Source organism: Phalacrocorax carbo, chromosome 2 (assembly GCF_963921805.1).
Source record: "Phalacrocorax carbo chromosome 2, bPhaCar2.1, whole genome shotgun sequence".
Classification (NCBI taxonomy): domain Eukaryota; kingdom Metazoa; phylum Chordata; class Aves; order Suliformes; family Phalacrocoracidae; genus Phalacrocorax; species Phalacrocorax carbo.
Genome location: NC_087514.1, coordinates 98226148 through 98467350, shown reverse-complemented (window position 1 = coordinate 98467350; position 241203 = coordinate 98226148). Strand labels below are relative to the sequence as shown.

The window sequence follows — 241203 nt, the reverse complement described above, 5'->3', positions numbered from 1 at the left end:
ACCAGTTATTTCAGAATTCCTCAGTCTGAAATACAAGCACAGAACTAATACATTCCTATTGCTCCAAACGTATTTTTTTATTATTATTATTTTTACTTTTTTTAGTGTTAGTTGAATAGATCCAGTCAGTTTAATAGCCCCTGCTTCCTTATGAACCACAAATATGTATGCGTATGATTTTACGTGAGATTTTGTTGTTTTGTTTTTTTTTTTTCCGAGTAAGCATGAAGTAAGGAAATAGTGGTACGACTGTGAACTAAAATCTGTAATTCTTTCTCTTCCTTTGCCATCAAAGCTTAAAAACAAAACAGGAAACAAAACGAAACAATAAATTGCAAGTGCCCTGAGCAGAGTATATGGAAGATTAAGCAACTTCTCTGAGCAGAAATATTAGCAAATAAGCACTAACTAAGCAGTGTGACTGTGAGAAGAAACCCACTCAGCTATTTGGTAGCCCACTGAGAGGTTACTAAAATTCAAGGAAATTCAAGAAAAGTTTCAAGCTATTTTAAACGTATTTCAACTTTTTGGTGCACCCCAGAATATGGTATAAAAACAATTCGTTCTGGTGTGAGCTAAATTTCAAGTAACAAATAACAAGAGTCAAAGCTGGGGTTTGGGGTTAACATTTCTTCTCTTAAATAAAAGCACTGTATTTTCGGGGAGAGGGAAAACAAGATTTTAAATAAATTTGTTTACTTTAGGTTACTGCGTTTCTAGTGACGGACTTTCATTTCCTTTTCTCCCTATCAGTACAGCTTCTTCAAAACTACCTGAAGGACGCGAACTCGCCAACCGAAAACGACGACATGAACGCTTGCTCACGTAGGGCCCAAGCACAATCCCACTGAGATCAACGGGATCTTTCTAGTGGCAGCAACAGGCTTTAGCGCTCAGCCCCGGAGTACTTCATACTTGCACCTCCCCGAGGCTTGTGCAGGAGGCTGGGTGCACAGCACCTCAAAGGATCCGGCCCTACCTGGGGAAAGAAAAGACTGAACGGCATGAATCCTCCCCCCGTCCTACTTGGTTTGTACCAAACTCTTGAAATCTCGCCTTTCCAATGGAAAACGATGCAATTAAAATAACAAATAATAATAATAATAATAAAATAACAATAGGTTTGTTTTCAAAACAAACAAACACCTTGCTTACGTATAGAAATGTTTCTTGTGGAAAACTCTCTCAGCAAGTCTGAAGAAAAATTCTCAGAGCTGTCCCGGTAGGACCTGGTTCTGTGTGGCAGATATGGTAGAAAGACCAAAAATGAACTTTGAAAGGAACGTAACCCTATGAAATGGCCTAGAGCGTAGGCAGGTTAGTGAGTAATTGCTACATTTGTTTATGCTCTTTCAGATCCCCCCCAACCCACAACATTATTAGGTAAAAACTGCAGGAATACCACACAAATGATAAACTCAAGATGTGCAAATTGCAAGATTCTTTAAAGTCCATCTTTTTCAAAAACACTGGACAATGATTTTTTTTTTCTCTTTCCTTTTTCCTTTCTCGTATTTTTTTTTTTATTATCTGTCAGCTCGCATATGCCTTTAACTCTTTCTCAAGCATTAAAGTTTAAAAAGTGCCTCCTATTAAGTAGTCCTTTGTGGACAATGACTGTCACATACTAGTTCAATAATTCACATTCATCCCTTTGAAACCACATTAAAACTTTCAGCATCTTGCCTGTGAGAAAACTTTACATAGTTGCATGTAGTTACAGTGTTGAAGAGATTCGTTTGTTTGTTGTTGTTGCTTTCTGAGCAGATTAAAGTGAGATACAGTACGTACTGAGTGTTAGACCAGGATGCTCAGCAATAAAGTGTGAACAGCGTTTTAAGTGCTTAAAGACATTCTAGGTTCATCTTCAACAGCGGATTCCTGTGTCACACCGAAATTTGAAAAAAGTGGCACCAGTTGTCCATAATCATGAACTAAAAACAGTACTAGAGTTAAAGACAAAGATTTGCAACCAAACTGCAAATGATGGATGCCTGTGATCTCAAAGGGGCAGTATGCATCTACCTTGTGGAAGCAAATGTCAATGGCGTAACCCGGTCGATTTGTCTAACACTGCACAGAAACAGGAGTGAGCCTGAGCCAGGCGCATCCACAGAGCCGGAGGCCTCCTCGTGCACACCCACGCACACCCACGCCACACGCACGCACCCACCCACCCACCCCACCGCCGTGAAGGAAAACCTTGCAGGGCGACCGGTGCAAGAGTCCGTACAGCCTCCCCGTCTGCTGACTCCGGGCTATGGAACTGCACTAGCAAGCAGAAAGGAAATGTTGGTGTGGCAGTTGCTTTAGGAATAAAAATCAGTGCAGTCAGACCCCATGGGGGGAAAAATATATATATACATATACACACACACAAATATATATATATATATATATACTGTAGAGCCTTGAGTAAGTGTTGGCTTGTTGTTGAAAACGTCAGAGACTGTCCGATCCTTTTCAGTAACACCCATGAGTTGTGTCCTCAGCATCCACCTGGGGTGAGGAAACCTCTTCACCAACCCACCCCAGAGCTGCAGTCCCTCCTCGGGACTGGCGTGTACAGACACACACACGCACGCACGCACGCACCCCACGAGTGACATACACCTCTGCTACAGTTCCCTTCTCCTCACCTCCCCCCCAAAAACTAGAACAGGAACCAAAACAAAAAAAAAAACAAAACAAAACAAAAAAAACCAAAGCAAAAAGAAAAAACAACGACGAGAAGAAAACAAAATCACAGCTGGACCCTGTCCTACACGAGGTGTTAGAAAACAGGAGCCATGACAACACATTCATTTCCACTAAGGGTGTGTGAAGCAGATACTGCCCCTTCCGTAGCTCTCGATAAACCTAGTCACTGACAAACACTTGTGGAAAAACATATGCACCAGTCTCCTGCATAATACCAGCTGCAACTATAACAACAAGGTTATAACATAAACCTAAAATAAGATGATAACATGTAAATACTGGGTTATTTAGTCTACAGTACAGTAATCTGGATAAAAATGACAAGGGATAGCCTAATTTCCTTTCCCCAAACAACTTTTACTTTCCTACGTTGGATCGACCTTCAATGCAAATCTTAACCTCCTGAGGAATAAAAGAAGGCTTGGGAAGAGTCAAAGGTGGCTCCTCTTCTGATTTCTCTAGTTTTCGTGTTTCAGGGGCTGACCACCTCCTCTTCCTCGTTGCCGGGGGCTTGCTGGGTTCTGTTTTGGTGAGCAAAGGTGCTGCAGGCAATCCTATTTTGTCCGGAAACTTCAGTTCACCGTTCTCAGCTAACATCTGTGCGCTTCCCTGATTAATCCCGTTTTCCTGCTCCGCATACCTGTGTCTACTTCCAGCTAGACTGTCATTCTTTGAATGCTTCAGCAAGATACTAGCTGAGTCCATGGGCTGGCCCTTTTTAATAGAGCCATTCTTCAGGTTCTTGAGTGTGAGTGATATGCAGACGTCCCCCACCGAGAGTTTGGAGCATGGCAAATCAAAGAGTTGGCTGGTTCTCTCGGGGCAGCAGGATGACCAGCCTTGTCCAAATACAAAAAAAGGGTATTCTACCAAGACTTCCACGCTGACCTGCAGAAAGATAGGGGACAATGGGGAGAGAGACAGAGGGAGAGAGAGGGGAGAGCGTGAGATCACCCGTGTGCCCTTGCGCCCGTGCGTGGCAGGCGGCGCTCGCCCTGGGGGAGAGGGATAGAGCTGAAATTGCAAAAGCGCTGTTCAGTTTCCGCAAAATCAGGCTGTAGACCACCAGACTTCACGCCTGTCCTTTTCACACAGGTGTTAATGGTTTCTCTGAGCTCAGCATTTCTTAGCACAAGACCTCAGTGGCAATCAAGCTTTACTTTTATCCAGATGCTCAGAGAGGTGTAAGAGGCAAAACAGCTTCGGCATCTGCCAAACTCCATACCCTGCCACCCCCCTGTGGTACCTAGAGCCTGTCATCCACATCTAAAGACACTTTCCAACCAGAGGATGGCTCAATGGAAGCTCTCAGTTCTGACACATGACTTCCTAAGTGACCACGGGTGCCCGAACAAGCGTATACTTACCAGCGTGAAATGGTTGAAGGCAAGCTGACTTCCAGAGGAAGGCCATGAGTATGTACAGAGTTGGAGCTGTAAAAGCAGCGAGACTCAACCTGCCTCCCCCCAGGAGACCTGTAACCAGTCCAGTTTCCTCCCTTCTCACACCTGCTCTCCCACTCTGCAGCTGAGTTCACCTCCTGCACTCCCTCAGGGAGAGGATCATCACTCCTCCTCCTTCTCTTGCAGTTCCTGCAAAGGGTCTCCTTTTCTGCACTGACCCTCACTTCACCCCACTTTAAAAGCACATCTGGTTATGAATCCTATCTAACCATCTCACAGGGAGCTGCCATAGCCAGGAGAGCAGACCAGCAATAGGTGCCCACTGCTCCTTGACCTTGCAAATGCCGGGACCTGAGGTCCCAACATGTTAAAGCACCTAAATACCTGCTTATCTTTGCACATGTCAGCAGTCCTGTGCTCATGGCGTGGTGCTGCATCTGCAGGCTCAAACACTTGATGTGGGCTCATGCAATTCACAGCCCACAGGGCCGAGCCACCCCCAGGATGCCACAACGAGGGCAGGAAATTCTGACTAATGCTCTAAAGGTTTGGCACGTGTTTTTAACTTGCTGTGTGTAACACCAATGAGTTGTGCAACTCTAAGAGGGTGGCTTATGCTAAAGTCAGATATCCGCTGCTCTGCTTCTAAGGTTCCTGTGTCCTCTGGAGCTCTTCTCAGGCATGGGGGGCAGGATCCTGCTCTGACAGTGTAGCCCCTGTTTGGTAGGGGCTAACGGGCAGGCGAACACCTGAGTACATGTGCTCATCTCGTTTCTGAGCCATTCAGCAGGCACGGAGCATACCAGCTGCCTGGAGAGCTTTCCCTCTCCGAGAACATGGACTCACTTGAAAGGAACATCACAGCAGGCTTGTGAAACCACCTCTCACCCTTGGGAGTGAGGAACACTGTCGAAGCAAGCATGGCTTTGTATCGTTAAAAATACACGTCAACATTAAGGAATAGAAGCAGTTTGAGATGCACATTGCGCCCCAGTGTTCAAACACCTTTGCTCATAATACTATGTGTGAACTTTGGGATGAAGGTGCACAGAAGAGGTTGGGCTCAATGACAGTACAGCACCCAGCAGCCCTGCTGCTTCCCCGCTAGCGCTGCTCGCCCTCAGAGGCACCCTCCCTGCAAGCAGGGCCTGAGGGAGCTCCCCTCGCACCCCACCAGCTCCACATCCCTTTTGGGCATGAAGGCTTCATCAGGGATGTCCCACAGCTCAGAGGCAGAGGCTCCAGAACCAGGAAGCCAAAGATTCCCATTGGGTGTTGACTGCCCCTCCAGCTGGTTAAGCCCATGCCGTGCACTAGCAGTCAACTGCAGTTTGTGAGACAGTTGATTCTGTTGGAAAAAAACTTTAGAAGTCTATAAATATATGCTACATACTTCTGCAACTAGGCCAACTGCATGTATTATCCTGCCACTCCACCTGCCCAACATAGTAAGCCGCTGTACAAGGAATTTCAAAAGGAGCAGTTTAGAGGCACAAGATGCCCCCCACTACATCAATTTCTGTCATATTAGACCTTTTCCAACCAGAATTGTCTGCCAAGAGTCAACTACACACCTGGCAATAGTGGAAAGAGACACGACTCTAGGCCTGGTTTATGCTCTGAATGATGGAGACAGTGGGGTGAGGTAACCATGGAAGTCCCATCCCTCTATGGTGTTGGATAGAAACACTCCAGCGCCAGGATTTGCAGCAATATTTGCCCAGAGTTTGGGATCCTATTCCATAGACACGCGTCTCAGTAAGGGGTCTGACTGGGAGAAGTGGTGGATATCCAGTATCTCCCATGGACTTAAATGGAAACTGCTGCCTACACAGAGCTGCAGGGTCCTCTCCAGGCATGGATCATCTGGTGGACATAGCTTTCTCCTTTATATTGCTATGTCTCTCCTCTTTCTTCTTTCCTGCCAGCTGTAGGTTTTTTTTTTTCTTTCTTTTTCTACTTTCCCATCCTTGTCAAAAGCTATTTGTAACTGTGGGAATCATACATGCTTGTGTGCATCATCCTCACTGACACACAAGTTCCTCTTGATGTGAACATGCTTCCACCACACGTTATACTTTTTTTTTTTTTAACGTGGCATCCAAAACACTTGCCTGAACTGTCAATCACTGAAACAAATCCCAGAATTGGTGGTGGTGATCATGAATAACACCAAATAATAAAGATGGCAAAATGCCAGGATTTCCATGATCTGGCCATGGTGTGCATGTACCAGTATCGATCTGAAGCAGGTTCCCTCAGGGATTCTCAAGCCCTGTTTTAGCGAGTCACTTCTGGATTCAGCTAACTTGGGATTTAAGGTAACCATTCTCTACAAGCAATAGTAGTCAAAGATCTTTTAAGTGTAAAAGCTCAGTAAAAACACCCCTGCGTATTTTTTTTTCTGACCACTGCATTAAAACACAAAAAATTAATTTTAAAAGCTTCCTCCCCCAATATCTTGCCATGATTATTGTAGGAGAGAAAGAGATTTGGAACTTGTTTTCCAGCTACTAAGATGATAAAGCAAGAAACCAAAATGTTAGTCTCTCTTCAAGCACACTGAGGCTCTACTCTAAGCTACAGTCATATTTCTGTTTTTTAAGACTGACTAATGAAAACACCCAAAACTCTTCAGTGCAGCTGCTGACTATCTGCAGTATTCTATAACCCTTTATAATTTTATTTCTCAGCCAAACTCGGCAGGTGAGACAGGCAATTCAGACTGCTCGGAAAACCCTGGCTGGAGCTAGAACACAGATGATAGGTGCTGGAAGATCTGATGCCCTGAAAATACCCTTCCCATCATTCAGAAACACAGCAACTTTAGTCCTGGTGCTCACTGCTGCAACCAACATAACAAGCACTAGAGCAAAAGATGCCTAGTAAAAGTGGTTTGTGTATTTTAATAAATTAGTATTTTTACTACATTACAAATACATTACTAATACATTAGTAGTGTATTTTAATAAATGTCAACATACACGTTTTCCGATTATGTGTTTTTCTCCCCGGTATTATTAAAATGTGCTGAAACTAGGAGTGGCAGGCTGGAAACAAAGAGAAGGAAGTGGTTCTGGAAGCAACATGCAATTAAGCGGTGGAACTCTCCACCGAAGGCCTTGCTGCAGGTGCCGAGAGACTCCTCGGGTCAAAAAACAACTGGGTGGATTTGTGGAACAGCAGCTCTCCCCTCTCACAGAGAGAAGTCTCTGCAGTGCCGCGCTCCCACATGACCTCCCCTACTCAGAGATTTTGGGACTCCTAATGTTCCCACCACCCCGAGCAACGCCTGCCTTCACAAGAGTGGATTTCCTTTGAGAGATTTACAGGCTGTAGGCAGCACCTCATGCCACGGGGACTACCTGGCACAACACATGGTCTGGGTGGGCATCCCAACAGGGCTGCATCTAGCCCATCTTCACTACACTGTGTTTGCAACAAACGCACCCAGAGCTAGAAGGCTAGGGGCTACTGTTCTCCACGGCCATGGGATCCCACCAATTCTCAAAAGAAGCCATCTCCATCCACCAGACCACTGGCTGCCACTGGAGTTTATCACATGAGCTCTTATCTGCTGCACTCTCAGAATTCAGTAACATGCATCTGAAGACAGACCACAGCTGCCCCATCACTCGGAGGAACAAGGACTTACTGCCCCTGTGACCAGGGGACACAGACATGGAGATCACGTGAGGGGAAGGCTGGGAGAGATCTCCATCTGCAGCAGCCAACTGAGTCAACATCTCTCCTTCTGAGTCTGTCACGGTGCGAAAGATAAGGAAAAGGTGAGCGTGGAGTAAAAGAAAAAGTAACTGGTATTTCTGCGTGCAGAGTTGTAAGAGGAAAACTGGACTAGACGATGGTCTAAAAAAATATGTACTGAACTAAACTAGATGCTCTAACAGGACTTTTCTGTCTCTAGTGTCTATGATTCTGTTTTTTTTTAAAAAAAAAGGAAAATTAAGAACTGTTATTTTAATCTTTTCTTTTTAAGCTATACTTTAGGAATAATTAGGAACGAAAGCACAGGGATGAAAGCAAGCGTTTCAGAGAACTTATTTTGCACCTCCTGTGTGCTTTGACCTTAACATCAGTGGAGTTGAATTACTGCCTTCCCTTGCTCCTGGCAGCGAAAGAAAGGACAGGTAATAATGATGAAAGTGTTATTACAAGAATAATACGTGGAATTGCAAAGAGATGCAGATCCATAGGTCTTTTCTTTTAGGCAGCTTGAATGCGGAGCAATAACAGCTGGACTTTGGGTTCTGGTCCAGTTGATACTCACTTGACTTCTTCCTAACCCAGAGCAGGAAGCTGTGAAACGGCAACCTAGCATCCCTCCAAGGCTAGGACCAGTTATTTCACTGAAAAGGCATGTAGCTTTAGGTGCATTAATTTCTCGCTAGGTTTCTATACCTGGAAGAGGGTTGGATTTGCCAGGTGACTAGAAGACAGGGAAAGGAGGGAGGGTGACCTCTTTCTGCCTACGTGCCGTGCTGGGGAGGGGCAGCCGTGAGCTTGCAGTGATACGATACAACAGCAGCTGCGCGGTGCCTTCCTGCTTACATTGCAGTTGTATACGCTCAGCTAAAAGTTATCTCCTACCTCTGTCCCTCAACTGGTGAGAAAATTAGCTAATGTTTGCACAGAGTCTGAAAATACAAATTCATCAATATTATAATGACTTCCCAGAGATCCCTGGGAGGAGTACGTAAGTAAAGCAAAGCTAATGATAACAACGCTATTTTTGTAGAACACTTACTCTTTACAACTCACGCTCCCTTGATAATACCATTTGAAAAGCTCCCTCCTTCCAAAAGTATGTATGCAACAGAATCTTAATTGTAATAAAATACTTTGTGAAGCTGTGCTACACACGCAGATATATCCCCACTGTACTCCAGAGTCAAGATATATTTAAGTGCAGCAGCACCACAGTGCCTCTGCTCAAAGTCACGCAACTAAATACTGTTCTTCCAATGAGAAGGCTAAGCCCTCTTCACACAGGCAGTTTTCTAACGAGTAATGACTGCCGCATGCCTGCTAATAAGGCTAAATGCTTTCCTATAGCCATGTCGGGCTGAGGGTGAGGTCACCGGAGACTTCAAGCACGTAGAAATGATCTGTCTCTCTCTCTCTCTCAACCCAGGCAAGGGAAAACCAGCAGAGCTGTCCCCACTATGCAGGGACACAGCTGATCTGGGAAGAGACCCAAGTCCTGGAATCTGCAGGAAACCTAAATTAAACCCCCGTTTCTAATCATATCTCTACGTGACTCGCCCTCCATTCTGGAAGCATCCCCGGTGGGAAACACAGCTGGGGAGTATTTCGGCTTCGATGATGTCAGCCTGCTCCTGATAGGCTTCTCCGTAAGGTGACACTTTGCTTGGTGAGACCCGTGTGCCTGGCTCCGGATTTTTACAGCCTCAGACCCGCCTTGCTTTCTGCCAGAGGATGGCACTCCACCTCCTACAAAGGCGTTCTTCTGTGCCCAGGACTACAACACTTTGCCTGCCTTGACAGATCTGCGAATGAGACATGACACAAATGCTACCTGCTAATTTGTACCTCTTCTGCTGGTGCAGAGACCGGTGGCCTGGCTGCAGGGAGAGAAATGAGAGCAAGATGAAAATTGCAGATGGGAGATTGCTACTTCTGAAATCTCATTATTCAAGGCACCGGGGCAAATTATAGTAGCTGGTCCTGATCCAAGGACGGTTCTTCTAATCACGAAGCCTGAGATGCACCAAAATGCAGTTGAGGGGTGGGGACTAATATCACGTCTTTATACTGAAAGCACCAGAGGCCCAACTTCTATTAGCTGTGCAGGTGCACGCACATACATGAACAAAAACGACACAGGGAATCTGCACGTTTGACATGAGAAAGGGGACATGTCAAATGTAGCGATTTACCATGTGTGAGCAATTGGGGAAGGATGGGCCACAGACTGCTGTGACTGTAAGAAATGTTTTGTGTAATCTGCTCCTTGGTACCGTCAGTGATTGTTTTTCTTCTCCAAACTGTCAGCCTGAAGTGTTTTACTACATGTGTCCATGTCCAGCTCCTCTTTCCCTCTCCTTTTGGTTCTCCAACGCTGAGAGTGCAGCATCAGGGTTGCAGATGCTGCAATTTGCAGCACTTAAACCACACCAAAGAGATTTGCAACAAGATTATTTAAAATTACTAGTTCGAGGAAGCAAAATGCTTTCCAGTATATCCGAACTGCTCCAGCCTCAACACAGCAGAATCTAAATTACTCAGAAAATGGGCAGCATCAGGGTAACGCTTTATGATCAATATGTACTCATTCTCAACCTAAAAATACCTTTGGAAAGTTACAGGGTTTATTCCTATATTGTGAACCAACGAGAAACAAATGACAGAAGCACAGCCTGCCCAGCCACCTAGATGTTTTTTCTTTCCAAATTTCCCTTGAGTTTATGTGAGCCGTGCAGTGTTTAAACCACCTGCAACCGAAGCCTCAGTAAAACTCTGTAGTGCATTTCAGTAACTTACGTATGTGATGGAGCCATTCCCAGGCGTCTCCAAGTTTTCAAGCCATGGAAATTCACTGCCTTGTGCCCTACCTATCTCTCAAGAGCAGGATTTGAGCTGAATCTAACCTAAGCTTTCTGGCGTGGAAGATAAAAAATACCTATCAAAATGCAAAATGTATCCTCTCGTACTGCTTACACCATTTTATATATTATATTTTGATCAAAAAACATGAAGATCATGTAATTCTTCCCGTGGGTTCTCCAGCTATAAAAAAGACCCATTTTATATCCAAGAGACTACACTTATCATTGGTGTGACCCCGATGGCTCCCCTGGGACAGCGGGTGGGATGATTTTTGGACCAGAGTTGGTCTCACGGATGGATGTGAACGATGAAGAACCAACCCCGCGCAGACCCACAGCAACTGAGACGTGCTGAGGAAAGCTGCATTCATGGAACACAGCATGTGCCCCAGCCCACCCCTTGCGCCCCACCATGCGTTGCCATTACCTGTGCTCGATGCTCGCCAACCGCAAACTGTATCACAGCAATGCCTGGGCTATGGCTGTCTTCAATCCTCTCCACAGTGCTGGAGTCTATTTTCAGGTCATTGCTAATTTCTGCACTCTGTATGAAGTCTTCTGTTTTCAAGTCCTCTACTTTCTTCAGCTCCCCGTTGGCCAGCTGAATGATCGACCCCTTCATGAAGTAGGGGGGCAGTGTGGGAGGCGCGGCGGCAGGGGAAGCGATGGACTGCACCACAGGCAGGTGGATCTGTGCCTGCACCATGGTGGCCTGGTAGGCGGGCTGGGTGGTGAGGGGCTCCGCGCTGAAGTTCTCACTTTTGGGGACGGCGGTGGTGACGAACGTGTGAGGCACTGCTGCAAACTGGGGAGACGACGTGACGATCGCAGGCGCGACACCTGACGGCTCGACATCTGTGCCGCCGACCGGTATCAGCAGGGACTGGGTGCCAGGGATCACCAGGTGCTGCGGCAGGCTGCCAGGATATCCGATGGCTTGCTGCTGACCGCTCAGGTAGCCTATCACCGGTGGCTGGGTCCCGGCGTAGAAGGCCGTCGCCGGCAGCCCGACGGGGAGTTGCTCGGAGGCGCTGTGGGTGGTCTGAATGACAGTATGAGGGGACAGCGTGGCCACTGCCTTCACCCCTTCGTGGCCCAGCGCCTGCTGTGGAGACAAGGCGTAGGACCGGTGGGTTGGCTTTCCTAAGTGCAAGCTTCCCTTGTCGTTGAGGGCTGAGGGAGAGGTCTCACGGTTGGTGGCTTGCTGCACCTCCATGTCTGCCGTGGGCGTGCTGCTGTTGGGGACCACCATGACGGACGCTCGGACACCTGAGGAATCCCGCGGGCCGTACTCGGCGGGGCTCGAGTGGACCACCACGTGCCTTGTCTCGTAATGATGGGGAGCTGGTTTATTGCCTGCTTTGACTAGACCCATGTCGGCAGAGGGCGAAATGCCATACCTCCGGCTCTTCTCTATCTCACCGTTCAGTACCTCCTTGGCCTGCATCGCCTGCAACCGGCTGCTCTCGGGCTTCTTGGGGGGATCCCTGGTGATGAAGTGGCCCCCCGAGTCGGTGTACTGCACCACCACTTGGGAGGAAGGGCCGAGGGTGAGGGTGTGCGGGATCACTGTCTGATGGGGGTGCAGGGGGACCGGTATGGTTGGAGGAGAGACATTTCTGACAGTGCTCTGGGAAGAGCTGGAAATGTGGACGTACTGGTTCTGCTGGGTGGGTGGAGGAGACCCAGCGGCAATCAGTCCAGGCGTCCTGACCAGGTGCGGCTCAACTTTGTGCCCCTGCTGGCTTAAGCCGCTCATGCTGGCCAGCAAAGTGGAATAAGCCTCCAGCTGGGAGCGCTGGGATGGAGTGGTTGCAACGGCGGTGGCTGCTGCCACGGCGCCAGTCGCAGAATTGGCCGTTGGGGATATCAGCTGCGAGGGGATGAATCCGGTGTACGATCCGCTGTACTGGGGCCCGACGAACTGGAAGGTGTGCTGCAGGTGCGTGTACTGCACAGGGGAAACAGGGGTCCCTGACTGGGAGAGGGCGGGCGAGTACACCGTGGGAAGAGTGGTGGAGGCTGGAACGGACCTGGGTGCGCTTGGCGGGGAATAGTCCAGCCCTGCAGACAGCGACTTGTGCAAACCCTGCTGCAAGCCTGTCTCCACTGATGATGTCCCCCCGGGCCGGTGCCGGCCCCCCAGGCCACCCTGGCCGCCGGGTGTGCTGGGGAGCCATGCTAGGTTATCCGCACGGTGGTTTTCGTTTGGCAGGACTGGCTTCACCTCTGAAGGCAGGCTGGTGGCAGGGATTTCTCGCTTCTTAGGTGGCAGGCATTCATTGCTCCGCTCTTGGTTGGATTTCATCTTTCGCCGTCCCCCCTCCACTGTGCTTGCTTCACTGTCTGGCTGGCTCTGATTTCAGTCTGATAAACGGAAAGTCACATTTGATTTCTGCAAGGGATCCAGTGACTTCATGAGGAATCATCTCCCCGTGAGCACGGTTCTCTGATGGCTCCTCTGGATTCTGCAACGAGAGGGTAGGCAAGGGAGGGGGAAGTCACACCATCAGTACTGGGAAATGAGAACAAATGAGCAGACACCCCAAAACAGCAAGCAAGTAAAACAAAAACCTCTGGAAAAACCAAAACTGGTCAGGCATTGCTGCTTTCATGTCAAGGAGCAGTTGACAGCTGTGCTGTGAACAGTAGCGAAAATCCTGGGCACATCTGCTAATGCATCACAAACACTATTAAAACTTTATGCAGATGGAAACTCTCTGGCCATAACTTGCCACATTTAGCAGTGGTCAATTATTTCCCAAGGCTCACTTTCTCCTTCCTCTCCGAAAACACTCCATGTCTCTAAGGCGCCCAATTTACTCTCCTTCCCCTGCAACAACGATGTTGCCTTCACGCTGCTGTGCCCTAAAAAGCATGGGAGCGTGGCAGGGAGCCCCAAGGAACATGCACGCACAAAATATTTATGTTAGCAACAAGCTTTTAGCGGTGCAGAGGGAAGGTGGCCAGTCACTCATGAACCCTTGAACCCCAGCATCACCCACAGGGTGACTTCACACCACACTGGGCTGGACTGTGGAGGCAGCAGCTGCCCCTGTCCCCATCCCCCACCGTCCAACACCATGGCTCCTTACAGGCACATGTGCCCTTCATCTACGAGTCTGGCAACAAACCTCAGCCACGCGATCTGTTTACAACAGCAGCACAGAGCCAGAGATGGCTCTAAGCCAGGTTCTTAATGTGTGGTGGTTTTTTTTCCCCAGTGCTTTGAACTCCCTCTGCTACTGACACCTCACGCCCAGGTGCCCGGGCAGGGCTCTGTGCTGGGAGATGCCTCCCACCACACGCAGGTCAGACAGAGCCAGGCGCTGGCACCATGGCACCACCTCCCTCTCCGTCAGGATCTGATTCCCCTGTTTCTTAGTGACTGCCAGACCAGCGAGGCTCAGGTACGGCACTTGTGGCCACGGCCTTGCATCCAAACCCTGAGCAAACTCAGCCCTGGGGACACCTCGCTAGGACACCTTGGAAAAGCACATTTGGGTTTCCTGATCCAAACCAGGAGCCCCCACCACTGTAAAAGCTCAAGATTTTATATTGGGCTAATTTTGCTATTTAAGCAAAACAGTTGCTTTCTGTGCTCTGCATCACTTAAGTTGGTGACTTCAGCCACCCAAAGGCAACAAAGTCAATTGTCTTCCTAACTTTCATTATTTGCTAAGGAAAATACTGTAACTAAATCACATCATGCTTTGAAAAAAAGGCAAAAGGAGCTGACAGTCTCTCCCTACCTTCCTGAAACCCGCCTTGCCTTATCCCATAATAAACTTTATGGAAGGTGAAACTCTTCCCCAGCCCCGGCTTGTCATCTGCATTTCTGGCCATTAAAAAAAGCTATGCAAGAATGGGTGCTGAGAAACTGTGTACCTTGCACAACTGGCGTCCCAACAAGAAAAGCATGCATTATATGAAAGAAAAATGGAAAGAGAAAGAATTAAGAGTGGATGTGAAGGAAGATGGAAACAGGATATATCCCACTTTAAACTGAATGCTGAGCAGCAGTCATGATACTCATGGCAAGTAATATTCCTTTGGGGGATTTCTTTCCCTGCTGCCTCACTTCTAATGAACAATAAGCCTGATGTTTAGATGCATATGCAGTACTTTGAAGACACACTAGACTAAGATTAAACCTATCTTTAGAAGCACTGTTTATGTTTAGGGTCCTCCAAGCTGCTGTAAGACTGCAGGAAAAGTCCAAACCTTCTAATGGTTTGATATAATCAGTCTTAAGTTAATTATTCCATTGTTTAAATATTGATAAACAGTAATGAAACACCAACAGCCACAGAGCCAGGGGTGGGGGGTGGTGGTAAAGCACTGTTTCAAGGTGGATTCCCTGGCTTTGAGGAGAAAGAGAGGACAAAAGGACTCAGGGCCGCTTCAAAAGAGCAAGGGCCAGAGATGTCTTGAGCATGGCGCCTCAGGGGCAGCGGGACCTGCCAAGCGGTGGCTCAGCACCACTACTCTGACCTGCCCCGACCTGCCGGCACCACCGCCTCGGCGCTGCAACCATGGCAGGACGAGGGCAGCCAGGAGACAGGGTCCCCGCTATATCAGCACAGGTCTTCCTCCTCCTCCTAACAGTTGCTCAGTGTGTCTTGGCAACAGCTAAAATTATTATATTACACATGACTTACAGATTTTTATTTTTAAGTTCAACTAAAAATAAAATCGCCGAGCTCACATTTGCGCAGTCATCCTTCGTTAACTTTAGCTCACTGTAGCCTCAGCGCTGGGCAGTTGGTTTTGGCAGGTAAGTCAGCAGCTCCTGGCCGAGGTGGCTGCCTGGGGACGCCATGGGGGGACGCCCTTGACACGGAGCGCTCGTCCCGCTCCCCTTGCCATGGGGAGCTAATGCTGGGCTGGGACCGTCCTTCAATCTCTTGTGGAGATGGATGTGAGCTGCAAACCCAGAATTTAAATACACTCCCATGGGGAAAAGCTGGGAGCAAAGGGCTGGCCCCTCTGCCTGCAACAGAGCCAGCAGCTTGTACATGGGACCAAATAGGGCCAGTCTCTTTCGCTGTGATGGTCAAACCAGACTCCCCCAAACCAGTTGTTCCAAAACATCTGGGTTCAGCTTCTCTGCATCAAAAGTATGACTATGAAGCTGTACGAAACCTGGTGAAGGTTCACTCTACAGGAACTGAAGCAAAGGTTTTGTTCTGCTAAATAGCATTGAATCACTGAGTTTTGAGTAGCCTCCAAAGTCAAAGCTAACATTCTTCAAAAATACCAAATACTAAATCTTTTGGGTTTTGTGTGTGTGTGTGTAAATCTTTCACATGTCTGACTGCATCATCACCGGTGACAAAAGGGCTGCCCAAAATCCCCTGGAGAGCATAGGAGGAATGAACAGCTTAGTGGAGACAAGGGATGAGACAGCCGTAGAGCGGTGAAGGCTGCCCCACTTTTCCAAGCCCAAGTACTTCATGGTGAGTCTTTGAACTCTAACAGACACAGGACTGGATTTGCAGAAATGCAAATGTGCAGCATAAAACAGCCTACTTCTACTTCAAGACTTAAAAGCAAAATGGTAACTTTTCAGCATAATTCAAGTTCCAGCAACAGCAAAGATAAGACAGGACTGATTTTGCTTGGGAAGCAATAAAAGGGAGACAACCCAAACAGTGTGTCTCAAAGGCAAGAAGTACAAGACCTGGTTAAACTGTTTTTTGCTGGCTGTCCTAGAAAGGTGAACGCCTGCCTTCTGACGTGTAGCGCATGGTTTGCTATGTGTATGCTTTTTTTTTGATACAAGTAATTTTCTGACTCTCGAGATTTCTTTTCTCTTTAACTTCAGAGCTGTCGATCACAATTTGCGAGGTATGCAAAAAAGCAGCAAACACCAGGTGATATTTTGCTCCCTCTTTGTATGCGTGTGTGTCACACAAGTGTGTGCGTGTGTGCACGCCTTTGTAATTATGGCTGGGAAGGTAAAGGGGACAAAGAGATCAGGGACAGCAGCTGGACTTTGGTATCTCTGGCAGCGAGTACACATGGAACATAGCTAAAATGTCTGGACAGCCAGTGTCCGCTGGCAGCCTGCCCACACTCAAATTCCTGGAAAGGCTTAAGGCAGAAAAATAATCACTTGGAGGAGTCACCATCTGGGATCGCTCTGGTCCCAAAGGGATTGCTCACTGGAGCTCAGGATGTGCATTTTTTTCATGCAAAACTCCATCGTCTCTCTGCAAGGCACTTTAAACCTCCCTATGTCTCCCAAAACAGTATTTTTCTATTTACTTCATCTAATAAATTTAAAACTCATGAGAGGATACTGGCTTATAGCTTGAGGGGCTGACCTCCTTTATTTATCCGGATTTCACTGCAGCAAAGTTAAAAGCAGCAACACAAGCTTCTGTCCACACCATAATCGTACGCTGTGTCCCACCACCCAGGACTGAGTCTTGGGGTGCAGAGAAGTTGGCTGGATTCACAAATCACTGCAGCACCTGGCTATACAAATAGTAGGACTTTCACTGCTTTCAGAAATCAGGGACTTTTTGCACTCCCATGATGTAGCTAACGTCATTTTTAGCCTCTAAAACACCTTCAAAAACCTGGTCCCTCATCCTCCCTAGTGCCTCTCTGAAGCTGCTAACAAACTCACACCGACATTTGCCACCAGGAGCAAGAGCTGGGACCACCCACTCGTTCGCCTTACTGCATGGAGCAGCCACCCAAGGGGGGCAGTCCTCAGCCTCCAACCTAAGGGATATTAAATTCAAATCCGTTGCTTATTGTCAAAAGGCTCCTTTCATCCCAAACCCTAATAAGACACAGATTATTATGACTTTTTAACTTTCACCTTCTGGCTCCATGTATGACCAGTAATTTCTCACATTTATCCGTGCAATAAAAAAAACGTGTCTCTCCTCTGTCAGACACCGGTGCCCTGCCTGGCAAGTAGACATCAATGCAATATTCAAAGAGTACACCAAAAAAAAAAAATCCTTTGAATCGAGCCTGACACACAGCTCTTTATGTCTGGGATGTTACTGGGCAGAAGCAGCAGCACAGTCGGATGCTCATGCCTCCAACTGCCTGCCCATCCCATCATGATAGGATGAGCAGGTAATTCCAGCAGCGCTGGAAATCAGTGGGAAGGGAGGGCACTTCATCCCACCTCTCCCCTCCCCTCCGAGGAGGCCGGCATCTTCCAGGATCAGATTCAGAGAGATTAAAAGACAGACACATTGCAGAGGGCTCCACAGCTGCATTCTGGCTCTCAGATCTATACGCCAGCTTCCCCCCCACCCTGCTCTACACCCTGCCCGCTGCTAGCTACATATTCATGGTTGTAACTGCTACAGATTTCACTAGCCTTGCCATGTGCAGCCCAGCGCATGCCAACAATAGCTATAGGAGTTTATTGTCCAATCCAACCAATTTCACAGTACTCTGGCAGATTTCCCAGAAGGGCCAACTGCAGAGCAGAGATCCATTAATAAGAAACATGAAAACCTCTAATAAAATTTGAAATTCTCCTCCCAAAACTAAAGGATTCCTGATCAACACTGCATCTGCAAGACAGATAGTCCGCTGCAGTGTTAGCTCTTATTATAATTCTAGGAATCTGCCACAGCAAATTGCGACAGGTTTCTGCAGGGCGAGCAGCTATTCTGCACGTCCCTCCTCTCCCCAGTCAGATCAGACTGCCTCCATGCAATATAAAAACGCAAGTGATATGAGCAAACCTCTGCGAGCGCATCGCTGGATGCCAGATGCCCAGTGGCTTGACATTCCCATCAAACGTTATGATGCAAGTATATAGGTACCATGTGTTGGGAGAGAAAGATTTAGGAGGAAAAAAACTGTAAGACACACTCCTGAAAGTACAGCTAGATGATGCAGTTCCAGGACAGCTATTTACTCGATGACATTCATGAATGCAGGGGATACAAAGAGATTATCAGAAAGCAACTCCTCTGGTTAACTATCTATTTCTGCTACTTGGCTGCCGAATTTTGAGGATAAGGGGAGACCTGCATGCTCTAAGCAGGGCACGTGCCTCCTGTAGTCCTGTTTTACTACAGTTACACTATGGTTAGGTACACATAGTTATTCTGTGTGGTGGGTGCTGTTGAGCTCCACAGGAATACTACGCTAGTACTAGCTTACACTTCAGCTAGGCTAACTGCTGAAGTAATGACATTTGAATTAACTTCCAGAAGTTTGCAGGTTTCTGCCATAATTTCATCTGGGTGCCATCACCTGGTTCTGCAACAGGAAAGATGCCCATATTTCCAGCATCTGTAAAAGTTGTGCCATGCTCTGGATGTGCAGCCTACCTTTCTGTGCACATGTATAGCGATGCAGTTACATGTAAGCCTTGTAGGACTGCGAGCATCATGGGTGACCGGAGTAGATTTACAGCTGCCTACTATTTGTTCCATGTTTTTTTACAAAAAAAGTTATTAGCAAAGGTGACCTCTTCTCTTCCAGCATGCTTTTCAGAGAAGTGGTACCACAGAGCGCAGCACAAGATGCCAGGCAGGCTGGAAGCATTTGCTCCGAGAGCCTCAAGCAGGGCTGCTGTCGGAGGGCTGGGTGCGTTGGCCATCCTGCTGCCCTCCCAGCCCACCCCACGGGCTGCTCTGCAGCACAGAAATTCCCCTGCCTCACAGTGCCAAACCTGGACACCCAAATATCATGAGTCAGGCCCTGCTTCTTGCCCCTGAAAACACATGATACTGGTTTACAGATATATTTCTTAAAGTGGTAATGGTGGAGGTTATTTGCCTTTTTATTATTTTTTCTTTTAACTTGCCCTTCTGCCGCGTGAGACCTTTCAGGCTCGAGGTCTCTAGCTTTCCCCTGCAACCCACAAGACCAGAAGCATACTATTTTTGCTAAAAGCAGAATTTCCCATCTCATCATTTGACACCAAGAACCGGAGTTTTGTGAAACAGTGTCAGATTATCTAGAGACCAGTGATAAAAATGCAAGAGCTGACAATGCTGATTACAGTGAAATTTCTTTGAGGGTGAAGCACTGTACTCTAGAGCCCTCTGCCTCTACGGAGGAAGGGGAAGAAGGATTTCACTGCTAAGTAAGGGCCTGAGCCCTGGGGCAAAGCCATGTGAGTGTGCACAACTTGATGCACCCACCGCTTTTTCTCTCAGCTGCACAGCAGAAAGTGCACTTCAGCTGACCCTACAAGCAGCACCTCTATCTGCAGCCATGAAGGAAAGACCTGGGGCTGCTTGGGCCTGGGGTTTCAGCTCAGGCCAACTGCAAAGTGTATGGTCCTGCAGGCAGACCTGATCCAGGAGTGATGCTGGAGCACGTTCCAGCAGCACAGTTTTACCACCACACCGTGCTGAAGCCTTTAAGACCTGACAGAAATCTGCCAAACCCCTCTGAAGCTCTGCTCCTGAAGCCTCAGAGGCAGCTTTGCCAGGACCACCAGCTCAAGATGCTCGGGAAGGCAGTGCCCCCCTTCACACACCCAGTGCCTTCGGTGGCAGCGGGGAAGCCGTGGAGCAAACACACACATTTTAAAGTGCTCTTTCAACGCCACTGACGGCAGGACGGAAATGTGGATCCCACCTATGCTGCTCCTCAAGGGGCCAGACGCAGTGCCGAACCTTTTATCTCCTGCACCACACCGACTGCTGCCAGCGCAAAACGGTGGGTTTACAGGACCAGCTTTTCTGATATTGCACAGTGACATCCTTTACTCTTGCACCCATTCCCTAGAGGCAATTCTGCAGCTTAAATGAGTGAATAGAATTCATCTATAAAAAAGTATAACACCGAAATGACTTTGTTGATGTTTTTCATTTATCTAGAATGTGCCCAGCTACAATGGGAGCTGCCTACACAATTTTCCATTGAAAATTTCACGAGTGACTATAAACGTAGCTACACCCACTCGCCGCTCTTTTTAACTTGTGACAGAAACTGTCATGCCTGTATGAACACATTTGCACCGCAGATATGTCACACAGGTCTCCTTCCATGTGTCTGCAAATGCTCGCTAACGTTCTCTCCTTCTTCGGCAACACAAATTAGAGAGACACCTGGCTTCACTGCCAGGAAAGATGAATAAGACCCCCATGAAAAATTACAGAAACCAGGGGTGTTTCACCCCTTTGAAGATCCAGCCAGTAACACCAGCAAGCAGCAGCCAACTTGGAGCAGCCATTTTACAGATAAGCCCAGGCGCTCATGGGGAGGAATGTACCTTTAAGCCTGCCTGATAAGGGGACAGTATGAGAGCATGGCTTTAGGGGCAGATCTGGAAAGGTCAGCTGCACGCTTGATGCCTTTCCTTGGAAGTCATCCCTGCAGACTGCTTCTCTAGTAGATTCCACGTGCTAGCAAATAAGACTAGAATTAGTCCATCTCTAACGTGCAAAACGTGAATTGATGTTAAATTCCCCTTGAAATGGATTCCAACACCTCCCTTTCTCTCAGGCTTCATTCAGCAAAGCTTTAACTTGAAGCAATTTTGCAAGAGTCCTTGCTCATAGCTCCAGCACACGCTCAGTGCCTTGCTGAATGACCATCACCACTGACAAAACCAAAATGCCAGCAGCTCACCCCGGCCTTGAGGCATGCAGCACGCTCCCCCAGCACTGCAGAAGGCTGAGAGCGAGTTCAACACCCCACCCCAGCCACCTCTCCAGTCTCTCTTTCTCTAATTCATTTTTTTTTCCCTCTTCATTCAGGGTCAGCTACGTTTGGGTGTGCCCTGCAGCACTGCCCACCCATCCTGCACAGGCCCTCAAACTGGCAATCTCAACACAGGCAACCTCGTAGGAGTCAGCACACGTATGAATGCACGTATGAAAAGACCAACTCTTCTGCACCTCCTCTCCCCATAAAATGCCTGTCCTGGCCCCGCAGCCCACAAAAACAAGTAACTAGTTACTCCTCCTGACTCAGCTTTTTAGGGAGCCTCTCTGCTGCTCCATGGGGAGCGCAGCAGGCAGATAAACGGGCATGGAGAGCCAAACCCATCACCGGTGTCACTTGAATGAGGCCAGTGCAGTGAGGGTGAGATTGCCCCGACTGTCCTATCTGACAAGGCAACACAGAAAACATTTAAAAGAAATAGAAATAATGCAGGTTTATAACAACATAGCAGGCTTCGCAGTCACAGGCTCCAGTTGCAATTAAAAAACCCACCCGTTCCAACTAAGAATGCAAATCATCAGAGTTGCTCTCAAGCAGGGAACGTTGACAAATGAAGGCGGTGTGCTAACAGGCAGTGCCAGTACTCTTAATTTAAGTATGTGAGAAACAAAGGTATGTACCATCCAGGACTGCCAGAAAGAACTCGCTTTAAACAGCAATCAGAAAGGACTGGAAGGGTTTAAAAATTACTTTTCTTAAAAAAACAGAAGAAAACCTTTTGATCCCCTTCTCCCAGCCAACTGAAGAAGGAATGAGAAAATAAAAATCACACAGCTCCTATAAAGATTATTTATATAGGAGTTTTGAACTCAAGAACTAAAAAAATTTCTCCTTTGGACATGTGGGTCCAGTGAATCACAGCTTGGAAATCCGAATGGATCTTTTGTAAAAGCCACTGAGCCATGAACATGCTTTCTCACCGCTGCAACCACTTTTGTGAAAGCATCTTACCCATCTGCCACTGGAAATCCACGGCGCAGAGACAAGTGACTCCCCGACACCAGTGAAATGGACAAAAGGATGACTAGCTACCTGCAGCTGGTTTCAATCGGAAAGCCGAGTAATTATTGCAGCCCTCTCCTGTGGCTCATATGGAGCACAGCATGGAGCTGTAAAGCGTTATGCAAGTCTAATATGCTGCCAGATCTCTTAGAGCAGGCAGCAGCCAAGTTGCTCCCTCCCACCATTGGCTCAGCTTCATTAACTTAATCAGGTATTCATTCATTCATTCATTCATTCACTCACTCATTCAAAAAAAAAAAATTACACTAAACCTGGCAAATAGCCAGTGCCATGCATGCAAAGAACATGTCCACATCAGCCACCGGGGGCTGGAAGAAAAAGGGTAATCTAACATCCTTCCTGCTCTGAGAAGGGCATTAGTTTTTCACACAGCCGGGTGTACACGCACCTTTGCAACAACCTCCCCAAAAGCACGGAGGGCTCGGGAGCTGCAGTGGGGGCGGATGCCAGCTATGGAGACTGTGGAATTGAGAGCAACCCTTGTAAGTCAGTGCAACCAGCAAGCAGCAGAGCAGAGTACTTCCCCAGAGCAACAGACTAATTAATTAGTTTTATTATTTAGGGGGAAAAAAGGAATTGTGGCAGGACCAACTCAACTTGTGTTGTTGCAAGGCCCCTACCCTTTCTTTGCACATACCACATATGTTGCACAGCTTAATCCAGACAAAAAGGAGAAAGGGAAGGGAAGGGAAGGGAAGGGAAGGGAAGGGAAGGGAAGGGAAGGGAAGGGAAGGGAAGGGAAGGGAAGGGAAGGGAAGGGAAGGAAAGGGAAGGGAAGGGAAGGGAAGGGAAGGGAAGGGAAGGGAAGGGAAGGGAAGGGAAGGGAAGGGAAGGGAAGGGAAGGGAAGGGAAGGGAAGGGAAGGGAAGGGAAGGGAAGGGAAGGGAAGGGAAGGGAAGGGAAGGGAAGGGAAGGGAAGGGAAGGGAAGGGAAGAGAAGGGAAGGGAAGGGAAGAATAGGGGAAGCATCACACAACCAGTGTTAGGAGCAATTGGTAATGGAAATCTCTGTTTGACCCCTGTATCTGTCAACAGAAGACTTCCTACAGGCATGTACCATTCAAGCATCAAATAACAAATCCCTTCCCTTGCACAGCTCTTGCATTTGTTTTTCTTAGTCTTTACATGTAAGTTTGCAAAGAACGTTATTTATTCCCTCTAGCTGTCATCAGAATGACTTTCACTGCATTTTTTTTTCCCCAGCAAGCTACAAGAGAGCTGCTTTATGACTATTCCAAAAAGCAGGCCTTGAAAGTCAGCTCTGTTTACTGTGAAGAGTTTAATGCAGTGAGCCAGGCTGGGCATTAAGGACAGGGGAGAGGTGTTACATTTCCCAAAGCGGAAGCTGAGCACCAGTGTGAAAGCAGTCGGCATCTCTCCCTCTTATCTCATTCTGCCCTGTGCGAAAAAATACTGGATGGCAGGTCACTCTGAGCAAGTCCATAAAAGCAACATAGAAATACAAAGCACTGCAATTATTTCAAATTAGTGTTTTTGGTTATAGAATGAAAACCATACACCCCAGAGTAAACCCTCAGCCACAGACCTGGCCAACAGGCCCCAAGAGCATCCACACTGCCCATCTTCATCCGGTGATGCAGATCAGACCTCACAACCCTCCATCTTCTGTTATCATGGAGAGCACAAGTCTTCCCTGAAGGAACATCAACTGCCTCTTCTCTAGGTAGCTTCCAAGTCACTATTTCTCTTCACATAAAAAAACCAAATCCAGATATTCTATGGTCACTGCCACAAACCACGATACAAATGACAGATCAGACAAAGAGTTTCAAAAAGGGGTATTAATGTAAAGCCAACATTTAGCTAAAGGTCTGCAGTTCAGATGCACTTAGCAAAAGCATGTAAAAGACCCCAAACCAACACCTGTTGCTGTGCCCCTAACTCCTCCTCTGACTGTACTGCAGAAGCCCAGGGTTAACTCCTCGATCCCTTCTTGAATTTCTCTGTAAGCGGATGTACTGAAGAGCACCTAAGTACCTAGCAGACAAGAAAACACACAGTTTCTGGGGAACCAGCTGTTTGTAAGTGTGAGGGCTACAAGTGAACATTACGTACTGCAGCTCATCCGTGAGTGAACAGTGAAGTATGGCTGATTATTGCTTCTTTTACTGCTACATGACAGCACATAGGATTTGCTGACTAGAAAACAAAAATCACTCAAGATACTTTTCCTGCATTAACAGAACTAAAAAAGAGAAAGATGAAAAGGTGTCTGAACGCGACACATTTCTTAGTCCTTGGCTTCTGCACTCCAAAGTGTGTAGGATATCAGCCAGGCAGCCTCAAAGTACTCTACACTAAAGTCAGCCTCCTCCACCAGAAGTTCAATCTTGAGCTAAGAGCCTTTGAATTATCCAAGCACTTAAGCACTGAAGCTCTTTCATTAACTTCATCCTCATCTCTAACCCTTCTCTAAATGGGGCCTGAAGCTTGGAGGTTCCTCATCTTCTTTTCACTTCACCTCCCCTCTCTTGTGTCCCTGACACCACTACTTCATACAAGACAATGCGAATTCTTCCTCCTCTGCCCATGCCACCAGTCTTAGTTTCCGCTCTCCTGCTTATATAGCTGCTCAAGACTTCTTTGCAGCAGCAACCTCCTTTCCTTGCATCAACAAACCACCATGGATTTCATCTTCTGAGCCTCTCCTCCACACCTGGGAGCACCCAGCGAGGTGTGATTTCTGACAAAAGAAGTAGCTACATGAGTTTTAAAGCAGGCCATCAGAAGAAGGACGGGAACAAAACAGAGCAAGAGAAGAAAATCAGCCCGGGAACACTCTGAGTATTTTATCCTGAACAATTTGAACTTGGGCAGAGGTTCTAGTTTGGTCTAGATAAATAAAACAGATGTGGTTTGAGCAATTCTGGTTCTTTAGATGAATCATTTCGCTTCTCCCTCTGAAAGAACCATTAGAAGAATGTGGGGTTTCATGATTCAAGGTAGGAGAATGAGAAGGCAATATTTCAGCACTGTGAAATGAAGCTTGCTGTCTAACTGCACTGCCAGCTCAGAGTTCACTTCTCACAAGTGTCAAGTATATTTTCCCTTCTGTATCTCTGCAAGCCCCAGTTATGTCTGTTGTCATCACTCATGGGATTTACCTAATCCCTGAAACAGCAGAAGAAAATAATCTTTTTTTTGCTGGAGAAACAGAATCATTTCTCGAGCACACACTGAAAAATTCAAATTGTACATATAATTTATTGTACCTTCATTCATCCACCTGGTGTTGACAGTATAAATACAAATGATGCCTATAACAAAAGGCTGAACTGCAGTCCAGTGTATCCAGTGGTATATCTTAGAGATTTCCACTTGCTTTTGCCGTTTTCTGTTCCCATTCCTCACACTTCAGCATACTCAGGCAGCTGCCTGCTTATACAAACACAGCCTGAAACCGAAGTGTCAATTCCTTTAGCTTTGGCTTTAGCTGCATCCACTGGTCTGAACTATAATGTGGGGCGGAGGCTATCAGAAGCTACGGGTTCATTTAAAATCTATTATCTCATGATTCAGCTACACAGGGAGACTTTACAACTTTCTAAGCAGAGAAATTCACCTTTCTGGAGTTTTATTTTTAACACTAGTGGACTGCAATGTTGACCTTTTAAATTCATTATATCACATTATACATGGCAGGTACAACTTGCTGTACAGCTCCTTTCATACAGAAATACCTAACAGTGTAGTTCTAGATTTTATTGGCACTCATTGGACCCACACCAGTAAATCCAGCTCGTGACTGTGCCTCCTCTACTGACAAAGCTCTCCTACCAGCTAGGGCAGCCTTTTGCACAGCACCCAGAGAAACTCCGTTAGCCCTTTCGTAGCGACAGACATGTCTCACTGCAGTTTGCCAATGCGTTTCAGTGGGTACTACTGAGAGGGCTTTGAAGTGCTCCCTCCAGACTGGGGCTAAGGCAAGAGCTAGTGTGAAAGCTTGCTCTGTAACCAACGATACCTTGCTAATGACAGGATTTCAGTTTCCGTGTCAGCTAAGGACCTTTCAGAAGCACTCTAACTAAATTAGGGGAAGGTAAAGAGATTCAGCTGGGGGTCTGAGTGCTGAAAAGCTTTGTGCGCTCCTCTTCAAACTAGCATTTAAGTGCTGTTAAGTGAGAGAAGAAAATAGTTAAAATAAGCCCAGATCCTCCCATTGCAAAGCTGAACACAACGGGGAGACCGTCTTGGGAGAAGAAAGCTCTCAGAGGAGTCCCGTGCAAAACCTGCCTCATCTCACCAAGACATCTACTACAACCAGGACAAATCACTGACAGTTGGTCAAGTCTGCTTGCAGAGGCACCCTGTGACTAACATGTGAACTTCAGAAGTGATAGCTATGTGAGAGGCGTGATGTATCCCACTGCCCCGCAGCCTCCCTTGTGGCCACAGAGATTAGAATCATAGAACCATAGAATCATTTAGGTTGGAAAAGATCTCTCAGATCATCAAGTCCAGCCATAAACCTAACACTGCCAAATCCACCACTAAACCATATCCCTAAGCATCACATCAACACATCTTTTAAAGACCTCCAGAGATGGTGACTCAAACACTTCCCTGGGCATTCTGTTCCAATGCTTGACAACCCTTTTGGTGAAGAAATCTTTCCTAATATCCAATATAAAGCTCCCCTGACACAGCTTGAGGCCATTTCCTCTCATCATATCTCTAGTTACTTGGGAGAAGAGACCAACACCCACTTCACTACAACCTCCTTTCAGATAGTTGTAGAGAGCGATAAGGTCTCCCCTCAGCCTCCTCCTCTCCAGACTAAACAACTCAAGTTCCCTCAGCCGCTCCTCATAAGACCTGCTCTCCAGACCCTTCACCAGCTTTGCTGCCCTTCTCTGGACACACTCCATGTCTTTCCTGTACTGAGGGGCCCAAAACTGAACACAGTACTTGAGGTGTGGCCTCACCAGTGCCGAGTACAGGGGCACGATCACTTTTCTGCTCCTGCTGGCCTCACTATTCCTGACACAAGCCAGGATGCTGTTGGCCTTGGCCACCTGGGCACACTGCTGGCTCCTGTTCAGCCAGTTGTCAAACAGCACCCCAAGGTCCTTTTCTGCTGGGCAGCTTTCCAGCTACTCCTCCCCAGGGCTGTAGTGTTGCATGGGGTTGTTGTGACCCAAATGCAGGACTCGGCACTTGGCCTTGTTGAACCTCAGACAATTCACCTTGGCCCATTGATCCAGCCTGTGCAGATCCCTCTGCAGAGCCTTCCTACCCTCAAGCAGATCGACACTACCGCCCCATTTGGTGTTTTCTGCAAACTTACTGAGGGTGCATCAGTCCCCTCATCCAGATCATTGATAAAGATATTCAACAAGACTGTCTCAGACACTGAACCCTGGGGAACACAGCTTGTGACCGGCTGCCAACTAGACTTAACTCTGTTCACCACAACTCTTTGGGCCCAGCCATCCAGCCTGTTTTTTACCCAGCAAAGAGTATACCCATCCAAGCCATGAGCAGCCAGTTTCTCCAGGAGAATGCTGTGGGAAATGGTGTTAAAGGCTTTACTGAAGTCCAGGTAAAAAAAACAGCCACAGCCTTTCCCTCATCCACTAAGCAGGTCACCTTGTCATGGAAGGAGATCAGGTTAGTCAAGCAGGACCTGCCTTTCCTAAACCCATGCTGGCTGGGTCTGATCACCTGATTGTCCTGTACGTGCCACATGATGACACTCAAGATGATCTCCTCCATAACTTTCCCCGGCACCAAGGTCAGACTGGCAGGCCTATAGTTCCCTGGATCCTCCTTCTGGCCCTTCTTGTACACAGGCATCACATTTGCTAACTTCCAGTCAACTGGGACCTCCCTGGTTAGCCTGAACTGCTGATAAAAGATTGAAAGTGGCTTGGTGAGCACTTCCACCAGCTCCCTCAGTACCCTTGGGTGGACCCTATCCAGCCCCATAGGCTTGTGTGTGTGTCTAGGTGGTGTAGCAGGTCACTAACCATTTCCTCTTGGATTGTGGGCGTTCCATTTGGCTCCCTGCCCCTGTCTTCCAGCTCAGGGGGCTGGGTACCCCGAGAACAACTGGTCTTACTATTAAATACTGAGGCAAAGAAGACATCAAGTACGCCAGCCTTTTCCCCATCCTTTGTCACTATGTTTCCCCCTGCATCCAATAAGGGATGGAGGTTCACCTTAGTCCTCCTTTTGTTGCTAATTACCCACCACTGCCATTCCTATGGCAAAAAGGAAAAGGTATTCCCACCCCCCCACCCTCCCCCCCAGTCTTATTCACAATCATTTAGTCCTGGACTAAGTGATTCTCCAGCATCTGATCTGTTTATCACTCACTCTCTCTGCCTACTCTGATTTTTTCTTCTGAATGCATAATGATTTTACATCTGTTAATCTGGTTTGGTTTCTTATTCATATATAGTTTTTGACTTTCAACTCCTCATGATAGATATGGAACATAATGCTGTTTCTTCTGCCTTTTGTTCTTGTGTTTATGAAGGAATGTTACATTTTCTTAGAAATATGAAATAACTACTGCAATGCACATCATCTCTTTGGTACAACAGACATATTAGGAAAAATACAGAATAAGCATATGATCATACAACCAGGATGACCAAAAGCAACATCATTGGTCACAACTTATTCAACTCCTGAGGAGGAAAACTTTTGTTAATACTATACTGTGAGGCTAGTGAAACTAAAACCAAAAATAAGCTACACAGTTACTGTTGCCCTTGGGTCAAAATTAAGTAAGAACTAATGGTTTTTAATAGAAGTGACAGGATTTTTTTCAAGGAAAATTTGCATTAGGAAATGCTTGTTTTCGAATGAAATCTGACGGAGGGAAAGATGTTTGAATACGTTTACGTCTCAGTAAAACTGTTGGATTTTCTTGCAGATATTTTCCCAGTAATATTTAAAAAAAAAAAATCCATTTGCTGGGCCCAAAACAAAGGTTTGTTTTAAATATTTGATGAAAGTGTAATTAAAAAATGCTGCAACTGCATGAGAAATTGGTTTGAAATGACACTACCATCTAGCTAGAATACAGAGCTATAGTCTTTGTTGTACAGTTTTAGAAAACATTTTTATTTATTATCTGATTTTCACTGTATCTCAGGTTTTTTTCAAGTTTTCCTCCCATTACAGCATGAGACTTTTTTTTGAGATCTTGGAAATTGTCATGGGCAGAAATATAATTTCCTTCTAGCTCTGATTTCTAATTAGATTTAAATCTTTTCTAGCTGGGGCAAGACCTACCCAAGCATTTTGAAACATTGCCAGGTTGATTATCCATGTATATGAAAATCCACATCCTTGCTTTTGGCTGGCAAAAACCCTGAGCTGCACTGGAAAAAGTCTTTCTTCTTCTGTGACGGCATTATTCAACTCCCCCCCAAGGGTCTAATTCTCCCTGCAAAATCTTTCCTTTTGGTTCAGATTGCTGCCAAAACAGCACAGTATCTTCTCTGATGTACAGCTGGGTTGAGATGACACTTACCGTGCTGGTTTAATGAGAGGGAAAAGGAGGAAGAGAGGGAGGGAGCTGTGGGCCTGCCTGGTGAATTGGGGTTGAAGGAGCTGCAGCATTTCGGCAGAAGCCATAGTGCCAGTCCAACCCATTCAGTGGGGAAGGAGGGAAAGAAAACACATATCCTATATACATGTTCCCTGGGCTCTTGCTGAAAGTCGCTGGCCTGGCTAACAGAAGCGGCACCACGAAATTTCTTGGCTGTCAGGGTGAGGCTACATTGGCTTTTTGGTGTTTAGAAAACCGCGTTAATAAGATCTTTCAGTGGTCCAGACTGCATTTCTCACATGGACTGCATTGCTACAGCTTTATCAGCAAAACCTTGTACAATTTCAATTCACTACTGGGCTGCTGGCAAGGATGGGAATATGCTCGTTACACCTATCCACTCGAAGTGTTGGAAGACTTTAAAAAATGATAGCATATGATTCTGACAGCTCTGCCCCGTCACACCACTCAGCACAATTCTACTGAAGCCACTCTAGTGAGGAGCTATGATGGTGGGGGTAACTAGTGACTTATCTGTATCACCTAGGTCACGATCTTGCCCACGACCCCCACTGAGGCCCACCGTAGCTGCTACTCAAAGTGTACGATGTGTGAGATTGATTCCAAGGGGAGCAGAGTGCCCTGAAAACACTAAGCTGCAGCACAGCTGCACTGCACACCAGCACATAACGGTTCTTCCACGCAGTTGCACTAGCTACATCCATCAAAACCCCATATATGTCACAGATAAACTACAAGCTGACAGAAAACGAACAAAAAAACACCTGCGTACCACCTACTGCACAGACCCAACGCTCCAATTAGACTAGGTGCCTCCTTGCACAGCTTACTTCGTTTACAGAAACATTTCCAGTGGAAGATGCAGACAAATCAGCCCTGGGATCACCAGCAGCAGCTGCTGCTTTCTGCACACAGAGTGTTGAGCAAATCAACAGCGATGAGCTCCTGCTCACATCAAAATCTGAAAGATGTGGATGACAACTCTGGTTAATTAAAAGACACAGGATCAGACTAGAGGAAAATTGTCACTCAGCAACTTAGACTCAAAATCTAGCTGATCTGACAAGAAATAGCAGCTTTCCCAATTTTCAGTCTGTGGTCAAGTACTGTTTCTACAATTCTGGTCTAAAAGAATTCCCCCCCCTTCTTTTCTGAACTACTGGTTTAGCATTTTTTTCTTTATTCTCCTCATCTTAGCATTTCTGTCATTCTTGCTTGCTCTTAAATGTTAGTTTCTGTCTTTGCTTCAATATCAGTTAAAATGCCACTAACAGCATGAGACTGAGTCAGAACTGAGACTGCGCACTCACTCATTTCTGACTACAGGAAAAAATTACTAAAAGCCAGAAAAAGTACTGTGGATTACAGTGGATTACCCTCTCACTGATGCCCAGAACAGCAGAATTTCACTAGTACAGTCTTTCATTAAAATGTGTACAATTGCTATGAAGTGTTTATTGTGTCACTCCCTATAAAAGAGTTTTGATCTGTCCTGTCAGTTCCCACTCCCCAACTTTAAGCCTACGGAAAACACACTGAGAAGTTGGCAGGCTCATATGGGCATTAATTCGTATCTTCAACATGTTCTTAAGGTTGACTGTTTTTGCATCACTCCCATTTTAACTACATAAACCAGTGGAGGAAGAGCCTTCCTGAGAGGGCTTTCTTGTACCCTTGCAAGCGAGGGTTATTTGGTTCCCGTTCATTGCAGAGAATCCACACTTCATAGACAAGTGAGTACAAAATTTCTGAAAAATCTCAAGTTGCTGATCTCAAACAAGGATTAAACAACATTAAATACGCATGTGATTTGCCATTTGTTTTGGATTTAATGGCATTTAAGTATAATCTTTAAAAAGAAGAGCTGATGCAAGACAACCTCTCCTTTTTCTTTAGTTCCTACCTGCAAAGAGTGGCCTGGAAGACACTGAATGCAGAGGAGCTAACACAACAAGGATGATTATGGTCAGATAATAAAACTAATAAAACACTTGTTGAGAGTTACAACCTAAAGTCTTGCTTCTTTACAGCTAGAAGTTGTTTATTGCAATGGGAACAAGACCAGGCCTTCCGTATACCAGGAATTTATTAGTAAGCCAAATCACAGCAGTAGCACACAAGCAACGTGCCTATGAAAACAGCTATAAGAGCAAACCAGACTTTTAGAGATTTCCCTTGTAAAACAATACGTCAAAGACTTCAGTAAGCACACACCTAATTTTGCCTCCATAACACCTCTAAAACCTCAAGTCTAAAATTATTTGGGTATATTATTCTATCAGTTCCTTCCATGCTTATTCAAAAGGACAACTTGAGCCAGTCTCTAAATCAACCTGTGCCCTCCCTGTAGAGCAGTCTCTCTCTTCATAGAAGCTCCACCCATGCCAAGCAACGCTGTGCGACACCAAGCCTCTACGGGCCACATATGCCCTTCCAAATACCCTTCACATGAGGGTAACTGAGAGCCTTGCGGTAAGATCAGAACTGGCATGGGCTGAAAGCAATTCAGTGAGCAGAAACAAATTCCCTCCACAAGCATAGGCTATATTCATGCAGTGGCAGCACTTGCGAAACAGAGAAGACAAAGTCTGTTCTTCGGCATCAGAAGGGAAAAAGCCAGTGATGAACAACAGTCTTTAAAAATCACAGTTTGGCAGTTGCAGGAGATTATCTAATTACGATCATATTTATATGGCTTTAATAATTCTCCGTTATCATCAAGCTGCCAGCACTAAAAGAAAACGGGAAATTGGCGCTGATACCTAATGGGAAGGAGAGGCTCTGCCCTCTGGGTCCTTGATTTAGAGCCAGCTCAGGTTGGAAATGAAAGTCATTCCTGCTGGGCAGCCTCTCTGAAGTGAGCTGGTGCTGTCAGGCTCGGCCCAGCTCCATGTTCAGATGACAAAAATCACCACCACAGCAATGGGTTGTGCTGGAGGAAGGAATTGTTGAAAACGCTTTGTCTCTAGCTTTTTGTTAGCATACAAATAGATCTTAGCCTGGAACCAGGGTATCTATACAGGGTTATTTACTCCAAAGCAAATCTCACCAATGGTGACTGCATGAAACTTACATGCACTTTATACTGGTGTAAAACTAGAATGACTTGCCTTAGAATAATAGGGGTGGTTTTACCACTGTGCAACCCCACTGCTTTGGCGTGGAGCAGCAAACCTAGACACCACCAGGACTGCCAAGCCTTTACTAACACTGATGGCTGAATGTGCATCTCAGCATTATTATTGCTTTCATTCTTAAAACACCTGAGCAATGCTCAGCTTCAAGGTGCATCCTGGGTCAGGCTGAATCTGGAAAACTTGCAATGGCAGAAAAGTTTGTAGTGGGTCCATGTTGCCCAGTAGGTCACCTTAAATCCTGCTAAATGAACAGTTAAACCCGGCTGAGTTAATGCAGGTGTAGGTTGATGAAGAGCTGAACAACTTTTTTTGAGGTTGGATGCTACAAAGTCTAAGCTAACACCACATCCCTCAGGACTGCCCCTTTCTCAGCAGGGCTGCAGCACATTAACAGGGCAAAGCAGCTTGCATTGTAGCTGCTGTGCCTGCTCCATGGATTAATAGAGACTTCGTCCTCTGGGGCTGTCAGTCCCAAACCTTTCAGGAGAAATGATATCTCCAAGAGAAAAAAAAAAAAAAAAAGGAAACCAGTACTGGAATTACAAATAAGTGTCTTTCTGACTTTCAAATGAGACCTGAAGAATCTTCATTTACAATTTAATATTTTAGTAAGCACTTTATTGGAAGAGACTACGTAACGGGTTAATTTCCAAATGTCATTTATCTTTCCTCACTGGGGATGACTTTCTGTAATTCACTTGAGGCTGCAACACTCATAGATTAATACATCATCCTCCAACTTGAGAAGATAAAAGCCTAACAAGCTCTAACCTGCTATACAGGCTATATTTAAGCAGTACAGGGTAATGATAAATATCTCCCATAAAATGTGTTCTCTTCACACTTCCTGCGAAAACTGCTGAGTGAGCCAGCTGGCGAGATGGAGCCGACGGTCCTTGCTCACAGCCCCACCATCTACACACCCTGAAACAGGAGCACTCTCCTCCACAGCATCCCCTCGATCCCAGACTGCCCACCAGCCTCTGGAGGCGAGGACAGTTTTGCTGCTGGTTGCCCATGGGTCTGCCCATACCCCGCCAGTACCTCTCCCTCCTGCCTGGCAGGCAGGCAGGGAAAGACTGCTGGGGAGAGGTGGGGTGCAGTTTGGTTTTCCTTACACATGCTCCATTTCCTGTGTTGGACTAAACGTTTTGCAGAACAAAATGAAGACCAGTGCATCCCCTCAGAAGTGTTTATACAACTTGGTGGGTGATGGTGGCCGGCAGAGTGGGGGCAATGCAGGAACCAGGAGGAGGGGAGACCACGCAGTTGCATGCACCACTTGCAGGGCCCGGAAGCAAAATCAATCACTTCTTGCTTCCTTCTTTTGTGTACGATTGGTGGATGCTGATAAGCACACAGGGACCTCACAGTGCGGACACTCAGACCGCACTCCTGCATCAGGAAGCTAGAGGAGGTCCAGGCCAGTCCAACCGCAGTATTTTCTATTTTCATTGTCTCCTGTTGACCAGATGTTACCCCAGTGCTTTCCAGGACTGCTTTTAACATCACAAAGATTTAACTGCAGCCAAGTATGACAGCCTCCGGCTAGAGCTGACCTTCCTGCCCAGGGCCTGAAGCCTGAGTGACCTAAACACAGCATCAGGATGTTAACCTAGCTTCTTACCCTACAGTGGGAACAATCTTCTAGCTCCAAGAGATGCTAATACTCAGCACCCTTCTGGCACCACCTTCGTCAAGTCCTCTCCTTACTTTCAACACTGCTTTACACAGACCAATCATTCATGTAACATCTTAGAGGGATAGATCAGCACTAGACCCCTCCATCTAGTGTGGAGAAAGAGAGAGCAAAGCAAACAGCATGCCTTTCTGACATGCTGAAGAGGAGTCCTCGGCTACAGCTGCGCTTCCCAGCCATCAGACCCTGGACGTGTGCCACTGGGAACTGGAAGGGTAAACCATTACAATTAAAAATTATAGTTACCTTCTACAGATGTAACACAAATCCCACCACAAACCTCCTCATATCATTAATGCCGGAAAAGAAGCCATCTTCCCACCCACCTGGCCATTTTAATGGGCTGAACACATCCACCAGAAGACTGTTCCAAAACAGCCTCTTATGATAAAAGGTCATTCATTTTGTTGTGTTGAAAGCTCCCTAGGCCTTCTGTGTGGGCCTGACTGTGTGGGAGCTGCAGAAGTCTCACTGTCCTCTCCCAGGGATGTGCCTTCTTCCAGGGCAGCCAAGATCAAAGTCTGATCTAGAAAAAATGAACTCCCACTGGCCTTGCCCTGGGCCTCCAGGCTTTATGAAGTCCTCTCACCACAGCTGGCTGTGCATAATGCACTCACGTTTATGCTTCCGTCTATCTATCAAGAGTTAGGAGAGCATCAGCTCAGAAATAATATAATCAGATTAAGCCAGTTCCATCTTTTCCTGCTAATTCTACTGACTTTTTATTTAGATGGTGCATTTGAATTCCTGAGAGTATTTCTTCTCAGATCATCATGATCTCACGGTAGGTTACTGTTTAAACACATCCTTGACAGCATACCATTGACCATTGCTTTTTTTCCAAAACCGCTTTGCAGGGATGATGAATTTAGTTTTTCAGCAATGGCAGATACATGAGAAAATCCTTGGTACAATTGCAAGCTAGTAGCATGAACTACCCTTAGCATTGTTTTATCTTTGTCTAAATTTTAAAACATGAAGAGATGCAATAAGAAATGAATGAACGAAGGTATATGAATGAATGCAATGAAGAAGAAATCCTCAATACCTGCCATGTAGCTATTTCCATTTTTTGATTTTACATGAAGAACTACTGAGACAAACAGCTTTTTTTACCAATTCTGTGACGAGCTTTCTTTGAAGACCCAAGGAGACATTGGGCCATAAGTTTACAAACCTAGCACATTTTCCCTGCAACTTTATGTTGTATCAGTTTTGGCTTCCTTTTCTTATTCTACCCATTTAGACCGTAAGCATTTGGTGAAGAGATGATCTGGCACTCGTTCTGGGCAACGCCTCCAGCAAAGCAAAGGCATTCTCGGTTAATTCATAAGTGCTCCCACAACGATAGCACATCTGGCCTCCCAGGCTGCCGGCGGTGCACAACACCCGCTACCTCACAGAAAGGCGAGAACTATGAAAGCAACAACAACAATAAAACCAACAATAATAATGATAATGATGATGATGATAATAATAATCATCATCATAATAATAATGCGACATGGCATTGTAAAGCAACAAAAAAGTAGACTTCATCGCACTTCTGCAGTTTCTGCTCTTGACCGCTGAATTGCATTGCAGACGTGAGTGGTATCTGCTCCAGCACGCGCAGTATTGAAATCTGGGCACAAATGCAATGGCGGTGTGGTGCATAACGTACACACAACTCTTGGTAAGAGAAGGGAACTCATTCCTGCTTACAACCTTCTTTTTGTATCTGTCATTTTTGGGGAATCACTTGCCTTGCCCCACTGAATGCGTAACACTTGTGAGTTGGAGACCCCGGTTCAGGCTCTTTTTCCAGTTATCCCTGTTTGCAGTCAAGAGTGGACACACGCTGGGAGACCAGAGGTGCAGAGTCACCTCCTATCCTCCCCAGGGCTGCACAGCTTTGTGGAATTTAGAAACACAGATGAAATCTTGGCCCCAGAGGAACGACAGGTAAAACCTCTGTGAAATTTGTCAGGTTCAGGATTTTGCCATGTGCCATCTGGCCTACCGCCACCAATATTGCTATGCAAATGGGAGCTGTCTGATGATACCCTGTTAGGTTTTCCCCCAAAAAAAGCTTTTTTAGGCACAGCGTTAAGACACTGTCAGCTGCCTGGCCACTAACATGGTTCTCCAGAACAGCATACCAGTATTACATACATAAACTACATCTCTGTGTCTTATGGTCAGGATGCCATTTATGTTGGTCCTAGGAATAAAGTAACAGATGGAAACCCAGTCCCACAGAAGACTGCATGGAATATGGTATCTTATAGAAAGTATCTTAGATTTCTGTGTGGGAAACAACTATAAAAGGAGGAAAGTCTGGGTGTTAATGGCACATGCAGGGGACAGTAATTTCTGTGCAGTTTTGAAACTGTTTGAAACATGGTTATATCCCTGTTTCTCAGCACTGGTTACGCTTGTTCCATGTATATGTATAATTTACAACTACTTAAGCTTTGGTGGAAAAGCAAACACAATTTTGCACAGCCATACCACCTTTCTTAAACTGCTCCACCCTGTCCTTTTCTATTATTTCTTTTTTAACCACCCTACGGAAACTCTTAGGAATTCTTCTAGGGGACTTTGCTGGGAATCGGGTAGATTCATACGATAAAAATGCAGTTGTCCTCAAAACTTGCATAAACAAATCTACAAAAGTAAATAGCTGCCCTTAGAGTATAAACAGAATGATTCTCAATTTTAATTCTGAGATCTTTTCCTTTTCTAATAATGATTTTTTTCCCTAGTAGAAGCCTTTGCCCATGCCCAAACACAATTTTTCTAATATAGATCCAGTCACTGGATATCTCTGTGCATGAAACAGCTGCCCGAGTGACTTTAACTCATTTGAGCAGACATCAAAACCGGTGTTTCTCTACATCTGGACCCAGCAAACCATGAGTGCCTATTAACATGAAACTATGGGGCGCCAGCCTGCTTAGAGACCCACCATTGAGAGCATTTAGTGACTCAGCTAGAAGGGCAGGCTTACATTCTGTGCTGAACTGGGCTACTGAGGCTCCAGACCTGGTTGCCACTGTGCCAGGCAGGGCTATCTGGGGGAGGTTGGAGGCAAAAATCCCACTTAAACAGATGGAGACTGTGAATCCACTGCTTTGAACAGTGAGTAGGTTCAATGCAATTAACTATGTAACTGATCTTCATGCAATCAAGCAACTTGATTCTAGCTTGAGCCCAAGTTATGCGTGCTTGCATTACTACAACAGCAAAGTGACAGATCCCCTTTCCTGGGAAGCATGTGAAGTTGAGACTGATGGATGTTGTAAACTTGCTGGAAAGAGTATACTTCAGTTGTTTTATTTAAGTGAACAAACATACGCAACAAATAATCTTTTCCTTAGCCCTACTTGTTACAATGCAGTACTGCAGATTCAGTTTCCAGAGAAAAACAATCTTTCCAGAGAAAGGGCAGAAATGAACAAAAATGTTTACAGAACCTTGACAGCTCTAGGGGATAGTTTTGCTTTATTTGCTATTTATATTTATCTGGTCCTGCATGTGCTTTTTTTTTTTTTTTTTTTTTTTTTTAATTTAATCCCTGCATTTAAAATACTTTATTTTTGGAAGGAATGGCTGACTGGTTAGACTCTGGACTCTCAGATTCTATTTCCAACTCTCCATTTGCTCATGCGAGTCCCTTCGACTCGAGTTCACACTGGAGTCCCAGCCTGTCCAGTACAGCAGCACAGAAGCAGCAGCGATGCCCTGGCCATCTGCCAGCCCAGGCACACGGCCGTTGCTGTTATCAGAATGTTCCCAGGCACAGCAGTGTGAGGTGATCAGCAGTACAGCAGCACAGCAAGCACTGAGAGCAAAAAGCTGCCACTAATGAGCACTAGACTCTAATATATAGCGAGGCAAGCAAGCCCCATGGCAAGCACAGGAGCCTGCCCATTAATAGCTAAACAGCAATAACAGCTATAAATTCGATCTAGCACATTCCAATCAAACCTGTCATTCTCTTGAACCCTTCAAGCCCCACACTGGGTGCCAAAAAGGACTATTGTGGTTTAACCCCATCCAGCAACCAAGCACCACGCAGCCACTCGCTTGCTCCCCCTTGGTGGGATGGGGGAGAGAATCAGAAGAGTAAAAGTGAGAAAAGTCATGGGCTGAGGTAAAGACAGTTTAACAGGTAAAGCAAAAGCTGCGCACACAAGCAAAGCAAAACAAGGAATTCATTCACTGCTTCCCATGGGCAGGCAGGTGTTCAGCCACCTCCACGAAAGCAGGGCTCCATCACGCGTAACAGTTACTTGGGAAGACAAACACCATCACTCCAAACATCCCCCCTTCCTCCTTCTTCACCCAGCTTTAAATAGTGAGCATGACGTCATATGGCATGGAACATCCCTTTGGTCAGTTGGGGTCAGCTGTCCCAGCTGTGCCCCCTCCCAGCTTCTCGTGGGCCCCCAGGCTGCTGGTGGGGTGGGGTGAGAAACAGAAAAGGCCTTGACTCTGTGTAAGCCCTGCTCAGCAGTAATGAACACATCCCTGTGTTATCAACACTGTTTCCAGCACAAATCCAAAACACAGCCCCATGATAGCTACTATGGAGAAAGTTAACTCTGTCCCAGCCAAAACCAGCACAGATATGTACACATATCTTTAAAACACAAGGAACCTATTTCAAATTTTAATGGCTTAACTCATTGCATCCCAGCAGAGCGAGAACTCTTCTTGTTACTTCCACTTCACAGATGGGGCAAACGTCTTGAGTTCTTCAGGGGATGCTGCAAACTGGCACTGGCAGCAAGTTGCATTAAAAGGTCACACTGAAGACTGCGGTGTTGAGGAAAAGGCACACATTCTTTCCAAAACATCAGCAAAATGGACTGAGGGGAGAGGAGGGAGGTGGGGTGTAGACAGCTGGAAGCTGCTGCCAGTTCAGTTACCTGCACTGAATTGCAGGCAATGCCCTCATCACTACTCTATTTAATGTTCTTGCAACCTTTTCAGTGCACTAGCATGAGCCATTCAGAAAAAAAAAACCAACCACCAAACCACAAAAAATCCAAAACACACCTACAGAAAGAGTTAAGTTTCATCCATCATTAAAAATAATTTATTTAAAAAAAAAAAAAGGTGTTCCTTTGCACATCATTTAATGTCATAACTCAATTGATTTAACAGGGAAATGAGATCTTTTAAACCCCTTAAATGGAAAAATAATGCTGATATTCTGTTTTCTCGTAATAATATTGATGATGATCTCACTGAAAACTCACTCAGTAGAAAACTCTAGTAGTTTCTGATCGACTCAGTACTTTCAGGGCAATGCTATTTTTCAGATTCGTTAACGACAGATTTTACTCCTGAACCTTGTCCCCCGATGTTTGTGAAATGACCGTGATCACATGGGTTATCTCCCCAGTCCTGGCAAATCATCCCGGCTTCAGTTTGTTTTAACACTGCGTTTCTCTCATCTTCCACTTCAGGTACGCTGTCCTTATGTCACCCCAAAGAGCAACCAAGGAATTAAGAGGGATTCTTGGGGAGAGCAGAGATAAAAGAGGACGATAAAGGCAAGAAATTATTTGTCTGCAATCCTGTTAGTGGAGAAAACGCTTTACAAGGCTACCTTGTGGGGAACATGTCCTCTCCAAGAGTAAAAAAATCCTCCATGCAGCTGCTCTGTAAAATCCCAAAGTATAAAACACTTCTTTGAAGCCAAATTAATGATCCACAGCACGTTGGAAAGCATTTCTTCTGACATTTCCGTAGACATTCTTTCACCCTTTGCCTTTCAGTAAAGCCTCAGGAACAGACTTGCTCAGATTGATAAAACTCGGGAATAGAAAACACCGGCAGGGATTGCCACAATGGAAACTACAATGAGGAATACAGGGTGTATATTGTGCCCACAGCTATTCTTTCTAAGTAACTCTCAGCTGAACATTTGGGGACATAAAGGAGGTATTTTTTGCCCATTCTAATATGAGTTAAGAATAGAAATGACAAAGAATGTAATTCTCTCAGTCTGGTTTCTTAATGCTTCCTCTTGGTTTTATCTGGTTAGCATCCCTTTTGTTTAGCAGTAAAGTTTTAATTTGTATAATTTGGTCTGTGGAGAACTAAAAGATGGCCAGCATTTATAAACTGCTCAGCACTATGATAAAAATCTTCTGCAGGACCTGAAACAATGGAATTTCTTTAGGACAAATCTTGCCCCTCACAGCAAAATAAAATTAAGGAAAAGCAAACCAGACATGCTAAAGAATAAGACATAACTTATAAGAGAGCCTATTCAGGGACCTGGAGGAGTACAAAAAGCTCTCAGCCCTTCAGCAGAAGCCCTTAATCGCCAGTGAAAGCGCGAGCCTCTCAGGCAATTTGTAGATCCTGGAGACAGTTTCCCCACCAGCCTGTCGCATGCCCTCCAATGGCCATGCCTTCCCCTCTGGATCTGTGCATACCTGCAACGAGCAGTGTGCTGCCAATGGCAATGCCAACAGGATCACCATTAATTTCCATGTAAAATTCTCCAAAACTCTATGCATTAGCAGGCGGAGTGCACTGAACAACTTTCTCCCGGTTTCTTCACATCTTACCTGACCCAGTATCCTAAATAGACAGAGCTCCAAATATTGCTGTCCTTTGTGAAGGAGTTGGTTGCATATCCAGCTCTCTCTTTCCTATCTACCCACTTCCAACTGCTCTGGCCCCTTTAGGGGGTGGATCGCATGCACGAGGCATGTATGAGGTTCTTTCCCAGTTACTGTGTTTCAGATAGAAATGGCTTTCCAATTTACTGCTACTGTTTCACTAAAGTGCCCAGATTAAACAGCTAGGACATTGCTTCTCTTCCACAAGGTCAACACATAGCGGTTTCGCTAGGGCATAAAGCACAGTGGCTCTAGGCTCTGCTCTGCAAAAGGAAATCCATGAAAGATCATACATGTGAAATTTCTGTTTAAGTGCATCTGAGGCCCAAGGGATTCTATAATGCAGGAGGGTAAGGCACTGCCTAGTTGTACTAGGGGTTGCTTTCAATGCCTTTTAATGTTGGGCAAAGTTTGGCTCATGTTGCTTCACATGATGCACACAAGGGCAGCCTTCATGCCCTTGAGCTAATTGCCCGGTGACTGAGGATCTGATAATTTTTAAACAATCTCAGAGGAGCTTTAATTAAAACCCATTTCTGGCCTATAAAATGGGTGAGAGTGATTGCAACAGTGGCTTCAGACTTGCAGATACACAGAACTGTGGAACAAAACATTATTTATCAGTGAATCTCGCAGGGGAGAGCCGTACGCTCTATAGGACAAATACTGACCTCAGTTGCTAGGAGACTTCCATTTACCTTATCACAAATGCCAGCTTTAGACCAGAACAGGTAACAACCTCAGCTCCTCGACTTGCCCTCCTTCTTGGGCTGAGCATATGAATCCAGTGAGTGGACTTGAAATGTCTGGATGGATGGCTTCCCACCTGCAGCCCCTCTCGGCCTAATAAAAACCCTTCCCTCCCTCCTCAACACATGCTGGAGCCTGCAGAAAGCAGTAAAGCATCACTGCAGCAGCGCTTGGTGACCCTGAACAACCCCAACAGGTGCATTGCTCTTGCGGAAAACACATGTTGCTCTGTCACTATTAATACACCAGGAGTGTGAATGGCATATGCATGTTTGTTTGCGTGGGGAGCATAAATTACGATGTTCCTAGGTCTACAGTCATCACCTCTTGCAGCTATAACAGCGCCATTTCTGGGGATAGCTTAGGCACAGGACCACAGGGACTTGGGCTGAGGAGTGAAGCCCGTGGGGTTGGGCAGTCACAGGGAGGTGTGCAAGGGCACACACAGGACGCTGCACAGCTGAAGGTGTCAATGCTCCAGTGACCGAGAGGGTTCATAGATCAGGGAAAAAATAAATTAATCACGCTGCCTCCAGACTGCCTGGCTGAAGAAGTCCTTCCATTGACAGCCTCCCGCACTGCCACGTGGACAAACTGCTTGATCCCCACACACTATTAAGTACAAGGCAGGAGCTGTTTACTGTTACAGATTTAAGAATTCAAAATGGCAAGGCAAATTCATTTCCTGGGAAGTGAAAAGAGGAGAAATACAGTCCAACAGTCCCTCTACTCAGTATCAGCTCTATATTCACTGTAGCAAAGGCACACTCCACAGGCTGACGTGTCCCACCAGATATATTTTTCCTCTGGACAGCTCTGGAGCCACACACGGCAGAAAAATAAGGTCTACTTCTTAGCAAGCAAAAAGGAGCACAGATCATGAACTCGTGGACAGAAATCATGTTATCTGCAGAAGGCACAAAACTCTATTCCCTTCCAGCCCTTAGCCTGACCACAGCTGCCATTTCCAAGCCACACCAGATGAGAAAAGGGGAGAGGTGATGAAGTGCTCTATGCTCATTTATCTCAGGACCTCCCAGTTTTGTGTACAGATAGAGGAAACGGTGCCCCTGAAACCTCTCCCTCATGGCTGGAAGATCTCTAGAAGGTGAGAAAGGCATTGATTCAAACTCCCCTGTGATCTTATCAACCCATGTTTTCAGTAATCAGACTTCACCACTCCTGCTACATGAAAGCCTTGGCTGAGCAGTGCAGAATGAGAACGGAAAACACAAGGCAGGTAGCACTATTTTCCCCCCGAATTCACACAGCTGTGCTACAAACCTATACCTTCTCTAGATTACTGACGCCAGAGAGAGAGCCACAAGAAATATACACATACCCCACACACCGAGTTTATAGGGACCAGAGTGGAGAAAGCCTGCATCCTCTACATTCATGGAGAAAACAATGATAAAGCAAACCAAAAAGACAAAAAAATCTACCGCTGACAGCTTAAGGGAAGGAAGACTAGCTTTTTATTGCCCCAAAGGGGTCATGCCTGTGCATGGTGAAACCACGGCCATTAGCAACAGAGAATACATGTAGGAAGTGTTACCACCCATGACATCCTTTGCAGCCACCAGGGAGTCCAGACCTCACACAGGGGTAACAGTTTTTTCTGCAAAGTGTGCTGGCGAAGAGAGCATTCCCACACCCTTGCCCATTCCTCCCTCTCCCTTTGTAAAGGGGTTGTTCATAGCGCTTTGGGCAAACAAGGCAAGAATCAGCCCTTACTGTAAGCTCCCACTAGTGACACAATACAAATGCTATTGGTCCTGATGAAAAAGAGTCAATGAAATTAGGTCTCTGTGCAGCCAACTGCCCCTTGGCTGATGAGACCACCTTTGTCCTCTCAGAGCACTCCCATATATCCCATCTCACCTTTTGTGTCTCCTAGCTAAGTCTCTTTTCTCTTGGGCTTACACTGCTGCTGGCCAGTCAGTACTGTAAGGCAGACTGCATCTGGTGTGCAGATCAGGGAAAACCTCTGCTGTCTTCTGCTGCACCAGACCTCTTCCAGATTTCCCTCCCTCTCACCTGTTTCCCATCCAAAACTTATCTCTCAAAGCCCAGGAAAAGGCAGATCTAAGGATCCTGCTGCACGGAACTGCAATTGCCTAATTTTGGTGTGGCTGTATGGGCCATGACGAGCCTCGGAGGGTGCAGCCCAAGCTGCTCCTCACCCGAGGTGGCACTAAGCTGTTTTTTTTTCTAAAGCACAGATAACAGTCAAGAAAAAATAAAAGAGAACTTGACTTTTATAGGTCTTTGGAAAAATAACTACTAGAGCAAACAAGGCAGGAACTTGATGCTACTGGGGCAGGGCTCCTGGCCTCTCTACCTGCAGGCAGCCTGCCCTGCCTTTTCTCCTGCCTTCTCAGTAGGGTCTCCCATGGAGGCAGTGTGGTCTACAGGCCCCAGAGTTACTATCCAACACTGTGTGGCTTCCAGCAGCATGTTGGTTCACTACCAGGGGCTGTACCTGCTCCCCACAAGAAGATCCAGAGTGTAACACGCAGTGAAGGCACAGACCCAACAGGCCCACGCAATACACTAGAGCATCGTATCGATGCCTATCAATCGACTCATTCCCTACACAGAGGAAAGAAGAGATGCTCAAAGCAAACCGTCTTTTGCAGGCGCAACAGCTGTTACACCACTTTTTGGCAGGAGCTGCGGTTCGTACTGCAGCCTTGTCACTCTCCACCCCTTTCCTGCAGCTCCTTTCCCTCACGGACCACCTCCACTGAGCAAGCAACTCGGGAAGACTGATGGCAGCCCCATGACATCTTGGGATGACAGCACATCTCTATCCTGCTCCATTTTCATGATACCTTCTGCCCATTGGTCTCTTTTCTGGGCCACCTTTAAGCAAGGGCAATGAAGAAAAGGCAAGGATCTAGAAACACTGGATGTGGATATAGTCTTTAACTGCTCATTAATGGCATTGCAATGCTAACAGGTAGCAGCTGTGGCTCTCAAGCCCTCGACAACCAGCTTGCTAAGGCTTACTCCCTGCTTTCACACAACTGATAAGTTTGAAAAAACTGTTTATCACAAAAGCACTCATTTAATTTAACTATCCGCAGAGGCCTCAGATAACATGCTTCACAGGTCCCATTCTCAGACTCATAATGATCAGCTCAATCCCCTGCAGCCTCAAATCCCTTATTTAACAAGCACCTTTGGATCCCAGTACAATATTACACAGCTGACAAAGCAGCAATTAAAGAGAAATATTTTTTTAAAAGGTAGGGATGGTGAGAGAATAATCGGAGATACAATTGTCAGATCTTTGTGTTAACTAAGGACACCAGAGAAGTATGGCTGATCTAGCCTCCTCATCACTTAATGCGAATAAACAGCTTACGAGTGGGAGAGGCTGAAAGGGGAGCAGCCTCCTTCCCTGTCATGGGAGAGGGAATGTGATGATCACCAAGTACCAGAAAAGCTCCCATTTGTGAAACCCGTGAAGGGAAGGAGCCTGCTGCTCTTCCCCACAGCTTCCTAGCGGTGATCGCGAGCTCCTGGTGCAGTGTCTCTCATCATGCCATCTCATGGTAAGTTTCACATCATCGCCACAACGCAGAAACAAAACCGGGTTAAAATACAAAAGCCTTCTGACAGCCTGTTCTTTCAGACGCTTCTATTTCTGGATGTATGATCAAAACCCTTATGCTTGTGTTTTCTGAAAAGCAGCCTTGAACCTAAACCACTGCCATCAGCCTTTCCCAGAGCCACATGAACAAGCCTTCAGGTCCTCAGAAAACACAAACAGTCCCCACACCTTGGGGAGGAGAAGGACCTTCAGGGAACACTGCAAGGTACCACTGCAGCATGGGCCCTCTCCCACGATGAGAAGTTTCTGCAGTGGGCATGGGTGTGCAGCTAGGTCTCAGGTCTCCTGGCACGGCAGATCCCCTCTGGCCGCTGGCCAACCACGTGCCATCTGTGAACAAGCGGTTGATAGCCTTGGATGTACAGCAAACCGCTGGAAGGAAGGGCTGACCGACCGTACCCTTTACTCCCTTCGCCCAACGGCTGGCATCGCTTAAATTAAAACACTGACCATTACGTTTGGTCCCTGGCAGGCTGCAGCAAGACAAGGCTCTATTTTTCAGTTAGCTGAGAAGCAAAATAAACAGCACTGTCTTGACCTCACACTCCTCTTGCCAATAAAGCCTAACCGGGGAGCAAAAGGGACAAAAACCCAAGCACAGAAGAAATATGACGGAGTGCAATCTTCTCCCTCCGGCATGCGAGGGTCCTGCTCTTCCCCTGCAGAAGTGCTACTGTGCACCTCCACCACCAAGCTCTCCACAGTACAAGCAGATGCATGGCCATGCATCTGCAATATAAAGGTCTGTACCTCACAACTATAGGAAAGAGCTGCACTGCTGTGCCTAGATAATCTAGAGGTTTCCCTATGAAACACGGTTTTACAAAGGCTGGGCACTAGAGGATGGCTTTTGCCAGTTCAGCAAAGCAATTTCTACTGCCTAGGTTTCACAGTAAGTCGTCTTCTCAAAAAAAGCGGCTTGGTTAAAGCACCTAAATGATACCTGAAGGTTAGTTTTGAGGTAAGTCACTATTCTTCTAGTAACAACAAATTTAAAAGATACATATGACGATGGTACAAATACCTTACGCTAAATGACTCCTAAACAGCAAAATCCAAGTTTTTCGAGGAAGGGTTCAATATTGGACTGAGCTCTAGATCTGAAGTTTGTAATGGCTTCCCTCTCTGTTACTGTGAGCATGAGAGCATCACGGTCACTCAGCTCAGCCCTCCCCCTGTGTTACTGGCCTGTGAATACAGCACCTCTTTAGGTTGGCATCAACTGCCCTAGCTTCTGTAAACAAACTTATCAGATGTTTAGAAGTACAACAGAAGGGAAATGGGCCAGGAAATTATCCAATATGGTTCTGAATGAGTGTTTCCAACGGCAGAGACCTCAGGAGTCCCATAGCTACCACTGCTGGGAAACATTCCCCAGCTAACAAAGACATAAAAAGACCCACCCAAGTAGGAGAAGGGCTGCAAAGCTAAGGAACTAGGAGAAGCCATGAAAGAAAATACATTATTAAGGCAAAAGAAAAAATCAAAGCAAGAACACCAAAGGGGAAAGAAGTGAGTCTCCGGGATTAGCAGGGAGAAGTACAGATTTAAGAGATCCATTGTGGGAGTATAGCCTTATAAAAGCTTACAATACAACGACCATTAAAAATAGCTTTATTTCTATTGCCAAAGCACCACCAAAACCTGCATCAAATAAAGTTACGATCTGTCAAGGAGCTGAATACACTGGCTTTAATGGGATTTCATGGTGCTCAGTAGCTTGCAGGATTAGATCCCTGCCACAAAGTGCTAAATTGTCTAGGAAAACGTGCAGGAGGAAACAACAGTAAAACAACCCTGAAGAGTTACACTATGCACAATCTTTTATGTACAACTGAATGCTATCAGCTGTTACAATAATGAACATGTCCAATACCCCAAACTGGAACTGCTATGCTGATGCAGGGTACTGAATGCTTTTGAAAAATGCACTGTTCTCCTTAGCTGTTTCATGTGAGCTTACAGCAACCAACAAGGCTCTTTCTTGTGTGTTCTGGGGTGTGGGTTGCCCTTTTTTTCAGTGACATTGCTTCTAAAAGCAAGGAATGTTTATTGATGGCAACAGTTAGATTACCTGCTATCCCAAACCATCCCTTGCGATCACCACCTTGAAAAGCCTGCAAGTCCAAAGCACCGGTTACTCCAAACTGCCGGGGAACGGGGTTGGTGAGGTTGCAGTTACATCCCTTGTGCCTTAGGCCAAACTCACATTTAAACATGTTTTTAAACCTGGGACTGTCAGCTTCTTAAGGTTAAAGTCTTGGTACTGAGTGAGACAGGCTGCAGGGCAACCACAGCATGGCTCCCAAGGTACTGCCTCATTCACCAGTGAGACTCAATCAGGGGGAATGGCACGGCCCCCGGCAGCGACTCCACACAAGGACTCTGCAGCCAGCAAGGGGTGGTTGGCACCGTGCTGTGCCAGGCAGTGCCACTGAGCAAACCCAGGACGGACATTCATGAGGCACCGCATCCCTGCGTGAACAAAGAACGGACCGAAGTTAAGCATCCATGGGCAGCTGACATTTGACATACCTAGAGGTTTCAGGAGTTTCTTTTGGTGACTAGGACAATTTCTAAACCAATTTTGGTAAGATGAGCGCACTGGCACTCCAGGAGCAGGGAGAAGCCATGAACGGCATTTTCATGCTCTCCCTCTTTTGGGAGTCAGCTTAGAGAGGTAATTCACACAAAAGCACATCACACTTTTCATTATTATAGTTTTTTTACGGTGTCTTCAAAGCACATGGTAACAACTGCAAAGGAGAGGACTTACACTCTAAATATTCACCTGGAGAAACAACTGAGTGCATAACTTGCACAAAAGCAGGTGAAGAGATGTGAGGAGGAAGGAAACTGCCTAGGAGAGCGAGCACACTGTGGTCATCTGCAAAGGGGGGTGATACTCTGGGTGTCATTATCACTGCTGGCAGGGTACCAGGGTGACAGGAACAGCCAAAAAAACCCAAAAGAGGAGTTGCTTGCTATTGAAAAAATGGAGTCACTTGCAGTAGTCCGGGAAGAAAAGACCCTGCAGGTCACTTCCTGCTGCTCAGTCGGCTGCCTGTCTTCAAGCTAAGCCTGGAGTTCCACGAGTGAGGACTGTGGAGCTGAGCCGAGTCTGAACTCAGCAGCAGTAAGGTTGTACGAGCAAACCAGCCTGGCAGCCTTGCCCCTGTGAGTGTTTGTCACAAGGCTGACAATCCCTGCTCAAGGATCTTGAGACCAGAACCGAAAGGGATGCTTGTAGGTCAGGTTTAATCCTCAAGAGCCTCTGGGTGGGTGAACAAAGAAGGGGTGGGCGTGTATGTAAAAATAAAAGACCGCAAGACACCTGGTTCTGAGTACTGCTACTAGCCTATTCCTTCCAACACCATTAATAGCATGCCAGACTTCACAGAAACAAAAGCAAGCAACTAGGCTCTTCATCCCTCGAACAATAAAACAGAATAGTAAAACAGAAGCAAAGATGGATTCAATTAGCCCAAGACCTTTTTTGGTAGAGGTTACTCAAATAAGCCACGCAAGGAAGCTCTCCGCATCTACAACATTTCTGCACCATTATTTGTAATAATATGACACCTCGGCTTGCAGAAGGTGCCACACTGGATACTAATAGCACACTTATTATTAGATTTTCTGCATGGTTACATAAGCCTGCAAAAGGGGAAAAATGTAAATGATTCAAGAAGATATTCTTCTTGTGGTTCTCATGAAGTCTTTAGTATCTGAAGATTGAAGATGATCCCTCCTGGCAAGAAACAATCAATTTTTATGCTTCATTAAAAGAGTTCTTTTAGTACTTTTAAGAAAATGCTCAGAGGCAAGTCAAGCGAAGAATATATGTATTTTTTTTAATCTAAACATTCTGTGCTAAATTTTACTCTTAGATCTTCCAAACTCTTCTCCTAAGATAAAACGAAGCTGTGCATGCAACTTTGTGTTTATTTCTTCCTCGTAATCTAACTATGATCTGAGGACATTTCACCCTATCTACACCCAGCTGTGTGAGCAGGCATGAATTTCAAAAAAGGACATAATAAGGGCAAAAGCAAGGGAGGTATGCACGCTTTGTGGTAACACTGAGGCAAGAAGACTCCAGCCATAATACAAGCTCGTAAGTCAACGTCAGCCGAGCCAGAATAACTTACCCGTGTCAATGCACTGGCAGTAGGTGCTCAAGAACCTGCTGCGTGACCAAGCACACATCTCTTCCATTATTCAGAACTGCACAGGCCATAGCAGTGATCTCTCAAGCATGTGATGACTGTATAATCCCCAGAGGACCTTTTCCCTGAGTGGCACATGCTCATCCCCAAAGTCCACTTCTGCGCCCGCTGGATCTAACTAAGCCTGCTGACCTCCCCCTGGAAATACTGTCTAAAATGACACACGCCCAATGGAATGGTAGGCTAAGCCACCGCTATTAACCAAATGTATCCAGGTTGAGTTTACAGGTTGCTTAGCCATATCACAACACTGCACACAGGATCCTACAAAGCAGCAGAGGCAGGAAGGGTTTACTACACACTACAGCATCTGTACTTACCTTTTAATGAGCAGAATGCTAATTTAAGTGTCATGTTGTCTCAAACTTCACTGCTGTGCAAATGGCACATAAATGCTGCTGTTATTAGTTCATAGGGTCTGCTCACAGCTTAGTGAGATAAATCTAACACAAGTTCAAAGGAATGGCTGACAAGCAGCTGTGAGCAGGAATCACTGCTCTTCTCCCTTTAAACGTAAATGGTGTCCAGCAAACTTACATTTTGGAGGACTCAGCGCTCTTGCCTTCATGCATATGGAACAGTCTCCCAGCCCAGGGCAAGCCTCTGGCAGCAGCAGGGAACTAGATGGACATCACCAACACAGCAGAAGGTTTTGCTGTCACACTACCAGCTCATCTAACCCACCTCTAGATCACTAAGACAGCATGACAGCTGGCTTACCTTATCTCTGGTAAGCATATTATTTCTACAACTCATATGCAAATACACATTGTGCCTTCTGAGACACCTATTGAATTGCCCGCATGAGGAAAGTCTAGGTGAGTGTATCCCTGTACACTCATCTACTGCAGAAAAATAAAATAATTTAAAAAAATTTAAAAAGATCAACTATTGAAAAATTGCTAAGCCTTATCAGACAAAGTAAACTGTGGCAAGGATTTTTTAGATCCTGCAACCAGGTCATGGTACAGGAGGCCAAATTCAACCTGGTTTATTCACCTGAACTATGGCTGGAAGGAGCAACATTCTGCCTCTAGGTCACACCCCTGATAAGATGAGCCATACTACCAGAGCACAGCCAGGATGCAAAAGGGTGTTGGTAAGGGACAACCATTATGTTCTGGAGATGCAAAGGTGCTTTTTATTTAGCCCTTGAAGACCAGAACTTGGGGCTTCTACCTCATGACCTCTATGTGCAAGAAGCAAAATGATTTTGGGTTCTGCAGGTCCTCGAATGCCCTCCTGAACTACTGTAACTCTGTGAATACACTATTTTGAAAAAAGCTTTTTCTGTCCAGCACTGCTCCAGGAAGGGCTTGCCGTAATGACGGATAGCTCTGCACAAACATCAGAGTACATCTGCGTCCCTGCTCAGTTCATTGCTGAAAACAGACTTTGTACAGACCTGTATTTTGAACCTTGTATTCTTAAGTCAAGCTTCTAAACTAATTTTTAGGAACCTAAAAAAAATGCTTGATTTTTAGATGGGCTGAGCAGCTGCATCTCCTTATTACTTAAACCGAAGACGTGGTCGTTCAGCACCTCTGAGTATCAGATCAGCTTTATTTAGGTGCCTAACTTCAGTCACCCGTAGAAGAGCAAAGTCAAGTGAGATTCACATCCTTTTTAGTGTGTCATGCTTTTTATACATGCAAGCGATAAAGCTGCTTGTATTAGTGAACACAAACCCTAAACAGCGCACTTGGAGCCACTTGTGCCACCTACATCCCACATCTAAGTAATTCAATTCAAATGTAAATGAGACGCGTTGCAATTTCAGGATTATTTACTACATTTGTTTAGTACAATCACCTTGCAAGAAGTCTTTAAGCACTTTATTTGCAAAGAGCTGCAAAAGTTACCCCTAGGAATGTGGATACAATGTGTCGCATTTTATTTTTTTGGAAACACAGAAAACTCTGAATAGAAAAACAAAAAACAGTCACAGAGAAACATGCTTGGAAACCTGGAAGAGAGGTGTAAGATCCTTTTGAAAATACAGCGCTCAAACCAGGAGGAGAAATGCTTGCTTGCTCTTCACACAGGTGGAAGCTACCTGCATTTATGAGGGTATAGGAAGCAAAACAAGACAAAAAAGGAGGACTAATCTGAAATGTCTTGACTAACTTAATATACCTAGATTGAATTTGTAAGCAGGTTATTATATTAATTATTTACAGTCTTGCCTTAAGAGGATGTAGATTTTTGTGTGTGTATGCACATTTGGACTTTTTAATACATTTATAACTGCTGATATAAAGAGTTTTGTTCTTAGCCTGAGAAGAAATAATCTGATTCTGCCTTCATTTACACTGATCTAACTCTTAAATCCAACAGCTACATTGCTGTAAAATTACTATTATCAAGGGGAAGAACATTCTAAAATTATCCCTTTGGCAGGGAGCGTGAAGCCCGAAACTCTCAGTGCTTTCAACACCGTTTTATCGGGATTGTGATCTCGGCACGGCTGGTAATGCAGCCAGCCGAAGCCATGAAAGGGAGCTTTGTGCCCAGCTACACACCAGGCCATGTAAGACTTCCAGCTTTTTGACTGGCCGACGGGGATGTTGCTCTTAGTAACACAGCAAGATTGATCGGGTACAATAAAAAAAAATGCGTTTAGAAAGACAGCAGTGGAATAAAGTTCCTCCTCTATGAAAGCTGCTACAGTGCATGCAAGTGAAAAATGCCAAGTTGTCAAAAAAAAAAGCAAGTGCTGAAATATTTCAGGTAGTAAACTAGCAGGGAGATTCAGAGATTTGTTTATAACGGGAGAAACCTCAGCCCTGTCTGATCCAGAATGAATGCAGTGCGATACCTCTGGTGAACCACACACAAGCCTGCAACCATATCTCCAGCATATGACCCTGCAATGGCAAACTCAACTACTCTCACTATTGCTATAACGTTTACCCTCGAGATCTTATTCTGACTTCTGCTGGTACTTTGTGCCCATCAGTAGAGGCTGGATAGGAAAACGAGAGAGATCTTCCCTGGAGAGCTGCCCTCCTTCAGGAGGCTCCGGCAGACACATCCTGGCCAGGATGCCAGGGAGCAGAAGAGAGCTGCAGTGAACCAACCCCTCTCTGGTGATCCCATGTTCCGTCTCTTCCCCTCCGTGGCTGTTTCAGGGGATGTAGGCTTAGAATCTGGCTTTTTCCCAGGAAGACAGGGGTGGAGAGGCACGGTTCTACTGGCCAGCTGAACACCACAGAGGTAGCTCCTTCACAAGGTGCTGCCACAGTGGAAGAAACAGGTTAGGACCAACATTTCTGTTGTATGCTGTGTATAGGAATGATGTATACTCAGCAGACTTTCCCATCATAGACCTCTGCACCAGGTGAGAACTGCACTTAACATCTAACCTGGATCTGCACACATCTGTAAAATTTACCCCGACACATTACACCGTAGCAAAAATTTCACCAACAAACATGCTGGTTGCAAAAGGCCCCAAACCTATCAGCTAATCTCTTCCCAAGATGATTAAGAACGAATATCACAGCACTGACGTTTTACTCATCTGTAAAAAAGTATGACTCACCATGGGCAGGTGGCAAGCACCCTACCCCACCATTGGTGCACAGCAGGGCTTCCTGACTCCTTTGGGCTGAGCTGACAAACAAGTAGCTCCCACCCTGCTACCTCCACTCTGCCTCCCCATGCAAAGCCTGAGCGTGGCGTAGCTGGTCCTGACTTTCTCCTGGCTTCTGCCTGCTCTTCAAACTGGCCAGGTAGCTGCCGGCCACAGGAAGTGAGGAGAAAGATGCTTGTCCTGGAGAAGTGAGGCAGTGATGATTCAGTGCTCCCATTGCTCCCTTAGCCCATGGGGATGGCTTTTAAATGACCTCCTTGAACACTTTATCACCCTGTGACACCTTCATGGGGTTCAAATTCGATTTTGGGCTAGGTAACCCCTTTTTGTTCCTTGGACTTTTCACCTTCATCTGTATTCCTAATCCATGTGCCTGCTTCTTAGCATTTATATAGCTATCCACGAATACAAACTCAAACTGTATACACAAAGAAACACAGATCGGACCAGCTTTACTGCAAGTCCCCGCAGAGACAAGCCCAGCTAGTCTCTCCCAGTGCTATAAAGTTTGCAGAGTTGCTTTAAATATCTCTCTTCTTCAGAACACAGATTGGCTCGGCGAGGTGGTATATACACATTACTCTGTATACTGTGTATGTGTGAACATATGTTTGATAGCTAGATCACTCTATTCCGATACATAAAACTGCGTATACACTTGTTCTTTTAAAACCTCATGGCTGCTGACTTTAGCAGTGGCTCCCTCCAGGAATCTCACTCCCCTCTGCCCCTCTCGCCCCAGGGAAGGTTTTCCTCCAGCCATCAGCAGGACTTTGCAGCTGGCTCCTGAGCAGAAGAACGATGCTGCGAGCATCAGCCAGAGGGGGCTGCGAGAGTGTGCTTGAGATGCAACCGCCTCGAAGGGCTGAGCCTGCCGACTGTGCTAGAGGCTTTTCTCGCTTGCGTAAATCATTTCTTGAAATAATAATGCTTAAAATAGTTCAGCAAGTCTCCAGGTTTCTCACTTTTTTATGCATGCAGAATTAGGCAACTGGGATTGAAGACGTACATCTGCACACCGGATACCTGTGCCTGTGACCATACGCAAAATGCAGTCGGATTCTGATGCCACCAAACTCATAGTGATGGTGCCATGTGTTTGTTCGCCAAGCCACCATCACCTATGGTTTGTTAGTGCGGTCTCTGCCGCTCAGCGCTTTCTTATCCAGCTAGATGTTAACAGTAAAGAAAGGGGCCAGACTTCTTGGGATAACGCATTCATTTGACGGTGACAAAAATGTTTCCATGGAGCTTTACAGCAAAACAAAAATTGCTGCCCTTTATCTGATGTGCACACATTTCATACTTGCAATATGTCTAAAGTGATTTTATGACTAAATCCTGGGAAAAATGCAAAGAATGCTTGGCTAGAAGCTTACTTTTCCAGTAAAAACACAACATGGCTTATTAACTGCGGCACTTGGAGGACGCTATTCAACATGAAGTGCATTTTTTTTTAGCTCAAGACCGAAAACATGTGTTCGGATATACGTTTTCTTTGGCTTCAGGCACCAATTTGACTGACTACATTAGAGGGGTCTCCAAGCCCTTTTAGAATACACTAGCTTCAGTACAAACGGAGTGGTATTCTATTAAACATGCCAGGGTATTGCAGCTGAAGGCAAGGTTAAAACCTCCTGACTTTTTCAGAATATATTAAGCAGACATAATGGAAACAAAAAGCTCCATTAGGTACCTCGTTAAGATTTTTGTAGTTGCTGATCAGCAACCTTGTTATGGCAACACTTTTCAAAGTCACTGCAAGAAATGTTAATCGTGGCGATGGCGGGGTGGGGACGACGCACAATGAACTGCGGGAGCAGTACTATTAGTGTTACCGTGAGAACAGATTATGCCATTTCCATTCTATCTTTGAATTCTGGTGGGTGTAGGGTGATGTGACTCTGAATGATGTCAGATTACCCAGCCTACATTTTTCTTGGAAAGAAGCTCCTTCCTCCAATCCTTTAGCAGGAGGGCTTGTAAAGACTGCACTTGGGAAATCTCAGCTTCATCTGACTCTGAAACGATCCCCGCGCTATCTGGAATTTCTTTAATCGGACAGCTGGAAGGTGTATGCTTCTTGAATACCTGGAAACACCAGAATATGCTCACTTGGGCATGAAACGGTGAGAACCGATAACAAGGGGTGGTTTTCTGGACTAATCCCCAGGAAACGGGACTTCACACTCCCCAGTGTGGGCTGAAATCCAGACGATCTCAGGCACATTTGTAAGCGGGTCACAATGTCACTCCTCTTCTCTCCCATTAAAATACTAATTGTAAAAGCTTTTGTCTCTAATCTGCAGCTAACAAACCAGCAACACTGCACAAAGGGGAAGAGTGCAACTCAGTCCAACACGCCTGAAGGGTACACTGTCTCCACAGCACACAACTACGATATATGAAACTGCCCAAGACAGAGCTTGTCAGGAAACGCAATCAAATACTAGGTTTTGCTTTGAAACAGCAGTGGATTTGCACACCTCTGCTCCCTCCTCCCTTCCCCAGTCTACCACAAAAAGCCGTGCAGTAGCGGGGTGTGTAGGGCAGCGGGCCAGCCCAGCAGACCAGCCAGGTCTGTGCACACAGCACCAGGCACTAACCCTGGTACTGCCCCACGAGGTTGGCAGCAAGCAGCCATCTCCCAAGACGCACTGTTAAATGCAAAAAGAGCGAGAAAATTTCCACCCTCTCTGTCCCAACACACACACAGAGGCTGCAGGACGGGTGGCCAAACCATGAGGATTACTCAGTTTACGTTTGAGCCACAGATAAAAGATTTGAAACCCCAGGCAGTGGCAAAACACACTCCCCCCTCTCACTCCTGAGGCGCTTTTCCCAACGATGTGGATAGGTAATGCTGGCACTAGCTCCACTCAACCAAGTGATTTTTTTTTTCCTTTCTGATCAGGAGGCTGCAGACTGTGCTCCTATGCAAGAATAGATCAGGACAGATATTTTTATTACCCCTTTTTGTTGCACTGTCATGGATGGCGAGGCAGAGAGATGCTGGTCCAGTTCAATCTATCACAATATACAAAGAGACCAAAGTTTCTCCCCACTTCGGCATTGCATGTGAGGGTGGGCATGCTCCTCCCCCTCCCCCTTCCGTATCGGGGAGTAACTCCAATAACAACTCAAACCAGTACAGACTGTCTGGCAACAGACCCAGCATCAAGCCCAGAAAGAAAATGCCATCAAACTGTTTATTTCCACTGCTGACGAACTCACGCAGGACAGAGCAGGGATGAATTACAAAGATCATCTCCTTTCATGCAGGAGTCACTTGCACAATACTACTCTCCTCCTCATATCGCATCAAGCAAGCTCCCAGCGATACTAAAGGGGGAGTGAAGATCTGATGATGCCAAAGTGATGAGATGGTGCCTACATTAATCATTTCACCTCCAGCTTTTTAAATGCTTAAAAAAGCCCCCTCTCACAATTAAGAAAGGAACTGCACATGCCTTGTTCAGAAGCATTTGCTTCTTTTCTGGACGTAAATACAGGAACTGTATTATTCCTTTACCTACAGAAAAATAAGGTGCAGTGTTTTTTTCCCCTGGGTTAAGGCAAAAAGAAAAAAAACCACATCTGAAATCCAGAATTTTAAAACTTTTTTTAAACGTCTTTCCAATGTGCACTGAAGCTTTAAAAATTAATTCTGAAACTCGTTGAAAAAGGGTGGGAAAAGTAATTTTCAGGTTTGAAAATTCTTCCCGCACACATACACCCTTACATAAGCACACATGTCCAAACTTTTCCATTAGAAAAGTCATGCATACAGGGAAAGAAGTCTGTCTCCAGGTATGCACAGAAATCCCCGTCACACTACTGGAAATAGAAGGATGGGGAGACCAGCTAAAGCAGCCTTCAGTATACAGCTGTGCCAGGAAACACAGAACAACTCCTCAGCTCTTCTCGAAAATCTGAATATTTAAATCTGATGGGAAAGTAAGAGTAACACATCTTTGAGGTAAGTCTGCTGGCAATTACAGATGTGTTAATGCATGTGTGTGCAAAAGGCAAAGACTGTTTATGATCCACTGAAACATGTATTTTTGTTCATCACAAGACCGGTGTGCAGGGTTTTCCCTCTGCTGAATAATTCCACCCCTTGTGATCATCCCTCGGCTTCTTATGTTTCTGCCTGTTTCTCCTATAACCTTTTGGTGCCTGCTCTTTACTCTTGACATACAGTTACTGCTGAACCATTTATATCTCGTCCAAGATGCTCGTCTCACACTTGGCACAGCTGATGAGTCCTAAAGGGAGCTGCTGCCATGTGAGGCTGATTCGCTCTACACTTAGTGCCACCTCATCCGTATCAGTGTCCCATTTACCTTTACAGTTACAACCCAGACTCACTGATACACCGTCCGCAAATGTCAGGCCAAGCTCTGAGTTGTCTGTTGCTCACTTCCTCTGCCTCTTAAATCTGTGAGGGAATCTCTAAAAGATCATACTGCTGACCCACTGCAATTTTTCTGGTGCTTCTTAATTTTTGTGTGCTTACTCCGATCTACAAAGCAGCACTTTGCACATTACGGTTTGTTAGTGAAACATAGGCATTTTTTCTCCAAGCATCTTCCTTGCTCCTTTATTCCTCTCTATTTTAAGCAACTTTCAGCTGAGAACAATGTCAGACTGACAGCTCTGGAGACCAAGGTATTTCAGGGAGAGGAGCCAAGCACAACTCCCTTCCTCTGTCAAAAGCTAAAGGCGAGCTCTCTATCCTCTTTGCTGTACTGTAAGAAACTGCATCCTCTTTCAGTCTGCTTTAGTCACTGAAAAGTCTCTGTACACCAATCTGATGTGCTGGGTAAGTACAAGACCAAACCTGCCCACACAAATCCCTTTGAAGGACCAGGAGTCAAACGCCTGACCGAGAGGGATGAGTTATACTGGTGAAGGTGCTGCTCTCCACTTCTATACAGTCCCATCCTCCACAGACTATGAATAAAGGCAGCTCCCAGCAATGTGCCTGTGCAGGAAGGCTTCAGCAGAGAGCCTCAGGGAGCCTGGAAATACAAACTCCTCTGCTGCTGGCCAGGGCCAGGTGGAGCCTTCCCAGACATCAGTTCAAGCAGTCACACAAGCAGAAGGTCCCTGGCTCAGTCGCTCTCACACAGCAAGACAGCCAGTGACAGTGAGCACCTCACTTCTCAGTCGCCCTCTGGGGGGTGGGGGGGAAGACTCTCTGTTTAGCCCTCAAAGGGGAAAAAAATCAGGATCTTGACCTTCCAGTTCTGCTGTCAGTGGTGCCGAATGCCAAAATCCTCGTCTAATTCCTTAGGGAGAGAAGGTGGCACTAAAGGAGCAAGAAGGACAGCAGTAACAGGAAGCCACCTCCCAGAACTCCCCCAAAACCACTCTTAGCAGTTAAATGATTCATCCACCTGAGAAACTAGTTTTGCTGAGCAAACAAAGGTATTGCCATATCCTAAAACATTCACTTGTTCAGAGATGAACAGGGTGGCTTCTGAAGAGAAAGTTACCCATGTGCCACAGAAATCTTGTACTATGCCCTCTGTGATGGCTGCCGAGGAAGGCGGCACTGCAGTTGATTCATTAGGTTAAAATTAGTTCACCAAGGATGGGGGAGACAGGCATTTCATAGATTATCCTTTTGAGATCTAACTGTAACGACAGGACCATTTAAAAACTATCTCAGAATCTGAGCCTACCAGGACTACTTACAGAAAAGCTCAAGATAATATAAGGAGGATCTTTTTTTTCTGTCAAATTCTATGGGACTTAGCAGAAATACAGCTCCTGTTTCTTTACCCTTTACCCTTCTTTACCACTGCTGCAATTCAGCTGCTTCTTGACTGTATTATGAATTTAGAAAGTAAATAAAAAGCAAAGAACACCTCACAAACATGACCGAAAAAATCACTACTTTACTCCCATATGTGGAACACGGGCTTTAATTCAAAAGGTTCCCAACCATTTTTGAACCATTTTTGTTTTCTACAAGCACACACTTAGGCAGATACAATGCTGTCTGAGAGATGACCCCAACTGCTCCTTTGAAACAGACTTACAAACATTGAAAACAACAAAAGCACATTAGCAAGCAGAAGCACAGTTCATTATTTGCAGGCATTAGTCAGTGTCAATAAACGCTGATAAAAAAATTAGTAAGTCAGGCAACCAAACCCCAGTGTATTACTAGGTGACAAAAAAAACTCCTTTAAAACCTTGATTTCCAGGCTAAACCCTATTTTTGGGTAGTTGAAAGCAGCCAACCACCCAGCAGCAAAGATGTGCACGGTGACCAACGGCTACGTTGCTCCATCAACATCCATCACACAAATTGATTAAATATAGTCTGCCTCAGTCATTTAATATAGGAGAAATAAAGCCATTGTAATAGAATATAGTTTGCAGGATCAATACTTCCTGCTAAGGAAATAAATGTTTCGACAACACCTTGACAAATATTTCCCTCCAGTACCCCATCCGTGTTCAGGTACTTAGGTGGCAGCGAGAAATTGTTAACCTTGCTTTTCAGAGAAAATTGTACAAAACCCAGCTGTGACATCTAAGCCTCTATGAAGCCATACAAATCCTCTTCCCCACTCAGGGGGCTCTCAGAGAGAGAAAATACACTACCTAACCACCAGGCAGCTACAGATGCGGGATGCTTCCACCCTGGTCTGTACAACACAGCAGAGCTCTGCATCAGGAACACCATGCAGGAGCGTGCGCCTGCTCCCCTGCTTCTTCAACACAAAGCATCTGAGGATGCAATCCCTGCAAGCTTCAGGTTAACAGCACCTCAGCATCAGACTTTTCTCTCTCTAAAATTTCATAGCATGGACTTGACCTGAAGGAAGCGAAAGGAAGGTGGCGATAGTTTTATTTCAGTTTATCCATGGAGCAGCAAAGAGATTATAGCAATCCAAAGCCCTGTAGCCGCAGCAGTGTGGGGAGGGGAAGGTAAACATTTCCTTTCCATGCCCTTCTTTTAAATAGAACCTAGCGGTAAAGGAAAACAATGTTGGATATGGTGTCACAAACATAAGTAACATAAAAAAAACCCTACAGGTTTATTAAAAATAAATAAATCCCTAGTTTTCCGCATACATGTTGTGGCTTTCTAGCCATGCACTGGAAAATTAGCTTTATGATAAAAAAAAAAAAAAAAAAAAAAGAGAGAGACATAACTGTGGAGACCAAGCCCCTACATGAAAAGTGGAATTTAAGAGCTTATGACTTGCTTGGATACAGCAGAAAAGTGAATGAGTAAAACAGGCCTGTTCTGCTCAGTCATTCTCACTTGTAATGGCTGTACGCAGCTTGCCAACAGCTCTTTCTCAACCTTCGAGAACAGCCCAATGAGCCTGTTCCAAGTGAATTATAAAAAAGTTTATCACTAGGTAGTTTTACAGTACGGCAACTTCTGCTCTCTTTCGTTAGTTGGGTGGGTTTTTTTGTTTTTTTAAACAAGTACAAGCAGAGACAGTTAACAGGGCAGAAACCTGAACAGAGAGGGATTTTTGTGTTTCTGCAAGGAAAACCCTATTCAAATACACGCTAAAACACAGTGCTCTCAGAAACCCCCGTGCGATTTCCAGCTGTTGTCAGTGTTGGTACCACCCACAGATAACACAGGGAGGAGGGGAGGATGCCTCGGTGATGCTTGGACCCCTCCCCTACGCAGGACCTTTCCTGTGCGTATTCGGGAGCTCTGCCTTTGTTCGGTCTAGTTCAAATGGCTCAAGCGACGCGGCTTCCACCCCTTCCCGCTGGGGATTATTCCACAGTCTAACACATCTTACTAGCTGGAAGTGTTTTTGGATTTCAGCCTACATTTTCAGTGCTGAATTTTATCCCATTACTCCTAGTCATACTGCTTGGACCACCCAAAACAATTCTTCTCCAAACTCGGATATTTATACCCCTTGAGAGCAGGACTGGTAGTTTTAACATCACCCCATTCCTTCACCCTCCTTCTCTCTCATTCAGGCAAACTGTATGTATTTAATTCTTAATCTTTCTTCTGTTCTCTAGTCCATTAATCACTTTTGATGCAGCTGTCTGAATTCCCTGCAATTTGCCAAAGTCTTTCTGGTAACTAGAGACCCATGCGCATATGAACTTTGTATCTCCTAAAGCTCCGTCTGATAAAAGACATGGACTAATACACACACACAGAAAAACACACCAGACGTTTTCCAAATTCATTCTTTTTATAGAAAGAGCTTAGCTTCTTTCAGGCAGGAAGCAAAAGGCATTTGTCTTTTTAAGCCCCCTAACAGAGGTGGAAAAGTAACATAGTGTACTTTTTTCAGATAAGAAACTGCCTGACTCCCAACTGTTTTCCACAATTACTCATTCTACCTTGCAAAAGCAGTGTATTTATCTATGCATTCCTCTTCCAGTTCTTTAAGGAAGCTCACGTGGAAACTCCATGCTCTAGTTTTCAGTAATTGTTCGACTTGCCTTCAGAAACAGTTCAGTGAGTGCTTAACAGTATCCTATACCTGCCCCTCACCCTCTCCTTTTTGCTATAAAAACTAGGCAGGGAGACAGGTCACAGATATGATCAGGGAAACCCAGTTCGACACTCCCCTTCCTTAGCATTTTAGAACTTCAGGTTCCTGCTGGCTGATAAAGTAATGCAGAGAAGGGAAAGTCTCCTTTGGACCCCATGGCAAAACTCCAGCCACCCTGATGTGGAAGTACATCTTTGCTCCACCAGAGACTCGGCCTACCTTGAGCAAGTTTATCACTGATCTCTGTGCAGCTGCTACCTTCTCCCAAAATGGGCTTTTATATATAACACATACTTTAACATGTTTAACCCTGAATACTCAGTAACTACAAACCATTGTGGAAGATTAACTTCCTAGCTATAGTTTGGGGTCAGATATATAATAAAGAACTTGGTTTTGTAGACAGATAAATGCATGTGACTTCAAGTTCTATTTAACTGCAGCAAGAATAGGAAAAAACAGGGGAAAAGGGCACATACAACATCTAAATGCACTTTAAACTGAACATTCATTCACTGCAAGGCATGGCAGAGGGAGAAAAGTCCTTGCAGGTTGATGCCACTTACAACACGGAGTGACCAAAAAAAAAAAAAAAAAGGATAAAAAAAGAAGAAAAGTATGCTCATATAGTCACCAAAACCCTTAATATTTATTTCCCCTTTCTAGTCTATTTGTATGCTTACAATATCCAACACACATTTTTATTCAGAAGTTAAAGAAGTCATCCAAAACTTTTCTTCGCTCGCTTGTTTCATACCAACAAAACATGTACATGCAAATATCTTGAGCATAAAGAGAAACTCTTAAAGTCATTATGACATTATTTGTACCCCGAAGCAAGTCATAATTTGTATGCACCCTACCAAGTACTTTCTGTCAAAGCTAAAGTAATAATTAGGAAGTATGAAAGCAGGTGTCACTTCTGGCAAGTTGTAAGATGGCTTTATATTCTCAGTTGCAATGGGATAAAAATGATCCCTAAAAAGAGCATAGCAGGCTATTACTTTACATCCAGTATATATGTGAAACAGAACAGTTGCCGCCTGTACTTTTTTTTTTCTCTTTGGTATTTTAATTAAAGATTCAAGCTCCTGAAAGACAAAACCTAAAAATATGTGCAAAATCAATCCCATTTTGCATAATTTCTATTTAGTTTCATAACCAACTGTCAAGCCATCTGACCCTCATTTGCATGTGCTATAAGGCAGGCAGCTGAGCTCGCTTCCACCGCGGTGAGACACATACTCTGTCCCTGCTCACTCCCACGTACCAACCTCCGGCTTCTCGGATCAATCTCTGCTACAGCACTTCAGGACAGAGGGGACAGTGGTTCTTATGATTACGGGGCCAAAACTTTTCCAGCTTGGGTGCCTAAATTTAAACGCCTAACTCCATCTTTAGGTATCTGAATAAGCCGCTAGTGTTTCAAAGGTGCTGGGCACCCAGCATCTCCTACTTGTTTCTGTCAAACTTGCCAAAAAGAACATCTGCTTTTAAGTAATTAACGGAGAGCTGCAGGTACGCAGGACCTTTGAAAGCCATCCCACTTACTTCAGTCCCTAAATATAAATCCAGGTGCCTACCTCTAGGCAGTCAACTTTTAAAATGCTGAAAAAGAAAATATAGCATTATTAAATAAATATGTAAAAATCACATGCAGATATACCCAAGGCTTTTGGATTCGTGTTCCATACTTGACATATGACGTGATGTAAAAGAAAGCAGATCTGATTTTGTCAGAAAGTAGCATTTCATGCTGTAACTAGAGTATGTACACTGCTAGTAATTAACATAATTATAATAAGGAAAGGTATTCAGGGAAGTTTTCTTCAAAAATTGCTCCTCTTCGTTGGATAAGCAACCAAGCAAACCAACCCCCAAAAGTGGTTGTATTTATGCGAAGAGTTTAAGGAAATTGCAAATTTACTAGTGTATTTATTATGCAAGTTTATTTTATTTTTCTTTCATTCAGCCAGACACCCACATTCTTGACAACGTAGAACTTGAAAAGATTTTTTTTTTTATTTAAAAACTGCAAACGGAAGAAAAATACAGGCTACCACCTGCCTCTGCAAATCTTTCACTTGTGCATTTGTGCTTCTGAGCATGATGCAACTGACTACCCCATACAGATTAATATTCAAACGCCGCAGCAATATTCCACCCTACAATAGGGCACCACCTCAAAAGGCAACCTGACAACACACATCTGCATGTACATAAAATGCTATCCTGCATCAGGGACCAAGGATGCCATGCTGCAAGACCGAGGGATGCTCTCCCCAGGGCTGACCAGAGAAGCTCCTGGCTCTGGAAAGGAGCGCTACCTGCCAGAGTCAATGAAAGACTCACTTGTCTAGGGCTGCCCAATTTCTAACTGGGACTTGCCAGGTAAGTGCATGCTTTGGATTAAAAAAAATTTGCTCTAACAAGGCCTAGAGTACACATACAACACACAGTTAGTTTGTACCTGTCTGGAGAAAGGCTGGTATTGACACACCTAAATCCACACAGTTTCTAACACTGTACTATGGCTCCAACCGAGTCACCATAGCCACAAAATCCTCAGAACAAAGGGGGAAAAATTATTATTGCTGTTGTTATTTTATTTTCTAAAGAAAAGCCTCAGACTCCAAGCAGGCTAAATCTCTAAGCAGGAAAAGAAAAGAAAAAAATATGCCTGGTAAAAGTCCAGAAATATACTTATGGCAGTTCTACATAAGGCTCACGTAACAACAAGGGACAGGACAGTCCTCCACAAAGGTCTGATTTCCACCAGAATCAGGACCAGGACCAGGGCCAGATTTTTGCCTGGCCCTGCCCTGCCTGCAGCATCCCAAATAAGCTGCAGTGTTTCATCAAGTGAGCTATTACCCTTGCTGTCATTTCAAAACTTCTCCTACCGCAAGCCCTGCTGGCACAGTGGCCACATGGGCCACCACTTCCTTGCCGCACCAGGTCCCCAGAGCCGGTGCTGCCCCAGGCCTCGGTGTGTACGCTCTCTGCAGCTGGGACGACACCACAGGGACTTGTCCCATCACTCTTCAGTGTGCAAATGCCGTGTTGCGGCTCTCATGCATGCCCACTCATGGGCTTGCAGGGGACAGCCACCACCTCCCCACTCATAAGAGCCCCAGCAGGCTGCAACCATGCCAGGGTAGGCTAATTCCCTCACCTGCTCCAGAGGCACGTTGAAAACAAGTTTTTAACCTTTGCAGACAGGCAGTTGTTCCCCCCACCCATGAGCAGCAGCCACATCTTGCTGCCACTCACATCAAGGCAGGGAAGAAGATCCAGAGATGCTGTGCAGCCATCATCACCAGGCACAGCCAGAGGGAAACGTGACTTGGTAAAGCAGCTAAAGCCATCGCGCTCCAGCAGCATACCAAGCAGATGCTCCTTCTGCTCCTCCTCATGCCACGTGTTGGATACAAAGCATATTTACCATACTCCCACCGCTCACTGCAACAGGATCTGTGTCGTGCACCTTCACAAAGCATGACTGACCTGCCAGAAGCATAGAGGGGCTATTGGGATGGTTTAGGGGAAGAGAGGCTGGTCTTTCCTTGATACACCGAGCAACTGCATGACATGATGCATGTGTGAGGGTTGGGCATGGGAGGATGTCTGCCCAAGCGTGGACAGGGGGATCCATCTCACCACCAGGGATGCCTCCTTCCCTTACTTCAGTTTGGACCTACGGCTACAGCTCTTACACTTCATGGGGACTGCAGTACAGCACAATCAGATACTCTTCAGCCTTATCAAATAACCACTTTATGAGCAAGCGCACGTGTCGCAAAGCAACAAGAGCTGCAGACTGTCCACCTCGTTTGGGAGGAGGCAGCTGAGATGCCGGCCAGCTGCAATGCCCTGGCTCAACTCTGCCACTGAGAGCCAAGGTTGTTCCTCCTTACGCAGAGCTCTGCAGCCTCCAGTGCAGCTCTGTCCAGAGAGACCAGCTGAGGGGCCAGCTGACCCCACTCCAGTGACTTCTGGGTGAGACAGCTGCACTCTGGATTCACACAGGAAGGCTGGAGAGAAGCCACCTACCTGCATCCTGCTCCCACCACAGCTCCCCTGGGCTCCGGGAGCTGGCCAGAAACAATAGCACTTTGTTTTTCTTTGACATTCCCAAATTGAGCAGGAAAAAACCCAACAGCAGAGCAGTAGGAAGAAGCAGGGAAGGACGTTGCATATTTATTTGTCATAAATTATGCTTGGGAGAGCATTAGGCACAACAAGCCATCATTCATCAGAGCAGGTTTCTGCTGTGTGTCAGAGTGCTGCACTACACTTCATTAGGAACAATAACTGGACACCAGCAGGAGATGTGTCTCTGCTGTTCCTCCTCTCCTCTCCACCCCCGTTCCGATTTCATCAAAACATTCTCCTCACATTGCTTTGGTTATCTCTTGGAAGGGGAAATATTTTTTTTAGCGCACAGGACAGTATGATACTTTAGAACCTAACAGGAAAGCCTCTACCCAAAACAACTGTGCTTCTGGTGAGAAACTCCTTGCTGCTGAATGCTCGGACAAAGCACGCAAGACTGAACACGTGCATACCTCCTCAGCCCCACGTCAGAGAGAAAACACATCAGCGGTGGGATGTGTTAATGCAAACTCACGTGCTCTGGGTCCTGGCAGTGCACCAGGGAGCTGGGGACTGCAGGCTCAGAGAGGCGGTTCCTGGCACTGGCCTCCAAAGACTGGTAATTTTGTCTGGGAGGCAGCAGGACTCCCAAAGTCTTGCACATTATTCCCGAATGGTTTCCTCGATGAAAAATCTGCACACCATGTGATGAAACCAGCAAACGTTTCTGCAAGTGTCTCACTAACAGGCTGTTACGGGGAGAATGTGTTGCTCCCATGAGACCAGGCTGATGGTGAGAGCCCGGATACACGGGGTCGGGCTGTGCCATTAGAAGTGAGGAGACAGCACTTGGGTTTGATTTACTTTAGCAAAAGTGCTCTCCAACGAGGTGTGGGATGGAAACAGGGCTGCATTTCGTAGGCGGAGTGGCAGCAACCCTTTAGGAAGACGCATTGACACCTACAACTGAAATAAACCCAGCTACAAGCTGATGAGGCTGATTTGAAAGCCTTGACACCTAAAGCACAGACACCTAAGTGTGCTCTTCTGGGTGCTTCTGTAAGTGCTGCTGCCCCGGCTTCTCACGCCACAGGCTTGTGTCACACAGCCCCGCAACCAAAACGCGTGTTTTGTGCTACAGTATCCTGTCACACAGGGACAGCCTCAAGAAACACTCTGCAGGGAGACTGAGGAGCATCACTCCTCTTCCCTCAGGTGCCAACAGGAAACAGCAGAAAGCTACCAACAGAACAAGGATGTCACCCTCACCAAGGGTATTCCCAAAGGTGCATGTGAAAAATTGCAGGCACAACCCTATCTTCCCTGCACCTTACTACCCCAAAACCACGCAGAGCCCTCACTTTGAAGGGGCTAATCCACCCGCTGCAGCATTTCTGGTAATGACTCACAAAATCCCACACGATTTTGATACCATTTTCTTGATAAAACTAGCTGCCAAAATGAAACTATACATTTGGTGCTTGAAAAAAAAAAAGGAGGGAAAAAAAAAAGACAAAACCCTACTAGTTGTTATTAGTAGCGAAGGGGTGGAACATGAAACCGACAGTCAGAGAGCAGTGCGAGAACAAAGCTGACGGCTGCGCACAGACCCTCCGCAGACAGGGGTTTGAAAGACGGACTCTGCAGCCTGCCACCAAGAATTTGCCTTCTTGTATGTTGTGACTTACACAGATGTTCGCATAATTTCTTGCATATGGACAGCAAAAGGAGCATTCATTTCAAGAATGACGTGATTGTCTGTGTGGTAAGCATAAGAAGGGAAAACTTTCAACATGTGTCCAATGATACAGCTAAATGAGAAGCCAAACTGTTCCCAAATGCACTCAAAGGACTTCTCATGAAGTCAATGACAAAATTCAGATGAGACTTCATAGCACTTTCTTCCTTTTATTTAAAAACCCAAATTAAATTACACTCAAGCATTATACAATGAGGTTCAGGAGCACAAAACCTATCGGAGCATCACAGTATTCACTCACCACCACAAAACATTAAACTTGCTCTGAAAAATGCTTTGACTATTTATAGAGAAGCCAAGGGAAAAGAAAAAAAAACCAAAACCAAACGAAGATGCTTGCTGGGCTGTTGGTTTGGGGTGTTTTTTGTTTTTTTTTTTGGTTTGTTTTTTGGCAGACTTCATTTGAAAGCAGCCAAACTCCCTTCTGCTTCTGTAAGGCAAACTAACAGAGCACTGGGTGTGCTGAGGTCACGGGAAGAGAGTACTTAAGCTTGTGCTCCAATTCAGGCCGGCCTTGTACCAGATGCTTTGTCCAAAACCTACCGAACTCCTGCTTAAGCCCTGCCATAGGGAGAGATGTGGCTTACCTCCTGCCTTAAGGAGAGATGCTCCCCTCAGGCTACTCTTGAATAGCCCTTGTAGGACTCCAGCCCAAAGCCTACTGCAGGGTAGCTGCTGACATTTCATTCACTTCAAGGGATGCAGGATCACAGCATGGAAAATGAAAACACCCAGAGCTTCTTTCAGGTGCCCAGCGCCCTGCAGGATGGAGCTGTCACACAGAACTGATGAACTGGGAAGGGATGCTGGAGCAAAATCACCCTTGTGGCAACTAGAGCATATACATAAATTTTGATCTGGTCCATTTTCACAGCAGGAAAGATAACAAATTTGTGTTCAAATAGCTGGCCAGAGAGAACGTGCAGCATACAAAGGCCAATGCCAAAATATTCCAATTAATTTGATTCAATTTTATTTTACTCTTTTTTTTTTCAATTTAACACACTGAGTGAATTCTTGAAATGAAACAAAACTTCTAAGAGGAAAAAAGCAGGTAAGGTCATTTCAGAGGTACTTTCCAGTAACACTTAAAAAGCCTACATGTCTCTCCAACATAAAACAGACTGCAAAGGCCTCTCAGAGATCGTGTGCACATTGATCTCCCTAAAATAGCATTATTATCACCAGAAACCTCAAGTATGCTCCCACCTTCCTTCTCAGCTGGGCAAAACAACAGGTCTTAATAGCTGCCATTGGTTCAATGAACTCAAAGGCTGTGAAACTGCACTGTCAGCTGCTTTTAACATGTTGCCCTTCCCTTGTATATTGCTCTAATGATCTGAGCAACCATCATGTAGGAACTCTACTGCACCTCCTCGTCCTGACGTTTTCTAAACCAAAGAGTAACAAAGAAAAAAGTAAGACAGCAGAAGGGAGTCATTTTGGAAAGCTGAGCAGCACTAAATAAAACCACTAACCTTCTTTTGGCAAGGCAAAAGATTTGTGTAACAGTTTTTCCTCCTACTGAATGTATTTACTCTTAAAAATCGATTTCCTCTGTCACTGTTTATTGCTGCACGTTGCTCAGTGGTTCTGAGAAACTGCATGGAAAATCACAACGTTACGCCTGTTAAATTGACCCTACAGGGCCATACCACCAGTGCATGCATCATCCCAAGAGGCAAGCCTGCCAAAGTCATGCTGTGCATATCATCACTAAACCCAAGACAAAATGCAAATTTGGCTGTATCATAGCTGATTTGCATAGCTTTCCATTGGTTTTGTACAACCTTTTTACAAAACGCCAATTTACTTCACTTTACTTCAGTGTGAGGTTACTTACAGCTTTTATGCAAGGGAGGTGTAGCAGTTAAAACATTAAAAGACATAATGAAATGCCTTTTGGAAATAGAACATAGCCTTCAATGTGATGACATAAGTCACAGGACTTCGGCTGGGACACAGAAACGTTAATGCCCCTTTGCAAAGGTGCAGACCCCTCTCTCTCACACGCTTGAGAGCTGCACAGCTTTTTCTGTTTTTTATCTGATCTGCAAAAGCAGAAATATTTGCTTGCAAACTACGAAGGGCCTGAATCCAGTTACTGAGTACACATTTCACTCACATTGATATCAGAATGGATGGCTGCCAGTTTAGTGTCTTGGCTGGCGTTCAAACATGCTGATTGCTGAGCCTCCTTGGATTTGGAGTTCATGATTTTAAAAAAAAAAAAAAAAAGGGAGAAAAAAAATCCCCGAACACAAAACAAAAAACCCTCCACAAACATTTCTGAGATGCTACTGAGCCAATTTTTCCCCTCTCCTCTTTTGTAAGCTCAGTCTCTGGAAGCGAACATGTACAAGTAGCACCCTCCGTCAAGACAAGCGGCTAGGGAGTTTGGACTTTATCTCCAAAGCTACGATACAAGGAACATTAGAACTTTCCTAGCCAAGCAGTTTTCACACGTTTACCAGGGGCCAGCCCTCATTCAAGTCAGCAACAGAGGAAAAGATCAGTTTACACTTCCATATCTTAACTTGAAAAAAAAAAAAAAAAAAACCACAAGAGAAAGAAAAGCCTGAAATGTTCTGAGACATATGTCACAGCCGGGTAACAGGGAATGGAAAGGCTGTTTGCCTTACACAAACCTATTTTTTCTTTCCTTTTTCCTCACGACTTAATACCAAATTCCACCGGGTTGAAAGGCAAGCCAAGAGCTCCTTGAAGCCCCCCTCCTCACCTCTGAGCGCGTTACTTGACGTGGCTGGCGCGCTGTGCGAGCCCTGCCCTCTCTGGCATGGCAGCAGATGCGGTAGATCAGGCCACTTAGATATTTCAGTTGAACTTGACAGGTGTTTGTTAATAGGCTCTACAATACGTTTGGGAAGGGCTGCCTGGAATTGTAAAATGGTTTATTACAAGAGTTTAATAAGCCCGGTGCAGACAGCTCAGTGCATTATTTCCTAAGGCTGTAAATGGAAGTGACCAAAATCTGAACTGTATGACAATACACATATAATCTATAACTAACCCAATTAATGGCAAATGCATTCGTATAGTATCTGTACAACTGGACCTGATCCTACTGGGTCTGTCCAGGAACCTCTCTGCTCCTTGCAGGATCAGTTCCCCATGTACTACCACAATTTACAGAAATCAGGTATATCTATTCAGGAATAACTGCTTGGGCTAATTATTAGAAAATTCAATTTATGCTAATTTGCCTGAGGGGAGGGGAGCATAAAATTAACCTGACACATTTATTTAACTTTTTACAGTATTATTATTATTTAAGATTTATGACAGCATTGTGCCCAGAGGCCCCAGTCAGGATCAGGATCCCACTGTGCTCAGCATCCCACTGCACATGCATGAATGCCCTCCCAGTGTAATTTCAAGGCAAAGGCCCTGTCCCTGCAAACTGTTACGTGAGTGCTTGCCCCAAAGTCTGGGAGCGAGGCTGTGGAAATGAAAAGCGCATTAGTCTTGCTGAAGTGAAGCAGGTGCATTAAGCCACCACATCCTACCATGCACTGGCAGCCCACACCAAAAAGGCTCGTATTTTGGAAGAAAGTGACAGTTGAGTCACTTTTGTTTTTACCATTAAACATGTAGATGCAAACATCCCCTCCTCTCTACTGCTGCCTTTTCTTGCTTCTATCTTATACACGGGACCATCATCCAGCGAATGAAAAAAAATCACCTGTGCAGTGAAAGGCCCCAGAAAAAAGAGAAGGTATGTGTCAGTAACTGATTTGGGGAATTGTCAAAATCTCACCTTATATTTTAGCTGCACAATGTGCAATGACACAATTTTTCCTTGCAGTGAACTTTGAAGGATACTTGCCTGAGAAAGCAGCTAGCTGTTCCACCTGCATTCATTTCTGGACATACAAAAGTCCACCCTGAAAGGTCACCATTTGGACAACCATAACCACTCACCGTCCTTGAATAAGTTGGCCTTTTTATTTATATCCAAGTACACTTAACCTCATTAAACAACTGTACTGGTCAGACAATAGTATGAGTATTATCATATTTATCAATATGCTATCATTATTTTAACTGAAATGGATTAAAATTTTTTACAATATTTAATCAGAAGTAGGGAAAATGGGAGCTTTTCTGAGTTTGGGCCTTAAAATGAAACTCTTCAGAGTACTGGCTGTACCGACATGAAGTGCGCAAAAGAGTGAAGAAGGAATTGCTGAGAAAGGGAACGGTGTCTCCAGGAGTCAGAAGACCATGAGAATTAGGACAACATTAGGATTGGAAGATCATCTCTTCCTCTGGCTCTTTGATGGTGTTTTAGAAACCAGCCACCCACACCATATGCTCTTTGTATTTGCTGGGGCTAAAGGACACCACACAAAAGTCAGCGTGGTCTAACTTTCAAGAAGCTTCAGGGGCTCCTCAGCTCAGGGGCAGGGGAGATGTTAGCAACACGCTCCACTCCCTGACTTTCCCCATACCCCAAAAAGAGACGAGATTAGCCCACACAAGCAGAGAAAAAATGGAAACAACAGAAAAATATTCACTTGAGTGGGCTGCCCTAACAACCTTATTTCAGCACAACTTTTCAGGAGGGATGAAAGCAGGCAAACTCACCTTTAAGGCTGCTCCTCCACAGCTAACTTGCCTCCCTGTGTCCAAACACCACAAAGACCTTGGAGCAGATTTAAACCCCAAACTCACACACGGGTATAGCAGGTGGAATAAGGACTTTTCCAGAACTGCAGGGTTTTATTTCAAAATGTAACTTTGGTGAATGTGTCTTCTGCTATCCTACCTTCCTCTACTTCTCTTTCTGCTGCAGTTCACTGCAACCGTTTCAAGGTCCCATTAAATACGTCAAGCCTTTTACATGCAACTGCAACCTTGCAGCACCAAGCAAAACGGAGGCAGATGAAAGAAAAAGAAACTATCATTTAGCCACACACAAATTCTGTGTGTTTTGCATATCACTCCTAACACGGACTGGCAGCCCACACCAAAAAGACTTCTGTTTGGGAAGAAAGTGACATTTGAGTCACTTTTGTTTTTATCATTAGATATAAAGACATCAAACATCACCTCCTGCCTAATGCCTCTATCTTGCTTCTATCTTATGAAAAGGGCACATATTTCTGTGGTCCTTCAGAGCACTGCCTGCTTGACTCAGCACCGTGACATCTTTTGGTGTGTGCGAATCGTCCCATAACTGATGGAGTGTGTAAGATGCCACCCGTGGCTCTGCTGAGCTGCCATCCTGGCAGGACGCAGTACCACCTCAGTATTGAGTACCAGAAAGGTACATAAGGAATACGCCTCCGAAATGCTGTTTCTGCTGCCAGCAGAAAACACTGGCTTTGCTTGCTGCTACCCATCCCCCTTTCACACCACTATTTTCTGCTGAAGAAGAGGCACCGGAACTCTGCCAGCTTTTGCCCTGCAGGCCATGCTTTGCCCATGCTAGTCCCATGAGTGAGATACCTTTGGTTAGATTATGCAGTAAGATGAACTTCTTGGAAAGAGGAATTCAGTCCTTTTAACCATTTACTCCTTCTAATAGTTGGTTCCATTCTTTTTAAATCCCAAAGTAACAACAACATCCATTCTCTGACACATGGCCTTTATCAGGCTTTTAAAAAAATAAAAATCAAACTAACCTGCTTCCTTCAAAGTTATGCTCTCGTAATTTTAGCTGGCACATCATGAACAAAATGGTCTAGAACTAACCTCAAACAGTCATCTGGAGAAAAACAACATATTTTCCCATGTCATCACCACTATAGCACATACTAACCACAACTATTCAGCCTGTCAATTTTCAGTTTATATTATGATAACTTTACCTAAAAGCATTTCGTGGTTCAAAAACAGCAAGTGAAATGCCAAGGAAACATTTGCTGAACTGACGAGCATGGCAGCGCTGGTGTGAGGAATATGCTTTCTGCAGAATGTGAAGCAAGAGTAAAAAGAGATTTCACTGGGGACAACGGACTTCTCAGAAATTCCCCAAAACACTGCTTCAGGCTGGCTTAATCCCACAGTCAAATCACAGTAGGTTGTCAAGAAGGAGGCTTAGTTTGGTCCTCAGGTCGCAAATTTTCCACAAAAATCTCCAAGAACTGTGATGAATTGGAAAAGGAACACAGGAATCTTTTTTACTCGCATTAGCCTCTCCACTTCCACACATAGGAAGGTTTTTCACATCTACTGAGCATTTAATCATAGAATCATAGAATCATTAAGGCTGGAAAAGACCTCTAAGATCAAGGTACCTAAGAGAGGTAAAAAAGTAGAGATTTGTGGGAGCCTGGACAGGGAACTATGTGAAAGGCACAAAAGCAATGCATTTTAAAAGGACTTTAGCAAATACACTTTTAGCCGTGCAATCCCCATGATTCACTAGGAATCAAGCATTATACAGTCTTCAGTTACTTTCCTCATTTTAAGGAGCACAAAGGCAAGCCTCTCATTAATGAAGCACTGTGTCTCGAATTCTATACTAAAAACCCCTCGACTTTGACGATCATACGTCCACACTCAGGCTTCAAAATATTCTCATGCTCCCTGTGTCGTCACCCCAGAGGCAAACAAGAAGTCACTGCATCACTGCCCAGTGATCTGGGGCAAGGAGAGGATGCTTAGGTAAGGACAGCAAACCAAGCAAAGAAAACTAAACCAAATGAAAAGAAACAAACAAAAAACAACCTTGAGAAACCCATTAAAACACTCTGCAGCCTATGGTATTACTCTCTTCTTTGTACTGATTTGCCCGAAGTTGGGCCACAGTGGCAGCATGAAGATTTCCGTAATAAATTAATTGGTAGCTTTGCTTTTGTGGGCTGCAAGAGCAGTCTGAGCCACTCTGCTTTGACTGCACCTTCCCTGCCCCTTCTCCTCAGCAGCACTGTAACTTCCTAAGGTGCAGCCAGGGCAGCTTTACTCCTAGGGGTGAATAGGAATGCATTTCCCCTTCTTGGTTTTGGTGGGAGACACACTGAAGGTGATGCACTCTCCCCAAGGAGAGCTGATTTCAATAGTGGCTCTGCTCTAAATGAGCCTCCTTTAAATGGCTGCTGTGAAGCTAGGCATTGTTCCCCTCTCCTCATTTTTTTACGAATTAGGAAGGATGTGTGTTCCTATGTGTCCTCTCTGGACATATCTGCCTGGAAGGAAGAAGGAAATGGTAAGAAAGGGGCAAGGATGGGGAAAATGGGTAGGGGCCCTGCAACTGAACTTGCATTTACTTCAGAAGTGAGTGAGAGGTTACCTGACTGCAGTGCCCCACACCCAAGACTTACAGTCTGAGACACAAGTTTGAGCAGATCTTCCATGATCTCACGGTGAGTCTGAGATAGACCACATCCAGCGCTCACAAAATACACAGCTGCGGTCCTCCATTTCTCTGACAGCGATTTATGTCACTGAATGTACTGCTGCTAATATGCACTGAGCTCCCACTCCAGATGCCGAAGCTGTGCTCTGCCCAAAGCCGGGACTGTGTGGTACCCAGGCACAGCTTGCTATTAGCTGTATTTTCCCCATATCTCATGGAAGCTTTAAGGGAGCCACTAGAAGAAAAGCAGTAGCATTGCAAGTTGTGTCCAACCACTCAATAAACTAACCTCATTTTTTTTATACAAGTATTGCAACTCAGCAGTTCTACTATGGGATCCCAGAAAGCACAAGACTTTCTTAATTTAGCAAGAACAACTGCATACTATGTCAACTCCTGAAAATCTCAGTGTACAGCAGAAAATGTTTTGAGTCAACAGACTGAAAAGCAAGGCTGCTGGGTTTTTGTTTGATTTTATAGCATGTTTAACATTTTCAAGGTGAGACTTAAGGAGATATAGTATTAGATTTGAAATCTTACTTCTCTGCTTCAATCTTTCATTATTTTCAGACTGTGCAATATGCTATAGTTTGATTTTATTTTATTTATTAATATAAAAAACATGTTTCACAGTTGAGGCTTTATCGTGTTCACAGTACTTAAACATGTACCTAATTTTAAATCAGTGAAGCTGATTGAAATCAAAGGAATAAGGGAGTGTTAAAAAGGTAAGTGTGCCCCGAAGTGTTGTCCTGAATAGGAGTTAGACTTCAATATGTGATTAGGTGTCTCTAAAACAGGTCTTCCTTGTCTAATAGTATGTACAGATCACAGTATACCTTGTGTATCAAATGGTAGCAAAAGCTACGTGTCAAGGAAAAAGACTGAGCAGAGAAGAACTGGAAGCCTCTGGGCATAAGATGTGATTGTTTTATATTAGGAGGAAGGCTAACACACAGATGCCAAGGATAAAGCTGAAACTCAAAAGGAATATGAGTCAGGGAAGTTGTTCCAGATGGCAGAGCCATGTGGGATGTGACTCCACCATCTACTGTGGAAATAAAAAGGAAGAAATGAAAACTTAGTGTTGAGAGAGCATATAGGACTGACAGGAAAATCAGAAAGAACTGAGAGTAGTAGAAGGAACTGAAAGGCAGAGTGATGAAATGAGGCCCCCAGAAATTTTGCAGTGCAGCAACACCACTTCAATCAGCCAGTACAAAAAACGCTCAGTTGCTTTGCTTCAGATAAACCTAAACATCTCAAAGTTTCGGTGCCTGTCCAGAGCACACTCCTTCTCCTTCAGTCAAGACATGGGGTTTGACATATCATGTGGGCAGCTTCTCAGGAGCATCTCATCTCCCAGCATGTACTGAAAAGACAGATGATTTGCAGTATCCCATTACTGCTGCTTCCACCCCTGCTGATACATCCAACATCATAAATGAGTAAGACAGAATTATGTCAGATGGTGTCTTGGGCAGCTTAAGACCAGTGGGAAATTTTAAAGAGTGAAAATCAAGCTGAATATGGTATAACACTTATTAACAACTCCTTAAGGGTAGTGGAGGAAGCCACAAGGTCTGGACACCGGGAATTTATTAGGGCAAAAAACTTTAAAATGCATTGCAGGGAACTGCTCCGTCTTGTCAGGAAAATGGACGTGGTGCAATCTACATAAAAAGGTCTCTGCACCTCTTACATCAATGTAAACAGGAGGTACATGAAAATAAAACAAAATAATAATAAAGTACGAGCTACTAGACAAAGATTTGAAGCTATTCTAGTCCAATTCCCCTTTGATTCAAAGGTGGGATTTTCAGCCAGAAGTTAGAGTTCATCTTCCTGGACTAGTCAGTCCGTTCACTGCACAACAGCCCATTGCAAAATGACTGCAAAGGTAGGTTGATTTGGGAGCCAAGGTACACACTCTCTGAAATCTCCATTATCCTCCACACCCACATACACAGGCCCATTATGACCTCTTTGGTTTGGAGAGTCTTTTTATTACCTTTTTTGTATTCAAATATCTAACCAAAATGGGCTTTGACTGAGGCCTACAAACCTAATGCCACAATAGTAATAATAACAATTTCAATATGAGAGGTTCTTATTAAAACGGCCAAAAAGTACACATTACACATACAAATATTCCCTGAAAAATAATTTCAGAGACATGTCCGATCTTGACTTTCTGTACCAAAGGCCTAACCTAAAGTCTATGAAGTCAATAAAAAAGACTCGGACACTTCATTTAGGCTACAGTATTTTTCCATGACTGATGCTTTCTAGTCACGTTCCTTCCCAGTCATGGCTTCTCCATTTCAATGCAACTGAACTTTAAACATACCTAAACTAACATAGTTGAAAACAACTGACCTGAAGGTAGCTCAAGAGTCTTGGTCTTCACATAATTATCTTTGCAGAAGCCACAGAGCCTGGGATCAGCTGGCTCTTGTTTACCTGTCCCTTCTTCCCAGTGAAAGGATGCTCACTTAAATATTCCTTTTTTTTTAAAAAAAAATAAAATTTGCAAATCTCCTCTCTCTTGCAAAGTATTAACTCATTCTTCCAAGATACAAGATGAATCTGATTGCTTTAAACTACCTTGGCTTTATCTGGGTGCATAAACGAGACATGAACTGCTATAGCCACGTACATCAGCACAACAGACACAAAGCAGCCCTCAAACCCAGGCTGGAACTCTTGCATATTTTTCATGCTTGTTCCTTCAGCCTTGAGGATGTTTTCTTGGTTAGTCAACTTTAAATCTATCTATTGTATATACAGTACTATTTAAAAACAGCACTGAAGTGTACAAGATAAACATGTGCTCCCACTGAGTTACTAAACATGAGATAATAAATTTGCATCCCTGTGGTTATTACTACTACCGTGTAGCTGCCTTCAGTGTGCAGAGCCATACAAAACCAGAGCACTCTGACAAGTGAGAGGCCCTGTGCAAAAAAAGGCCAGTGCAAACAGAACGGTGCAAGGCAGAAATTCAGCAGTCACTGAAAACAGGGCCTGCTAGCCATTAAACCTGTATAATGAGGACAAAGAGAGAATTTCTTCATGAGAATGGAAAGGCTCTTCCACTTGGGATATATGGGGAGAAGCCCCACAGTTACAGGGAAAGAAGGCAGCTCTGTATTTGCATTTACTGCAGAAGTAAAACATGAGCAGTGTGGAGGGGAAGGAGTGCAAGAGCTTTGCTGAAGGTGCCAGGAAAGATTCAGAGCTCCTTGTGGCAGAGGAACCCAGCTCTGCGCAGAAGAGGAGTGAAAACATCCCAGGAACATGAGGAGGGCATGTTCAGAGCAGCCAGAAACAAAACCACCACCAGGATTCTGAACAGCCAATTTAGTCAGAGCCCTTTCAGTAACACGTCCAGTTCTACCAAAGGAGAGAGCGAGCAGGATTTGTGCTCTGTGTCTCTGCTGTCCCTCTGCGTTCACCCATGCCTGCACCATCTCACCTCTGGCATCCTCCAGCAGCCCAGCCTTGCTCCACATCCTGCCATACTGGCCTGGCAACCTGACAAGGGCTGCCAGGACGCGCTGGATGTAGCAGTGGGGCTCGCAGCTGGCCACTGCCAAAGACAGCTAGCAAGGGCAGAGCTTGGCGCTCTCTTCCCCCTCAGTGCCAGCACTAACTCATGCCTCTCACCTCCCCTGCCTGCTGAGTTGAGCAACAACAAAAAAATCTGTAGGAATTTGATTGTCTTTGAGACTTCTGCTTCCTGCTGGATTTGGTGGGAATTAGCCAAGACACTCAGTGTTATGGGAGGGGGCGAAAGGGGATGGACAAGCAGACAGACATCATCACCACCACCACACCTCACTTCCTTGGAATCCAGGCTAAAAACACCTAGGCTGTGGAGCAGAAATACTAATGAAAACATTTCATAATGCTTCACCAAGGAGCAGTATCGGTATCATTATCTCCATTTTATGGCTGCTGCACTAACTGGTCATGACATGCCTCAAGTCACCATCAGATAGCTCTTCCTTCTGGCTCCACCACTATGTGTCCTGATTGCAAGTCAGTGCCCCACCAGCAGAGTCATTCCGAACTGCAGGCTGCCTGAAAAGAAAGGGCTCCGGGAGTTAATACCTGAATATCTAAACACCAGGTAGTCTCTTTGCAGACAGGAAGGAAAGGAAAGAATTTTAAAGGTGCAATAGAAACCAAGAAATGCAATTCTCCTTCCAAAAGGCAACACCTGTCTCCACCAGGCTCAGTGCACTAGGCGTTGTAGATGCATTTCATTAAAAGGCAGCATAGGACAAGACTGACTGCAACCACCATACACCACAGAGGTGATTGCTTAAATTAAGAAACAAGCCAGAACCAAAACAGAAACCCAAAGAAGTCTGAGCAAGGGAGAAGTTGGGATCTGAACTCCAGCTTTCTCATTGGGCGTCTTCTCAGACTCTTGGTGGACTCACTCTAAGAACCCCATAATGTTTCCACTGGGCTTCACATCTATCCATGCTTGGCACTAGTTGGCCAAACTTTACCACGGCTAAATTTTTAACATTTTCCTTTGTTCCCTTCGCATGTGAAAGGTTAAAGTAATCAGTAATAGGTCAGGAATCATTTAAATGATCCTTATTTATTAAAACAATGCATATTCCCTTGTCTTGTCCCTTAGGTTTCAAATTTTGCATATCAGAATTACTTCTTACTAAGAGAAGAATGCTCCTATCATTGTAAGTTGAATCTAAAAAAACCTAGAAAATAAGAAGACAGGAATCATTGAATTTACTTTTTAATGCAAGAAATGGTATGAAAGAGCAGCATGAATTGCCATTTTATTTCTCTAATGGCATATGCTCCTCTGTATCTCCTCCTTTCTTATTGTTTTCAGGTAAAGATCAAGGATAAAATTTCTCCCCTGCTCCACCATAAAACAGAAGACAAGTAATGAGCCCAGCAAGACCTGACCTCTGTCATCAGTATCCTACCTGCTGTCAGCCTGTTTGACATCAGCAGGGTAGAAATGCCCCAGACTGGATACCACAAGCCCTCCCACACTGCTGCTATTACTAGTCTTAAGACTGATGGTCCACACAGATAATTACATTTGTATTGACAAACACTGCCTGAGATCAAAGTTTCTGCAGTGTTTGTTTTGAGCTGCTGCATAGCTATCATTACAAGTCATTGCATTTTAATGCAATGTCAAAAAAAGTACCATGTGGTGATGTCAGGACACAGCATTGGCCTAATTTTGTGACTTCCTTCATCAAGGTATCAAATTCTCCTTCCTGGTACACCTTTGAACTACATTAAAAGAAATCCAGGGAAAGGATGCTATCAGAGAGGAAAGACTCTTAGGAATGCAGTCTTCTGGGGATGGCTCCCCAGATGAGTGCTCCTCTCACTCAGCTGCAAGCATGATCAGACCATCCGCTGTGATCGGGCAGGTAAGCTGGATGAGGGCCACATGTAGCATCTTCAAGGGTCAAATACTGTTTAGATAAGGCACTGGTCTGACTAAGAGCCACGAGAAAGCCTCCCACAGTCTCCGTTTCAGTAAGACAGTTTACAGACAAACAATTATCAATCTGCAACTCCTCATCCCCCACACCATCTTCACCAAAACAAAAATGGAAACAAAAAACCCCCACAGAACCAAAAGGAGATGCTTTAATATGACAAATCTTTTCTATACCCAATCACTTGGGTTTTCCAGCACAATACAGGCACTGAGACTGAACTCATGTGACTGCAATTTCAGTTTCAGCTACACTGATACCAGACCAGCTTTGCACAACCACAATCAGATAGTTTGCTTTGCTCTTTGCAACATTTTGAAGTCCTGAAGGAACGTTTAAAAAGAAATGCCTTCACTGAGCTTAAGTGCATTATGCCATAAACCTTAAAACACCAACCATAACTCAGTTAAGGACCATTCACCCTGCTTTCATTTGCTTTCCTAAAGAGGCAATCACCACTGCTCTACACATTAGCTTTAGCATTGGTCTCATCAGACAAGCAGCTTTGTGTTGGCATGGTGGTTTCCCTCTTTGACCACGGATAAACACCGCTCCCTGCTGCTTCCAGGCTCTAACCCTGACATGCCAGGCAGTCTTAAGAGCGTGCACAGGTCAACAAGCAGGCTCAGGGCTCAAGTCTGTAACAGAAAAACCAGCTACTATAGGCCTACAGTGACCATGGGGTGCAAACGCTGGGATTCGTCCCCTGCCACTAGCAGTCCAGTGCTTTTTCATCTGCCACTCTCCACTTTCAATCCAAATGCAGTCATTTAAGTGATCAAAGCTCTTCCCTCTTTTTTCAGACCATTTTTATGCACTTAATGGGTGTAGATCTGGGAGCAAACTGGAAACTGCCAGTCCCAATCTGACCAAGGAGCAACATTAAATCTACAGTTCTGATTGAGTTGTCCTGTTAAGGTGCTCCTGGCAAGAATTTATGAGGCAGCTCGAGGGAAACCAGTAACTGATATTAGTAATACAAAACTGGTGAAATAACCTGCATTACAGAGAAAAATTATCTACATATTGCTTTGGTGTGTGGTTTATACAAAACAGACTTCCTCTAGAAATTGTGGAGTATAGCTCAGTCTGAATCTAGCCTGTCTTACACATGCTCTAGGGGGGCAGAGCCAGCACACATCCCTTCAAGAGAACAGAACACATCCTTCTAGCATTAGACACACTGAGCCAGTGTTTACACACTGATCTGCTAATAAGCAGACCCAGGAATTCCAGAACATGAGATTTATATTTATTGCTATTTTACATTACCAGAGAACACGCCAAGTATGGGTACTTTAAATTATGAGGGCTGCTATCGCACATTCCCTTATCAGCCTTTCACACAACTGCGTTACTGAAGCATCCCGATAAGAATGTCTAAAATGTCTGCTATGTTTTAAAACAGCAAACTCTTCCTTTTCAGCTCTGACCCAGCCACTTCAGTCAACAAAGCTCTTTCTACTCTTTCAAAACACTTTCTACTCACTTAATGGCTGTGATCATACTGACTGTCTTGGAAACTGCTACTCCTAAAAATAATACAGCACAGCTATTTATTCATGGTAGTGGCTTGATGTGGTATTTTGAGGACTACCATTCCACAATATGGAACGAATCATGGACATCCATCTTTTGACAAGATATCTAACTATGACACTCCAGGCTTCATACACAAAACATTAACGCACCTTTTAAATGAAGAAAATCAAGAAACTGTGCAACTAAAACAAACAACTTGCCAAAACCAACATACGTTTCTGCACTTGCTTTTACATTCCCAGGCTCACTAAGATCAATGTATATATAGATAGCCATGTGTGTATGTGTGTATACATATGCATTCATTCTCAGCCACATTCCTCAGGAAGGTGCCAGTCAGAAGAGGAACAGTCAGCAGTGTAAAAAGCCATTTCTACTACAATGAGCAAAAATAGTTTTATTTGTTGTCATTTTGGGGCTGTTGGGGTTTTTTTGATTGTTTCTTCTAAAACCCGTCTTCTGTAAGCTCAGTCAATGTCTTTAAAACAATATTTGACAGCAAATTTACTCAAACTGCAATAGCTACAGCTGGAATTGAATGTTAAAACGTCAAATTATGAAAGTCACCTATCCCTGCACTCATTTCATTCTGCAAGAATCCCACTTGGGAAGGAAGAAGAAGGGAGAGGTGGAGCGGGGAATGCTAATTAGCAAGGTTTCACAATCTAATTCAACCTGCCAACCCATTTTTCTGCCAGTCTTGCACACGTAGGTAGGATGAAAAGCAGAAAGTCCAAGTTCTTCATATTTCTATTCCTCAGTCATACCATTTCTGATTGTCTGCCTGAGTATTTCTGTCCTTTCATCACCCCTTCTCCCTTAGAGCTCCAGACCACCACCCCAGAACTAGGGAGGTCGTTCGCGTGCAACAAAACCACCAGGACAGAAGACACCTAGCAGCATGTGTTCTTCTGAGTGCAAGGAGGCTATGGGCAGTCACGTGTTCAAGATCTTCCCTAACACTTCCCTAACACAAGCCACCCAAGGCTGAGTGAGTCTTGGTAGCACATACAGTAAAACTCCAGGAAATACCTGTGCTGCACAGCCACGCAGCACAGACTCATGGGCTTGTGCTGAGCAGGCTCAGAAATTTATAGGGTAGACTGCAGGGCAAGGCTGTACAGACACACTTGTTTTACTCTCCCCAGTGTCAGACAGCACCCTGCTCCGTCTAATTAGCATAATCAGGGAAGATGTAAGGGAAGAAGCAGGGCTAATTAGCCTGAGCAAAGCACCTTGTCAGCTTGGGAATCTCTGCACGGGGCTCGGATGCACAAATAGATGTACCCATCGTGACTGAGCCTTTCTTACTCTCTGCAGTCAGCAGGTATTTCATTATGCCCAAGAACTACCTACTGCTGAAGCAATGTGTCTTGTCATCTGAGAGCAGAGTGGGGCGATTCCTCAGTTCTTAGTGCTGCTTTTTTGAAGCAAAGAGCTGCAGGGGTCTTACAGATCAATGTATGATGCTTTCTCCCGTTGCATGTGCTTAGGCAGATAACAGTCTTTCTTTGCATAATCTTTTTTGAGAGAGGAGGATCCTATTATGCTTGTCATGTGTTTGTTTTTTTTTCTATTTCCTTGTATAGCATTCTAGGTAGTTGAAGAGAAGGAGAGGAAGAACACAGTGCTAACTATAGTTTCACTACTTCACTGCACCTTCCCCATCTCAAAATACTCTCCAGATGGAAAGAGTTTATTTGTAAGCAGGCAAGCAAAAGGCTGACTGAAGACAAGTTATAATTACATTAGAATAAGAAAACCCAGAGCTAATGAAGACTGCCTACTTCATTTAATTTAAGAAGAGACTTCACCCTGTAATGAAGACAAATAAAGCTCTGCAGCTCACTCACCCTTTCTACGAATGTCATCCAGAGCATCCAGCAGGACTGCTCACTAAGCCAAACACCTTCAGTTGAACTGGTTTGACTGGTCAATGATAACAAGAAGGAAGTGCTTGTACTTATATCTCCTTAATCACTCTGCAGGCTATCCCTCAGGTTGAATAAAGATAGTTACACAAACATTTTAATGCATCTAGTAAAATTAAAAAGAATCCTGGTAATTCTCACTGTGGAGCTAACGGACATGTCTTAACTCAGAAGTGAGTTATGAGAACTGTCCCACCTCAAACAGCAGCTGTACATGATGCAGACTGAAAGACAAAGAGACTTTATTTTGCCTTTTTTCCCCATAAGAATCTGGTGCTTTAACAGAGTCACTGACAGTGTATGGTTTTACAAGAAAACAAACAAACAATACTCCTTTCAAAAAACACAAAAAGATCCAAAATACTTTAACTGTGAACATGAAAAGCATCAGCTCATCCAGTGCTCTTCCTGTTGCTCAACTGGAGTGTCAAACTCACTTTTACTTCACCAGAGGTTCATGTTACCTGAAGTTTCTTTCTGTGAAGTATTTGCATCAGAAATGCTAAATCAAACTGTTGAGAAGAGATATTTTATCTGCCAGAGAGACAAACTCCTGGCAGCTGAAGGCTTAAAGAACAATTTGCCCACTACCACCTCCATTGCAGACACCTCTCCATTGCAAGGAATCTCTGACATCCTGAACACAAACGTCCACCCATCAGGGAAGCCAAACCATGTTTTGCCTAGCTTCTTTCAACTGGCACAGCTTTTGTAATGCTTTAGCAGGATTCACTGCAGTCTGACTGTTGGAAGTGAGACAAAGGGAATTTATACATCACCACCCCAATTCTGACTGAAGATTGTGACTTGTGCAACTGAGGCACAGAAACCCATGAATAACCTTCCCCTCCTCACCTAATGCGACCCTTGCTCTCCAAACAGATTTCTTCTATTACTAGTGCAATAAACTTGATTCGCAATAGTGGGCAGGGTTTCTCTATTATTTAAAGAACTGCCAGGAGAACCCATTAGAAATAAACAAAAGACTACAGCATCTCAGGTTTCCTTAGCCTGTCTCTAGTTCTGACAGCCTCAACAGGGAAAGAAGCTAAGAGCAATCCTGGCAACTTGCTTCTTTATCATCTTCTTCTTGACCTTTGTGCCATCAGGTGCCTCTGAAGCATTCATCAGTTGTCTGCAGCTGGAAACGCCTATGCTGATTACCAGAAACTTGAAACTCACTGAGAAGGAACAGTGATACCATCAATAATTCCAGTTTCTTGAAGAGTATCTAATATTCCTTCCTAACATAAGCGTCCAGGGTCAACATGCCTGTCAGGCTGCAAACCAACCTGGAATAAATATGAATGAAGAAGTGGTTCAGAATAGTATTCTGCTACAATGGGCTTGTGACCCCTTTTAACTAACCTGCTGGTAGCAGCAGCCTTTCCTTCTGAATGCATGCTCTAAACAGAAAATGGAAACAAATTTCCCTCTCGGAGAGCCTAATTTATATCCTCTTCCTCCTGCTGCTGCCACCAACATTATCAGCTTTGAGAGAAGCATCAGCAAGCTGCTAGATACTGTTAGGGTCATTGTGGGCATAGCAAACCAGCTCACCAGTGACGCTCACTAACGCAGCAGCATAACAAAGCAGCAGTGAAACACAGAAGAGGCGGAAAAGCAGCAGCAGAAATATTCGAACAGGCATGGGACACCTGTGTTTTGGTCAGCTTCATCCCAGACACAACTTGCAAGTACCAGAGCAGCCTTCAGGCCATGTTATCATCTGGGAAGGCTGGGCTTGGTTTCCACCGCTCCTTCTTGGTTTACCCGGAAGTCTCTTGGATCAAGGAGTGCTGCAAGCAAGGACAGGAAGTTTCTCCAGCCAGCACCACCAAGTTAAAACTAAGAGCAACCTTAAGCTACATTTGAACTACAGCAGAAGCATTTCCCTCGCTATACTGCAACCACCCCAGTATTGTAATCATTAACACACACATTCACCTGCCTTCCTTGCTCCATTTACTTGCTCCAATGCACTAGTACTGCCTGGACTTCTCTAACAGCAAATCATGAAATAAAGCTGACAGCAAAAAGCTGGGGCAGCAGTTAAAGTGACTGCCAAAGAGAAATCTGTTTGCTCAGGCAAAAGCTGTTCTCAGTCCAAACATGGGAGTCATAATCCTACAGCCATTTGCTTGGAAGACAATGAAGGGAAGGCGGAACAGACTGGGAAACTACAGCTTGCCACGGTAAGAGAAGAGAACAATCTTTGTGCCCAGATTTCTTTGCTCTGCAGGGTAAGTTTTATAAAGCTGACAACCGGTAGCAACATGTAGTGGCCCCAGGCATCATGCCTGCCTATCAAAGACTTGGATTTTAGCCCTGGAGAAATTACAACTTCTCAGTTCTCTAGAAGCTATATCGGCCGAGAAGAAAGCAAGAGAATAATGAATGACCTAACTAAAAATTATTTTAATACACAGGTTGCATACTGAAAGCAATAAACTTAGGGGTGTGGGGAGACCTGGGGGAAGATGGGGAGAAGGAAGATGTCTTGTGTTTGACAGGAACAGCATAGCCACAGATTACAAAAGGCAACCCACTGGGGCTGCTATGACAGCAAAGTCCTCTACTGGAGTGGTAGGGGCTGGCACACTGAATGGAAAGTATAGATGCAGGAGATAAGCCCCAGAGACAAAGCAGGGGGAAGCTCAGCAGTCCAGGCTGGAAAAGAGAGCGGGGAAAAGGCAGGTTAGGAAGTCATGAGTTGAGGAGCCAGCATGCAGGTACACAGAGAAGAATATAGGTAAACCCGGGGAAGCTGCACACACATGAATAAAAGGCATTTGGCCCTGCATTGGTCCCCGAGTGCTGATGGGTTACAGCCTCATTGTTCTTCTGCAGGACTCAAAGCCACACTCGCCACCTCTTATGGGTAGTAGGGGCAAGCAGACACAGCCCAGCTCTCACACGCCGTCCACAGATGCCCATACGCTGACCATACACGGGATGTCCCACCGCCAAAAAAAACTCAGTCGCTGTGTGCTGCCAAGGCAGGTTTGCCATCCATGTGCTCAGAGGACAGTGGCTTTGGGGCCGGGAGAGGAGGTGAGCCAACCTGACACCCAGAAACACCTACTACAACAACCACGCACTTCTCTTCCATGCAGACGCAGTAGCTCTGCTGTATTTCTGCAACATCCATTTTAATCCAATGTTCATCAGATAAAATAAACTGCCAAACCAAAGGTCCAGATTTACGGTCAGAGACTTTTTTTGAAGCCCTGCAAGAGACCCAAACTGTTTCAGTTTCCTCTCCCAAATGTCAGCCTTGAGCTGTTCTTGTCTGGCCGACGGAAGCACGTGACGTGAAATAAAAGCCAGGAAATAAAGACTTTCTGAATAAACATTTATTTGGTGAGAAATACTTCTGATTTTTGGCAGACATATCTCAGAAACCTGAAGCCCTATGTATAGCATGCCTACAGAGCGCAATTTCTATTTAAAGGGAAGCTGCAGCTGTCTGTAGCTCTTAATGAAGAATAATGCCTGGGAATAAATGACTGCCATTTCTGAGAGATAGTTCTCAAATGACAGTGATTCTTCCCTTTTTCTCTCTCCCTATAAATACAGAGTGGCATGTACTGGGCAGTTGTTTGGTAGAATGGACACACACAGCTCTCACTTTTGTTTGTAGCCTAGTAATTTCCGTAGAAAACCATTAAGTGGTTTAGCACAGGGATACCAAAGCAATTCAAAAGCAAAGACATTCAGAATCATTAAGGCTGCATGTGCCAAAACTTCCTGTCGCTTTCCCAAGGCGTGCATGGCTCATCACTGTTTGAACAGACACCGGGCATCACTTCCAACCGCACCGCAAACCTGGCGTTGAGGCTCAAGGCTGCACTGCAAACCTGGCGTTGAGGTTTAAGGCGTGGGAGGCGGCAGCTTATGGAAAACTGCTGTAAAAGGCTCACTAATGATCAATTTTCATCACTTGTGTCTGCCTCCTCTCTAAGGGGCTGCCGCAGCAGCAGTGTGGGCAAGCGGAGATGGTGATGCTCTGGGGAGAGGGAGTGCCCAGGCTGCCGCCAGCCTGGCCAGGCAGCTCAGGAAGTGGCACTGACATCAGCTCCAAGAGCTGTCATTCCCAGCCGCGCCGCTGGTCCAGGTGCCAGGAAAAACAGCCGGCGGCCAGAGGAGGAGTACGGACAAGATAGGACCAGGGTGAAGGGAGAAAGGAGGTCCGAGGAGCGGACAAAGGAGGTGGCAGCTAAAAATGGGATTGGACCAGGGCTAAGCCTTGCGTGGCTGCAGTCCCCAAGATCCTCTCCAGCACCATGCTCAGCCCTTACGGTGGCAGATGCTCACTGAAGCCAGGCACAGAAAGCCTGTCAGAGCAAGGAGCGGGGATGTTTACTATCCTGCCATCTGCAGTTTGCTCAAAATAACAGTTATAGATATGAGATCAACTGAAGACGTTTCAGTTATTGACACATACTGGATTTAGAGATTTATTTTCCATTTCCCACAAACGGTGCCAGAGGTTTTCACACAAGCACAAAAAAAAGTGAAGAAATGCCTACGAGTGAGGAACACGAAGAGTTTATTCGTTGCTCCTGTCAGAATGTGTTTGTGCTTGTGCGGCTAGCGCTCCAAAAAAGCTGTGGCATATGTTTTCAGGATGGAAAAAAACCCTCAGGATAACTAAATCCCATCAGAAAATTACAAAACTGTATGCTGGAATTCAAAAGGTACCCTCCTACAAGAGCAAAGGAGCTTCGCCTTGCTTTGTTTTTACCCCTCACTAAGTGAAATAAATGTTCCTCCTTAACGAATCCTCCTGACATCCCTTTTTCTCTCTGCAAAAGAGGAATATGGACTTGATTTGTACCAGCTCTGCTATTCCAGAAATGTTGTTCATCCAAATGAGGAGAGCAGGAGAAAGGAAGCAAAACATTTGTGCTGTTTAGTAAACAGGCAGTTTCTAGGTGGATACAAGACACTGGTCCCAATTTACTGCCCCCCTCCCTCCTCACACCCCACTTCGTCTGAAGTTTGCCTGGGTGGCAGGAGGAGGAGGAGGTGGAAGGGATGAGAACAGCTATTGCTTGCAGTGGGAAAGGTCTGATCGCTTTCCACACATCTTAATGTGACAACACCCTGCAAACACTCAGAGAAGAGATATCAGTGTTTTTCAGTAAAATCACTGTATGCTGGCATCTCCTTTCAGCAGAAACAGCATCCCTCCTCATCTCTGGTATTTCTGTCTCTCCGAGAGGATAAAGGAAAGAAGCAAGGGGAGAGGAAGAACCTGGTCGACCACCTCCTTCTTGCAGCACTGTCCTCCAAGCAGAAGCCAGGTGACAAAACACACTCTCAAGGAACTTCTAAAGAGCTCTCCATTACCTACAAAGGACTCCCCCCCAAAAAATGGTCCTGAATGCCAAGGTGAGAGCCATTCTCAAGAGCGCTTTCTGTCCTTCGGTACCTGGTGAGAAGAGTGCTGATTTTTCTGCACAAACCCAGACCTCACAAGTGTAATTTGGGGTTTTGGCACCGCAATAGCAGATGACCACCCTGCACTTTTAAGTGGGTTCATTTAAAATCATTTAGGACAGGGCAGAATGTAATAATCACACCGACAGCATCTTAGACAGGTACTTCATCCCCTGTAACGGGTGGTGATTGCCGCCTCCTCTTGCACAGTTTATCTGGCTGATCTGGCACACCACATACCTTAGAGGACCCAGGGAATGCTCTCCTCTGCCTGAGGTGGTGGTGCTGTTGCAACCAGTGGAGGTGATTGCAACATCTTGCACAAACATCTCCTGTTAACCCAACAGCTTTGCATGCTAGGACAGTTGATTATTATTATTATTATTATTATTATTATTATTATTATTATTATTATTATTTAAAGCTGCCCTCCTCTGCTCTAGGATGTCAGCGTGCAAAGTAAGCCCTTGTGGTTTCGAAGAAGTCTTTCGAAGTGAGGGAATAAGCTGATATGGCCACATCTGCTTGGACACATAGACAGTGAGAAGCTCCAGGTCTCAGAGGTCCCTTATTTATCTTAAGGAGTTACTAACTTGGCAACTTAGTGTCCAGTAACAACTCCAAACATCAGCTTTGTTAACCATTTCACTGTAGATCAAAACATGTGGGAAAGCAGAGAGATGATGAAGATTTTTCAGTGTCTTCTCTAACACTTATTTTGCAAGTGGGTCTTGGGAAAGCAGCACTGCTTAGATTCAGTCTCAATCTGCTTCCCATAACCTGAACCCAAAGAGGAAAGCAAAGGAGGACATCCAACTTCCAGGGAACTAGAAGGCAGGCCCAGCAGTCATAAAATATATTTGTATTTACTAAATTTATGGAAAGTGCAAAAACTAATTTGCTCAAACTGGAAGAATCTGCAGCTGTTTTATCACTAACATCCTGAAGGACCACTGCATACTTTGGGTGTAAGGGTTTAAGTATTAATTTACCTAATTTTAAAATTCCCAAGGTTCCTTCTTAAGACAAAAATAAGGATTATTCTCAAACCTGGCAGGCAAAGAATTCTTGCTTTCCTCTGTTCGAGAGGATGTTTACATTTTATCTGCACATTTGCCCATTTCAACCCAGAAACGCAGATGGGAACCGTCTTATTAAATGCCACAGCTGGATCAGGGTCTTTGTTACGTGACTATGTTTCCCTCTGAAAGGTGTACTACTCCAGTTTCCATGAACACAAACCTCTGAGAGGAGCATTTCTATTGAAAATACTCAAACTAATATAAGAAACTGATCAAAGCAATAGGAGTTTGGAATATCAGGTGCAAATAACCACATTTACATTCCCCTAATTTGAAAGTGGCCAAATAATTTCAACCATTGTATGAGCACATATAAAACTCCTGAATCCGACCCGTAGATTGCTGAACTGTTATCTATAATATTTTTCATTCTTGTTAGGCTACACAGTCACAAGGCCTTTAAATGCAGGCTTATATATTTAACTACAAAGCAATAGCCATGTGTTAAATAACTGTAGCAGTCCAAGGAAAAGAAACCCAGCATCTTTCCTTAGATAACACTGTATTGCCCTTGAAGACATTAAAAGAAAGAAAAAAGAGAGAGGGAGAGAAATTCAAGTCTTGGTTTGCAGCCCAATGCAAACACGTCTGCTTTTGGTTTCAGCAGAGTGAAAAGATGCTCAGTACATCACGGAGTGGGAGCAAACAAAAACTACAGTGGCAGATACCACCCCCCCAAAAGACACAATTGCAAGTACACGTTATCACTGCTAGGAACTCACAACATTCACTATGTTCTTCTTCTGGGAATTCTGGATTATCCTTTAGCATGAAGATTTTTCAGAAGCTGCCAGATTGCTCACAGGTCCTCACTGGCTTTCCTCTTTCAAATAAAGTAAGATAGAGCTGTAAAAGAAAAGCAAATCATAGTAAGAAAAGAAAGCAAGGATTAAAAAGAGAAAAATCCATACGGCTGTTTAGCAAATGAACAACTGATTCCTACACCTCTGTGAAGGAAATACATTTTTAATGAGCTCCCAGGATAGAGATTCCAGTACAGAGTGACACTGATCTAGGATAGGAAGAGTCATCTGCTCTGTACTTCTTATCACCAACAATTAAAACCCAGCTCGGAGTTGCTGAGGCAGATGCATGATTAAAATAGTTCTTGGATACTCCTGTTGCCATAACAAGAGGAAGAAGAAACTACTCAGTGGTGGTGTTTTGAGAAGTGTCTTCAAACAAAGCCCACGGTGTGCAGAGAGGTCCACAGAGGAAGACTTTTGTTCTCAATGAACTCCTCTAAGGGGACACAAACACCTATCTATTTCTGTGGTTATCTGTAATAGTGCAAGAGAGGAGTACTGAAACCAAACATACACACATACACACACTTGCTACTCCTCAGTAGGAAGTATTTTTCACATCTGAGATTTTAATATTTTGTGGTTCTTTCATTTTTCAGAATTTCTTTGTGGACCAACTCTTTTTTTTTTTTTTTTTTTTGACCTGCTGTACAAGGTATCAGACTATCCTCAGCCTTTTTCCTGGGGTCTGGGAAAACTGCTGTGCTACATTTTTATGTGAACCCCACACAGAATACTTAAAATAGAGTGTGATTTCCACAGGGCCCAAACCGAACGTTTTTTCCTTCAGCCAGGTTCTCATGGCCTACTTGTGCTTCCTAAATTCTGAGTTTCACTTTGTGCCACAAACTTTTTCTAACTCCTCGACATGAGGCTCCTCAAACATTTCACATGTAATTTCAGGATTCATGCACACAAATTTCCATCCTATCAGCGCTATGGTGGAATCCACATCCCCAAAGCAAAAACACCTGCAGGACAAAAGTCTACAGCTGAGACAGTGCAAGCTCTCTTTACTTTCAGTGGAGGAAGCTAGGCAATCTAGAAAATGAATAATTTGACCTATCTTAAGCATCTGCTTAGGACAGAATGAATCACTCTCTAGAAAGGTCTGCTTCTTTCCCTCCATAAAGTGAGTCTAGACACTGAGCTCAGACTAGATGGCTACAGACGAATGCAGATGAATCTCACCCTACGTGAAGGCAGGAAACAAGTCAGACAGACAAGAGCAGTTCATGGGTGAAGAGCAGAGAGAAGGCAACGCAATGGTGGTAGGCAATGTTTACAGCCCTGAGACAGTCTGTTTCAACTGAACATAAAAAGCAACAACTGCAAAACACTCCAAAACCCAAACCAGTATTTCCCCAGCTGATCCAGCTTTGGTGTAAGACAACTACTGGGTTTACTGGCTGCAGTTAAGCCCTCACAGAGCAGTGTCCTTGAAGGTTTGCCATTTCCTCCAGCTGGCTGGGACTCTCCATGGTGCGCTGGCAATGATGGTGATGATCAGCTTCAGTTACATGCATCATTGTCCTCTCCCTGATGGATTGTAGCGTTGCAAGATACCTGTTACAAAAGCCTTCCCAGCCTAAGAAACTCTGAGCTGGAAGTACAGCTCCTGTGTGACAGAGGCACTGCAGCCTCAAGATCCTTCAGATCCCCAGGCCCTGTCTAAAGTTCCAGGATTTTGGTCAACAGCTTCCCTCCTCTCCAATAAAATGGGACACTGCTGCTTATCTGTCAGAGAAGCATACCCTCTGACATCATCTCACAAGCTTTTTAACTTTAGAAAGCTGACCAAAAGGAGAACCACCCCAAACCATATTTAAGTCAACCCTCAACATTTTCTTTAACGCAATTTTTTTCAAGAGGTTTGTTTCTTTCAATTAGATGAAACTCAAGATGGAAAGAAAACCTCAAAATACTCAAAATATTTTGCTTCTAGGTGTTAAAATGGAACATTTTGGCATTTTCAAAATTACCACTTCTGGTGTTTTTCCCGTAATTTGGCAATCCGAAAATCCCCTAAAAAAATTCAATTTTTAATCTTCATGACGTCCCCCCAAAATTCACCAAACACTTCTCTCTTGTCATTCAATGTGCAGGGGAACCTGAAAATGTACCCAAAAAGATTATGACAAAATATTTAACATTTCTGCCAAAATTAGATGGCTTCCAGTTATTTTTAGTAAAAGCAGGGAGGTTTCCTCCATGAGCACCTTGTTTCCCACAACAGGTTTCACAGCTCCTGCTTGCACGGACTCCTCTGAGCCTCCCTGGAGAGTCAGCTGCCTGTGACATTGAGCTGAAACCCACCGCACTCAAAGTCGTTCTGCTAACTTCAAGAGGCAGGATTAGGATTTTGATTCTGTTCAAGTTAAACAAGGCTCTGACTGCCTATACCAGGGCTCCGATCACTGAAACAGGAGCAAGTATCGCACGCTAACTATGCAGTTATCTTGCTATCGGTCTGGAATTTGTCTTGTAGACCCACGCCAGCACATGGACATGGGAACAAGTCACAAGCAGTGTCTGTGCAACACAGTGCAGTGGTGCTCTGTGGCAGCTATCCTGGTCCGTGCACTTATTTCACAGAAAGAATGACACGAAGCAAGGCGGCCTACCCCTCAGGGAAAAAGGGTGAGAGACCTTGCATTTAGTAAAGGGTGCCTTTGCACCATGCACGCAGCCAGTTATAATGGAGCAGATGATGCACTGTAAATTCAAAAGCTAGTTTCGTCTGCTACGACATGCTCACTTGACCTTACCCATAGGCACTTCTTTCTGCGAGGGGCAAGGCACGTCTGCCTGCAGATGTTCCCAGACATTTTTATGCCTAAAGTTTAAACACAGCATAGCACAAACTTCAGGACGCACAGGGAGATACCCTGCTTCTTGAAGCACAATCCTCACCTGGAGAGCAGAGCATTCATTCCCTAATTGGGACAATCTTTTTGGTATGCAGATCTGATGGGCTGCAATGACATGCTCTTCTTCGAACATGCAAAAGACCTGTAACGTGGAGGGACCATCAACGAAGGCTGGTTTGCAGTAAAACTCGGTTTTAACCAGGCTTTGCAACCAAAGCTTCAACATGATCAATGAATCATTATCACATACATGGTTACCGATCACATCTCAGCTATAAATGGGAAATGCTACGCAAGGAAGCTGTTTTTCATGGTCCCACAGCATTATGGTTATTCAAATATCACAGCATAGCCCTGCCTTTGAGTGCTAAAAAGAACATTTTGTTGACAGATTAGAAGTGTAATTGAGAGATGAACAGACCTCAAATCAAAGAACATGGAAGTACTGCTTGGGAGTATTTAGATACTAAAATTGGACCCCAGGGCAATCGACAATTAAGAACCACAGTACAAGCGAGCAACTGCAAATTGGCAAAACTGAAAACCAGAAGTCGGGTCTGTGCAATACCCTGTACTTATTCCAAGAAAAGGTCATGCTCTTCATCTTGCTTTGAAGAGCAGGCAGTGAGAGATCACCATTTTTCCAGTCCTTTCCCGCAGGTTTTTAATTGCCATTCCTTGCTCTCTTGCATCATGTAATTTGGTTTTCCTAATTCACAAATCAGCATAAGCTAATAAAACTGTTTAAGAGACGGCAGCGTTGTTCCCCAGTTGTTTCGTTGTTCGCTATTATCCCACAACTAATCCTTCAACTCAAATAAAACCATAATTCATTTCCTCCTTTATTCTCTCTCTGCATGAAATAGTTTTAGACAGGTTCAATCCTGCCCCACCGCAAATGGGAAAGGCGAGGTTGTATGTTCCTGGAGTGTGTGCTATTTCAATTACCTAATGTGTATATCATCTGTCATGTCAGGAAACAAATCCTAAACTATTTTCAACAGGTTTAGCTGATTTTACACATATAGAAAAGATTCTAATTGAAAAGAACAAAAACCAAAACAAAATCCCGAAACACACAAACCAACCAAGAATTATCTATCTTTCAGATTCAAGTTAATAAAAGCTTCTCTACACCAGCCATGCCAAACTTTACTCATCTGAAAACCTCCTGACATTTTGTCTAGCGTACAAAGGCTGCTCCTGATGGGGCTGAGTCATCTTTACATTAATTGTTCTGTTAGTGTAAAAAAGACCTAGATCACAATTATGCCTACTTTAAGGCTACAGTGAAGGAACATCACCTTAGCACAAAAGAGGTTTCATTCGTATAAAACAGTCAGGCATCACTCTGATTTCTGTTTAACATTGATTCCTCAAGTGAAGCTTGATTCTTCACAGCTTTGTCATGTAAACAAGCACCTCCCATGGCTTTGCATGCATTCCATAGTGAAATGCCCAACTTTACAATATGTTACACCCACTTTGTGCAAGGTGAATAACTGTATCTGGGTGTAAGGGAATAATAAATCAAGTTGTCAGCACTGCATATCCTGCAGGTCCTAAACCAGAAAAACAGCATGCAGATCATAGGGCTCAGACAAGGAAGTGATTCATTCTGCCCCACCATTTGTAGTAGGGGAAAGAATCATAGAATATCCTGAGTTGGAAGGGAACCTGAAGGATCATCGAGTCCAACTCCCACCCCTGCACAGGACAATCCCAAATTCAGACCATGGCTCTGAGGGCGTTGTCCAAGAGCTCCTTGAATATCACCAGGCTTGGTGCTGTGTCTGCCTCCCTGGGGAGCCTGTTCCAGTGCTCCACCACCCTCTGGGGGAAGCCCCTTTTCCTAATATCCAACCTAAACCTCCCCTGGCACATCTTCCTGCCATTCCCTCGGGTCCTGTTGTTGGTCACCAGAGAGAAGAGATCAGCGCCTGCCCCTCCTCCTCCCCTTGTGAGGAAGCTGCAGACCACAATGAGGTCTGCCCTCAGCCTCCTCTTCTCTAGGCTGAACAAACCAGGTGATTTTAGCCACTCCTCATATGGTTTCCCCTCTAAACCCTTCACCAGCTTTGTGGCCCTCCTCTGGACACTCTCTAGTAGCTTTATATCCTTAATGTACTGTGGCACCCAAACCTGCACGCAGCACTCGAGGTGAGGCCGCACCAGCACAGAGCAGAGCGGGACAATCCCCTCCTTCGACCGGCTGCAGTGCAGGGCTTGATGCACCCCAGGATGCAGTTGGACCTCTTGGCTGCCAGGGCACACCTTTGGCTCATGTTCAACTTGCCATCGACCAGAACCCCCAGGTCCCTCTCCGCGGGGCTGCTCTCCAGCCTCTCGCTCCCCAGTCTGTGCGTACATCCAGGGTTGCCGTGCCCCAGGTGCAAAATCCGGCACTTGCCCTTGTTAAACTTCATATGGTTGGTGATTGCCCAGCTCTCTGATTTGTCCAGATCTCTCTGCAGGGCCTCTCTGTCCTCAGGAGTGTCAACAGCTCCTCCCAATTTTGTGTCATCAGCAAACTTAATCAGTATTCCTTCCAGTCCTGCATCCAAGTCATTTATGAAGACCTTAAAGAGTACTGGCCCTACAATGGATCCCTGCAGAACCCCGCTAGTGACTGACTGCCAGCCCAATGTAACCCCATTTACTAGGACCCTTTGAGCCCGACCCATCAGCCAATCGCTAACCCATTGCATTACATGTTTATCTAGCTGCGTGCTGGACATTTTGTCCAGGAGGATACTGCGAGAGACAGTATCAAAAGTTTTACTGAAATCCAAAATGATTACATAGACTGGCTTCCCTTGGTTAACTAGGCGGGTAACCTTGTCATAGAAAGAAATTAAGTTTGTTAATCAGGACTTTCTCCCCGTGAACCTGTGCTGGCTGGGACCAATGACTCCGTTGCCTTTCAGAAGATCTATGTTACCTTTGCCAGCTCTGTGAACATATCCATGGGCCTCCCCAGCCCTGCACATCTTTCCTGTGTGAATGGCATTTCCACTGCAGGTACTTACTGGGAAAATGAAGTGCTGCAGGATGGGAACATCGCTCTGCAAACAGCAGACAGACAGGACTAGTGTGTGGGGCTGAAGGGGTATGACTGCAGCTCACACCCACCAGCACAGGAGCCGCTACTGAAGATGACCAATGATTCTACACAACTAACATTAGCTGTTAGTCATCTAGAAAACAGTGTCCCAAGATTTAATAAAAAAACCCCATTATTCATCATTATTTCATCCACAGCAGGTATTTTTCCCAATTTAAGGCTCAGGTAACCACCCCTTGTTTTAGCATCAATCTATGCAAGTGGACTGGGAATGGGATTTTTCAGCCCTACTCACTGGACATCCAAAGCTGTTATCTGGAAACCACGGAAGCAACTTTGTTCCCAGAGCAGTCCCCATTGCTTTCGTTACCTATTCCCTAACCCAAACACCTTTGAACAAGCAATCAGAAAATAGATGAAGGTTCATCACCACAGGGGCAGTTGTAAATACGAAAACACGTATGTCAGCTCAAACTCACACTCTCTGTTTACACAATGCCTAATAACAATTCAAACACAAATCTGATTAGGACCTCTGAGACATCACCTTTACACAAATAAGAGCAGTCAGAACCGTCCTTGTTATTTGTACTTCACTAATACCCAGTTTTTCCAAGAAGACTTGAGGTTAAAACTGTGCTTAGCCCTGTGATTCACTTACCATGCTTAGTTTCTAAGCTCTACAAGATTTTCCCCACAGAGTACAGCGTAAGGTATTAAAAGAGCAAGTAAAGAGGCAGGCAATGGGTGCAATACACAATGCCACCAAGTGAAAAGAAAACTAACAGGAGCACGTCTAGGTGGTTTTGTCTAAGAAGCAACAGTACATAACTGGAAGAAGAAAAATACCTCACAAATACCTTCTATCATATGTCAATGATGTATTTTTTAATAAAAATCCATCACCCTGTTAATATCCGCACCCCGTTTGCCACTTTCTCATGGCTATCAAAGCAGGAATAGCAGGAGGGAGGAGAGGGAATTTCAACACTGATTTATATTTCTCTTAGCACACCAACTTTCTTCAATCTCACACAGAGGTTTTTAAGTAAAAACAACTCTATTGCCTGCGTGTTTGTAACACAGTCATTCCTACAGGTCTTCCGAGCAGAAGAGATTGAAAAAGAATGCAAATGGTCCATAATAATTCAGGCTCAGAGCCAGTAATGTTGAACAGATATAAGCAATAAAAATAACCACTCTGGATGCTTCCGAAACATGACATAAATATTTCTCTTTTTCTTTTGTGGAAGCTATTATGTGAAAAATGCAGCTATGCCCTAAGTTGAGACAATGAGCCTCCTGCGTATTTGAAGAACTGCAGCACCCTTGTAACTTGTTACAGATGAGAAGGGGCTCAAGGGCTAGGCCTGCATTAAACGTACAGACATCTCACAGATGATGGCCACAGTTCTCCTGGAAACAGATGGTGCTGAAGGAGGAATCCAAACACTGTGAGTCCCAAAGCGTAGCAGCACCAAAACCAATGTCTGAGGTTCTGTTTATTTGTAGTATTTTAATGAGCTAAAGATAAACCACCTGAAGAAGATAGCTCTGTGGGTTGTAGTGTTAACAAATACTGGCAGAAAAGCTTCACCTTTGGTGGCAGCAGTAATCCCAGCAGATGCCTGCCATAGTAATTCTCTGGTGCCAGTAAGATCTGAGCTGGGGCTGTGACCTTTGCTTCACTGGGTTCAGCTGCAGGTTCCCACAGCTCTCCATCTGCCTACTTACACAGAGCATTCAGGGAGCAGCTTCCCCGTAGCCTCTACCCATGCAGCGGGTTGGGTTGAGGAGGACCTGCGTAACGCAAGCCGCCAGGCTGGGGACACAGACACGGGCACAGGCACAAACAATGCCACCACGTGAGCCTTGTTTCCTTAGGAAACCAGCCCAGAACCCACCCTTAACCTTCTCCCCGCTTCCAGTGCGGTCACGTCTTTTGCGCTGCTGATGCAATGTGAAGCACAGTGCTGGAAAACAAAGGCACTATTGACTAACTTTTTTTCAGGATTAAAATGACTATGCTAGCTTACAACAGAGTTTTCAATGATTTCGACACTGAGCGCTAAGTAACAGGAACACGGCTTGGCAATAAATCCAGAGATTACCTGTTGAAACATTAATGGCAAACACCTTTTGATGTGGGCTGCTTTATGTGGTGCAAAAGCCAGCACTGTAATTATGCATTTCCTTTCTATGAATCTAGTATTTAAAAGTAAAGTATTACTTGGGGGGGTGGGAAGGGAGGGCATGTTTGTGTGTATATGCATGTGTGTGCATGTGTGTTACAGGAAATACTCTACAGCTGAGTCTGTGATTTACCAGCGTAGCTGCACGTAGTAAATCTGCAACAGGGGACCTCAGCCGTTTCATTCATCGTGCACCAAGCAGAGGGCTAAAACAATTGCCACACTTAAGACAAATGCCAGTGTGAGTCATACCAGCCAGAGTGCAAACATGTTTGCTGTTGGGTGAGTCAGAATATCACATCCTGAATTCACAAACCCTCCTATAAATAATAATTTCCAAAATTGTTGCATTTCTTTAATACAATGCAATGTTAAGTGTGATGCTGAATCTATAAAGGCTTTCCTGGCTACGAATAAAATGTTTTTCTCGTCTTCGCTTTTGTTCTTGATTACATGTACCCACCTATAGTAGTAGGCTGTCTATGGTGACTGAAGTGGCAGTTGCGTCAACGCATAATTAGCAAAACCCAAACACAGCTCAAAATGTGTGACAAATGAGAGATACCCAAAACAAAAAGACAGAACTAAATCCAAGTCACTGAACCTTTTGCTTCCTGTATATGCTTTCTGTATCAGCACTTTTGTTGCTCTGAATCTGACATGCTTTAGCATGTTCAGCATTCAAAGAAAAGGAACATCACGCCACCTTGGGACACAGACCAGCTGATAAAAGGGGTGAGAAATGCCAGAGGAGCGGCCAGAGAGGCCATGGCACATGCTGCACACAGGCAGGGAGGGACCGGGCCTGCCCCCGTGCTCGACAGCATAGGTACACATAGCAAAAGCACGGCCCTCGCTTCAGGGAGCGCTAAGACTCAATATGGTATACAGTGATCATTCTTCCCTGAGAATAAGAACATACCTAGTAGCAAAATAAATGCACTGTAATAAATAATTGGTAATGATTATCCATGACTTCCTTTAATTCAGGAAAGCATCTGAATCAGAAGTCATGCAACTGCCTTTTGAAATAGGGCTGAACTTAAGGCTATGACCAGATTGGTTCAGGAGAGTGCTGATAAAGATGCGTGATGTCTCTGCAAGCAAGGAAAAAACCTTGTGATTTTGTGTAAGGTTGGGGGGGAGTGTTTCCAACTTGATTTTCAGTTAGGAATTTATTCTCATCTTACACAAAAGGGAATTCAGACACATACAAATCTCCTTAGATCAAATCAAGGCAGTCTTGCTTTCTCCTAATTGTTTTGTGGAATAACCACTCAGAAGTTCATTTCTGTTACCTTTCTCTGGCAAAACAAAAGGCCTTTTAGAAAAATTTTATTGCTAAACCAATGAAATTCTCCTGGGAGAAACTTCGTTATGGAAATGAAGTGACAACTTCTTTTATCTAGCCAAGCAGCAAGTCTGCATTTATAAAAGGCATTCTGTGCACGAAGTACAGTGAGTGGGAGGACATGAAAATGCTATTTTTAATCCAGATTTCGGCGTTCCTCCCATACAGATCTCCTGGAATAATAACAGCAACAACAATAATGATAATTAATAATGCCAAAAAAGGAGTATCATCTTAAAGGTGAGTGGCATGCAAGAAAGGAAATTGTAGTTAAGGACTTGTAAGATCTAGGGGAAAATGCAAGGTTCTTTCAAATAAATTGGCATTGCACCATAAATGTCACAGGATTTGAGATTTGCCCCCTAAATTTTATACTGTAGTTTTTTTAAAAAGGCAATAAATTATCATTACGTGCAACATATGCTGCTCCTCTACCATTTGTTTTCTTGCAGCAATTGATACGTTCAGAAACACCACTAAACAGGAACTTAACCGTGGAGTTGATGCTGTCATTATGTTTGGGTAAGTGACCATGACAGCTTTTAGTCCTGGGGAGAGAGCAAACCTTGAGAAAATCCAGGGCCAAGTGAAGTTTTCAAATGCAATGAGACCAAGGGTAGGATGTAGACTTTGGCCCAAAGCTTAAAAAAAAGACACTGGAAAGATCCTTCGTTGCTTCACTGATCTTTGGACCTGTTCCTCAGAACATGGTCACAGAGTAAAGATGGGGAATTAATGCATACAGAGAAACCGTGGGCCAAATCCTTCCTCCCTACATGGGCTCCAGGAATACAGGGGCTCCAGTGAGCCTGGTCTGTAATTATCCGAGGGCAGAAGTTAGCCCTGATTATCAAAAGATTGTTATTCACTTGTGCTATCATCTACCAGTGGTAATTAGGACAAGCCTTTGCATTTCACACCTAATAAAAATTAATGAGAATGAGCAGGCAGTAACAAAACACATGGGAGGCACACGCATGCCGAGGTGCAACGTGAAACCTGCTGGTGCGATCGCACTTGGAGTAACCCCACCACTGGAAAGCCCCCATTTCACGCGAAATTAGAGCAAGCTGGAGAAATCACACACGCTGTCTCTCCCTCTCTTACACTCGGCAGCTCTAACACAGAAACACATCAGAGTCTGGCACTGACTCGTGTTTCAAACTCAGGAGCACCCCGCAACACGCATGCCTGTACACACACACATACCCCACACACTCCCTTCCTGGTGCTACTGCCACGAGGTACCAACCCCGTCCAAGTTATTTCCCTCCAAGTACTCCACTTTGTTGCCAATGCAAAACCCACATCAGCAGTAGCATGAAACGTGCAGGAACCAGCACCCCAGGCGTGCTACCCCCACAGCGAAAAATCAGCCACGTAACTAACTACTCAACTACTGTTTCCGAAAGCTAGGACCATATCAGGGCACGCCTGGAGGCACTTCCACTCTCTCACCCTCCTACAAGACAAATTCTCATGGCATTAACCTTTATTTGCCTTTTATACAGTAAAATTTATGTCTATTAAAATATAGAGTTCTAATTTGATACTTTGATCACCTCCATCTGCTTCATGGGAAACGTACAGTGGTAACAGAGAAAAATAAATACGTAAGACTGGAATAAGTTAGCCCTGTTTTCCTTTTTTGTCCATTGCTTGCTGCCAAACAGGCTTGCTGCTGGTCACTTGCCTAGCTCGCTACCAATGAATGCTTGGCTGGGCACGTCACCAGTGTTTAAACCGGAATAAAATTAAATCACAATAATACTTAGCACTCATTTAGGGTTTTATAAATTACAAACAATGTAAAAAAGAAAAATTTAACTGCACACTCCATAACACTCCTGCAAGGTAAGTTGAGTATTATTCATACCCTACGCAAAGGGCAATTTCACTGGAGAAGGGATAATTGACCTGCCTAAAGCTATGTGACACAGGTGCTCCTGTTTCCTGGTTCCCTCCTTACTCCAACTGACCAGTTTCACCCTTTCCTGAAATTTAGAGAGAGTTAGAGACCTGCCTTCATTTCTGCCTCTTTCTGCTGCTGAAGGAAAGGAAGGAGCAGGTCTCTGTACCCATGGGTATGGGTTGCACGTGGGTAGTGTGAGAGTGGTCCCTGGTTGCATTGGCTTGCAGTGGGACCAGAATCGACTGGAGCCGTGGCACTCCTGTTTCTACCTCCCCGTGGCAAGCAGGGATTAGCGGTGGAGAAGAATTTGGTCTGCGGGAATATTACGAGCTCTTTTCACAAAAGACAAGCAAGTTTTAGTCTCTGTGGACGCCTTCTAGTACTGCAGGGAGAATAGCAGAGGACTCAGCAGTGTACGCATACCACACACTTCTCCTCATGCTCCCCCTCCCTTCCCCTCAACCACAAAAAAGGGTAAGTCTGAACAAATAAAGGTTTCATCCAGGATAAACAGCAGCAGGGCAGGAGCAGTGCCCACTGCCTGCTCTTGCAGGCTGCAGCCATCACTGTCAACCATTGCATGGCAGAAAAGGCTACGCTGGGCTTGCCTGCAGCCACCGCTGCTGCTGGTATGTCAGATGGACCTGAATTTTTTAACCACCTCTTTGAGATGAAAACCCTCATGTCACATGCTGGACAACAAAGTGATGTAGTCAGAGATTCTGTTACAAAACCAGCTGTTCATCCTGCACCACCACCAATAGCCACAGTGTAGGTGGGACTCAGCCACGCTTACTACATCAGAAATCACAGGTTTTCTACCTGTAAAAGATCTGTACCCTTATGCGCAGTGACACAATTAAAGCAGAAACCTTACCTGCTAGCAGTGTGGATGTAATTATCCCAGTTAAAAAAAAGGATTTTTACTGGCAAAGCTCATCCCAGTTCAGAAACCAAGTTAGCCCTACCTTTGATCAAAGCAGTTAGACTGGAAAAGCACTTGGATGTGTTGATCAGCTCCCGAGCTAAGACAAGGCTTAAGTAGAGGGGTTTATCTCACCTAACCTCTCACTTTTGGTTGGGTCAGGGCCAATTTAGTGTAACCAGATCCTCAGCCCTAGCTGCAGGTTTTGATTGCCCTGAAGAGCTAGCTCAAGCCAAAGCCTCTTCAGCTATGCCACCTAAGAGCACCATCACCCCTGCAGATCAGCAGATGAGCTCCACAATTTAAGTGGATTAGCTGCGCTGAACAACTCTGCTACATCCAGTTCTTGTGTCAGCAGCACTCAAGCTTCTATCAGCAATGATCAATCAACAGTTCAGCTGCTCTGGGAGGTTTTGCTGCAGAGGACAGAGCTGGGCTAAGGACAAACCTGAGCTATTCCCAGGCATTGGAAGAAAAATAGGCTTGCAGCTCAGACTCAGTGGGCATCCCAAGGGGGTCAGTGAGCCAGAAGTGCCCCCTCCCACTCACTCTCTGACATCAGGGTTTGAGGTTGGCTTTCCACTACAGTGTGCGACTAGGATGAAAAATATCAGCCTGACACACCACACGCTGCCTTGTCATGACTTCTTACACAAAATCGTCAGCAGCAGCACACAGCAGAGCAGTGATTAAACTGACACAGTAACAGGATGCCCTCCTGATCACACCTACCCTAGCCACCTATCTTAGTCTGGGAAGAACGGCCTCTGCCATGTCTTAGCAGCTACAAAACTCAGTTCCAGCAAACTTCTTCAGAAAGCAATGATTCGCAACTTCCCAGGTACACCATATCCTTCTCTCAGCCGCTCCTCCCAAAGGCAGCAGGCAGAAGTGCCACATAACATAACATAATCAGTGTGAAGTTGTAACAGTGTGGGAGAATGTGGCAATTCATGGAAAATGTCATCTACCAAAAGGCAATTAGCAGCAAGTCTAAATGCAGAAGCAGAAGGGAGTGGTTTCCTAACAAAACAAGCCTTGTTAAAAAAATAAAATTAAAAAAAACCCAACACCCTAAAACTTGCTTTCCTCAAAAAAGCAGCATTCTCAGGAGACTGAAAGCATGTGAAGAAATAATACCTCTGTGAAGCTTTCTGTAAAGATTATTCTTTACAGACAGATTTGGCAGCCCTTTCTGCTCTGTCTCCTAACACTATTGAGTATAACTATGTTAAGACAATAAGCAAAGCCACTCAGAAGGGGTTTTTTTTTTGAGGTTTTCTAGGCCAAGAGAGGAAGCAGTGCGATAGGGAAGTTTTCTGAAGTGGGAGTTGTGCCTGCCTTGCTTCTAATTGTAGTGAAACTGTCAACCTCTGCATTGTGTTTCAAGACTTTACACTTCAAGATCATTTGCTCTGTGCTTTGAATTGCTATACTTTTAAGCTAACTGCTTCTAAAAGTGCTGTTTAAAAAATGACATCTTCAACCACATTTAACGTTGAGAATAAATCTAAATTCGCAATGTCTCATTGGGTCCCTGCAAAAGTGCAGATTTTTTTTTATCATACTTGACAGCCAATCTCTTGGAAATTATTTGTGCAGAAATTTAGTTTAAATTACTTCATATCAAGACATTCAAGAGAAAATGTGTTTTTCGTTATAAGCTAAAATGATGATGTTCTTTTTACCTTAGATTAAAAAAACCCCCAATACTCAAGCAGCCAACAACATTGAAACCAATTAGCAATCTTACAACCTAAAATCCTACCTACGTGCAGGCATGTATTACTCGTACTTCAGAATGAGCTCCAGACACACATCGTTAAAAAAACTGAACTAGGCTGACTTGCTTTCTCCCTTGTAAACTGACAAAAGAGAAAGCGGGTCTGCGTACTACAGTGAGAATTACAGGCACTTGCTGCCCTTGGAAACACGTTCTCTGCCTCTGAGCACTAAACTCAGGGAATCACCCCATCAATGCTGGAATGGTAAATTCATAGACAAGCCAATGTGCTAAATTTCTCTTCAGTGCCCAGACCTGATCAAGCAAGGAGACAGATACCTGCCAAACTGGAGTGAGCTGAGGGAGCCCAGTGCTTTCTGAGTGCCCCTGCATACACGAATTTCAGGGTAACTAGGAGGCCATGCTACTTTCATGCTGTCATGAAACAAAGAGTATTTACATTATTTTGGCTTTAATGATTTTAAAATACAGAAGATCACTTGGGGAGAGTAAAGACAGTTAGGTTCAGTCAGGCTCAGGTATATTCACGCTTTGATGCTCAATGGTAAAACCAATTCAAGGTAAATGTTTACTGCTAAATATTTGGGGAGATGGAGAACAGGCATGTAAGCAACTCAAATGGTGCAGGCTCACAGTCAGCTCAGCCAGGAGCTATCTTCTAGCGAATATGACAGCACCCAGCACAAGGAAGCCCTAAGACTGACTCCAGTTCCTGAGTAACACTTTCACCAAACAGAAAACAATACTGTACCTTGTGGGGCTGAACAACTTTGAAGTATTATCTCGAGGTCTGCCAAAGTCCTAGGTGTTCCTGATGCCAGGTTTCAATTTAAGCTAATCTATTTTTCATATCCTTCTCCCTCACTCTCATCTCTCTGGTTTAAAGGAGGACCACACAGAACTTAACCCTGGGAAAAAAGCCCCTACCATTGCTCACGAATGACTCCCCCTCATAGCATTTGGAGATCACATTAATCATCTTGCAAGGAAGTCCCACCCCACTCTTTTCTCACCACACGATGGACGCTTGGCTGAGCCAAGCTCAGGTGCTACAAACAAGCTCCCACATTGGCATTGGTTACTTCTGCACTTGGGAAGCAGGGATATCTGGCCTTCCCTCTGCGCTCCTCTCATCAACATTCCTCCATGCATAGATATAATTCCTCCCCATCTCTTCCGAGTCCAACAAAACAAAAACCTTAACCAAACAGGAACAATGCTGGCAAAGAGGCTTCTACTCCAAACTCCAGCATCAGTTTGGGCAAGAAGTGAGGAAACACAGCCATGTCACATGGGAAACAGCTCAGCTACTGCAAACAGCAGCCAGCAACCCTTTTGACTAACCAGAAAGTGCCCAACCCAAGTCTAGTTTTCAAGTGGAATGGCTGCCCTCCGCTCCCCCCGCAGACTCGAGCAGAGCTGGATCACCTTCTTAACTATCCCTTGTCCGTCACAGCAGTCCAGCCAACATTACCATCTAATCGTTCCCACAGTGCATAAATCCCTTCCTGGCTTGGCACAAGGTTAGTACAAAGTTCTTGCTAATCTTGCATTTATTTTCATTTCCCCCTCTCCTTTCAACATCACGTGAAACATCCCTGTTTCCCAGCATCAAAGAGTTAATGGAAGAAAGAAGCACTCCAGCATGTGCTTCACGCAAGGGTAAGTGGACTGGCCAGCTACCAAAGCAGATTGTTAAAGACTGCACCGAGCTCCTGATTTTTTTCCCCTCGACTGTAATAAATGTAAGTATTGAATGTGGACATAAATATAAACCCAGACCACATCTGCTGATAAAGCAAAGTCTTTGTACTTGCACAACTACTGCTAACTGTACACAAAATACTTAAATTTCATGAATTCTCCTACATTCAAAAGCTGACCTGCAGTCCGCCCGAGGCAGCCAATGTGAACTGCACGCTCAGCAGAACTGCACATTAAAGACAGAGGGGAAAGAGATTATGCTATAATACAAAATAAGACTGCTAGGAAAGTGAATCATTTGTGCAACTGTTAAATGCTCAGAGTACTTTGGGCACATTTCACCACATCGCATTAAAACATGTTTATTGTGGTTCTCATCTGAAAAGCAACATTAGGGAACAGGTTCGTGTTAACTTGCCCCTTTCATCACAGGCACAAGCAAAACCAGTGCCTTCAGGACTCTGTCATACTCCACTACTGAACCCTTCTTTTGAGTTAATTGAGGCTACTCTGCTATTTGAGGATTTTTACATTCCCACAATTGCATTAATAGCTTGAAGGAGAGTGTATGTGTGTATGCACATCATTCTTTCCCAAAATCTCTTGGGAAACTTCAGCTGTAGATCTTTACTATCAGCGTTCAGCCTTTTTCTCAGAGATAACTGAATTCTGATAGAGTATTCTATTTTTAACTTATTTCTTGGCAAGATACTCCCTCCTTACGTGCACACATCAGACATGGACTGTGTTTTAGCAGAGCTCCCTTGGTTAATTATTACCAAATAGTTTGAAGGTTTCTCCATCACAAATCAGGTATAAGCAGCTAGGACCTACAAAAAAGGACTCCATCTCTAGACAGTTTAATTTTTAATGGCATAAACGACCTTGGGCCAGCTTATTTCCACATTGGTTCATGCTCTACTCTGCTGTGATCTCCCGTGAGGAAGACAAATCAGGAACCCACGTCCCAAACCCATTCATCTCCTGTTTTAGATTCCTTCCTATTTCAAGTCTATGATATACCTATAGGTATGAAATTCACCCTGGGATGTGACTAGCGACCATTTCTAGAGTCTGTATTATCATTATTATCTACATGACCATTATTAACAGCAGCAAAATATTTTAATTTACACTGCTAGCAAATTCAATTTTCACATCTATAATCAACCAAATTATGCATACAAAGTGATACTTACATGCTGGGCTTGGAGACACTAAAAGAGGAAGTGTATTTCATAGTTGTCCCCATGGCATCTACACCTAATACTCCAACCTCCAGTTAAGCAAAACTCTGTAGTAACGCAGTCTATTTTCAGTTATCCAGTCCTTTCCTAATTCATGACTAGTTGAATTAAAAATAAAAAAAGAGCTTATGATAAAAATTTATACCCACATTTCTAAGACCTAACTGTGTGCAAGGTGCACAGTAGGTCATGCACACAGTAATTCATGCATAAGTATCAACCAAGAATTTTGGGTGCTTCCGCTCACGGGTGGTTGAATTTGTGATCTATGTGGAGGGCCATCCCTAACAACAAAAAAAAAAAAAAGAAGAAAAAAACCCCAAACAAACCACAAAAAACTCTCTGCAACAAAAATGTAAAAACTGAAGTTGGATCTTTGGGTTGAGAAGTGTAGTGATTTTACATAGGAATTGCACACACCCCATCTACTGGCTTTTCAGAAGACTGAGAATTTTAACAGCAGCAAGGCAAGTTTACCTTTCATTGAAGTTATTTACTGAGCAATGCCTGTGAGCTTAGTGCTTGATGAAGATACCAGAGACAACCACCTATTCCAAGCGAGCCAGCAAGCAAGCCAGGACTGACGAACCTGTTCAGGGCCTACAATGGTAAAAACACAGGTCATAGGCTAAAAAAAGTCACCCAAATTATCACAGCATCTTGCATGTTGCAACAGAAATGTAACAGAGGAGTCAGAGGAAAAAATATCCCAGCTGACAAAAGCCTTGGTTGTGCTGTGTGCCTGCTGTGAGGCCTGCCTTGCTGCCCTTAGAGCAGATGCAGGGGTAATGTCTAGCAGAACAGATAAAGGGAGTAGGCATGCACCCACAGCAGAGACTTCGGTCAGTGTTGCTGTTGTGCTGCCACTGCGGCACTCAGGGAGCAGAGCCACTGTAGTTTTTAATTCAAGAAGGTTGCATGCCTCTTCATTAGAAGAATTCACTACAGACTTCAGTCACTGAGCCAAAAAAGGGAACTTGAGTTACGCTGTGGCAATCAGGATGTTTGATCACGGCAAATCAGAGAACCTGCTCAGGTCTTCCAAAAGCTACCCAAAGCCAGTGCAATCTCCCACTCCTCTAATTGGCTGCAAAACTTTTAACAGCAGATGGCGAAAGTACTGAGATTAAATCCAGTGCTAACAGCACCTGGGAACACTGATAGTTTTGCCACTGGAATGCCAAATTGGGACACTTTTCTTCCTGACGAATTCGTACAGTTAATATACCCACATTGCAATGCCCAGGGTATGAACCAGTTTGCCTGTTTATTTCTGACTCTGTAGTAGCAGCCAGGGCTCACAGAACTGACCAGCAACAACTGCGACATGGATCTGTAGTCTGAGGAGACTAAATACATTTAAATCTGTCAATACATTCTTTATCTTAACGTGAAACTTTCACAGGCACATAGGCTATTACTGACAGTTGTACTGAAATACACGGTGGTCCATGGTTTGGATTAGGGGGAGTCTCAAGCCCTTTTCACTTGTGACCTACACCCTGGAGTTCAAAAGAGTTTCTTCAGGAAGCACTTGGTATTAACATGCCGGTGCTTTGTCACACAGATGCATGATAGGTATGATTTCTAGCAAAAGCTGAAATCACAGAAATTTTATTTGCATATAGGGTCAGAGCTGTTTTGAAAACAGACTTTTCAGTTATCTATGATGTTTGGAGGAATTCACTGTTGCAGAAACAAAATATTTTTCCTTCATCTGCTACTGCCCTTCATCATGGACCAAAGTCTGCTCTCGTATCCAGTGCAACTTCAGCAGAGTGGCTTGGGGTGAAACTGAGAGTGATGCAATGCATTAAATGTCCAATTTTCAAATAACAGATCAAATTTCTTTTTAAAATACTGTCTTTACTCAAAGCATTTAAAACCAACTGTTTGATAAGAGGCTACTGTTGCTGTTGACCCCGTTTTCGTTTTCTGTGCCAAAGTTGTGAAGGTTTTAGATTGTACACCAGCCAAGGAGAGCACAGTGATGTGAAACCGGTATTTGTGTTTTGTCAGTACCAGCAAAGGTGTGTCTGCACAAAGCTGTGATAACTGTCAGCACCTCAAAGCAATTTAAATCTTTGCTTGTCTGTGCACCAGGCAATCTTAAGAGCTGCAGAGCTCTCGCTTCTAAGTGCTAATGTCTCAGTAACTTCAGCTATACAAGCTCCCCAAATTTAAATAGCATATTCATCAATTTCTAGGAATACACCACAGTTTGCATGACACATTATTCCAGTCTCAGTTTCTTCTGGACATGAAGGCATCCTAGGTCTTAGAACTCAGACCTTCTTCAGCTCCAACTGGAGCTGGACCAAGTGTCCAGTGCTGGCACCAGACCCACTGCAGTGCCAGAGCGTTTTAGAAACTAATCCAATAGCTGGGGAGGTGTTTTCAGGAACCCTTTGCAGAAGACACCTCTGCCAACAAGGTTCAACGAAGTTTCTGCTGGTGACTTGAGAAGACATATTGAATGTCAACTGGTATGTTTATCTTCTTTAAACACTGAACTTCCTTTCAAACAACATCTAATAGGGTAGATTACTGGCTTAATGCTAATGGAAACTGATCAAAAGACACTAGATTTTTTGGCTGGCTTACCTTAAAACCTTTTCCTGCTTTAGTTGCCAGGCAAAATATATCAAAAGAGTATTCCTATTAATGGAGAGCCTATAAACTAAGCATTTAAGGAAATAGGGAAAACTACATTTAAAACTGGGTTGGGGATAAAAATGCCAGAAACCCCCCAGAGCTACTTAAGGACCAGCTCCACAGATTTTCACAAGAGCTACTTTGATAAATAAAACTTAGGGACCCATGCTATATAAGGACATTTGAAAATTATATTCCTTATCTACAAAAGGCAGTTTCTTCTCAGTTGCCATCACGGTTCATTCGGCTAGGGACAAAAGTGGCTGTCAAACTAACATAAAAAAGGAACAAGTAAATACTGGCATTTTAAGCACTGTCTCTAAGCAAAGGTAAACAGCAGGGGTCAAACGACAACAGGCCAGCTCTCTCTCCATGCCTATTTGAAGGGACAATGGCTGGGAACCACCTGGATCAAGGTTGTCAATCCATTTAAATACAGAAACACATCCATGATTTCAAGGCAGAACAAATATTTCTTTTTGTCTGCACACTTTTTAGAAAACATGAACGGTAACTACAGAGCAGAACATAGATGCCTATTAACAAAGCCAACAACAATTACTGCTATGTCTAAGAATCAACAAAAAAAAATCCCACATACCAGTGTATTCCAAAGGCATTCTCTCACAAAGCAAACTCACTCCACGCAAGCCCAAGCACAGAAACCCGATAGTATCTCATGATTTATGTTCTCTCAGCAGGTTGTACTGGGTCCTCCAGATTCCGGGCTTGCCTTTGGAAACAATTAAGTTTCTAGCACTTCTGGGAGCGACAAAAGCTCTCACTATGAAAACCTGCATGCTGCACTCTCGCTGAGTCTGCAGCCTGGCAGACTGAAACAACGGCACCGAGGGAGGTGTGAACTTCCCCCACTGATCTCATCTGGGAACGCTGGTAGTGAAGGGCCGTCTCTAAACTTTGAAGCTATTTCCAAGTGATGTCTTTGTCCAGCGCCCAAACAGCCAGCTGCCACTGTGACTTGGAGAACATGTGCAAAGCTTGCTCTCAGCCTGGAAAGAAAAATCCCTTTTCTCACCAGCCCGCACGCAGGAAACTCTGCAAGTTCAGCTAGTGTGAACTATTCTAATTACTCAGCAAGACTGAGCACCCTTACTTACATTACAGTATGTCCAGCAAGCATGACGAAACCTAGGTCCTGCTGTGCTACTCACTGTACAAACACACATTAAGAGATGGCACCTGTTCCACAGAGTTTATGATTTGCACAGAGTAAGCTGTACCTATAGCAAGGCAAGGGCAAGAAGTACAAGTACAGAAGTGAGCAACAGGCGTTTCACACAACTCCCTTGTGAATGCTGCTTCTGAATTATTCTAGTACCGGAATACTGTCTGATCGAAAAACTAGATCTGTGATATACCCTTAGCTAAATAAAACAAATGGAATAGCAGCAAAGTCGAACTACTAAACGCCCTAGCCCCAACAACAAAAGCCCCAATATTGGTCAAACATCGGATTGCCTGGACAAGGCACAACAGCTTTACCTCCTCAAGAAAAAAAAAAAAAAGCCAAAGCCACTTCCCATTGCTTCGCTTATTCTAGGTATACTACAGACAGAAGTGATCTCATGAAGCCAGAGCAACAGTGGTGAGACGGGCTGACAAACACAGCAGCTGAGTGCACAGAAGGGCGTACACCGATGGGCTCTGCAGGACCTGCCCAGACACCGGATCTTAGCCCCAAGTAAATGCAAAAGGGCAACTCCTTCCAGGCAGGGTGGTAAGCTACATCTTCTTTAGCGCAAGGCACCCTGGGCTAAGAGCACACACAAGGGCAGTCACTAAGGGGTCGCTCTTATACAGGGAGTTCACACATCATGAACTGTGTGGCGAACAAACTTGCTAGGACAAACATTTTCTCACTTGTCAACTTATTTCTGCACCTTAGACTCTGCACATTTGGTTTTCAGAGTTTCTGAATCCTCAGAACTCCAAATGAAATCAGCTGGAGTAAGGCATACTCAGCACCGTGGGAAGTCACCAACAAGTAAATAATAAAATTTATCAGACCACCTATCAGCGTACCTGTTTCCTCTGTTATATAGTAAGACACCCAACTCCTTCAACACTGTGCAAGTAAGAGACAGATAATTTCATTTAGTGTCATTTTCAAAATTATTTAAGCCTAGTTATGAGAGTTAACCCAGCTCTATTTCCTTGCTGACATCATCTGTGGTTTCATTGCCGTATTTTTTGGTATCTCTCGCTTACCTGTTGCTATGCAAGGACTTACAAATATAGGGAAATAATTTATCAGGGAGACCTGCAAAAAATGACAAGACATGATTTTCTATCAGATTTAGAAGTCAGTAAGTTAGAGAAAAAAGGTCTTCCCTCTTATCTGCTTCAGTTAAAGTTGCAGTCATTTTTAACAATCAGAGGTATGCACTTTTTGAGACAGAAATGTGCTTAAAGAAGTGTACCGGCAGAAGTGTAAGATGCTTTAATGTCCTTTAAGGCCACTTTAAAGTGCTTAACATCTTTTGACAGAAAGTACTGAGCAACTGCAAACTTGGTCACAAACAGTTCATTACACATACAAACATATACAGACATCAAAAATGTTAAGTCAAGAACTAGAAGACAAGTAAATGCCAGAAAAATGGCCATTTGTACAACATTTCATCCTCTTTCTTAATTTTATGATCACACAGCATTTTTTTCCACAGGAAATGGTGCCATTCATGGTATAGTAGAACTGGTGTTACTGAATAAGCAATACTCAGTAGTTTGCTTCATTCTCACTATTAAAAATGGTCCTAAAACCCATGCTTTAAAGACAGAACAAGCTATTTCCTTATAGGTTATTTTCTGGCTGTCACCATATTACCTATATGCCTGGTATACTAAAATCAGCACATGTTCACAACACCCCTGTGAGTGTTTTTCCCCCATCTCACAGACAGAACTGAGACTCGAGAGACTGAGGTTGTGGACAAAGGTCCCTTCCAAACCCAGCTATACCACTTGATGAAGCTTGCCTCCCACACAGGTGCTCAGCACCCGCCGCCCCTCTTCCTGTCATGACTGTCTCCCTTCAGAAGTGCTAACAGTCTGGTGTAAAAGCATTTTGTAATCCATTACGGTGAAAATAAACCGGAGCAGCTACAAACTACTCTTTACGCTCTTTTATGCTAACCCAGCTTTGCCTCCAGCCAGCTGGGGAGCGCTCACTCCATCCCAGAGCAGACTGAAGAGGGTCATTTCCAAGGGGAGGTGCCATGAGCATGGGGAAGCTTGTGCTGACACAGGCAGACCCAAGAGAGGACAACTGCACGTAGCTACAGGTCAAAATCATTACGAGGACTGAAACTTTTAAATGCAAACAGACCTCTTCCATTGGAAGCACTGAGATAAACGCAAGTGGGAACAGAGGATTGGACCTCACATGAACCAAGACTGCAGGGTTAATACACACGACTTGCATTTACAGATTTGTGCTGACAGCACAGGGACAGCAGGACTAAGGGGTACAAACAGGTGGAAAGAGATGCGTTCACACAAGGTACTACTGCCTGCAAGACACTTGTTGCATCCTCTTGATAGAGATTGCTTCTCCACTGAGCTGCCTGAACAAAGTGCATGAATGCTCCTCAACCACTTCACTGCAAAGTTAGACACTTCGAACAGGGGCTTAGCAGCAGTTTAAGCTAAACTGTGTGGTTTCACACCAGGGTTTTTGCACTGATGCAGAGGGACAGCACCTTCATAATTCAGTCTGCTGTCTCATTAGGCCTACAAGGCTGTATCAAGCACTTGGACTATAACAAATAACCAGAGGTGGAATGGTCTTGTATCTTCATGCGAGACAGGACACGCAACATCCATCTGCAGCCTCAGGAATCACAAACTCCATCCCAATGTACAGAACATAGATTTCCCTTTAACCTTCTCTTCTGTGCCTTCAGTCCTGCTGCTTCCCTCCTCAGACTCTTTACCCCAGTTTCCTCCTGGGTCCTCATCTTAATCCCAATGCCATCACACAATCCACCCCTGACAGTCACACCAACTCCAAAAAGCTGTCGCTACACTTGATGCTTGCAGCAATAACCACCCCTACATCTCCTTGTTCAAACAGTCCCATGGTTCCCCAACACTTCTCCCATAGCTTGTGTTCTCTCTCCATCCATTCCTTCTGCTCCACCCTTTCCAGGCAATGAACAACTTTGCTGAAAACACAGGAGGACAATCTCCTTCTTCTTGCTTCCTATGCCTAGTATGAGGAGCTCCTGCTGTGTAGGCACAAAATGAGACATTTTAGAGTTTATAAACTGACTGATTATGGACAAATCTTTCCTGTAAATGAGAAGGTAAGTCCCTAATACTGGGGCAACTCTACATCCAAATTTCAGATATCCACCCCCAAAAGTGAAGATGCTACACAGCTACTTGATGAAACAGCTGGTCTATTTTTAAAAAAGGTACAAAAACTTAGAGTTTTGTATCCTGTTCTCAAGACAACCTGAATCATTCATGCTGAAATGTAAGAAGGAAGAAAAATCAACATGAAACAGCCACTGAGTTTGGAAAAATGTCACTTTAAAAGGTTATCTGGAAAAATACTAAATGTTGTGCAATGTTGATTGTAGGCAGTTCAACCAGCTTTTCTTACATTACTTGCTATTTCCTATGGTTATTACTGAAAAAGTCCCTTAAACAAATCCATGATATAGAATAAAAATGAAAGACATTTATAGGCTCCAGTGATCTACAGACTTATCTCAACAGGAGAAACGCAGACTGTAATAAAGATGATGCCTATTAATGAGGCAATAGCTGGTGAATGCAGAAGACAAAACATTGTGTGCAGAGATTTTTTGATTCAGATATGCAAGAGACAGGAAATCCAGGTGTCATAGTCACAGCCTATTTACAAAAATTAGGAGGAAGTTTTGATCGGTTTCTATAGACACAAACATTGATGCTACACTAGAATCAAACAACAGTTCTTATGACTGGAGGCAAGGACAAACTGATCATTGTAGTTCAGAGACACAGAAAGACAGCAAGAAAATCCTGTTGATACATAACCATTTCCATCTAAGAGTCAGACGTTTCAGCTGCAAGAAAGCAAATAAGATTACCTTAAAACAAACATTCAGTTCTTTCTTCATAAAAATATGTAGCTTTTCAGCAGATGATTCAAATGTGAAAGTTTGTGGTCTTTGCTCCGGCAGCCGGGCAGGCTGGATTCTGATCCAGTATGCAAATGACTCAAGTGTTTTTCATTTTCTAGGTTGCTAGTTGCACTCCTGAATGCGCTGCAGAGGGGAACATCACTGCTGCTGAGCCTCAGAAGAACAGAGCAACAGGGTATGAAATGTTTTTCCCCAAAGGTGACTATCACCCAGTTTTACGCCATGACAGAGGGGAGTTGCGAAGCCGCTTTCTCCTCAGGTAACACTTCTGAAATAGAGGCAAAAGGTCTGACTTTATTGAAAGAGAAGTAGGCAGGCAGATTATTCCATGGAACATTCCAAATTTGTGCTTTGCAGAGCATCCTTTCAAGACAAGCAGAGGAAGGAAGAAAAATGCCAAACAGGTCCCACTCACATGGGATCTTTCCCTTTGTTGGATGAGACCTTCCTATCAGGACAAACTTCACTTGTGGGCCTTGGTCCTTACCACTTATTCTCCTCCCCACAACAAGAGGCAAAGCATGTGTTAGCAGGAATGATTTAAAAAACAGAAGAGTCTTACAGAGCAGCAGGGAGGCAGCCTCCAAATGCAGGGGTGGAGTGGAGATACAGATGGGCTGATCTCTCAGGCCCTCCACTGGAAACCAGGGAGCTGGGAACAGGTCTTCGAAGGGTCTTAAAGCACTCTGAAATTTTCTGAAAGCTTCTTAAGATAAAAGTCAAGGATCTAAGCCCCATCATACTATATGACAGAAACCTTGTTTTGTTCAGGTGTCTTCAAACATCACAAAACCCACCTATTTCCCGCAAATAAATACAGAAATATCTGACTTTTACTGCCTATGATCTATGATCATCTACACTGGGAGAGTATGAAGCATTACTGCCGTATCTGTGTAACCATGATGAGAGCTCTAGTACAAAGAAAGCCTGTGTATTTTTTTTATCCCATCTAGACACATCTCTAAGTTGCTGACTACTATATTAAGTTGGACTTCCTGGTTCTCACCTATCTGAATCAAATAAACAAGCTCTGCAAACATTATTGTCTTGTCTTCTGCATTCACCCATTATGTAGGTCTATTATGTGGACCAAGCTGAACTTTTTCCTCCAATGGACAGGTAAAATATATGTGGGAAGAACCAAAATGCGTGCAGCACAGGTTACCAGGCTTTGCTGGTAACACTAGAGTTAGGCAAGACCAAAGAAGCAGCAAGGAAAACGGAAACCTTCCTCCAACTGGAGATTAAATGAAACTAAGCCAAACCTGGTGCAAGTGCCAGGCTAAGCAATGGATTCACCCAAATCTTCTCGCTTCCAAGAACTGCTGCAAGCAAGAGCAAAGCAAGTCCAAAGATATGCTTAATTCCTGAAAAAGAGTAATTGTTCAGATTACAAGACAAGACATAGATGTGTATGGCCTGACTTTTATTTCATGGGGCATACTGGAGTTAATTCTGATTCACATGAGCTTTGGATACCCTACCTAGTAACATCTACACCCCTCAGTGCCAGGCATGTAAGTCAATAGTTGAGGCAGGTAAGCAATAACAACTACCCTCCATCATCTTAAAATCATCCTGATTTTCCTTTGAGTCTTCCAGGAAAATCAGATATATGGATCTCTCATCTTCACAATTCATCAGTCTCTAAACCACACAGCAAGTCCCCATAATGTTCCACTTTGGCTAGCAGAGCAGTGAACAGATGTGGAAAAAAATTCACCGACTAGCAAAGAAATTCAGGGCAAGAAAATAACCCAGAATTACCTGGACTGTGTCCAGGCCTCTTTACAGCTTTATGAAGAAGAACGTTAGGAAGACACATGTTTCAATTTGAGAGACCCAGCTTCCTAAGTGCAGCATGAAAGAAACGTTGACTACCAAGGGGTGTGAGAAAGATTTCATCACCATAATTCACTAGATAGTGCTTTGGTACAAACTCACCAGAGTTTTTCTACGTTGAGGAGCTGCAGCAACTTACAGCAGATCATAATGTGCCTCCCTGTGTCTTACGAAACAGAGTTACTTAAGGTTCAGATGGTTAAACACTCCTCGCAACAGACCCCCTAAAAGTTTGGAATGGGAAATGCCAAGTGACAGCCTAGCCAGCATGTCTGAGACAGGCACAGGACAGGAGAGCAAAGGGCTCTGAAGAAAAGGGAGGTTTCCCGGAGCAAGAGTGAGCATCTGGGAAAAGCACCCTTGAGTTTGAGATCATGCTGAATGCGGTACGGGACAGGTCTGGGCTCTTCCCCTCTCCCAGCTAACTCATAGCAGGCTTGAACAAGGAGAACAGGGTTGTCATTCATACGTGGAACACAGGAGGGAAGATCCATGCACAACTCCCTGATCAGGCAAAACAGCCCAGGGTTTAGCCTCTGCTTCCACACTGTAAAAGAGTTTTCAAAAGCTGTAGGGAGAGGAGAGAGATTTGGGATGAATGGCTTGATTTGTTACCCATACTTTTGTTACAGGTTTGGGGTATTTTATGCCATCCTAGCAAGTGAAGAGAGAGAAAAAGAGAGAAATAGTTAATGTAAAGGTTCATCGGAAGGTCTGAGCCTCCCAACAACTGCTATCTAAACTTGGAAGGCAAGGCAGCAGCTGACAGAGAAAAGAGAAAATAAAAAGGAATTTGTGTAAGTGGAAGTTTCATGGACAAGTGCTATTGCTCATTTTGTTTTGAAACAATAAAGCAATTCAACCAAGTGCAGGAGTGAAATACAGGGGGTGCACTACAAGTTAGACGATTGGACTTTAGGAGCTGATACACAGATTGAAGTCTGCTCCACAGCCCCGGGGCAAATTTCACTCTCTGAAGCAGTACTTTAGAGGTAGAAACTGTTCAGTGACACACCACTCTGAGTGCATAAATGTTCCTAGTCAAGGATGTGAGTTAGCTGAGGTAACTGAGCTGTGACCACGCTGGAAAACCAGGAGCCAAGAGAGCAACTGAATGACACTGGCACCAAGCAAAAACACTGGGGAAGGATTCAAGCAGAAGGGTGACCTACAAGGTAGAAGAGTTGCCCAGGATTTGGGAACCTGACGAAGTCAAACCTCAACATCACTGAGCTCTTAGGAGCCTGTCCTTCAGCCTTTCTGTACCTCACCTGCAAACAGGGGTAAGGGCAGTTGCCTAGCTCATACAAAGCTGTGGGAATGAAACCATAAGGGAGAGCAGAGCACTCAAAAGTTGGGCACACAGCTTAATGAGGAATGGCTCCCCACACAACTGGAGCCTCTGCCTGCCACAGAAACTTAATTTTTGGAGTGGTTGCACCCCACTACAGAAGCTTGCTTAAAAATGAAGACACATGCTTAATCCCTGGGCAAAGTGTGTCTGTGTGAAAGATTTTCTGTTTCCTTTGACATTACAGGATTAAAGTAATTTCCTTGTTTCCATGATTTTCTCATAATTTCAATTATCCACATCTGGGTTTATTGCACGCTTAGAAAAGAAATACTGTTGAAGGGACCACATCCATCAAAGTTCTTATTTCATCCCTCTGAAATCTGAAATTCTCACTGAGGCACAGCATGAAGGATTTCCAAGCACAAGGTCCTTTGCACATAAAGAACTGGACAGACTTTAACATCTTAACTGCTTTTAACAGATTATAAGATCTTGCACGTTAGAAGTCCCCTGGACATTGGGTAATATTAATCATAAGCAAATACCGTCGGAAAACAGAAGACCTGAAAAGTCCATGAAACAGGGAAATGTGTTTCAACAATACAAAGCATACGCTCATAGAACTCAGAAAAATAAATTCTTGCCCATAATATTAATTAGTTTCAAACACAAGCTACCAGAAAAGCTTCTGCCTCAAAAAAAAGTGGGAAATACAGAATCTGACTGGGCTATGTCCCTATGATTTCCTAAGATCAGTTAATTGCAGTAAGCAATTAGTCAGATCTTTCTTCTGTAGTCTTCTTTATTAGGTCACAAATTCATGCAAATGATTAACTTTCACTACTTTCAGTAAGGATCTGCTTGAAGAGAAGTCTTTGGCAAGTTCCTCAGTTTGATACTCACCTTGCAAATGCGCCAGTTTACTAAGGAGAGAGGAACAAAAAAATTTTAAAAATTCTGACCCGAAAATATTCGGCCAGAAATGCATTAGTAGTTGAAAAAATACCAACAGTAGAACCAAAAATAGCTCTTCAACCATTTGTCTTTTCAAACCTATCTGTTTTTTCTTTTCAGGATCCATGCTTCTCATAACTGAATGTTTCTTACGCTTACACTGGGGTGTCTCAGAGCCTCTTTCCACTCAGATAAAAGTATGTCCTTTTCTCAACCACATTATTAGCAATCACAGCAAGTAGTTTTATTTCTTTTTTTCTCACTGACCTTTCTTGAGTTCTGCCTACTGTTAATCTAAAAGCAAAAGCTGTTCAATGCTTACCACTTTTTTCTTTTATGAAGTATTCAAATGAAAAGTGATGGTACCTCTTATTCAAATATATATTCCAGCCATCTCTAGTTGGGGGGTAGAGAGGGGAACTATCTTTCCTGTTGGCAAAACTGTGCCATGTACTTTCCTCCCATCTCCTAGAATTCCTCATATCACATCCACCTCTACATTTTTTTTTTAAAATGCGTGACTTGTTATCAGGAACAAATATTTTCCTTGGGCTCACAAAAGTCAGCTTTTATGCTATCCCAATGTAAGTTGAAATGACGGCCCAAGCAAGAAAGCAGTGAAACCATCGAAAGTCACCTGTCAAAACAAGAACATGTAACTGCTGGTAAAAGTCAATAAATGCTGTATCTTTTGCAACACACTGGCATTTTGTTATTCCTCCCCAATAATTAACAGATGACAGTTTAGTTTTAAAACAAGGGCATTTCATTATCAGTGACCCATCTATGCTGCTCAACCATCTGATCTGTCTCAAGGTCACTGTCTTCAGTAACTGGGTAAGAATTACATCATGTGTCCTACTATAGGATGACAATTACATCATTGATCAATACCTGAGACCTGAGTGTTATCAACAAATTCATGTTTAGGATGAGTTACAGCTGGACAGATACCACAAAATGAAACTCCTGTTTGGTTCAACCCACATCCCCATTAAGACTACATTTTAAAACTATCAACAGTATTACTATTATCTATATTACAGTGCAAACTGAGAGCTAAGCAAAGATAGGGTGGAGAAGGTACCAAAGCGGCACACCCTTTGCAAAGACAGAGAAGATGGTTTTTGCTTTGAAGAGCTCACAGCAGCCTGAAGTGACAAGAGCAACGGAGGGTGGAAGAAAGAGGTGTAAGCAGATGGCAGCAGACCACATGTTATTTCTGCAAGCTTTTGGTGGTGCTGTAGATTGAAGCACAGTCACATGTTCACCTTCAACAGCAATAAGTGTTTTAAGCTATTTTAGTTTCTTCTGCCTTGAAACAGACCTGGAGCAAGCAGGCAGCAAACTAGTGTCTCAGTGAAAGTTGCGCAAATGGGCAGCCCTTGGGTCTTCCGCTCCCCTGTAGCTGGTTTGGGAGTGAAACAGGAGATTCTGCGTTCAGTGAGGAAGAGATCAGCTGAATGGGAGTGAGCAAAGGTCGGAACAGAAGAGGATAAAGATGAGCTGAGAAAGAGTGAGGTTGAGCAAAGGAGGCTCAGGACGGGAAAGCTGGACCAAACAAAGAATTAGCTTAGGGTAAGAGATCTATGTGCAGTTGGGCCCACAGTCTGTTTTCTGGCTGCTTTTGCCATTGCGCTTCTTCTGGCTCAAGTCTTCAGGAAGGAGCAACTCCCTCACTCCTCCTTAAGGGAACCTGTTGAAGAGATGGAGCTTGCTCTGCCCCCCTATGCTCATCCAGAGCTCAAGCAGCCCTTGGGACTAGGGTAGCCTGAGCAGAGCCCCACTAAAATGTTTCAGCAAAACACCTACAGTAAGATTCAACAGTGTGATAACTCACCCATGGGGGATATATCATATACAGTAGTGCCTAGAGGCACTGACGTACTTGTCTTCTGTACAGGCATACACTGAACTCCTGTCTCAAATACAAAGAGCAACACATGGAAGAGGAGTCCCAGGAAGAAATAATACCAAGCTGACGTTTTCATCCCTGGATACACTAAATTAGGTACCAATCCATACTTTGGGACCTACGTAGATGGCCTCCTTCACAGTAGTGCTGTGTGTACCCAGAGGCCCACTAAAGTGAAGTGGAGGGTTGCAGGCCACTTGCCTGCTCTGGAAATCAGGTCAGGACTAACCAGATTTGATAGCTCTGACCTTAACAGATACAGTTGTGAAACACAGACAAGATTCTAGTACCAGCATACGAATTATATGAGGTTTCTAAAGCATAAATTAAATATTGAATCTTACAAATATGTGCACTGCATGCCCTGAAATGCCTCTAAGGCCAAGAAACAATTTGAATGCTAGATTTTAAAACAACTTGATTTTGCAGGGTGTAACTCTACCTGAAAGTCAGGCAACCTTCTCGTCTTAAGCAGAACTCTACTGTCAGACATACACAGTGGATATTTCTTGCGTATCACTCCGTCTTCTCCCCATATACACACAGACATGAAGCAGTCATCTTTAACACAAGAAGTCAGTAGAGGCATAGCATCAGAGAAGAGACCACAATGAACTCATCTCAGAGAAGAGGTTTTTTTATTGCAGGTTAGGGCAAGGTGGTTAATAAACTGTGTTCCTCTGGCAGGGCCCACTCCTGTATACCTCTTACCAAGAGGCAGGCAAACTCGCTGCCTTTAGAGTAAATAGCTAGGCAAGGTTTGCCTCTGTGGGACTCATTACAGGGTAGGGGCATTGGTCCCTTTTTGGTATAATGAATCCTTGGTGTACTCACAATAACAAAAAATTAGTCTCAAAGTTTTGTTTGAAGTACTTAAAGTTCAGAGTGTTCAATGCCTCAGATCCCATTTGCAGCAGATTTAACAGGGCAGTGCTGCTGGCTTCCAGAAGGTACTTTTTATCCTTGCAGACCAGAGAATAATTATACACAGAGAGGCTAAGTCTGCCATCCCCTGTGCCAGGTTTATGCTGAAATAACTCCACTGATTGATGAAATTAAGATGGAATGAGACTGCAGTAATCTAATACTGAATCAGGCCATAAAAAATAAAATCTGCTTTGTCAAAAATGTAGTCAACTCGAGAGATTTCCTTCCTCATTCCCTACACAGAAAAGCTCTTCTAGATTTACACATGAGGAATTTTGAAAAAGCAAGACCTGTAGGATTCTGGGCTCTCTTTCTGGACTATAATGTTATGCTCCCTGGGGAAGCTCATCACAGAGTTAAGTGAGAATTCCTCACAGGTAACAAGAAATTAAAATACAATAGGAAAATAACCCATCCATACAGCTTACCATGTAGCTTATCAAGCAGATAAATATGAAGTTGAATAGAAGTTAAATGCTGCTTCAGTTTCATGACTGCTAGCTCTTTATCCCTGTCTCAGAACCCAACTGTGTTCTGTGGAGGAGGAAACATGTCAGTGCAGCAAATTTTGCCTGCAATGAAAAGTAATTTATTGTGCCTAACTGTGAAAAGCAAATTGATATCATCATCTAGGAGTTTGTATCTCACAAGGATTGTTTCTGTAATATGCCTTTCTTTTAGAAAGAACTAAAATTAGAATAACAATGCAAAAACTTGCAACTAAAATTAAATTAAGCTGGATTTAATGAACAGTTGCTAGATGAGAAAGGTTGGAAGGAGATGTATGTATGTTACAAAAAGAAGTACAATATGATTATGAAAATTAAAACTATTTCTTAACTGCCAGTGAGATACATTAGTCTCAGATATCATGAAAATTCCAAGAAAAAGAACCTTTTCCTCTCAAAATGTGTTTCTAGTAAGCCAGTTTGTTAATTTAAGTAAAACGAATGAAAGAGCAAAAGAACTGGACATTATTGCTTCTGTGTTACCTGAGAAAGAAAATCTGCAGAAGCACAACTCAGGAGAAGGAGGAGGAATAAACTGGATATCTTAACAACCAAATTAAAAATTAAACCTTTACCTTGAAGAACCTCATCGTTGGATTCCTTTAAAACACACTTTAAAATACCATCATTTTTCCCAGCAGTAAGGATGACGGTGTTTGCTTTTTGCTGCCGGAGCATTAGCTAGCTAAGGTTAAGAAAACTCAACAGGATGGGGTGGGACAAGGGTTAGGGCAGAAATTGTGTATATCTCTGAACATTCCCATTGCTTTACAACTCCCTTGACTGCGTAAGAAGGACAGAAGACAAGACCTTTCCAACAACTAGTTTACGTTTCCTGCGGCAGATCTCTTCACTCTGCAGCCACTTTGCTCCCAGAAAGGTACAATACAAAAGCCAAAGCTCTTACTAGCCCATCAACACGAATAAACTCCAGTCTTTTACACTGATAAAGTATTATATACAACTAAGGAGCCTCCTACTCCTCAATCCACTGCCAGTACCTTCCAATACACTTGGTTTCCCCTCTCTCCTCTCTCGCTCCTTCCTATCTGGTATTTTCAGCTATCCCATGCACTCTTTATTGATGCTCTAGCTCCCATCTCCTGTATCTTCCCAACCAACTGTCAACCTGTAGCTCCTTCCCATGTTACTCGGCTTTCCACTTCTTTTCCAGACACTGATTTATCATCCTGCTGCTCCTTCTCCCTACTGTTTTTAATACCAGGCCCTTTTTTTTTTCCTAACACACACAAAAAAAGTAACAGGAATCTATGGAGCTGATAACAGATTAAAGCATTGCCTTTGCCTTTACTTCCTTTAGAAGTCAGGACATGAAAAATATCATAAAAGGCACAGATCACATTTATAAAAGCTAACTGGAACCAATTTTCAGGACAGATGGGCTGACACCCCTTCTCGTCCAGATAAGCACTGCGCTCACAGCATCTTGTTATTACATTTCAGACAGAAGGCACCTTAATCAGCATAAAACTAGGAGACCTTCAGGCTGCACAGCTCTGAATGAAGCATGGAAGATGCCACCCAGCTGACTCCTGCAAGAAGCCTTGCTACATACAAGGGGATTTAAATCCCACAGCATAAGAAAGAGAGGAAGAGGCACAGAGCGATTAAGCTTAATGCCCCCAAATGAGACTGCAAGTTGGCAGCAACAACCCAGCTACAGAGAATTTGGGGCTTCTTGGATCTTGGCTACATCAGACTGTTACAAGGAAAGCTTTTTTCCTTAATTGTGAAGTATGACAAAGCTGTAGAAGGCAGCTGTCCTTTCTGACTTAACTGCAGACCTTGGGTAAAGAAAGACAGCACATATTATACCAAAGCCAGAGGACCTGTCTTCTGAGGACACTTTTTCCTATTGAGATCAAGGAGCTGGACTCCCCTGGCTGCCACTTTTTAATGAGGGTTTCACCCCAGTGCATCTCAACAAACTGCACTCTCCTCTCCCAAGATAACCTTCATCACCCAACGCTGAACACACTGATGAGGATGATGAACAGTGAAGTGGAATAGCTAAACGAACAGCTGATACAGCAAGCGTGTTGCATTACTTCAGTGACAGCAGCTTGGAGTGCGGAAATTATTCTTTTCACCCTTTATTCCCCCCCACCCTCAAAATGACCACCTTCCACTTGCCAATATGGCACAAGTGATTTTCAGAGGGAAGGACCCTGTAGAAAGCAGAACTGCATGCTGGCAACTGCAAGCAAGAATTTGCCTTGCAAAATGACCAGGCCCCCAAAGTCCCAAATGTGACGTGGCACAGACAGAAATACTACAAATGTGTCCAACAGCACAGAAATGCTTATCATGCAGGCTGCTCTAATGGCAATGGAAAACTCAAATATGGCCAAATAACCCTGTGAATTTAGTGTAATGGGTAAGGGACTGGAAATAGCCTGTTTTTGAAGAGAGAGCAGGGAAAAGGGCACGCAGCAGAGAAGAAGGTGAACAAAGCAAAATCCTCCTTCAAAAAACAGACTTCGATGCTTAGTATTGCTGGGGAAGAAGAGCTGTACCCTCACTGCACACATAAGGTTTCCCATTTCGGGATCCAGGTTGCTCATGGTGATAGCTCTTTCTCGCTGCCAACAACAGACTGAAGCAGAACTACAACTTCTGCTTTCTAGCAGCGAAAGCAGGACCAGGCATATATTCAAATAGGTATTGATGCTACACCTACTCTCAGTTTTACTCTTGAACAGCAGAAACTGGTGGTAGTCAGTAAAGGCTTGTTAAGCATATTCAAATGGAGTCAGAGCATTTCTACATGCAATTAATCATGATTTATTTGAAGGCACTCTGTTAGCACTCCGTTTTTCTGCTTCCTGAAACTCCAATTAATGAGGGCCAAGCTTCAATCTGAAACTGTTTTATCTCATGCATTGAACAAAAATTATGGAAAAAAGGGTTATTATCCAAACTAATAAAGTGTTCTGGCAAAAAAATTTCTTTGCATCTTTGAGCAGAACAAATGTCTTAAAGAGAGAGGTTGGGCAAACTAGATTAAATTACTACAGCAACTTAAGAATTTGGAAGCTGTCATGGTTTTAGCCAGGATGCAGTTAATTTTCTTCACTGTAGCTGGTATAGTGCTGTGTTTTGGACTTGGTATAAGAATAATACTGATAACACACCAATGTTTAGTTGTTGCTAGGTCATGCTTGTACTAGTCAAGGACTGTTCCAGCTTCCCATGCTCTGCTGGGTGCACAAGAAGCAGGGAGGGGAGGGGGCACAGCCAAGACAGCTGATCCAAACTGGCCAAAGGGATATTCCATATTGTATGACGTCATGTCCAATATATTAACTGGGGGGAGCTGGCCAGGGGAAGCAGCGATCATGGCTTGGAGACCGGCAGTGCCAGCCGGCAAGTGGTGAGCGGTTGCATCACTTGTTTGGGGTTTTCTTTCCCTCCTCCTGAGGTTTCACCTCTCTCTCTCACCTCTCTCTCTCTCTCTCTCTTGTTATTTTCATTTTCATTATATTATTATTATTATTCTTTTAATTATTAAACTGTTCTTATCTCAACCCAAGAGTTTTCTTACTTTGGCCCTTCTACTTCTCTCCCCCATCCCACAGGGGTGGGGGGAGTGAGAAAGCGGCTGTGTGGTGCTTAGTTGCGGATTGGGGCTGAACCACGACAGAAGCAAAACAGTTTTCATTTAATAAGAAGCTAAGTGGTGTTTCTGCCATCACTGCTATTAGTCCTCTACTGTCTAGTGTTCTCTGTTTAGTGGCTACATGTGTTATGGTCTCAGAAAACAAACTAGTTACAGTGCCTCTGAAATAAAGGAGTGAGGAAATAAGCATGCCTTGTTTGTGATAAATTAGCTCTACATATTTTTGAATCTGTAGTTTGCTTAAAAACATTTCCAGTGGCTCTTTTGCATTTAGGAGGGAGAAAATCCACTTTTCTTTCCTTAATATTTCAAGACAAGTGTTTAAGTATGCGAAAACCGAGGTTACTTCTTAAAACATTTTGTCTGGGTTAGCAGGAGATGGCGTTGGTGACTCTGCACGGGTTTCACCCATCATATCGCATCTGCTGAAACCCTTCATCTGTCTTCATCTCATTACTACGGGTAGACCTTCTGCACTAAATGTGGGTGAACAGAGCATACCCATGGACTGTCCTTTATACTCCAACATCAACACAAGAGTGAAAATAACTGATCATACTGACCTTCTGGTCACTGTTATCCCCTAAAACAGAGTGGGGAGCTGCTTTTATGGATATATGCTTTCACTGTGAGATTTCCAAATACTGCATTTTGACGCAGCGTAAAAATCTGTAGGTTTTTAAAATACTTTCCAAATACCTTTTCCTTATGTCAGTCAAACCAAACAGCTAGCTATACATAACTCGTGCTGCATAAGCAAGTTCCTTTCAAAATATACTAAGTGCTTTGATATGATGCTGGTTGCTACTTCAGACCCTAAGCCAGGTTTTTTAAAATCTGTCCAAATACCACATACAAAAGATGAAGGAGCTGTGCTACAAATAGAGCAACTGCAGAGGCTACGGCCCTGCCCACATTCACGCTCATGTATTTTTACACAAAGCCTAACACTGTATGATGTGGGTGCCAGCTATAGCTTGTACTATACTGCCAGCAAAACAGGATCCAAAAACAGATAACAAGGAAAATTCTAGGGCAGTTTCTGTGTACTACAAGGAAGATAATTTGTTGGTTTTTTTTAAGAATCACCATTGTAACACATTTCATAGGCATCAAAAATATGGATGCAAATGCCACTACAACCATCAGTCATAAATTATTTCAAACTCATCATCTCCTGCCCCAGATGGGAGATTTTTTGAGTAAGGTTCTGCTTCAGCTCCTGCCCCCACTACGGACAGTATCATTCCATAATACAACCATGTCATGACAGGTTTCTAAAGCAAGTTGGACTTGACTGTATGAGCAAGGTCATTTTACAGTTACGGACAGGCACTCTGTTCCAGCTCTGCTAGAATGCACAGTCCCAACACACGCAACCTTACAACGGTAAATGCAGTAGCACAGAAAAGCTTTTCAGGTTCATTGGCACTTGGGAAAGGCTTTATGAAGTCATTTTCCAGCAACATTTTGCAGCAGCAAGTTTGAGTTACTTCTTTCCTCCCTCCAGGCTTTCTGAACCTGGAGAAACACTGCCTGGTGGTTCTCCTCCTGCCAGAACAAACCATGTTATCTGTCACTCGAACTTACCACAGTAAACTTTTAGATACTGACACAAGAAGACCGAAAACAAAACAAAAAATGCCATGCAATCTTGTGGAAGGAAAACATCTGAATTGTTTACAATTTACAGCCTTGACTTTCTATTTTGTTGTGGTGGGTGGATCCTGGCTGGACACCACATGCCCCCCAAAACTGCTCCATCACTCCCCTCCTCAGCTGGACAGGAGAGAGAAAATATAAAGAAAGGCTTGTGGGTTGAGATAAGGACAGGGAGAGATCATTCACTAATTACCATCATGGGTGAAACAGACTCAACTTGAGGAAATTAGTTTCATTTATTACCAATCAAATCAGAGTAGGATAATGAGAAATAAAACCAAATGTAAAAAACACCTTCCCCCACCCCTTCCTTCTTCCCAGGCTGAACTTCACTCCTGATTTTCTCCACCTCACCTCCCCCAGCAGTACAGGGGACAGGGAATGGGGGTTGGGGTCAGGTTCATCACACATTGTCTCTGCAGCAGGTACCTCCTCAGAGGGAAGACTCCTCACGCTCTTCCACTGCTCCAGCGTGGAGTCCTTCCCATGGTCGACAGTTCTACACAGACTTCTCCAACATGAGTCCTTCCCATGTTCTTCATGAACATGAAGAACAGTTCTTCAGCTACAGTTCTTCATGAACTGCTCCAGCGTGGGTCCCTTCCACAGGGTGCAGTCCTTCAGGAACAGACTGCTCCAGCGTGGATCCCCCACGGGGCCACAAGTCCTGCCAGCAAACCTGCTCCAGCCTGGGCTTCTCTCTCCACGGGTCCACAGCTCCTGCCAGGAGCCTGCTCCAGCATGGGCTTCCCACAGTATCACAGCCTCTTTTGAGCACACCCACCTGCTCTGCCATGGGTCCTCCACGGGCTGCAGGTGGATACCTGCTCCACCATTAACCTCTAAGGGCTGCAGGTGGATATCTGCTCCACCATTAACCTCCATGGGCTGCAGAGGGACAGCCTGCCTCACCATGGTCTTCACCACGGGCTGCAGGGGAATCTCTGCTCCACATCTGCAGCACCTCCTCCCCTTCCTTCTTCACTGACCTTGGTGTCTGCAGGGTTGTTTCTCTCAGATATTCTCACTCCTCTCTCTGGCTGAAGTTGCCATTGTGCAGAGGTTTGGGGGTTTTTTTTTTCCCTTCTTAAATATGTTATCCCCAAGGCGCTACCACCATTGCTGATGGGCTCGGCCTTGGCCAGCAGTGGGACCGTCTTGGAGCTGCCTGGCACTTGGCTCTATCAGACACAGGGGAAGCTTCTAGCAGCTTCTCACAGAAGCCACCCCTGTAGCACCCCCCTGCTACCAAACCCTTGCTATGCATACCCAATACACTCATTAAAAAAATAACCAGATTTTATCTCGGAACAGAAATTTACAGCTTGAGCTGCACATCCCTACTGAACCAGCTGTAGACTTGTTCAATCATTTACTTTTGTAGGGGGTTGAAAGAGCCAACAGTTTTGCGATCCTGCAAACATTTTCATCTTTTATTTCCCTTTATTTCCACTGAATGACAGTGCACTGTAGTAACGTTTTGCTTGGCAGAGATACAGAAGACCTAGAAATCTATTCGTGTTGCTCCATGTGTATGCAGAGGAAGCATCTCAAGAGCAACACGGCATACCCCTCCTGGCTCTCATGTGGCTGAAGGTGCTGCCCCTGCAGCAGCCAACGCCTTGCTGAGCTTGCAGTGACCCTGGCTGCCTCCGCCTCCAACCCACGGGGCTGCAGCACCGGCTGACACCTGACAAAATGTAGGTTCGCTCAAAATCAAAATGAAAGTTTAAGAGGAACATGCTCACACGGCAGCTGGTCTGAGGTTGGCTCTGAGCAAACCAAGGATCAGAGCATGAGGTCATGCTAGAAGAGACCACCTCAGCAGTAAGAAGTGCTTCAGATGAAAAACCTTGGGTTATAAAGAGTACAAGCAGGCCCCTGGAGAGAAGGATGTCCAGGCAAACTGCTGCTTTTCACCATGTTATTCATGTGCAGATTTTTACCACATTATTTATGTGTGTTCATTAATATAAAGCAAATTACGTTGTGTCCAGGGATTATTAAATGCCTCAGTAATATAGTGTAATGCCATAACCCTGCAAACCCTGAAGTACCACACTGCAGTACTACTTTTTGGGCCTCCATGTTGCAGTACAAGATGGAGGGTGGTGAAGGGAAAGGAACATACAGTACTTTCATAGCAGATTTTAATATTCTGGGTTACAGGCCAAAGAAACAGTTGGCAATTCATCTCCTCTCCCCAAACCTGCATCCAGAGTAGTCACCAAGGAAACCTGCCCTCGCTCTTCTGCTATGCCACTTAGATCGCACACACGGCACGGGCTGACACCTTCCTCGCTACAGCCCGGCAAACAACATTGCCTTTCAGGCCAACCGAAAATAATGACCCCTCAAGTGAGTCATACAACATATTGCCATTTATTATCTAAGACAGCTGCTTTAATAGCATTACGCTGGGAATTCATTTAACCTACCCCACAGACTGGATTTCAACGATATTTAAGCCGCTGGCTTTTCCATCAAAGGTTTGAAAGACTTGGTGCTTTTTAATTTTTTTTCTTTTTAGTAACTACACAAGAACTGTCACTTTACAAAATTTATGGCTGGCCCAGTGGCAAGTCTGGGTTTGGTTTGTAAGATTCCTTACCACTCTGTCTTCTTTAAAAAAATAAATTTAAAGAAAAATTAAGGCAACAACAGAGTAAAGACATTCCTAGCTGACATCAGAAGTAACTTTCCTCTCTCAAGAGATCAGGCTTACCACACTTTAATGTGTACTGTTTTATTTTATTTTTTAAAAATATATCAGACAAACCTCTTTGGTCTTTTTTTTTACTGCTTTTTTTTGGTGGGGTGGGCGGGGGTGGCAGTTCTGCTTTCTACTAATTTTTAAAGACTGTGGCTGATAAGTACTATCAATTTCAGTTAGTAGCTTGCTCCTAATCAGGTCATATCACAGTTCGCTGCCTGGGGTTGTGCCCAGCAAGCAGCACTGGCCCAGCAGAGCCATCCTCCTTCCTTCGGTTGCCATAGATACTCCTCAGTGACCTCCTGACACATTTACTTGGCTGGCAAACAGAAACTGTCATTGCATCAAGTGCTGGTCCCTCTTCTTGTTGTTACTAATACCACTCTTTTTCCTAGCGGCACTGGGGAGATCACTGCATTCACATTCACTTGGTGAAATCGCTGTACAGATTCTCGGCAAGGTCTGAAACGGCTTCAAGCACGCCTCCTGCAACTCTGATCCGGCAGCTGAAACGGCTCATACCAACCCCGAAACACATGCTGAACCCTCTTACAAGACATCGTGCCAGTAGAAGGCTCCAAACCAGAAATTCAATTTCAAGATCAAACCCCAATCACAAAGGGTTTTATTACGTTTGGGATTTATTACGGAAGTGCCTCAAATTTCTGTTTTAAATTATTCCTCCCAGCAAGCTAGCTTTCTTTTTACACTGCCTTCCTTTCCTTCTAAGGCATTTTAAGATCTTGATTTTTACCATTATCTGAAGAATAAAAGAGGTCACTAATACCTTTACTTGGTTTGCAGAGCTGGAGAACACCTGGATCTCAAAATGACAACAAAAGAAGAGAAATTTAAAAAAACCCACAACACTCTTACCAAGAAATCAAGGGTTTACTTTTCCTAAGGATGTTGAAATTGCAACAAAGGAAAAATACAGAATATCAGTGTCTTCCACAGAATAATTCCACAATTTTCAATCATGGAAAAAGAACTATATTTAGAAAGGCATAATACGTTACTTTTTCTTCTGGTAAATTCAGTGGAATTAAGAGAACCAGATGGCCAAATATCTATGGGGTATTCAGATCTATGACACTGATGCAGAAACATTAGAGAGGAAGAAATCGTACACGTCTTGAGAGCAGCCTGTGCAGACCACATAATAACAAATGAGATCATTATGCACAGCCTTGAAGCAAATGGTCTTTTGACTTTCAACAATTTATGTGTGCCGTGGAATGTCAAGTTATTATCATTTTTTTCTATTTAAAAAATTCCTGAAGCACTATTCCTTCTGATTTAGCACAAAGATTATACAATGAAAAACCGCTACTCCCAATAAATAATCATTTGGCAACTTCAGTGATCACAGGATTTGAAAACGCTGGTGTTACAAAACATTGGTTTACTATTTAAGTGCAAATGAAAAATTAAAAGCACAGCTCCAAATTCCAGTCTGAAAAAAGCAACACACCCACCAAAGCATCACTGATGCACAGCAAAAAAACCACCCCAGCAAAGGGGAAACATTATCACCACTTAACACTCTCCAGCAAAGAAAGCGTCCTGGACAAGTTGTGTCAGCAGCTCCACAGCATCCTCTCACAACGGAATGAGTTTCATTCATGCAAGTCAACAGCATTGAAGAACACGTCTACGACTGTCGCTCACTGTTAAACCCACCCCAGGTCTTTAAACCGCAGAATGGAGGAAGGATGATGCAGCGCTGACAGCCCTTGGGTGGAACATGGGAGATGCAGACTCAGCTGCCTGCATTGCCGCCCTCCAGGCCAGGGCACGAGCCCACCACCGGGCTTGATTCCACCATCTGAGCAATGGAGGCACCACAGCTTCCCCATCTGATGGGAGTGCCATGAGAACAGGTACAGGGAAGCCTGAGATGCTCGGGTATTTCTTCATGTGCCACATGCAGGCTCCCTAGATGGTCCCTGGAAAGTGAATCCTGCATTGCTGTATTCTGCTCTTCACCAAACACATAACTAAAACTGGAGGGGATAGAAGGAGGAAGAAAGTAACTTTGAATTTAACATACACAATGAAATTCTGCCAACATTTCCACTTGAAAAATCTCTGGTTCAGACACACTCCAAAAATAACAGCAGCTCTGTTCTAACTTTACGGCTATAGTTGTGGTAATGTTTTCAGTACCACTATGTTTCTGAAACATAATCAATGATTATTAAAAAGTTTTGTTAAGATAGTTTTGAGGTGAATTCTGATTTTCTGTTTTCTTAGGCTGCAAACAAATGTGATCCATGCTAACATGAAAAGCATTTGAACTGTGCAAACACTGTTCTACAAACACTACTAGGAAAGCACCTACCAGTGCAGCCATGACTTGGTCTAGCTGATTATAAACTATTTCAAGCCCTGTCTCTATACATTGTTCACAGTGTGGAGGATCATGAGCAGATTTTCTAATCGTACTTTCCTTTTTCCCCCCACAAATTTTAGTATGAGAATCTCCTACAGTGACATGTCCCTTGAAGGATTTCCCTTCTGCTTACCCACAAACTGTCCAGCCCCCACAAAACTGAACTGATTGCACGTCAGCCCAAGTAATTAATTCAAGCTTACAAATAGCTACCCAATCATTGAAGGGTATGTACCTACACAGTGTTTTCCCACACACATTTTACATGTGTATTTTATTTTAGACAGCCTAATATATTAATCAGTGTGAAAAGGGCAAGAAGGCTAAATTGATTAGACGATTTGTACTGGTTCAAGATCTTTTTACTTGCCTCAAGAGTGTAAAGTGGTCTTTATGTCCATAAAGATCAAGACCTGGGATTTGCACATTTTCTATTACTGGTGGGAAAACCCTGTGCTGTACTGGTGGGTTTTACTTCAGTGGTTACAGTCCTCAAGAAGGAACATACCTATTTATAGATATAGATAGAGTCCCAGAGGCCACAAGGTTCTTCCATCACTAGGGATATCATTCTAGAAGACATTGAATATGCATTGAACCCTTTAAGCCCTGAATACTCTTCCAAGAACACTACTTGACCCAGCCTTAAACACAGAAACAATCTGAGGATGACCTCAAACATGGTCTTCCTGCCCTGCCCCCACCCTTTTTGTTTTTCTTTTTTTCTTCACAGTTCACATATCTTTGCTCATTTCTCTGAATGGAGGTTTACAGCAAGAAAACACAGTCATGAAACTCAATTGTGATTAACTGGTAGCAACACTGCAATTATATCCAGGAAAAAACCCCACTGCTTATAACTCAGTATATTTTTACCTGCACATATGTGATTACAAGTGATTTCTTTGACGACACCAGATGTGCCATGCATGCTGTGCACACCGCTGCAGCTTTAACCATGAATTTATCTCCACTTAACCCTTTCAAACACAAGAAAACTGTTAGACTAACAAATAAAACAAAACCAAAACCCGGAAATCAACCTCCCTGTGGTTTCCTTAACTAAAATACAGCATCTTGCCCCATGCAGGGGAAACCTCAGTGTTTGTGTACCAACTTGAAACGTGAATTGTTTTTTACACTTCTGCAGCTAATTCCAACATTTTCACCATCCACATCAATCAAGCTGCCGCCAATCAGGCGTGCCAATGGCTCACCCAGGGACAGCATAGTGAGCATCTTGTCTACAAGCCTACGCACCCCTACACAAGCCACGTGCAGTTAGGTTAATTAAGACGGACTTTTGATACACATTTCAAGAAACCTCTGAATTCCTGTCTCCATGACGTGGTATGTGAAATGCTTTAACACATGCACTCTGTACACTTGACACCAAAGCTGGCTGCAAAACAGGTGCCGGCACTACCCTTAGCTCCATGTTCCCATGGTCAGAAAGCTCTTGCAGCTGAAGCCATGTGCTCCTTCTCAGAAACACGTGACACATCACCCAAAATATCAGCCTGTAAGGGGAAGGATCAGAATCTCCAAGACGGGGGGTGAGGGAGGTGTTGGGGTTGTTTGGTGGGGGGGGAGGTTTAAGCCAGTTCTGACATGTTACTAAAGTAACACCACGAATGTTAGTCCAGTGCAAGCCAATGTGTCAGCTTTGGTGTTTTCCTTCTAGGAGGAGAAGAATCCCTTAAAGCAGATTTAATGTATTGGATATTAAGTTAAGTAATGTACTAGAAAATTATACTTAACCAGAAGGCCTAAGCAACAGCTCTGTATCTCGATCACAGGCACAGCACAAGCAGCTACAGCTCATGGCGCTTGTAGCATGTACTGCCAGCACCTTGCATGCTTGGAGAGGAGAGCTGAAGTTTCACTCCCACCCTCTCCCCCAGCAAATGTTCAGTTTGTCAACAGAGAGATATTCTGCTAGGAAATGAAGAGACTAACAACTCATTTCCGTCAAATCACTGGGCAATAATAAAACGGGGTCCACTTTAAAAAGAGCTCACTTGAATAACCCCAAATTAGGGTAACACACATAATTTCAGAGGTGTTACAGGAACAGGAGATTTGTCCTTTAGTTATAATCATTGAAGACCAAACATCAACCTGCAGTTTGGCATGGGAAGGCCGCAATCACTGAGGAAGATGTCTTCAGTCAGTGTCACTCAGTTCAGTGACCAGAGCATTAGGCTGAGAAGGTGCCTGTGTTTTGAACTTCCTTGTATAAAGGATAAATATAAACAGTAAGGGAGAGTAGATAGACAGCTATTAAAAGCTCCAGAGACGACCCTCTGGTAGTATCATGCACATAGAACACAGAAACTGAAGAAACTTCGTAGACAATAGTCCTGGAGCTCAGTTAAGATCCAAAGAATATGTTTTTAAAGGGACACAGATGATTGTCCATTTATTCATATGAGAAGGCCAGCCACATGTGACAACACACTTCATGAACCGTTAACACAGTGTAATTCATTTATTGCCTCTTATTCTCAGTATACTCACAGAGAAGGAATTAATCAACATCAAGCAGAGCAATACCAGCTTGCTAAATGGTGATCCATTTAATTTCAATACACTGCTCCTGCTAAAATTTATCAAAAACATTGTCCCTCCTCATCACTTCTCAAAAGAGTCCCCATAATAGGACAACACAGGCTGAGGCAGTTGAACTGACACAAGTTGCAATCTGCAGCACTGTATGTTTTTTAGCATGGCATTTTGAACTCGGAACTGAAAAGAAACAATTCTGAAGCACATTTCACTGAGCAGCTCACAGGTTGTAAACCCAGACTTTTATAGACATTTAAACCTGTAATGCTTCGCTCCCACTATTGTTCTAAATGCTGAACAGACACCCTCCACTCTACACACACTCACACGCACGCGTGCACGCTCATGCGCACTCAGTGTCATACTGTGTACTTACTTCTAATAGTACACCCAACAGAAAGGAATTTTATTTTTACACTTTCACACCACCCACTCCTAATTAATGTCAATCAGTGTCTTCTGCATAGTATGCACTGCAAATATACATGGCCTTATCTGTGCTGGGAGGGGTTGGCAAAAATTTCCACCACTGCTAAAAACTGAGTGGGCTCCACAGGATGGATTCACACAGGAAGAGCCTGGAGATGCACAACCGTCCTGAGGGGTCATTAAAATGCTCTGACTTCTGGGGGACATCGCTGTTGTTTGGTTTGTGCTTTCCCCCTGCCTCCCCAGATACAAATGGGAAGTAATTCTCTGGTTCAGAAGGGCCGTTTCAGACTTCCCGAGGTGCAAGAGAGAGCAGGGACTCGCCACCACGTCTCAACAGCTGCCAGGAACAGTGGCAGCAGTGGGAGGGACGGCAGGGAATTTTGCTGGTGACTTCAGCGGAGCCCACATTTCAGTCCACATTGTTTAGACAACCACGGACCAGAGCTAGACAATTAAAAACACTGTCAGCTACTGGGTATGTGCCTATACTTGCCCCCCCCAGCTGTCCTGATAACCACCACAGCAGCAGCAGCGAGGGTGGGAAAATCTTGCCCCCCAAACCCAAAGCAGACAAACTTGGTTTATCAGCACACGCACCACTCACTTCTTTTTATAGACTGCTTTTCTCTCGGATGCAAAAGTAAATCCAGCTCAGATGATTTCCCTGCCTTAACTTTTGTACAAGAGGAAGACAGAAAGCTAAAAAAGGAAAATTAGACACTTCATGAAATCCGTGATTAAGACACAGAAACTAACAAGACAGATGGGCTGAAACATTCAGGGAGCTTCAGTTCATCAGCCCATGTTTTTCAAGGATCTACAGTAAACTACCATCTTCCCTGTTTAGAGTTTTTAAATCCCATTTTTCATTACAATAATTTAACACCATTTCTAAACTTGGACTCCCCTTGTTGGGTAGTCCAAAATAAACCCCAATATTTACTCAGCTGGCACATGGCCTAGAACCTAGCTATGGGGTTTTTCTCCCCCTTCCTTTGCCTTTTTCTAGGTGCAGATAACAGCCACTCCTGCTGGATCAGAGATGGTGAGCTTGCTGGGGAGGCAGAGCAGAGCAGAGCAGTTGCAAATGGGAAAAGCAAGAGGCTGCTCAGGCAGCACCCAGCTGCACCTCACTCTGCTCTGCTGCACGCTTTGCTCCCTGTGCACACTCATGGGAGGAGCTGCTGTCACTGGCATTAGCCAGGTTATTACTACGGAGACAGAAACACGAGGCCTGCTATGCAGCTAGCTCCCTGTTACAAACGTTCATCTCCTGAGGCGGGTAAGAAGAAGCAGTCAATACTGGGCACCCTGAAATGAAAGGTCAGTCGCTCCTAGCAAGGGTGGTCTGCCCCTCCACAAGCTCCTTGCCCACAACAAGGACTCAGGCTGGTCCGTGTCCCCCTGCATCCCTTCTTCCATCAGAAATTAACTTCTCTTTTCTACAGGGTGCACAAAGCAGCCACTCACCCAGGGAAAAAAGGAGAGGAGGAAGAAAAAAAAAAAAAAAAAAAAAGAGAAGGAAATCTGTGACTCCACGCTTGGCAAAAGCCAGCCATCAGCAACAACTGCCGAACGCTGAGTCACTCCTTTCCCTTCCACCTGGTGAGTGGCTGCCTGGGTCCATTCAGCAGAAAGCCTCTTTTAATCAAAACTGGCATGAATCTGGAGTAATTCCCTCCATTTCAATGGAGCCGCTCAGGATTTATGGCAGCGTGACACAACAAGCAGAATCTCCGCCGTTAAGAGCTACAAGCCCAGGTTTTCCTGCAGGAGACCGTGCTGCTCTGCTCTTGTGGGCCACGACACTAACCATGCGACAGCACTGATGCCACGGCTGGTTCTGTTTTTCCTGATGCTGTCATCTCCAGCAGATGCTCTAAGAGCAGGACCTTTGGAGAAATCACCCTCTTTCACGCACTTTAGGAGAATTTTGGCAATCTATGAGCAGAAGAATGTTTAATAGCTTGAATTAATTATTTTGGTTTTTTCCCCAGATTTCATTTAACGCTCTAATTTGGTTTTGCAAAGATTTATAAAATTATTATTTTTTAACATCTCGCTGGACTGTGTGAAACAGAGTTCAGAAGACAGCAGAAATATCTTCAGTGCAGATGATGTGTGAATAAGCAAGGGATGAGATCAAGATTTAAGGAATACCAATCAGCTTTACCAGACAATTATCTACTCTATTTATGTTCTCAGCTTAAGAAAAGCATTGCTGGAGCATTTATGCATGCACTGGAAGGTTTCTATAAGCAGGGAAAGACCCTGAAAAAAACACATATACTCCCCCCCCAGTATGCAATGCAATGGCAACCAGAATAACAAATGGCAAATGAACACAAAAACCAACCTTTGAAACAGGACTCTCTCAGGAAGGGGGGGTTCCGCTTTACTATAAACAAGACACCTATGTAAAAAAATGCATTCACACATATACCGAGGGACTGACAGGGTTTTTCTAAGCAAATGCAACGAGTCTAGTCTGTCCTGGTTAAGCACATTTAGAACACTCAAGAATAGGACATAACTGCCCAGAAACAGCAGCTTTCATGTAGTCCTTTCAATATGGGGAACACAATGTGCTCTACAAATATTAATTTAGCCTGAACAACCAGTGAGGTATGCAAATATTATTCCCAGCTTCAACTGGAGAAGACTGAGCACAGAGGAACGGCAAGGGGGATTTTCAGCAGTGCTTCCAGAAGCCTGCTCACAGCCAGGGAAAGCTGGTATCTTGCATGTCTGAAAGTGCTTTCAATAGTCCTGCCCTGACTGACTTCCTAGACACGCTGTAAGTCAGAGCCAGAAACTGAAGCCCTGATTTTTTTTCTTCAGGAGACCAGATGAGAAAACATTTTCTGTATCCTGACTGGTTACGCTGCCAAAATCAACAAGGTGGTGTGCAGACATGGGTGCACCCCACAGCACCTCCCAGGTACTGGTTGTTCCAACCAAGAGGCCTGGCTGGGACATACTGCCATTCCTTCACCATCCCCATGCTGGAGCTCCCTCCCCATGGAAACCCGGCAGTGAGAGCCAAGTGCACCAGTTTTGCCCAGAAGTAGGGGGTGGCCTGGAGACAATGAGGGACAGGACCTTGACTCACAACCTGGAAGGCTCACTGTTTTTGACATAGTCTAAGAAAAGCCACCGCAACCATTTAGCCAGGCAAGAGGAACTGCAAACGGACCCCTGTTGGGTGTCGCTACTTCCACAATTGTCCAAAAAGCACTGATGGGGTTAAAGCAGAGCAAAGCAGCAGGAGCTTCAGCAGCCGCCAGTGGCTTCTTGTTTTTTGTAGAAGAAAGATGCTGAAGAACCCCTGGCGCTCAGCTGATGAGGACAGGGCCAGAACATGACAAAGTCCAATGGGTCTCGCCACATATTTTGCCTTTTTAAGTTCCACCTCTAATCCATTGGGAGGAAAGAAACATTTGTGAAGTCAAATAAGCAGACAAGGAAAGGAGAGCTGAGACAACGCGGATCTAAGTGACCTGAAAAGAACGATCTCCTGGACCAATTTTTAATACCACTCCACAGAACAGCAGCAGAGGAAAGCAAAAGGCAGAGAAATTAGTATCTTGAGGACAGGGGATATAGCACTGCAGCTGCTTCCACCTGAAGACAACACCTTTAGACCAGCAGCCCAAAGAAGGTAATTCTCATAGCAACCGTGACACTTAAGCCTATTCAACCCACTCCCTCAAAAAGCCTTGTCTTTAGCTTTTTACAACTCTGGCAAATATTTTAATTAACATCTTCCATGCTAGCATCTGCCTCTTGTGGGAAAGTTCCAGCAAAAATATTTCGGCCATTTTGGAGAAAGAGAGTGGGCACATAAATATGCAGCTTTGACTGCGTTAAACTTAATTCTGCTGCTGCTGTTGTTACTAATTTATTGAGATATAAAAATGGCTTCAGGATTTGAAGCAAGTCTGAAAATTTGGCAAAATGGTTATGCTGATCAGAGATGTGTTTTTAGCTATTCCTGTGAAAAATCACCTATATTTGGTTCATTTTAAATCCCTGGGGGGAGGAAAAAAAAATATCAGCAGCTAAAGCCTGCAGACCTTTAATCAGTGTAAACTTCACGTCCCAAGCCTCAACACAGATCCATACAGGCCACAGCATCTATGAAAGGGTCTGTCCTCACGGGGTTCGCTGCAGAACAAAAGACTGAGCTCTAAGCAGCTTTGGAGCTTTTGAAGTCAAGAAACCACTGTTAGTAAAGAAAGGTACAACTATTTCAACATACTGTTCTTTACCTGAATATGTACAGAAACAAGGAGGAGATAGAGAAAAGCAAAGAAACACTAGTTGCTTCTTGTTAGTTTGATTTCTTTTTTTTTTTTAAGAAAGTAAAACCACAGACGCAGCGAAGTACAGCACTTAAAATATCCCCAACATAGAACTTAGCAGGGTAAATATTTTCTGGTAACCCAGCATACCTGTATTGAAGACTTATGGCCTGCTCTGTTCTGAAGTATTCTCTTTCAGGAGCAACACTCAGAGAGGGTGACACTGCAATGCCAAGTTGCCCTCCCTGTACTCCAAGGCACCTCCAAACACCCCCAAATGCCATTTCTTCCTTGTCAGAAATCTTTGTTAACAAATTTCCCTTTTCATTTTTTTGTGAACTGTGCTTTCTTTTTTTTGTTTGTAAACAAAAAACAAACAAGAAGTCAGAATGTAGAAAGGTTCTGCCAGAACTCAATTAATAAATAATGAGCATCGAGTGTTTTTTATCATTTCCTTCTGTCTGGGCCTCACAAACTGACAGTAAAACAGCGTACGACCCTTTACAGAACAATTTTACTATCACATTACATCCTCACTGGAAATTAATCAACACAAATTTGGCATTTTGAATGGGCATGGCTCATCCAATTTGGTGCAATGTTACCCACTGGGAAGTCCAGAGAGAAATACACTGCGAGCCTGCACAGCAGGATTTGCAAAGCATCTATTCAGTCACAGATCAAACCCTTGCACAGCCTGCACCAACTTTTTCCCCACACTCTGCACTATAGAAATGTAACACACTTGAACTTACGGAGCCATGCCATTTTGCTGGGCTTTTTTGTCATGTGGGTGAAGACATAACTTAAGCTTGAGTTCAAGCAGTTCCTCAGGATGTGTGAATCCAGAGAGATGGGTACAGAGGGGAAGGAAAGAAGAGGAGTAAAGACTTCCTATCCTGCTGCAGAAACTGGAAACAGAGATGGGAGAAGTTACTTTCTTATTCAAAATTGGAAAATGGGAAAAAGTGGAAATAACAGGAGTTTAGAGAAGGGGAAGAAGGTGAGACCTGCTGGAAAAGCGTGGTTGGTCACCTGGGGGGGGGGGGAAGTGTGACTAGAGAACAGCTTTTGCCACAGAGACAGTATAAAAGAACGGAAGAAACAAATAAACAGAGACAACTACACAAGCAGTTTCCAGCATTTTCTTTAAATATAGTGGCCAGGAGTACAGATTCCCATTCCGCCTTTGTTGGCATAACTTTACTTGATGGGAATACACCAATTTATACCAGCCATACAGCTGTCCCCTCCATTTATAAGATACAGGAGACAAAACCATTATTATCTTCTTATGTCCTAGTGTTCCTGAGCGCACCATCTGTTTACATTTGGAAACTGCAATGAGCGAGGTTGCCACCATACATGCTAAATTGCCAGGACTCATGAAGTGAGTGAAAAGTCAAGATTTCCATTACTTCAGCCCTAATTTGGCTAACACCAGCACCAAGTGATCGCTATCCAAAACATAAACACATTCCTTATAAACAGCTTAAATGCCAGTACTTTAAAGGCACAACTGTTCGTGTGTTGTAATCTAATGAATAAAATTCCATCACATCTACAAAGAAATCTGTCTGTTGACACATCACTGAAAGGAAGCAAATAATGGCTTACAATACTAAGAAACCTGATGACAAATGTAAGAGAATTACCCTTTGAATAATTTGTGCATGGCCCATAAGTTTTAGTGTGCAATGAAGAATACAAACTTAACAGTTCCATTTTCCTCTCCATACTGATACTTTAAATTTTTTAGAGAGATATATATATACACACACACACTTTTTAAAATGCATACTTACTCTCTTTTTTAAACTCTCTAAACTGCTTTGGGGACAAGGAAAAGACTGGATTCGACCTCTTGGATGAATCACGCACACAAGCTTTCTCAAAAAAATGCAAGTGGACAATAAAATAGAAAAAGAGGACAACTTTCCTCCCCTGCCTCTTTAAGATATGCTGCCTTTCAGGCAGACAGTGAATGCTGCATTCAGATAACGTAACATGGATTTCTCTTAGTAACTGCAGCTATAATTGTAGCTACTGCTTATACTTCTTCCATCCTGTTAGTGTTCCAATTGTCCAAAGCGTAACACTCTACTAAACTGCAATTAAAAAAATCAGACATTTGTCAGAAATTATGTAACAGGAGGAAAAAAAACACCTTCAGAATGTTACTACCCTTCTTGTCTGTTATCTTACTGTGCTGCTTTGGCACTGAGAGCATTAAAAAGCAATACTGCTTCCTCTCCCTTCGATTCTGGCAGCCCTTTCTTAAAACAAAACACTCTGATTCAGTGGATGGTCTGCCCACTATTACAGATAACATGCCTTTTCCAAATCTGAGTCTCTTAAGGACAGGGTAGCTTTATTTTTAATCATTCACCAACTAGTATCCCATTTAGTATCTAGTAAGAATTGGCTATCAGCATTTTCCTCTGCTGTATATAGTATTTGCATGCGGTTCCTGCATATTATACCAAATAGCGATCAAAAAAAATGGCTTGTATTGTATTTACTCATACACAGAACACATATCTTGGGCAAGGGCACATTTTGCCTCTCATGGTTTTCCATTATGACAAATAAGGTACAGGCATGAAGAGTCCATCCCTCTGCATGGAAATAGCATGTTGGGCAAGATGGCAGCAATAAGAAACCCTATTTTACCAACTCTTATCTCCCTATACTGACAAGAAGAAAAACTCCTGTAGAGTCAAAAAGCTAGGCAAATGATATCATTTAATGCAATCAGTTACTCCTTCTAGGTTTCAGTCTGTTTCACTGGAAAGCAACTTTTTAGTAGCATTATTAAGGTAGCACGCCATGATTTATTCTTACTCATTGTTTTTCAGCTGTAAGTATTTTTGCCTTTTGCATTTCCTCTTTTTGCTTAAAGGAAGGATGACCCAATAAAAATTTAATGAGAAAAACCAGCATGAAATACAACAGCTCTGATTTATAGGGTCAGATGAAGAAATGGGAAACGTCCATTAAATCCAAACACTACTTCCAGTCTTCCTTCTTGATCTCTTACTATTTTGCATATTTTTCTTTATACCCTTGCAATAACATATGGATAGGCCAACCATATCACACTTACTTGCTCTTTACATAACAGATTCCTGCTATATTATCATCCCATACTTCAATAGCTGTGTGCATTCTTCTTACCCCATCACAATAAAGTGTCAGAACAAAGAAACAGACTTTGGGGTGTGGCTCTGTGGCATTTTGGCAAGTTTAAGAAAAACAGGAAAACAGAAAGAAGGGAAAAAGAGAGGAGGAGAACAGGGAGGAAAGAGAAGAGCAGCACTTACTCTTTTGGGTGGGAAGGTACATCACAAAGACAACCACAGTGCTTCACAGTAAGGCTCAAGAGATCTAAAAGGTCTGCCACAAGTAGGGTGCTGCGCACTGGTCTGGGGTGCTGAGCACCCGCTGTTCCCACTGCAGCTGCAGAACCAGATTGCTGCCTGACTCAAGATCGAGCTTTCTGGATCACAGACCATCGCGTTCCCTGCAGCACCCAGCACAACAAGAGATGCACCACTTGTGATCCACAGGTGCTTCCAAGCCCCTTCCTCAACACCATCACATGTAGACACACACCTATGCTGCACAATGGGGAGGTGACCACACAGACATTGCAGCAAACATCAGTCAGCTCTTCTACCCTGACATACAGGTCAAACACAGCAGCAACAGAGAAGCTGTTTTAGTGATACAATGCTAAGGAAGGCATAGAAAAACACAAACATACCACATAATGGAAATAAACCCAAGTAATCTTCCCCCTCCAAACACTCTGAAAGAGCACTAAGTAGCCTCAGTAACTTAACTGAAACAAGTCCTCTACAAAGTTACTTCTCAATATTTGCAAAATATTCCTGGAAGTTTTTAGAGCATCATGGGAACACCTGAGTGCATGTGTTAACCCGCACGTCTAACAAGCCTCCTACTCCTCTCACTGAAATCAGCTGCCCTTAATTTGAACAGTAAGAGATCTGGGCCAATTTCTACTGCTGTGTTCCTTATCAGAGCTCTATAAATGTCACACCTTTATTTTATTAGTGAAAGATGTATTTTATAAATTAACAATAAAAGCATTTTTGTATGTGAGGTTTTTTGGCCCCTGTTGCGACTCTGAATTCTTGAAGGTCAGATAAAGCAGTCTGTAGAAAGGGAAAGAGGAAAATGCTCTGCAATATCCTTTTAAAGAGCCTCCCCAGTAAAAAGACAATAAATAGCTGATTTGTTACATGGCTTTGAGGGCAGCCACAAATGCTATGACCACAGTTAAATGAACCTAGTCATGAAAGGAGCAGCAGCTCGTCCAGTACTGTAGTACTGTATCTACATTAGTTAACTCTTTTTGTGGTTCAGGTCCAAGACTGCATATTGTTCTATTTCCGCCTATTCCTCTGCTCTAGATTCCCTTTGTGACACTTTTATCAATGGAAAAATTGAGGGAGGGGTTTCCAGCTGGGAGCCCAACAAAAAAAAACCAGGAGGTTCAGTCTGGTTTTCTCACTTGCGCTGTAAGAGCCATTTTAGCACCAGCAATAAAAGAAAAACTACACAAAGAAAAAAAGACATGACCTGAAATTATTTTATCATCATAAATGCTGTACCACTCTTTATTGTCTGGTACAGTTAGTCTCACACGTTGCCACAATAATTTGCTAGCTTGAACAGAGCTCCTTGCAAGTAACGTATTTGTACTAAGGCACAATGTCAGCTAGAATTCCAGGGAAACGCTAAGAAAAAGTTAACAGCACCATCGGTCAGACCTACTCTTTGTCATGCCCTTGCAATTTTTACGGATTTATGGATGCTGTGTCACAATTTTAAAACAAAAATATAAAATAGCCTGATTGCGTCCTCAGCGAGAGGTGGGGAAAACACACACAAACAACAGGGAAGGTAACTGGCACGCTGGGAGCTGTGCAAGATGGATTTTGCACAGGCACATCCACACGGCTACACCTGGGGGTGTCATTACAGCAGCTGTGGTGCAGGCACAACCACAGCCAGTTGGGTGCTTACATTAGAGTTGTAACCTTAGAAGGTGGTTTCGAAAATGAGATCATTTGCACTAAGAGGATTTTCAAGGTAAGTCAACAGATAGATTTGGTCTCATTTAAGACCAGAAAAGACTATTAATCATACATTGGAACATTATGGCAGCACAGACCATTCATCTTGGGAGGCACTTTGTATAATAACAATGGATCTCACATAAATGTCCAGGAGCAGCGCTCCACACAGATTACAGGCTCCTTGAACTCTGGAGCTATCTACTGTAGCTATTTTCACACACCACCAAGAATCCCTGGCCACCACCATCTTCTCAAACAGAAGGACAGATGCCTCAAAACCTTCAATAAGCGATTATCCAGCCATTGCAGGCTCTACGAGTGTCCCAAAGACAAGCAAAATGTCTTTCTTGCATATACACTGCCTGAACGAGATGGCTGATTGGGGTACAGTGTCTGTAATGGCTCTGCTGAGAAAAGCACCTTTAGATACAACAGATAAAGGATCTCAGGTACCTAAATCATAAAAAATAGTAAACTAGTAAACCTTGAGAACAGACTGCTAGCATTCTCTGAATCCGTACCGCAGACCTGTTATGAGGAACAAGTGTTTGAGAGGACTCAAGTACCAGATACCTGCCCTGTAGGTATCCTTACCACGGGAACGTGCCAAGCAAGAAGGGACAGAACACTTGTAAGATTTGTGATGAGACTGGTAAGTGCCTTCATTCCTACTGCCACAAACCCCAAAGTTTTTTAAATAGGCTGCTGTAAACCCAGTACCTGCTCCATTTTACACTGAGATTTCTTATCGTTGGTTATACCCTCCCTAATTAAATATTTGAACTTCATCTGTGACTGCAGCATCTGGGTTACGTCTCCAGCTCCAGCCATTTACTTTATTATCTTCCACAACATACAGGGCAATTCTCATTAAGTAGTTGGTTGTGAAGCAGCTCAGCAGAGTTAAGGAAATGCCTAATCTAAACCTAATCTAAGGGGCAAACTATGTGTGGAAAAAGTTAATTTAACTTGTGTGAAGTCATATGAAGTATGTGAAGGAAGCCTATATGATCCTAGCAGACATGACCTATACCATGTCACAGACAAGAGGGTCAGGAGGAAATATTCTTGAAAATATTTCTTCTCAGCTCCAAATTTAGAAATCAGCACGAGTAGGTCACACTACTCAAACCCACCAAAGAAATCTACGTATCATTTCTGATTACCACTCTACCCTGTCTAGAGTCACCTTTCATTGTGAACAATCTCCAAGAAAGGCATCAGAAAAGAAAAAAATTAAAAAAAAAAAAGAAAACCACCACACCCACAACTCAAACCTAGTAATTACAAGCCAAAAAATGAAGTGGGGGGAAAATTATTTCCTGTCCCTGCAGGTAAGGTTGGAATCCTGAAGCACTAGATTTGAGAATAATTAATTAGAGATCAACAAGTTAAACAGCCTAACAGGGTCTTTTTAATTTTTTTAATATATTTTGCTTTAATCACATTAATTTTTCAAAAATGTACAATAATCTGTGCGGTTTAAAATGACTTTGTATTCATTTTTTAATGGAGAGTATTTTTATTCATCTAATACATTACCCTTTCAAGAAAATTATCATACTTGACTACAAGTACTTAATCACGTGCTAATTAATACTCCTATTTCTCCCCATTTAAAACTCCTTTGAGAAACGAGGTCAGAAACCTGGTTTAATGCACAAGACACTTCTCAGAGGCTGAAGAGGAAGGGACCCAAAAGGCACCTGTCACCCTTCTCTGTGGAGGGCATACCCCTTGAAAACTGAAGCCCAAGACAACAGCGATCCCTCCAGCTGAGCAGGCAGCTGATGCCAGCCCCCTGCATGGCAGCCGTGGAGACATGCTGGCCCAGCAGCACCCCCTCCTCTCTGCAGCTGATGAATGATGTGAACTATTTCCCCCACATTTTGTTTAACGGGATGAGATTCACCCTTCCCACTCTTGTCAGCCTGTAGCAGGCAACCTGCCTGCCTCTCCCCAGGAACACAGCTAAAGGGCTCATCCTACTACGGCGTGCTCGTGAAGCCGCTTATTCCCCTGTCTTGCTTCTGCTGAGTGCCATAACACAATGACGGGCAGCTCCACCTTCCTCCACGCAGGGGCCCTGCCAGAGCCATGGAACCCTGCCAGCCACTCCAGCCGCCTCCCGAGGCGCGGTAAGCAAATTTGGGTTATGAACACCTCCCCAAGCAGGAGCGGCCGTTTCGGACTTGAGGAACTGCTGCAGGTTTAAAGAGCAAAAGCAATGACCAAGTGCAAGTGTTTCTGAAGCCCTTGGGAAATTTGGAGACACTCACCTACAAACTTCACTTCTGGGTTTGCTCCGCATTGTATACTAATCGCAATTATCTAAGAGCTGCTCCATGATGGGAGGAGAGGAAGGCTTCCTTTTGGCACAGCTTCTTCAGAGTTCAAAGGACACATATGGCCTGCAAACATAGCGCAGGGGATAATGCAAAATTAAAGGAGGGATGGGAGGAAAATGAGAACGCAGCAGGGACAAGCAGTGTTGCTCTGGATCTGCTTGACTGGAATTTTAAATAAAGGAAAAGGGAGGAAGAAACCCAACAAAAACTCACACTTATTTTCATTCCACATCCAAACAGAGGGAGGGACTGCAAGAGGGACCCCATCTGAAAGACAGACCTCCAGGGAGCAGGACCTGAGCACTTCTGCTGGGGGCAGAGACTGCAAGCCCACGGCCTCAGCCAGGGTCTTGGAAGACCCTGCCCAGAGAGCAGGACTGGAAGCAGCCAGAGGTACTACAGCTTCAGAAGTGCACTGTTGACACTGCTGAAGAGACAGGAGGGGTTTATTTCAGAACAAACGCATGTACAGTACCAAACCTGCAAGGAGGGACAGCATGTCTGCCCACAGAGTAAAGCAGGAATAAAAAAAAATAGCACAGGTCCCAATTTGCCTTGCAGTGCCCATGTAGCCACGCACTGTTCTTAGTTAAGAGAGATACCAAAGCCTACCCTTCCCACTGAAGAGCATGTCAAATGAAAAAATAAACAAACAAAATACACACACCCCCCATCCACAACAATCCTCAGTTGTAATTTCTACGTAATTATTGCACAACAACCGCCCATAATGAGAGAATGAATTTATAACCACACACAAGCTATATTTACCAGTGGACTGGTTACAAAGCAAAACAGCAGGAAACCACAATGTGTGTCTTCATATTAGCTCCTCGGCGGTGGTGCAGAGCAGGGCTGCCCCTGCAGCAGGACGGGCCAGGCAGGTGAAACCCGGGCACACCGGCCAAAGAGGAGCACAGCCCGGTGGGGATGGAAGCTGGACCCAGCAGAGCACAAAGATGCCACCAAGTGATCAAGATAAGCTATGTAGAGGTGGGGCTAGAAAGACTTGTTTGACTTCAGGGTTAAATAGCTGGCCAACCAAACAAAAACTGAAGGAAGTCTCACCTCCCAGCTTTCCTAGCTTCCAGAAATTTTGATTCCTAAAGGGAATTAAAAACACCAACACAGAAAACAAACAAAAAACTACACCACAACTGGAAGTGGAGACCCCCCTGACAGTCAGGACTAAGGAAATGGATTGTTCCTGTCCCTTGAAACGAAGAGTCACCCCAGAGAGCTCTTTGCACTCCTCTCCTCTCAACTGTTCAACAGTAGACCCTTTGCAAAATGGACACGACTCAACCCAAACTGGGACAGAGGGACTGTGCCTCAAGAGGAGGCCTAAGGAGGTCAGCAGCTGAGCCCCTGCTAATGTTTTATCGCTGGGGAGAGTTGATTTAGTCCGTCTACCGGCCACCATGTATCACTGAGCTCAAGCAGTCAACACTCTCAAACACTGCCTTTCAGGTTTAGCCATAAACTGCCACAGCTTTGGAAGTTACTGGAAGTGCAGCTGGGCTGACAGGCTTGAGGAAAGACAGGCAGCACGCTCACAAGAGCCCCGTTTTCTCAGCCGGACGCCACGTGAGCAGGCAGCATCCCTGCCACCAGCATCCCTGACCAGCTCACCCTGCCTGCTCATCCCCACCTGCCCCCGTGCCTGTACAAACCCTCATGCTTTCCAGGCCAAAGTGAGAACGATGGTTAGCTAGATCCAGGAAGAGATCCTGAAAACATACTACTATTTTTTTTTTTTTTGAGGGGTGGTGGGGTGGGTGGGATTATTTTTTACTTGGCTCCTTTCCCAGACCTGGCTCAGAGCTCAGCTACACAATGCTCATGTCAGCACAAGGAAGCCATCTAATGAGTACCCACAGGGAGGGGCAGGACTGCTGCCCGTTGCCATCCGAGCCACCTTAATGAGCTTGTAAAACAAGGGCCTATGGAGTCACAGAGGGCCTAAAGTCACAGAGCTTCAGTTAACCAAGGAAGGCAGATGAAAAAAAACCAAACCAAAAAACAAACAAACAAACAAGAACCCCACCACCACACACACAGGTTACTGACTCGTTGCTATGCCAAGCTGCCAAAACACAGCAAAAGCACGGGGCCTTCCCTCAGTGAAAAGAAACCCTGCACACAGCTCCACCACAGCCCTGAGGCAGAAGGGCTCCTGGTACGCACACAGGTTAAATCTTGCTCCCTACTAGTTCCTAAGCAGGATATGCAGAAAAAGACTACACCATGTAAAACACTGGTATCTCAAAATGACCTATGCTCTTATCTTTTTGGCTAGGCACGCTCTCCCTGCCCTCCTCTGGCCCTGGAAAGACACTAAACTGCCCATCCCCAACTCAAGGTGGAAGTGTAAGAGAGGGGAAGGTGAACAGGGAACTCTCCCTCCCCATGGCCTATGGATGCAAACACAGCACAACAAACAGCATAACCCTAAATGCATGCTGTGATGGAGACAAAAATCCATGATTACTGCTTCTGGTCTTTATGCTGACCAGTGCACTGCTATTGCTCTGGTGGCAATCAGCAAACCTGTCATGAAAAGAAAGGATGTGTTGGGCTTGCTATCGATCCTTGTAATTCCTGTCTGAGTACAATCATACTGTCTTGAAATGTAGCCCAAAAGGGCACCGTTATTCCGGAATTGAGTTGCTTTTGGAAGATGAGTCAAAAGCAGTTCCATATACTTAGATCTCTTCTTGAGGTTACTGACAATTTTTTCTGGCTTTACAGCCACATTTTCTGATCCTTAATGTATTTTCTTTCCCCTATTGCTGAGAGAAAGAGCCACACAAATAAAGAGAAATCTGACTATCCCAGGAAATTATGAAACTGACTATACACAGAGGGCTGTCAAGTATGCACAAAGTAAACCAACTGAAATAATGTGATTTCTTTCCCCTCTAATATCCTTCATTTACAGTTATTGTAGGTGTTGCATTTAACAACAGTAAGTGGAACAATTCCATACATCACTTTCCATATTGAGACAGCTATTCTACAACCCCCTGCACAGCAGACCACTTTTATAGTTCACTTTGTATTACGGCAACAGAGCAAGGCACCTCAAATCAAGCCCGGAGCAGCATCCATTCCCTAGAATCAGGGCTAAAAGATAGAATACTAAGTGGCCGCATGTACAGCCAGACTAACTCTCTATCCCCAGTAAAGTTTGGGCATCACACTACAAGGGATGAGCTCCTGCTTGCAAAGCCTTGGAAAAATGCTAGGTAAGAAGTGAGTATCTATTGTTATTAGCACAAGGCTCGTGGGAATGAGCAGAGGCCTTGATTGACAGCACTGCTCCCCTCCCATTGTTCATCAACGGGAAAGAAAAAACACTCAGCTAAACAAAAAAAAAAAACCAACAAAAAAACCCCAACCAACAAACCACAAAACACACCCAACTCACACCACATCCAAACCAAACAATAAAAGACAAAGAATAAATGCATCCTGAGCACCCACTGTACTTTATGTTCTTTTTGTCATCGATTACAATTCCCGTGCTGTTAATAATGTGTACAATGACAAATAAACTCAGAGCACACAGCAAGATGCACAAGGAGGAGAAGGTCGTTGCACACCATCAGACATGACATGTCACAAACACATAGAAGATAACACAACTGGATGGATTAAGTATCATTCAGTACCAGTCATCATGTTATTGCAACCAAAACTGGGCCCAAAAATCCATATGAAAAAGCATATTCCAAGCATGGCTAAAACAATAGTACCAAACAAAAAATATTCTACTAATTTAAGTGTTACGACTAATTGTCCATTGTAGCCGGAAAACAGAGAAACACAGCCCTAAAAAAGGATCCCAACAACACTGACCTAACAATTTTTAAGTGTTCATACTTAACATATATCATAGCATATTCATAAAACAGGTATTTCTGAACGTAGGAAAAAATATGAGGAAACAGGTTAATGAGTTAAATGTAAATAATAAGGAAAAATCAAAAACATAGAGGAAATTTGAGCTAAGAAATATGAAAAGATTTTGTGTGCCTATGCGTGCCAAATTAATACAATTCCTGCTTCAGGCCTCTTGAATCACACCTGTCTGTGTTTTTCAGACCTCAGCTTCAGAAGTTTATTAATTTTTCCATTCATGGTTTCAGAAGGACTGCTGTCTCGTTAATGGTGAAGTCCTGCCCTCCAATTCACACAACATATTCCCACTGACTCCAACCAGCTTAAGGTTAACTACAAACACAGTGGAGAATCTGAGGTAGCTTGTTGCCTTTATTTTCCATTTTTTCTGATGTGCTATTAGGCTATTTATAATTAATATCAAATTAATATTTTTGAATTAACAATTAGGACAAAGCGTCTTATTTTACAAACCTAGATATGCATTCTAGGCCTCAATTTTTCAGACCTTTAGTATTGAATTCTGACTTCCTTTCATTCCATTAGCACTCTCAACAGCTTATTAACATAAAGCAGAGCCTTGCTAATTTGCAATAATGTTTAGGATACCTACTCTAAATTAATGGAAGAAATCAATGAATTCATCAATCAACAAAAAGGAGCAGAAAAGAAAAATGACAAAACATCTTCTGTTCTATTACTGTGGCAATCCTAAATAGTGTTTTAATTATTCATACAAATATCTCTAATGCATTGGTAAATGTGACATATAGTGTATCTACTTTAAAAAAAAAACAACAGTCTTGGGTCCCTCTGAGGAATACAAAGGAGGTATCTGAATACGTTTTTCTATTTGATTCTACATACTCAAATGCTGTCCTGCTTTGGATTCAGAATACTGCAAGATTACTTACTCTCTGCTGAGAGCAGACCCATACAGAAAGTCACGCAATCTCACACAGCCTTTAACAGACCACACAACACAACCACGGGGCAGGAGCCCCTCTCCACCACTCCTACTGTAACTAACAAGCAAACTCCCAGAGCTGCAGCTTGAAAGGGGAGGGAGCCAATATCCCACCTCTTGACATCCCACCGAGAAAATGAGGATAAAACAATGAGCTAGTGAATATCTTTGGGAAGAGAAGCCAGGGTCTAAATTCTGGGCCTGCCTTGCCAAGTCACTCCTCCTTTTTCATCAACACGTAAAACTCCATGCATCTTCTGTATGCAGCTCCCCAGGCTATGCCATTCTCACTCATTCACAGCCACATTCAGGCTGCCCGCCCAGTAGCTACGCGCGGGCAGTAACTCTGACTCTCATGCCAGGAGAGACACCAGTAGTACATAGAAAGCTGCAAAACCCATGAGTGAAATTCTCATTCAAACAATGACGGTGAGCTTCAGAAGGAAAACTTAATTGCACAGAGCTCCAAAAATACAGCCTCTTTTCACGTCAGCAGGGCACATACAGGGTTAACAAACCACAACTACTTATATTATTTATTACTCTCACCCCTCCCTTATTTAGCAATTTCCTCCTTAAGTCCTGGCATCTCTTCTCCGTTTCCCTCGCAATTTTGGGTCCTTTTCCTCCTGAGATTATCATCTGCTGGAAGTTCCTCCTCCCCTCCACTGCCCACAGTCTTTGTCCTGGTTCCCAACAATGTTCCATTTCTGGCCGGGCTCCAGGCTTACTCCGAATTTATTACTCTCCTGCTCCTCCAGGCTTGCGAAGCAGGTTTTCACTCAGCTGCCTTCGCCTGCCAGGACAAGGAGCTGTGCATGGAAGCTGGAACGAAGACCTCATGAGCACCAGAAACCAGGAGAGCAGGGCTTTGTGACTAGAAACCCATGGTGGAAATGCATGCCGTGTGTCTTATTTAGTTCAAAGCCGAAATGTTTCTGTCTAGGATGTCTGTTTGTATCTCAAGTCACAAAGAAGCCATTAGTACCAATAATGTGTCATTACGGGGGCGTCAGCAGAGACTCTGCTGCTAAGGTTAATTTGAGATGCATAATTTAAAGCAGAACTAAAATCCCTCCATTTCACACTTTAATGACTGAATTCAAATCGTTCTTCAAATTTGACACAGCAGCTCTTAAGGGGACACTTGCATTTTTTATCTTGTATTTTCTTTAAATTTGGCAAAAAAAAAAGCTATCTATTGCAGAAGAAAAATGTACGGATCCTCCCTTTGCAATCACTTTAACCTGTTTCCCCTTCACATTTCATTTCAGCAGCTTTGTACAGCTTCATACTTCATGCATTCGTCCTGACATGTCAGAATATGCCTGATACAGGCCACTACTGCAGTTAAAAAAACCCCAATACTCAGAGTTAAAAATTTCACTCATCATAACCCCAGTGATTTTGCCAAGAACAGCTGACAACACTGCTTATCTTAAACATACCACATCAGTTAGGCAACAGTAGTACCAGCACGATTTTCTGTCCTTAGTATTTCTACTCTCAACATCCTGCTAAAATACCTTAGAGACTTAATCCTTGTTTTAACACACAGAAAACTGAGGCAAAGACAGAAGGATGCTGTGGTTCAACAAGTGCTTCAACCTGGTCCAAGTCTCCCAAACCCACTGATAATGTGTTTTGTCAGGCAACTTCCCTGAGCACCACTGATAGAACACAGAAAATAATTACGCAAAAATTCATCACAGAATAACTAAGCAGCATGATAGGGCCATCTCCATGCTGCTGAAGCAGAGATGCAACACCTCTCTATCAAACGCCTCCTGCCTTTTACTGTGGATTCTTCAATAAAGCTCATGTAACATTAACAAAATGCATAGAAACATACAACGATTTCTGTCGTCTGACACAACTCGATTTTTTTCTGAATTTTCAAGAAATCACAGTTCAAGCACACAGGCGTTCTTTGGAGAACTGCCCTCCATGCTAAAAATGGCAATGGAATTGCACAAGGCAGGGAAGGGGGAGAAAAAAAAAATTTCCAAGAAATCTTTGACTCATTTATTGTTATTCATCAGGTTTTTGGAGGAGAGAATGGAATGCCGTCAAGCTAAAATTGACAGCGCTATTTTCTGATGTCTAAGTGATGTCAATCCTTCACAAAGCCGCAAATGCTGAGGAAAATTTTTCTCCGCAAAATTCTAAGAATGACTCTTAAATTTTGTTAGTTGCGGGGGGGGGAGGGGGAACACGACACTGAACTAAAAGAGGCACTTGAAATTAAACTCCTACGTAGGTGTGCTTTTGAATACTGAGAGTATTAGGCTTCACAGCTTTGTGCCATCTGTGACTCAGACTTGCTGCCACAGGTGTCAAGAGACCTGGGACCTATTTGGAGCTGTGTAGAAACCTGCTGCTTTGCAGAGTGGTTGCTTTTACTATATAGTAAAAAATTCACCCTCAAAGACAGATTAAAAGCAGGCTTTTGCACTCAGTACAGACCTGAATCTTTTTAGTCAACAGATTTTACTAGCCAGTTAACTTTCACCTAGTATAGCAGACTTTCTGCTGCTTAATTCTTAAGGTTTTCAGAACAACATGATGCCAACTATGTCTAATGGCCAAAATGGCTTCAATAAAGTTCTGAGATTAACGTATCCATTCTGGCATGCCAACAGACTGCTTTTAATTGTAGCTCATTAAAGATGCAATAGAAGAAGAATCATATTCACTTCCAGCACTGTTCCATCAATGCAGTGAGATAATCATGCTGCTGTATTGTACGTAAAGCAATATTTATGCATAGTGGCTTAGGTAATCTAATGGAAACGCAGAAAGAGTGATTCACTCCTTGGTCTATCTGCTGCTGCAACATGGCTTTTGCCTATTGCAGGGCCCAAGCAGGCACACAGAGTGATTGGTTTCAAATGTTAGTAAAACAGAGACCTGGAAAATGAAAAAAGACAAGCCAGTTGAAATGCTGAACAAAGCAAAACAAAACAAAACCCAAAAAAACAAAGAAAAAAAATCTGGATTGCAGACAAGAAGTACTTTACAGAGCAGCGTACAAATACAGGCCTCTGAGGTAATTTAAACCAAATGCAGACTGAAACTGAAGTAGTTTGGTGAGTCAGCACAGTAAAAGGACACTAAAATTACACGCGAGGAAAGTGCAATCCTTTTTGTACACACATTGTATTTTATTCTGTATTTACCAGAAAACAAATTAATTCGTCTCCTTTTGGACTCAGCCTCTACCTTCCAGAAACAAACTGTGTGCAGGCCGACTAGCTGTGAACTGATGTCTAGGACTTTAATTTCCCTTTCACAAAAATTTCATCTCCAGACCATGACAACGTTAATAAACAATCATTGGCATGAACACTACTGACCACCTTCCAAGTTACGATTACTTTCCTCTGGAAATAAAATTTTAAAAAATTAATAGCTAAAACCAAAACTGCAGAGAAGCGTTACAGGCTCTGACAATGGTAAATGCCTCCCAGATTCTGCCATCCCAGAGGTTTCAGCCACCTACAGCTTGGTAGAGACGAGGACTTTAGCACTAAATACGCTTACCATCAGTCAAAGAAAGGTTTAGCCTCTTATCTGACTCAAACATTTTTAAAACCATAGCCGTTTTTAAACTTACAAAGCAATTTTCATCTTCATTTTCATCTCATTCTTGCCTCATACTTTCACAAGAACGCAATTCTGTGAAAGCCACAACAATTGCTTGTTCAACAGAGACTGCCACTCTCTGAAGTACTTTCTGAGATAGATTTGTATGGACAGACGTGGGTAGAAATGAATAATCCAAAAATATCCACAATAGATAAAGAGCGGAGTCTAGAAAAAAAAAATACCATGTACTGCAAATGCAGCCCAAATTGGAACGAATGCCTACAGTAGCAACAGCGCAGTAAGAGCAAAATGTTATTGTACATTACTGGCACGCAGCCCGTAATTACAAAAAAATACTGCAGTATTCCACAGTAACAGCGTAAAATATTATCATTCCAAACAAAGCAGCTGCAGCACCCTGCCCACAGCAACCATGCCACAGAGAGCCAGAGGAGGAGAGGGTGGCCAGCTGCTGGAGGACTCCCTGATGCAGAGGGTGGGTGGGCCACGGGGTCCATGAGCCCTCGGGACGGCTTCTCCTCGCACCCACGGCTCCCCCCTGTCAGGGCACAAAGGACCGCTGCTCAGCAGCAAAGGGCTCCCATATGGGCTCCAGCTGCCAAGCCCTCTAGCAGAGGGGAAGCGCACTGCCCGCTCTGCATTTGGGCTTTTGCCGTAACATGCTTTCAGCCAAATTTGCATTTTCACAGTATCTTGGATTCAATAAAATCTTCCCCATTCCAGCTCCTCTGCACTAATCCCCGTGTCACCCAGCCCCCTCTAACACTCTGCCAATATGTTTTAACAGTGGGCTAGCAAGAGGCTCCCAAGCATCAATTGGTATATGCTGCTGTTACAAACGCCATCATTCGCCTCCCCAAATAGTCGCTCCACTACATATGAGCAAAACAGGAGACAACGTGCACACAAGTTTATTGGCAATGCTCTTCCCAACCGCTCTATCCACGGACCGCCAGCACAGAGCATAGTCCCACCAGGGCAAACAGAAAAACACAAAAAGTTACAATTAAGTCTGCCTGCTCGCTGTCACACACAGCACACAAATCAGTAGTTCTAGCTCATCATTTGTAGAGATAACACCTATCACATTTGGTTTCTACATGGATCATGAAAAAACACCAGCTAAGGAGCCACATGTTTTCTACAAACTTTATGCACTTGCAGAACTAGCAACCAGAGGAAAAGAAATGCAGAACCCTGAACAGCGAGGTTAGCAGAGCAGGAGACTGAATGAAAGATACTTATTTCTAACCCATGCTTCCTATACAGGCTGCAAACAGTACAGCTTCTCCAGACAAAACTGCAAAGCCTGAGCTTTGCCTCAGCTACCAATGCCGCCTCAGGTATCTGGCATCTCCCCACAATGACAAGTCTGAAACTAAGATTGAAATACAAAACATCAGCTGTTTGGGCAGTGTCTTTTAGAGATGTTCGAATCACTATGAAAACTGTTTTTTGTACTGCCACCCAGAAAGATGTTTTTAGGAGGGAGCAAATTAACTGCCATACTAAATACTTCCCAGTTCACCAGCACTTACCGTCTTTCCCATACCAGCTTTCGCCTGCCAAACACAAAGGGAACCATAGTATATATATGCAATAAACTGCATTAATATACACAGTAGATAGAAATACTGCATTTTTGTATCCTCATAGGTCATTCATTGGCTTATGGATTCAAACCCCCGCAAGGAGTGCTGCAAATCCATATAAAGTCTCTGGGTGCTGGATTTGAGACTCTGATGTATGTACAGGTGTGTAAAGTAACACATAACCAGGTGCCTCTCTAGTAAATGCATAGGTAGAGACTGAAAAGCCCTAAAAATGTTGTGTCCGAGAACAAAGGAGAAGGGGGAGAGTAAGAACAGAGTCTCGTATCTAGCAAGGAAAGAAAAGTTTAGGCTTTATGAATTTCTTGTCTACAATGCTGTAATTTTTCACACCTGTAATTCAGGTATAGTATCATGAGAGAGGGCTTTTAGAGGTGGGGAGTCCAGCCACTGTGGCCTGGTTTGCACCATGCCAGGCTCATCAACTGTTTCTTGGTGTCTTGTGAAACTTCAAGGTCCTACCTCCAAAGCCTATGCTGTGACTCCAAAGACCTTCATCCAGAAGGGAGGTCTAACTTCTCAGAAGAAAAACTTCTCTGGATAAAAAGCATATGGCTGTATAACAGTAATCACACTGCAAAGGCCCCTCTCCATTCCCTGTGTTGGTGTGTCCCAGCCACAGTGGCTTGGAAAAAACGGCTGGTGTGCTTTCAGAGTAACCTTCTAAGTCAGAGGAGAACAGTGGGTGAGAAAAAGGCAAGAACTTGTTTAAAAGCGTCTATTTAAACCTTCTGGCTACTCCCATTTTATGAAGCAAGTTAAAACCACTCTCTACTAGCAACTGTGTGAACCACTGACTTCAGATATGGATCCTGCCTTTTGCAAAGCTGCTGGTGGGCTTGGATCCAAGGCTTTGGTTCAAGTTCTTATCTTCTCCATACTAAAATGACTTACACCATACGTCCTTTATAATAAATAGCCTCACAGTGAGGAAGCATAGCACTGGCATGGTTCGTATTTACATCACTCTTTTGAAAGCCAGTGCACGTGGTTTAAGGAAAGTGTTGGAAAATCTACAGCTTTCAAACATTTTGCCTTATGTGGTTTACAGCCAGCATAGTCAATGGCTGCATAAATTTCATCCACTTTCACGTGACATGCTAAGCGATGTGAGTCCCAGGTAATGCCCACCAGAGCTGAGCAGAACGGGCATGTCGGCAGCAGCACAGGTACAGCCACATCCCACTGCAATGGTGTCCTGGCCTGTGCCACTGCACCCTCCTCGCTTCCACAGCAAAGGTCTCCATTCTCTGTCCCCACCACCTCGCCTTTACAAAGGCTCACACACACTTACAGAAACAAATGAACTGTATTATGTGCCTGGCAGCATGTGCACTTTCTTACTGATTCACAATAGAGGCACCCCATTGAAAAGATCCATATACAGGGGGAAAAAGCTAGTCTCCAGCAAGCAAACATACTATCAAAGCCTCATTTCCACTTAACACAAGTTGCTTTGGGAACTAATGCAGCTGACTTGAGGGGAAAACACAAACAAACAACCTCTTTTTCCATTAGCTAGAGGGAAGAAAGAAGAAAAGAAAAAAAAAATCGAACTGGTGCCATCTTTGTTGAAGAGCTCCATGAAACTAATGGCTTAGGAGAGCTGAGGAGCATGGATGGGGGACAATTTGTGACTGATCACTGCCATCTGAAGATGGCACGCTGACAGCTGAAAGAAGAGCACAGAAAGGCAAAAAACCCAGGCAGCATGTGTTTAATCTGGGCAGGCTCAGTCTCCTGTATTCACCCCCAGTGAAAAATACAAGGCAGGAGAAAGTCGATCCTTCTGCCTGCTCAGCTCAGCACCCACATAACTCCCTAGCACACACCACGGGACCTTCTCCAGGCACACAAAAGGGACCATTATTTCTTCACGTGCTGAAAAAAAGAAAGGGCAGGAGTAGCGGTACAATTTAATATATCTTAAAAACACATCTTTTGCTACCAAAGAACTTCCCTTTCTTTAATACTCTGCCAATGAGCTCCTACACTCTCCAATACAAAGACAACTAAAAAAGATTCAATGATTTTGTGACTGCAACACAGAGCTGATCAAATGACTGTAAAGGCCACACAGATGCTACAAAGATACTTTAGCCCTGAACTTCTGTGTGCACTTCCTCAGAGAGTAACAAGAAGGCAGCTGTGAAAGGAAAATCATGCATGTTATCCTGATCTGACGTCAAAGAAAAAAAGAAAGGAATAAAAGTATTTTGATTAATGCTCTGCAGAGCTGAGGAGGAATGCTTGCCACCAGGAGAGTGGGATGGAGATAAAGCAAAGGTGGGCTTTAGAGCAATCACACATGGGTCACTGCAGTGCACTTCTCCCTCTCTCACTGGTTTGGCCAGGCCTGTCACCCTGTGCCTGAAACAGGGCTCGCTCCAGAGAGCAAGGCATTTCCCCACCTGAGCAGCAGGATGGGGGAGAGAAGGGAGGGTAAGAACCGGAGCCCCTAAAGGCTCTACAGCAGCAGTTTGAAACAGATTTGCATTAATACCTCATTTCACAACTACAAAAATCGCCTCAGACTCCCACTGAAAGAGTCTTGTATTCCTGTCTGGGCTCACAGTCCCTAACGTAAGACCTACACGTAAAAAGGAGCTGGCTATGCCAATTTGCAAAAGTTTCAAACTTTTTGTATAAATCAGTACAAATGCCTACAGGACTATTACAATTTCCCAAGCAATGGCTCTTGTCCACTGACCAGAAAGGAAATATTCAGCTCCCTGCAGCGAGCCTGTTGATTTCAAAAGAAACTTAATAGCTCTATTCCTACAAAGCAAATACAGAGCAATCACCAGGGGCTGGCTATGCTCTCCTCTCTTCAGAAACCTGGTAAGCAACAAACGTCTTGAAATGCCACCAGCCAAAGAGTTCTGATATTCTGCACATTTGTAGGGTTGTATCCTCTGCTTCTTCTGAGTTATGTGGGTCTTTTTGATTCTGCAGGTTTCTTACAGTCATTTTGTCTCCTCAGCACACTCGTGGGGCAGAACAGAGTGAATAACTTGAAATTTTAATTTAAAAAAGAGGCTGGTGGGTTTAGTTTTCATTTATGCAGCATTTTCAGTGGTTAAAAGTTTTACAGCTGTAACATTTCCTCTTTACTAGAAAAAAAAAAAAAAGACTCAGAGGTCATTCTTTTCTAATGAGAAATTTTAAAAAAAATGAAGACTAGAGGGAAAAGGTGAGCTTTTCCCTGTGACTCACTATTGTCTTTATTAAAAAAAATTAAGAACTCAGGACAACACAATTCAGCCTCAGTCAGGGAACTCTTAGTTCAGCTGCTATTCAAATACCCAAGTGCAATTTGCAACTCTAGTTATGAAAGGGGACATTATTTTCTTTATACTTTTAACTCCGCTTGTTCAAAGACACACTGATGAAGCAATAGCTGGTGCACAATTTATAGGCTCTGTTAAGAAGTTTGGTACTTCAATGAGGTGTTTAAACATAAAAATGGGAAACATGTATTTAATACAAAAATACATCTTAAGAATGCTGTAAAATCAGATTACTCATGACATTATCACTGACAGTAAGAGAACCATATACATGTTTGCCTGGCTGTGGGTTCTGTATTCTTCAATAGATTTCTTCTGCAGAGCTCCCATATGATATAGATTTCAAACTTGGAAATATTTAGGCACATGCCTAACTTTCAGGGAGAACAGCCTCATTGATTTAAACACGGTTTAACCCTTATAAACGTTAGACTGATTGTGTGTTCATGGGGTTGGACCTCATGGGGCCCGTTTTCAAAAAGATAAGTGCATTATGTATTTTTACTGCTGTTTCTGGGTTTGCCATTAAAGTTCTCTCCCTTCCTCTCCCATCTGTTTTTATTGCCTTCAATAGAAATATCACAACACTCTGAGGTAAATATTGATTAATTTAATTACAAACTAACTGTAACTTATGACAAGACTCTCCAATCACTTACCTCAAATCATATGAGTGTTTCAAGATGCAACTGTAAATCTCCTTTTTTCCCCCTCTCTCAGGAGATGTTGCAGCCTTTCTTTTCTGATGTTTTGCATTAAAACTCTTTCCCTGTGTTCCAGGTTCTTAAACAAAAACAAAACAATAAACACTCAGAATGAAAATGTCATTTCAAGCGATTGGTGGGTGGCTCAGGGGAAATCCCTGACCTTTCTCCAATGTACCTTTCATTACTTAAAGCAAGCGTGATAACTCCCCCCAGCAGAAGCAGCATGAACACTCTTCTGTGGGCTGAACTTTAAAAAAAAACAACCAAACAAACAAACACAAAACCCCCACTATTTTAGACCTCTCAAAACCATGTTACTTTTCATATCTACAAGGTAGCACACTACACAGTATTCATTTAAACCACAATCCAGTATATACCAGGCTCCACAAATTCATGAAGGTGAAAAGGGAAGAAAGCCCAGAGATACAAATCAGAAGAAAAATCATTACGCAAAGTATCAAACTGTTACATGGGAGAGCAATCCGCGGTTTTATTACTACTACTGTTGCTACCACCAATAATACATATATGGCCAACTCCCTAAACCTTCGCTGAGTTACTGTAGTATTTCTGTAGTAACGGCGTGGGGGAAGTAGTAGCCGTGCTGGAGAAGCAATGCAGCATTAGCACTACAAAACCCAGCCCAGCTGACAATAAAGGAAGGGAGGAGGAGCAACTAAGCAAGAAGCAAATGAGTAAGAGAAACTGGCAGGTCTCTAATACAATCAACTTTGACATTCCGCACTATCACCAAAAAAGGGCTGAAGGGTTTTCAATTTTCAGTGAGTGCTGCTACCAGAACGCTTTCTCACCGCCCCCCCTTTCACCCTCCTCCCTCTCCCGTACCTGCAGCAAGGCAGGCCAGGAGCCGGCTGGGTACGTAAGCCTGCAAACCAGGCTCTGTCAGCAGGAAAATCCCTTGGCTATGAGAAGCAAATGCTGCCAGCCAGTGCAGAGTTCACTTTCCCCCAAGAGCACACTTTTGCATTTGCACGGCCCCTCCAGATTACAGGCATCCCAGTTACTTCTCTACAAACAATTTTTAGGACCAACAATCGTATTCATTCTTGCTCTGTAAAAAGCCTAAAAGACAAACCATTCTCGGGGCTACACCTATGACTATCCCCATTAAAGCCAACAAACTTCCACAACATGAGAAACAGGAGGATTTGACCTTGCATGCACATAAGACAGACTGCTTTGGTTTTCTTCCTCAGCTAGGACAGACAGACAGCTCTGAATAATATTTTCCATTGCTTTAGTTAAGAAAGGGAGACATTATCCACAGCCTTCTGTGGCTGTATGTACTTCAGAAAATACAACTTTTCCAAAAGCAGTCTGAAATTCAGGAAGTACAGCTTTCTACACCACAGTTTATTCCCACACACACCCCTGGAGAAAACAACCCAAAACTCAGACACAAGTAAGGGGGAAAGTGGGCTTCCTTTGACACCTGCACAGAGGCTGTGCCTATGGCACCACTCCCCAAAGCTGCTTACGGTACTAACAAATCCAAAATACTCTGTATAAATTACCCTGCTCCCCCACTCCACCATCTTATTCTCGCTTACGTGGTGTCGCTGCTTGCTTCAAGGAGCCTGCTCTCACTCAACGTGAGTAAAGGTTGCAACAGCCAAGTCTACAGACTTGCAGGAAGAGGACAAAGCCCTCTAAAGCTGTGACACAAACCCAGAGAAGGCTGGAAGTTCAAAGTGAAATGAGGACGCTGCCCATGACTCATGCCACCTAGAAACCACTCTTAATTTAAGAAAAAGCGCTAAAGGGATTATTTTACGGAGTGTCACCCCGCTGAACCAACTCGGTTCTGCCTCTCATTTTTTTTTAACTGACTCAAATACAAGGTGGCTGTGGATTCTATTTTAAGATCAAAATCAGCATAAAATCCTCCTGTTCTCACTTACATACTTATATTTTTAATGCTCTGTTTATAGACACAAATGAAGTTGTTTGAGGGACAGATTCCCAGCTATCTTCCTTTTTGGCTTTTTGCATGACCTATGCGCAAATGCTATGTGATGCTTCCTGAAGGGCTGAAATAGCTCTGAATGACACTTGAGCTTTTACAGTGCAACTCAAGTATGGGAGTTTGGCTCCTAATGCACATTGTCACTTAACCCCAATTTTCCTGTGCCTCAGTTTCCCCTTCCTCTACAGCAAAGAGAACAGTTTCGCCCCATCTCAGAGGGCTCAGAGGGAACACAGCACCCATGCTGGCTTAGTGGATAATCTGGTAACACAGACAAAGTTATATATCTTTTAATTCATGTGAGGCTTAAACTTCACATCCACAGAAAAAGACCCCGTAAACCAAAATGAGGAGTGAGTCATCAACATGTCCCTCAAACTGTTTTGCTGGATAGTCCTTTCACTAGTACAACTCCCTTCTCCTGGGTGCTCCCAGCAAGCGTGGGGAAGACTGAATGGATTCACTGTAGTCACACAACAGCTTTACAGCTGCTGAAAAAAGGCCTATTGTAGCCCTGCATTTTACTATCTCGAGTAGCATACATTAATTTGCTGTACAGCTTCCATTATCCATCTGATCCTTACAGAAAGAGAAGCAGCAAATCAAGGTTTGCCAAATGAAAAGAGATTTAACTGTGTGGAGGAAATTTTTCAGTTTTCTAAAAAGAAGGGTAACAATTTATATAGCACAGGATAAAACCATAAAAATTTAGTGTAACAGAAGTACTTTAAACTGGTTCTGCCCACCTGTTTGTTTGTTTGGGTTTTTTTGCTACATCATGATACTGTGAGCCAAATTTCACGATCAGAAATCAGCAGCAGGCCTGCCATACACACGTGTGCTCTTTCTGCAGGCACCATCCACTCAGGGCTCGTACCTCTGTGCATTTATGGTATTTGCTATGTAACCTGAATGGTATCAAATCCCACTGTGAACTCTTAATACAGTCACTCATGCAAAGCCTCACTCGACAGTCAGATATGCTGGACTTTGCAAAAATACAGGCGAGTAGATTTGACAGCCCATTTCTAAATGTCTTGATTTTTCTCTGTAGTGTCTGGGCTCGCATCAGGAAGGAAGGACAGTCCTAAATTAAGCACATTCCTTCCAGCATTCAACTACTCCACTCTCCCCCTTCTGGAGAAATGACTGCAGCTTCAAACATATTAAAGGAGTATTTTGTCAGCTCTTTCATTCTTCCCAGGGCAATAAATGAGGAGGTGCTTGCCTTCTCTAGCCCCCAGCAGAGCCAAATGAAGGCCCACTCTGAAGTACAAATCCCCCTTCCTCCTCCCATACACACAGTGTTAACCCTACCAGCTGCAAAGAAGCTGAATTTGGCCAGGGTCCCCTAAAAACAGCAGCATATCTGTACTGCTGTAGCAGCTGTACTGCTAACCCCCCCAAGAATTAAATGACATCTCCCCAGAATGTGGTACTTTCCTCAAAAGCTACAAGACTGGACAAAAATCACAGCCTCTGCCTTCTGGCTTCAGAGCCACAGGAACGCAACAGGTGCTGTGCTGGTAGGCACTCAGAAGGCAGAAATATTTTGCTTTTCAGTGGAAGCCAAGACAGACAATACCCCTTGCTTTGGCAGCCTCGGACCTTAGGAAAACCTCAAATATCACAAGAGTGGCAGCCTGACAAAATGCCACCAGTAGGACCCCTCTTTTCCCCTCAGCCTTCCTTAATTTTGCAGTGGTGCCGCTCTCAAAGAGCCAGTGGAGCCGAACAGACCGAGCTGATTTCCCGTTCTAGTCAACTTGTACGCTCGCTGTGTTAGCATGACTTGACTCTGGTCAAAACCAATGAAAAAACATGGCAGTGGAAACAAAGGATCAAGTAAAGAAAGAAACAAAACCCCAGGACAAACTACAGAGAAAGACTCGGCTCATATTTTTGGATTTGGGCAAGCTTGTCTACCTCAGAGCCTGGGCAACAGGCAGGACTGCCAGCCTCCCCTGCCGTCCCCAGGGCAAGAAGTTCTGGGTGGCAAAACCACCATGGAACTATCACACATGACAGGATGGAGCCAAGGCCAGATCAGAGCAAAGTGGACTGCTAAAATACAATCTCATTTGGGGACTAGCTATGAAGGATGAAAAAACACTGGCGCCAGGCCCTCTGAGCACCTCCTGTTACAGAGACAGGGACTCTTTTTCCCAGTCTCACAGAAACAGGCCTGCAGCCCTCCCTTGCCTCTGCCTGGGATCTGGCAGGCTCAGGCACGTGTCCCCACTTGATATTTACACTTTTTCTTGCCTTCTGCTCATAAGCACGAACACCATAATGCCCTCTCTTTTCTTAACAGCCGAGAGTGACTTTACTGCATGATTCTGGGGGGCAGGGCTGCCGGCCCTCACTCACCACCTGTGTGCCTTGACACAGCCTGTTTATCATGAAAAGGTGACACAGAGCCATGCTCTCCCACTTACCCAGAGGGGTGTCAGCTCTTTGCAAGTTGTAGTTGCCCCAGCCTCACCAGGTGCTGCCCTCAGAGTCTCCCTGGCACCCTCTGTAAGTGCCTCCTTATCCCGGCATCTGAGTACAGCACGAAAGCCTGAGAGAGACTGGCCTGCGGCCTCGTCCTGTGGCAGGTGACCCTGCCGTACGACTGCCTGCGCTCACCAAGGCGCAGCCCTCCTCGGCTCCCGGCTTCTGAAAACCACCAGTGCCAATGGATGAAGAGCCAAATACCATCCACCCACTCTCTTCACTGGCCAAGCTGGTCTGGACAGTAATACCCGTTTGTAAAACTTCAATGTTTTGCCCATGAAAAGCAACAGATGCGTGTGTCTCTCGGCTAAAGGGCACTTTCTCGTTTAGAAATAGATGTTAAGAAAATCAAGTATGGCGTGATTTGCCATGCCCGGATACATTCTGGATTCTTGAAATGAAGGGCTCTAGAAAAAAGAAGAAATTTCACCTTCTTTGGGACAGATGAGTCTGGTATTTTTTCCTATTACTTCCTGCTTTACTTACTCTGCTCATCTACCTTCTAGCTACATGAGGTTGGATTTTGAGATGTAGCTGTTTGCTGCTATATGGAAAGATTAAACAATTAATATTCCTTATACACTTCCATATCTCCAGTGCCACAGAGTACAGGATGCTTCAGCAGAAATCTGTGGTGACCTTTGTTGCAGGAAATTTTGGAGGCCTGACCATAAGCTTTTTTTAGAACAGAAATTTGACTAAGCCACAACCAGCTCAGCACCACTGTAGTTTGGTCTTACTTTCTGAGATCAGCAAGACTATGCCAGCAGCTTGGCCAGCAACTAAAAACTTCCAGGCAAAGGAACAAATGTTGTCCTCTGCCTGGATTCAGTGAGTTGGTTGGCTACAAAACCAAATTTACTCATTCAATCAAGGAGAGACAGGACACTGAGAAAGATGAAGCTTTTGTGGACATCTACTTGTCCAGACTTTCCCTTTTTTAAAAAAAAAAAAAAAAAGAACACTGTACTACTGTTTCTGTCGTCTCTACTTCTACTTCCTTTTCTTCAGCACAAATCATAATATAAGTACTCCAGCAAGTACTGGGTTTGCTAGTAGGCTCTTTGGGCTGCCAACTGTCAGACCCAGAAAGCAGGACTGTCACATCTGCCAGACTGGCTCTCACACCTACTCTCTTAGGTAACATCATATATATTTCCAAGTCATCCTAGCAATAATATGACATTACATCTCATCATACCATATGTTCCTTCTCTGCCTCAGGACACATCCCAAAAAGAACCTACACACCTTTAAAGAAAGGATGCCCAGCCAGTGTCTTTCAATGACCAACAGCCTCAGTTCAGTGCAGTATCTGGCCACCCTCTTTAATATAAGAGCGTGAGAACTGTCCCCAGTGGTACATACTCCTGTCAGCAAGTCAAGTACAAACTGCTAGACATGGGTCATTACTGGTTAAGCATCTGACACGCACTTGGCATTGTATAAGCTCCTTAAAGAAGATACGATCCTTCTTTTGGTAGATTTCTTCTTTCTAACTTCTCAAAACAGCCTTCCTTCTCTGAGGCCTACTCACACCAACCTTCCCCTTTCAGTAATAACTACAAAGAAAAGGGAAGAAAGAACATTAAGAAAGAAAAATTATGAAATGTGTTTTACTAACTGGTGCAACTACAAGACCAGATGGCTGAAATATGCCTTTCTTCCCATCCCTTCATCCCACAAGGTCCCTATAGAGCACAGCTACCTTACTGCTTTTGTTCAGATCAGGCACGTAGCTTTTGAAGCAAGTCTCCAGATAATCCATCCTGCCTGGGCTTTTGGTTGCATTGTGGGGTGGTCCTGGAGCACATGAACTGAATCCCTCTCAGGAGGAACTAAACGAGAAGCATCATCTTCTCCGGAGCATGAAGTTACCAGCACCAGACTGCTCAGAAGTAAAAGCAACCCTGAAATGTGCCTGCTGTGAACCTCAGGATCCCAGTGCCAAGTTTTTCACTATATAGATACTCCCCAGTTGGTCCACATTACTTGCTAATGTAGGCATAATAAAAACCAAATATTCTGCTGTCATTCATCTTTATGACACCGAATAAGATTATGATATTTTTATATTCTAATGTAACACTGCAACAGTGTAAGAGCGACAGCAGCCAGAGCATCTTGAATGAACAATGTCGAGAAGAGAGAATAGATCAAAGTAGTTTCAGCTACAATAACTAACCTAATTTCTGTAGTTTTAGAAGTTGTTCTACTCTTCAAAATATTTCCTCTTTGTCTTGCACCAAAATAGTAAAGAATGGCTACAGAAGGGAAAAAGTAAAACAAACTGGATAAAAAGACAGAAAAAAGTACTACCTTTCCCCTACTAAATCCCATGAAAAATAATAAACTTTAGGCATTAGCTGTAAAAACAGCCAGCAGAAAAATTTAGGCAATAGTGCTTTTTAAAGGTGACTATGTTGTCATCTGAGCTTATGTCAAATATCCTCTGGTATTCTTTTCTTACAGTGGATCTTATGTTCTCTTTTCAAATGTCGTTAAAAAGTCCCCATAAATCCTGGAATTTTTCATACCTAATTCAAGTAACAAAAGAGTCATTGCACCTTTTTCGTGCATGAAAGGCTAAGAACCCTAGGACATGATGTTGTGGTTTAGCCCAGCCAGCAGCTAAGCACCACACAGCTAGTCGCTCACTCCCCCTCCCTCCCTGGTGGGATGGGGGAGAGAATTGGAAGATTAAAAGTGAGAACACTCATGGGTTCAGATACAAACAGTTTAATAATTGAAATTTAGTAGTAGTAGTAGTAGTAATAAATAGGAAAGTAACAAAAAGATAAATAAATTAAACCCAAGAAAGGCAAGCGATGCACATGAAAAACAACCGCTCACCACCAACCCACTGATGCACAGCCTGCCCCTGAGCAGTGGCATCCTGGCCAGCTTTCCCCCAGTTTATATACTAAGCATGATGTCATATGGTATGGAATATCTCTTTGGGCAGTTTGGGTCAGCTGTCCTGGCTGTGCCCCCTCCCAGCTTCTTGTGCATCTCCCATCCTTCTCAGTCAGTAGGAGCATGAGAAGCTGAAAAGTCCTTGACTTAGTATGAGCACTACTTAGCAACAACTAAAACATCAGTGTGTTATCACATTATTCCCATACTAAATCAAAAACACAGCACTATACCAGCTACTAGGAAGAAAATTAACCCTATCCCAGCCAAAACCAGGAGAGATGACATCTAACTTTCTCCACCTTTTGCCACCTATTAAAAAGTACCTGCTGAGCCTACAGAGCTTTGCAGGCTACATGGAGGTCTGCAGGCCACTGGCTAGAAGACGCCTGTCTACTCAATCCACCACTTCTGTTGAAAACATTATCAGTAAGGGGAGAAGGATCTTTTCCTCATAAACTCTTTGTCCGTAGCACTAACGAGCATAACGCTCAAGAGTTTCACTGGAAGTTGCTAAGAAATACCTGGTGATGGAAACCTCCCTGCGTTCCCAGTGCAGGAAATCAACTAAACCTCATCGCTCCATCTGTTCAACTTTTGTTAAACAACAAATTTGTGAGCAGGAATGACATTGACCACTGTGCTGAGTACCTGGCCAAGGCTGAGTGAAATGCTTTCCTGGTATTCAAATACTTCTTGAAAGCTCTTCTGTTCCTTCATGCACCTTCCACTGGCCCTCCACACAGAAGAGGACTCCGAGCTCACTGTGAGCAGAATGCTCAAGTGTGGAGGAAGTACGTGTAAAATCCACAGTCTCACTTCACCACTACTGTCCATTTTCATGAATGAAAAGGGTGAAGTCAGCAGGGGAAGCTGGGCCTTGTCACGACTGTTATCGTGCTGTTTGGCCTCTCTCTTCAAAGCATTGTGGATCTGTGTTTGTTTCCTTCAAAGGTAATTGTTCCTACGTATTAAATCAGCCAGAGACATGGTTTCTAGTGTGGTTAATTTTTAAGACAGCAGACCTTTGTGCCTAACTCCACATCTTTCATTTTCGAGAGCCTTCTGAGAAGGTCTAGGACTTCTATTAATTGATATGTGGATTTAAACCACATTCACTAGTGACTCTACACACAGGACAGAAAAGGCGAGTGGTTCCTTAGGCTGGGCTCTAATCTCCCAGCAAAGCTGCACAGGCCAGCACCATGTTATGCCTCCTGCATAGCCCTAGACACGTCACTTTGTCTCTCTTGGACTCAATTTGACTCCTGCAGAACATGGGAAACAAGAGTGAACATGCTGTTGGTTTAGAGCAGAGGAAAGCTGGGAACGTAAAAATACTACATTTATGAGGAAAGTGTGGGAGAAGTAAAGGGAGTTAGGATATTCTCCCTCCTTAAAAGACTAAGTAGTCCCATAAGCAGCAGAGTCCATGAAGGCTGGTTTCTTGTGGCTTTGTCTCTCGCAAGTAGGCGACCCCATGCACCGTAAGACGCATGCTCTGACGAAAGCTAGCGCTGCGCTGCGAGCACTCACAATGGCTTGTGCTTCGTTGCTCTCTCACATCTGTGATAACACGGGCAAGCCTTTCCTTCAGAAAGGTCATTAATTTCTGCTGTTGACCTATATCCAACTGCCTGTTTCATAAAACAGCTAGGAGTTCAAGGACTTCATGATCTCAACCTGTCTGTTAAATTTCACTGGAGCTGGTCAGTGGATTCCAACATTACTGCAGGGAGCTGAGAGAGATAGCACCCTCCAGAAAGAAAGGAAACTAAAATATCAGTCTTGGCCCATGAAAAACAATGTTGGACTGGCAAGAAAGGTAAACAAATAGATCTGATGTTAAAACTCAGAACAGCAGTACCAGTTCTGCAAGATTCATTAGTATCAAATCCAAGCATAGCCTTGCCCGGGGAGGTTTATTTCACTTATGCTGGTTTGAAACACAGATTTACTTTTACTTACTGTGAATTGCATTCTGCTTATGAATAATATTAGGTATATTTTTCTGGGGGATTAAATTGTAATATTTCCTCTCTTCCATTTCTTTAACACGCTCAGTCTACTACTGTAACTTGTTTGTGATATTACCACATTGCAACTACAGAAAGTGGGACAACATTTTGTTCCTATGCAAGACAGGAAAAGTGTATCTGTAGATTTAGATACAGATAACAGATTCAACTCTGCTTCAGATGACACAGGACAAGTAGGTGTCTGGGGTTTTGGGGGAGAGATGAGACAGAGAAAGGGTTTTTCCCCTGGAGGATCAAAACAAGGTATTTTTCCTTAATGTGATTCATAATATAAGATAAATACTGACAATGTCAGGAACAAAGCTACATTTATGGAACATTCACAATGCTGCATATGGCTACATATATCTTATTAATTTTGGTGAACAGAGTTTGTAAACAGAAAAAAAACCCAAACCTCTAATTTATTTAGGATATTGTACCTCTTTACATACAAACACACGTACTAACGTGGGCTGCAGTGCAGTCTAATCTCTTCAGCATTTATTCAGACCTAGGATGAAATTGCTTTCAACCTGCAAGTATTTGTCATGACAAAGCCAGCACTCAACAGTTTCAATTTCCAGCACCAACCACTGTGAATTTTAATATTGTACTGTCTTTTCCAGCATTCCTCAATCTTACACATAGGGTTTCTCTTTGGAGTCTACACTAGCGACTACAACACCACGTAACTTTCCCATCACCACCATCCTGCAGAAAATGAAAGTAACCCTTCAGCCAGTCTCTGCAGGATGACCGAGGTTTGCAAGGAAACCAACTGTACGACTTTCAAATGGGCAAAACAGACAACATCCCACTTTCAGTAACTGGTATATTACTAAACACTGGTATATTACTAAAGCAATTACATAATTGCTTTAAAAAAAGCAGAGCAATGTCTAAAAAGCTACAAACACACCTCCTTTCACCAGACCCTGGATTCATATTTTGTGCTAAAACACAGATGCCTCAAGATAGAGGTATATATTTAAATGTAATAAAAACTAGATTAATCAATTTAAGGCTTTAAGCAAAAACTTAAAAATTTTGAAAGTCAGTAAGGACCATTATGCTCCTTTGGTCTTATGCTAATCCCTATGACAGGCCATACAATTTAAGCCTAGAAACCCCTCCATAGTGGGAATCATCCTTCCATTGCATATGACTGAGTAGCATCAAGTCCAAAAATCTGCAGCGTAGCATTTCAGAAAGACATTCAAACTCGACAGAAAGATTTCATCCACCCATGAATGCACTACATTCCTAGGCCTTTTCACAGTTATTACCAGGATCTTCTCATTATCGTTAAAAACAAACTGTTCTTCATTGTGAGTGAACTGTTCCTCCTGATCTCCCAAGTTCCAATGAGTGTGATTTTCAAAAGCATTGACACGTTTGTACTACAGAAGAAATGATTAAAAAAACCCACAACCTTCACTCTCATCTGAGTATTTTTTCAGAAATGCTTCCCACATACCTTTAAAAGTCCCTTAAATCAACATTTGCTATTTAAAATCTGTGTCTTTGAAAAATGATGGCAGCTGATCTGCACACAAAAACATGAGATATTTTAACTTGTTGCATCTTTTTGGAACGTTGAAGATTACTGGCATACATGAACAAGCAAACATGGATTCCCTCCACCTCATATCCCATCAACATCATGAGCCACCCACTGGAAGAGAGAAAAGACTTGTAATTTGGGGGTTTTCCTGCATCATAAGGTTTTGCTGCAAACGCTCCAGAATGAGCCAATGAGGCTCTTTCAGGCCCCAAACCATTTATGTGCTTAACCTCAGGGGCTTCAGTAAGTGAGCAGGACTGCTCATATTTGCAAATTAAACACCCGCACAGCCAGAACTGTAATCCAAGCCAGTCAGCAGTACCACTGTTAACTGTCTGGAGAAGCTGCACATGTCCCCTCTCCTCCCCCAGCTCTCCCTCTCTTTGTATTTCCAGGAGCAAGAAGAAGGATAAATGGGCCTTCTACTATTTGTACTAATCACCTGTTAGTCACAGTAGTCTGAAAGGCAAACTGACACATCAACTCATTTTAACTGTTTCCAGTATTTGTAATATTATTTCTCCAGGACGGTGAAGTAGCTGCCAATTATTACTAGAATTTGGCATGCAGAAGCTCATGTATATGAAAAAACATGATCAAACAATATGTAGCTCATTAAAGGAAGTTTATAACTCTGCTCCCTGCCCTAATACTTTGTTTTTATCTCCTGGAAATATTTACCACACCACCTGATTAGGTTGAGCTGCTCATGTACTTTGAAAATACAAATTATCCCATCAGTCATTCGTTGTATGACAGTAAACTTGCAATTACACAACTCCACAAGCTCACGCAGTGCACCAAGGCAGGCACAACCCAGCCCCAAGTGTCAGCAGAGCACAAGACTACCCAATCTTCACCGATCTTGAAAGAAAACTGGGGTGATAAAACAGCTCATGCTCTGAAGAACAAAGCTTGGACTGGCTCTATTCCTGTGGCCAGTGAGCAGAGCCATGTCCCTCCAGTTTCGCTCTGCAGGCAAGGTAAGAGAGAATTGCTTGCAGAGGAAGGAGGATGGACACTTTCCTACATGTATAACAATGCTACCTTAAGAGTCATGCCCCAGAGTTGGGCAACTATGCCAAGAAGTTATTGAGCCCCAATCCTATGTTAAAACCTACTGTAATTCCTTCTCTCATCTCCAGTTTGCTTTTGAACTTATGCTCCTCACACAGAGGAACACTGAGGATTTAGTCCTTCACACGTGGGCAGAAACGTACATCCAGGGTGTTACTCTTGACCGCCAAGAGCAAGATCCAACTCTTTTGGATTGTGATGGCTTAACATAATTTGCCCTACAACCACCAAGACAGACAGGTAGCTTAATCACCTTGCAAAGTCTACCCTTAAACTTTCACATTCATCCTCATTTCTACCTCCCCTATCATGCTTAGGGCAAAGCCCCTCTTTATACAAAACTGCCAATAATACTTGTAGCAAACTAGCAAGAAGAAAACTAAGAAATTCCAGTGCATGTATAAAATTCACGCTGCTCAGTACTTATTTCCAGTTTCATGTATCTATCATAACACAATTAAACAATTGCCCCGATGCTAAACAGCTCATTTCCTCTCTGTTGACAAGATATACTATCTTGATTCACATGATACTGGATTCACCCAAGGCTGCAACTCATTCAGAAAGCTAGCACAAATGCCATGTCCCATTTAAGACCCAAATGAGGCTTTAAAACATCAGCCTAAATCTGCATAAGCCTCAGGCCTGACTCCTTCAGAGCGGAGAGCATCATCTGAGCGAGCCTTGCTGCCCTTAGAAGTCCCAACCTAACTATTCAGTATGAGCAGCACAATACTGGTAGCCGCAGAGAGGACTGCTCTTCTGCATCTCCTCGTGATGTAGAAGGGAACAGCGATTGGTCCCGCACAGATCTGCACGGCACCAACAATCTATTTATACAGCTCTAGCGGGCTAAAGCTGCATAGAAACTGCAGCCGCCATCTCTTCAGCTCTCAAACTGAAGAGGAGTGGATGTCTCTAATTCTGATTCCCATGGTGTTCCCTGCAAAAATGACAATCATTCTAATTTTGTGTGGGGGAGAGCTGCCGGCATGTTTTGTATGTCTTTCTCTACACCAGCTTCAAGATTCTTACACCTCAGGGATTATCAGCTTTGTCACTGGGTTTTAGATTCCACATCTGTGATATATAATACGGCCACCCAAATTAAATCCAGGATAACACTTCCTACTAAGTCCAATTAGTCAGTAAGCATCGCACTTTCTTTCTTCTTTTTTTCTTAAACATATGACAATAATCAAACAACAAAAAAGTCATTTAGAGTCACACTATATCCAACTGTCATTTGTAAGACTTTACTGTATTATTAGTCAGAGCTTCTGGTGACAATATAACCCACAAGACTGAAACCTGAGTGGTTTATACATGTCATCAGAGCCTTAGATAAAAATGCCACCTTAGAAAGTGGGAGTATTTAATTTTTTATAATACTTTTGTACCAGTATAAAGCATTGACTTAATTTACATCAGTGATTTCTTTTCTTAAGGTATTTGTATCTGTTTGATCTTTTTACAAATATCTAGCTCTTTTTTTCAGATCTCATACTGCTGAGTACTTTGAAGACATTTTGCTAGGGCTTACTAATTAGAATTCCTATAAACCTTCAGGGTTTGGGGGTTTTCTTCCTTTCTCTTTTTCCCAAATCAGGGCACAGCAGCTACACGTGCAAAATTGCAACCCCCATGCCCCCAAATCCCAAATTCTTTTTACGAAGAGGCTCAGATTAGTTATGTTACTTGGTAACAGCTGCATGGTGTAGTAGCTGGTACTAGCTCACAGTAAAAACCCATGCCCACGGGCTGTAAAATGAAAAAGGACACATCTTCAGCTCTGGTAGAGAAGCTAAACCCCACCGAAAACTCAGTGGAGGAATGCTATGACTCAAATTCATCACAGCCATAGCTGTGGACATTACAGCTGGTCATACAGTACTAGTTACTACACACCAGAACTTGATTACTGACTTCCCTAGTATAGAAAATACTAAAATGGAGTGTTATCAGAGCGTAAGACAGGAAACAAAAGTTGCTGGATTGAAAACTGAAAGAAACAGTAAACTTTATAGCTGTTTTCCATTAGTTCATATTGCTCCAGTGTAGCTCCCCTGTATTCGTGGATGTATGCATGTGCATGCACGCACACGTACACCCACAAAATTTTGGGATGTTTAAGACAAACTAAGAAACAGGTTTTATGCACAACCCAAGAAGTAGAAATTAAAGAACTGGTTCAGCAAACCAGTTAAGCACATGATTAATTTCTGTTATCTTCAGTGGAGCTTGACTATGGTTGAAGTGCTTGTTGAATCAGGGTCCTCAAAACACAGCGCTCCTCAACCTGTTTATCTGATTATGGTTTTAGGTGAAGTGAAACACTTGAAAGGGACTAAAAGTAAGGCAATGCTCAGGTTTAGCAAACTAAAGCCTTGTAGGAATTCTACTAGTTAGGAAAAACCCCATAGTGGCTTCATAAATTTTCATCACCTCTAGCAGTTTTTGAATAATGCAATGGTCTTTTTGGCAGCTTCATAAAGCTGTAATCCGCACAAGAAGTTCTACAATGTCTCAGCACTTCCTGGGGACTCAGAGCAGTAGGATAGCCTTGCAACACAAGCAGAGATTAATCATTTTCTAATGCACAGTAATAAATAATGTATCCCCCATAGTACATAAATTAAAGCGGTAATTCCATCCCAGTTCTGTGATGACACCAAAAGCCCAAGATGGAATTTCAGCCTCGTTATGACCAGTCAGGATACACATTATTCCTTAAATTATGTTCTGAGAGTTGATAATGAACTCAGAAGTTCTGAAGGCATTACCAAAGAGAAGTAACATGTAATTACATGCAGAAAGCACAATTATTAAGTCAGATATTGTTTGCAGATCTCACTAAAGTAAGCAGTAAATCCCATCCCTGAAAACCCCACTCAGCATATTTGTAGCAAGGCAAGCAAAGATCACTGTTACTATCAAAAAACCGAAAGTTGTTCTAGTACCACAGAAGCAATGCCCCCATCATAGTAAACAGAAATAAACTACATGTTAAAGATCAGGTTTGTACAGTAGAGAGTCCTTAAAATGTTGAACAGAACTCCTCCTACAGCCAGGCACAGTATTTCTCTCACAAGTCAAGCAAGTATCCTACAGGTGCACAACGACAAGCATAAAATATCAGGAGAAAAGTCACAGTATGTCCCAAATCCGCATTCCTATTTGACAAGAAATCTACTGAACACAGCAAAATGCTCATGATGAGAAGTATTTTGTCCTTCTGATTAATATATACACACACAGCTTACACAGTGAAAATTTGTAGCTTGTTTACATGAAGAACACGGCCCTAATATTTTTCCTCCACACAATTTTAAGAAACCTTATGAAGACTCTAAAGACATTTTACATGCCTAAGAACAAGCACTGTAATGGAAATAAGTTTAGAAGTATGAAGACAGAGAGCCAAAATGATCATCTATCTAGGGTTAACTGCTGTATTCACACTGGACTTCTCTTAACAAATCCCATGATTTTTAGCAAATCCTGCAAGATTTCAAGTAGGTCGGGAGTCAGTTTTCTTTCAGAGACAAGGAGAAAATAATCTTCTGACCACCTTACACAAACAAGGCACAAAACTTTACAGGATCTCCCGTGCCCTAGAGTGGCTCTAGGTTCTGAACTTTTTTGCATGGTGTTATTCACAAATTTATCTTCCTCCCCTCCCTCCCACCACATTCTTGATAATATGAGAATCTAAGTAATGCTCACTCTCACTTGTTTCCCCCCCCAGGTTTCTAGCTTACAGAGCTGTAAAGAAAATTAAAAAGCAGCCCGAAGATTATGGCAAAAAGTCAAATTAAGTGGTGCAGGAAGTTGATAGTTTTAAAAGCTGAAAATATTTAAGCCTAGAGTAACTGGTTTTGAATATCTAAGGCTTCCCCACAAGCCACCATATTATTTGCTCCTTACCTCCCAACTCTTCCTCTTTCCACTTCCCGTTTTTGTAATGTTACATGTGTTCAAACCTGACGACCTGAACTTATGTTTCCTACGTTCATATCTGAGCAACTTAACAGCAATGGTCTCATATTCAAGGCCCCACTCATGTGGAGATACCTAATGACTTTTCTGTTCTCTTTTATTCACTCTGACAACCAGCAAAATTTAAAATCTGAATATAACTATTTATGTGCCTACATCTGCATTTAAGGACACACGTTTTCCAAGAACCCATTTTCTCCCCTTTTGCCTTTCATGACTATTCATACAAACAAAAAAGTATCAAAAATCACGAGAAAAGGACAAAGAAAGCAAGACAGTCAATGCCTGAAGCTCCTTGCCTCCACGGTATCTCCACAAGAAACATATCATCACCTCTAAATAGCAACCTGAAACCTACTCAAGAGACTTACATAAGTCGTGACTCAAGAACTAATGCAATGACTGTCAAAACATTCAAAGACACAGTACCCTCTGCTCCTAGTAGTAAAGGAGTAAGGACTGTGAATATGCAAAGGAGATCCTTGCACTGGAGAAAAATAGCATTAAAAACTTCTTAGAGATCCATCGAATTACAGAATGGTTTAGGTTGGAAGGGACATTTAAAGCTCACCTCTTCCAACCCCCTCCCTGCCATGGGCAGGGACGTCTTTCACTAGATCAGGTTGCTCAAAGCCATCCGTTCAAAACCATCCACAGAAGCTAAGCTACGCACTGCAGTAACAGCAGCAGACTACTAGAAAACCTTCAACCAGATGTAGTCTTGGAGGTTTCTTACATCTCACATAACTGACGTGAGCTCCAGAAAAAGTGATAACCTAATGCCCAATCCATCTTTCCATCTCTCTTCTACGTAGGGACTCAGAGAAAGAGACGGTTTCCTCCAAGAACTCTAAGCAGTAGATTATAATGCTCGTGAGATAACATTCATAAGGAATGGCAATCTAAAACAGAGACTAAAAGGTGTAAATAAATGTCCGCTGCAAAACTGAATGCCTCTCTTGGTCTGAGCTGAACAAACACTGCTACATTGACAACATAAGCAAAATGCTGAGAAGATAAATCTGCAATGAAAAAGGAAGAAAGAAAAAACCTCTAGAAGCAGGAGTGAACACAACGGGGAGAGGGCACATGGTGAACTTACACGTCAGTGCAACTCTGACCAATTCAGGCTCTTCCCAGGCTCATCACTGCACCATTTATGCTTACGTATAAACGGAAGGGTTCCCTATCACATATTCTTTCTTTGTGCAAATATCATATTCAGTTTCATATATACCAAGGACTATGTGACTTATTCATTCAGAAAGTAATCTAAAATGATGCATAAATAATACTACACCATACTGATTCACAATCTCATTGCACTGGTCATACAAACACGTACTAGAAGTTGTTGTTCAGAACACTTTTCTCCCGATTTGAGAATTACACCACTTGCACTCTGAATTTAAAGACATCACGTACACCGAAGTCTGAGCACTAGCCTGTTAATTGGTTTTTCTTCCTTGCTCATTAGCTCAACACACAATACAAGACACGTGGGTGAGAACTCACATCAGCAGCAGTGAAAATTTCAGTGCTTGCAACCCAAGGAGATGAGCAGGACTTCAGAACTGTGTAATTACAAGAAGGAAGAAAAAGTATGATTAAAGAGTTCCTATTTCTGACACAGCACAACTCAGAAGAAATGCCAGCACTTTTACAACAAACTGTGTGGCAAGGACTTCCCCACCAACACCATACGCAGACATGTGGGCTTTTCACCACAGAGAATTCCAATTTTGCTCCTGGAAAAAGGAAGGAGAAGGAGGAAAGAAGTCTTTTTTTCACAACATCTTTAAATTACTTAACTCTATTGACTGAAAAAGACTCATTGCCAATGAATTATTAGGTTGCTGCAATAGAGGCATTAGGAATCCAAAAGCAGCAGCTCTTGCTGCCCATCCAATTATTGGTGCTGATTTGTTCCTGATAAAATATAGGACAAATGAACATACTGCTAATGCACACTGTGGTAATTATTCTGCCATGCCACGTAATAACCCTGATGGAAGTTCAACTGAATTTTGACTGATAAGGATAGAAACAGTATTATATATACAGTTTAAATTCATATTCTGTCAAGTTTGCAGTTATGGCATGGGAGGGCTGAGTTGTGAGGCTGCACTACTGCCTAAGTGATCCCACGTTATGCTATTAGATTAAATACTCCCGTGAGCTAAAACACCATAGAGGGGTGAAGTTCAGAAAAATCAATTTCAATGCTGTTTTGTAAACTTCAGTATAGCTCCAATCCTCTGTTATTGATACCAATTCAATGAACCAGGCTTACATCATTGCAAGTGCACACCAGGCTTACAAAGTCAACTGGTTAGTGCACAGTGCTGAGAGCACCGTGGGGAGGGCAGACAGTTACAGACAACACGCTGCCAAAACAAAGCTTTAATTTAGCGGAAAAAATTCTGGCCTCTGGAGCTGTAAGAACCGCCCCAAGATAGGAACTGGGAGTACGTGGATAAACAGAAGCAATGCTATGACTCTACACAGAGTGATATCCAAAACTCATCCTCCCACGGCTTTACCAAAAAGCAGCCCAGTGAGCTGAGCAGCAGCAGCCAGTTGCTGTTGGGGAACCCTGCAGGGCTCTAAAACCAGGCGAAACGCCGCTCGCCACTCAGCCCAGCTACCCAGGACACCCACACCCAGCCTACAGCCCGTGGGCCACAACACTGACCCCCGAACACCCAATCCAGCCTGCCGCCCACTCACACCCGCCCACCCTCCTGCATCCTTCTACCCTGGGGAAACATGGCAGGGGCCGCCTCACCCAGGGCACCTCTGCCTCGGCTCCTGCAAGCCCACGGCAAGTCATGGGGTGCGGTTCAAGCAGGGTTTGATACCGAGGCTCTCTGAACACAGCAGATCCCACAGCAAACTCCACCCGTCAGAGGAGAGCCAGGGTCAAACCACTGCAGCTCACACTTGCTGAGGTGACACAATGCACACCTAAACATAGACACACCTAAACACATAACTGTATATATAAGCTCCCTCAATAAAAGCACATTCACATGCATTTACAACATACACTCTTATTTTTTGATGCTGAAGTTCCGTTGCCTCCCCCACACTCCTCACAAAAAAAAAAAACCAACCAACTCCGTCGGCTTTCCTCCATCATTAATCATATTAAACTAATAAACATTCTGGCACCAACACTGTTTAAACAGCCTTCCCTCCACCCAAAATCCACTGGCAAATATTTTCGCATATAAGATGACCATCCCACAGCCCTGCTTTTGAATGCTGATCTAAACTGAGCCCTCCAAGCCAGAATGGTAAAGAGTTACTCTTTGGGAGGGTGAGTGCGGAAAAGAAATGAGAGAGGGGCCTTTAAGATGAAATAAAAATAGACTCCCTTGATCCCACCACGACATGGCCCAGACATTCTCCCTGTGGGGGAAGAAAATGTTTCTTACTGCAGTGAGAGTTTTTATAACATTTTCTTCTTCCCCCCGCCCCCCCGTGCAACTTTGCTTCCTGAAGAATGCTTTATATAAAAGACATGACATTTGGCAACCCAGCTCTGCTGCTTTGTGAAATTCTTTTGGCAAGTGCCCTACGTGCTGACTGCATTAAGCACATCAGTTTATGTACTTATTTATTTATTTATCTGTGTAGGCAGAAGTCAGAGGGAGCAAGCCATAGAATCAATGTGCAGCGCAGCGCTGCTTCACCCAAAAAAAATGGGAGAGGTGCTGGGGTTGGGAGAGGCCGGAGCCTCTCCTTTTGTGAAACCTCATCATGGGAGAGGAGATGGTTCTCCAACCTCAAAGAGCTGCTGCTCTGGGGCACATGCAGTGATTCTCGGATCTCAAGGCATTTAGCGAACATCAATTAATTAATTAAGCCTCAATTCCACAACAAAGGCAGGTATCATTACACATCTATTTTGCATATGGGTAAAATGAGCCACGGAGTAAACCTAAGCCTGTACCAATCTTGCCCAGCGTCCTGAGGCAGGAAGTGCACCACCTTGCTCCTGCCAATGCGAGAGCCACCCAGCAGCAACCAGCAGGAGGGCACAGCACCGGCCGCCTGCACACCCACACTTCCTCCCTCATGCCCTGAGTGAAACCAGAAAATGGAGAAGTATCCACATGCCACCGTCTTCCCAAGGGTGCAGCCAAGGCGCGTGACTGCAAGGCACACAGACCCCTGTCGATAAGCACCATCTCCTTTGCACCTCATTGCGTGCCCATGACATACCTCAGCACCATCTGCAATAAGTCAGGGACAGCACCATATATAATTATCACCCGAAGTCATGTTCTTGCAAAGGCAAAACTCCAAGGGTCAAGGACTTGAACAATCAACCCGTTTCCTATTCAGATGCCACGCGTTGGGCAGGAGGGCCGTACATTTGTGGTTCAGAGTTATGGAGCACATTACTTTAGGCTCACAAGAAAACAAGATGCTTCTCAGAAACAATGGAATATTTTTCTTACACTCACAATTAGCCCCATTTATTTACACCAGGGACTAACAAAGCTTGGCAGCACACCTCCAGGGACACCCAGCAACAGCAATTCACAGAACCATGAAGTTTTCAAGCTAAATAGGGAGGTGAGACAGGAATGGGAGAGGACATGGCATACCTGCACAGAGACTGAAGCCAACAGCTGGCCAGTCCCACAAACTTGGAAGGGTAAAGCTTCTGCACTCACCACATATCCTCTGCTATTTTCAGACCAAGCTGCTAGCAGCAAAGTGCCCAATCCACCCAAGCCACTGTACAGCACACACACCATCAGGGAAATCCTGAAACACTGACTGGTGCCTTCCATAAGAAGGAGCTACCAAGTCTCTAACCAGCCAGACTCCCTGCATATTGGGTACAGAAAGGAATTTTCTCCATCTCAGAATGCTGAGACAGGACTGGAAGGTCTGCTTCATCAGGTGGTGCTGCTTCAAAGGCTACGTCCAAGGGCACAGACAAATCTATAATGCACTTAGCTTTTGGAAAAGTTTTAAGCAGCTTAGTCTAAAAAAAAGCTACACGTTTAACATTAAAAAGTGTTTTCCACACACAAGTCTAAAAGAGAAGGCTGTGTGTTCTCATCATTTGTGTATGCCCCAATTAAAAAAAAAAAGTCTAATTTTATTCCTCGGAAAGAAAATTGTCACAGCAATCTAAACCTGCCTAGCACTTTGCTAGAAAAAAAATGAGGAGAAAAAACTTTCCCGTACTAAAACTTTTTCACAGAATTTCTGTCCTTCATTTCTAGGCCAATTTCTATGATATCGAAGTAGTTAACAGCAATATATAAGCCCAATTCTACAAGGTCTATTCAAGGCAAACAGATTTCAACCAGACTGCCAGTTTTAGCAGAAGTTGACAAGACCAAGGGCTCAGGGCAGTAATATAGAGAACTCAGCATCGGTTTAACTGTACAGCAACCTTTTCCAATCATCTATCCTCAGTGGACCATATACCAGGCTCTCCTTTGAAAAGGATTTAGGGATCTCAGCACTGAAAAGGTCCAAAACTCTGTCCACAAAGAAATCACTGCCAAAATTCCCCTCACCTGAAGCAAGGAAATACCAAGCCTTCACTAGCACAACTCCATCATCCTCTTCAACCTGGAAACAATACACTAGCACTTCAAGTGGGGATTTCAAGCTCTGTGTACCGAGTTACCAACTGCCCACACAGGATGCATGCCTTGGTCTATGAGCTGATTCTGGAAGTAGAGGCCAAGAGCAAGCAAGGGAAACCTCAGCACAACCTGTCTGAAGCTGTGGTCTCATCAGCCAAACACGCAGGCAAATCTGCATATCAGTACATGAAAGACACACTTGTTGTCCGAATGCAAAATTTCACACCAAAACATTAATAAACATGCTTTTTCTTTAAACAGAGGAAACAATTTTAAAAAAATATTATCCACCAAACATATCTGTGAAGGCAAGTAAGAGGAACTAACATATTTTAGGACAAGCCTGGCCATCTCACTAGCCGCAGGTGCACAGTGCAGAGATGCTATGAAAGATGAAATTACACAACTTAAAACTTAGTTACAGGTGGCTTACCTGAGGGGAAGGAAAATGTTATGACAGAGGGACACGACTTCGAGGCAAAGGGTAGGATAGAACAGAGCACATGAGAGAGGGACAAGACTGGGTCATTTTTGGCTTGACACTTGCCAAGTGAAAAAACAAGCATGAGTCATAGTAAAGGTAACTCGAAGTGTGATGTGACTGCAATGGAGAGATGAGCAGACCACACTGCATGAGTCAGCAGCACAGATAAAAAGGGTGATAAGAAGCAGCAGATGGGACATGTCTTTACTAAAACAACCCTGCAGGACACAGGCCTCCTTTGCTCTAATGAAATGGTCGTGCCAAGCTGCCACGTGCTGGCTCGTATGCTTACAATCCTGTGAATCAAAGAACACCATGCATGGGGTTAGAAAAGCAGCGGGCAAACAGGTGCAGACAGATCCACATGCAAAAAGCACAGAAAAGCGAAGTAACAGCACCCACACACACAACAGGCACACACCCTGGCAAGCACCCTGGGACACCACCCTCCAAACCACTCAGGCAGTGGGGTGGAGAGGAAGAGAAGGGGGGAAGGAAGTTGTCACTGGGATCATGGCATTCAACCTGGCTGATGGCCAGCTTTTCTGTTCCTGCTACTCAGACTCTGCCTTCCTGGTGGGCGCTGGGGGCAGGAGGCTGTAGCGTTGCAGCCCCCCTCCGACCCCCTTTCTGCCTCCCCAGCATGCACCTGCAGAGCCAGGAGGCAACCGCAGCCGCACAGCTCATACACATCTCAAGAAACCAAAAGGGCAGCAGACTATGGGACTATTTGCAGAGCTATGCTTCAGTATACCTGCAGCTCAGGTGGCTTTGCAAAACTCAGGTTTAAAGCTCCATCTTTTTGTTCAGGATTGCAAACCCCATTTTGCTGCAAGAGCAGAACATTTAGCCCCATGAGACCAAGTACCATGTTCTTGGGTAGCATAAACCATACAGTCATATGCAAGGTCCATTACCTGCAAAACGCAGCTGCTACCCTGACCACATGAAGAGCCTGCAATGGTGGTTCTTTTCTGTCAGGACCCCTACTCTCTGGACTTTTGAACCTGGTCAGGAGGGATGAAGACCTTCTGTCACCAGCTCAAAAGAGGACAGAGACAAGGCAAAGCTCAAATCGCCTTTTATCTCACTGCTTGGCTGAAGTAAAATTATACCCTGCCTGCAAGGGGCAAGATGGAAAGTAAAATGCTCTATTTTTAGACAAAAGATCCTGCTTCATCATGTTCACCTAATTTCTAAGAAACAAACTTTGGCAAAGGTCTGCATTTGAGGGGGATGAAAGATGACTTGTTTCATTTTCTTTTAGTGCAGCTCATAGCATGACTATAATAAATCTAAGCAAATCTGCTTTAGCCACATATACATGACAGCTGTTCTATTTGGGATAGACAGTCCCTATATTCTAGCAATATATATATATATTCCATTTTTCCCAATCTGTCCTGCCAAAATAAGCACGTTGTGTCCAAGTATTTCAATGGCGTTAGAAGGTGTGTCTATCCCCCCCGGGCTCCAAACATCCTTATTTATAGGTTCCAAAAGTTGGCAGGTACGCCGAGCAGTTGCTGAGCCTAACACACACTGCACAGCAACAGATCTGTTGTAACAGATTAACAGGCAGAGAGATAGAGAGAGACAGGAAAGAGACGTACTTTCCTTCTTTACACACGTCCTTGCTTTCAGATGCAGCTTTACAGAGATAATGACAGTAACTGCATGTCTGAAATAAAGCTGGACTGAGAGCCAAGGCTCATGCAGCCCCACTGGCAGCAAAGCTTGGCTCTGTGCTTTGGTCACGCACTTATCTAACCCAAGTGTGCGCCTTCCAAGAAGTAGGTAGAGGAACTGTTCTCCTACGGACATTGCGAGCATTAGCGAAGGGAGAGGGCGGTCAGCCTGTAAGACAAACAGTGAAGTTAGTTTTCATTTCCTGTCGGTTTTAATCTTGTCTAGAGGCTTTGCTAGCTGCTACTTCCATTTTCTGGCCTGCCTGTAGAGGAACTGCTTTCTTTTACTCATTTCAGAAGGTCCCTCTTAGCTGCCTGCAGCTAGTGTCTCTCATGCTCCTGAAATCCACCCCACCCTGCCCACCATTCAGTTGCTGCAGCAGCAGTGAATCAGTCTGCAACCACAAATCACTGTGTTGGCCTCCCCCTTGTAGCTCTATAAACAAACATACTCCTGATTACAGCCTCCAGTGGCAATGTGTTAAAAAAAAAAATAAAATGTACAGTATTCATGGAAGCTGATGCACAACTCTTTCACAATCTCAAATCTTTCCATTACCCCCTGAAGGGTTTGGCTATGCAGAAACACCTTTATACCCATTTAACTGCTGGTTTTCACACTCCATGGGCTCTTTGATTTGCTTTGAACTCATGATGAGAGTCCTACACATTCTTCAGGCAATTCCTGAAATGCACTGCACAATTTGCATGTGAACACAGAGCGCCTGCTAACTCGAAGACAATTAGTGACAAATTATGATCAGAATTCAGATGCAGGCTCAGTGAGGACTCCCTTGCCTTCAGCCTGGAGAAAGTGCTGCACCTATGTAACCCCCAACACAGGGCTCTCAGGCCCTCAGCACTGACGGCTGCTAAATGGTGACAAATCGATGATAAACCATTACTGATAGTTCTGCAAAATGGTTCCTACATCTCTTGGCCACAGCCCCCTGGCAATATACACACTTCTGCACATCTGCTTTCAAGAGGAGCCATCAGATGCACTCATCCAACTAACCCAAGATGCAAGACACAGCTAATTGAGGGTGACACCCTGCATCAAAGGTGGCTGAGGACAGGTGTCGAGCTCAGAAAGCAGAAGGCAAAGGCATAAGTGACAGAGAGCAGAGTTCATGCCGCTAAGAGTTAACCAGCACAGTACGTGCCAGGAGCAATAACTTCTCCCCCTGCGTGAACTGTGACCAGGGGCAATGCCAACAAGTCATGGCTAAAAGAGATGAAAGAGGGGGAAATCACCTGATCCTTGGCCCGTGCACACCTCTGAAGATTCATCTCAGCACCACATCCTTAATTCCTTCCCCAGTTTCCAAGAACTGGCCTTTCATACACACACTAGAGAAAGAAGTTTGTCTAGTATCGTTACTTCCAGCTCGTGTTTGCAAAGTTCCCTGAGAAGAAAACCACCAGACTCCACAAGTGATCAGTGTTAAGCACGCTTGATCCATGCGTGCCTTACGCTCACTGTCCCGCGTGGGACTGACAGCCCATTGCTGCAATCCTGAAGGGACAGTGGCATAAAAGGGTAAAGTAGCATTTCACTTGCCTTTTCCTGGGAGAGATTATGTAGGTGCAGCATGTCAGAAGACAAAATTACTAGCTTTATTCCTAAAATCTCTCAACAGTGCTCAGTCTCACTTCCTCATTTACAGCTGGATGAATTTGAAAGACAGAGTCACTTGTGCAAGATCCAAGAATGTGACTGGGCACACAACAGCAAAGCCCTAAACCCTGTTCCTCTCCTTAGTCTACTATACAACCTTCTCTCCCTCTGGACACAGTGGAGCTAGGTCAGTACCTTCCACATACAGACTAATAAATAAATGACTTCTCTCTCATGCATTTATGTACATAACTTCAGACTATTTTAAACTAATCTGTGATGATCCATATTATGCTCAAATACTCTATCAATTGCAACCATTTGACTTTTTTGTTTTTTAAGTAACGTTTTGAGAAGAATGTTGTTTTGCTGCTGAAGTCTCAAAGAAAATCAAACCTTGGAACTGATAGCAGTTACTGACTACACTTCTTAAACTAGGCCTGACCAACATCATACATCAGCTTGCAGTAGCAGTCTTTTCTGCCAGACCAGAGAGGGTATCTTCTTCATTTCAGTGCACTCAGCAGGCTGAGTTAAATACTCAGGAGACAGAAGCTGGAAGTTGTAAAAGTAACAAAACAGGAGTTCAAATAATTTCTTAATGGAAGTGATGTGCAAGAGTTCAGGATCTGAGTCCCAAAACTCTCCAAGATACTGTGACAAAAAAAAAAACAAACAAACCACCATACCCCAAACAAACAAACAAACAAATCCAACCCTTAATAACTACTATTAACTGTTCCTTTTAAAAATGGCTTAATTTTAATGCAAAACAAGTCTATTTTTTTTCTTTTTCCCCTCCTATTTCCCAGCTCCTATTTTAAGGAAGCATTTAGTTATGTGACAGAAGTGTTTCAAAATCTCCTTTTTGTGCATTTTTGCTGAGCGTTTATTTGCATGGGAATGTAGCCTGATACAAGTCACAGGCAAAAATATAACCTAGTAAACAGTGACTAGAAAACGCACCACTGATTAAAATAAAAAAAACCAGACAAACTAGAGGCCCACATAAATCTATGTTGGACCAGACTATTGGTGTAACAGCTGTAGAAATATAACATAGTCTAAGTTTAAAATATATATATAAAATTATTTCAAGTACTGAAAGCATTCCCTTCTTTAAGGAAAATAACTAAAAAGAGTAAATGCGAAACAAGTTTAGAAGCTGGTTATTTTAATAGAGTTTTCCTGCTTGCTGCTTTTAGTCACAACTGAAATCAGCGATTTAAATCCCCCTGAAGAACCCTCCACAGGAGGAGCGGCGCTGATTCATCTCTTGTGAGACAGGACACTCAAGATCATGAAGAAGAATGTTTGTTTGCTGATGCATGGCAGATACACTGCAACAGAGACAAATGCACACTAGTATTTCAAATTAAAAAAAGGCAAGAGGCTAAAATATATGCACGTACGTGCATGTGTGAATGCATGCCATCATTTTGTTACCACTCTCAATCAGGACACAAACCTGCATAGCCGCAGACTGGAAGGAGGAAGCTTTTGCAAAGAGGTAATGGCCAGCAACTCTGAGTGCTCAGGGCGGTTCTTCCAGATGCAGAAGCACCAGGACTGGCTCAGCAGCAGGTTTCTTGGCGTAAGCACAGCACTGTGTGGCCAGAGCTGCAGGGCTGGGGACATGAACACGTGGTGATGCCTGACCACTTGGGGTTAGCGTGGATCCTGCCAGGATTACGATAAGCCTTGCTAAATCCACGCTGGGCACACGGTGACTCTGCACCACCCTCCACCAGTGCTCCTAGTCCCAGGATGACAGCGACAAAACACCCCTCAGGGCTGTCAAGTCAGGAGCTGCACTGAGCAGGAGACAAGGAGTCTGGCTGCTCTCAGCAGACCCAAACTGCCTGGCCCTGCCTAATCAGGAGTCTATCCTACAGGTGTCCTGTAGCATTCCACCACCCAGGCTGTTCCCAGCGTCCTCCTCTTCCCTGCCCCACACAGCAATGAGGACAGGGGAAGCTCTGTTTCACAAAGGAAAATACTTTTCTGTTCTATAGCAGAAACTCAGTTAGAAGGCTTCAGGGGACCTGCAGAAACTTGCAAAGTCACGGAGGTGATTCTCCAGCAAGAACAAAAGGAAGAGGAAAGTATCCATGTGGACACTACGAGCCATTTCTCAAGGCAGGAAGTTACACTATGGGAAACAACCTCTCCTTTTTCCCCACACTACCCCCATGTACTGAACAGCAAACACGCGCGGAGATGAAAACATGGTGGCCACAGGAGCTGCCAAAGTGCTTTTTGGCTTAAGAAGCAAAGGACAAGTTTGAGGTTTGTTCTTCAATTGCCACTTCATGCACTTAATGTAACGAGAAAATAGAGAAGAATAACTCATGTATAGATAGCAATGAGGTAATTAAAGCCTAGTTCTTCTCAGCCTGCTCCGCGACTCCACGTAAAAGTAGTACACAAGTGCACAAACATCTAAGTCGAAAATACAACATCACGCTCTAGTGTAAAACTCCGGTGCCTCAAGGAGTACTGCTGGCTTTACTACGGCCACGCTATGTACTAGCGGGTACTGATTGTGTTTGCACAATATTTCAATAAGCAGAGCCAACCAACATCACTTCCTCTATTTCTGTATAGAGTAATATATTTACAGGAACAGCCTTTTGAAACGTTCCAGTAAAATTAGCTTACTCACAGATTTTTTTTTTTTTAAACTAGAACAGAGAGCAGAAGGATATCATCATCATCGTTTTTTGTGCATAAATCAGCTGTCTATTTACCACTGATATGTTGCAATAATGAATTGCCACTACCTTCTGAGTTATTTGTTGGGTTTTAGAGATTACCTAAATTCACAGGATCCAAAAAAAAACCACAAACAACCCCAAGAGAGAAAGTCTTCATTATTTCCTGGGAAACAACCTTCAGAAGCATGCATTCCACCTCCTTCCCCAAAGCAATGCCCAAAATATTCCTGGAGGAGGTTTGTCTGTTTTATAAAAACCTCCAGTGACGATGCTTCCACAGCTTTCTCAAAGGCAAATGACTGCAGCATCAAAATACCCTTATCACTTGAAAGCTTTCTTAAACGTTTACCTAAGCCTTGCCACCTTCAAATTAAGTCCATTTCTTCTCGTCCTAACCCCAGCAGTTGCGCAGTACGGTTTTTCCCTTCCTCCCCATAGGAACCTTCCACATACTTGAACACTGCTATCATGTCTGTTACTGGCCTTCTCCCTTGTAGACTAAACAATCCCAATTCTTTCATCTTCTTTCCCAGGTCATGTTTTCCAAATCTTTGATCATTTTCACGGCCTTCTCCCTGGATGCCATCCAGCTGGCTCTTGACTATGTTGTGCCCCAAAGTAGATGTTGAGCCACTTCTAACACTGAGTGGAGTGGACAGGTTATTTCGTGCCTTTTTCTTACACACCCCAAAAGAGTGCTTTTTCAAGGGGCAGGGATGGGGAAACTTTATTCCTTGTATGTACAACAACCACCGCCTCAGGCCTACCATCCCCTCCACTCTCAGATGCGCTGCCCTGCGGACATGGACCAGGCCTGGGAGGAGTTGAGCTGGGGCTCTTCCCTGCAGGCACTCACGACAGAGCTGCAGGGTCACCAGCTCCAGGGTCAGAGCCGCAGCAGGCAGGGGAGGGAAGGAAAAACTGCCCACTCAGCAGAGCACTGGCAGCCCAGCTCCCAGGGGACAGGAGAGCAGGACATGATGCACGCTGGTTTTCTCCAGTGGTCTGGGAACCAGCTATGATTTTTAACATTCTATTCAACTAAACCAGGCCAAACTGCCCCCAGTACAGCCCAGCTCCAGCTCCCAGATCTTCTCCTGTAGGACCACTATTGAGTCAGCCATTTCCCATCCTGGGTCATGCAACTGGATATTTCTATCCCTGTGCAGTGCTTCTAAGTTCCTATCCTGTTGTTTCTTCCCCAAACCATTCCTTCAGTTAGCCAGGGCCGCTCTGAACTTCACTCCCATCCCCTAAGGAGTCTGCAGCCCCCCTCCACACTTCTTATCCTATGGAAATTTAATAACTGCTCTCTCTGATACATCCATCATTTCAATAATGAAAACAATGACTATTACCAAAGCCAGGACAGACCCCTGGGGAATCTCACTCACTCCCATCTTGCAGTTCAACAGAAAACCATTAATAACGACTTCAAACAGTGCATGGTGAAATTCTGTGCACCCACATTACAGACTGGCCAACCAGACACCCAGCCTGTTTCAAGGAAAGCCGTGTTAGAAAGCATCCAGAGCCCCCCATTAAAGAAGGAGTAATTTCTATCACACAGAGAGGTCCAATTACATTGTCATAGGCGCTGTTGGAAAGTCTTTGCTAAACACTGCCATAAAAATGTAATGCATGCTGATAAGAGGAATAGGAGGGCTGATAACCAAGTTTCAGGATGACAGGAAGAGCTTCAGCTGAACTGAGCCAGCAGGAGCCTGACTTTGCTTCCAGCAAGAGAGAGGCTTGGAAAAAAAAAAGAAACTAAACACAGTATAAAAATGACAGGAATTTTGTACCTGCCATCAACTGCTGCTGACTTACCAGTTAAAGAAGGTACAACCACAGAGGTGAGGTTTTTGTTTTGGAGGGTCTTTTTTAATGAAAACAAAACATTTTCTTAGCTCTTCCAAGTATTTTTTGAATTGCATTCCTTACTGCTCCCTAATAGCATGTATCCTGGCTCAGGGGTCACAAACAAGCCAGGCAGACAGCAAATACCATGGCTCCCAAAACCCGGATTAATGCTTTAATCAACCACTGAAAGCATCACCAGCCCCACACCAGCACTAGGAGAAGCAAGTGGCAGCAGCTGGTGCCTGAAACAGGGAGAAAGGGTAAGTTCCATGGAAAGTGAAAGGTGAGGCAGCTTTCCAGCGCTGGCTCCCTCTGCTTGCCAAAATAGCAATGCCCTGCCTACGCCTCACTCCGACTTCTGTGGAAGATGCGCTTGCTTCCCAGGAGAGTTTACTCTCGCAATGCAGATGTGCTCCACCGAGGCAATTGCGTTCTGTTGCATAATGCAACCTGGAATTAAACAGTATATGCTATTTGGTGCATTTTTAAAATGTAAACCAGAAGTTACTGTGTAGCTCAGTGAGGCTGCCAAGAATGTTAACGTTATGATTTTAGCGGGGAAGAATATATCCTATCCTCCCTCCTCACACAGCTTGCTCTTGTGTTGTAATTTTGCTAAATCCTTTTGTACTTGTCCGTAAAATAAAGTCACACACCTATGTGACTTCCATTTTGATCTTCAGTGACTGTGGGTATCATCACCTGAGGACCTAACGCAGCTGCACCAGCGGCAGATGCAGGGCTCTGGGAAGAACCTGGCAGGTGACTGCACCGAGATTGCAGAGTTGAACCATTCACCTCATGTCCTATAGAACTGGGGTAAGGGAAAAAAAATCAGAAACAGAACTCAACCAACCATTTCCAGACCCCTATGTGAACCAGAAGGAACAACACTGCAGATGCTGACGAATACTTTGAATACAAATATACATACATTTAGATTCTTCTTATAGTTTCCAGGAGTTGTACAATGCCATTCCTCTCTAGAGGAATGCAGGTCTTTTCTATAATATATTATATATAACCCAGTTTTCCATAGCTGAAAACTCACCACGGGAATATTGTTTGCTCATACCAGAAATGTATCCCAAAAATTACAGTAATTTATAGTCATATTTTCAGAGAGAAAAGAAGTAATATCATTCTCTTCTGACAAATATCAGTACATTGAAAAAGTGATTAATAAATGCCTATGAACAGGTATCAAATAAAGTAACTATCAATCACAGAAACAAAATTTTAATTAAATCATATGTTAAGTAAAAAAAGACTGGAGTAAAAACAAGTCGTATAATCTGAAATCAAAATAAAAATCTGTCTACCATGCCAAAGCAGAAAAACACAATTCAGAGCACTAAAATACCACAACCTGTTAAATGAACAGTCATCTAATTGTTATTTATAAAGCTGCAAGTATACTAAATGAAGCCAAACAGAGATTCAGCGAAGTACTTAGGCATGTACCAAAGTGCATCTGTATTTTTAAAAGATTTTTTTATGTGACAGAGAGCTTAAAACTCTGGAACTGTTCATGTACACCTCTACGATTTCTTTTTAAGAGACAGAAAATACTCAGAAAGCGATCTGCACTGTCCACATTTTAGAATTACAAATCAAATCCACATTCAGCCTAAGCTGAATACATATTTCTGGAGACACATCAGAAAGAACCCCGAGGATTAGTCCTAACACAAAAGGATGAGGGAGTTGCCTGCTGTCATCCTGCCAATTTTGCAGAACAGAAGAGTTAGCAAATGAGGCATGAAAAGATGTGAGCAAAGAAACTCGTACCTGTGAAAAACGCAGCAATATCAGGTGTGCAAGAAAACTACAGTAAGTAGTATCAGGCCCTGATATTCAGGCCCATAAGAACTGCTGACCACCTGAAAGTCCTTTTGGCCTCAGCTGGAAATTCTTAGCACCCTTAAGGCTAGTTAAACTTATAAGGCGTCCTAATTCAATGCTATAAATTAAATTTGAATATTCAGCACTGAACTTTTTACGGCTCTGACCTTCAATCTGAATCAACAGTAAGGCACCAGCACTCGCTGAAGCTCTAGCTACCTCAAGATAATCCTCCTGTGTGCCTCCATTTCTATCTATTACCATAAAGGATAGAGTTCTCTCTTTTAAAATTTCTTATAGTGATAGCAACATCAAATATACCTTTAGGGAGAGTCCAAAAGCTCCTGGTTTGGGCTTCAAAAATCTCTCATTAATGCAGCTGGTGGCTTTCAGAGTGCAATGACAAAGGGAGCACATTACTCAAGTGGGTGCAGAGGAAGTGAAGAAGAAAGAGGTACATTGTAATTCTCCGAACCTGAACATGGCAACAAACCACATTCAGTGCAGATGGACAGTCACGTTACGAAAACACCCAGTTGACTCAACTCTACCATGTCTAGCAAGGTGGGTTGACAGGTTTCATACAGCAAAGGCTACCTCTGGGGGAGAGGGGAAGCTGAGGTGGGGATGAGGAGTTCTACACCTGCCTGGAAATACCTTAAAAGTCACTTTAATTACTCTGATACATAAGATTCAACAGTAAAAAAAATAGGCAAAATAAATTAACTGAAGAACAAAAGGCTTAACTTACTGAATAAGCCACCACTTTAAAAGGTTTCCCCACTTTCCCTGCTGCAAAGCACTTCTGAAAGATTCAGCCACTGAGCTACTGCTTTTCTTGACCTTTTCACTGAAAGAGAGCAGAGTAAAAACAGGAAAGAGCTAAAATGATATGCAATAAAGATGCTTCATGTTAGGAAAATCTTTTGAGTCACTGTTGCAAATCATTCTGTGTCAGATTTGCCAATATAATGCTTGCTAAAGACTATCTATTAACAGCAGCAGCAAAGGGAGCGTATTGTCTCTCAGCTGTTGCAGCAACACCATACGCACCACACGATGCAGCAATGTAGCATTTGCATCTGTTGTTAGTTTTCCACACCCAAAAGCTCACTTCATGTCTTATGATTAATTTATAATGCCCTGAGCCCCAAAGAGATTTGCTCTTCTGATTGCCCTTTTCTTAACAATAATGCAAATAAACATGGAAATAAATCTATTATCTAAGCAACCCCTCCACTAATTTTGTTCTTTGATGGTTTGGTTGATTTAGTATAGCTAGGAATCAAGAGTAAAGTGGATCGTAGCTTAATATAGAGTGTGGTTAATCTTCCCTTTGCATAATGCTGGTACACTATGGCCCAAATACCAGAGATTTATTTGATGTGTACATGCTTTCAAGCATTAGTAAACAAGTTGCAGCCCATTATGAAAGAATACAAACAGTTGTGAAGCTCTTTATATACTAGATTGATGCTGGCAGTGCAATATACTTATATTTGCCATGGGTACTAGCTTTATAATTTTGAAGACTATTTCACCAAGAAGTATCATTTTTTTAAATATGACTAAAAATATGGCTGAGATCACTTCCCATGTCCTGATGCACTATTGTCTGAAGCATGACAGAACTGGCAGAGAGAGAGGCACAGTTGTCATTTTTCTCTTTTTCTTTCTTTAATTTATTTTATTTCCTCAGGACATAGCCAAAAAAAGAGGAAAAACATATGCTAGAGCCTCATAAATGTATAGACACATTAATTCCCATGGAAAAAAACAAAAAGCTTCTCTCATTTCTTATTCTTCCGTTACTTTAAAGAATACGCCACCAAACATACAGAAGTACTCTACCAAATACCAAAACGATGACACCAAATCACAGCATTTTTTACTTTACTATACCTATCAAATAAATTATTATCCTACATTCTGTAACTAACACATTTTTGTTGTTGTTCATGTACTAATTAAAACAAATTGGTCCTTCTGAACCCAGTTGTAAGAGCAAACTATTAACTTAAATAAAAATTATTTTTAATAATGAAGTTTCAAGCAACGGTACAGTAGAAGCACTTAAGTGCACAGAAGTTACTTACATGTTGCAGCGCTCCCTGGATAAGAGAGCGAGTATGAGTCTGTAGTATTTTAACATGCACAAGCAAAACCACCCAAGCTGTACTGTTAGGTATCAAATAAGCCATTCTCACAATACCACACATTTTTTGTACTTATTAGAAGAAACATGATCCCACACTCAGGCACAAGCTTTAGAGGACAACACCTAACTCCTTGCCCTCGCACAAACATATGTAATTTTCAGCGATTCTCCCAGTATTTATAATACAGTCACTGACCCCCCACATAGGCTACAACTGGACATCATCAGCCACTTACTGTCTCTCACCTAGATTTTATCCTGTTCTGTGCTGAACACTAACTTGAGATGACTCAAGAACAGTTGCCTCTGTTTTTTCCTCCATAATAAATGAAGAAGCCACGACAGAGGTAAAGAGAAAGTGGGGGCTGGAGGGGGAAAGACCTTTCAGGCAGCAATTCAAAAATCTCATCTACAGAGGTGTAGAAAACCTACGCTCCTGGAGCAAAATCTTCAGATGAACCCTCAAATCTTGGTGGCAACTACCAAATGGACATAAAAGTATATGCCTGTGAAGGAGGTGCTGTGAGAACAAACACATCAGTGACTGAGAGATGCCAGGATACCACAAAAAAGTTAACACTGTAAGAAGAGAGGATGCCGGTGTCCCAGATAAGCAGTTATGGTCATGTTTATTTAAACTGCTCTGCTCAGTTGTTCCCATTTCAGGCAGAAAACTTTGATTTAAGGAAGAGACTTGCAGTTCTGTCTTCATATTTTTTTTCCTTCAAAGCATGAAAGAACTTCCTTTTTCAAAAGCAAATTAACAAAGGTTAAGTCAAAACCCTCTCAGTCCCAAAAATCTCAAATCTGAACTCTATTAAAAGCAGCAGCTAGTGCAGCTAAATGCTCCAACCATCTATTTAATAGCCTATAATATTTCTAATGCTCTACTGCCTGAAGTCTATGATCTGGAAAACCAGCCAAGCACACCCACCCAAGAGCAACGACTGCTACAGGGAACACCCTTATCTTCCTTGGCTATGGCCCTCTGCCACCACTGGCATGACCAGACCAGGGACTCTCCAGATGCAGAGGGCAGGCACACAGACCACCTCTCTGGCAGAAGGAAGCCTGAAGCAAGGAGAAAAATTTAAAATTAAAGCTGTGCCAAGCATGTAAGCACAGAGCTACTCTTTCAAACTTCAGGCCCTGCAGTTTTGTGGGTGTGTTTTATTATTTGATTTTATTGGACCCTCCTCCTCCTAGCCTACTGCTTCCCTCATATCACTGGGTTCCTCCCATTTGTTCCTACTTCACATCCCTCATGCTGGAAGATTTCTCAGATCACTTCCTCCATTCAACTACTAATAAAATCAATGGAAAAACTCTCTTGATGCCAGTGGGGACCAGAGTATGCATTTGCCCCGAGCTCAAGTACGAGCATCCTGCACACCCAGCAGTTCTTCTCCCTAGTCTGCCTAGAGGATGCTTGGGAAAAGCATTTAGATGTAGATTTCATGTTTGCTGGTCCTTACACTAGAAAATACAGTCCATGCTGTCTCCTGACAAAAGCCACACTGCATGTTCTTCTATATAAGGCATATATGAAGGAAAGTAAAAATATCTTTTCTAGTTAAGTTATGCAAAGCAGAAACAGCCTCCTAGTACTACTACAGCCGACTGGAAGCTAAAATGATACTAATTATACAGTTCACTTGAACTCCAGCAAGGCTGCATGAGCCCTATCATGAAAAACGCTGCCGGAGCGAACCCCCCGGCAGGCACCTCCCTGCCACCATGCGTGGGCAAGGCCCAGCAAAGCGCCCAGGGAACACAGCTAGGAAGGGCAGGCAGCTTTCCTGCCCACCCCGTGGGCACAACCTGCTGCTGCTCCTCCTCCTCTGTCACCCTGCACCACGGCACCAACGGGCTCGGGACAGGAGCAAGGCCATCCCCATCCAAGCGAGAATTGACTCCCATACACAGCACAACTCTGTGCTGCATCTCAGACTTTTCTAAGCATCAAAATTCCCGCTGAAGAGCATTTTCCACTCTCTTGCCAGCCTGACTGCTCAGGATTAATCAAAGTTGCGTATGACTCTGCTGTTCGTTCCACGTTATCATGCCAGTGGGTTGCTGTGAATTCACAATGAAGCAAGAGAGGCAGATATGAACCAGGCTGAACTTTCAGCACTGGCTTCTCCTGTTTCAGGCCCATCTACCAGGGGTGCATTGGAATTTTTAAAAAGCTGCCAGAGATAGTGCAAAAAAGGAAAAAAAGCATTATTTGCATAATACCTAAATAATGAAATGAGGGCTTTTTCACTTCCACACTTCAGTATCTCAAATATGGCCAGGGGAGTATTATCGTTTACTACAAGGTCTGACACATGGATGGATTCCCAGAAACACTGACAGTAACAGTTTATTCCCTTTCATAATAAAAACAAGCAGAAAATATTTTACTCTGAAGGATGATTTTTCCAGCAAACTCTCAAGTCCTCTAAAAACAGCCATAACCACAACGCTGCTCACAGAATGTTTGGTAACTTTATAGAAGATGTTGTATGACAAATACTAATTTTTAAATAAATTCACTACGCTACCCTACCGTGTTTTCAAAGTCACCCAGTTTAATTACTTCATTAGATCAGTAAAGAATTTCAGATATCAAAAAACTGCACATATATTCAAACACAAAGAGATATCAATCAACTGAAAATGCACAGGAAAGAAGCAGGAAAAGTGACATGAAAATAAAAAAAAATCTAGTTAATCTACAAAACACTCAGAACACCCAAAAAGATAACTTCATGATCTCACTTCACCTGTGGAAAGGCTAAGCAGGCTTTCAATCTCCTTCCATTTCCAAGCTCACTAAGGTTTTCCCAGTAAAAGTGAAGCCCTACACAGAGCGACTGGGCGCCCGCTGACAGCCAGCCTGCTTCCCTGAGCGACCGCTCTTCAGAAGCAGGCTCTGTCAAATGGTTCACAGACCACGGTCACTGGTCACTACTGCCACCACAGAGTACAAACTAAAAACCACCGTTACATTACAAACCAATTAACCAATGTAACCAACAACGCTTTGCAGTACGCAACCTCCAGCAAAGACTGCAGCAGTGCGTGCTTTCCCTGTAGCTATGCATGTGCGGTGCAGCACTGTTGTGTCCCTGATACTGTGTTGTATCCAGCTACCCCAAAGGGGCAATGTTCCTAAAGGATGGAAAAATTTGGGTTATAGACATTATGCACCACTTGGGGTGTATTTAAACAAACTCCAGGCTTAGCAATTAGTTGCCTTAGTATTTTCTGCGTATCCTGAAACTTTACAGGTGTGCAGGCTCACAGGCAGCACCCACATGCCTTATCCCACTTTATCCCTCCTTCTCCCTCATGCCCCAGCTGCACCACAGGCATTGGGCAGCCACAAGCATGCACCTGGGATAAACCTGACCCCGAAGCAGCAAGGAGCAATGGAAAAACCCCTGAGAGGAGCAGCCGCTGCTCTGGTGCAGCAGGAGCACCCAGCACAGCATGGTCTCACAAGCAGGGAGCACTTCGCCGCACGCCCACACGCCACTGCTCCAGGAAACACAACAGGGCTGGGGTTCAGAAAGGCAGGCAGGGCAGGGGAAGCGGCCAGCCTCGAGCGTGCACCCACAGGTGCTTGGGGAGATACGGGTGGTGGTGTCAGCCCAGGAACCCTGCAGCCAGGGGCAAGTCCAGGGCCCTCCCCGGCCCCAGGGGCTTCAGGAGAGGCTTGGAAGGCCCCACCACCAGCATCTCCCCTACTTGGGAAAGGAGTTGTTCACGGAAAAGCCATGATGTTATTTTGAGGGCTAATGGGCGCTCATTGCAAACACAGTGCAACATGATGCAGCTCCAACACGGTGCATCTCGCTCAAGGGTGGCGCAGGGGCAGGAAACACCCCCTCCCTGCAGCCCCCTGGCAAGTTAAATGTGCCAAATGCCAAGGTCTTGCTTAAGCCAGGGGGATGGAATCATCTCTAAAGCTAGTGGGATACCTACAGGGGTAACATACAAGTATAATGAATGCACTTCTATTTAGTGCTCTTTACCACACAAAATTTCCACAGGGACAGTACTAAAAACTAATCAGCCTTGCCAAAACACAACAGCAAAGGCAAGGCAGGGGCAGATGGGAAAAATGAAAATCTGGCCGCCTGCCCTCAGGCAGTTCCCCGTCCCTCAACAGCAGGCAGGCAGGTGAGGCCCCAACTGTCACAGTTTCAGGTGGAAGACCCCTAGCACTCCCATAACGCACCCACCCCAGTCTCCAAAACACCCACCTGGGAAGGACAGACACCAGTCTGCTCTCCCACCCAGGGTTTGAACCCCTACTCCCAAGGCTTCACATGTGCAATAGGTAGCTCTGACCAGAGGCGTGAGAGACACTTTTTCTCCGTGAGCAACTGAGGCCAGGTGAAATATCGCCAGATAAAACTAAATCAGGTGGTGATTGTGCAGGCACCTCTCCCTAGCTGTCACTTTTTCTAAAGGGCAGGGTAATAAACTGCACTCGGGGAGGCAGGGCATTCAGCTAACAGGCTGCAGTACTTCACAGTATTAATGAACAATGTTAAAAAAAAAAAAAAAAAAAAACACGTTTCTGAGTCACAGTCCTGACTGTAAGGTTTTAAAATCACTAGCTAGGAAACCCACTCCTCAGCTGGTTAATGATTCAGCTTTGAAAGCAAGTATTTAATAATTACTTAGTAGAGGGAAGTTGCGGACAGTTACACCTCAGGGTATTTCCAGAAATGCCAAGTATTTAAAAATGCAAATTCACGAATTCTGCAAATTCTGCAGCATACATACTTTGAATATCTGCTGTACATCCTGGCCACACACCATATTGCTAGCAAGTACCACAGTGCAAACAGTTTTTCCAAGAGTATGTTTATTCCCAGTGACACATTAGAATGTAGTTTTAAACAATAATAGAAAGATTAAAGCATGTTGTGTATGGCGTACTTTGGAGCAGTTACCATATGCTTTGTCAATAATCTATGAATTAATAGGGCCCTGATGTACAATAATGCGTTGGCCACTCAGAGCTCCATGGAAGATTATTCTGTTCACTGTGAAAATTATCTGAGTATTAGGTGCATGTCACAATTTTTCATTCATAATTTTAACTTGGTCAGCTCTAAGATACTACAGCTGGAGTTTAGGGGGGTGTTATTATTTTTGTCCTTTAAAGGTCTGATCCTAATTCCATTAATTTGCACTAACATCAAGGGAATAGGTTCAGGCTCTAAATCAGAAGATTAATGTTATCTTAACAATTTACTTCTGCGTCCCTAAGAGCAGCTATACTAGAGCATTTAAAAAAAAAAACTTCATTTAACCTATTATCCTACCACTGACAGTAGATGTAGCTGATACTTTGGGAAACAGTTGAAGAAATATAGGAAGTATAAGGATGTAAAAAAACGTAATTTGTTTCGATACGATTACTCCCAGTGTGGGCTGTGTTTCTGGGCAGTTCAAAATCAAGATGCTTTTCTAAATCTTGGCATTAAGAACAGGCAGTAAAATAGATCTATATAATCACCTGCAACAGCAACCCATCCTGTAACAGGCCAAAGTCTCCTGAGTATTTTATTTTCTTGGTTTTTATTTAGAACAGAGGTACAGACAGTCAGGTGAATAGCTGGCCACAAAATAAGATGTCATTTACTAGTTACAACCTAACCTAAGGTGTGGGAGACTCACCTTCCACTCTCTGTAGTTCTAGCGGCTCCCTATACAATCATCAGCATTTGTGTCTGGGAAAAATGACTTCAAAATAATAACAAACTGGAACGCTTCCAAGACAACATTTTCCATGCACTCTGTACATGCTGTGAATCACCTTACAAATAGCACAGCCCTGGAGAGTAAGATCTCCACGTGTTACTATCTTGTCCAGGTCTCCTTAGTGAAAACAAGATTGTCCCCAACGAATTCAACAGCTCGGCCAGGCTTAAAACACCACTGGCATCACCTGGGGGTCAAAAGTCTGCCCAGTTTGAATATGCACAGCTGTTTGTATATGCACAGCGGCAGCAGGGGATTTGCATTTCTTAATAAAAGTACTGTTGTTTCACCCTTTGGACAGGAATGCTGACGACTGCCAGGGATCTGGGATTCCCCAACATCCCCTTGCAAAAGGTACCTCAGAGGGGTTGTTTCTGTATAGGTAACCACCCACGCAACACAAAGGCATTGCAACAGTTCTAGCGACCTGCCCAATTTCTCCCTCTATTTACAGTGGGTAACACACAACTAAAGGGAGCTGCTTACGCTTCACAAAGCGGAATGGTGCATCTTCAGCATAAGTATGTTGCAGCACCTAAACATTTCAGAAGGGAAACTGTATTTTGGTTTGGTTTTGTCGGTTGGTTTTTAAATACTTACCTATCTTTTTAAAATTGTCTCATAAGCAGTTTGTGCAAAGAGAAGTATTATACAGTGCAAAAGTATGCTAAAATTGCATTTGCATTCTAAAGATAAAAGCTACCATTAATCACATCTGAAAACAAGAGAGTCTGAAAGTGCAAGATACATTTTTGAAGAGAAAAAGAAGTCACAAGTACCAAAACGCTTTCAGAAAGGAGGCTGACAAACTTTTCCTTCCTGTCCCCCAAAAAAGAAAACTCCTTTAACTAGCTTGCACATAGCTGAACAGCTAGACTCAAACTGGCACAACCTACGCTGGCAGTACTCTGTACACTCTGTGATAAGCAGTTTTGGAAAGCAATGTACCTATCAGCACTATCACCAGCAAAGCGACTTACCCAATCATCTATAGAACATAATTGCCAAAAGCTATCAAGAGATTTATCAACAGTGGGGTACCATCCACAACAACACTGCACTACCCAGAGCAACAGAACAGAAATATTCCTGTTCTTCATGTGGTCTTGCCTTTGGCTGGCCTCTTCTGTTTGCAAAGTACCATATGATTAGTGATTTTCACCAGTCTCCATCTTTATTTTGCATCCTCTTTGGGGGAAATTCGTTACACCGTGAATGCAAAGAGGCAACAGTCCTTGGGCTCCATCATGTAGGTAGGCTGCAACTTACTGTGTATTTGTATGTGAAGTGCTGTATTCTTCTGACCTCACCATACATTTTTATAAGAACCAGGCAAGCCATAAGGAACTTACAGTAAGGGATTGTGCCCACACTCATATGCACAGAGTCATGGGGAGAGCAAGCTTGCTTGTTTAAAAAAAAAGGAAAGCCAGCTCTACTTTATCATTAGAAAAGAAAGGCCTCTCCTTAATAAAGTAACCTGTAGCTAAATCTTGACATTACAGAAGATGACTTACCTCTCAAGCAAGTCTGAGAACAGACAGTAAAGACTATACATCCCTATGCATCTTTTCTTGAACCCGCATGTGCTCATATATTTGCACAAATGAATCCAAAACACTTTGTAGCCCTGAGCTATTAACCTTTTTGAGAGAGTCTTCATCAAACAGCAAATGGGGGAGGAGGCAAGAAGACAGAAATGACAGAAGAACATCTCTCTGGTTCCAACTTTACCTGTATAGGGATATTCCCAAAACTGGATATAAAATGTCTAATCCTGAAACATAATTTTACCCCAGTTTTCAAAAGGCATTTTTCAACCTATCTGAAGGGCTTTAAAACTTTTCTGTCGTTATCTGATCAAAACGCTGTCCTTCCTCCTGCAGTCCTGGCATTCTTTGCGGTAAGACTGTTTCAGTATCAATATTAATATTCAAATGTCAAGTTTGTGACATTTCCTGTGCTATTTAAAGCTTTCAGAACAATTATTATCCGTGAAATATTAAACATTAAATTTTTCCTACCTGCTTACAATTTCAGCAGCCCTAGCTGTGACAGAACAGCACTTACACCAGTCACGTGTGATTTTACATAGAGATGTATTGTTCAGCTTTTCTAGAAGCACTTACACATTTCCCCAAATTGTCTTTCATTGTTTTTAGCAAAGCTACACATTTATTATTTTTCTGAAGGACAAATGAATAAACTGATTTTACAGTATTTAGTATTTCAGACTTTTGTTCCACATATATTCCCTAACGGATAGCAACTTTAACATATAGTGAACCACTAAGCTTTTTTTTTTTTTTAAAAATATTTATGGAATAGTAATTCTTTCCTTTATCATTTCTACTGCTCTTTAAAAAAGTCTTTCATTTTTGCTCCCCCCCCGTTTCAGTACTTAGTTGAGTCTCTTTCTTTTGTAATTATCTAGACTGTGGTTATGTATCTTTGGCTATAAGGGGTATTTTTATTATAACATGTAGGTGTCTTTAAAAGCAACATGCATTAGAGCTGCACAGCTGAGAATGCACTGAACTGCCACTCCTTCCCACCAAGCTGCCGAAGTTTTGGAGAAGCTTTCATATAATCATACAAACTGAAGATAATGAATGCCTCTTCCCGTATACAGAAAGGTGCATGTTAATTAGATAGATACATTTTTCTCCTTGTCAAAGAACAGTTTTATGAGGAATGCACAAAAACCACAACAAGCCTTCCATTAACAGAAAACATTACAAGCTACAGGTCAAAATGAAATATCCCAATTAACTCAAGGCAAGCTTTGTTTTCAGTATATGGCTTGATCATGCCATAAAGTACTTCAGTATCATTGTACAGGTCAGTTATTTCCACTGTCCTCCCCTCTGAAACTGGAGGCTGACTTCAGAACATGCACGCTTCTTTCAGTCCTAATTAACTTCACTCCAAATTTGAGCCAAAGGGGTCTGATCCTAACCCTCCAAAAGTCAACAGGAAGAATGCCAGAGGGAACAGGGCCTAAAACAACATATCTACAGTAGTCAACAACTCTGAGTTATATAAATACTTGCTAATATCTCTATACTGACTGGTCATCAACATTTCCATTATAATCCTTGTACTTGGGGACGTCTGTATGTTGGATGCTATCCACACTTCTCTCCAGCCAGCTGAAAGGAATTGTTTTTGAGTGATACAAGGCACTCCCTCTCCTCCGGAGATCTGCAGACAACCAACGGAACCCTCATTTTTCACACAAATCAACAGGATCCTACCATCTTAGGTTGAAATCCGGTTTACCTGCTTTGCTACAATGCGCTTTTGCAGGGTCACAAAAGGAAGCTTTGGTTTTGTTTCAGGAAGCCAAGGGCTACCAGCTTTTTCATGTAGTATGTCATGATGTGAAATAATCAGGGCTAGAAATGCAACAATGTGGTTTAAACAACAGCTCGTGAATAATGTGCCCTGCAATTCTTCATCATTCTGTTTATACTGCATTGAGAGTTATAAATTAAGTAATAAACAGAAAAATCCAGTCTGCCAAAATGAGGAGCCTGTCACAAATACTTTTTAAAAAATAGCAGGGGTAATACTACCATCACAACCAGTATTCTTCCCACTCCAATCAGTGAAACCATCCTTGAATTGGATCTCCTGTTGCACCCAGGACAGCTATGATTGTCTACAAAGCCACCACACTGTTACAGCTGAACTCATTATTTTAAAGCATTTGAAGTACCTTCAGCATGACAGAAGACACAGAAAAACAAATTCCATTGGACAATATGCAATTCATACTAATGTTAATTAATTCTCATTCACAACATAAGCTGAATGTTATGTTCCAAAAAAAAAACATTATGGTGTGCTCTGAGAAAAAGTACTAGGAGCAAAACACAAAACTTGTCTTGGTTTAACCAACCTACCAACACAACTTTATACATCTTTCTAAAATGAGCCCGAGCCTTCCTTCTCCTTCCTGTTCCTGGACGGATGCTAGTATTAGGCCCACCAAACTGCACTGATCAAGAATCAGCTCTAGAAGTAATTCTTCCTTCTGCAGAACTCAGTTATTAAGGGGACCAATATTAACAGCTTTTAGGAGTGATGTGGGTAAAATGTGAGTGGAACTGCTTCATGCCCTAGTTGTAAGGTCTAGCTGAAGGAACAGGCACACACATTACCCTGAGCTTTTACAGTAAAATATTACTGTTCCTTCTCTTGTCCTTCCAGAACTCCTCTGCATCTACTCGTTCATCTTCAGGCCTCCCTGGGTGCCTGGAAGCCAAACCACACGATGGACAGGCATTTGCAAAATGGTCCTACCACTGCCCCGCCTCTGAATTTCCAGTGCCTCGCCCACATAAGATATAACCCTGCTGAGGAGACCTTGCTCTGAGACCCCAGAGCACTCCGCTCTGCAAAGCTGGGCCAGAAACAGCATGAAAGACACCAGTAACACAGCACTAGCTAGGTGAGATGAACCCTACGTGGAAGCTCATAGCAGGCTCTTTCTCCAAGGCCAAAGCTTCTCAGTGTTTTGTCTGAGATACAAACATGCAGTTTATAGACTTATGTTGACAGGTGAACAGCTTTGCTCTCAGTAGTAACCACAATTTCTTCTGAAGTCCTGAACTGAAGTTGATATGACCCAGGTCAGTATTCACACATCACACACCACAGCCTCTCTCAAACACCAGAAGAAAAAAAAAAAAAGGCAACAAAAAACCCAGCTACAAAGTAAACCCCACTTACACATGCCACAAAAGCTCTTGTTTTCCATGCCCATCCAAGAACGCAAATTGTCCAAAGACTGAATATCAGCTCTCCACAAAAGACCTCTGACCCCATCGGAGTGTCTCAGCTCCCTACCAGCCTGCCGACTCCAAACAACCAGGCACTTGCACGTAACAAAACTGCCCTCAACCCACTACAGCAACACACTCAGCACCCAGGCCATGGCTTCTTTTCACTGCATACCTACTTGTTCAGGTCTCTCTAAAACACACACACAAAAACTTTACTAGTACAAAGGGAAATCAGTGGCTACAACTGCAAAGCGCCGTGTTGCTAGCCAGAGACGAAGAGCACACAATCCGATGCTGAATGACCGCCAGCAAGGAGGAGTCCCGGTTTAAGGCCTCAAAACCACTTGGAAAGCTGTTGCCTGGCTGATTACGTCCCTGCTGAAAGGGTAAGGCTTCAGAGTAGTGTGCGCAGCAGATTAGACGCATGGCTCCCGCGCACAGCCCGCAAAAGCTGCAGATCTGAACCGCCACACGTACACCCTGGTGCGTACTCATACTGTAACATGCCTCTGAGCTCCACTGTTATAAAAATAATAGCAATATCAGTGAAACCATGGGCACTGACCACAATACATGCTAAACTCCCTCTGCAATGAGCTGGCCCGTAAGAAATTTTAAAAACCAAGTGAAGGATGTTGTAAGACTCCTATCACAAAAAATAGTAAGGGCAGTGTCTCTCTGGAAAAAAGGGACAATTTGGCATTTGCAGTGTGTACAAGATGTCTTCATACACTTTCCTGATTCCTTGCCAGTAACTATTCAAAAAAGACCACTTAACAAGCAAACAGGTCTTCAGCACAACAAATAATAAAAAAGAGAGCAAAGCTTATGCTATTTAAATATCATGAAACATTCTGCTAATCATGCACAGATGGAAGTACAGACGCTTCTGCCAGACGCCTTGTTCAGAAACTTTGCTCTATTTTTAATTATTTGATGCACAGAGGACCTGTTTGCTGATTAAAAGGGCACTGCCTTTAAAAGGACTCCATCAATATGGAGTCTAGTCTTGTTTCTAATGAAGGATTTTAAAAGTAGTAACTCATACCTCTAAGCTTCCTGCACCAATTTTTATAATCTTATAAGCATGTGGTTGGTTTTTTTTTTTCAGATGCTTCTCTCACCTTGGGAAACTGTCTACATATCGGAAAAGTGAAACTAACTATACTTAAGCTATTCTTAAATACACTGAGTAAATCCATTTGGAAAATATGTATTTTCCTCTAATATCCTTTCATTTGTATCTTTTTTGGTGTTACCTATAACAAGAAGAGGTATAAATTTTCAGACAAAAGCATTATTTTTGACAGTTTTCAGTCAAAAGCCTGTTGGTTTTTTTTTTGAGAAAACGTATAATCTCCAAAATTATCAACCAAAATGCTTATTAAATTGGGGTTTTTTATATCTACTGTCACCACACTATCATTTCAATACTCAGTTCTTGGCAAAAACACAGTGATACACACACAAAAAAACCCTCACATTTTTCACTTCATACCTTCTGTGAACTTCCCTCATTCAATGGAACGGTGCTTCATTCCTATACTCCTCCATAGCAGTCCAGGAATTTTTCCCTCACTGAAGAGCCTCACTCAAAATGCATACCATGTTCAATTTCTTTTCTTTTTCTGAATGAAGTGCTTTTCAAACATTCTTTTTTGGTTTAGCTTACATTTTATCTTGAAAGTTTTGCAACCTGCTACTACAGAACTTTGCCACTGGAGCAGAGTCACGGTATGAAAACGACTGGAAACACAAGGAAAACTAGCCAGGCTGTTACTTTTGTCTCACCAGCATGATATTTCAAAATTATATTACATTGTTAAAGCTTACTGACATTAACAATTTGAAATGCTGCTATTAGCACAGTAAAAGAATTCTTTGATTAGCAGACCATGTGATATGATAATAAAGTAACAGTGACCCTATTATCTTATGAACGAATGACACACACCCCTCCTCCATGCTCAGGTGCAGAGAAAACAACTCAATTTTTATTTTTTTTTTTTCACTGCCACAGTGTAATATTATACAAACAAGTATACACAACTGATTTGTTAGAGACCAGCTGACAAGCCTGAAAAGCAAGATGCCTGCTGAAGAGGCACTACCACTGGAAGCCAGGGAAGACTGGCAGGGAAACACAGGACTGAAAATCCAATGTTCGGCCATGGAAACGGGCACCCACGGTGAAGCTGCAGAGAAGAAATAAAGGGTTTATTCCCAAGAGGAGAAGGGGAAGGCTGTATGGCATGAAAGGCTTGTCCAGGCAGATCATCAGGGTTGTAAAGCTCAGAATCCAGCTATGACTAATGAGGAAGGAAGAGAAGTAGATGAAACAACATTCAAATTTGCAATTCTGCAGAAAATTACTGAGGTATTGAAACCCTCTGAGCAGAAATGGATTTCAGACACATGGAAACACACACAAAAATCAAGTTGAAGAAAGGGCCAACACACAAAGTATATTGCAGGTAACGAACCTGGTGAGGGAGCCGTACAAGTAGGTCAGGTACACAGCAGCAAGAATTGCTGAGCATGGGAGAATCTCAGTAGAGAAGGGGGTGCGAAGAACAATTAATTGGCCAGTAGCAAAAGAATAAAGCCTGGAAAAGGTTAAAATAGGACAGAAGGATGAAAGGGCAAAATACTGCTTGGGATCTATAAAGAGCACAGAGAAGAAAGATCACCAATGACGCTTGACCGAGGAACAGTTTTCATTCCCTCTTTGCCTGGAAGAAAAGCCAAGCTAAAGCTCAACTGCTGCAGCACCAACCAAGCAATGTCTGAATAGCAACGCAGGCCTGCCAGCCTGAGTCCAGAGGGCCCTGACACCCCTCAAAGACCCCAGGCCAGATCCCATGCTCTGTCACACCACATTTACACCCATCCGGTTCCATTTAAACTGTCCAAGTAACAGAGGTGGGAACCTGACCCCTTACTCCACCACAGCCTTTGTCTGAGCACCTCAGCACGACGCACAACATGCACAGTTTACGTTAAACAAGATAAGGAGCATAAAAACCTGGTTGCTGCAGCACAGGCTGAGCAGCACTACTGGTTTCATAGAGACACTCTGGCTGAGCTGTATAAACAGCACCAAACACTGCAGCCAGCCAGCTGACAGCTCAGATGAACGTACTTCATAGCAGAGCTGCACTCATAGCAGAAGTGTGTCTTAGTTTGCATTTCTTCCATTCCATACAGCCAACGTGATATTCAACAAGTTTGACTCCGTAGGTAACAGGGACATACTTGACTGCTGCTGTTTAATATATTTCAGATGCTTACTATAAACCTTCTACCCACCTCAGTTTTCCTTAGGGCCCTATCTGGCTGTATTCTAACCAGATAACAACACCTGGGTAGTAGCGTCATGTAACAAATGTCATACTTCCAATCAGGAATTACTTTAATCACTCAGTCACTACACACTGTATTCCCCCTGAATCTGCCAGTGAGCTGCAATCAAAACAAACTGGCGGCAACCAACAAATGGTCGGATATACCCATGCTGGTTTGCATCATTCTCACAGCTGATAACCAGGTACCACGACTGAGTTATTCTGTCAGCTTGTGCAAATATGGAACAAAATACTCCTTCGGTATTGTAGTATCGCATATATTTTAAGTCACTGCATAACATGCTTGTGCGCTATCCAAACAAACACACAGTGCTATTTTAAAATATAGATTATTGGTCCATAAGACCCACCATCACCCTCTTTCCCCATAAAATAGAATGCAGACTCAAAACACAAGTTACAGAGACGGCGCTGCTGTGTCACTTATCTCCCCACAATTTAATTAATCAACTGTCAAGTTCACAAAGAAAATCACAAGTGATTGCCAAGACTGTGTCATCAACAACAAAAATATCAGGCCAGATCACAGCAGAAATCCAAGAAAATTTAGCAAGACTGGTAAGCAGGAAACCTGAAACTCATCCCTGATTCAAAGAAGAGGCAGACAAGACCTAAACAAAGAGGTGAAGCAGCTTCTCAGTTCTGAAAACTAGGAGATGCAAAGACAAAACATTTGCCCAGATCCACCAGTTCATCTTTGGCTATTCCATCAGCAAGTGCTGCTCACAGAGGAGTCATGCTAACATAGGCCAGGGTAGCTGGTGGGAAAAAAAGGAGAGAGAATCTAGAGGAAAGAAATACAAAATCTAGGATGTACTAGTTCTCTCATGTGTAATGAAGTAGGGGGAAAGGTACCATTTCATTTGGGTGTCAGGGAGACAACAGCAGTTGTCAACAGAAAAACCTCCACTGTATGTTAATTAGTTGGTTTTTGTTTGTTTGTTTTAAACCAGATGCTCAAATCTTAAGACATTAGTATGTAATTAAAAACTTGTGTTAACTGAAAGATCATATTCACAGTATTCATATGGTAGTGTTTTATTTGCATAATTATTGATAGAAATACCAGTATCTGTGTGTCTGGGGCCAAACATTTTATTCAAAAGTTCAGTCTTAATGATGAGCAACATTGCCTCTCCTTGCTGAGGGAAGAAAATGCTCTGGGCCAAAACTGGAGCCCCTACACACAGTCTCTTCCGAAATCATAGGCAATGCTGCCTGAGTAGAGTCTCAGCCTTTGGGGAAATGCTGCTAAGCCCAAAGAGGAAGGTGAACAGACGGTGGTTTGGACAATTCACAGGTGGACAGACCACCTCTGGGCAGGTGGTTTGGACCAGCCCAAATCACCATCTAATAACTCTTTGGCTGCCTCTGGAAAAAGACTATGACGCCACAGCTCGGGATGCAGGTCACCCCACAACAGCTATAATGGTTCGTAGAAGGATGTGTCAAGGGACAATTCCCAGGTGTGTAAGCTAACCTTTCAGATCACAGGTGGGACATTCTGCTCATGGTCATATTTCTTTTAATGTTCTTATGGAGGATTTCTGCTTTCAGCAATGCCTATACAGCACTACCTCAAATACCCTGAGTCATTAAAAAAAATTAAATAGGATAAAAAATAAATTTAAAAAAATTGGGAAAAATGGTTCAATGACCTTCTGTTTGGTTTCAACTTCTTATTTTATTATGATCCCTACTTACTATATTTTATAAAATGCAAAATTTTATCTATTTTACCCTCTTGTATCTTTGCTTTTTTAAAGTGACACATTCTGTAGGTAAAAAGAAATCCAAAAAGCAAAATGGATCTTATTTTTGTATTTAAAAATTAAAAAAAAAAATAACCTCCCAAGCTACAGCAACATACAGACAGATAGAAAGTAATTGTGTTCGTATTTGAATTCTGTACTTCAAGCCACCTTTGATCAACTTGATTAATATTCCTTTCAAAAGATTTTATAGCTGGTGTACTTCATGAACACAATTAAAGCAGTTTAATCTGTTCTGAATGCTATGCTTCATAAAATTACTGTTCCTCTGATTAATTTTACAAAAAACACATGTAACTATGTACAAATGCATTTTTCTCATTGATAAAACAAGCCTGTGACAGTACTGGCCAAGAGATATCATTGTGCATATCTAATAAATCAGCAAGCCTGATGATGCAATGTCATGTGAGCTAATAGGCAAAATACTACAATTCTTGTTCAAGTAAAAGAAAAAATAGCCTGATTCTCAGCTGATAGCACTGGCTCAGCCAAAATGCAATTCTTCAGGTATCAGTATCGGTGGGATAACGCCACCAGCCAAAGTGTAGCCAGACTGTAGCTGATTCTCAAACCTTCCTCTACTGAAGTCAATAATAAAATTTTAATCAAACTCAACAGCATGGTTTCACACAGTTGAATTTCAGAGACACTAGGTCTGAACAGGACCCATCTGACTCCTGATCTGCAAGAGAGATTCACTTTGACCTTACCAGCACTGCCATGAGCAGGCTGATGTCACTTCACCCCATAAATCCCCTCGCCTGGCGCTGTAGCTAAGCACCGCTGAACTCGGGTACCCTCTAGGAACACTGTGATGTTGTAATGAGCAGTGAGACTTGTAATGCATTCCCCAGCTAGAAACAAGGGTTGCTGTGGCCACTAGAGTAAAAGAATGTAAAAAGGGATTGGGGAAGAGTAAAAAAGACAGGTAACGGCAGAGAAAACACAGTGATAATTTAAGTATCTCATATTAAAACATCACAACAATCACCAGTATCAGCTGAACTGTTAAACAGGTATTACAAGAAACAGTGGGTTCTTTTAAAAGAAGATTTCCTTTAAATTGGTTATTTCAGAGGAGAGGAGAAATGACACGCACAAGATACCTCTGACACAAGCTTCTGCTTCTTAATGTCTAAATTATGTTAGGTTTGGTTTGGTTTTTTGGAGAAATTATGTATTTAACATCCTGTTTGCAGTGCAACAGTAATCTAAACCCCTCTCTTATTTTTTGGCAAATGCTGCGCATCACTCACGTTAAGCTTACCGTTAACTGTGAACTGTTAACATGTCTTAGTGTGGTTTCAGTGTTCCTATGGCAAGGCTAAACAGCATTTAGAAAACAATGATATCCCCAGGCCCGCACTGTAGTTTCTGAAGCACAGATTAAGCATGGTATTCTGCTCAACAAGCTCATCACTGTTAAGTAACTCATCAGAAAATAAAGAGGGAATTATCAAATGGGAATTGCCAAGTAATTAGTTCTCTGAAGCAGATGACATACAACTGTTAAAGGGAGGGGCTTCCCTGTTAGTCATATGTCAGAGTAGAGCCTACTAGTCTGTAAATAAAAATGCATTACATATCATTAGTGCTATGGGTTTTTAACTGCTAGTGGTACATGGAGAATCAACTTACAACTTCTTCTAGTGCAATAATCCACTAGGATTTTCTTTTTTTCCTCTTGCATACAGTGAACTATCAAACTATTCTGGATCTACTTGCTGTCAGACTATCTGGGGAAAGCTACGAGCACAGCACAGTACCAAGCAGGGGATGTGCTCAGGGGCTAAGGAAGAGGAGAAATGCCTTTACTATCACATTAATAAGAAAAATCACTCTCTACTCAGTTACTACACATGGCACTGAAAGGGAACTGCATCAATGAGAAAATATTCACTAGCACAAAAATTCCAAGCACAGTGAAAGAGGATTAAGCCTGCTTTTTGTAATTCTCTTTCTCCATTAAAGCCTAACTTTCTTTTAAGTAGCTGGCCTCACAGAAATGTTACATTTACAAAACTACAAGGGCCTTCACGTGTGGGTACCTGACAAACAAAAATGCGGTAACAATCACAACCACATGCCAATATGAGTGAGAAACACTTCAACATTTTTACTTTTTATAGAGCGAAGAGTAACTCAATAAATCCTTAGGTCAGGGTTTCAGCTAGTCCCAAAATGAGTCAATTACTGCTAAGTATCTGATCAGAAAATAAAGAAGGAATTATCAAACTTAGGGCTTGCCTCCACCACAGTATCTCACCATGAGAAACCCTTCAGCTAACACACTCAAATCCTGATGCTGCCACTTGGGCTAATTTTCAACCGGAAGCATACCCCTGCTTTCCAGGCACAGCAAAACCCACCAGCACATCCCTGCCCCAACACACAATGCCGAGGGAGAGGCCAGGAGGGTGGCACACACAGATGCTGAGGCTGATACACAACTGCACATCACATCTAGTCATCTCACCACTTTCAGCCCTCAGCACGTAGAAGTTCTCTGTCTCTCTAATACTTCAACATCTGAAAGCCCATACTTTATAAAGTAATGCTAACAAGTTACAGTGCGTGGGACAGCAAGTGTCTTATGACATTTGCAGATACACCCTTTCAAAACAGAAGTTGGAAGGTCAATCAAACCTCAGGTCTTGGTATGAGCCTCGTGCTTTTATGTAGACAGATCACTAGACCCAACTCCATTTACACTTTAGACCACGTTATAAAACTTTCAATCAGTCAGACACCAGGGCTTCAGTATCTGCTGAAGGAACAACAGAGCAAAAACGTGAAAGGTCAGGGCTGAGGTGAGGGGGTAGGGCTGGGGCGATGGCAAAGCCTCAATTCTAAGATGTCAGTCTGCACTCACGTCACTTCATTTAATTGACCATACAGTTATTCACTTACACACAAAAAAGTTTTTTAAAAAATTATTTCTAACTACTATCCTATTATATCTAGGTCAAATCTCCGTTTCATTTGTGCTTCTAATATGTTCAAAATCTCCATCACATACCTTCTTTTGGCCCTACAGCTATCGTAGGCCTTACTAAACAGTATGAGAGGGAAGAAATAAAACCAGCTAGGATAAAAGGACACCAATGTGGCAATCAAAAAGCCACCACTGGACACACTAATATAGAGACAGATTACCTCTTTTTATGTTCCCTACAAAGTATTTTAAAAGGACAGACTGTTGTCCTTTTACAGAGAGGAGTAGCCAGAAGTCTACATAAAACAGAAATTATGTCTTATGTAAAAAAAACCCCATACTAGGTAGCGTACAGACATACTTAGGGAAAAAACAGGAAAAAAAAATTCTTACAAATGGGCTGTGGCTGTAAATTCAACCCAATATCTATTAATCATATTATAGTATTAAGTGACTCGACAGTGGAAAAGAACTCTTTGGTTGTTAAAACATCCAGTGTCTCTTGCAAAATCCTCTCAACACAACTGTTTAAAAGAAAGCACTGAGTCATTTGCCTACGTGGAAGGAGGCAGTGCACACTCTGAACAAATAGCAATAATTCTAGGTTTTTTAGAACAGGCTAAAATTAACTAAAGTCATTATTAAAAAAATAGCTGTATCTCTATTTTTTTATTTTTATTTTATTTTTACTAATCCCCATGTCCTTATTCAGGGAAGATGCTTAGCAGGCTCGACAATAATGCTGCTAGAACTGGAAGGGTAAGCACACCCGGAGCTCACACACAACAGCAACATTACTCCCTGAAGCCATGAATTCCTCACACGAGTAAAGCCATGAACATACGTGTACGGCCATTAGGCCTGAAGTAAGGTTTCTGAGATCTGATTTTGGATGCGTTCAGTTGAATGCACCCAATGTTCGGCCCCTCTGACAAACTCTGTGGCAATAACCCAGGTCTGCCTAAAACAGAGCGGGGCTGTTTCCACCTTCACCCTGAAACAAATTTGAAAGCCAGAAAAGATCTTAGCGCGCAATTCTCTGTCTTGAGCTGTGAAACCTATCTGTGGCGGCTCGCTGCACAGCACCAGGTCACGTTTCTTTCATGTGTTACTACTGCAAGCTCCTGCCTGTTACATCCAGTGACAGAACGTTTGTAAGCAGGCAGTCTCTACCCTGATAACTTTTATTTATAATTTAATTATATGGTGGGCCTGATTTTTTATCACTCCCTAGAGAAAATGAGAACTAACTAATAAGGCAAACAGAGGTACCCCAAAGTCAGTGACTAAAATGTCCAACAACAAGAAAAGAAGCCAAAACAAATCTGACCCAAAGTCCACAAATACAACACTATACTTCGAGCTTCACTGGTACAGAAAGAAGCAGCATAGTACTATATTCCTGTCATGCGTCTGCACCAGACTTAAGTAGGTTATATTTTTTTTTATCCAAAATGTTTGCTTAACATCTAATATATTCTTTCTCATGCAACGGCAGGAAATGCCAGATGCTAAAATATTCTAGGTAACTTAGCAATACATTGTGGATAACACAATCTGATTATTCATAGGATTTGACCAACACACTATAAATGATTACTTCTTCTAATTAAGAGATATAAGCCTTTCCTGTAGTAATCACTTCTGGAAATAAATACAATTTCATACAACCCAAACTAATTCTGAAAAAAATTAAATGCTTTGTGGAAATTATAATGTCATAACAAAAAGCTTCCTTCTATTTGATCTCCCAAGTCAATAGCTGCTACCAAGTCAGTTTTCTTCCAAAACAGAAAGAAGAAATGTGTCAGCACATGGGCACTTTGTCTGCTTTTTCACTCTCAAGAAATTCTTACTCCTCTGAAGAGATATAGTGATTACAATCCACCCCCACCATTCAAGCTTATTTGTAAACCGTAACAGGCATGTTTTTGCATGTAACTACTTGCTTAGACAGCTTCCCTGTAAAGCACAGCACCCCTCCCTGCAGCCACAATAAAATGTAAATTATGTGCTGCATACTTTTTCATGTATACAGCAAGTCATAGAAAAGTTATTCTGCAATGGAGACTTTCTGATCAGCCCCTCATAAACAGAATGCTTTGGTAATTAAGTTTTCTGGCTGTAAACAGAAAAATAATCCATTGATTTTCTGCACGTAACAACTACATTTCATTTTCTTTTATTTAAAGACACAGGCAATTTTCTTATGACCCTTTATCTTGTTTTCTTTAAGCATGAGCAGTATTGCCAATCCCAAGCACTCAAAAGTCATACAACAGGTCCAAAAAACCAGGCTGGCTTAATGACAATCAGATTAAAGAAATAAAATAAAAATTTATGTTCTTTTTATTGGCAGTATGATCAGTGAGCCTTGAGACTTAGGTTTTTCAAGGTATTCTCCACAACCATATGGGAAGGAGAGAGGGAAGAGAGTAAGAGCAGGCTGATATATGTGCACTATTACATCCAGTCTGGCTACAGTATTTCAGGGGAAAAAGACCAGAAGAACTGAAAACATTCCTCAAACCAGAACAGAGGACACCCTGGCACATTAGTAGCGACTAGTTATCCTGGGAAGTATCCTTATTCCAGACAAAGTTTAGTGCACAGGAGGAAGTGGAGATGCTGGAAAAGTCAAGCAGGCTGTGAGCAACAAGAACCACTGAAAACATTCATAGAAGCACAGGAAGGATTTATACAATTTTACACGTGGCATTTTACAACAAAAATCAAAGCCTGTAAACTTTTCCATTCATACTATTGTCTTTTAGTAACTGAATATGCTCTGACCTGAGGTGAACATAAAACCACTCATCTGGAGCCCACTGTCCTGTAAGTCACCAAACTCAGTCAGCAGAGTTAAAGGAATTTTTCTGACAAGAGTTCCTCAAGGACCTCTACTGCCAGGCAAAGGAAGTACAAATGTATCACAGGTAGGTAATCGTACAGATACTGGTAAGGTGTCCACACTGATTAAAGCCCAGAGCAGACAGTGTACACTTGTTAGAGGAAATAAAAAGCATTATATGCTCACCTTATTGGCAGTGCATATCTGTATGGTGAAGACAAAAATGAAGGTGGTCACTGTCCTACAGGGGTCAAGAATAAATTCACAGCTTGTATTGCTTGCCCATCTGGCTTGGCCTGCGATGTGACTGCTATTCCAGGAGTTGAGGAGATGGAATCCAAAATAAAAAGAAAGAAAAACACAGTTAAGAGTCAAACAATTTACAACTTGCTACGACATCCCAGTGAAGACTGAGACTGCTTTTGCTACTACTCAAGCACAAATAAACTACAGCTTTAATCCTGCAGACAGAGCACATCCAGTAGAGAGCAAAGCCCATTTATTCAAACTGAGTGCTCTTTTCCTAAATGTGATCTTAATGAGGTGAAGAATCATAAGCGAGTTGAGATGACTGTCTTCACTGCCAACAGAACATATTTTATTTGAGGAGGGGCATCATCCAGAAAACATACTGCTGCAACTACTACTATTAGGAGAAAAATAATCAGTTTTGGCAATTTGACATTAGCTTGTGCACTATTTTGTCATTACTGGTGGCATGCTAGAGTCGATGCATATTACTGCAAATTGCCAAATAATATAAGCAAAGGAAAACTTAACCAATGTGATTTTTTTTCTATTTCTGTATTTTTGCTCAGTAAAATTACAAAGCACCGGCACTGAATTTCTGCTGACATCACATATTAAACAAAATACATTTTGTTTTTTCACTTGGAATCTCACCAAATATTTTTATCGCTCTTGGGACAATAAAAGGATTTAGTGGGACCATTTCTCCCTCACTGAGAAGCATTTTTGTTGTTTCAGTTTATGAGCATACTTACTTGTGCCTATTTATGGAAGGATTTACACACATACTTAACTCCAGATAGGTTCTTTAATCAATCCTCATTCAGGCAAAACCCTCACTGGGACATGTACTATAAAGTAACTTTGCAGACTGGGACCAATGCACACACAGATTTGCATGTGTTGTACAACCACCGCAGACTACAGCTTTGAGGAAAAAAAAAAAAAAGAAAAGCCCAAACATGAAGCATTACATTCTCAACACATACACCGAGGTCAGAAAGGAATTATGGTCATCGACCTGGTTTTTGTCTTTTTGCAAAAGTCAGGAGTCTGCAAAGTTTCTTGCATTCTAAAACATGAGTCATGTATCAGCTCAGCCAAAACCAAGTAAAAATCTTCAACTTCTTTATGTAAAGAATGCGAACCGCTGAACAAGACTCCAAAATACAGTGCCTTTCTCCAAATACCTATTTATTTATTTATTGCACTTAGAGCCTTGCATAAAAGTAAAAAGAAAGGATGAGATCAGGATTTTCAGTTTGCAAAGCTTAGGCTATTGAAGTCACTGGAATATAGCATGCCATTTCTTTGCAATGAAATATTTACCTGTGCCAAGCCTGTCATACTTCTGTTTCTCATGCTGATTACATTTTCATTTGTTAAAGCAGAGTTGGTTACAGCAGTCTCAGCAGAGACCTACAACTAAATCTGTTATCTGCACCGTGTGAATTGTACACGCTGTACCTGTACACTCCTCCAAAGCAGCCAAATCATCCACAACCTGTACGCTTGGCTAAGGCTGTCACATAGCCCGACTCCTCTCAAGCGGCATCAGTGTGAGCTGGCTCACATGCTGGAGTACGTTTGCAGCCAGCCAGTGCTTCAGACCATCTATGCAACTCTGACACGCATTTCCTCTAGAGCCTGCCATGCTTCTTTATTGTGCTTCCCCTTCAATTAGTGCACCACAACAGGAGCAGCACACCCCTATGAACAATGACAATGATAATCCTGACTGCCATCTACTAAGATGTGCTGCTAAACTTCAGCAAGGGAAAAATGTGGCCTTGATTTTGTTTTACTAGCTACATTCCTAAAACAATTATTTTTTAAATTCTGATGTTTAAATCCTTAGTTGCTTTTCAGGTGACTGCATTTGTCTATTTTCTTAATTAACAGGAAACTAGGCCACTGGATCTATTACATAAAAATTTTTGTTAAGTGAAATTCCAGGTCTCTTGTAAATCTCCTTTAAAACAATACTAGTTTTTTCAACCTTTCTAAATAAATTCAATCAGGCCAGAAGAGCAAGGGAGAAAAGTTGCACTGTTTATTTTCGAAAAGTCTTTTAGCTATGTATATACGGTCTTTCTGAAAATAATTACTTTCTAATGCTCTTAGTCACACAGGTAATTTGTCTTACAATAAAATATGTATAAGCAGCACGCAGCACACAAAGGCTTGCTCTACAGGAGTCGTCCTGCACACAATTATTCCGCTCCCTCCAGCCCATCCTCCCAACAGGCTCCTCTACTGCAAGCCACCTCCTTGGTACAGAGGCCCAAAACCGAGGCGGTTGCAGAGGATATTCTCCCTTAACAAGAAGGGCGAGTTAGTCGCGGCGCTGAAAAGCTGCACTTTGAGTGTAGGAAACTGCCCACGAACTCCCCATCCCCTCGCCCCTCCAAAGAGAAATGCCTCTGTGGGGCAGGCAGGCTGAGACCTGCAAACTTGTCACACCGAACGCAAGACTGCCAGCTGCCTGGCGCTGCAAGAGCTGAACCCACCAACAGGCATTTCTCATTACCTCCTCCAGCTCCGGTGCTTTACCATCAGAGCGATTAAAATATCTATTTTACTGAGATATTTCTGGATTGCATTATGTTCCAGCCTGGTACTACAAACGCTTGGGAGCTGTGGGTGCTGATGATTTCTCATCATCGAGACACAAAATCCTCTGGGCCAAGTTCAATAGTAGTGTAAGTGCACAGAAGATTAGTGACTGGAATAGGGGTGTTAACCACTTCTGCAGTCACTTAATGCAGCTCCTTAATGAGGCAAAAGTCCTATTTAAGCCCGCAGTGCTTTTTGCCGTTAAAAAGAAACAGAGAAAATAACAGTGATATGCAGCAGATCACTTTCTGAGCTCTGTTACTTTACTACATGCCTGGATTAAGTCCAATAAATGGAGTTATTCTAGATATACACCCATGTAAGTGGCTCACAATCCCGTCCCCTGGACTCACTCCAGACTTATGACATTAGAACGGAGGGCCAAATTTGGTGCCTTTAAAAAAATTATACCTACATTTGTGAAAAAGCAACTCAAAAGAGTGGTATCCAAATACTGGGAATAAAGACAAATATACATTCCTAGGTTAAATACATTTTTTTTAAGAGCGGTATGCAGTTCAAAGCTAATCAGACTGCATATTTTTTCAAGGTCTTACTAACTTTGTGGCAGAAAGTCTCCTGCTCTATGGCTATAATATTTTGATGAGCACAATGAAAAAAAAAAGGCAAAAAACCACCAATATCAGAAATGAGTTATTTACTGATGAGAAAATTGTTTTTAATAGTATATGCTTAGTCTTTTATCACACGAAAATGAAGTCAGCTTTCACCTAAAATGCAAATGGGCCTAGATCTTGCTAAGAACTATGAAGAGGCTTAACAAACCTAACTGACAGTAGCTATACCAGGTATCACTGATTTTCATTTTACCAGTCAAAAGGTCTAAAGTACAGTACATGAGCAGAGAATAACAAGCCTGTGGCCTAAAATAGGAATGCTGGGATGGGAGCTGTCACAAACTCACAAACACCGTTACAGACACCAAACAGTTAAACCAGCCAGCCAGAAAAAAAAAAAAAAAAAAAAAAGAGAGAAAACTCCAAAGAAACTTTTATTGCAAGCTTTTAAAGCCAAAAGCATTTTTACAAAGCACCACACCTTTGTTAATTTGCTAATAACAAACGCAAGGGGAACCAACGATTTGGCTAACCTGCTAAGCGTGCCACGTACCGTTCCATCTGCCTGACATTACAGTAGGCAATGAACACCCTTCCCGAGAAGTTCAGCCATTAGGAAACCACCGCCGGCATCCTTCAATTTTCGGCAAGCCCAAGGCGTTGGCCGTGCCGGCCATACGCCACCGACACAGCACACGCAAGGCCAGCAGTAGCCCGGTGGGTCGCCCGCCAGCCGCACACACACCTGAATGGACGGTGAATACCGTCTGTTACCATGGCAGCCTGATCTAATTACATGACTGATGAGGGCTGGAGTAAGCACGCTGAAAGCCTACGCCGCTGACATGTCGCTACATGATGAGAGAGACAGACAGACAGGCGAGCGCGGAGGAAAATCTATCGACCTCCGCCTTATGTAAAAAGTGAGATTACAGCCACCCGTGAAAAAAAAAAAAAAAAAAACAACACCTGCTGCCCGTAAAACACCGGACCGGTTTTATGAACAAATTAGGTGCAATAACATGCAATTACAACTTACTATTATCTCGCAGCATCGCAAAAATAACTACGGCGTAATATTTTCCCCGGCCATTCTCAGTTTCCCTCTCCCTCATTCATAACCCTTGCTCCGTATCATAAAAGTGTACCATCTCCATCACCCGAACAGAAATAGATTAACACGAAGCTGGGATTTTCCTTTAGGGGAAGGCTTCGTTCGAAACTGAAATTAAAAGTCCTTGACTTCTCGGTGTGTAAGCAGAGTAACTCGCTACGCCTGACCACATCTGACGCGTAAAGTAACCATTACTGCATAAAATGCATAACCATGAGTGTTAAAGGTTAAAGTGTAACCTGTGTTAGAAAATATGAATTTCTTTACCATATGAAAGGGAAAAGGTCTCCGGCAAAGGTCATCTACCTGCACCCTTGCCAGTCTGTGCACAGAAAACGTTTGTCAGGAGGAAGGTTTTACAAACACAGATTTCTTCGCCTGGGCAGATCAGGAATGCTTACGATTTTTCCCCAAAATCTATCTGGAGTTTGGGCTCACGGGGGAGAGATGCTGCTCAGAGGAGTCCCTATTACACAGCATACGGTAAACAAAATAAAAATAGCCTGTCGCTCTCGTTATCTACACAGTGCATTATATAACGGGCTTCCGACTTGTTTTCTTTTCTATTATTACTCTTCAGTAATTCCTCCTCTTCAATAACATGTAAATCGCTCCCAATTCTGTCATTTTATTATTATCGCTATTACTATTACAGTAGGAGCCAATGTTTTCCAGCACGCTTTAATTTAAACTTTAATATTCTCAGGAATTGCACCGAACAGATTCGGCACCCACAAACATACAAGGGGTCATTTATTTGGATTCTGCCGGTAAATTACGATGCCTCAGGAAAAAAAAAAAAAAAAACAAAACAGAAGAAAAAAAACCCAAACCAAACAAAAACACCCAACCCAAACCCCCACGACCCAACCACCAGCCCGGCCCAAGCAAACCCCGAGGCGATGAGGTGAGCGGCGGGAGGGCAGCGGCCGCCGCCGGAGCCCCGGGGCGGCGGCAGCGGCGGGGAAGCCCAAGCCCGGCCCCGGCCCCGCTCCCTGCGGGCGCCTGGGGACGCCGCCGGCCGGACCCCGCGGCGGGCAGCGGGGCGGCGGCCCCCCGCTGCCCCCCCCCTCCTCTTCCTCCTCCTCCTCCCGGGCCCTCCCGCCCCGTCCCTCCGCCGGCGCTGCCCCTCCCGCCCCCGTTCCCCCGGCCGGCAGTACCGGGTGGCGTCTGCAGCCAGCTTGGGCCCCGAGTGAAGCGGAGCGGGGCTGCTGCCGGGCACATCCCAGCCCCAGCGCCGCCTCCTCCTCCTCCTCCTCCTCCTCCTCCTCCGCCGCCTCCTCCTCGCTTCATTCACCCTCCGGCAGCCGCCCAGCCCCGTACTACATACGCCGTGCGGCGGCGACCGGCCCTGCCGGCACCCGGCCCCGCGCTGCGCTGAGCGCCGCCGGGCCCGCCCGTCGTACACGCACCGCACGGCCCCCCCGCACCCACACGCGCACACACACACACAGAGGCACACGCACAGGCACAAACACAGTGTGTGTCCCCCCCGCGTCGCCAAACACACACACGGACACCGCACCGCCCCCCCCCCCCCCCCCCCGCACACATCCACGCGCAGCCTCACACACACACACCCCGAGGCCGCCGCACCAGGGGCAGCCGCGCCTCGCAAAATGTCCACCCTCCCCGCGGCCACTCACACCCCACCCGGGCCGGGGCGGGGGGGTGCGTGAGGAAAGAGCCGGAGGTGGTGGTGGTGGTGGGGAGGGGAGGTGTAGGGCTGTACCAGCGGTCCCCCTCGGCCCTCAGCTGCCGCGGCGGGCCGCACCGTGTCCCCGCACCCCCGCTGCGCTCCCTCCGCCGGCGCCCTCGGCCATTTCGCGGTCGCCCTCCCAGCCTGCCTCCCCTCCCCGGGGGCCGAGCCGGGGCCTGCGGGCCGGGCTGGGCCGGGCCGGGTTCGGCCGCAGCGAGGCGGGCTATAGCCCCGCCGTGGGGTGGGCAATTCACTCCCCCCACCCCCACCCCCGGCCCCGTGTTTTTCCAGCTGGAAATCGCCGGCGGTTTGCAGTCTGAACAAGGGAAAAAGCCGGGGGGGGGGGGGGGGGGGGGAGGGAAGGGGAGGAAGGCGAAAAGCAGATGAGGAAGAAAAAGCCACTTACTGTGAAGTGTCAGTGGAGGTGGGGTTGGCGGGGGGGGGGGTCAGAGAGAGACTCGCACACAAATGTCTTCCTAGCTGATCACGGGGCTTGGGTCTGCTTTTTTTTTGTTTGTTTGTTTGTTTGGTTTTTTTCCTTCCCCCTGCAGTGACACAGGTCCGGGATGTCTCCACCACTGTAGTAGAAAATGATGTCTGCGGTACAGCGCTCGCTCCCTCTCCTCTCTCCAGCATGTAAATGGGTAACAGAAGCCAAATATGGAGCAGTTGGCTGCCTCTGCAACAGCTCAAGGATCCTACTTCATGCAAAAAAGGGGGGGGGGGGGGGGAGAGAAGGGAGGAGGAGGAGGAGGAGGCAAGGCAACACTCTGGCAGGCGGCCAAGAGAGCCACACAGATTATTGCATACGCACAGCACCGCCGGGCCAAGGCGGCCTTAACCCTTTGCGGGGCCGCCGCACTCTGCCCGGGGGGGGGGGTGCGGCGGGCGTGGGGGGGGGCGGGACGGGGGGGTCGCCACGGCACTTACCTCCTCCTCGTTGTAACACTTCAAAGGCCAGGCTGGCCTCGCTACCGCGGGATTAATCCCTGCGCACGCCGCTCTTCCAGAGAAGTCCCCGCTCCTGTGACAGGCTGCGTCGCAGGGATCTCAAAGCACTTTGCAGGCAGAAAGAAATGAGCTGGGGGGTGGGGGGGGGGGATAAAAAAACCCCAACCCCAACCCTATATTGTTTAAGGGGGAAGGAAGAGGCAGCTAGCGAAGCATGCCGTCCTTCAGAAATGGCAGGGAATGCTGGTTTAAGGGATGCATGAAAATCAGTTGCTCAGTCAAGGCTGGTCTGTCTCTCTAAGGGAGGAAATAAAACTGTGCTGGAAGCCAGGGAATGCTCTGAAGCAGCCTCTGCGAGAGTCAGAAGAGGGTGATTTTATTTAAGATGCCATATTGCATTTCGCAGTGGAGAACTGCGAAGTGATTTAGAGCAAAAGCCTGCATCCCACTCCCTTTTTCTGAATTAGTTTTATTTATCCGGATCCTTGGCATATGCTTGAGTTGCTTTGTAGAAAGTACCTTCCACTTCATTCAGACCAAAGAGGCTCTGACTCATACCATCACTGAACTAGAAGACAGGCAGGGAGGGCTAAACCACGCATGTTTGGGTACTAACTCCCTCTGGATTCCTTAGCACACACTTCATCAAAGATCCCCTCGCATCTCCCAGCTGTATGCAGAGCATGGTGAGCCTCTCCCAAACTCCCCCCCCAACTAAGGCACCTTAAAATTCCCCGGCACTCCAGCATCAGCGCGTTACTCTCTTACTTCTCTCAACACAGGTCTCTGCAGTGCCATAAACTGCAGTGATGGGCAAATAACAAGCACGGATGCAAACCGGAGACTGGAGAAAATACCCTCCTTCTGGACTGGCTCAGTCTGGTCTTCAAGTCTTAGAAGAAAAGACAAAACACCAAATTACCAAGCCAGGTACAACGTGGAGAAATAAAACAAATTATGGAAGCTATGAATGGGAGGAATACAGCCAAAGGACAGTGGGCTGCTACGCCTGCGTGCAACCTGACAGTGGTCCATAAGGAGCCATCCGCTCTCTGCATCGGCATCAGGAAGGGAGGTATAGCACAGAGAAAGCCTCTCCCCACCCAAAGGACACTGCAAAAAATGTTGCATAAATACCAAAGGCCGTTACATACCAGCTCCACGGAGCTGGACGCTGTGGGGTCACAGGCCTCAGAGAGGCAAGCCTCAGATGTGCACTCCCTGCAACGTGGCCATCCAGACCAGGCTGTTTACTGTGGCTTCTACCAACTCACCACAATAATAAGCTCCAAGGTACCAGGTTTCTAGTGCAGGTGTCCATTATATATTGGCATTGGATTTTAGCATTAAATCTAGCGTTAGAGTTTAGATGCAAAGTACCCCCAGACTCAGCCTGTTGTCATGCAGATCAGCAAAGTAGTCCCTTCTATAAATGACTGTACTGGTTCACAGTAATTGCCAAAGAACGTAATAACAACATTGTAAGCTGCAGTGCTCTTGATTTAGAGTTGATACTGTAATGCAGACTAGCTTTATGAAACATAAGGATATTTTACCACAGCACCTTCTGCATCTTTAGTTCAGGTTCACCATAGAACCCAACATCATTTTCCGTTCTGGGAGTGGCCTGGGGACAGCAGCAGCAACAGGCCAAGGTGCCTGATCAAACGTACCACTCAGCACTACGAGACAGTGAATCTACAGCAGCAAAGCAGATAGCAAAATCATCTTCACCCAGCTAGTGCAAGGTTCATTGATTAAATAAAAGGAACCAAGGGAGAGAGACTGAGACTGGAGGTTACTGAAAATCAAGTGAAAGCCCCGGAGAAGCTGCAACCCCATCATCGGGGTCCAATTCTGAGTACGCAGCATTCTCCTGTCTGCCACCTTTTATTCCAGTTGTAGAGAGTGTTACCTCAGGAGAAAGGAATCTTTCCTTCTCAAACGTTCACCTTGCCAAGAGGTGTGGCACACGCAGAGAAAGAGAAGCCACATTCATGCTGAAGCAAGCTTTGGGCAACTTTCCCTTCTGCAGCAGGCTCATGTAAGAGGCTTGTGTATTCCTCCACTCTGTGGCTATGGTGTTTGCCACAGGACCCACATTTTTTGCCACGCTCCAGGCTCTAGGCTTTTAAATCTTTGACCGTGTTTCTGCTTCAGGGTTGAAGAGAGACCCCTAAAATATAAGTTCATTGTTAGCCAAAGCAATGCTGTTTTCCTGAGCCAGTGGGCAGCCGTGGTTTTGGGAAGTGCCACAACTGCCACCAGCCATGTCAGGTTCATAAGCTGTTCCTCACCTCCGTTTTGGCTTGATATATGTTGTTTGCATTAACAGATGAGAGATGAGGGGACCATGCCTCCACGAACATCACCTGACATGCAGGATATACTACCATGTCACAAGATGTCCTTGTGCCTCTGCAGCTCCCCTGCTGAGGGCCTACACTGGGGCTCAATATATTCCCTCCACAAGAAATACCACAAAATATGGAGGCTCTGGTGAGGGCAGAGGGGGTGGGAAACAGCATTTGAACGTGACCTTTGCTAAGTGTACAGGACAGAGGTCCCTCAGTATCTATTAAGGCAGTGCAGCCTATTAGCCCAGAACTGCAAAACTAAGCCAGAAGAGAATGTATCTGCTGTGGAAAGTAGATGTGATTTTACCTGCCACCGGGATAGTTCAAACAACAGGGATAAAGAGAAGCAGCTCAGCACTGAAGCAGTCAGGTCCTGCTCAAGGGCTACCCCAAATACCTGCACTGTCACAGCAGCTAAGAGCCACCCTAAATCCCATCATATTGCCCCCACTGAGGATGGCGTATACCAAGGGGTGTGTACACAAAAGTAGCCGCAAACTTCCAAAACAAAATTCTTCCGTTGCAGACCTTCCTGCCCCTGGGGACAGAAAGAGAGCAGAGATACATGACAGATGCTAGTCATCTGGTTGAGTGCAGTATGGACAGGGGCTCCAACACCACGGTGGTGAGTGGGACACAAGAACCCACACCGAGTCAAGCATTTTTATTTCCTGCTGGTGATGTGCTGAAACTGATATGACTCCCAACTGAATTACAGTCTTGACCAAAAGGTATTAATCAATTTGACATGCAAGATGACCACTGTCTAGAAGAAACTGTCTTTCAATCCACTATTAGTGTGACATCTACACTGCATGTTTTATACAGTTAATAGTATCTCTGAAAAAGGGGTGAATAAGAGGCATAAGAAGTTGGATTATTTATTTTCTTAAACCTTCACGTTCAGGGAAATCCAGTGATTGACAATGTATTGAGTGAAAAGTAATTTCACAATTATTGATCATTACAGTCTAAGTCTTCAATTTGACATAAAATGACATTGTTGGTCTCATTACAGCCTCTAGTGGACAGTAGTAATCCACTTCACAGACCTGTCATACAATTTGCTCAAATGACAAACGTTATAGAGGTAGAGGTTACTCTGAGAGAGCATGAACATACTGTCATTCTTAACCTCTGGCAAAAAGGATTTTTGAATACAGTCAAAGGTTTGTTGTCATTGCTCGTCAGGTGCCTTGCTTTACGCTCCAGGTATTAACACTGACTTGTAAATAAACAGAGAACTTCTGCTATTCATTTCAGTTTCAGACAGCTTTCATCAAAACTAAATTAATCTCAAATATTTTTATAACAGAAAATATTGGTTGCCATGTTTTTGGCTTAAGTAAGATGTTTTTATTCCAACTCAGAATCTGCCGACTGTCCAATCCACCTCCTATCTATTTATAGCCCTCTCACATTCAGATAATTTTTGTTAATGCAGTTATTTACATTATTATTTCAGACATATGCAGCTGATTTAAGGTGTTTTAACAGCTTTAACAAATGAGAAATTATAATTTGGATTACAGCTGGCTAATTGAGGTACGCTTTCCTCAGGTAAAAGGTAAAAATGTACACGATCTGAACAATAATGTATTTGGGATGTGTTCTTTAACTTGAAGTGCCACTTGTGTGAGCATTATAAAATATGACTAACGTCTTTATTTTTTGTGTATTCACTTAGAAAAGAGTGTATCTCCTGTCAGAACTGGGATGTTGATGATGTTCTCCAGAACTCTGTGATTGTTTTCAGATGGAAGGAAATTAGATTGGTAGACACAGAGAGCCAATGCTGCCTCTTTAAAGCCACAAGTATCTCATGCGAATTAACATTTACTGAAATGAGAGCAAAGCATTCATGAAGACTAAGCAAGTATGTAGTACTACATTGTGACTCAGAAAGAGAAAAATCTTACGGTCTAAAATGCTGAGGTCCTTTGCAAGTGAATTCAAAGGTAAGGCTGCCATTAATTATTTTACCACATTGTGGCTAGGTATGGGTTGTAGGGTTGCTGAACAAATCATTATTTGTCATGCCTTATCATATAGGTAATGGGATATGTAGGTAAAAAAATGCTTACCTTACCTTATCATTGTCTTGATTATTTAAAAGAAGCAATCAAGTTCCTCTTTAAATAACAATAGCTTCAATAGCTTTAAAATAATAGGTCCTTACAAAGATGCAGATCTGAAATAAGATGCTTGTTGTTGTTGTTGTTGCTTTTTTTTTTAAACAGGGAAAGCAATTCATCGAGGGATTAAGAAAACTGATGAATCCTCTCAAGTCTTAAAATCAAGACTGATTTAGTCTTTTGAATAAGTTGTCAGTCAGTTATAGGTCATTGATCTGGAAGGAAGACCAGCTAACCTACCAGAGACTATCCCGGGATGCACCACAGCCACAGCTAGCCCCATAAGTAAGCTGTTCCCGGAGTGACCAGTGGAAAATAAAAGTGCTAAGCCCTTCTCTAGAGGTGCTTAATTGGCCTAGGCACCTCTCAAGTAATAACTATTACGACCTGTTAGGTGCTTTATGGACTGTAGTCTCAAGCTGCCTGAGGTGTCTGTTCATGTCCTGGTCTACACATATCTCTTCTGACACTGCAGTTACCCCTATGGCTGGTGTGAGCAGAAGGGCCAAGCACAAATGGAAACTAAACTGCTGTCTGAGTCCTAGAAGCGATCACTTCATATTGGGGTCAAAGTACGCCAGCAGGGCACAGAGGGTAAGCCCTACTCTGTGGAAAATACTTGGTTTCCAGGGATTTCTAGGCAGTGCTGTTAACAAGGATTAACATTCAACCAAAATGATGGTGTGGACCTCAGAAGAATTCACCAGTTGCCTCCTGGGAGAGGGCTCTTGGCTGCTAACAGGGAGCCGTCAGAGGCCACAAACCTTTTTAAGAGACACGTGTTGTCTCTTTAAATCATACTTGGTACAGAGTCTTACCTGGGAGTTCACTTGCCAGGTTTTTTTTCTGTCTGTTAAGGGCATTATGGTCTAGATAGATTAGATTAGCATCTATCATGTAAACACTCAGAGTTGGGAAGTAACTCTTGACCTTTCTTGATGTGTCTTATCCACATATAAGGCGGTATGGTTTCTAAAGCCTGTTACAGTCTTTCTGATCAATTCTATACATATTTTGATAAGTGCAATGAGTTTTTAGGGGAGGAGGGGGAATGGGCTAGAATTGGCTGCTTACCTGTTTGAGCAGACCTAGGAATTGAAAACATGGATTTTTGACTCGTAAGTCCTTTAATGGTCCCAACTGAGCTGTTCTGGGCTATTGAACAAATCCTTCCTACCTCACGGATCATTGCCCTACCAGACCTTCAGAGCCAATGTGCTCAATTCTGCTGCCAAGCCTGCACGTTTTATTCACACACTAAAAATATTTATATTTTGTTGATAAAAGGTGCAACATATGAATAACAGCTGTTTTCTACCCTCACTGTCTCTACCTCTTCCCAAAATATGATACACATAGGCCTTGGCCCCAAAGCTCTCATGAAAATGCAGAACTGAAGTTTACTGAATTCAGCCAATATTGGTAAATCTGGGCTCATACCTTGGTTTCAAGTCAAAGTTAAGTGCAAGTTGCTTTAAGTCCCAGACCAGAGTTATTTTTTATTTATATTTTCACTGTACTGTCAAAAAGAAAACTAATAACTAAGTATTAACCAGAAATACAGTAGCAATCCTGAAACATAGGTATCTTTTACACAGAAAAGAGCTATTTTTCTTTGTTTTTAAAAGGTACCATATGCCACAAGACTGCAGTCACCAGCAGCACAGGAATGGCAACTCTGAACATTGCATAAACATCAAATAAAAATTTAAGCAGGATAATTTTGGTATGAAGGAATTGCTATATCCCCTTAGATTTGCTCCATAGTCATGGTCAGTTGGAAAATCCTCAGAGATGGACTGCAGGCATGACAGTGAATTGCCTGGAGTGTAAGAAATCCTCAGCCTACAAGGCTTTGACCAACAACCTGAGTGAGCATAGTAAACATTCACCTTCCATCCAATTACAAGCTGAGGGGGTATTCTTCCCATTTCTTCTGCAAGGTCACAGCGATATGTCCAAAGAAGCCTGAAACTGCATAGTTTAAAAAGCAAATGTCCTGGGAAAAGTGTCAGGAAGCCTGAGGTAGGATATTACTTTAAATCAGAATGATTTCTGCTTGTGCAGACCATTTCATAACTAGACTGGCATTGCTTTGACTTCTTACTGCACAGAGGCAGCATCTTTCCCTTAGAGATTTTCCAGATCCTCATGTTCTCTCTTTAACCTTCAGCAGAGGCCTTTCTACTAAAGGCAGTAATTGTTCCCATCTTGGCTGAAATGTCATATCATGTCTCTCTCTTTCTCCCTGCCCACTTTTTCCACAGGAGAGTTCCCATTTATACTTGTCTTTCTACCGTGGATCTGCTGTCTTATTGTCCTCATATGATATTATTTGTTTATTTATACTTACATTAATGAAAGATACCTGTTCAAAGCTGTAGAAGCCCTGGCACATAGCAAATACAAGCTAAACACAGCAGCGTGAAAGCAGTTTTCTCAAAAGGAACTTAGCTGGGCATCTAGGCACACCAGAAACACCTGCCCACTGAAAGCACATCTTCAGCCTTCTCCCAAAATGTGTCTTTTGCCACAAGTCCTCTCCAAAACCAGTAAAATTCAAAGCCTTTTGAAGTGTACATTGTACCACAGGGATAGACCTGCTCCTGCGTGGACTGTTCTATCATGAGGTCAAGTATAGCCAAGAAAGCGGAGTGGACACCTGGGGGCAGGACCATCTCATGGCAAGCTCCTCCTACTCAAGAGATGCTAGTTCTGAAAGGGCTCCTTGCTATAGAACTTTCACAGTTTATAATTCTTGCTTTCTCTGCACAAAATGACATAAGAATGGCTACACAGTGGCTGTAGGACAACAGTGGTCATAAGCAGATGCTTAAGAAAATGTGGGTCTTATATACGACTTCCTCCATGTCCCCTCCAGCCTCCTACTATTTTCAGCTCAAAGGACTTCCTGAGCAGGATGTGGTTTCTGCCTATTTAGGAACCCTCAATGGATTTATCTCCCAAGGCTTGTACAGTCTCCCCCTCAGCACATGTAAACTTTAAGCATCCACAGTCTCCTATGTAACACTGCACAGGTCGAGTCCCTGATGCAAGAGGAATCACCCCATCCTGCATGCTTCTCTTGCACTGAGACAGAGGGTGGCTGGTCCCCACCCATACTCTCCATGCTACCCAGAACTTTGCAGAGATCTATCATATTCCCCCTAAATTATCCTTCTGCCAAGCTGGAATGGTTGTTATACATACGATCTGTTAAAGACTCCACTGCTTCTGCCATAATTCTAACCTGATTTTGAGTCCCTCTGTCTTGGTCTTAGTCCTGTAACATCCTCACTTCCTCCATTCTTCTGCCTGTAGAATAGGGACAGTAAAAATTATCCTTTTATCTCACAGAACAGTGGTGACACAGTGAAGTACAAGTACTATTACTCTTAAAGCAATACAGAATACTCTCTTTTCCCAAGGCTTAGCCAAGGGCTCAGAAAAGCAACAACTCCACATATCAAGGACAAGAGAAAACAGTATTAATATAAACAAAAATAAACCCATGATTCTATCTACATTTTTTTCATACTTGTTTAGCCACACAGACTGACTAAAACCCTTCCCATTTCATAAACTATCTCGTCAACCAACCCACTCTGGTGTTAAATATCCAAAGTGACAGGACATCTACTACCAACCTCAAGAGATTATTTCACTCACTTATACGCATAACAGATCTGAAAAATATGACATGCTACAAAAGCCATGTAATTAAATGCTCCTGCTATTTAATCTGTCTCTCCCCTTTCCATGATACATCTCATTTTTCTAGGACATAAATATTAAGTAATTTCTCTCCCTTATTTGGCCCATCTTCAGCTAGGTGTGTAAACTTGGTTTCTGATTTAAGGTGTACAAGTTGTCCCGTTGTCTTAATGATTCTGAATCATACATTTAAAGTTAGCTATGTGCTTGAAGGCATGTCTTCATGAACAAGTTACGGTGAGGCAGTCAAGGGTGTGGATTTACAGGACACCACCTACTCGGCAATAACTGCACGGATGAACACCCTTTGCCTGCTGGTAAGTGCAAAGCAGGTTAGCCCAGAGAAAGTCCCAGCCAAGATCATCTCTGCCTCCCCACAATCACTTTTGCTGCTATTCTCCGAATACTCCTCCTTTGGCCAGTCTGTCCCCAGCAGTAACACTATGCCCAGAAGTAAACATAATAGATGCATATAGAGGCACCACCACCTCCCTCACCTCCAAAGTGATCCACCACCAGACACAGTTCAAATCATATGGTTATTTTAATACACCCCTATAATCCTGCAAACTGAAGTCATATTTAAGAGAACTTGTCTCCCTCCCTGCATTATGGCTTCAAACCTTTTTTACTGTTTATATAGTAGGATATATTTTTTGCAGGGTCTTCATCGTTTATCATGAGTCCTCTAATTCTTGAGCCCCTCTGTTTCCCTCTGCTGGTTAAAAATGTATAGTGGGGGGAGGAGGAGGGAGCAGAGAGGGTGGGAAACGGCAAGCAACTCCTCAAATAATTCTTCTAGTCAAAACATGTGCCCAGTGTGGGAAGACGGGGCAGATGGGACAGAGCTTGCAGATACCATATAGCAGTGGTTGCTGTCCCAAAGATAATTCTGAGAGCCTGTAGGTATTGTTACAAAATGTATATACTTCGCAGGGTCCTGTGCAGCGTTTATCAGCTGTACGGAATTCCTGCATAGTTTATAATCTGGGCAAACATCCCAGTCCCAGCGTTGTCTCTCGCTAGAGTCTCTTCAGAGTATCAGAGGTTCCCAGGAATGCTCCCAGAAGCTTTTAGCGTAGCACAAGTCACTGCCAAGTTGAACGGCTCCTCCGAGTCCCTTGTAGCGATCATCCTGCAAACTGCACGAGAGGAGCTTGCAGGCTCTGTAAGAGCCTCTAAAAGGCTCAACTTGTACAGGATCATTGTCTGGCCTCCTAAAACATTTATCTGAACCAAGACACATTTATCTCAACCTTGCATGTATTTAAGGTCTCTCCAACAAGATCACAAAAATCTGCGTGATGTAGCTTGAAATGAAAGCCTTCTCATGCAAGTTATTCCTTTGGTGATTTCCTAAAATCTTTTTTTGTATTCTAATGATCCCTCAGATCCCTAAATGAGGATCAACACCCCTTTCCTGTTTGAACTAGATGCTCGAGTCAGTTATATGGGGCCGAGTTTCTTCCCCGGCCAGTTTACAACATAGGCACACGGCTTATGTTGTCTGCAGTAAATGATGCAGTCAAATAGTGCATTATTTGACATATGTCTTGGAACAATTATCTCCTGAGAAAGACTGCATTCTTGGGACCAGTTGATTTTTCAGAAATAGCAAGCAATGAGTGGGACAAAAATGTAGATTTCTCCAAAGGTAAAATAACAATGTTTTCTTATTTTAACCTACAAAAATTGTAATTTCCTGAAAACAAAATGAAAGAAGAAATTCCAACAGCCACCAGGCCCCTTTAATTCTTCTGGAGAACTGTAACCTGATACTCCGTACTTACTGTGCTTTCTGAGGATTCACCTATCTTCTTATATGTTAGCATTTCTAATGCTTCTTACTAGCCAAAATGTTCATTGGATTTCTTCTGTTCTGGTGTGTTGCTTCTGCTGAATCTGCTACTCTTGTAGTAGCACTTTCCCTTAATAGCATGTTGATTTCATGTCGTTTACAGTCACCAGTTAATAGATTCCTTACAGTGCTCAAATCTTCAGTGCACAGAAAGATAAGCTGGCAGCACTTACCAGCTTGAAATCGCTGCTCTCTGGACAACAGACCAAAAATCGTTTTTTACTTATTTCAGGACTTTCAAACTCTGAATATCTGGCTGTATAATTAAAATCTGGATTGTTAAAATATACTGAAAATACATTTACCGTGAAAATGTTTCACCTATTAGTTATTCCACTTCAAACTCTTCAGCTCTGAGGTGTTACTATTTTGTTTTGTTTTGATGTTTATTTTTTTAAGCTAACCCCAAAGAATTTCACTCTCACCCATCGTAGTTATCAAGTTGTAGTTTGCCGGCATCGTCAGTATTTGTGACATACAACTCTCTTTGGCTCTTCCCAGCATTTTCTTGTATAGGTTGATTAATAGCCCTTCTATATTGATATTTCTGTTAGGCGAATTAGCTCACTCTCATCGGGAATGCCCACCGGATAATCATCTCCATCACTCGCTAACACTGCTCTCAGTCTGTTGTATAACTCTTGTATAGGGACGCCTGGTATGTAAATACTCTCCTTAATCTTCATCTTTTGTTTCAAGGATAAAACAAAACAAAACAATAACAAAACCTCCTTTATTTTGCATGCTGGGAGCACATGCCATTAATATTAATTAATTTATTTATTTAAAGTCGGTAAAAGAATTTGCTCTTAGGCTGGGAATGTGACTGCCAAGTTTCCTGCCTGCAATTTGTTACGGCTCAGTAGTAAACTCCTGAAAATAGGAATTTGAAATGGAAATTGTGACAGGCCTTTTAACTACGCTATAATAAGCAGGGTGTTTTATCCTGCATACTGTATGTCGTTACACAATGGCAGCCTATCATAATGTGCACGGAAAACAAACAGGGTCTCTTTAGATCGCTCTCCTGGCTAAAACCGGGCAGACAGAGGAAGTAAAACAGGCCGAAAAGACAAAAGACTAGAAGGTCAAGAACACCACACCCAGACCTAAGCCCTTCTGTTATGCAGTGGAGCACAGGGATCTTGGAGAACTTGCACTTGAATAATTTGACTTTGATCAGCTTGGCACAAAAAAAGAGGTGTAGTCTGCTACATTGCTAAAGGGGGTAAAGAAGGAGACTTTTCCTTAAGCCTTAAGCTGTAAATTAATGTACCCAGACTTGCCCTGTTATGCAGAACAAAGCTCCAAAAAGTATCCGTTTCTTGCAAATTTTTCTTATCTGCCTATAACAGTGCATTCCATGTAATTCTGCATACATAAAACACATGAACATTAAAGCTGGTTTGCGTACTAGCTTTCAAGCATCTGTTGAAAAATGTAATTTTTCAGAGCTGCTGAACACCCAGAGTCCTAACAAGTCAGCTGAGTTTCTCCAGATTCACCCCCGTGTAAATGACAGCAGTACTACATCTCTGCAAAAATAAAATACTATCATTGGTCTTTACAAGGTATTTGGCAACCAGGAAAATAACTGAACCATATATACAAAACAGAGTCTCTGGGACCTGAACCGAGCACTTCTGGTTTGTAGCACACATGCTTAAATGCCATATATTGAACTGCCACATCATGTCTATTTTTACTAATTGAGTTTACTCACTCGTGTTTGGGCACTGTACCAGCTACTCAGCAAGTCCAGGAGATTAACGTAAAAGCCTCTCTCCATTTAGAAAGTATAGGCACTCTAGACTTACAGCTGCTTATTTTGAGGGTGGCTGACTTCTGATCCTGATGTCTTTGAGTAATAGATAGCTTTGTGAGCTGCACTGATAATGAAAATGATATCATTTGCCTCTTAATGTTAAAATAAAGCAGAGAGGCAGAACAGAGGAAAAAGCAGTGTATTCACCTTCTACAAATAGGGCACCTGAGTACAGGGGGAAGGGAAAAAAAAGCCCAGGCAAAACTGAAGGCTACAGGTAGCCTTGGAAATTCACATGAGGAAAACCTTGTGTAAAATAACCCGGCCTGATCTGGACTGTGAAGGCATTGGCCCCTGTAATGTTAGAACTTATAGCTTTAATCTTCTTAAAAGCTCCATGGCTCTTCTCACATGCAGTGAAAACAGATTTGATGTTTCTGAGATTAAAACTACTGAGCTGAACTTTGCTTGTTATTGGCCAGAAGCATTTGGAAACCTAATAAAGCATTCCATTAAAATCTTGGCATTTTAGTAACACAAAAGAAATAGGCTTCTCAAAATGTGAGTCCAAGGCAAAAGGACACTTGGGGCGGGGGGGGAGATTCTGGAATTTAGATTTTAACAAAGTTTGCAATGACTTAAAATAGATCAAAGGAAACACGAGGTAGAATGGAACAATAAATGCTTGATGTAAATAGCAATGTGCAATTCTTATTCTTTGTCATTTAAACTTTATTACATGTGAAGTAATTTTTTCATGTTCTTTTAAACCTCATACTTTTGCAAGTCTGTGAGTAGCTGGAAGAAGTACAACACTCGTCATTGACTATCTGTGTGGTCTCTAACAGGTAACATAAGGCCCAATTTCTTAAAATCATGAGCATTCACAGGCACAGCTGAGATCCACGTGAGCTACTAGTATTCTGGGCTTTAGATGATCAGCTTTACTCTGAAAAAAAAAAAAAAAAGGTCTGTGAAGGCTGGCTACGCTACAGTTTTATCTGCACAGGAAGCCCACACTGAACACAGTTATGCGCCTATAGTCAGTATATGATTTGATTCGATCTATGAGGATGCAACTAATTTTTCTGTAGAAAGAAGCACAACACTTGTTCTGATGGCATGATCTATCAGTTCAAAGCTGTAGCATGACTGAACAAGGGTGATGGTCTTGCCAGTAGTGGTAAAACCTTGTATAGCACCATTTGGGCAAAGGAGATGAGAGCTACCTGGTGCCAGCCGCACTGTCAAGAGCCCTCACTTGCCTTCTCCACCAAGGTAGAGTGAAAAGGAGCCTCATAAACTACTGCTTCTACTGTGCTCTGCAAGTAAACAAACAAACACACAGAAATAAAGACTTATCATTAATCATAAAAGAAGTAAAACTTCACAGCCAACCCTAAATATGACAGGTCTCTTGCTAGGGTTCATTGAAGGGGTTTGAGGTTTTGTCACAAGGTAAACAACATTAATTCCGATCTGCTTTGAAATGGCTTGGTCCTGTCTGTACTGGCAAAGCCAGCCATGAAAGTTATGCTAGAGTTTGCCTGCACATGGTTATATCTAATTCAGATCCTCTAATTACAGCCTACTTAGAAGTTGGCCTATGGAAGCAGCAAGTACATAGGCCTCTGGAAAGCTTGTTGTTAAAACCCTGGGATGTCTATAGTGATAATCAGGTAATAACTGAATGCCGACGAACAAATTTAGCCTGGATTTTACCCCATCCAGAGAACCAGAGTGTTGAATCTGGATCTCATGGCTGGTGTGAATGAGTCCTACACAGGTAACAGAAGCTCATTTCACTGTAGATGACCCCACAGAGTTCGCTTATGCAATTCCATTTACTGCCCTTTCAAAAGCAATTCACCTTTACACAGTTAAACATTGCAGGGTGCTCATAAACCGGCTGCTAACATGGCTGGTGTGCTTTATTTTTTGTGGCGCTAACATATGAAGAGCTATCTACTGTAACAGATGCTCTTTGACAGTGCAAAATAATGCGCTCAGACTTAAACTGTAAATTATAAACAATCCCTCTCTAACTACAAAATGAATACACAGAATGGGGAGTCTTGTCAACTAAGATATTAGTAAATCAAGTTGAGGAAGACAAATCAATCACGAAAGCTAAAGTAACTAAAATTTTATTCAGTTAACACTACTGTCATTAGAGTAATTATAAGCAACACACAGTAAAATCAGTTACATGTTTCTTTACTATGTAAAAATAGCATGAATTGTTTCTATTCTTCCATTATATTAATTTCTGTTGGTAGAAAAGATGCTATATAAATACTTGCTACTGGTAAGATGCCTGGCCACATCAAGACAGTCGTTTCCCAAGGGATTTCATAATTATGTTTTCCCCACCAAACCACAGACAGGACCGTGAATTAAAAGTGACCTTGTTGGCCCACTAGTGCAGCTGCCATGTATTTGATTACAAACTTACTAGTACTAATGCCAAGGAGGGGAGTTACAACATAAGCTGAAAATGAGTTCAAGCGTAGCTTTCTGCACAGAATGTCCCTGGTAACCTGGCTGCAAAAAGCATTCAACGCACAAAGATTATTTTTTTTAACCTTTAAAGAAAATGCATTCTTCCTGTCCTCCCTATCTCTTAATGAAATCCTGATGCAAAGTACTCCCAAAGGATGTGCTGTGGGCAAATACCCTAATTTACAAGGTCTGCAACAACATCTGGAGTACTTGTGACATCTCAGATCTAAGTCTTCTTCAGAAAGGACGTGGAGGACTTGGGAGGAGCATGGACAGAGGGCTATACACTGTGTAACGTGGCAGGGTGTCTCCTGCCCCATAGCGGCAGCCTCTCCGGCTCTCAGGGGTTCCTGAACATCACGGTGGGGATGGTGAGGACAAAGCTGGCTTTACCAAATACATGTAACTACACATGCAGCTGCATGAGAAAATGAGTTAGTGGTTCATTGATTTCTTCAGCACGCACTGCGAGACATTTCTGTGTCGCTCAGTTCAGGATCAGGCTTGCAAGGCCCGATTCTTACAGTTTTGAAGAAAGAAGGTATGCTCAAGAAAAGACCCGTCAGCTGTCTGTCGGCAGGATTTAATACCCTTGCATTTCAAGGGGACTCTCAAACTCCTCTGCATGACAAACACAGCCAGGTTTTATCCCATGCATTTGCACTGCCTGCACCTCCTACAGTACCTGGCACTAGATCCCAATTGCCTGAGCTAAACAAAGGTATACACGGGTAAAGCTGCCTGTTCTAGGTCTTGACTGCGTGTGTTAAGGAAGCAGGACTAACCGTATGGGCTCTCCTACGAGAGCCAAATTTACCTTCTTTCTCCTTCCCAGATTAAGTAACAAAGCAGGCACCAACCCCATCAGTTTTGCCAGTGCTAGTTCAAGGCATGCCCCGAGGCATAGTTTGGGTGCTCGGAGAACTTCACAGCATTGAAAGACCTTGCTCAGGAAATGCAAAGGGTCAGGGCCTGCCCTCCAGAGCCTGACAAAAGGGTGTATGCATACACTGAGGAAGGAG

The 241203-nt window shown here is 43.7% G+C and overlaps 1 protein-coding gene across 12 annotated transcripts; it reads right to left on the bottom strand.

Moving 5' to 3' along the window:
* Positions 1-2186: 2186 nt before the first annotated feature.
* ATXN1 (ataxin 1) lies at positions 2187-225598 on the bottom strand. Of its 12 annotated transcripts, XM_064443618.1 has the most exons (8): positions 225306-225598; positions 218830-218953; positions 195755-195853; positions 163051-163174; positions 116348-116669; positions 91498-91621; positions 11118-13158; positions 2187-3588 (listed from the first exon to the last, which is right to left on the bottom strand). In XM_064443618.1, the coding sequence occupies exons 7-8, from the start codon at positions 12996-12998 to the stop codon at positions 3058-3060; spliced, it is 2412 nt and encodes an 803-aa protein (XP_064299688.1). In that variant the 5' UTR covers positions 12999-13158; positions 91498-91621; positions 116348-116669; positions 163051-163174; positions 195755-195853; positions 218830-218953; positions 225306-225598; the 3' UTR covers positions 2187-3057. The 12 variants fall into 12 exon arrangements, with proteins under 12 accessions (XP_064299688.1, XP_064299692.1, XP_064299685.1 ...); XM_064443622.1 differs by lacking the exons at positions 91498-91621; positions 116348-116669 and adding an exon at positions 148944-149075; XM_064443615.1 differs by lacking the exon at positions 116348-116669.
* Positions 225599-241203: the final 15605 nt, after the last annotated feature.

Excerpts from the sequence above, each read along its gene's own strand:
- ATXN1 (XM_064443622.1), bottom strand. The coding sequence starts at position 12,998 with ATGAAATCCAACCAAGAGCGGAGCAATGAATGCCTGCCACCTAAGAAG. Across the intron at positions 3,589-11,117 it reads TTGGCGAGCATCGAGCACAG|GTCAGCGTGGAAGTCTTGGT; the intron begins GTAATGGCAACG and ends ATCTTTCTGCAG.